This window comes from Thunnus albacares, chromosome 2 (genome assembly GCF_914725855.1).
Source record: "Thunnus albacares chromosome 2, fThuAlb1.1, whole genome shotgun sequence".
Classification (NCBI taxonomy): Eukaryota; Metazoa; Chordata; class Actinopteri; order Scombriformes; family Scombridae; genus Thunnus; species Thunnus albacares.
Genome location: NC_058107.1, coordinates 29143263 through 29431620, shown reverse-complemented (window position 1 = coordinate 29431620; position 288358 = coordinate 29143263). Strand labels below are relative to the sequence as shown.

At 38.9% G+C, this 288358-nt stretch overlaps 1 protein-coding gene and 1 long non-coding RNA gene across 2 annotated transcripts; one reads left to right on the top strand and one right to left on the bottom strand.

The window, feature by feature from the left end:
• The first annotated feature begins 8472 nt into the window (after positions 1-8472).
• On the top strand, positions 8473-13721 carry LOC122970994. Its single transcript, XR_006399378.1, has 2 exons — positions 8473-12931; positions 13060-13721. It is a non-coding gene; the product is annotated as an uncharacterized LOC122970994 (long non-coding RNA).
• Positions 13722-52883: 39162 nt separating this feature from the next.
• si:dkey-215k6.1 (transmembrane protein 132D) lies at positions 52884-240330 on the bottom strand (the record flags this gene model as incomplete). The annotated part of the gene is made up of 15 exons (XM_044329502.1): positions 52884-57568; positions 58377-58651; positions 58762-59061; positions 59203-59331; positions 61627-61755; positions 62573-62635; positions 65402-65479; positions 66300-66431; positions 66653-66716; positions 73305-73510; positions 105471-105614; positions 135904-136099; positions 194691-194831; positions 238553-239130; positions 239866-240330. Coding segments are annotated over 15 exons (3528 nt in total), but the record flags the coding sequence as incomplete, so codon positions are not given.
• Between the last annotated feature and the right edge of the window lie 48028 nt (positions 240331-288358).

Genomic DNA, 288358 nt, shown 5'->3' with positions numbered 1-288358 from the left:
GAGCATGTTTTCATACAAAATGTGTTGCAGATAATGACTCACCTGGCGGTCAGTGTTGAATTCAGATACGTCATATATGTCCATGCCCTGTCTAGACGGCCATTGTGAACGTCGCCCTCATACATTTTCCTGCATCTTTCAAATGACGCTCCATTCAGACTCTATCTTTTCATTATAAAAGGCTCACCTTGCGTGGTTTTCAGGTAGGTGTAAATAAACTTGTAGTTTGCTACTTTACAGGCAACAGACTGTGGCTAGGCAAGAACAATCCTTTTTTTCGATACCCTTCTTAGAAGAATATAAACATTTTTTTTTTTCAATAAAAGAAATGAATGTGTTTGACGTTGTCTTGACACAAAGCAGCTGTACAAGTTACTCTTTAGACTTTCAATCAGGAAATAGCTGAAAGAAAAGTAAACAAAACAAAGAATCTGACCAAGTTTCAATGCAATGTTTTTTTGTTTTGTATTTTGTTTCGTAGAAAGTGTTGATATTTAAAGAAAACGTATGCACTTTGGGAAATATGCTTATTTGCTTTTTTTCTGAGAGTTAAGTGAGAAGATTCCTGGACACCACTATTTGTTTACGGATTTAAAACATTGGAAATAATGTGTTAAAGGTGCAGTCTGTGATTCTGGAGAAAGATTGATATTTGAACTAAACACCCAAACACATACACACCTCCCTTCGTGCTCCTTCAGAAGCTCCACCCCCAAACTCTGAATGTGTGTTGCCAAGGCAACGACCAAAAGAGAAATACGACGGAATCCAGAGCTGTAGAGTCACTTCTGTTCCTCTCACATTTTATCACGAGCGAGAAAATTTTTTCGTCTCATTTCAGCACAACAGTCCATCCACACTCTCCTCCTCTCTGCGGCCTCCCCACTGCGTTCAGTGTCTCTGTACACAAAAGCAGCCGTCTGTCAGCTGCAGCTCCTGGGGAGCTGAGAGGACGGCGGCCAGACAAACTGCCTTCACCGGGCTGACAGCAGAAATTTACTGAACCAAAATACTTTGCATGTCAGCTCCATGGGAAGAAATCAACAGTGTTTGTATTTATTGATATAGTAATACAGTAAATAAGTTCAAAACACATATACAATGGAATATTTGTGTGATCTAAACAGCTGCCTTCTCAGATTACGCTTCACTAAACGCAACAGAAACAGACTCGGAGCCAAAAAAAAAGGCAGGGGGTCTCCGTGAGACTGTCTGGGATTCAGTGTGGATAGATACATTTAACATCCCTGTCCTGCGCACAAGCACAACAACCCCTGCTGCTGACTGGCCAGAGTAGTGTTTTGTGGCTCGCCCCGAGCTGCTGTGTTTACATGTCCATTTACAGAGCCTGTGTTGTGAATGAACGCCAGATTTTTTTTTCAGCACACACACAGAAGGAACAGCTAGTGGACCGTGAGGAGATATTTGCCGAATTTTAAAAAAAAGTGTATTGGATTAGAATCACTGACTCTACCTTTAATAAGTGAACTTTAGAGGTGCTGGCAAGCAGATTTGTTTGAACTGTTTCCCTTTTTCCAGTCTATATGTATAGCTAACAGTCACCTGACTTTCGCTTCATTTTTACAGATATAAAACAGATATAAAAATGGTATTGATCTTATCTAAGTCTTGGCAAGAAAGCAAAAAATCAAACTTTCTGAATGTCAAACAAGATCAAAAAGTATCATATTCCAAAACTCCTGCAGCCTAATCAACTAGAAGTTGATTAACAACGGTATGTTTGCTGAATAATGGCTTCCACTTCATTGCTCATGCTCAACCTGTTAACCTGTTATGCTCATGTTTGTTGGCACAAATTTAAGTGCCTGCTTCCTTCTCTTCTATTGTTCAGAAGCTCTTAGCTGAACTTATACAGCTGCTCTATTTGTACATTTATTATCAACATACTCACCAAATGAATGAATGAATAGATGTTTTTCTGCAGTGTTTAGCAATGAATACAACACGCAAAAATCTGTGAATTTTGTTCCCAATGTTCAAAGTAAAAAAAAAAAAAGTAAATTGCAAAAAATAAAAAAAACTGTTAACAGTCAGTTTATGTTTTCTGTTGTTTTTCTCCTGCCTCTTTCTGCACCTTCCCTCAGATTTATTTCCCTTTTGTCTCTTCTGCCCTCCCTAGTTGACTTTTCCTCTCCCTGTCTCTCCCTCTCTCAGTGCAGAACCAAGTTCACCAACTGCAACACTAGATGTAACCCACCCTAATATTTAATCCCTGAAAAGTTATATTGCGTTTTATATTCAAAACTCAACCTTGCCAACAAATTCCCAACACCTTAAATCAGTGGCATTATGAGGCAGGACCTGCTTGTAAATGCAGAAGTGAAACAAAAACTTGCTGTTATGTCAGAACTATTTTTAGAGCATTTTAGAAAGTAAATACATATAAAAACATATAATCTAAAAATTAAGATGTCCATTTAGTTTATGATGCAATTTCAGATGTAATGTTAATTCACTAGTCCTTTTTATCGTTATCTTTATAAATCTCAGTCTTACAAAGCAAAGCAAAAATGAAGAAACCTCGACGCTGATTATTTGTCTGTGTTTCACAAATTGCATGACAACATTAAGTCACGCTTTACAAAAGTTGCAGTCTTGCAAAAATAAATGTTAGAAATTCTCTGTGATGGATAACAACCAACAATATATTGTAATGGTAAACCTGATTATCACCATGTGCACTAATTAACGCAATGAAACACAATGTGAACCAACAGCCAAACAAGCGCAATATCTCCTGTAGTGTCAAACTGCCTTAACGTTTCTATTTGAACTTGATTTGATTTTGGAAACAGCATAAGAGGAAAAACACAGCTGTTATTTTGTCATTTTAGGAACTGTAATGCAACTTGTAAATTAGGCCACAGAAATCCCAATTGGTGCCAATCCTTTATACACGTTGATGTTTTGTGGTGGGTGAAAGAACAAACAACTTCCTCACATCTATTGGCTCATCAAGTATGTCTTCTCTCATAAGGGAGATCCAGCATTTTGGTGTGAAACCCCTCAAAATGTATGTCACACCATGGAGACACACTGACATTACTGATGACATTTTAAAATGCAAATCAGCAAATGACTGGAATCTCATTTCCTACAATGAAAGCCGGAGGTCAGAGGGAAAACATCATTTTGGATGTTGTGATCACGAAGAAGAGTAAGTTAATTATTTCCAAAAGATGAACATCATGAAGTTATTACTTTAAACAGCTTTTGCTTGCATTTGCTCCTCCTTTCACATGCTGTCATAGTCTTGCTTTATCACTTTTGTACAGTTATAATTCTGCAATCGAACCAGCTGCGTAGAGAGGTTACACATTGACTTCATACTGTATTGACTTTTTTGATACAAATGTACATTTACATTATACACTAAAAACCTGAAAATAAATGAGATTAGAAATAGCCTTTAAAGACGAAATAGAATTACCCCCTTGTACATTTAAGAGTGATCATTTTTGATGCTGTATATACATAAAAGTATTCAGTAAAAACAATAGAAAAACAATAAGCTGTAAAAAAAGAAATAGCAATGACATGAACACTCCTTTGTAATGAAATATCTGGCCTGCCATCTTCTTACACAAACATAATTTTGTACGGTGTGTCTGCATTAGAAACTCATCGCATATAGAGAAGCCATGCATACAGATTGGCAAATCAATAACTTCCTCTTGGGTTGCCATTTCAAAGGCCTGTTTGGAATCTAATTTAAATCGTGACTTATGTTCACATCAATACGCATGTATAATATACTCCAGCTTTATTCTCAAAAGGTGTGTGTCTAATTTAACATCCTGTGTGAGTGTGTACACACATACTATACATTCTTATACACTGTGTGTGTGTGTGTGTGTGTGTGTGTGTGTGTGTGCTATTAATGTGTGTGTCTATACGTGCATGACGACTTTAGTATATGAAATTGTGCAACTACATTTCTCAGTGCATGTTAGAGTGTGAGTGCTTTGCTTCATTATAATGATCTGAGGGTTCTCAAGTCTCAGAAGTGACGCTTTTCATTACACACGCTCATTCCAGGTGACACACACGCTCATTCCATGTGTGTGAGTGTGTGTGTGTGTGTGTGGAAAATGTTGCTGCTGTGATCGTACCACTTGGCGACAACTGTGTATGGATGGGGTTGGGTTCGTACGCTGGAGATGGAGAGGACAACCAGAAGACAGCAGAAGACAGCCAGGGGAGATGCAGCCATGGTTGTCACCACCGTCACGTACTGTATACATGTCCCACCCGCAATAGAGCTTGGACTGTTTAGCCATTAAAGATCTAACGATTAAAGGAGTGGACGTCATCATCGGATTTCAATGACTACCAGAAACAAAAAAAAGTGTGTGTGCCTCCAGCTGTCAGTTGCGATGACACCCTGTCACAGCCCACAATAATGGCCCACACTATTCAGTGGCACCTGCCAGTTGGAGAACACACCCATTGCAGTCTTTACCCTCATCCCAACAAAACATAACACCCCTTGACTTTTCAGACTAAGTTTAAGGGAGGGGAAATGTGGCAAACAAGGGACACTTGAGAGGCAGAGATAAATGATAATTACACACTGCCATCCAAATTACAAATTTAAAAAAAAATCTTTAAAAAAAAAAATCCATTTCCCAGTTGGTGGAAGATTTTTGCTCAAACAAGGTGGGAGCCGTTAACCCTTAGAGACCCACCATAGACCCATTCTTGTCTTTTTTATGGAGGGCGATAGAAGGCCAGGTCAACAGTATATGCCATATAGAAGTTGTATACATCATCTGAAAGCTGGGAACCTGAAGATTAATTTTCAGCTCAGCACTATGTGTCAAGTTTTCTAGTCATAAATCTGTAATAAATATTGTGTTGTGGTTAGGTGCCTATTCAAATTTTAGCGTATAAGGGCTTAGAACATGATGATGGAGGTATATGATGGCCAATACCATGCTCAATTATGTCTCATTGTTTGTTGCAGCAATTTTTGGGTTGATACCATTTGTTACACAGATTTGGTGCAAAATTTAACCATTTTTGATCACTTGGTAATTGGTAAAACTGGTCAAAAATCCCTCCAAAATACCACATTAAGACACCAATACCTTGAGCAACAGCACAGAAAAATCAATGCTGTGATTTGGTATCAAAAACATTTGACCTTTGGAGGTTTCTGTAAGAACTGCATTTTTCTGTGATTGGATGGCAAGCACCTCTGTTCTGGAAATTGATCAGAAACCACCTGATTGTTAATATACCTAGGAAAGCCATACATCCTCTGGATGCCCTAGGTCTTTAGTTTGTGGTTGTAAAGTTTCATGAGGCTGTGATTATCCTAGAGGTCACAATAGGTCATTTTATACAGTGAGGTCAAGTTTCAAAAAATGGTCTCACTACAATGAAATGGCTACTATGGGGACTAACATCATCACACATGAATACTCTCATGCTGCGCATTGAATCCACAAGAGTCTCAGTTTTCCAGTCATACCCAAATATGTTATTCCAAGAATGTTTAGGGACCCCAGTATGCAGAAATATTCAAAAACACCATTTTAATATAGGCAAAAATAATGCCCAAAATGCATGGGAATACCATAAAGTGAGCGTGTCTGTAAAGCGGAAGACTCGTGGAAGCCCACAGAACCCATTTTCATTCAGATATTTTGAGGTGAGAGGTCAAGAGACCCCTTTGAAAATGGCCATGCCAGTTTTTCCCTTGCCAAAACTTAGCCTAACTTTGAGGCATTATTCAGCCTCCCTCCCAACAAGCTAGCATGACACAGTACCAACAGATGCCTTAGGTTAAAACTGAGCCCCACTACAGCCTCTGAAAGACAGTAATGTCCATCGAGGGTGCAGATGCCCCACAAGTCTCTGAGGGTTGAAAGACTTTTGTGTATTACCTCTCATGAATATTTATACTTTATACCACTGATATATGTGTGTAATATTTTAACTAGCTGCAGGTATAGTTTTTCCAGATTTTACCAGCCAGTATTTTGGGCTTGGCACCAGCAGCCTTTGTCATGTCATCACATTAATATTAAACATGAACAGAAAAATAAAACTATTTCAATATGTTAAGTATATTTTCAGGTTATTTTCTTGCTCAATTTGGAACTATGTGATGCTGGCAGTTACTTCAGCTGGCTTGAAGTGTTCTTAGAGCCAGCATACTGCGTGACAGTTTTCTACCACTCCATTTTGCATTTTCAGTTGATTTCTTCCTCATCCACAACACACTGTAAGGAAATCCCTACCCCTAATGTGCCATGAATTCCTGCAGTAGTGGTCCACAGGAGGAAGTTATTGTATTCACATGATGTATTTATGTGTCTACACAACAGAAATGTCAATAGAGTGATGTGCGAGAGGATACTCCTAATTGTCAGCTACATTTTTCACCCTCTCACTTAATGGCACAGCCATGTTATGAATTTTCAGAGGCATTTTTGGCACAAGGCCTCATTATCTACTGACCCTGCAGTATGCCTGTGTGTGTGTTTGTGTGTGTGCATGCATGTCCAAGCTCTCGGGGGTAAATAAACCATTTACCATTGCTGTTCTAAGTAGAGGAAAATAATCTGCACTCTCATTAACCTCAATTTCCTCTGCCGAGATGGCTCTAGCCTGTCATTATTTAAATTTTAATTTTTTTCTTAAAGTATGCCATCTCTCCTCTTTTGATCAACAAATCAAAGATAAAAGGTTTATCCATTGCTGTGGCGATGAGGAGAATTGTTGCCATGGAGATGATGGCTGAGGTGAATGTTTGCTTTTGGAACAGGTACCGTGAAGAATTGCAGCCTTATGTTTCCTATAACCTTTGTTGTTGGAAATTTCAAAAACTGAAATACATCCCAGAATGTGTGAAAATGTGTTAACTGCCACTGCATTCAATTTTCTCATACAATGCACTAAAAGATTGTAATTTCTTTTTTCTTAACAGTTTCTCCTTGTAATGGGGGCAAAGTTTAGCAATAGTTCAGCAAGTAATGAAAACCAATAAAGTAAAACAAAAGCAATAAGCGGTGGAAATGGAAACAAGTAATGTTTAAAAGACCACAGTGAAGAAAAAAGAAAGCAGAAAAGTTAATTAGTCATAATAGCTCCTAGCTTAGGCCATGCTGATCAAATATGAATCAATAATCTGTCACTGCATTGCATATTTCTCGCCTCAGATGTTTTCAGAAACATAATGATGAGATGAGACTGTTTGTAATGCGGGCGCCATGTTGAAAACGGCAGAGCAAAAACCAAACATCGCCTTACTCGCAGTATGTCACTCACCACATCACCCACCATATCACCCACCAGCTGAAACGTTTAGTGGTCCAGTGCGTCCAGATCTGTTGTCACTGGAGTCTGTGTGTCTGCACCACGAGAGTGAACGCAACCCCGAAATTTACTGACTGAAGCGTCTCACACGTAGGCTCTGACACTTAAAGGAGCAGCAACCCGCAGATAAAAAGAAACGCAACAGATCCATCTTACCAGTATGCACGGCAGCTAGCAGCAAGTTAGCATGGCTGGCATTGTTAGCATAGCTGTACCGTGCTGTGTGTAAGCCCACCGACTTTATAAAAAGTGAAGTGTAGCCGCAGTGTTACCAGTTAAAGATGTATGTGATCTCTGAAAGATATCAACGCGTGGATATAAAGTCACACAGCGGATGGACTGTTAGCCTAGCATGCTAATCCTACATAAACTTATGGATATCCAAATGTTTACATGTGGTCTCTCCGTAATAACATAATCATATGGATGAGGCCATATGTTTACGTAAGGTCTCTCTGAAATAACAAAGTACGTATTACTTTACTACAGAAAGAGTAAAGCATCAATACTGAATTCCAGGTACTGGTACCAGTATCGGTTCAAATGTGAACAGTAGGGAAGGCCCGGGACGAAAGTGTAACTTTTTTCTTATTCCAATCTTTGCACAGAGAAGCATTTGTTTAGAGAAACCATACTTTTATCGTGAACATACACGTCCTCTAGGAGGAAACAGGCGCGGGACAAAAGTAACTGTTGGATAAATCGACCACAAAACAAATAAGTACTTAATATTTCTGGCATACAACGGTCTTTAATGCTTCATTTAGTCCTCCAAGCAAATGACCATATTATTCTCAAATCAATTTATTATGTTAAATGTCGCAGTTGTATGAAATTGGTCCAATGCGTCAAACTCACCTCAGTGCATAATCATTTTCTCTAACATTGGGTTGGAATTTAAGACAGTTAAACCATCACAAATCCTTACCCATCACATGCACTCTGTTTCCAAATCATGCATGTTCTTCTCTTCTTCATTAACAGCAAGGAAGCAAAGATAATCAATTAAATAAATGGACCAGTAAGGCTTCACTCAAAGCAAGTCATTCCAGAGAATTTTTTTTTTAAACTAATTTATTAATTGGTGTGAGTGTGAGTCTGAGTGTGTGTGTGTTCATTTGTTTGTTTTCAGGTCACATCTGGGCCTTGGACCCTGGGCATTTCCTGCAAACATAAAGAGCAAAGAAATACATCTTTAATAATAGAGGGGCAAAAGTAACACCATGTTGCTTTCGTCTCTCCTCTGTCTACGTCAACTTTATCCTGGCTAACACCAAAGATAGGCTTGCATGATAAATTCAACCTTTACTGATACTCGTACGGATACAGATTGGTCTAACATATGATATACATTGACAGTCTTCAATAAATAAACATAACCTTAAAAACAGAAAACACTTCCGTTTTGTATTTTTCATTTTTATAATTTTTCTACCATAACTCTGGCAAAACTGATCGGATTGTGCTGATTTTCCAATGTGGACTCATTGGTGATGTGTACCTCTTGGACTTCACGGCATGTCCCTGATTTAAGTGTTACAAGAGAGAAGGTCCGCGTTCAAACCGTCCCCCCGATACTTTCGTCCCTCCCTCTACCCAACCTTACTTTGAGGCTTGATGACTCAAAACTTTTAATGTGCTTTACTTTTACTGTGGCAGCAATTATGTCACAGTAGGTGATATTTTCTTTAAAAAGTGTAATGCAACTCTCCCTTTTGTAGAATTACAGGTGTACTGTAATTTGGTGTAATGGTGTGTGCCTGGATCTGGGAAATAGTGGGTGTGAAATTCTCCGTGATGCTTATATAACCTCTTGCAACAAACCTTTGGTTATATGTATTATAGAAACATAAAGTTGTTAAAAGTCATCATTCTTTGCTTCTGAATTGCATTTTGTGTCATTATTTTTTAACCATTGACTTAAATATTTGACTTAATTACAAGACACAGAAGTGATTTTTTTTTTTCATAATATTTCTGGCGCTATTGTGGCAACTTATCCAGGAAGAACACATTACCCTGTCAGTACATAGACTTTCATCCAGTCAGTTTACGCCACATTTTTTACTGCATTTCTTCCTTAACAAGTCAATTCATTTCCCTTTCTCGCTCCAAAACATTTCATCCAATCAGTGCATTTATTTGGTTTTATCCAAGCTGCTACACTGAGGATTGCTGCCAAAGTGTATTTTTCGTTGTGTATTAATACAATGACAATAAAGAATCTATCTATCTATCTATCTTTTTCAGTTGGTACTCTGTTGGTTAATCATTTGACCAATCAACAGGCTTCCTTCTTGTTCTAAATGTGCAGCACCAAATATTCAGCATTCAAGAATGCCTCTGCTTGTCTGGGGCTGATCTCCAGCCAGGTCTGACTGATGAGTTCAGCTTTGTTCAACTTTGACAGAAACAGTGATGTTGCATTTTGAAAATTATTCTAGCAGTTTGCCATGATCGATTTATTTCTGTATATTCTGGTATTAGATTACCAGACTGCAAAATGCAGTATCACTCTCATACAATGTACAGTTTGTGATTTCTCTGCTCAATATTTATTTCTTGCCCACAACAGAACTGTGATATCGCCTGACCTGAAGGCCACTCTTAAACAAGTTATCACCTCTTTATCAATAGACCATGTTGTCAGAAAGAGTAGCAGGAGATGGACCCAAATGGAGGACGCAGCAGCCAGAATGAACTGAAGAATGTCCCTTTATTTAGGCTCAAGTGCAGGCAGAGCAAAACTGAACTGAATAAACTGAATAAACTGAACTAACAATACAGAAAAAAGCAGAACAAACTGAACAAAGGATTCAACAACACTAAACTGAAAACCAGGGCTTAAATACAAACTGAACTAATGAGACAACAAGGAACAAGTGGCAAAGCACAAGGGCAGGCTGGGAGCTGACTGGCTAGGGAAGACACGGAGTAAGGCAGGGTTAACGAGACTGAATGCAGGGCAGGTGTGAGGGGAGAAGCAGGCTGAGGGGGAGTACATGAACATAGGAGGGAAACATAGCAAACAGAAACTAAAAAAAACAGAAAACACAATTAGCAGTCTCAACAAAGCTTAAAATGTCAACAGGCCAAATGCAATCACAAAAACAATCTGGTCACTAAAAAACATTCTCATTCTTAACCAGGTGAAGGCAAAAGTATTATGTTAGCTCTTCCAATGGAGCACATGTATATGAACTAGAGAGTTAAATGTCTGGACAAAGGTTCAGTACAATCAGCATCAGTGTCTCAAGTGGTCCTTTAATATTAACTGCTGTCTGTCTCCCACTCTTTCCAACAAACAGGGAAAAAGTCTGAGGGCATCTGGTGGACTTGTGGATAATGGCAACCATGGAACATAGAGCCAGACTGGGACAGAACCATGACACATATATTCATTCAGGACCACAAACTCAACATCAGGCCTACTATATGTACAAGTTCATCCCCTCACACCCACACAGTGCTTAATTATTTAACACAAAATGTTTGAGCGACTATTGGCATTTGCACCAAATTACTGCATATTATGGATCACTAAATAATCGAGCCATTCATTTCAATTTTTTATTTTTATTTTTGGTATCTACTGGTTGAATCTTTGCTAGGTCTTCTGTGTGTGTGTGTGTGTGTGTGTGTGTGATTTGACAGTTATTGGTAGGAAATATCAGTGGCAGACCCTTTGAAAAGGGCTTTACTGGTAAAATAGCCTTCAGATGGAGAGATGTCTGATAGACAGATAATCTGTCTGGAGAACTTCAGATAACTGGCTGTTACACTTGAAGAAATATTAAAAAACTTCTGTGTGTGTGTCAGATAAGAGGTTTTTTTTTTTGGCAGGAAGTAGATATCTGAGAAAAGAAAACGGTGAGAGAGAGAACACATGATATTCAATAACCAGATTAATAAAAGAACATGAATCATACATATCTGAATTATGGGTACAGGAACATAGGCATGAATGTTGCCTTTAAGAACAAAATATTAACAGCAAGCTATTAACAGCAATCTTACAGTATAATACAGATTTTTTTCTTTTTCAATTAAGTCAGACTTAAGCTTGATTCTGCCCATAACTCATCTGAGCAAAATCATGTCATTTAGCACAGAGTCAGCATAAGAAATTTAAAAAAAAATAGGCATAAAATATTAAAGATCAGTGATTTCATTAAAGATAGATGGAAGAATAATAAGAAGAGGAAGAATTGAAGAAGATGATTTTCACCTTGACTCTGACCCTGCCAACACCAAAGTAGACAGAGCAGATTACCGCCTGCTTTCCCCCTTGCCTAATGTTTGCAGTTAATGTTAGCTAGCACACTCCCCGTTAGCTGCTGAGTGGACAAAATTTTATATCTCTCTGTTGAACCACATTACCAGTAAAGTGTTGATTATTTGATTTTCATGGTCACAGGATTGAATTTCTAAGTGATCAAATCAACAAACTATGTTAGGTCAACGTTAGCTAGCTTGGTCATTCACATGTAACTCATATAAATTTGCAATCTAATCAGATGTCCAAGGTACGATGTGGTCCTCCATTGATTTGTTGTTAAATAGACGGAAGGGACTACACTCCACCATTTACCGTTTGTTGTGGAGCTATTTCATGTAAAAACTTTTGTAGGATGTGTCATGTTGCTTTTCTCCCCACCTAGGGAGGGGAAACTTAATTATTATTAACTATAATTGTTGTCTGCATCAGTTGCTGGTGACGAAGTCACAGTTGGACTTTGGATGATCAGCAGTGAAAGCTTCTAGAAGGCGTGGACCTTTTCAGTCATCTCTCTGTCAGCCCTAAATTTCTGCACTTATGTGAACTTTTTGTGAATAATACTGGACAATGATAACATATCACTGCGGGTCACTCATCAGGATAGGGAAATGGTCAACTCACCACTATGAAAACTCTCCTTCTGCCAACTCCGCTACTTGGCCGGACAAGGTTTTCAAATGTAAACATCGGAGTAAACAATGTAACTATCAAGGAAAATGTGGAGAGGATAAACACCTGCTACGATACTCACAGATCCGTAATCCTGATGCTGTGCTCACTGTAAAATGGACTGCACTTATATAGTACTTTTCTAGTCTTCCAACCACTCAAAGCCGTTTACACTGCATGCCAACATTCACCCATTCACACACACATTCATACACTAATGGCAGAGGCTACCATACAAGGTCAGCTTGCTCACCAGGAGGGTCTAATCATTCACACACACTCACACAGCCATCGGCAGCAATTTGGGGTTCAGTATCTTGCTCAAGGACACTTAGACATGCGGACTGGAGGAGCCGGGGAATCAAGCCACTGATCTTACGATTAGTGGACGACCTGTTCTACCTCCTGAGCCACAGCCGCCCCAGCAGCTGGAGACTTCAATCAGACTAACCTTAAGAAGGTTAATGACTGTCGTTACAACAGCCAGGAGGACTAACGAACCAAGTGGTATCAACGATCTTGATAACGACCCCACAGAGGTTAAAAACGTCTTCAAGTATCCACGTCAAAATCCAGTTGCCCTCAATTCAATCCTCCTTGGATTATCATGAGAAAACGTCTTAGAATTTTTGTTTGGTGAATACAATGGGGTTCGGTATTAAGTATAAATAATTTACTAATAATAAATAAATAATATTTTTTACTTACCACACCTATCTTATATGCTTTCTCTGTTATTATGCTTCACTGGTATCAACCCCGAGACGGGAACAAAGGCTAGCCAGGGGAAGTTGGTGTCCAGGAAGACGGGGAAGCTGGTCCAGAAAAAGGCAGCAACTGTGAATCCCCATATATAACCTCACTTTCACAAAGGAATAGCCCACACTGCCACCAGATGTTCATGTTGTCATTTTAAGGTAACAAGTCTCAGCATTGTGTTCTGTTCTGTTCAGTATAGTTTAGGCCAGTTGTCTCAAATGTGAAGTTCCAGGTTTGTTCTTTCACTTGCTTTCTATATACATGATCATAACTCATGAAAGATGGATACTGAAGGCAGGGTACATCAGGTATGGTATGCAAGTTGTATACAGATTGTTGAGAACTTGTTTGACATGATTAATTGTTTTTATGGATTGTAAATCAACAAGAATTTCATTATTTGAAATTAGTTAGTTACTGAATGTGTTTGATGCAGTGGCTTCAATAAATGTAATGTTATATCGCCATCTCATGTCATAGTTCAAGAAAAAGGTAGCAGAATTCAGGGTACATGGACTGAGACATGCAGATTGAGAACCTGTTCAGCATGAGGAACAATGTTTTTATGGATTGTATTTTACAAAAATTCAATTACTTTACATTTGTCAGTTACTGAATGTGTTTGTTACTGCATTGGCTTTAATAAATGCCTAATGTTGTAAGGTCACCTCTTGTCCGAGCCATTTCTATGTTAGCAATTTTCAGGGGTTTTCATTTTGAAATACATTTTTTTTAAATCATTAGCTTCTAGCAGTGTTATACTGTAAAGATCACATTCTACAGTACTTAAGTAATATATTTTACAGTAATAAACTGTTCATGGAAATTACAGTAGGAACACTAAAATAACAGTATAATGGCAACCAAACAGATGACAGTATTACACTGTGAAGTTTAAATGCTATACAGCACAGTACCGTAATATTTTTTACAGTAACAAACTGTTGTAGACTACAGTAGGTGCACTGTAGAATAAGTTTCATGCTGTCAACTGTAGTTGCCAGTAATTTACTGTAATTTAAAAGGAACATTTGTTAGAGTGTTCATTACAAAACCATCACTTCTGTTGTACTGTAGAATTTTTCTGCAAATGTAAAAAGTCACTTTGTAGAGACATAACCAAGCATCCATTTTTTTAACCCAAACATATCGTTCACATATATAAATCAGCAACTCTTTGCCCGGTTGTCATTTAGTAGTATTCCAGATAATAGTCAAATATATTTTTAGCAAGTTGAGAGTGTGCCTCAAAATGCATTTGATGCCCATTTCCTTCTTGAATTGTGAATAATCACTACTGTGTTTTATCAGTGACAGTGCCAGACATTTATTTCTGAGAAAATGTTGCAAATAATGACTTTCGGGTTACTCCTCTGTCATTTACAATTTGTTATAGATAATTCCATGATTATTTTCCTTTGGCTGTGTGTCAGTTTATTCACCCCCTTCATTTCCTGTTTCAATAAATTGCTGTTTTTCCATGAATTTTATCCTTCTCTCTCTTGCTTTCTCTCTCAGTCTTTCTGTCTCTCTTGGCAGAACAGTCCAATGTCTTTGTGGTTCATAATTACCCGCCATATGACACAATCCTTTGTTAATTTGAGATTGTGATAATTGTCGCTACATGTTGCTGTTGCGGGAAGTCTGGTACAATTGGCAGTCCTAAAGTCAATTCCTTTGACAGCCTCCATGAAATAACAACAGGCATCACGGATATGAAATCTGAGACCACCTGCCTCGTATAACAGCATTTGGAAAGTTGCACAGGGAGAGAGAGCTGGAGAAAATCCTCCAAAGCAAGAACATTTTTCTGGTCCATTCTTCCTCAAGGGAGCTGTTTTCTGGTTCAGGTAAGATCTATAGTAGGGGTTAGGTTAGGTGTAGTTGTATTGAAGTGGTGCAGAGTCAGATCAGTAAATTTCTGTCATGGTCTTAATCTTGTTGTGCTGCTCATTATTGTCACAAGCATGTGACTCCTTAGGTGGTGTTATATTGCAACTATATAAGCTTCAGAGGTATCCCGTTAATAAATGTACAAATGGGTGACAAATTAAAGGAAAAACTGGTACAGGTCTGAATGCTTGACCCCTACGGTGAGTGGACCTGGTGGCTCTGTTATGCTGTGGGGGACATTTTGCTGGTGTGGTTTGGATCCACTTGTCTCCTTAGAGGGGATCCTACCAGGGGGAGTCATTTTTACCCCCTGCTGCAACAGCGTCAGCCATCGTAAAAATGTCAGTTGTTCAATTTCATCTATTTTTTTTTTTAAATAATAAGTAAACTTTCAAAATAACTATTTAAAATTCAGTATGGGGTTTATTAATTTTACAATTGCTTTAGGCTATTTCATTACAGATCAAAAAGGTCAAATACATTTTAAATTCAACAATAAACTGTAGAATATAACAAACAAATAAAATAATTAACACATTTAAATAATTTATTATAGATTATATTTATTAAAGTATTAAGTAAAAGTAAAAAATTTTAGATAACGTGTTGTTTTAGTTGTGCTGCTGGGAATAAAAAACGGAGCTATTTACAATTGTTTTATTTCAAGATTGAAAAGTCCAAATACCTGTTAGCAAATCACAAAGTCATCAATAAACTGTAGGCTAAAACAAGCCAATAACAACAACAACAGCAAAATAATTAACATATTTAAATCGTCTAATTATTGCAGAAGAAGAAAACAAATTTTGAACGATTAATGTGTTGTTTACTGGGAATAAAGAAACGGAACTCTCTCTCTCTCTCTCTCTCTCTTTCTCTCTCTCTCTCTCTCACTCACACACACACACACATTTTAATATGCAGCTCATTTACATTACATGCAAATTCAACATTAATCCAAATGACAAAAACATATTTAGCAAAATACTATACCACACAAAAAATGTTCATGGTCATGGAAACTAGTTTGACTGAGGCCCCATCCGTGGTTCTGCTGTTTCACTACCACTTTCTGTATTCTTTGGGAGCTGGGGAAAAGCTGGTATGCTACTGATGTGCCGTTGTCTGATTGTAGTGCACACACACACGTATGCACATGCACACTACTCACAATCTGCATACACGCTGTAGACTCTCACAGTGCACTGTCCACACACTGCACGTAGGCACTTCATGCAAATTTTTGTTGTTTTGTTACTGTGCATTTGTATTTTACACTGCAATTCTTCCTCCTCTCCTCAGGAATGGTCAGCAAGGCCTTGGTATTTGTGTTGGCCTTGTGATGTGCTCAATATGTAACTGCTTGTAGAGCTCCAGGATGAAAACTCATGGGGTCATATTTGTATCCCTGCAGCTCTGGTATAGGACACAGACGGTCATTGCAGCCATGTCCAGCATGTTGTAGAATACCGCGACTGGCCATTTTCTGGTAGCAGCTCAGGCAGAGTATTGCATCAACATCTTGTCCAGCACATCAACATCCACCTAAGATAAGATAAGATAAGCCTTTATTTATCCTTGGAAGGAAATTCAGGTGTCATAGCAGCAACAGCAATGATAATGAAACACAGGGGAGATACAGGTAAGAGTCGAGAATCAAACAACGCTAATAAGAATAAAGAATAAAAATATATGTAAAAATAAATTTAAAATAAAATATATGCACTGGATCTCTGAATGAGGGAATATGTGTACAGTCTATCAATAATATAAATATACTCACACCTTCGTCCTGTTGTAATTGTGAACTGTCTCTGGCTTCTTTTGCGTCATCAAGTATCTCCACTGATTTGTGCATGGTGCTGAGGATGCAGACATTCTTCTTCCCTTTACCCTGATAGATAGTGAGTGTTACCCTGTCACTCTACATCACTTTTATTTCGTGTGGTCCAGCTTTCTGGTGTGCAGACGGAGGCAGTGACCTTTTATTTTTGTTGGTGGTGCCAACCAGGCTGGTGTTTTTGGCCAGGAGTTTGTGGGCAAGGGACAATGACATAAAAAAGTTGTCTGTCATTACATTTCTCCCCTTCCCCAAAAAAGCTCTGTCAGTGTCAGAACCACACTCTTCCCTAGGCTCTGCATTGCAGGGCAACTTGGATCCTTCCCAGATAGGGATATCCACTCGGCATGTATTTCATCTCCAAATCAGAGGCGAACCAGAACTTTATCCCGACTTTGTCCAGTTTATTGGGCATGTATTGGGTGAAGGGGCAGCATGACTTTGTGGGGAATAACTGTTCTGCCCCTGGTTTTTAGGAAGTGATGCTGTTTTCAGTTAGCCTACCCCACACGTCACTGACCAGGGCAAACTTGTCACTTGACAGTTGGATGCGTGGATCTTTTCGGTAGGTAGTGCATGATTTCCCTGTACTTGCTCCTTGACATGGTGGTGCTAAAGAAGGGAAGACCCTATTCTTTTGACCACAAGTCCACCCCATCTGTGTCCCTCCCATTATGCACTCCCCTGGCTAAGAGGAGTGCAATAAATGCCTCCAGCTCATTCAGGCTCAACTCCCAGCCTTCCGCTCCACACCTGTGCACCTCTGCCACTGTACAGTCACAGATGTGCTGCAGCATCACACGATCCATCAAGCATATGAACGCGCTCAGAGGGTCGTCAATGTTGCGCCATGCATGTGCAGTTGGGCCAGCCCCTTCTGTCAAGATGTTTTGTGACTGCGCTCTCCCAGTGCGTGGTCTCGGCTGTATAGGTGTCCAGACAATCCCGTCCTTGCCAATCTCATGCAGCATGCACGGATCCAATGACGATTGCACCGACACTAAAGAATATAAATATTTATAATTAGTTTTGCTAATGTAGGTAAACTAATTATAGGATAAAATAGGTCTGATTAGAAGAATACGTTTCACTAGACTGTAAGCTTACCTATCATATGCGCTCCCACAGCGTCGGAAGGCAGCTGCAATGATGATCATGACCTGGAGCATTTCCAGAACTTCATGGACAGTCGTCCTTCTTCTGTTCTGGTTCATGTTTCCAAATCCAAATAAATGGCCTAAATTAATCTTTGTATGTATGTATGTATGTCTCTATCTATCTATCTATATATATATATATATATATATATATATATATTTATCTGTCTATCAATCTATCAAATCTAGCTAGCTTTAGCTTGTGATATAGCAGCCTACTTGTCAAAAGACGTCTAAACAATGGGCGTTGCTGAGCAACCAGACAGTGGCGCAAATGTTGACCACTGTATTTACAGTGGTTGAAAGTAAGTATATTTACTCAAGTACTGTACTTAAGTATAATTTTGAGTTACTTTTCAAATGAAGATTTGACACAATGGATAATATAACAAGCTCTTAAAATACAACACATTGCTAAAGATGAAACCAGTGGTTTCAAACCTTTTTGGCTTGGGACGTCTTACATAAAGCAGTGTGTAGTCGGGGCCACATTTCAGATGTTTATGAGTTGTTAACAGCTCCACCAAATAGTGATTTTTCCCTTTAAACTTCTCACATGGTTTCATTTCAATTAATGTTCAAATGATCCAATATTTCACCAAAAATCAAAGATTAGAAAAAGAGTCCAAAAACTGAAAACAGATTTGTGTATCAGAACTTTGTTTTTTCTTCTTTCCTCTCCCACTAATCATCTCACTCAAATTTATCTGGTGACCCTTTGGAGGGGCCCAACCCCTAGGTTGTCAACCACTGGACTAAACTAGCTAACTAGTAGTTCAAACTAGCTTCAGCTTCAGCAGCTACAACAGTAACTTGCCACCTACACACTGATGCTTCAGTATTAATAATATAATGATGTCATAGACCACTACTTTTACTGCAGTACTTGAACTACATTTTGCTGCTAATACTTCTGTACTTTTACTTAAGTAGGATTTTCCATGCATGACTTTCACTTGTTATGGATTATTTTTACATTGCTGTATTGGTACTTTTATTTAAGTGAAGGATCTACTTCTCTTCACAACTGCATATTTACTGCAAATGCCTTTGCTGTCTCTAGTAAGCAATGAAAGCACACTTAACCACAGACACAATGCCCATGGTTTCAATAAAAGTATACTTCTATCACATTAGTAGTCTATTATCATTTTTTACTTTTTATCTTGTTTCTTCTAACAATCCAACTACATGCCTGTAGAGATCTACACCTTCTGTACATGTATACACTCATACAGTGTGTATATTTTCATTTAGGTCCGATTGAAGATCATACTACAGTGCTGTGGTGCTTTTCAAGCAACCCACCTATTTCAAGCATTCAGTGTTAATCAGTCATTCCAAAACTTTAGATCTGAAACTCACTAGAGCAGTGGTTCCCATCCTTTTTGGTTTGCAACCCCATAAAATATGACACTGTGTATTTACAACCTCCCACGGCAGGTTGTATATTACTATAAGTAGTGAGCAGTTCCACTAAAGAGTGTTTTTTTCATGGGCCTGAAATATAAAACTATTCACTATTTCACAGAAATAAATAAAATATTGGAGAAATTTAAATACAAAACTGATTTTGTGCACAGAAATATGTTTTTTCTCCTTTTCTTTCTGGGGTCCCAGGGGGTCCCAGGGTTCCCCCAGGCTGGGAAACACTGCACTGGGGGAAGGGTGAAATTCTCAGCAAACAATGAGGCAAAAATGTCAAAAAACTGACTTTGAGCACATTGTGTTCTGTGCTATGACCAAGCAAGAACTGTCATATAACAGATATATACCTAATCACATTTAGTATACCATAAATACACATCTATGTTTGGCCGCAGAGTTAAATTCCTTGGTCATGGGGTGTTTGTTTGTTACGTAAAACATAATTAAACACAACCACCAGGCTACCACTGTGTTACCTTGAAGATTAGTGGTGGAGAGAATGATAATTAACACAATTTTGTGAGATTTGGTTCAGTCGAATGCCATAAACTCTTCATTTTAGAGCTAGACCAATAAAGTTGCTGAGCCAATATATTGTCGGATATTATTATTTTATATTAACTAATATATGATATTATCTTATTGCAGATATAATGGCATCTGCATATATCTCGGCTGATAATTGCAACACAGAAATGCCAGAGATACTGTATGTTTGAGCTCATTTAGAAGCTGTGTCTCCATTACATAGTCCGTCCACCAGAGGAAAATCAGTACATATCACACATATCAAATAACCAAACTTACAGGGATCCTCAACAAGAATTTTTTTTTCAGTTATGTGTTTATGTTAAAAAAGAAAACTGAGCAATAGTTAATTACCAAATGTGACTGCCTATGCACACGAACTGAACCAAAGCATCAGTGCAAACTTCCTTGCTGAATACCTGGGGATTTGAATTTAATCTCAAATGATAGAAGAATATTTATGTTGAGGATGGAGGGCTTGAGGGACAAAATATCTCATCTCACATATCAAAGTTTCTTATCTGCCTCACAGCATTAAACTGTCTGCAAAACTTCACCTGAATTCAATCTTGTATTCTGGGAAAGCAGGAAAGCAGCCTGTATTTGTTCAAGCAGCAGTGCCAGTCTCCAAAACATCTGTACATCAATACCATTCATAAGTCCACTAAAATGTTGACTTGACTGACAGTAAAACCAGGAAGATAGGAAATATATATATATAAAAAAAATATCACCCAAACAGATGCAAAAGTAAAGGAAAGGGCTGGAAGGAAATTCTGAGGGGTAATTAGGTCACAACTTGTTTTTGTAATTGTTTTATACCACTGACTGACTATATATGTTCTGTGGCTCAAGGATGTTCATGAACTTAAACTTGTGGTTTTAATTAGCTTAGATTTGTTGTACTCTCATCTGTTTTGTTTTACTCCACATCTGTCAGTCAGACATCTGTCCCAAAATAAAGAAGAGAGAAGAGAAGAGAAACTGTGAAATGATCAATTGTCTACTTATCATTCTCTTAAGAGTTGTCATTCCCATCCTTAGATTTATGTCAAAATTAATGTAATCAACATGAACAATCTTTAAAATTTTTGTTTCTTTGCGTAGTTATATGCATATTTTTAAAACATGGGGAGAGCTAGGAAGTAAAAGTAACGGAGGGGTGCATTTGATTGTAATCAGGCCATCTCTTCTCTTTCTGAAGTTAGAAATCTTTGTTTATTTTTGGCTTATTGACTTCAGCTGCTTTCTGCAGATTGTAAACTACACTCCACTGTACAAATTAGGGCTGCAACTAACAATTATTTCAATTATCGATTAATCTGTCAAGTATTTTCTCCTCTTAAGAGGATGGTGAAAACTGTTGATTACTGTTTCCCAAAGCCCAAAGTGACGTCCTCAAATGTCTTCTTTTGTCCCATCCAACAGTCCACAGCCCATAGATCATCATATATGAGAAACTGGAATCAGAGAGCTTACATTTTTTCTTAATTTCTTCTTTAAAAAAAAACAACAAAGACTCAAAACAATACATTGATTATCAAAATAGTTGCCTATTCATTTTCTGTCGATCGACTAATTGGTTAATTGTTGCAGCTCTAGTACAAATAGCAGAAAACAATCCAATCATTTGCAGAGGTTAACAGATACTGTAATGCTCTGCTTCATTATTCTTCACACATTTATTATGCAAACTCTCAAATTTAACATGTGGAGCAAAATTATAACCAAAATACTAGCTAATTAGTGTCTACTATTAATTTGAGAATTAAGACAGTATGCAGTAAAATGACCATCTGGTGTAACAACCATTAGGGTTTAAACAGAATACAAATACAGTGAAATTCATAACCACTATTTTGTCATGTCACCTCCTTGTTTTTGAAGCAAATCTGCCCCACAGAGAAAAATGGATTTAGGGAACTCTGGTGTGAATATTACTCTCTGGGAGAATAAAACTGAACAGCCAACAGGTGTTGTTCAAATAAAAGAAGCATCGGGTCTGATCATGTGTTTCTGGCAGCAAGACAGATAAGCCCAAAAAGAGACAGTCTCTCACAGCAGGGCTTAGCCATGCATCTTTAGACACACACACACACACACACACACACACACACACACACACACACACACACACACAGTTACACACAGAGTAACACATTCACACACATTCACACAAACACACAAATCTTGAACACACACATACATACACATGAATATAAGCAGAAATTCTCCTATATTTTTCTTTCCCATCCGTAGCTTCTCTTACACACACACACACACACACACACACACACACACACACACACACACACACACACACAACTGTATTAAAATGATGTCCTGGCACAGTGCTCTCCTCTCCATCTTGGTGATGGTCTCATTTTTATCTCTGTTCTGGTGATTTATAGGGCCAACAGGCTGCTATTAGTTAGCTTAAAAAAAGTCTGTGCACTGAGAAATACCACCTTTGATTGGACCAGACATGTTCCTCCACCTTCTTACTTCCTGCAGCCTGCAACACCCAAAACACACAGCGCTTACAAACAGTATACACACACAGAGATATTCCTAACCCTTTCTTCCAGCCTCTTGCCATGTCTTCCCTCCAACCTCTACGGCAAGAATTTAAGTATTTAATTAGAAATCATGTTAATTGACAAACCTTTCACATCCTGTATATCACGATGGCCAGTAAACATTCAGATTTTAACATGTGTATTAGCCAGCGTGTCAGTTGTCATGCTACAGGTAGCAGAAAAGAGACGATTTCCGCACTCTATGTGTAACATGAATATTTAAATTGAGGGATTTTGATGGCCTGACAGATTATTCAACCTATCAGACCTGGCCTTCAGTAGTCTAAATCTCCGCCCAGAGGGGAGAAGCTCAAAGGATGAAAAAATGTAAAATGTAAAATGACTTGAGCCTTTGAAATTGCTCTTATGGAAAATGTGGGACAGATGAGGCAGTTTAACACCAATGATCTTAGTGGCCACTTTGCCTATATGTTGCAACCTGTTGAGAGATTACCAAGGAATGATATAGAAGGTGATGACTTACTCTACCATGGAGTTGTAGAAGAGCATCATTAATTTACTACACACCCCAAACTAAATAAGTTTTTGAGGAAATGCAGTTGTGTCTGAGCTTTTTAACAAATTGCCACTGTGTGGTCATTGTTATTGATAGCTTGTCCACTTTTTGGCTGCTCATTCAGTTGGTGAGAAATGAGAGAGAAGCTGCTTATCAGTTACAATGGGTAAAAAGGGCATGGATTTAGTGGCACAGTTTTGTTTTTTTTAACTTTTTTACTTTACTATTCAGAGATTTTGCAGGTATTTTATATACTAGGATAAGGATACTTCTACAATAAAAAGGTATGTACTCGATGCCATCCATAACAAGTACAAAACTGTAAATAACCAAAAGGAAAGAGTGAAATATATAGGTAATGAACAAAGAGATAGAGAGAGATGATTGAGTTGTAGAGAAGGAAAGACATTAAGCAGTGAAAAGGGAGAGTAAAACGAATACGAGAGAGGAGGAGGGGATAACAGAAGAAAAGGATGAGCTGTATAAAGGGATACTAAATGGGAGAGATGGAGCGAGAGTAAAAGGAAGACAAACTGAATAGAGGGGATAAAATAGCATGAGATGACACTGAAAGGAGATGCCAAAAGATTGAAAGAGGGCAAGAGGGAGGAAATGCCAGGTAACAAATAGATAGGGAAACGGAGAGAATGACTTAGAATGACAACAAAAAAATAGATTAAGGCAGACAAATACACAGACATACAGCAATATATAAGCTGTTAAGTCAAAACTGGCATATGGCAAGACATACATATAGGCTACAGATAGAGAGTCAGACATATTGACCTTAAACAGACAGAAACAAACATATAAAGACACAGACTTGGTGGTGTCCCAAGTGACAGCCAATTCATGCTTTCTTCATTCCATGTCTGTGGACATCTATGGTTTTGCACACGTGATTCCATTCATATTTTCAGTGGAAACAGGCGCGTTCGACAAATATGCACTAGTAAACAGGGTTGCAGTGTGATAACTTTCCACTTCATATTTTGAGTAAAGAACGACAGTGATGCGAAATCCAACTATTATCGTTTGTTTACGTAGACTCCGGAGCTCACCAATCAGATCTGAGTGGGCTCATTGGGAGGGAGGCCTTAAAAGGGAACATTTTATGCAGATTTCCGAGTCTACATTTTGAATCTGGGGCTCTACTGGAATATCTTTGCATGATTTACAGTTCAAAAAACTCCTTATTTAACTCACACTGGCCCTGTTACAAAGCCCCTCAGTTCAGCCTCTGTCTGAAACAGGCTGTTTTAGCTCCTGTCTCTTTAATTTGCCCCTCCTGATGAGCCCACTATGTTGAGCCCACTAGATTGGTCAGCTTTTGGAAGCTGCTCCTTGGGAAATTTCTGCCAGCTCCAGAGGCAAAATGTTAACCTCTCCAATACATACATACATGTTCAAGCCAGAATCCAATTCAAGATATGCAAACAACATATGGAAAAACCTTAGCAACAACCTTAGCAACCAAGGCTGTGAAACAGACAGCCGTTTATGGGCATACGCGATGAGCTGGTGTCAGCTTGTTGGCAAGGTAGAAGAAAATGTCACAAATGAAGCGTTAAGGACAGGTTGACACCTGGGCTTTTGACTTGCAGGGAGCATTTCTACATACATTAACCTCAAGTTTTGGAACTTTGACAATGTTTAGCATAGATATCTGACATCATAAGAGTATATAAATAACAGAAAACCACAAAAAAAACATAATATGTCTCCTTTAAAGACATAGAAGTTAAAACAGCGAGTTTAAGACTGAAATGAGGGACTGCATGAAGAGCTGGTGTAAGATTACTACAATTTTTGAATTGTAAATCACACAAAGATACATCAGTAGAGCCCAGAATATACGATAAATATAGACCTAAATGCACATGATACCTTATGTCCTCTTTAAAGCAGAGAGTGGTAGGACTGATCGGAGTGGTGGTTGTTTGGCAGCTGAACAACAGAATATACATTGAAAGGTTAGGTTGATGGTGAGGCACATCACTCAAGGCAAACTATTACCATCAGTAATGTTGGTGAGAACCAACTGAATGTTGGTGAGAACCCAGATCAGCTACAGAAACAGCACAAATGCTGCACAAATATTCATGTTTCATGTATTCACTTATACCAAGGATGCCAATAGTTATCAATTTAAATTAGTCAGTTCTTGTGTGTAGAGAAGAATTCCCGCCAGTAACCATTCTTTACACCGTAAACATATTTGACAATTTGTGTGAATCCTATAATGTGTCAGTGAAGGGAAATGAATGGCCTCTGTTGCAAATGCACACTGTGATCTAGGCTGAAAAGATAGCATATGTTAACATGAGAATCTTGCCTAGTGGTTAAAATACCATCTCTTCAACTAAGCAGTTTTTGTTGTTCAGCAGTCAAGAGATTTCCATTCATGATTTATTTCCTCTTGCTCGAAGACCTCTCAAATGCCCAAATCAAAACTCTCTCAAACGCTTTCTCACAAAGGGAATTCTACTGCTAAACCTTGCAGCATTAATAAAATCTCGCTCCCTTTAATCTACACAGACTTTCGAATGAGGTCTGTAGACTCTTAAATAGTTTGACCTTCTGTCAGCCAGTATGTCTAGCTGTCTCTGTGCCTGCTTGCCCACCTTATTACAGTATCTGTTTGTTCTTCCAGTCCATCTGTCTCTCTGTATCAGTGTTAGGCCTATAGGCTATAAAAGGTGCAGTCTACCCAATAAAAGAGATCTATTAAATATAGCCTCATAAAAGTAAAAATAAAAAGGCAAGACCCCAAATCTTCAAATGCTCTGTGTCACCGCCCACCAATGTCACTTGAGTATGTGCACAATCATGTGCATTCTTGTCTGTCACTTTTCTTCAAGGGCACATACTAGACCTTGATAAGGCAGATTGGAAGAAAGGAAATGACAGGGGACAGAAAAAGTAAAGGAGAAAACAGGAGAGTAATAAAGGTGAATTGAAAATAAAATAAAAGCTGTTGGCACAAAGAAACCTACCATCAACTTTTTAAAAATACTGAATGGCTTCCATTTCAAACAACACATCCATTTTGGAGAAAAACATCCCCTGAAAAATACCAGTCAGTATTTCAAAAACACAAACTCTGTTCTGTGTTTAAAAACAGTTATTTGCAGGAACCAGTGTGCATTTATGGCAACAAACATTTTCTCAACAAAGAGTCATTTGACACAGCAATTAAATGAGCATAACAATACCAGTTATACCATTTATAAATATCACACTAGTCACTAAGGAAACACTTAGACCTGTACTAATCAATAGTTTTATATTGACAAATAACGCTGTTTAATTATTTTTGTTGTTCTGTTCAATTATCACCCAACTGTGCAGTTCCCCTCGTCTCTCCGGAGCTTTTTAATGTCTTTCAGGTAATTATTTTAGTTTTACAGCCCCCAACTTTACTATTTTGGTTCACTCTCACTGCTGTCATCAGTATTGTTTCTAGTAGCAGCAGTTTTCAGTGAAAAGCTCTGTTAAACCCACCGTACAGACAAAGTTAGCAACTACCTGGTGAACATAGTAGAGCATTTGGCAGCTAAAGAGCCAGATCTTTACCTCAGGAGTTGGTGGAGACCAAAACAAAGCTAAAACGAGAGTTTTAGTGAACATTGGACTTACACTTGTCAGGTGGATGGAAACAAAACTTCAAATGAATGCCAATGTTGCTCTGTGTCTGCTGGATGTTAAAACAGGTTACGTTAGGTTTAGTAAGGACATGGTGACCAATTATCCAATCAATGCAGGTTTAAGCTACTAATCCTGCATCTTCATTGGTTCAGATATACTATAGGTACCACTTAAGACAAGATCATTCAGCAGTACCATGATCTTTTTATCAAACGGTTATTGTACTATTTTTTTGTTTGTTTTGTTTTGCTTTGGGTTTGTTTTTTTATTGGTTTGTACATGTGCAAATAGAGGAAAACCAAACAAATGTCCACTATCAAAATCCTCTCAGGACTGGGTTTGAAGTGCTGCAGTACAAAGTTTGGATTAGTATTGGAACAAGTCAAAGCTGTTTTCTTCAGATTGTTGTGTACAAATAAAATCTAATCAAATATGGTCTCATGTGTATGCTACTAACTGACTAAGCCACCAGAAAGGTAAAATTAGAGTTCTGCTTGAACGGACTCTGTCAAGTTTGATTGTATGTGTGTGTGTGTGTGTGTGTGTGTGTACGCGTGTGTGTGTGTGTGTGTTTGTAAGGTTAAGATGCAGGTTGCTTCACAAGCTGAGGTCTTCAAAGTTCATACACAATGTCAGCGCAAAGGATGCACGAGTGCTTCTGTGTGTGTGTGTGTGTATGTTTGTGTGTTTAGGGGGGAGAGGGGGTGTTTGTATGTGTGCTGCAATGTTAGCACGCCCTTGGTGCCCTCTCCCCAATCAATCTAAGCAGGAAGTGTTGGGTTAGCCCCGCCCCTCAGCTAGGGCAAAGCGAATTAATATTAATCAAGCATTGATTAGGGCCTTAACACTGACCAGCCATTATTCACAACAACATCCCTTCTTCTATTCATCTTTTTCTGTCTATTCCTCGATCATGTCCTCTTTCCATCCACCTTTTCACTTTCTCTCCTTCTCTTTTCTCTTTCCAGTTTTCCATCTAGCTTTCTTCTTCCGCTGTCTCCTTCATCCTCCTCCTGTCTTCCTCCCTTCTTTCTTTTTTTCCCTGCCTCACCATGTCTTGTGTTTTTATTTTCCATCTCCAGGTTTGGTTTCACTCTTTTTTCCCTACATTTCCTACCACTATCATTTCATTATTTCTTCTTTTAACCAATTCATCCATCTAACTCTCTACACTCACCGTTCTCATTCTTTTTCTACCTGCGCCCCTCCTCCCTCCTTTTTTCTCACTATTATTCTCCCCATTTATTTACTCCATTCATCCCACCATCCCTGCCTTCATCTATCCATCCTTCCTTACAATCCCTTGGAGATACCGAGCCAAAACCTTCAAGTGCGGGAGAAGATAAAAGGAAAATAGTGAGAAAAGGAGACGAAGGCATACTGAATGAGGGAGGGTGAAGAAAGAGATGGAGAGCAGGACGTGGGCAGCTCAATAAAACACAATAGGCCATTGTTCTGACATGACATTACTCACCTGGGCAGAGAATAGAGAGAAGAGGGAGTCTGGGGGTAAAAGAGAAAGAGAAGACAGAAGATGAGTCAGAAAGATGGAAAGAGAAGGCAAGGTAGTATAGAGGAGGAAGAAAGTACCTGAGAAACGTGTTGGGGGTGAAGGAGACACAACAATATGACAGCCAACTGACTTTTCTTTGTGTCAACTTTCTCTTGTGATTTGTATATCCTAAAATTAACCCTTACTTCTACATAATCTGTTTATACTACTAATTTGTTTTGCAGAATCACATTCTCAGGTATGAGGAAGTAGCCTTGGTGGATGCTTGGGCATACAAAGTGCAGGACTTTGACCCTGGATACCACAGTTCACCAAGTCAGCGTAGACTTTTTCAAGACCACTGTCTTGTCTACCCTATTGCCAGACAGGAGAGCCTATATTGAAAGATTCTGCCGAAACCCAGATTATGATTAATTATTACGATTAATTACAGTATGGGTGCAGTTAGGGAAAGAGTGTGGTTAGAGATAATAAAAAGCAAGCATTGATTGCAGGTCTGTGACGGAAACACAAACTTGGATGTAAATCTCTAAATCTCTCAATTGGTCAAAGGGATGATGATCTGATTTGATGTTAAAGGATAAATGTATAGAGGAAAGCCAATCATGCTTGTCAAAACTTTTCTGGGTCCTCATTTGTAGCAAGGAAGCAAATATCAAGACATTTACACTTTCTTTTCAATATGAATAGGAAGTTTATTATATTTTCATTTGTGTCAACAACAAACCCAATGCTCTCTCCTTTTTCTGTATTCCACATATATAATGTATATACACACATTCGCACAGGGACGTGGAGCCCCAAAATTTTAAATATTAAATAGATTAATGAATAATTATGAAATAAATAATCACATAAATAAGAAATAAAACAGCAATTTGTCTTTTTTTTTAGAATTTAAATATTAAGTAAGAATTTATTAAAACTCTTCCTCTAGCTAACAGGAGCTAACTGGTTAAATCTGGAGGCAGTTGTTGAGTTTGCTTGCTTAAGAGAGGCAGGAGGTGTTGACAACATCATTGTCATAAAAAAATGACATTGTGAAATAAAAACAGACTTTATATTTACACAGTCTAGACAATTTATCCATATGTACATTTATTTCATAATGTCTTTTTTATGTCTGTAATATTAAACTCAATAAAATAAAATAAGAAATCATTTTTATATTTGCACTTTTTTTTTATTGCAAATGCAACAATAAAAAATACTGTTCTTCTTTCAACAAACATATTTGCTTCACATAGTCACATAAATTCACTCAAGTAAACACAATGTGTACAGTTCAAACTCCTACCTCTTCAATAGCCTAAAGAACTGTATTGTTACAGTGCTGAACTTCTCTTATTTTGATCACATCAACTTTGTCCAACTATAATCAAATTATTTTGTATTCCTCAAGGGCATTTGTAATGGATAAGACATTTCCTTTTTTCCCCCCTCATACCTTTTTTCTGCCAGCAAAGTCTTGAAATGCTTCTCTAAACAAAGGTGTTTCTTGCTATTTATGCTGCTGTTGTTGGTGGTAGTTGTGTTTTTTTATTAGTTTGTAAATGAAAAATCTGTCCCGCAATCCTCTGAAGTCAAAGTCTGAAATTATTCCAAACAGAGGGAGGCAGGCAATCGAGTAGCTTTTCTCTGCAAAGAATGGCCCACCAAAAGGCGGATGTGGTTGATATATCACTGACAGATCATTCTTCTTTTGAAATTCAATGTCCAACCAGATTTGATTTGCTAGAAACAGGTGCAATTCAAGCAGTCATTCATCAACACAAACGACAAAGAAAAAGAATGGCAGTTTTGGAGCTTCTCGGTTTCAAAGTAGACCAACAGACTACACAAAATAAATCTCTCAACCCCACTGTCTCTTAATTGTCACTGTTGCCAAGTGAAGCAAGATCACAGTCTTTCCCTGACTTAAGCTATGCAGCTTTAGTTTTACTAACACTAATGTTCCCATGGAGAGATGCATTATCAAATGAAAATTTGAGATCAATGTTTTGTGGAATATGTAGCAAAGATCATAACCAGGCTACATAATTTTTTAATGTAAAAATTTGCAGATGTTTTTTTTTGCATTTTGCAGTGTGAACTTCCTCATCAACACAAATAACATATCTCGTTAATTATGTCCCCAGTTAATGTACATGTAATCAATTACTGACTCAAACACAGTTTCAAGATGTGTTTCAGACAGAAAGCTGAGCAAATTTTGTCCAGTGTCATTCACACAAATTTAACCACTGGACTATTTGTGCCTATTAATAGCCAGTAAACTGACTGTACATTAGCATTAAGCTAACTAGCAATGGATGTGCCAATGGAAAAAAAAACCTTGCGACAATAAAAGTATTGCCTTTCTCTGTGACATGTGGAGATGGAGTGCAGCTCTGGTCCTGGATGTTTTAGTGCCTCAGGGGAACTCTACCTTGTACTTTATTATAAACCTAAATGTTCTTTTGTTTGTTTTCAAAGCTCTAGTTAATGGACTGGATGTGCTATACTGGCTGCAACCGCCTCGGTTTGAAAGAAATTGTGCGGATGATATAGCAAATTAGGTCACCCAGGTTTAACAGACTGGTAAAACTCTGCTTTACCTATTCTATGCCGCAATACCTCTAAAATACCTCTAAAATTCTGTCTGAAAACACAGTAATGATGAACTAACTGATATTGTTTCAGTAGGTCAACTTTTCATGCACTCATTATGACATTTATTCACACAGCATCTCCCTTTTTATTACAATTATATTGTTGAACTTCTATTAAGTCAGCTATGTGCACTGTTGGTCTGTTATCATTAAGAATATATTGTCAAGGCTTGTCATCATCGTTTTTTTTTGTTTGACATACCAGACAAATGATATTCTTGCAATAGAAATAGTCTTACACCTGGACAGGTCAGGAGAGGTCAAGTAATTATTCCATAGACCTGAACAAATGTGGTACAGAATACACAATTATATAGAAACACAGCCCACCAGAATGACCATTCAGTATAACCCAGGTACCTAGTTAGGACAAGTTTGATGAACAACCAAGAGCTTTATCCAGGCAAATGACACTTGTCAACAGTCTCTCAGGCCCCATTTAGCTCTGGTATTAAAATTCAGTCTGCAAGTGGACACATGCACAGTAGCCTACACATTAAATGTGATTGGCTCTTAGCCAGAAGCACCAAGGTGTAAATATAAATCACACAGCATCCCGTTAAATATTATCTTCTCATGGGATGAAACCATCATTACTGCATGTAGACATGGCATCACTGTGGGTGCAAAGTATTAATGAACAAACTTGTCACTGCTAGCCTATATTGGTCGTTACTGGTTGTGGCTGGTTGAAGCCACAGTACCATGTGACTAAGATGCTGTAGCCCTTTCACTTGCATTTATTAACACTTCTTCTTGCCAGACGCCTGCGTAATGTATGCTTTCAATTTAGCACTGACAAATCTTGGATTAAGTCAACTATCCATTGCTTGTATTCAAAGGTTTCTAACCTTGGACTAAGTAGTCGCAACCCAGGTTAGCCAAACCTGTGTGTAAGAGAATAATAGAGGCGAAAAGTAAAATTATTGCCTGTTGTTAACATCCATCACATTATCCAAACAGACTTCCTGGCTAAACTTTGCCCTACCTTACTTACTGTAGTTGTTTTTTCTACTGCAATGACAGATTATTACCAACATTTTTGGGTTACTTCTGCTTTGATATACAAGTAAAATGGCTTAAACAGCCTTCATTAACGTTTGTTTGTTCACAGCCTGTCAGATCATCTGACATGATCATCCAATGTTTCTTGCTCATTTGGATGTCTCAGATTTTAGCAATTACTTTGGTGAATGTTATCATGGCTGACAGAAATAATGGTCAAAACCATGAAAATAAGATAAATAATAAAAAGTTGTAAGTAACTGTAGGTAGCTTTAGTCTGACTTAGCTTACTAATGGTAGACACTATGGCTAGCGCATGCTGCTAAAACCGTCTTACAGAGCAATGTGGCTACTAAAACTACTCAAAATTTAAATTCACAATTCAAATTGTGTTTAGATCAATAAAGCCTGTTTTGGGAGAAGTGTTGTAAGACTTTGTGTGGGATGTGACAAAAACAAACTTAGGATTGGCAACAACGAAGAGAAAACTTTATACTCTACTTCTGCTACTTCCACTGTACACAAAAAATACAACTAGCAGAATGCAGATGACAATATGTAAATACTAGTTCTACACTCAAGGGCAAGATTGAGTTGTTCTTTACTTGGCTACAGTGTGTGAATACATATATTTTGATAGCAGACAACCACAACTCAGCTACACAACAAAAAAGCAACACTTTTCCAGACACTAAAAACACCTGGACCTATGAAATACATAATGTCCCTGTACACGAATAAACTCTTGCAGTGCAAGCAAAGAATATGCTGAGGGAAGAGGGTACAGTGATTGTTTCCACCTTCAACCTATTTCGTAGTGTCAGTACTCTCAGCCTAATGTCAGTACTCTTAGCCTGTGAAACGAAATAATTTCCTCTCTTTGATAGGAAACCCAAAGCAGATACAAACTTTTCACTTGGTGGGGAAATTATTTGGTCCAGAAACCATTTCTTTGTTCACTCATCTGTGCCAAAAAAAAAAAAAAACTTTTAGTTGTCCCTGCTCATTTTGAGAGGGAAACCAACAAGGAAAAATAAAGTTGTGCTTCTCTGCACAATCGAAAAACACCAGCAAGCCACAATCACTCAGGTGGAGAAAGAGAGTGGGAGAGGGAGAGAAGGCAACAAAAGAGACACTCCTTTTTTTCAAATCAGCCCACTTTCACCTTTTGTCATTCGCTTTTTCTTCATTTTCAAATGCTTTTCATCTCTTGTGCATGTTTCCCTTCTGCTGCAGCAAAACAATATCAAGCGATTTATAAGCATGGCTGCTTCCTAAAATGGAACCTAACATCCCATCAGTCCCTCCAAAGGAGGAGCCTCAAACTTCTAACACAACCACACACACACACACACACACACACACACAGACCAACTGTTTCATATTAGACTCTGCACAAATCCACCATTTACCTTTTTTATCCAATGCACACACATATCCTAAGACAAATATCACACATGCACACCAACAGATATGTATATTATATTTTTCTCTATAAGACTCTACCTACCTGTTATTCTAAAATCCTTAATTCTTACTTTATTTTTCACAAACACCCATACATAACCTGGAGATTTCTTTTTAACCTCGACTTAAAGACAACCCTTTATGTCAACCTAGAATTTATGTGGTCCATCCACAACTTAATTGGTTTAAGTAAAGAGCAGATCAGTCTCTGCAGCTATAATAGAGAACACTAACTTTACCACTTATGCAATAGGAAAACTACAGTCTGAAAATCAGATAAAAAACAAGCACATGCAGAGAGAAGGAAGAGGAGGAGGAGGAGGAGGAGGAGAAACAGAAAAATACAGTAACACTAGCCCCAGATTGAGAGAGATGAAAACCCAGAAAATTGGTGATGAAATGTAAGAAAGCATGAGCGCAGAAAATGAAGAAGCAAGCAAAGAGTGGCCCCCCAAATACATTTGGAGGTAAAGCAGTTCCAGTGGTTGCTTCCTGAAAAGTAGTTTGGCTGCTTTGAGACGGATGGTATCCCAGGACCAAACATGGCACCACGGCAGTTACTGTGCCATAATTGTAAAGTCATTGGTGTTTCTGAGTCTTGCAGTTTTGGAAGAGGGGAGTGGGGGCAGATGGACAGACACAATAAAATGCAGACCAACAAACAAGTAGTGATAAAAACAGGGAACAGGTTGCAGGGCTTTTAAATACCTTTTAATTGTGCAAGTTGCAATTCTTAGTTCACTTGTATGTAGAATATTTGTAATTATTCTGATGGCATAAGTTTAGTCTTGTAGAGAAATGAAAGAATCTTGATGAAAATTAGTGCAGTCTCTGTATAATTAACATGTAGGCCTATAGGGGCAAGGTTTTACAGAAAGGTTGGAGCATTATGGTCGAGGGATGTGGTCCATCATTTGAACACACAGACACAGTAGACAATATGTTAAATAGCTCATTGTACTTGACTGGCTGGGTTTTTAAAAAGGATAATGTCAATTTTTCCACAATAGAAGACATTAAAACACCTTGAAAGCCCTCTCTGCACTGAAATTACACCAGCGCAACAGTAACATAGCATTTTTATTAGAGATACTTGTGTCTGATAACGTAGCTGTCATGCTCCCACACTCAGCAAAAGCCTGAGGCTGCACCCGCCTTGGACTGTACCCAGTGGAAATTTGATTGCAAAATGTTCAGAGGTGGTGTTGAACACAGTTTTTTAGATGACAGATGATTTGTGTTATTCAGTAACTTCACTCTTACAGAATGTTATGTCCCCCAAATCACTTCACATGTCAGTGGTCTCCTGTTTGTTATACCACAACACTTAGTTTGGAAAAAAGGGTTAGGGGTTATTGAATATTGTTAGAGGCATCTCTTTTCAGTGTTGCACTTTTTAGATGGTCCCTGTGCACTTGTCTCACAGCTGGTTGTACATGGAGAACAATGTTATTTGTCCAGCTCGGGGGACGGTTCGTTTGGGTGAAAATAAGGTTGTAGCTCATTGTCTACCTTACAACGGTAGGAAAGAGGTGTCATTTGTGTTTTAACAATGTTTCTCTTACGACATGTTCATCACTCTTAAATGTCCTCTGGAAACACTTCCATTGTCGTTTCTCTAATGTGTTGTGTTGCGATACTTGCAGCACGTTTTCTAAATGTTGCACCTATGTTGTCAAATTGATGAAGATGTTTTCTTAATTCGCTTGTTTTTTGTCTATTTGCATGTGTTTTCTTAAGTTTCAGCACGTTTGCCCTTGTGGGCCACCGTACAGGTCAGCAAAATAAGTAACTGAGACAAAAAAAAGATTTTTTTTTATTTTTTAAGGAAAAGACAGGGACATTAGACAGAATGATCCAAGGCTACCAGGGCTAAAACACACAATGATTGTGTTGATTGGCCAGTTGGACTGTCCATTTTTTGATTGGATCAATAATAATACATATAATGATAGGCTCACAAAGTTTGCTATGTTACAACAAGATGATGAGATAAAGAGTTTTTCCAGAGGTTATGTCTTCATGTGAATGGTGTTCCTCAGCCTTGGCATTGATTCTAAAAGTCTCTGGAACTCTTCTGAAGGAATGAACACAATTCTTCAAAAAGATATTCCCTGATTCGGTGTTTTGATAACATGTCAGTCCAAACTCTCCCATATGTGTTTAATTGGGTTGAGATCTGGTGACTGTGAAGGCCATAGCATATGATTCACATTGTTTTCATACTCATCAAACCATTCAGTGACCCCTCGTGTCCTATGAATTGGGGCATTGTCATCCTGGAAGAGACCACTCTCATCAGGATAGAAATCTTTTCATAGGATAAAGGTGATCACTCAGAGCAACTTTGTATTGATTTACAGTGACCCTTCCCTCTAAGGGGACAAGTGGACCCAAACATGCAGAAAAGCCCCCCCCCTCCAGCATAACAGAGCCACCAGATCCCCTCACTGTAGGGATCAAGCATTCAGGCCTGTACCAGTTTTTCCTTTAATTTGTCACCCGTCTGTATCTGCAGAGACCCAGCCCTCTGCCTGTAATTTATCGTTTTCTTATTATTTTTGCTGTGTTCAGGATGCTTCTGGGCTGGAACCTTTGGGCAGTGGGTGTGTAGCCCCCAGCCAATAACAACATACAGGGTGTGATGTCAAGACTCGTAGCGTAGCGACCAGGTTACATCGCTGTGTTTTTATTTGATTCAGTGTTTCCCCTGCTTCTCCGTCTGTGTGCTGCTCCTCTGCTGTGTCTGTTTGACCAACAAACACACATGCAGAGCAGAGAGTGGATGTGTTTATTTGTGCTTTAGAACATAACACTGTGAAACAATGAAAAATAACATATTAATACTCTAATTCACAGTTTCCTTCTTGCCAGCACCGCTCACTCTCTTCATTCACTCTCTAGCTTGCTCAACCACCTCTCTCTTTTTCTCTCTCTGTCTCTCTCTCCCTCTCTCTCACTAATTGGGCCGGGGAGGAGGGGCCAACATTGAACTCTGTGTGTTACAAACACCAACTGACAAATCCTGCATAGTACACCTTTAAAAATTCCCCTGAGATTCCCCCAAGAGACTAAAACCTATAATGAATTTATCCTATAAACAAGTATTGAACATGTTGCCAATATCAAAACATAACGTCATCATTCATCATGTGACATATTCTTTTATTGTGATGAACATGGCCGTGTAAGTTTAACCAGAAACAACTACACTCTGGCATTTTTCATCAGTGGAGAGTAGCTCCATCTCGGGCGGGTGGCACTGGGCATGTTTGAAGACTTGTGTTCAGTGTTTGCACTGCTTTACACTTGCTGTGTTCATAATGAAGGAATATGTCACCCAAATGTTTGTTTTTTCATGTGTTTTTGAAAGTTTTTGGAAGACAGTGGCATTTTCTGACACAGAGGTATAATCATATCAGCCTATTACTGCCCAGAAAATACTTATTTGAGGCCAAATTCATTGTAGGTGATAATATAAAGATTAAACAAAGGCAGAGTTAGAGAGAGATGTGCGGAGAGAGAAAGTCCAACCCAGAAAAGGAAGAAGACAAACTGAGCCAAAACTTGAGAGAGCCAGGATAGGCCCGCCGTACAAAGCATCGCTTGTCTCTGTCAAGGCAACACGCTGGACGACTGTGGGACTCCCGGGGGATTCAGCCTGGCTGTGAATGTAAATAAGGCTTACAGTATCGAGGCACAGAGGAAACCTGAAGGGAGGATGAGAGAAAAAAAGCAAGTGTAGAGAAATGTCAAGCGTAGCGAAGAAAAGTAATTTTCACCGCGAATGGTCATGTAGGGATGACTCACACACACACACACATACACATACACACAGAGATAGAGGGCTGATGCTGGGATGTAATTTGTATCAGCTATTTGTAGGACCACCAGAGATATACAGGTACAAACATGCATATACACAAACACACAAATGTACACACATGCACACACATATGCACCTGCAGCTTAAATCCACAAACATAAGCACCTGCAGCACACACACATTCAGTAAGATGCCGTTAACTCCCGTTGGGAAATTTGTATGCGCCAAAATTCATACTCACATAAATGCATCCACACAATGACACACAGGGAAATCAAACACACAGATTAGTGCTGACCGATAAGTCGTATTTTCATTGTCATCACGATATGAACATGCATGACAAACACATGACAAAAGACTGTCTGAGACATGATGAATAAGAAAAATCATTTTATTTAGCCTTTATGTGCCATGCATTCACACTCAGCATGCAAACATTTGACCTATTAGATGGCGCCCTGGATACATGGGCCATGCATTCACACCATTCAGCCAATCAGATAAAGCCCCAATTAGTTGTCAGTTACCCTCAGACTAATTGGTGTCAATTTGGTGGCGACTGCCAGGTTACCTAGCATGATGGCTGAGGAAGGAGAGAAGAGCAAGTAAAATGTGGATGATGACGACCTTATGCTGAAAACAGCACTTCTGCTATTTGGAATTATTTTGATTCAGGAGAGACGATGATGGCGTGGAACAATATACTTCATGTTCGTTTCACAAAGGTAATTATTTAGTCATTAAATAAAAAAAATGCTTGCAACCACTGCCTTTTTTTGAAGATGAACTGTAGCGTGTGCATGCTTTAGACTGTGCGGGTGCTTGCAAAAGCAAGGCCCTGACTTCAGAGAAGGAGAAAAACAAGACCACAGTAATGTGTGTGTGAAAGTAGCCATACATCAACAAGACTGGGTGGGAGGAGGGCAAGGAAGGAGTGTCAGAGGGAGAGGCAGGAGGTGGAAAGAGAAGTGGAGGGTGGAGAGGGGAAGGGAGAAGATGGATGGTGAGAAGAAAGAAGAGAAAAGGCAGGAGTGATGGATGACAAAGTGGCATGACAAGATTCTGTATAATAGTTACTTTGTCTTAGTATTAGTTCTTTTGCATTTAGCATATAGGGTACAAAGGCCTGTATGCTGGGTTTCATTTTTTCTTCCTCTGCAGAAATAGACACAGGGTGTAATTATACGTTACTTGAGACAAAGTGGCAATGAACAATATGATCAACAGAAAGATATGACAATGACTGCAATTATTCAGCTTAAAGAACATTTTCACACAAGGTTTGTAAACCATGGTCATACTTCCATAAACTTTTACTTTTTCTTTTTTTGTGTAGCCAATGTAACACGTCAAATTGTCCCATGTTCCTTCACTGGTATTATGTCTTTCTTGTAATGAAATCTTTATCTCACACACATTTACTGACCAAAGCATTTCACAGAGAGGCTCCGACACTGACAGGAGCACCAACTTGCAGATACAAAGAGATGCAACGGATCCATTTTACCAGCCTGCACAGCAGCTAGTGGCTAGTTAGCATGGCTAGCATCATTAGCACAGTCATTCAGTGCTGTGTGTAGCAAATAGACTGTATAAAAATAAGGTACTGTGCAGGGCAGATGACAGGTGTGTTTACTGTGTTTGTGTGCTCTGAAAGACATCAAGGCACGGATATAAAGTCCCACAGCTGACGGACTGTTAGCCTAGCATGCTAATCCTACGGTCTCTCTCTCTGTAATAACTAACTTTGTTATTACAGAGAGAATAAAGCACCAAAAAAAGGTACCGTAACGGTACCAAATTCCAGGTACCAGTTCAAATGTGAACGGCTCCCAACCCTAATGGATGCACTTTCTTTCTTTCACACACAGAAGGCCGGGTATTATATACACATCCCCTTACTCTCATCTTTCTCTCAATTTGCAAGCCTTTCTTCTGAGTCCAATGCATTCATTGTCCCAGCTGTACATATCAATGCTTGGGCTCATGGTGCACACAACAAATTTATTGTACCACATGGTCTCTGTGGTACATTTCCAAGACATTAGAAATAACTGGCATAGCCTCTTCCTCTCAGTGAAAAGCATCTGCCCATCATCTTTCCTCTACAACCTTGGATACATTTTCCATATTCTTTCATATGACCATGCTGGCAGGCATGCAAAGACCTGTGAAAACCTTCTCTTTATTTATCTACAGAGCATTTTGTAACATAATGAAGAAAGTCATGAGCACACCATACACAATCACTAGCATTCCAACAGCTGTATGTTTAGTTCCTACAAGTAATATTTCTGCCAAAAAAGAAAAGTTCATGTAAATTATTTGTTTACAAAAGTGTGGAATGTATTCCAAACACATGGCAACATGCTGCTGTTGTTTATTACATATGCCAACTGCATTTCTTTCTGGCCAACTCATTGCTGAGCCTGAGTCCTGAAAGTCCAGTTCTTCAGCAAACTAGCACTGTGGAGAGAATTGCCCAACTTTGATATTTTCCCTGGCACATGGTAAAGAACTCTTAGTTGTTTATTAGCTTAAATTTACAGAAGACACTCACACCACACTTTCAGATTTAAACTACTTGACTATGAACTTCCGTGCACTAAAATTTGTTCCCCTTGTTGGAACCATCTTACTACTAGTTGTATGACTAGTAGACATGAAAACAAATGACCATGAACAAGTTAATCTCTGCAAAAGAAGTATATTTCACAAAATGAACAAAATAATTGCCTTTTGAAAAATACTTGAAAATATATCATATTTCTACATGATGCAAGAATATCAGTTCATGAAGTTAATTAATACCTGTTTGCATTCTGCTTAATATGACCTCAGGTATGTTTCCAACAGAGAAGTGTCAGTATGAGATGGGATTGTGTGGGAGCACCATTGAGGCTTTTTAAGTTTATTTAAAGGTTTTGGGGACAGGGTCACAATATGTGCGGAACGATGATGAGAATTTAAATCTGCTACCAGCATCTGTCACTCTCACTTCTTCTTCCAAGCTGCTTCTAATTGCTCCTACCCCTTTTTTTTTTTAAATTTCCTTTCACTGTTTTTTGTCTCAGTTATGTGCCTCATTTGATGTCTCCATCGTTCTCTTTCTTCTCTTGTTGAATCTCTAGTTGTCATTAAATAGAGCGGAGTTGAATGGATGAGGAGCCATTTAGGGCTCTGAGTCTGACTGAACATGTCATACATCACACACCTACACACACACAGACAAACAAAGACATATCCATTTTCTAGCGCACACATGCACAGACACTGTACTCACATAGCTTATTAGTACGGGCTTAAGTGAACACACACACGGACACACAAATGCAGAGTCATAAATCAAGACAGACTTTGCAGGACTCTTAATAGGGGAGGTGGGACAGATGGTGTGGTGGGGTGGGCTGAACAGGCATGTACCTGCTGCTGAGGTGTGTGTGTGTGCGTGTGCGTGTGTGAGAGAGCGAGAGAGAGAGAGAGAGAGAGAGCATTAGTTTAATAGCTGCAGGACTGAGCTTGTGGCTCACTTCTGCCAGTTTGCTGGTTTGAAACAAGTCAATGATAAACAGTGAGAGACCTTGGTTGTATTGTATGTGTGTGTGTGTGTGTTTAGTTGTATAGAAATAATAAGGTTGTGCAGCTCATCTTGTGTCATGACACCTGTGTTGTTTGTTGTGTGCACATGTATTTGTGTATCCAGAAGGTGAGCCAGTGGATTTAATTGCACAGAAACGGTAACTAAACCGTGTGCATGCGTGTGTCTGTCTCACTGCGCGTACTTTTGTGTGTATAGCGTGTAGGCACATTTTATTTTGTATTTGCGAGCCTTGTATCACTCATTATGTGTGTGCATCTGTGTGTGTGTAAGCCACGAGTAATGAGGTCATTACTTACTACGCCATTGACACAGAATGCAATTTCAGTGTCTGAGTGTGATGTGTGCGTGTATCTCTATCTAATGCATGTATATCTGTGGGAAAATGTGTGTGTAAACAGTGACTAATGCCACCATCTATTAACACCATGATCTGTGAACAACCTAACAGGCTGTCATTCGTGTGTGTCTATGTGTGTGAGTAGTGGGATCTCTTAGCCTCCAAGCTCACTAAGGGCTGTGGATCACCAAACACCTCAGGAAGGTCACACAGCGATTAATGGGCCATGAATTACACCAGGTGTGGTGTTAGTGTGTCTGTGTGTGTCTGTGTGTGATTGAGTGTGCGCCATTTTGTACAAGTGACTGTCTTTCTCACACACAAACACATTTACAGTGTACTGCTGCAGATCTGTGTATGTAACTCTTACGAGCTAACTGAAATTTGAACATATGATCACAAAATTGTTTCTGTCACTTAGGAGAACAATACATTCACTTACTCCAGGGTTTCTGACAGCATATTGCAAGCCCAGCAGCCCACCGGGCATGTTGGATTTTTAATTTTTTCTAAACTAAAATGTGTTACAAAAGTAGCATAGCTCCTTTAAGGAATAGCTCAGTGCGTAGCGAGTGTGCGGTCTAGAGAGAGAGAGAGAGAGAGAGAGAGAGAGTGTGTGTAACAGTGAGAGTGCAACTACCGGAGCAACCCGCCTACCATCCGAGAGCAGGCTGAGCAGGCGGAGAGCGGGAGAGTTTCTGCCAAAAACAAGTACCGATACCCAGGGACACATGAGAGCAGCTGCTCGCTAACAGCTACGTGTGTTTACAGCAGAGAGCAGGAGGGAGGACAGAAGTCTCACTCCGCCACTCTGTGCTGTGACCCCACCCCCCGCCCCTGCCAGGTGTAACAACTTTTCTGGCAGAAACCCTGTACTCCTTATTGTGAAGATGTCGGTGAGACAATGTTCTTTTAGGGGTTAATTTAGAGTTAGAACTTGAATTAAATTTGTGTATCCCAGTTGGATTATAAGGGTGTATCCTGGTGGCCAAGGAGTCTAAGACACTTACTTTGTATTTACAGCGTGGTCCAGCCTGGGATTTTTGTCATCCCTCTTTTCTCTCCATTCCACATTTCCCATCACTTACATACTGCTGCTATCAAACAAAAAAATAATTTAAAAAAAAGCATAAGGAAGAGGTCAGCGAGGTAGGTATTAGGTTAAATTAAAAGTTAGTGATTAGAGCTAAGGTTATACTGAAGGAAATGTAAATGGACACTTAAAGTCCTCACAAGAGTAGTTACACAACTGTTTGTGTATGTGAGCTGTATGTGAGTTGTAAACAAAACTACTGCACTACAATAAACTCTCTGGACTGGTCATTCATCAATTTAAACAGGATAGATAGGCAGACCGGGATAAGTCAGTTTCCTAATGTACTTACAACTACCACACGGTGTCTTGTGTCATTTACAAAAGCAGAGCCTGCAAAGGGAAAGGTTCAGTTCAAATCCAGTAACAACTCTGAAACAAAACTGAGCAGAGAAAGAAGTATAAGTACAAGCAACGCTTTTCTGTGACACTACTTGCAGATTGGTTGTAACAGAGGACAATCACCACAAATTAGTAGGTTGAGAGAATTCTTTGATCTCTTATGGAAACATTTTAGAATTCAGAAAACTTTAAAAGGCTGTTTTAACATTGCCAAATTGCATATATAATTACATATTACATAGGAAGACAGAAAAAAACTACTGTTCCAACCACATTGTATATATCAACAGAGTATTGAAATTATTCTAATGATAATTGTGTCATAATTAGAATGCAAAACCTGCAAATGATTATCCATCTCCAGACACTCCAGTAACTGCAGAGCCATAACTTTTTTTTCCCCCAAAACCTTGGAAAGTACAGGTAGGATAATAATTGTCCGTGTCTGATCAACTGATCCTAATTTAAAAATTGGTTTCACTCTTGCCTGCTTCCATCCGCTGGAAGAACCCCCAGCGGTAATGCAAAGGTTAATGAGATGAATCAGAGGGTGCACCAAAATATTTCTGTTTAAAAAGGAGTAGAGATGAAAAAGCTTAGCTGGTGATAAAGTTACAATATCCATGTGCAGGGAAATGTGCTTGTGAAGTTCATTGTAATGTGGACAGAGAGGTGCTTTCATTTCCAAAACTATATTACTGTGAATTATTAGCAAATATTGAATTAACGAATTATTAGCAAAAGTTTCTGGGACTGATTAAGCTCTCTCTACCAAACCGAAGCCAACATTGTCTTTAGAGAGTGAATACCACATGGCTATGAGTGAAGTCTTCAAGCACACACACAGACAGACACAGATTTACACTAACTGAGCCAATACCAATTCTCTTGTTACTCTGTCTTAGCTTCAGTGGCCGGATTAGGTTAAGACATCCATTAGCCACCAGGTATTTAATCTCAAAGAGACTTGTAACAACTCGTGTTTGTTACGGTTGTTTGTGTGTTTATTTAGATCTCCATTAGCTGCTGTATTGTTAATATATCCATGTGTATAGTTGTGATGTAGAGAGAAAACTCTGACCTTCAACCTGAAAAATTTCCCAGAGCTTAAGGCATTTTCTTCAAACTTTAATCCATATCCCAAAAATATTCAATTTACTGTCATATATGACAAAGAAAAGCAGCATTTGAGAAGCTAGAACCAGTGAATGTTTGGCATCTCTGCTTGACAAACGACTGAAATGATAAATCATTCATCAAATTAGTTAATTTCTGTCAATTGACTAATTGACTGATAGCTTCAGTAGCTTCCACTAAAACCTGTTTTAAATAATTGATTTTGTTTAATATGCCAGTGAAAATATACACAAGGTGAGTGTGTGCGTCCGTATCAGTTAATAACAGGACTTTCTCAATTCATTTTCATTTTCTCTAAAGCACTGTTACCATTGGTGGGCACCCAGGACACCCTGATGGTAGAGCCAAGCATTCTGACCTCACTATCTGTTCACAAACGCATACGACATAGCTGCTGATCCTACATGCACTCGCAGCAATAAATGACACAACTTTAAAACACATCCAAATGTACGCACTCTCTCTTGCTCTCTCACCCACACAGATGGTAAAGCTTGAACTCAGACACACTTACTGTACAGTATTTCCTTCAGTGGCTTTTTTTTTTATTTTTCATCTTTCTGTCTCACTCTCTTTCTCTCTCTCACAAACACACACACATACACGCACACAGGCTCTTGGCATGCATAGCAGCAGTCATTTTTCTTGTTAATGTAGCATGTCGAATTTGCAGGGCGGCAGCGTGCAAATGAAAGGTTGCATGTCTCACTCGCTTGGCAATATGTATTTGATAAGAGCTGTAAATCAACTAGTGTAGCAGAGCAGAGCCTACAGGGACGGACAAAACACATGTTAATGGAAAGCAGCGCTAAATTGGAGTGGAATACTGTGTGCATGGGCGAGTGAGACGACGAGAGAGACTGAGTGAGAGAGCGAGACAGACGGTCAAAGACATTGAGGGACAGAGTGAGAGAAAGACCAGTGTGTGTGGACCAGTCAGAAGAAAAGTGTGTGTGCACTAAAGGGGTGAATGACCACAGTATATGAGAGGTTCAACTGCAAGAAAGTGACAGTGACAGACAGAGAGAATGAGAAAGATGAAGATACAGAAGGCTGGGCTACAGGAGGACAAAACTAAAAGCTAAGAAATAAAAGGAGTCACTTTACATCCCTGTTTAGGTAATTTAATGTGTCTCTTATCTTGATAAATCCAGATACAATCTAATATGCATTCATTACACTTAACCACATTTACGCATCTCCTTTAGCCAGATAAGAAATCTGATCGCATCCGTCTTGGTTTTTCAGCACTAGATACAAATCTGGGTATGTCCTGGCAAGTGCTAATATAATACATTCATATATAAAAGTTAAAATGAATGCTATTTATAAGAAATAAAACCAGAGAAATTGATAGAAGGTAGTTGAGCAAGCAGCTAATTTTCTCTTAATAGAAACAACATTCTGCTTTTAAATAATCTCAATGAAAAACCTCTCTAAGAGAATAAACACACATTCATACACGTGTTGCACACACACACTCTGAGATGAGCGTGCATGCATACACAACTATTATAACTATTATTTTTTTTACATTTGTAGTAGAAAGGAATAAATAATGAGGCATATGGTTGAAAGGGGGAACTGTGTATGTGTGATCATTTCATGGGGCTACTTGAGGCTGGATGATGTGCCGATGATGTGTGCTTTACCAGGGTAATAAAAGGTATGTATTATAGTCCAAGTGGTTTTAGTCCCAGTGTGTGTGTGTGTGTGTGTGTGTGTCCAGAAAGCATAAAAGAAATTGTAAAGGGTGTATTTACCTTAATGGACAAAAGCACTGTGGGTCTATTTTGACAAGGTGAAGGTAATACTGTCATTACTGCGCTCTCTCTAAAATAACTATATTATTATAACAACAGCCAATAGTCTCATCATAACATACACGCACGCTCACATGCGCTGAGACGGTACACAAATGTACATAAGACACACGTGTAAAAATGCTTAACAGTAACATACAAGTTCACGGTTGCTGACACACAATGTGTTACTGTATTTTCATACAGTTGAAGGCTTTCCATTGACCTGTAACCTATAATGTAATCCTAAAATAATCTTCAACCAACCCTGAACTAGCTGAACAACAACACGTCCTCACTTTTCCTCCAACTTTTTATAACAACGTGGTCCTCATAAGGATAGAAAAGCAAGTGGACATACAAATACACCCATAAACACATCACACACGCATTCTACAGTCAGCGGAGAGGTATATGATAGAAGAAAATGGGGTGATATTTGGAGAAATGGCCTGAGAGGGTCTATTGGACCCTTATTACTCATGAAGACTATAATTTGGACTACTGCTCTTGTTTTCCCTCATGAGTCTGGCTTCTCTCAATAGCTGCACTCTCACTGGCGCGTGAAATACATTTCAGTGCAGCATCCCCATGAATGGATCCATATGTTTAAGGGTCACATAAGATGACTCAAGTTGCCACTGCTGAGGCTCATGGGCAAAATTTTACCTTTGGTAAAAATGATGATACTAATAATAATATTTTCTTAACTTTACTATTTTTTTATTATTATGATAATAATTATAATTAGTATCAAAATTAGTGTCAAAAGTGAAAAGTATTTATCAATAATATGAAACAGAGAAAGAGAAACAAACGTGCACCAGCATAACACTGGTACTGACAATCAATTTTTACAGTGGTTAAGCAATGTCTTTTATGTTGATTAATTTATTTACTTGTTTAGGCACTCATTCAACCTTACAGATACTGTTACAACTAAGATAAATATATCTTTAATAAGTTTTAAATATGATAGAGGAAGCGCTGAAACAAAACAAATTGAATAATGTCAACAAATGAGGGAAATAGATAGGCTTCCCTTTCATGCTAAATAATTAAAAATCCTTTAATGCAATGAGATGAAGCCCATCTGTTACACAAATGCCGGTGAAAACAACTCTGTTTGCACAATGAAGACGTTGAAAATGTAAACTGAAGCAGAAAAATAGGATCACTTCTGAGAACTACTGCAATCCATTATAACATGTTTGTAATAAATTCTACCTTTATGTTTTGTCCACTATGGGCAAAAACCAAGTGGGAAAGCAATAAGAATAAGCCCAGAATGATCCTCTGTAGAGCTGCAATGATTAGTCGATTAATCGTCAACTATTTTGATAATTGTTCTTTGTCATTTTTTTAAGAAAACCCCCCCAAAAAACTCAAAATTGCTCCAGCCTCTCAAACAAAAATAATAAAATGAATATTTTCTTGTTTCTTCTTTGGATTGATGACTGTTGGATGCAACAAAACAAGAGATTCAAGGATTTCCTTAATCTTTGGGAAACAGTGATAATTTTTCATTTTTTCTGTAATTTTATAGACCAAAAACTAATTGATAAATCAAGGAAATAATTGACAGATTAATAGATAATGAAAACAATTGTTAGTTGCAGCCCAAATCTTCTGCAGGTGCGTGTACTGTAGGTATACAACCTGTATACACACACCTTAAATCAAAAGTGTTTTGGAGTTGACATGATAAGTGCCTTGACTATTATTTTTATACGATGGTGATGGTGTAGTCTCTGTTTTATTCATTCAAAGTTCAACTGAATAGTTCAGACTTATTTTGGTTACCGACACAGTGTATCATGTCTAAAATGTATTATACAATTTCTAATTTAATCTGAAAAAAATGTTATGCTTAGAAATATTGCTCACTGAGTTTTATTTTGATTCCTTACCTTGCAAAACAAAATTCAACCCTCAAGCAGCAAAGATTCTCCCACTTCTGAGTAGAAAAAAATGTCAAGAGCAGGAATGTACTCAAGTTGTGAAAAATCCTCTAAAAAATCAACTTCATGCCACCAGAAGCAGAGTTGATATGTGCCAAACACTTCGATAACAACTGGACCAATTGCAGTGATCCAGTTCATCCTAAGAAGCTGCAGGCACTATGGGAGATTTACACACACATATATAAACACACACTAACACACTGAGCATCACCTCAAGAACATATCACCTTAAAATAGGACTTGAATTAAATTTTAACTGGACCCCAATGCAATGATGCTGTCCTCTCTGTTAAGCTGAATGTAGACAGGCTAAAGAGAATTTGTGCTTTACTGCCTAATTTCACAGTCACAACAGGTTAAAACCACATGATGTCTCCAGTTCAGACAGCAATAAATGACTTTTTTATTTTTTTTACATAAATGGATAATGTATTTACAAAGACTGTATATTCAGGGGGCATCTATCTGCAAAGACGGCAAAACTGAACATTTATACATTTATATAGCCAGTAAAAATGTGTGTGTACGTGTACATAAAGATAGTGTGTGCGTTTCCCGAGATAAAGCGAGCAGGGGTATTAATGCTGCCTGTGTGGGAGTTGCTGTTATCGTCTGGAGTCACTTATTCCGGTCTAGCTGAGTCCTATTTGAAGCCATTTTCTGAAAATCGTTCTGTTTATTGTCTGCTCCCACAGAGCACTTGAGAAAAGGAAGGCTGTTGATTTTTATAAAGATAATGTATGGAAGTTCATTCATACATTTATTAAGTCAGTGACCCTTTTCTTGTTGTTTTTTTTTTAAATGCATATCCCACTTCCTATATGCACAGGTCAGATTACTAGTGATGGTTCTGGTCCATTTAAACCACAGGTGGCAGACTGGGACTGGGGATTCTTGTAGAGATGCAGTTAAATCTGTGACTCCAAACCTTTTTGGCTTGTGACTCAAAATCAGTCATTGTCTATTTGTGACCTCTCGTCACAAACTATGGTTTGGGCCTGAGACAGATTTTTCTTATCAGATTGTTTCATTTTAGGGATTTGTTGAGCCCTGAAAAGGTGAAAATGTCAAAAATGTCACAAGAAAAGAGCAGTGCAATAAGAAAATTCAGAAAAAAACAAAACAAAACTGAAATGGTTATTTTTCCTTTCTATCATCTTGTGACCCCACACATTTATCAAGGTTAGCTAAATTAAGTCGGAAACTAAGCACTTAGAATAGCAGTAGTGGGGTCAGAAGCTAAGTCAGACAGGTCATTGTTATAATAAGTTGTTGAAATAAGGTTAAAACGTAAGATAACGTCATTTTATCAAAACAGTTAACAAATTCAGTTTCAGTTTCTTAGTGGTGTGATACAACAAACCAAATTACATTCAATTAGAAAACTCTAGGCTGGCATTTAGACGGCATATTTATGTTCTCATCAATAGGAATGCACATATCATACTGTATACATGACTTACACATATTTCCTTTTTAAGAGTTTTTGCTCATGTCAGAAAGTATCCCTGCACGTATCAAGTACACAACGTACTCACTCTTGTTTTCTATATGCATGAATGAATTCTCACAAGCAACAAGCAGGCAGAGCCTCTACACAGGCTCATTCTCAAATCACACATAATCAACATGTGACTGAACCACTTATAAATGCAAAACTGGGGAAAATCCACCTTATTCAAAATCTCAGCGGGCTTGTCAGTTCCAGTACAAAATCCAATACATAATATAACTTCCATAACATCAGCCACACAGCAAGGAGATGAATAAACACTGACAGCCGAGGAGACTTAACCATCAGAAAAAACAGCGAGTAAAGACAGACAGACAGTATCAGACTCACGTTTTAATGTTGCTGGCCATTCTGTCATTTTCTCTGTAATGGAAATGAAATGGTCCATATCCATGCCATGTTATGTCCCAGTACAACTGTAACACTGGCAAACAGGTTAACCGTCAGTTATTTTCAGTTAAATTCTGTTGTAAACATTGTTTGTTGTTACCATAGACTGTAAAAAAAAAAAAAAAAAAATGGACGTAACCATTGTGAGGTTATCTACTGCTTTGTGGACAAAAGGGTGGAGGTTGTCACTGCAGGATCTGAGTCGACTGTCAATGTGAGTTGCGCGACTCACATCGATGGTCGACCCATATCGTGCAGTGACAGAGCTGACTCTATAACGCTAGCTGCTAGCTTGGTTAGCACAGTGCATTTACAGTCTATGGTTAACTCTGGTAATGCTAATGCTAATTTTTGCTAGCAAAAAACAAGCTTAAACCCATTAAAACAAAATGTACTTACAGGAAAAAACTGAACCTCCAACTTCTTGGAGGGTCTTTTAGTACAACCGATTGCTGAACAAGACTTTTTTTAGGTGACCAAAATGTTACAATTAACTTTCAGGAACTGAAACACACTGAAATAAAAACTGTTTTTTGTGGCTGTAATCATGTTTATTTCTGCTGTAAAGTTGGGCATTTTAGTATGAGGGGTCTATGCGTATTGATTTGCTTTTGGAGCCAGCCTCAAGTGGCCGTTTGAGGAACTGCAGTTTTTGGCACTTCCACATTAGCTTCATTTTTCAGCCCTGGATGTTGTTACTGAATTCTGAGTTGATTTCAGTCTCTTATCCAGGCAGAGACTTGACCATATTTCGCAGTGTTATGACAGTGACTGTATCTATATGTGTGAAAGCGCTACTTACTCATTTTTAATCAACTTCACCGTCACCTGTTTGTAATTCGACTTGACTATAAGGGTGCCATGTCCGCTTTGACCACACAGACTGACTAACATTTACCAGCTGTTACATCACAGAGGGGCGCTGTTTCACTCATTTGAGAAAACTCAGTGAAACAAACTAACTAGTATCTGTTATGTGTTGAAGAAAATGATTATATCTTTATTATTAAATCAAAATTATAGTGACAGCACTTTGGAAAGTGAGTTCTTGTTGGCTTCAGTTCCTGTGGGAAAAAAAACAACAAACCTCTACTCTACTTCTTATTTTATAGGAGGAACACAAGGATCCCCACCTCAGATGTTTCACAGCAGTTTACAGGCAGACTACCATGTTGCAATGTATGAATAAAACAATGCAAATGATTGATAAATTATCAGATTTATTTTTTTTCACTTATTCTGCATATATTGCATAAGCAGATTAAGGCTTAATTTAAAACATTTCAATAACTGGCATCTGTATATAATGTGAAAATATCTGTCTTGCTACTATATATAGGATCAATTGACCACATTGACACTGACAAAACAGCTTTCTATGGCCTGTCTGTGGAGTCATAGGACTACATGAGAGCGGCTGACAGATTCCACATGATCAAAATCTTCAGTTTATGCACATTTTCATGAATGTGTTCCCTTGTCGCAGTTCCCTGCCCACAAGACAAGCCCTGCATATGCCTCTATCAAATACAATCTGTGCTGTTTGCTCCTCTGACACCAACCTCCTGTCTCCACCATTCAGGACTAAGCACCATACCTGAGGTATGCCCCCTCTCTCCCCAAACACATTCCTGACTGCACCGATCTGTCCATGTTCAAAACATTAATCAAAACTCAACTTTTTAGGGTTACATTTAATGTGTCATGAATGTCATGTGTTACCTTGTGCGTTTAGTGTTTGTGTTTTTATAGTTCAGGATCCTTTTAACTTAAGAAAGACATAAAGCGTATTTGAGTATCTTGAAAGTGCTCCATAAATGAAATGTATTATTATTATTATGAATGCCAAGGTCAAGCTACATCTGACTGTATCATGTCTAAATATTAAGATGATACAGTCATGTGTCATGATTGTCTTATGTCTACGTAGACTGGCATCCTCATGTCAAAGTTCAGGAGTCTCAGATGTTTTGATAAAGGATATCAAGAATATTAGGGCAGCAGTCACAACCTGTTACATGTTTTTATAGAGCCAGGTACCAAGTTAATAGAATGTTTCAAAAGGGCATTGACGAACCACACCTACCAAAACCCAACAGCCGTGATGCATCTCTTTACATGAGACATGATCGGTGCCCATATGTGAGGAAACAACCCTATCTCCTATATATATATATATATATATATATATATATATATGGTCTAACGTAACTGTTTTCCCAGTTACAGTGTACTGACAAACCTAATCGCTACCTGGATTATGTTTACACATAACGTTTTTTTGAATGAATGACGCTGGGAAAAAACAACAACTAGGTACATTATCTCTTAACATTTCACTCATATGTTCAGTATTAACATTTTTGCAACTTGCAAAATCCACTAATTAACAACATTTTCCTATTATGTTGAGAGAAAATGTAATTGAGCCAGCATTACTTTACAGCAATGTGTATTTGCTGCTGCAATTTAATTGTTAGTGAATGTCATTTCTATGAGATGGGGTTGGAGGAAAACATATCCACATGCCAAAGGGTGATGAGAGGCACTTAAGATCAAATGTAAACTTTATCATGGATATCTAATTTCATACTTATTTGTGGAATCCCGTTGGGCTACAAAGTATTATCTTAATTAACTTTTGATTTAAATGCTTCATCATCATCATCACTCCCGCTGGGCCTTGAAGCGGCAGCAAAATTGGGAGAGGACCTCAAATAATCAGTGGCCCCCAGCAGTAATCTCTTAATTTGTCAAATGTGACCCTCCAACTCATGTCCGCTTTGTGAGCACAAACATCTTGAAATTACGTCATGTCTCCCATCATACATGTAGATGATGCAGGAGGAGAGTAACTGCATTGCCTGGCTCTAAAGACTACAGTTGCCTTCATCCACTGACATTATCATGGATTGTATGAGTATGAAGTCAGGGCAACTTAGACACAATTTCTAACCAGCGGGCATCGTTCTATGCCAAGCAGTCATCAGCTCTGATTGACTCTGCTCAGGCCTGGCTTGTGTCAAACAAGGCTAAAGACGCCACCGGGTGATTCCATTAGTTCCTCCCCTTTGATTGAAGGTGTGCTAATCAGTGAAATCAGCTGCTGTTTTCGTCTAGCTCTTCATGACACAGTTGCCTGTTCCAAAATAAAGGGTCTGTCATTCTCAGTCTGAATAGTTTTTTTCCAAAATACTGCTGGAAATCTTTCTCTAACCTTTTGTCTATTTGTACAAGTGTTTTACGGGGAAAACAACAACCAACCAACTACCAACCTTATCAGAAACACTGATTTAAAAACAAAGATATTTTTGATACTGACAGTTCCCCTACACAAACTTGCAGTGATGTTTAGATTGACATTTTGTATAAATTCCTATTAACTCAGCTATGCTGCACTTACAGTACCTTTCTGATTGTACTCTGTACAATGTCATCTCCACAAAAGGTTTGTCCACCAGAAATGTAATCAAAATAATTCAAAATACCAGATTATCGTGGCAGAAAGCAGAGGTTCTGTTATTGTGACTCATAAACATTAAAAGAGTATTATAAGACAAATGAGCAGGCTTATAGCTTTTGGTTATGGGTCTTTATTGGCCTCCATGAACCATGTTTAAACAATGACAATAGCAAACAGAAAAAAAACAGAAAAAGTCAAAAACCTTTAGGGCTCGTGCCCATTAGCACCTCTTCTACCTGTAGCACGTTCAACTGCTGCTTTTGTGTACCTCTCACTGTAACTACATAACGACTGACAACCATTTGAAGAATGTAACTCTTTTGATTACGAGAATTTTTATCTTTTAGTGATCTGACTTGTTTTTCAGCAGTCAGGTGTAGCCACTGTAAAAGTCCCTTTTTTATATACTGCTTGTTTGCTGAACTTCTGCTGTGCATCAGCTTCATTTGAAAGGAATTCTTTAGAAAAATGTGTTCTTTATGTCCACCATTAGAAGTTACACACATTAGTCTGATTACAAGTTGGTTGAAAGATACAGGTTTCATTATGCAGAACTAATGTGGTTCTAAGGTAGTATATTCACTTCACTGGAGTGTTTATTGCAAGACAGAGACTGAGGGGGTTGTGGGGCGACGTCTACAGTGGCTGATAATGTAAAAACACCCACTGAAAACAAGGACTCCTTGTTTTCTCTCAGAAAAATAAAGCAGCACCTGAAATACAGATCTTGTGTAGACACAAAGCCCAAAATAGGTGTATAACAAGGCTGACAACATAGAATATAGACGACTGAATCTTTAATCCTTACATTCACAGGCATCCAGATTCATCTAGGAACTTTTCTTCTCAGACTTATGTTCATATGCAACAAATTTGCATTAGTAAAATGGAGAAAATGCGAAGTCGCCCGTGTAGCATTATGTTGAATATTGGGAAATTTAATGCTAATTGTTAGTATGAACTTGTACACCCAACATCCTCCCCGACCTCCACACCCTCACTTTTCCTTGCGCTATTTGTATGAATATCAATCTTCTTCCCACATTGCGAAAATTGCTTCTGCATATTTGTTACATATGAACATAATCCTGTAGGAGACTGGATTGCCAGAAAATCATCAATTTCCCTGTAAACCATTTCTGCGAAAGAGCCTCTAAGAGGAATGTGGAAAAGAAAGAGTAGAATAAAAACCTACTGTGTTCTTATTTTGTGCCTTAAATTGCTCAATGAACCAAAGAGAATGAACCAAATTAGTAAGAACTAACACAAAACTCTAGTCTGTCTACTATTGTGACCATTTTGTGTAACTTCTGACAGCTGCAAAGATGCTAAAGAAGCTAAATGTTTTAAAACAATTCCTCTTGGGAATTGTGCCAATTAAAGTTCGGCAGTAGTTTAGTAAGCATGCAGTAAATTGTAGTGGTCCTTCCACAATGGCTGCATAGATTTGTCTTTCTCTGGTATCAAACAAAAGCTGAAATAACCCTAAAATAGTCTTTTAAAAATAGCCTTGTTTTTTTTCAGTACACATCCATACAGTTTTAAAATTATACAACAGGTAGAATGGGTGTCAGAGGCGTAAAGTATGATTAAACTCACAGTTTGAGCATGTTAAGAGTCAAAAGGTTTTTCATCTGAGACCATTGCTACACTTGTACCTTAAGAGACTATCAAACTTGGACCTGTTCAACTGATCCCTTCAATCACAGCAGTCCCGCAGCTACTTTAGAGTGGGCGAGATACAGTTATGTGTATGAGTCCAGAACATACAGTACAGTCGTCATCATCAGTCAGAATATCTATTGCTTTGGTGGAGGCTGTGCAGCTCATTTAGTTCCCCCATTTGGAGTCAGCTCAGGTCTATCCAAGCTCTCTATCCTTTCAATCCTCTATTCTTTCTGTTTTGCAATTTTTCGATTTCAATGTGCATTTTTATTGTGTGTCTTGTTTTACAAATGATTGAAAATAGTGATGCTTAGTATGTGTAGTAATCCCGATTCTGCCTTTGTTTTCAACAGGTAAACATCCTACCATTTGGTTTTCTTTCTGAAATGGATCTCTTGGACTGACCAGTGTGATGCACGATGGATTGCCTCCATTTTTATATCTCATTATGGAGGTAAACTGATTCCTACCCTGTACAAAGACAACTCATTCAATACTTTAAACAAAGACAGGAACATCTTTAGAAAAAGAACCATTGAGATCACTTTCACATTGTGGTGGTAGATAGTATTGTGTACCATATTTGCACTGTAAAATGTACAAAATATCACCATGTTGTTGGCTAGTGACCTGCAATCTTATTCACAAGCACTTTGAAGCATGTTTATTTATTTACAACATACAGTGTACTCTGAAACAGTAACACATTTATAAATAAATATTGCAATCTTAACAATCTTACAATTCTCCTTTTTTATTGTCGGTTTTTCATGACTCATCACCTGAGCTTAACGAAGGTGAGGCCACCTCTGCCTGTTCCGTCTTCTTTCTTTCAACTATTCTCGTATGTGCTATTGGTCACCAGCAGGTCTATTGTTTTCATCCTTTGCCCTTGACCTTTCTTTCCTTCCTCACCCTCTCAATTGTTAATTTAAATAAATAGATCTCTAGGAGAAAAAGAAAAAGAATCATATATCCTTAAAGTCTTAATAAATCTCTCCAAATAAAAAGCTACAACTAATATCTTCCCAAATTAGGCAAAAAAAGGAGGAAACATAATAAAAAACATTCTATTTATCAAAAAGGACAAACAAAAGGAAAAAAAAATATATAATTACGTTCAGCCGGAACAAACATGTTTCATGAACCCATATCTATTCGTTAGATATTCAACAGTGTCACTGCATTTTTCATTTGTTTTGTCATGTCATTCAGTATATCCTGTTAGCATCCGTGGTACTCTGGTCTGTCTTGTTGCCTACATGGTTTCTGTTTTAAATAATCCTCATTATTAAGTGTTCAGTCGGGCTTTGCAAAGCCCAAGCAGCCTCCTTTTTATGTGAGACACCTCAGTAAGTCCCCTTTAGTTTACAGACAGTATTACACAGTATTTCACTGTGTATTTCACAGTTCACAAAGTTTCTACTGCTGTCCAATCACAGACAAGGAGAGGGGCCAGGGGATGACAGGACTGGTTTTGAATACGGGGAGAAAGCCGTCATTTGGCTGGAAGGTTTCATCAAACAGGAAGTAAGCTCAAATATGGCTAATGTCCTTTCCTGTTTGTAGTTGTGCAAGTTTCAATGCCTCTGTCTTGGATCCAAGGGAGAAACAGTCTTTTGTGTGACATATTTTCCAACTCTCGACACATCTGTTGTTTGAGGAAAGAGCAAGATTGCCCACCGAAGTGCCTGATTTTATAGTCGAGTACTTGGAATATACATATATATTTTTATGTTATATTTTCTTATGCGCAATGCCAAAAGGAAACAGGTCACATAATAGAACAAAACCAGACTGTACCTTTAATGCGCATCTATTTCTCAGAAAAATCAGTAATTCATTATAGAACAATTCAGCAGACTTGGCAAGTAATGACATGGGGATGAGGTTTGTATATTAAAACTAGATCTATCAATAATCAATCAAAAGCCACTGCCAACGTTGGCAATATACCATATGAGTAGAAAAGACTGTAGAATGTCAGGTCATTCTTGCCATCCTCGTTTAAAATGTATAGTGGCATATTAATGTTTGTCCAATAACATACCCTGAATTTACTGTATAGTACAATGGTTTACTGGTATTCCGAAAATAAACACTCATAACCAATAGTGGAATTTATTATTGATTTTTACACAAATCTTTTCACAATAAATAATATTATTAATAATATTATATAATAATATTATTATTATATAAAACAAATGTTATTATTGTTTGCTACCATTGTTTTCAGTGTGAGCTAGTGATGACAATATGTTTTCCTTAGGCTAAGGGAAGCTAAATGTAAGCATCCCTTAATCTGTCTGTTCAGCAATCTTTTCAACACTTCTCGACGGTTTGTGTTCCCTTCACTGTTATCTCATACTTACTTTCATACTCAACCACTTAGACTTCATATTCCTCCCATTCTCCCTCCCTTCATCCATTGCAAAGGCATTACAGGTGAATTGTACTCATTGTCTATCCTCCCCCTCCTGCACTCATCCTCTGCCCCTCCATTTCTCAGTTTCTTCCCAAGTCACAGATTGTCTTGTAGCCTCTCCATGTAGGTTCTGATTTCAGACTGACCCAGGTCCATATCATGGCACACCCATTTGATGTCATCCTCGCTCCCATTGGTTACCAGGACTGAGGAGTTGGTGTATGGGCCACCAACACCCGAATTATCATTGGGCAGAACGGTGGCAAAAGACGTGAACTTGACGCGTTTGCGTTTGGCAGCTGCAACCGCAGCTGCGGCCGTGGCTCGCGGGGAATTATTCAAATGCTCTGCTTGACCAGAGGCATCTTTGCCACCAGTAGTAATTGCTGAAAGGCACTGATGCGGATCTGGGATGGACCTGGGCAAGGTTTGTCCATGGGTGATGCCTCGGTGTCCACCTGTGCCACCACTCCCACTAATAGTGCCCATGCTTGTGCCCACGCCCATCACCAAGGTGTTACCAGCCCCGTTCAGTAGGTACTTGTTCTCCTCATATCCTCCTTCATTCCGGTCAATGATGGTGGTGCACTCATCTGGCAGACCGCCCTGGCATTGGTCTGAGTGGTCAGCTAGAAGGTCGGCCTCGTTGCCAAGCCACACCCAGTCATGGGCATGGTTCATGTTGCCTCCTGCCTCCAGAACAGGGACCTGCTTGTGGCGGTATCTGCAGATGAAAGAAAGTAATTACTATGGAAGTACAATTACACACTGAGCTGCTTTTTTAAATATTGACAATGGGCATCCCTTCACATAGATAGCAGAAAGTATAAGATGATGGAAGATTTAGATCAAAGTGGCTCATATCCTCCCAGACTAGCAGTCTGGAAGGATATGATATGTCTAATGGGCGTCTACTCTCCCAAGTAAAAGTGTAAAATATATCTCATCAATGTAAGCATAAAAATAGGTATTTTAAGTTCTGCAAAATTGTCCTTTTTTTGTGATAGCTACATGCAACCAAAACTCTTGGACTTAAAGGACCAGTGTGTAGGATTTAGTGGCATCTAGAGATGAGGTTGCAGATTGCAGCCAACTGAAGACATCTCCCCTCACCCTGCCCTTATGTAGGAGAACCTATGGTGGCTGCAAAAAATGCGAAAGGCCCTCTCTAGAGCCAGTGTTTGGTTTGTCTGTTCTGGGCTACTGTAGAAATATGGCAGTGCAACATGGCGGACTCTGTGGAAGAAAACCTGCTCCCTATCTAGATATAAAGGGCTCATTCTAAGGTAACAAAAACATGATTCTTATTTTCATATGATTATACACTCATGGAGAACTAGGTTTAGCCAATTAAGACATTGTCAACACCAGGTGCTTGGTGTGTACGTTCACATGGTGGTCCACACAAAGATTTCTAAACTATGATGTAACTGGATGGAGACCTTACTGTTTAACATACCAACATGCTTTCATTGCTGAATTCCCTTCAAATGATACAAACAACAGAGTCCTCATTTCTCACAATGTTTTACCTGAAAGCAAAGCTGACGCAGTTGATGAGGAAAACCAGTATTGCCAGACAGAATACTCCCAGAAGAGCATACATCCCAATCTCAAGGTCCGACAGTCCTCTAGTGGTCTGGGTGAGCTCACCATCCCCAGTCCCAGGTACCTCCACTTGTGCTGGGTAGCTACTGTAGTCCCCTGCTTGGCTTGGACCACTGCCTCGACTGCTGCTGCTGCCTCCACTGGCAGCCTTACCACCTGAAGCACGATGGGTTACTGTGCTCTTGGTTGTTGAGCTAACCTGGTAAATGGGAATTAACACATAAACATGGTTCATTTTTATGAAAAAAGTGGGGGTTTTTATATTAATCTCTATTAATCTTTTCTCATCTATTCATTGTTCCTTTCCACCTTTCTCATGGCTCCTTCCTCTCGATCTGCTGCTGCGCTGTTCGACTTCCAATCTCCTCCCTCCTTCGTCCGTTGCTCATTGGTGCTGTTGTCCATCCCTCCGCTGTCCTCCTGACCACCTCTTTCTAACACGCCTCTTTCCTCACTCTTTGCGCCAAACTTCACTATCACATTGCCTACTCCAGATGCCAACACACTCTTCCTTTTGGACTTCTGGCAGGTCTCAGAGATGACCATTTCTACACGAACCAGTGCCCCCTGTCCGTCGCCCTCCGCCACTACAATTGGCCAGTGCTGTTCCTAATAGAAAATACAACATGAAGATAACTAAACACAGCAGGGAGGTTTCAGTCTGGTCTCACTTTGTCTGTCATATTCATCAGTAAGTTTTGTAACACTGGTCAGATTGGTCAGAAAAAGAAAGACGCGAATGGCTCGTACCTGATTGGTTATGGAGATAACACTCTCATCCAATGACACAGCTGAGAGAAGAAAATCCTTGGGATCATAGATATCAAGTGGTGTCACTGAACCATCACTGTACTGGATCCAGGCACTGATTGCTGCTTCCTGAATGAGAGTAAGAAACAGAGTATGATTACAATTCTAGTTCCCACATAATTCAATTAATTAAAAGTGTTAAAGTCATTTTGTAGTTTCTCAGTGTCCCTCTAAAAATTAGTTGAGCATATCAAGTTTACTTAGCCCTCAGTGACATTCTCTTTACATCTTCTACTGTTGACCACTGGACAATCCAATTGTTTCAATGAAAAATGATGAGAAAGCTATGATCAAAACGGTCAAAATGTGAAACTTTAAATGGTCATAACTTTGGCATGATATTTGCCCCTGTTTAGAGAGGTTATACATGATATTACTGAGTAGCTTATGATTGATGCCTGCAATGATGGAGACATGACATGTTTTTACCTGCACAGGGAAGACATTTTTCAATTTCCCATTCAGATCTGTTCAGGTGATCTGGTTTTTGAAGCTGCACTAACTGATACTTTTATATCAGTAATGGGTCAAATGATTGTGAGTAATGTGACTGCTCATAGTGACGATGATGAATTGTTGCCTGACTCCACAGTCCATAACAGCCCACAACTTTACTGTCTTGGTTCAGTCTCGCTGCTCTTATCAGCACTGTATCCTGATACACTTCGAAATCTGCTTTTCTGAGAGTATATGAGATAAAGCATCCAATGGTGTTGGCCTTGGTAGCTTGACAGTATGATATGTTTATAGAATGATTAAACTGTGTGCCTTTCCAACACAATGGAAATAAATAGCATGCGGTTACTTTCAGTACAATAAGTGTTGCTTTCCACACAATAAGAGACATCTGCACCTCCATCCATCCACCCACACATGCCCCCCCCCCCCACCCCCCCCCACACACACACACACAAACAGGTAAACATGAAAACAGCAGTAACTGAAATCTAACCACTTCACTTTGTGCACAGACACACTCTCTTCTCCTTACTTTCTTGTCTCTTTCTCCAGTCACCATCTCTTCCTTCACAATGAGCACAAGTACTTTCAGGAAGAATGATTTTGTCAACAAGCTTCTTCCAGCAGCAGCTTCTCCACAAATAAAAACAGTTCAACAGAGAATGTAGTTTTTTTTTTTTTCTGCTTGTCTTTATGTGATCTTGCCTCACTAATTTCCCTGGATAGAACCCTTTGCTTTCTTTAATCAGAACACAGAAAAGATTGTGTAGGTAAAACACAGCAAAAACCTCCCTTCAAAAGTAATTAAGCTCCAACATGAGGAACAACACTTTATCTCTTTCCCTCTATTTAGAGTATTTTCACATTAAATTGTCTTCTCTCCTTGCCTCATCCACTCCTTTCTTTTTTTCCCCTCTTTTCCTCCAGTCTTGTTTTTTTTCCTTTATGTTCCTCTTTCCCTCTCCATTGCCCCATCATCATTCCACAGGTAATGATAAATGATGTAAGTAAAGACTGATAGATTGAAAAAGGAAAAAGAAATGATCTATATTTTAATCATAATGAGCTGCTTCCCGACCAATTAGCCCTCGGATAGAAATTATAACTCGGTATTGTTCGATAAAATAAGAACGAAAGAGGGAAGGTGGGAGGAGGGAGGGTGTAAGGGATAATAGCTTGAGATGGTGTGATAAAATAACCCTTGGCAATGTGATTAGAGAGTCAAGAATAACTTGTAACATGGTAGTCTAGCAATACTGTATGCATGAGGGTGTAGGAGGAGTGTGTGTTCACTTCTTTAGGTGTGTTTGTGTGTTTCTTCTACATGTGTGGTTATGCACTTTATGACAAATGTAGCTTAAATTTAAATAATTAGTTAATTACCTAAGTGCATGTATTGTCAAAAAAAACAACCTACTCTTGATGTAGTTCTAATAGACAATATATAGAAATTTTTCAGTATTGTACTGTAGACCTTTAGGTAGTTGCAACTGTAGCTAAGTAGAGCTATAGCCTGGAAGTTACACACTCCTAATTAGAAACTGATTATGAGAAACAGATAGTAGCGATAAGACGTTCGCAGCACAGAATTACTGTTTAACTTCAATGATTACAACCTTGGGGGTTTTACTGAAGATATGCGAGCAGCTTAAGATGTAGTCCATCAGTGTGTTTGCCTGTGTGAGTCATACAAAAGCAATGAGGTGTCTCTATATGTTTATCATGTGTCTGTATGTGCAAGTTACATTTGGAAAATATGATAAAAACAACCCATGGAGAACATGATATCTTGCAGGGATAGAGATATTTTAATCTGTGCATGTGTGCACCAGTGCATGTGAGTGTGTCATTGCATGCTCCTGCTTTTTGCGTGTGTTTGTGTTATGTATACATAGTATCTCCTACCTGTTTGGGAGCGTGTAGCAGGTCGGTTGCTGTAGTCGTTAGCTGTATAGCCTGGTAATTTCCAGGACTCGCTGTCATACTGAGGGACAGAGATGCAACCAGCTGGACTCCAAGGTCTGTGATGGTGACCTAGATAGAAAAGAGATACTGTAGGTTCAAAATGTACCTGGAACATATGTCATCATATGCTGCTTAATGTTTCTAGCTTTATTGCTATTTCTTAAGACTGTCAGAGGAAACCATAGTTTTTTTTGTTTTTAAAGTTTTACTTTTTTGCTCTCCTTTTAGTGGCTCAAATGGACAAGAGGTCCAGGCAAGGTCCGCTTACTGGACGACTGAGAGATGAGGTATTTGGCTACAGTACACCAAAATGATTTTCTTATATACTTAAGAAAGAACTAATAGTAAATCAACTTCAACTTTGGAAGTAAATTGAAATGTTGATACTCTTTGGGGAAATTAGGCGGTCAACCTACCAAAAAGTATCATTAGTATTATAGAACAGTGGCAAAAAAGGACCTAGAAAGACATACAATATTCATAACTAACAATTTGAAGGCACAGAACTTGCTTAGTATTAAAGTAAATCTTCAATGAAACATGATGGGTGACGTTAAAGGCTCCCAAATTATATAATTATTTTCATATCTTGTATGATTTGGCATGTATTGCTCAGTATAGAATATATACGAATGATCTGGGCTTCAATTTCCTCAGACTAATCTGATAAACATGCTCATTTGCATTATGAGGCGATGTGGATGTTTTCTTTCATTTTTAGTCAATTAAGTTAAATACCCACACCTTGTATAATCAATGATATGCAAAGTGAGATTTAAAAACACACAATCACACAGTCATAGTACAACATATATTAGCCAACAAAAGGGACCTACATCCCACAAATACATTACATAAAGCAATTTGTTTTTTTTTTTTTTTTTACCTTGTCATCCAACACAGTCACAGTCTTCTCTGCTAGGATGGAGTCAGACAGAGGGGACAACACCTGCAGAAGATAATGCATAAATTGTTGTATATAATGACATGCAGAAAACTTAAAGGATTTATGTTTTCGCTACCTATAATCTGCATCATTACCATCATTACAATTGCAAAAGAGTCTATTCACATAAAAACAATTTCATACAATTGTGAGCTCATGAAAGCATTCATGGAGAAACTGCACTTCATGACAGCTTTTGCATTTGCCGCTTTAACACACAGCGTCTAGGAGGTCTTTTGAGGTAAAAATCCTAAACACACAGTAAAGTTCTGTGATTAGCAGCTGCAAAATCCAGGTAAAAAAGAGACATCACATTACTGGCAGACTGATTGATTGGCAAGTGATAGAATAAAAACGTGTGTCTCAAAATGTTAAAAAAAGACAATGTGAACAACAGAATCTTGTGAATCATGCTGCACAGAGTATAGAAAATTATGAAGCACAGGTAGGTTATAGTACAAACAACATGGGAGCTGGAGTGGGATGTATGAAAGCAGCTTTTGTTGTCGTCTCAGTGATAATTGCCTTAAGGTGACAGTGAAATGTTTAACATTGACAGAAGAGCAGTGAGAGCTGGTTAACACCACAGTGCTTTGGGCCACTAAACTGACAGTGTCTGCTGAAGTTAGAAAACTAACACGCACAGAAGACACACACACACACGCATGGGCTAATCAAGTGAGCTGACATTGAATTATGTCACACAAACACACACACTCACAAACACACACTCGTAAAGGTTCAAAATATGAGTATTGACTGTGTAAAGGCTATGCTGGTTAGGAAACATGGCTGCAGTCATTTCACATTATACAATGTAACCCACGGTAAGTAGCAGAGCACACAACAAACACACACATGCACACACACACACACACGCATGCACGTACACACACAGTGTTCCCGTCTGCCTCCCAGCTGCGCTTCAGTGTGTCAGCATTCAACTAAGACAACTCAGCATAAACAAAGCACAAGGCCAAAACTAAAGAGCTAAAAGCGAGTGAATGAAAAGAGTGTAAGTGAGAGACAGCCAGCGAGAGAGGAATAAATGGAGTAGGTGTCAGAGAGAGAGAGAAAGAGAGAATGACAAATAGAAAGTGAGAGGGGGCAGAGAGAGAGAGAACATGAAAGAGATTGAGGTACAGATGGAGGAAGGGAGGCAGCGGCAGACAGACAGACAGTGATAGAGATTAGGGAGCCCCGTGTTGTAGTGTACTACTCCGCCTGGCGACAGGAGGACAGGCAGATCTGATTGGCGCACAAAGAAAATCTCTCAGCGAACGTGTCGGCACGTCAAACTCAATCCCACCCTCAGCGAGGTAACAAAATGCAATGATTGACGGCTCTGGGATTGCTCTTCAACACGGACAGAGAATAAGAGGGCGGGAAAGAGAGACTTGGGGGGAAAGGAAGGAGAGGGAGAGGGGAAGGAGAGGAAGAGGCGAGACTCGGGGAGACGGAGCTGGGGGGTAAAATTGAAATGTCAAACTATCAAATGACGGCTGTCGACTCCGGCATCTCGATGGGAATGCTGGGTAAATTCTCTCTCCTGGCTACCAAACTGAGCACAGCTGCCTGTGTGTGTGCACGCGCGTGTGTGTGTGTGTGTGTGTGTGTGTGTGCGTGCATGCATCAGTCCCCAGTGGGACAGATGCAAACACACACTCAGCTGTTCCCCAAAATCCCCAAGATATCCCCCCACTGCTGCACTAAACTCAATGCCAGCCCAATTCTAACATACGCACAACATACTTTTGAAAGCAATCATCCAAATGTAAGTGCTGCGAACTAAATTATGTACCATATACTGCTACAGGAAAACAGGTTAAAACATAAAAGAGCAAAGCAAGACTTAGATGTAACCAACATATTGTCCTCCACTGTCACAGTCAGTCACAATGGCCCAGTTTATTGGAATTCAAGCAAGTGCTCAGTGCAAGTGTTCACCCTGTGCTAATGTGAGTGTGTGTGTGTCGGTGTGCAATTGCTGGACATCACACTGAGATGTCAGGGGCAAATCCGAAAGTTAATTGTGGCTAATTGTGTAACGAGCTAGCAGGAGAGGCTTATAGCTGCAAGAGAGGAAGACGAAAGGAAGAGGGAGAGAAGATAATGTTTACTTCGCTGGAGTGCTTATGGTTGCTCTGTGAGTTGCCAAATTACTCTGCGTTTCACATAATTGCACATTCTCAACCCTCCTTTTTTACACTAGTTATCCAACAAGTAATAGATACATTTAGAGATGTTGAGTGTGTTGTCTGAATTCTTAAAATTCAATTCAAGAACTGATCCCAGGATGCTACTAAATTTAGACTAATCTCCCAATTTATTAGCTTTACAATAAAGGTTGATTCGAAGTTGATTCAAACTTTGACACATGAGAATATTTATACTTTGGAATTTTATTTATTATATACTTTGGGGCAATTTTATTTTATTATATCGCTGAAAGATCACAATAGCTACATATGACAAGAAAAGGCATTTTTAAGTCAATCTGCAGCTCTAACAAATTAATCTTGTGATCCATAAAATGTCCCACTCCTCATTTATTTGGACTATGTTTTGTTTAATTTGCACTTCATTAATCCTCCTCTTAACTGTATGCAGAGAGGATTTTTGCCACCGATGGTACTTAAGGGGTCGACTACATGCTGCTTCAGCTAGGGAGAATGGGTTGCTTTGTGGTTTATATGATACTATCAGTTGAGGTAGTAAAAAAAACTGGATCAATTGTATAGTGATGGGTGTAGAACAGAGGGCACGTACTTGTATAGTGGTGATGCCCAGGTCCCGCCCTATCAAAATTCGTCCATCTATCAGTCTGGCAATGCGAGGATCTTCTACCTGTGGAGCACAAAGACAGCTGCCAGTTACTACTGCAAGTTTATTTATTGTGAACTAGTTTTTAGCCTTTTGTGCATTTATCCTGTTTAGCACTACTTTTAAGTGTTAATCAAGAGTCAAACACCACTCTTTACAGTAAAGGGTTAAAGAAATGGTTCAGCATTTTGGGAAATATGCTTTTTAGGTTTCTTTTAGGTACACCACTCTTATGTCTGCACATTATAAGTTTGGAGACAAAGGCAGGGGGTGATTAGCCTAGCTTAGCATACAGTCTGAAAGCAATGAGAAACAGCTTAGCTCTATCCAAAGATCAAAAATATGCCTACCAGTACTCTTAAAGCTTACTAATTAACATGTTATATCTCATTTGTTTAATATATACAAGTATTAATGTATAATGTAATGACAATTTATGGTTATTAAGGGTGTATAAAGGTGTTGTAATCATTTCTTGGTGAACATCAGCTGGGTGCAAAGAGTCTCTCATCATCCCATTGAGGTTGCCAGACAACCAGTGGAGACACTGTGGAAAGATAAACTGATGTTCGTCACTGTTTTTGCAGAGATTAAACAATATACAACATGCTATTTGGGAAGCGTGAGAGGTGCTAGTAAGTATATTTCTTTCTCAGCTGTTTCTCATTGCTTTGAGTCTTCTGTTAAGTTGAAGTTATAAATTAGCTTCATACTTAAGAATGTGATATCAATCTTTTCACCAAATGCAAAAGCAAATTGTTTTTTTTCCCCTCTGTTAAACTATTCCTTCAAGGAAGGGGTGGTATTAATGCATGAACAGAAGTGTGTGGTTTTGTATATCTACCTTTAGCTGGTCCAAGACCAAGTGAGTGATATCAGCTTGCCAGTCTGTACCCAGCATGTAGACCATCTCTCCTCCTGGGTCAGAAGGTTCTGCCACAAAATGGGTGAGAACCCGCACCAAGGCATACTGGTACTGAAGGGTCAAGAGAAAGGTTAAATTAGACTATAATACTTAACTACACTGGGAGCTCATATTTAGTTGTGTATTATTTGTGTTAACTAATAGAAAATAGTTCACAATAATACTGCACAGGATCTTAATACAGCTAAGGGTCCCTAAAGCAATGTTTTTTTGGAGAAAATGTTTCAAGAACACTCTTTAAAGGTGTGATATGAAAAGCAATAAAATAATACCTGTAGGGTACAGCCTTTGCCCTTCCTCTCATCATCCTCATCATCTTCACTGTCTCTGGTGGGTCTGCGAGGAGAAGAGGTAAATGAGACAGAGAGGGAAAAAGAGAGAAAATGAGAAGAGAGGGTGAGATTATCTGGTAATTAAACACCATTTTTGTACTCCACACTCAGCTCCAAGTAATCTACTGTTTAATCTCTGCTCCAGGTTACACTCACAGTCAAAGAAAAGACACTTTTTTTAATCCAGATGTGACACTTTTAAAACACTTAAATCGCACAGGCATTTCTTGGAATGCCTGGGTGAGCAAATCATTTCAAATGTAGCTGGCCTTGATAGACAAAACCCAACTGAATTTAATCTGTCCTTCATCGTTATGTAATATCACCTGTATTTTTTCTTAAAGAGTAGAGCTGAAGTATTATAACTTTTGTCAGCTAAAGTATTGAAAATGTTTCAAATCAATCTCCCTTGTAGATGGAGCCCCAGTGCATCTCAGGAAGTGGAAGATTCAGCATTGCACTCCTGTAACATTGTCGGACTCCCGCTTGAAAGTTAAACTCGATACTGCAGAACCAGATATATTGTCTTTTTTATTATGTACATTCCTCTTCATCGTCAAAACCTGGTGCCCACATTACCCACATTGAGGGTGAACCGCTGGTAATCTCAACTGTTGTCTTCAGTTTATCAGATTTCGCGCAGCTCATTCTGGAGCCATAAAAAGGCTTTATAGAACTTTCTTCACATCCGCAGAGGTGCTCCTCAAGACCTGTAAACAGACTTTGATGTGTAAAATCAATGGAGTTCCTCTATAAGTAGTGATCACAAAGTATCACCCGGGGCAAGAGTTACGCTATGTGCCATGTTTTCGTAAGTAAATGGCTGCATTTATATATCTATGCAAAGCACTTTACAATTTATCCATTCACACACACACACACACACGCATACCAATGGCAGTGAGCTACCATGCAAGGTGCTGCCCCGTCTGACCTGACTGGTCTATCCACCTCCTACACCACTGTTTATGTTTTTGTTTGTATAAAACAGTTTAAGGGTTGTATCGGAGGGCAGATCTCATAATTCCCATCAGTAATCCACACACAATAAACAGTGGCCTGCTTCATTTATGGCTGAATTTATGTTGTGTACCTGTATAAGTGTATAAGAAGTTACAAGCTCATATTTATTGGGATTTAGATGAGCCCTGTGTTTATATTGTTATTTACTTTATGAAGAGATATGTAAAAGATTTGATGCAATCTATAAAAGGGAGAACTTGAGCTTTCATTAGGGGGATAAACATTTTTGTTGGAGAGATTTGGCCCACAGGCCACTGTTTGCCTTCCACTGTCCTACACCATAGTCAGTGAGTAAAGGAGAGACAGCAGCTTTCCTTCTGTCTCTGGTGTTGAAATTGGAAATTCTGATGACTTCTTTGAATAAAAGTTGTAACTTGTACTTGAAAATAGTCTTGGTTCAAAACACACATCTTCACTGCAGTAGTAACAAAATGGTTTCTGATCACAACACAGCATTAAAACTGGCTTAGGTTATTAATAAGCTTTATTAATAACCTAATGAGTACTACTGACTGATTTGTTTTATATGTGGATTGTTGAAAAGCAAGAGTTGAGTTGAGTTGAGTTGGTTTCTATATTCTCTAGTAATTCAAATCCTATCTGCAAAACTGGAAGTTTTTCTTTCAGTGTTTCTAGCTGTAATAAAGTTGATATGCCATATGGAGTTCCACAAAGATTAATTTGTAGACCTATTCTGTTCAATCCTTATATTCTTCCCCTTGGCCTTGGTAATTATTGCTATGCAGATGACACTCCAATTAACATTTCTTAGTGTCCTGATGATGCAGGCACTGTACACTCCCTGTTACACTGAATGCTGTCAATCTCTAAATGTCATAAAACCTTCCCTCAGTTGAACAGGAAAATTTAAACATTTAAATTAATTTAAACTTTTAATTGTTTTAAGTGCGAAGGCTCAGAAGTAGTGAGTATGTGAATATTGTAGTCCTGATCTTTTAGAACCACTGACCAAGTAAAAGCTATGTGCCTTTGATGCTGTACTCAATTTTGATTCACACATTAGAACCAGCACCCATGTGGTCACCCATCAGCAAAAATCATCATATAAGCATCACATATAAGCACATAATCAGCTTCTAAAACACAGAACATGTTTTTTTTTCCATAGACAGCTGCCTTTTTGAAATTCCCAGAGCTCAGTGTGTACTACAAACACCAGAACTGTTTTGTGTATTTCAAAAGACACCAAGTATTTCTCAATGAGCTGAAAATCAGACTTCTTTAACACCTTTATTCCCCCTCCATGTTTTTCTTATTGTTCCTTCAGTTAAATATTTGAGCTTCACTCTGCATAATGATGTAAGTGCAGAGTTTGACATTAGAAGTCTGTTCACATCCATCCATCGAAAGTGGACAGTTTCTATCTGCACACCTTAAATCTGAGTTTAAGGGAGAAGGGTTGGATGAAGTGATATATAATGTTTTACTGTAGTTGACAATAACTATGCTCATTACTGTAAGTACAACAAAACCTGTACGAGTAAAAAGCCAAATAGTACTTTATCAAACCACCTGTTCAACAAGCATAAACATGTAGAGAAGCCATATTTTCAACTGCTTTGCCTGAAGTGTCCCATCCACCACCGGTATCTTTTACTGGCATGCTAGTTCAGCTGTCTCTACGAAGGCTAACTGTTTATCTGAGTGTTCCACATATCTTAAAATTATGCAAATTCTTATTGTAAAATTCTTGTAAAGCTTGTCTTGTAAAGACAAACTAGCCAATCCTCTCTACCCGCAGTACCTGCAGGCAGTGAATCATATCAGTAGCAGAGGGATGAGGACAGAGGACAGGAGGAAAGACTGCCTTTACAGAAAGCAGCTGTGGACACCCCTCTTGAATCGAGTTGTGCTGACAGGTCGGTTGAAATTGTATGTCTGGTGTGGATTGTGTGTGTAGATTGTGTTTCATAGACAACCCGGCAACTTGGGTAACGTCAGACAAACATACAAAACTTATGGTATGACGATTATTCATAATGAAGATTGAGGGCCATGCAAATTACAGGAGTTTCTTGGGAGAAACAACAAAACGGGAGCACAGTGGTAGAGGGGGTGAAAATACAGGAAAAACACAAGAAAAACGGGAATGGAGCCAACAGTGGTCCAATATACAACTTCACTGCACATACACTGAGAGTGGACTTTACAGTGAAGAAGGAGACATATTATTTCCAGCAGTTTTGCAAACTTTGAAATCAAAAATATTTGCATATTCATAAGTTCTGGATTTATCAATGAGGGAGAAGGAGTAGATGTCATTTTAAGGAAGGCAATTACACTTTTTTTTGTGGAAAATCCATACTAGACACAAATTATTATTTCAAGCAGTGTTTTTTTATACCTTAAAACCTGTATGGGGGGATCTTTAATCTTGATAAAGTAGCAAAAACACAGCAGTTTTTATTAGTACTTTTAAGTGAAAACAAAAAAAAACTGCACTAAATTCATCTGTGCTTCATATCTGTGGTGTTGTTTTGTTATCTTTGCTATTTGTCGCCACTGTGCACCTCCTAATAAAGCCCAATTTGTGTTTAAAACAAAAAAATATACAGTACAAGTCAAAAGTTTGGACACACTTTCTCATTCAAGTGAATGGGAAAGTGTGTCCAAATTTTTGGTACTGTATATTTTTAAAATTTGAAAATATATAAAACACAATATAAAAAGTATTGTAATTTCACACCTGAGGAGGCTAAATAATCACCCACAAATAGAGGAATAAAATGAATCTCTGAATGCCTCAAATGCTCTATTAGTGTTGAAACAGTAAACCTCTTTCCCTCGATGGCTAGTGAAGGATCTCTTTCTGTCTCTTACACACACACACACACACACACACACACGCATGCTTGCATGAATACACGCATACACACACAAAGAAACACAAGGTCTTTCTTCCTCTCCACTCCTGTGTAATATCTACACAACACCACATGCAGGCAGGCCCACACAGGATCATACATATACACAGACACACACACACACACGCACAGGACTACCTCTGTGTACTGTAACTGTCCTAGAGTGTGAGACCCAGGTAATATTACAGGAATTCTCTTTCCATTTCCCAGTGTCCCAGTGCCATGTGTCTGTGTGAGAGTGAGTGCCTAATAGTTCTTGTGTTTCACTCTGTGAGATAGTGGTTAGGGGAGATAGAGGTGTGTGTGCGTGTCTGTTTGTGTCTGTGTGAGCACACGGCTTGGTGGCTATCTGAGCAGAAATTGGTGAAATTGAAAAATAGGCCCAGCAGAACCGAATGGAATGGTGGGCAAAAGATGGGGAATTGGAGCAACACACAGATGCACACATGCTCATGCATGTACTCACACACGCACACGCACACAGATACACAAACATAGAAGCATAGAAGCATGCAGGCATACAATCACAGAGAAACTATACACAGACTGGAATGATGACTTGTTAACCAAAGTACATGAATATTTAGGTTGATTTTCAGTGTGTACAACTGTGTCTACCTGTGTGTTAGAAGTTGTATGCTATTATTAAAATCTCAAAAAGCCTCAAAAATGAAGTTTGTATATATATATATACACACACACACACATATATATATATATATATATATATATACACACATATATATCGAGGATAAAGTTTCCTAGATTCCAAAAACATCTTCATTTCGGTATATATGCACAGCTGAAAATAGATGTAGCTACTGTAGAACTTAAAGTTTTACTATAGACTCAATGAATTTGAGTCTATAATTAAGGAGATTTCTTTCATAAAGTAATTGAATATAGAAATGAAAAGAAAATATAAGAGCCAAATAGAAATGGATAGAAACAAGAGAATATGACTGTGCCAAGGCTCCATAATCCTCAGAGTTTCTTATTTTATTAATAGAACATTTTTTTTATCTAGATTCTCATCATGCAGACAATTACATGATACATGTGACACATTTTTTTCTAAATGAAAATAAGGGCAGCAGCTCATGAGAAAATGATCTCATCTCATAACATTAAGAAATGCTCTGAAAAAATTCCAGGATATGCAACTGGATCCAGAACCACCATAGTCTGCACCAAATTAAATTTAGAATTTCTAAATGACAAATAAACAGATGCAGAAACAAACCAGACTGGAAAAAAACAACCTAATAAAATAAACAGATGAATAATTTCAGAGAATTGTGAGGAAGACACTGTAAAACGAGGAGTTGCTGTAGAAAATAATTTGTTTCTTCTGTATAATATTCATCAAACATTTTTCATTATTACTCATGATAGAGGTTTATATTCTGTTCTATAATCCTTCTTTTTCCTTGTATCTTTATGCCTTTTCTTCTTTTTTCACTTCACACACACACACACACACACACACAAAGCTGCACAAAATAGTAGACAAGCATGAGCATACACACACACAGTATGGACAATAAATAAAGTATAAAAGTATGAACACACACACACACACGCACCAACATGTACCAGATCCACCCAGTTGCATTGTTTCCCTTTTGAGAGAGTGTGTGCGTGTGCACATGTGTGTGTGTTTAAATGACTGAATGCTTCATTCAATGGCAATGATGCTAAAGCCATAATAGTTGTCATCAGTATAGCCTGGCAGGCCTTGACCTCATGGGAAGTTATAGACTGGCTGGAACGATATGTGCTTTCAACTGCTTCATGCAATAAGCACTATATCACACTTGCAGACACACACACACACACACACAAAGACAGACACACAAAAGCTGACAGAAACACACACATTCATAGATTGTACTGGTTCCTTCTCTTGTCTCTCTCCGTTGCAAAGTGACACACATAAAACTTAAGATCTTGGCTTCCTCTTTTCAAATTCTCTTATCAAAAAAAAATAAAAATATAATAGAGAAATACTTGTAAATAATTTATATTTTGCTGTCTTTAATTTGCTAAGGATGAGCAGCTGTATAGTTTCCTTTCAGTGTGCTTGATTGGGACCAATAATGACAGCAGTCAGCTCTGTGATTGGTTAAAATGTTTAAAAAGCTGCCTGTGCTTGTTAGTTAATTAAGTTGAAGCCTGTGAGCGAGCCTGGAGAGCACCTGTCTTACCGTGTGAGATGTGCTTTTTGTAGTATGTTTTATGTTTTCGCCATGTTTCATTTTTGTATTTGAAGTATAAAGTCTTCAGTAAATGGTTGAAACAAAGAACATAGACGATGGCATTTAATTGAAGCACACATCAACTATATGCTATATGCTCTGTAGTTTAAGTGGGCATTTTCAAGAAATGGACGGAGCCACATTTACAATGATAGTAACTCATTCGGTCTCTTTCTTTTCTCTTTGACCAACATGCTGAAAACACAGTTCTTTTTGTTGAAAAAAACTGTTTGCATTGACTTCCCTTTCAAGCAGAACAAGTACACAGACAAAGGCAAGAACTGTGGATCAAGTTCAGAGTATATCTGCCTTTTTTTCTGCAGTAAGATTAATGTGAAATACTCTGCATCTGCATTTTGGCCGACAAACAGATACAATCTTTACATCCTCTATGTTTCCCTTCCTTGTTCCCTAATTGTAAATCACCTCTTGTTAGTGATGATTGGCACCCTCCAGCCTTTGACCTGGCTCAGCTCGGTATCTGACACATCTATCTGCAGAGGGAGCTTGGGCACCCACACGGTGAGCTGGAGCTGAGCAGACAGATGCAGGTAGGTGAAGTTCACTGCCAAAGACTGCCGGCCGCGCATCTCTTTGCCGTTCACCAAAACCTGGTCGCAGTTTGGGGAAACCTAAGCAGAGAAAAAGAGCAGAAGAGGAGAAAATGAGCGGTGTCGAGTTCGGGACAACATGCATGCAGAGTTTGACATTTCCTACTGACCTCAAACAGACCTCAAACTCAGTGATTTCCACAAAAACAGATGCAACCTCAGCTGCACAATCCATAGACACAGTCTGGACCGAGTTTTCATCAGAACATCCGTGCTCTTGCAGCAAATAAGATATTTTGTCACTGATTGCTTAGATTTTTATTCATCTTGTAGAGCACTTTTGAACACTGTTGTGAAAAGTGCCCTATCAAAAAAGGTTAATAATATGCTTCTGCACCTTCTTACTGACACATCGGTGGCATTTTGGGTTTGTGATTACCCAGGGAGTTCTTGTCACCTCCACCAATCCGAAGCGATGTATTAAATATGCCTCCTGTGACATTCTCGAAACAGAAAATCACATTAATTTTCAGACATTACTATAATTAATTCGAACCCACTAGAACATATGCAGACACATTACATCTGTTTGAGAATAGCCATCTTTCTGTCTTTCTTTCCCAACAAATCTGAACAAGAATTTTTTTAGAGAAGCGGAAGTTGCATAATGTCTTAAATAAAACACCGTGTTTTCTGAGTCCATAATTATGGAAATATGGATATCTAGTTTAAGAACGAAATTATTCAAATGAAATTGGTGCTGAAGTGTAAAAAATGTCTGTAGACACTGGATTAATATGGTTGTATTTCAGGAAGTGGACAGCACCCTTACAAACAATCTGACAGGCAGAACAATGAAAAAGCCAGGATTTAGTCAGTTTCATTTTCACCCTTCTCGCGTGTCTGATTGTGTGACTGATTGAGTTGACGTTTTTTGAACAAATCGTCCCACATGTTTTGTTGTTTTTTTCATACCAACAAAGCATTCATGAAAGAAGAAAATGATATAACCCAATGTGGGCATAATGTGATGGTTTGCCAAGCTGTTGTGGTAGCTTTACTGTACATATACAATATACTGTAGTATATACGGTATTGTATTATCTTTAGTCAGGGTTTATATATTATTCTGTACCTGTCCAGCACCTGTCAGTACCACAGATAATTACACTGGACAGTGGAACCGAATGGTACTTAATAGTAAGAAAATGCTACCAAAAACTAGTTGTCTCAGCAAACAAGTTGTTTTTTTTTCAAAATAAAATTAAAGTTCAGCAAGTTTTGATTAATATTTTGTCAATAAAAATGTAGTTCCCTGCATCAAGAACAAAAAACTACAATTTTTCAATCAATATACAGAATAGAGACTAAAACATATAGAAACAAATAAACATGAAATCATATCAGTTGCTGCAAAACTGTGTTAAATATATTTACTGTCATTTGTTTTTTTCTGTTTCTCACTGTATTTATTTCCCTCTCTCTCATTATTTCTGTTCTTTTTTTTTTTACTTCCACAGTCATTCACCTATCTGTGGCATGTATATAACCTCTCCTCCCCCTCTTTCTTTACCCTACACTTATCCTCCTTCTCCCCCCCTCTGAGTTTTATACGCGTTTTATCTCTCACACCCTCTTTCATCTCTCCACGCTACACTTATCCCGTGCACCTCATTCTTTCTCCCCACCCCTTCTTATTTCACTCTCAGCTTTACATTTATCAAGTACTCGTTTTGTCTGGCTTTCGGGTCTCATGCAGTCTGTTGAACTCTCTTATTGTCTTATTGCCTGTCTTACTTTTTAATGCTCTTCCACCTCCTGCTGCTTTCTTTTGCAAAACTGCCAATCTTTAGTCCTTCCTTCCCCTCAGCCCCACCTCACTTTCATTCCCTCACTTCATGTTTAGATGTGTATATGTATTTTTAACATTAATCTACCTCTATGCTCTTTTGCAGCAACACCCTGTTTGATATTTATCCATTCATACACACTCAGTCTCACTAGTCTTAAATTTTGTGGAGAAGCATCAATTTGGGAATTTGTTGTTACCTTCCCACTGCCTTCATTTTCCCAGGAGCGACTTGAACCAGAAATCTTTTACTCTCAACCTCACTTACCGACAATTATTGACAATGTTTTGCCATTTTGTATTTTTTGGCACCTAAAACTGAGGTCTTGTTCTCTGTATTTTTCTCTGAGAATTTGGTTTCACACTACAACTACAACTTAGAAATTGTGAATAAATTGATTCCAGTATTTTAAGACTCGTATATTTAAATTTGACTCCTTAAAGTCCCAAAAATAAGCAGTATTTCCACACAAAAATATTATTCCTGGTGTGTTTGACTTTCATGTTTATGTCAGTCCTATCGACTAAATAAATAAGTGATTAAAATAATTATATAATAATTCTAATAAGTTGGTTTGGGTCTGTGGACTCAAGAGAAATAACATCCAACCCTGCAGTCTACTGCATATGTACGTAGGCAAATGTTTGCTAAAATGTTATATAACTCAATAGGTCAGGCCTGTGTTAGTTCAATTTGGAGACTTATATAAAATGACACTTTTGACATTTAAATGACACAAATGTTAAAGGTTACTTCTATCTTGTTAAACATTAATAAATTTGAATGTCAGCATTAAAGTTACTAATATACTTTTACTGAAAATGCAAACTCATGCAAACAAATTTTATTTTGTGCTGTTCCATCAGCAACGCTTTCTCTTAAAATTAATATTGCACACATTTGAAAAAACATATATCTTTTGAAAGAAACAGTTTTTTTTTATATAAACATAGTGTGGACCCATTTTTTAACGAATGCATCCGAAAAAGAGTGATACTCGTTTGCATTCGTTAAAGCATTCGAGGCTTAGAGAGAGATTGTGGTCTTGGTTAAATATTGAAACAGTTAATGCAGACTTAAAGTACAACACAAGACTTGTTTCCTCTTTTCAATGTCTATCCCAGAATTCTGCCCTTCAGTGTCAAAGTCCTGTGCTTTGAATGCCCATCATCCGTCCTGACTTTTGTGCAGTACTTGAAGGTAACACTTCCTTGACGGGAAAGAAAAAAAAAAAAGTTTCTCATGAAAATATTCCAGGCAGCAATTATGGTTCCCCCAAAATATATTTGGCAAAAAAACGTGGTAGTATATCAAGATAATCTTGAGATCGGTTTGCAAACACACACTAATGCCAAGCGGTCGCAACTTGTCAGATTGCATTAGTTAACATTTTTGGCTTCACGTTAAATGGTTGTTCATTGAGAAAGTAAAGAGTATGTGGAGTGAGGGTTCAACACTTGCCACTTTGTCTTATTCTAGAGATTCTGTTGTTTTAACCATTTAACAAAAAAATTAGAGAACATTCATGAGCTTTGACATTAAAATACAGACTCTGGTTTCATGTCAGTTCCTGGCTGATTGTTGTGCGGTTCAGGCCGGATCAGGCTCTGGATAGAATTTCCTATTTCTCAGATAAACACAAACAAGCACACACAGGACTTAAACTTTGTGTGGTATTGCATTTTTTCTTCCTTCCTCATGAAACTCTTTGATCTCAAAAGAGGTTAACATTTTGTACATCAGAGCTAAAGCGTTTCCTCTCTATCTCCTCTCACCTTTTAATTTCTTTCAATTTTACTTTCTTCTCTCTGCTTCTGCTCCCCTGACATAAAAGGAAAGGTGCCCAACCCCTCTCCTCTCTCTGCTTCCTCTTTTCAATTTCCCTTTTTCTTCTGTCCCTTTAACTTTCATTAAATCTCCCCCAACATCCACTATTTCCCTCTCTTGACCCCCTCTTTTTCTTTTGTCTCTACCTCGCCTGCCCTCCCCCATTGCACAGTCTCCCTCTTCATCTTCCTCTCTCTCTGAAACCTGATTTACCGCTTGTTAACATCAAAGGGATGTTAGACTGTTGGTGCCTCAAACTATTTCTCCAAATCATTTTTATATTCCAGGTGTAAATCAGTGTGAAAACTGCACTTGGTTACTGTGGCAGGGTTCAGTTTCCAATGAAGGTATAAGACAGCAGAAGTCAGGGAGAATGCACAATGGTTCTGCTTGAACTACTGCTGTAGCCATTGTCTAGGTCTGTAATTTCTACCAGGTTTACTGAATTAATTCTGATCTGCCTCAGGGGAACGTTTTAGAAAAATTAAATTTAAGTTCTTTTTTTATCAGCAATTGGAAAATGTGAGGAAATAACCTTGTAACTTTTTAGTTTTGAGTTTACAAAATACTGTTTTCACCTTAGTGCACAGAAGGATGGACTCTGAATTACTAATGAAGAACGGATGCATAACAGCGCGTAGGTGCTCTATTTGTGATTTTTAATTGCATACTATAAAATAAGATGACTTAAAGAGGTCATATCATGCACATTTTGAAGTTTATATTTTTATTCTGGGGCTTTACTGGGAAATCTTTGCATGATTTACACTTCCAAAAGCTCCTTATACTGGACCTTTATGCAGCCCCTCAGTTCAGCCTCTGTCTGAAACAGGCCGTTTTAGCTCCTGTGTCTTTAAGGCCCCCCCCCTCCCTTACCCACTCAGTTTTGATTGGCCAGCAGCTCAGGAGGCTGTGTAAACAAACAGTAGTTGTAGGATTTCACTTCTTTTTCTTGTTCTTTACTTGAAATAGAAACTTCTCAGATACATCCGTACACGGTCGAGCCAAAATCGGACCCAAAATAAGCGAGTGGACGACGCAAACAACGCATGGAACGACCTTAGCAATAGAGTGAATATGCCACAGAGAGGTAGTGACAGGCACAGAATCCTTCTTCAGAGAGAGGCGTATTTCAATGCCGTCCTCATCTTTAACTCTCATTTTCTCTCTCCCTCCCCTTTTATGTTCCAATTAAATTCTCCTTTAACTTTTCATAGCTTCTCTTAAATGTATTCTTTCTGTGTGTCCACATGGCACAGGGGGGCTTTGGAGCAAAGAGCCAAATAGACTTGAGAAGAGCTGCCAGAGACATGATGTAAAAATGGAGGCACACACTTAGAAAGTAATGCATGACTAGTTACAGACACACAAACACACACAGCTGGGGACATGGCAGCTTAAGTGCCAGTGAAGAGCTTGTTGAATGATGCTGTCCGTACTTTTTATATAAACAAATTGTTTTCCTGACTTCATTTTTTCCTATATATGAATGTGTCATCTGTTTTATTTATGAATCTGTCCATATTTAAAGTAATCCAAAATATATCAGATAAACAATATCTGTCATTACTCTGTTTCCAATACACTAAAAAAGGGATTCTTTATAGCAAAGTTATTAAACCCTTACATTTGCTGTTGTTAATGTCTTTCCCTGGAAAAATCCTCTGGTATGCAGGAAGTAATGCATGTCTTTTTTGCTCTACAGTGACAACAGTTTGTTGTTAGTTTAGCTACAGAGCAGAAGAACTGCTGATCAGACATAGAGAAGAGCAGTAAGCATCACTTGACGGACTGCTCTCTAGTAAATACATAAAGTGCAAAATGCTGCAGAAGTGAGTGTTGACCTCCAAAGTAGTTGTGAAAATACCCATCTATCAGCACAGCCCATTGAATTATATTTGAAGACTCTCATCTCAGATAAATACTTCCTGTTCCTTTCTCCACCCTCAATTACTCATCCAACTTACTAACTCCTCGGGAAAAAGTCTTTTCTACTTTTCCTCTTCAGTTCTTATTTCTTGTACTGATACTACAGGACACAATGTAATCAAACTTTTATACATTGTTGAGCATGAAAGACAAGTGCTGTACATGTATGTACATGGCAATGATTACTGTTATTAGCTTAGATCAATAATTTGTTTAAACTACTTCGATAAAAGTTTTTTGTGAACCAAGATACAGGAAACATCCATGGTTTATAACATTCCCAAATTAATAGTCCTGATCCATGAAGCCTTGTTTATGATCACAATTAAATTATTTTATTATGAATGAAAAAAAAAAAATTGAGAATATGTGAGTTACTGATTTTGGCGGTGATTCTTTCCTGCGTCATGCTGTGTGCCTGATTAAATTAATTATTGCACATGATTAAAGTAAACGCATTCATCAGCGGTGATCGCTCCTCTTCTGATACAAATATGAAAAAGAAACCATCAACATTTTGATTCTAGTGGAATAACAATCCTGAATAGTTGGCCTCAACTGTGTGCTATGTTCCTGTCACAGATTAAATTTTAATTGTTCCCAAAGAAAAAAAAAAAAAAAATAGAAGAATAGAATAGAAACTTTAACATAAGACATTATGTTGTCCCCGTGGAGTATGAAACATCTACTAAATATGAAAGACCAGTCACATTCAGTTTGGAGAGAGCAGGGCATTCAAACATCGCATGGAGGTTTTAACTTCAAAAAGCTTTATATAAGTTTTGTTAAAACAAGCCTCTTGAATCTCATAAAATAATAAACATGATTTTACCCTTAAAAATTCAAAGTCATCGAGTTATAAAGTCCCATGCTTTGCAACAAACAAAACATAAGAGGCTGTGTCATTTCAATTGAAGGATTCAGGTAGACAAGTTGGCTATAGTGTTTTAAATTAAAAAGGCTGACTATATTTTTAATCATCTGAAAAGGTTGCTATGCACACGCAGAGACATAAAGTTAGAGATACACACACAAAGATGCAAAACCCGACACAGACAAATGCACACACAGACTTAGAACAAGTGTATTGGTGTTTTTGCAAGTAAACAGCTGAGTTGGAGGTTTGAGGACACTGAAGAATGGATTTAATCTTTCTTTTTCAGAGAAAGACAGAGAGAGAGAGAGAGAGAGAGAGAGCAGACAAACTGGGGCGAGAACGGGAGGTAAAGCAAAGCAGGAAAAAAAATTGAAGATACAGAGAGAGAGAGAGAATGAGAAAGAGAGCAGAAGAACGGCAGTAAGGGGAAGTAAAAGTGTAGATCTCAGCAGTTAGGACTTGTTGAAAACACAGAGGCCAGAAAAACTGTCTTCACCTTCATCAAATACCAGAAACAACACCACAACAAGCTCGCAAACCTCCTGAAAGACTGAAAACTTTTCCGAACCACTCAGCTGCAATTCAAGCAAAAACAGACAGAGAGAGCCTGACTGTTTGAAATATATTTAGGAAGAGAGTTGTGGCTGAATTCTTTACATATTTTTAGAACTTTAAAAGCAAAGATGGACGGACAGTCACACAGATGCCATGCAAGAAAAAAATAAAACTTTATTATTCTGTTTTTGTTTTTTTTTATGCAAATCTTGCACTGCTTGTGAATATTTCAGATGAAATATGAGGTGGTAAGAGTTTCATAACAGCTTTTTGTGCGACAACCTATAGCCTTTAAAAATCATTGTATACAAACACTATAAGTTACTAAAATGGCTATATCGCAACATATTGCAATATTTCCACTAGCGATATGTTATCGATACTCTGGTGCCAAGTATCGGAACATTTTTCGTTTTTAACATAGGATCACATAGGATTCAGCTACTTTGGCTCACCACTATCAGAGCGCCACTACCGTCAGATGGACGACAATCGTAGGTGACAACAAAGAAGAAATACAAGCAAAACAACCAGCTATGAGCAGCTGATGTCAGATTCTCGCGCTGGAAACACAGATAGTTCGCAGGAGCTTTGACAGTATCTAGAAGCACTAGAGGCTCTCTGGTGTGTCTGTGGCGGAGTGTCGGTACGTACCTGTAACTCTGCTGTTTATCATGTTATTGTTTAGCCTACCATCTCAATACCTTGTTAAGCTCTGAATATGGCACTTTTGGTTAATGGTGGGTCATGTGTTATGTTTACTGCCACAGAAAAGGAATACATTTTTGGGTTATTGGCACAACGTCGCATCTACATTGTCTCTTATCAGACTTGCTAACTCTACTGGCAACTCTGTGTGAGAGTATTGTGATATTTATACTTGGCGGCATTTCTTTTCTGTGAAACTAATGTACTGTTAATAAAGATTGTACATTATTTGACTATTTCCTGTTCTTTGAAGTATTTTTTCTTTCTTCTTCAGTTACAGATATTGTGATATATCGTAAATTATTTATTTGTGATATATCGTGTATTGCAGATATCGCCTTTTTTGTGATATATCGTTATCGTGGGAAGACCTACAGACCTCAGGCTTGCTTCAGAGAAAAAGGTATGTTTCATTATTGGCTTTTGTGTAGAGATTAATGTCTCGGTACGATGTATATGAACGTGCAGCCCTGGTAATAATTCCACTTCTTGCTGTGTGCTTGCCAAACCACCTGCTGCTACTTTGGCGCCATTCCCCAAAGGAAGGTTTACTTGTTCTTTGAATGTCAGACTTTAAATGGAATGGCCTTGTTAGTGGAGAGCTACCTGAGGCTTATGTTACATTATACTAATTTGTTTCTATCACTGCTGCCATGAGGCTTTTGTCATTACTTTAAAAGATATTTCAGACCACCCTGGTAAATGTTTTTTTCCCCAAAATAATGGTGTATAAAATCTAGCTGCACTTTTAGACTGTGAGGAATGGTATGTTGACTCCCAAAGCATGAAATGACAGAGCGGCACTACCCGTGTTTGCACACTTGAGCTACACAGCAGATGCTTGTCTTACCCAAAGAGGTCTGATGATAGCAGTACTTTCCTCTCTTCTATTAAGAGTGGGCAAGAGTGGGCAATTTAGTTTATCAGACATTAATTAAGGCTACACAAGGACCTGATGTGCTCCATCTTTTGATTTTCAAGGGGCATTTTTGCATAATGTTACAATAATAATGTTGGTTGTTAATATTACATGTTTGAAGAGGATATATCATGCTTTTCGTGGTTTTCTGTTATCTATATACTGTTATGATGTTGGATGTCTATGTTAAACATGGTCAAAGGTTGAAAAGTTGCTCCCTGCAAGTTAAAAGCCAGGGCTTCAACCTTCTCTGAACGTTTTTTTTTTTTTTGCAATGTTACATTTACTTCCTCCTTGTGATGATGTCAGATTGTTCATGCATGCCCACAAATTGTCATCCGTTCTGTATGTTGTTGCCAAGGTTGTTCGCATTGTCCGTTTGCATATTACAGATCAGATTTGGGTTCCAACATGTACCGATGTATTTGAGAAGTTTCTATTTCGACTGAAGAACAAGAAAAAGAAATGAAATCTGACTTCTACTGTTTGTTTACGTCGCCTCCAGAGCCAGTGGAAGCGTGCCGAGGAGCAGCCTCCTGGAGCTGACCGATCACAACAGAGTTGGCTCATCGGGATGGGGGCCTAAAATTACCTGTTTCAGACAGAAGTTGATCTGCGAGGCTGAATAACGGGCCAGTATAAGATAAATAACTGAGTTTTTTCAATTGTAAATCATGAGAAGATATACAGACCTGGGAACATGCATGATATATCCACTTTAAGCAATGTACACTGATTATTAACACCTGAAATTTAGATATAAATAGACATATAGAAAATCAACTGACAGACGTTGGTTATATTCAGCAAAGACATTATTTTTAATTCTGTGATGTCTGATATATTTGAACAATAAATACTAACCACCTCACATTCACCGACTTTCATTCATCTCACACACATTGCTGCGAGTGCTTCAGCTAGCTGACAGCACAGTACAGCTTAAGAGACTTGAGGCACCAGTAATAGGAAAAAAATGGCTCAGACCCCAGAGGGTTAAGGGTTGCCAGACAGGTATCCCGATCATCGCTTTGTCACTCTGCATTAAAATAGCTCACTTTTTTACAGGACAACACACAAACCTGGTAACTCTGCATATTTCTTACCAGTTAACCCTTTACAGAGAATCAGAAGATTGTTAAATTTATCAGTAGGTATAATTCACTAGTGCCTTGTTATTGAATAGAGAGGGATATACCCTATCGTCCGTAGGCAAGCAGGGATTGTAAGATGGGTTTCCATTTTTAGAACTTTTTGTAAGTCTTGTTCAGTTTTAAGTACGGAGCAATCACTGGACGTCTGCCAACTCAGAGCTAATAACTGTGCTTCAGGAAAATGAGATGGGAACTATGGGATGAGGTCTGGAGCACATCTTTATATAGTCACTGTATTTAATAACTTGCAGCATTTGGTGCACCTTTGCTGTACCCTCTTAAAAGCCTCCACTATAACAGTGTGCACCAGACCTCATCCCTCCAGACTGTGCTCAGCTTTCTCATGAAGTAAAACCTACCAGAGAATGAAAAACAAACCAGCTAAGAAAAAAAAACAAAACAGCAACTATCTTAGCTTTTTCCTGGTTTGTGGTGCTGCATAAATTAATACCCAGACTACGGAATGAGCTTTTAGCTTATTACACCCCCCCTTCTACTCAACTCCCTTTCTCACCCTCAAAACCTGCTCAGGAGTCCCAAAACTCAACCACCCACTCACCCCCTTTTACCGGCAATCTCCCCAGGCAGAGTCATTTATTTAAATCCATATTCATCTCCCTTCAAGCTAAGTCATCTGTCTGAATTTACAGATACCTTTCTCTCTGTCTTTGGCCTATCTCTTACTGTCTCGAATTTTCTCTATTAGTCTCTCTCAGATGTATATTTTCTGCCTGCAACGCTGTTCATCCATCTCTCTCACTCTCAGATTTCATCTCGCAATCTTTTTCTCTGTGTGTTTCACACTCTCCCTCCTTCCCCCTCTGCCCATTTCACTTGTTCCCTGCCTCGGGCAATCCAATCCATCTGACTTTAAGAATCATATCATCCAATCAGGGCCCACTCAGTAGACAGGGGCGGGCCCCGAGGGACAGACTAACCAACTCTCTGATGGGATTAGACCTCCCACCTGTCCATCATTTAAGAAAACCCACACCAAGCCAATCGCCTCTGCACATAGTTTCATATGGCTGTCATTTAGGGGTTTTGTTTTCTGTGCACATGCACACAAACACAAGTGTGCCCATTAGCAGCCTGTAGCCCCATATATTATTCTGATTTGGCTGGGATAATAGACAGCTGATGGGGAGTGCGGTTGGAAGGGGCACACACACACAAACACACACAAGTTAGTAGCATATCACTGGGCCTGTCATTCTAGATTTAGAAAAGGGGGAGTAAAATGTTCTCTAATGGCCATTTGCACTCTGCTTTTCTCCGCCATAAAACTGTCTAATCAAAAGAGAGAGAGAGAGAGGGAGAGAGACAGAGAGAAAGCATGAGACAGAGAGAGGAATGAACATAGAGCTACAGGAAAACAATGATGGAATGAAAAGAATAAGGAAGAGTTATAAGTAGTTGAAGACAGAAAACAGCCTGAGGGTGACACGGCAATGCTTGAAAGATAAAGAAAGAGAGAGAAAGATAAAGGGACATCCAAAAACTAAAGAAAAATAAAAAAAAAAAAGATGGAGAGAACAAAAAGAGATATGAGCTGATGTAAGATAAATGCTGGCTTTGCATTTTCATTGGATGGTATATCCTGTATATTTATAAGTTTGAATGATTGTAGTCAGAAGGAATTGGCAAAATTTGGCGAAGGTTTTCTAAATATTGCATAAAAGTTGTGTGCTTTTGAATGATTGTTACATAAATTCTGTAAAAAAATATAGCAATGCAAAAACATTTGTTGAATACATAATGTGTGTACTGGCATCGGCATGGTGGTGGTGGTGGGTTCAATTCTTGCTCAAGACTTAAACGTTTCCTCTTCCCACTCTCTTTCTTTCTATCCTCTCTACCTAGAAGACAATAAAAAAAGTAGTTTATAAAATCTCTTTACTTCAAAGACTTTCTCTCTTTGACTTCCCTGTCTTTGTCAGGGAGGTCTACTGGGCTTTAGGAGAAGGCAGAAGGGTTTTCTCGGTGTGGGTTTGTATTTGTGTGTATGTGTGTGTGTGTGTGTGTTGGGGGTGATTTTCTTTTTAGAAAGTTCCCGGGCCCTACGTGAATTAGTAGGCTTATTAGCATAGGGATATAAGTCAACACTGGCCCCAATATGTCTGTTTATATGGCCCTATTATGGCCTAGGTGTGTGTGTGTGTGTGTGTGTGTGTGTGTGTGTGTGTGTGTGTGTGTGTGTGTGTGTGTGTGTGTGTATGTGTGTGTGTGAAATGATGCTCTCTTGTGTTCATATATGCTTTTACAGTTGAGTTGGTCTCTTTGCTTATTTCTGACACACTATTAAAATCATATTTAAATGAAAGACACAGCAGTCACCACTGTAAGATTCACACTTGTATTCTTTATTCTTCAAGTCTGCATTTGCTAACAAGTTTGTATTTCTTTAAAGTTATGTAGTAGAAGTGAATTAGGTAAGTTAATATGCTGCAAATTCCTTGTTTAAAAAAGTCTGATAAAGGGCTGGGCCTGACTTCCATTAGTGATAAAAATATGGAAATGTCTGGAGAAGGTAATTACAATATTTTGGATTTGTAAACCCTTACATTGCCTAGTTCCTTGTTATTTTTCTCACAGAACAAGTAACCAGACTGTTCCTTTGTTCTCTGTACAGTTTGATAGCCAAAAATATAACACTGGAAGGGAGTCAAAGTACAGCACTTGTTCAGTTAGCATCCATCTGCCTCAAGTTATGCCTGCAATACAAAAAGTTTTCTGAAAATGTGGTATGGAAACTGAAACTGTATTTGCTCCTTAATATGACAGGCCTGATACAGACTAGTACACAGTTTGGCTTTTCTGGGCAGAAAGCATGCAGCAACATACAAATGAAAAATGAATGAAACAGCAGCTTTTATTGTTTGTGTGCTGATGAAATGTTGAGATTGCAAAGCCGTTGCTGCAGACAGGAATCCAAAGATATACAGAGAACACAGATTGGGTCAATTCACGTGTTAATAGCAGTCAGCCAAAGAATTCAATTTCAAAAATTTGGTCATCAAGTGTTTTACATTTTAACAACTTTACTCATCTTTTGAGAGAAACCTGCAAACCTGCATTTTCTCTAAAAAAAACTAAAATGTAATAATGGACAGTTGCTTGAAATGTAACCTTGTTATATGAAACACAAATGTCCAAAATTGTGCACTTTTGGAGCCCCGTAGAGTCTTAGTGGGCTGAGTCTGTTCAGCTTATTTGTTCAGCACTGAGCTAACCACCTGCTTTTACTGTGCCTGGTTTTGCCCTATCAGTTTTACACTACATGGTTTCATAACATTTAGTGAGTAAGGCTTAAGTGGATGTAAACATCAGCGGTGTAATGCTGGATAGGCTAGACAGCCGACCTCTCTGAGAGCGGTTCAACAGCTTGGCCTTTCTAATGTTAATAGCCCTGCAGTGGAAGCTGACCGCTGGCTGTTAACAAGAGAACAGTGCAGTGGGAAATGCAGCAAATACCGCAGCTGATTTAGACAATCTCTCTCTCTCTCTATCTCTCTTTCCCTGTTACTTTCCTCCTCTGTGTTTTCACATTGCAACTTTTAAATAGGCTGAGTGCAAAAGGAGATGTAGTAAACATAGGTGTAGATTTGGGTATGGATGGTAGAGACATGTCCCTACCAATATCAGGGTGTTGCTGGATTGTCCCTACCGATATTTTTACCAATCTCAAACAATCTAGCCACTTCAACTCCATGTAATGTTAACATTAAGGTCTCTGCAGAGTTGCCAGGGTTGGGTGTTTTCTGCAAAAAAAGTGTGTTATTATGATAAAGAGTGAAATAGCATTATATAGGGGATACTTAACCTGATGATCTGGCAACCCTCAACTTCAAGTTGTACACACTGTTGACTAGCAGCAGCCTGGCAGAGTCGGAGAGGTGGAGAATCTGTAGCGGTTCGTATTTATAGTTTAAACATTTCAAACTTCATAGAATTAAAAAACCACTTTACTGAACAAAACTAAGATCATTTGATATTATATTTAATTTCAGGCATTAGGTGTTAGCTAATTTGTGATTGTTCCTCAGACTTGCTGTTTAATTAAGCAACTTTATTAATGTCGGTGAAAATTCCTCCCAAAAGCAAATTAAGATATCTGGTCTTGTTTTAAAGAACCATGTTCTGTAATCAATCCAAACATGAATCTGTGAAATTAGTGGGAGAAATATTTACTATTTAATGCCATCTGTGCCTTTTTCCATAAGAGAATCAAGAGCAGAGTTATTATTGCATATGTGTCATTAAGACATGAACATTATTTATAAGCTAAATTAGCCACAGCTCGTCCAGCTGATCTGTTTGTGACTATCAGGCATCATTTCATTACAAAAATCCTGTCAGCAGCAGCCTGAGCAGCACAGAGACACGCAGACAGGTGAGCTGCAGCCTCTCAGGTGAGCTCTGATGCCATAGTGAAAGATCTCGCCATGAGTTCAGGAATTTTAAATGAAAAATAATAGAAGTTTCTGAGATGATTTAAAGAGAGAGAGGTTTGAGCATCGCCGTGGCTCTGAAACTCTTGAGTTGTGTCACTGAAATCCACAAACTGAAAGAATCTCAGGTGAGGTTTGAAAACCTTACAGAGCAGCACATTACCTACAGGTTTCTACACATTTATTTTTGGTCTCAGATTTATAATTAAATAGTCTATCATTAAAATAAAAAAAAAAATCATGATACAAGTCCGGTTTCAGGCAAGTCAGCAAATGCATATTCATTAAAGTAAACGTTTTGCAGAGTCAGGCTCTTTATGTGTGAATGTGTGTACGCACATGTGCCTAAGACAGAGAAAAGACTGATAGAGAGCAAGTACACGTACACAATTATTTTGGCTGTCCAACAAAAAAATGGCCCTACCAAAGTTCAAACCAAACCTACACCCTTGGTGGTAAACATGACGAAGGAAGGGCAGAGAGAGAAATGGCTGGAGAGCGAGACAATCTAGGAACAGCATCACACTGTTCAGGCATCTGATCAGGATGCCTCCCTGTGGAGCTATTCTGGGCATGTCTGACTGGGAGCAGACCCCGGGGCAGACCCAGAACACACTGGAGAGATTATATATCCTAACAAGCTTGAGAAGGCTTCAGGATCCCCCAGGAGGAGCTGGAGGACATGGCGGGGGAAAAGAACATCTGGGCTGCTCTGCTTTTCCTGTAACCTCAAACTGAATTGGATAGGTGGCTACCAATATATCAATGGACTGAGGTTTTACTGCACAAAAAGGAGCAAGGGGGACAATCCAACAAATTTCCTGCAGTCTAATTTAATATGTTGATGTTTTATTAATAAAGAACCATAAACGTAGCAGCAGATTTGTGCTTCATTTTCCTTAAAGACGTGCTGCACATTTAAACATGTTTTTTGAGCTGTTAACTAAAGGAAATGACTGTACTGTGATGAAACACATCAATACTGGTGTTAATATTGACATTGACACCAAATTTATAAAAATTGGCATTTCATAGGTTTTAAATCAGCTCTCAACCATGCAAGGCCAATGCTGACATACAATCAACCTGTTGGGACTTATAGACATCATGAAATACCTCCTGTGTCAGTCCCCTGCAGTCCTCTGCTGCATTTTTTAAAATATGCTGGGGGAGAGGAAGCTAGCAGAATTTGGGTGTGTAGCTACTCTTTACGCACATAAACAACCTCTCTTATTGCTCCCCCTTTTTTAGTTCTGTGTCTGTTTCACAAAGCCACATTATTATTTGCTCTTTCAGTGTTTTTCATCATCTCAGCCCATATTTCTCTCACTCTCACCTGTCAGATTTACTTACACTTTGTGCATCTCCTTTGTCAGTTCATGTGTGTGTGTGTGTGCACGTGTGAGCACACATAAACGTAATGACATTTGCGCCAGTGGGAAACGACTGCAGGCGTATCACTTAGTTGGTGGGACAGACAATTCTAAACGGCACAAACATCCATTATAATACTGTTTATTTAGAATATTGGATATGGGTGAATCTGTAAAACTTACCATTTAAACTGGAGGTAATTAGATCACAGTTTCTACAAATAGACACCAGATAATAAAATGGATTCCATTCAATTTCGGGTTGTTTTTTTTTTTCCTTTCAGTATTTATTCAGTTGAAAAAAAAAAGTCTTTTCCAGGAAATGTAAAGTGTCACTAGTGCTTCTCATAGACGTTCATGACAGCACAGCTCTAAAAGCAGCTAAACCCTGGGGCTTTCCCCCCAGTTTTAAAAGCTGAATTAGCCAACACAGTTTTAACACTGCATACATGTGGAAATACATACATCTAACAGTTCTTTCAAAAAACGTAGCTTTGAAAACAGAATCCTGTTTGAGAGCCTCTGAACTGCGAAGCCACAGACTTGCTGTTTGAATCAGTCATTAATTAATAATATGATTAATTGTGATGGTTGTATTTAAAGTCAGTGTCAAGAAGAGTAAAGAAGATGTTTTTTTCTTTTTCAAAACACATGTATTACATCCATTTACAGTACAGGTCTGCAACCAGATCCATGTGTGAGTGGACATGACAGGCTTGATCAATCCTGGCTGGGTTTAGCCATGTTTTCAGGTACATACTGCAGGTTTAAATCAGGTTTGGGCAGAAAAACTTTGAACAGTAGATTTCTTCTGCTCTGGAGTGTTTTTTTTTTTAAATTAAACCATTTACTGAAAATTTTGGGAACTTGTTTTTCGTTGTGTTCTTTTCACATCAAGGCAAAGGGTGAGTCAGTTTTGATTTATTAAGCTATTGCTCCCTGGTTTATTGTTCTGTTTTGAGGTGTGCTTTGTCAGTGGGGAGAGTTACATTTAGGCTATTGAGTGTGTGTATGTGAATGTCAATGACAGCAAGCTACCATGCAAGGTTCAAGCCTGTCCATTGGGAGCAATTTGGGGTTCAGTATCTGACTCAAGGACACTTTGATATGAGAAGGAGCAGGGGATCGACCTGCCAACCCTATGATTTGTGGACAACCCACTCTACTTCCTGCGCCAACTAATATTTGATGAGAGCTACATTACCACAATTTATATTTGAACATTTACAGTAAGTACACTAGTTACAACATGATGACTCAACTGAAAAGTGCACCAGCGTCTCTGTGGCAGTATTGTGTGGCTATGGGCTATTTCATTAGCCGTTGGGAACAGGCTGCGCTTGTGCTGAACTCAGGCTGGAATAAAATGAGTCAGGTTAAGTAAATCCAAACTTTTAGACTTTTGTAGAAGTCTAATTTATAGATCTTTTCTTTGTTCAATCTAGCTGTAAAAGCCCTTGAAGGTGAGAGAAGGGTAATGTAAAAATTCATGAAATGATTTGTTTTATTTAACCACTATAACTACCAAATACGTTGATAAAAAACAAAATAAGCTTAAAGAAATCAATAGTATTACATGATCTTATTACATAGAAAATGGTGCGTTTTGAAATGTGCATTCAATAAGGTGTTGTGTATTTTGAAGGTACTGCTTTCAACTCTAACTTTGAGTGAGGAGATATTATGTACAAGCTAACCTACAACAACATGGGCGATACATTCACTCATACATCATTCATACATGTGTCATCCATACATACAAACACCCACAGTTGCTACTCATCTTTCAGAGAGACAACACTCAGCTAACTTCTTCCAGACCATATCTTACACCTGGCACAAAGCGGCGCCAAGCGCGACGCAAGTGTCTTTGTTATTTTAAGACCGACGATTTTAAGGAAACCAAAGCTGTAATTAAAAAATAAACCTTTTCAAAAATCAAACGGAAATACATTCGCAACAAATTAATGAACAGGATCTTAAACTGGTGGTCTGGGACTGGACACGGGAGGGTCCAGGAGCAGTGCTTGTTATGGATCGTGCGCTTTCACTTTGTGCACAAGCAGATCCATCTCCTCTGCAGAGAAGCACTCCTTCTTACTATTTGGCAAATGCGCCAACATAATAGCAATCCGCCAAAGTGCAAGCACACCTGGCTCTTAAAGGGAATGGGAGCTGACACTCTGATTGGTTTATTGCATGTTACGCCAAAAACACACCCATGATTAATTAGGAGACTAAGGACAACCCCTTTGAACCATGCGCCTGGCGCATCGACCATTTTTCCGCCGTTAAAATAGCAAAAGTGGATTTGGACACACCCTAAATGCACTTGCGCCATGCGCTTCAGACCGTATGCTTTAGATCGTTAAAATAAGGCCCTCCATCTTTACAAAGGCAGGTCAAGTACAGGACAGAGCAGGCACACTCCAAGACACATCTGAAGGGCAGATAGCAGCAGTTCTGTCTGTCCATGTGTGCCAGTGATGGGGCGCTAATGCACCGCCAGGAAACAACATGACTCCCTGTGGGAATGCAAAATGGAGGCATGGCAACAGCTGCCAAAATGTCAGGGTGAGAGAGAGAAAGAGAGACTGGTGGAGGCCTCGGGGTGAGGGAGGGACGACTGAGAGGTTGAGACAAAGCAGAAAAGAGGAAAATGAGTGGGATATAAAATTGGCAGCCCGGTATCGCACCAAAGCGTGTGATACACCTGCCGATCCACTAGAGGATACCGTGTCAGTGTGATGTTTTGCCCACCTTGGCGTGAAAAGTACACATGTGTATACTAAATGACAACAACTCCATCTAGCCGCTGTAGTAATTATGACCCGCAGAAATTATGCTGTTCAGATGACGTCTATATAAGGTGACAAATTTCCATGTTAGCAGGAGGCGGGTTGGGTGTACGGCTAGATAGATAGATGGCAAAAAATGGACTGTTTGCTTCCTGCTTCTAACTGCGAGTGTCACATTTCCAACTGCGAGTTGGGACAATCTTTTAAAAAATTGTGTTTACTGTTGCCATGACGATGACGGTTGCCTAACTTTAAGGATGTAACTATAACCCACATTATGTTTCAACTGATCATTTTAACCCAAACCTTGATCTTTTCCTAACCCTAGCCAAGTGATTTTTGCGTCTAAACCTAACCAGACATTAACTACAATGTTGTCACACCATAAAACATAATTACTTTTTAACAGTGATTTGTAACAGTTTTGGAAAGTACAGACAAATTATGTTGTCCTGCCGATTACTGCTGACAGAGGCACCATATTACAAAACGCTCCTAATGTACACACGTGTACCTATCATGCCTAGGCAAAATGTGACACTGACATGGTGGACTGAAAATTGGCAAGATCCATTGAGGTTTTAAGTTAAGAGAGACAAAGACCTCCTCACCTTCATCAAGAGATTGCACTGAATTATTACCAGTGTATGTGCATGTGTTGAGAAAGCGAGCTTGGAGGTGTAACACATGGCGCCACCCTACTTAAGTTATCAATACTTGGATGTTTGTGTGTTTATGCGATTGCTGGCATGTATTTTAGCATAGTAATTAGCAGCTAATTAGTTATTGATTGAGGCCGGTATATTTTATGGAGGTGAGAGGACGATGTGTGACACGGGGCACACCATAACAGCTCAGCCATAATTCACCCTCTGCTGCACACACACACACACACACACACATACAGTATATACACACCCTCCTCTTCTCTCCCCTTCTCCTTTAATAACTCACTCTCTTTCTCACCTTTCCTCCCTCACGTTCTCTCTCTCTCTTTCGCTCATGTCTCAGCCTCATTTAACTTATGTCTAAACATGTTAGCAAACATGAAATTATCTCTTTAACTCTATTCACTTTAGAATTACTTGTTACAGTGGTGAAAATTTATATTCTTTTTTGAATGTTATTTTGAAAATGATCCTCTTGTAAATCATTAGTTAATAGTCAAACAAATCTCTCATCCTGTTTGTTAGTAGCCCATTTCACCAAATATCAGACAGGTGCAAAGACTGGAATACTTGATTTCTTTCCAGCGCTTTCTTTTAAGCTTTGAATCGTGTTGGAGTGCTCAGCAAGCATTGCAGATCTCTTCAACATTAGCATTACAGAGCAGACAAAGGACAAAGAATATTATGATGCTCTTGATAAAAACACAAGGACCTGAGTCAAATACCAGATCGCTTAGAAAGTACATAACTTTCTAACTTTTTTATTGATAAAATCTGTGTGTTGAGCCCACTCCAGTTTTGTAAATGTACACTAGACCTTATATAGATATTTATATTCCTTGAATACCCCAAATGAGTGAATGAATTGAATCATTGAATTGAACGAATTTATGACTGTATTTTGCACGAATGCATTTTTCTTTACCCCACTGGAGACTACTACAGCACAGAACCATGTTCTGCTTCTGCATTTTTTTAAAGACTAAATAACTGTGTCATCAGCAAACTTGATCAAATATCTGGTTGAGTGCTGACTGATGTGGTTTTTGATTCCTGTGTGGATATGTTTTCCACTCCATGGAGTGTTACATCCTTGTGCTGCAAGTAAAAAGCACAAGACTTTGACAACAAAGACCAGGGTTCATGTCCTGCATGTGATTAGGTTTAGGCACTTTGGTTCAAATGATGGAATGAGCTAAACATCAAAAGAGTAAACATGTCCCATCTTGTGTTACTGTTCCTCTATTCCTGTATTTTAGTAGTGTATTCTTCATATTCTATGTTGTTTTTTTATGTGAAGCACATTGATTCACAAAAAGCACAACAAAACAAACAAAGGAAAATTTGGGATTTTTTTCTATATGAATACATTTGGATTGATTGATTTTTCTTACTGATCGCCCATTAACTTTTTTGATAAAATAAAAGTAATGAGGCAGTGTTGTGTTTCCAAGTGACAAACCAGATTCCTCCCTGTGTAATTTTGGAATGCAACTGACTTACAGTAATAAATAATACCACAGTTGGGGGGGAAGAACTGCTTTTATGACAACCACTTTTTTGTGTTTAACGTTTTTTGTTTCTCTAATATCTAATTGCACAAAAATCACACTGCTAATTGGGAGATACCCTTTGGCCCGAGGATATATAGCACTTTATCATACTGAGAATGCATAACCACTAGAATGGGAAAAAAATACAATGACACTGTTACAGATAGACTATAGGAGGGTAAAACAGCTCACAGCACAGTTAATGAAGGAAAATGTGTGCTTTACATTCATCTAAAAGTGGACCGGCACATGGGTGTAGAATCCCTCTTGGTGCAAGTAGCAATATGCAGACAAAATGTAAAGTATCTCATTTAATAACATCTGTATATACCACTAAGTTTAAATAAGTTAATTAGGTAGAACTGTAATATAAAAATAGTTCTGATGCAAGATAGATGCAAGAAAAATGTATGAAGGCAGATTTTTGCACTTCTTACTGTATACTGTAGTGACCCTGAAGCATTTCACTTATTATAAAGCCTCAAGTGAAGCAATTTTTCACTGCCTGGTAGTTTTTGTCACTAAGCAATCTGTTGAGCATTTTATGGTTAGGCACTGGGGAGCATTCAGGGCTTTGCTGATTTCACAACAAAATCTCTTTCTGCGCTGTAAGAACTGAATCACTGGAGGTCTAAAAAATAGTTTTAGGCCCCCTCAAGGTCGCAGCTCCCACAGATATATGTCTTTGGGTGTTGCTAATGGTCTGGTCTGATGTTGTGCACTTCAAATTGCAAGCTATTTCCTAAGCCTGTTACTGCTAAATGGAAAATGTGTGTGTTTAGTTGTGCGTGTGTGTAAGTTTGCGTGTGTGTGTGTGTGCGACCTCTGCCTTTAATCCACTTTACCTTTCATTTCCTTTCTAGGCTCTCAAATGACCCAAGGCACCTGGATAGAATCCTCTCCCAATTTCTCTCCTGCTCAACCCCGGTGCTCTTTTTGTCACTTCCTCTTAATCACACAATCTTCATTTTCCCTTCATCAATCCAATCATTAACGTCAACCTAATACCATCATTATAACTTTATTTATGGTTTACATTATGTTACTTTAACCCTAAACTTTTTTAAATGATGGCACGCTGAAATCCTTCATGTATGTTCTTCTGACATCAGTGTGAAAATGTATTCAAGCCTGTCAGGTAATTTTCTTTTTATGTTCTTCATCCAGAGTGAGGTCAGAGGTCAAATTCAGATGATTAGCGGCACCCAAAGAGCTGTCATTGATTCTGTGCCTCACTACAGGACACTTAAGCGGCAGAAACACTGGACATAATGTAGAGCTTCGATCAATAAAGCCCCCTTTTTAAGATGTTTTATTATTATAATTAAAACTAGAATATGTAAATCCACAACTGGGCTTTAACTGTGTCTTGCACTAATCAGTTGTTTGGTTGCTACATGCTGCTGGGAAAGGGTTAATAAAGGCCAATTTGATTGACGTGAGCAACACAGGCGGCAGGAATGCTGAGTCCCAGAAATTATATTTTATATTTAAAACAGGAGAGTGAAGTTATTTAAGCAAATGAACAACTGTTTTTTGGGGTTTTTTGTGCGTTTCCAAGTGTCCACGGTATAAACTGGATAACACTCACCTGTCAGTGATGACGCAAAATGATGATTTATATGAGGGCAAAATCTCACTCACTACTCACTTTACCGCTCACTATAACTTATTACTGAGTGTCAACAAAGAGATGATTTCAGTCACACCAATGTCAGTTGGACTGCAGCTGCTATAGAAATGTGCCAGTAGGGGTTGCAACTAGCAATAGAACAGCCGACTGAAACCGACTGCTGGTGGCAGAAAGACGCCATCTGGACACAAAAAACTAGTCACCACAGATATTTAAGGGTTTTGGTTAAAGGGTAACTACACATTACACACTTTTAAAACCTGTACACATAATGACATAGGTTTATGTTGGCATAAGTTGTTAATACAGGTGATTTTTCCAACAATACACATATTGTGTGTAAAAACTGCTTTTTTCTACTCAAAATTAGCTAATTTCTGTCTGCTTGGATTTGGAGATTCAGTTTAGCTGTTTTTCTCTACACCTCCCTAATTGTGACGCAATAGGCAAGACATGAGATACATGAACATGGTACATGAACAAGAAAGTTATTCCTTCTCTGTGTCAGTAAACCTGACACATGTGCCAGCAGGTAACTGTGCTAGATTCAGAGCTTAACAAGATATTCAGGGCTGACGATGGTAACGTTAACGAAGATAAACAGCAAGGCTACGGCTATGTACTGACGCTCCCCACAGACACACACAGACCAGAGAGCTTCTTGTAGTAGAGCCGCTAGCTCAGCTACGACACAGGTAGGCTACTACAGAAACTCAAGGGCAATGAATGTGCTTCTAATTCCTGTCAAAGCTCTAACAGACTCTCTGTATTTCAAACATGGACACAGAGAACGTGACAGCAGCTCCTCATGGCAGGTTAGCTCTGACTACCAGCTTGACATCACTATTCCTGCCACACTGTGGTCAGTGGTGGTCAGTCTTAATACACTCTAGCCAGTGTCCCCTTACCTTACGCATCACACCCTACGTAGCCATGAGACTACGGCCCCCTGCATTCGCTGTCCTATGCAGTCCTATCAGGTTGTCATCAGTGCTGATAAGGCTTATTTTCTTCCCTTTTTCTAGCCTTTTTGAATCATATGCATTTAGTAGTAATCATTAATGTCTCAGTCAGCACAGCTGTAGTATCAAATTTTGTTAGAGTATACAAAAGACATTTTGAAAAGGAGTTTTTTTGTGACACCAAATCTCTCTTCTCCCTTTGGCTTTAACAATGCCATTATAACGGTCATTCCTTTTAGTTCATTTCCTGTTGCTATCACTATGACACACTATTCACAACATCTACATGAGTCTTTAAGCCACTTTAGCCTCATTTACCCCTATTCAGGGCAATTATATCACTACATGTTGTTCCAGTACAGTGCTAGTGTCTTTCTATCCCTTTCTGTAGCTGCAGATAACAGTATGTGGTGACAGAGTATAAAATGTACACATGACAGAATAAAAAAAGAATATATGTTAAGTGTTGTGTTGAGTGATGTTGCACTGAGTGTGAAGTCTGTCTATTATGTATCCTGTTGTGTAATTACTGTAAGTCACTATGAGAGTTGTCGCTGTGTTCATGCATCAAAGTCATGAGGACAATTTGTGTGCACTTATTGCTCTTGGCAAATAAATCGATTCTTAGAGCTTTGCCATAGAGTTAGAGGAGCCTAACTGCTGATTAAAACAGATAAAATACATTTTAAAAATCAATCATATCTTGAACGTTTAAAGTCCTTGTTTGGTGTATAGTCACGGTCACAGGTTGCCATTTGTGCTTTGAGTGGAGGTAACCGTCAAGCAGGCGAGTGTTACTTAGCTTGTCAGGGGGCCGACACCAGAAAGCAGAGGAAGAGGAGAGGAGAGTGGCAGGCTACGGATAGCATATTGCAGCTCTTGCTGTTGTGATAACCATCATCCCTCAAGTATTTTGGTTTAATTTCTGCCTGTGTCTATTTGTTAAACTAAATGAACTGAAACCAACGCTAAGCTCACTGCATGGTTGATGACACGAGAAGAGAACGGGAGCGGGTTGGCCACCAGCCACACTACCTGTGCTGTGACAGGATGGTATAATTCATTTTTACAATAACTTTGGTCTAATTTTTTCCATTTTTTCCTGATCTATAAATGTGTTTTATCCAATACTGATTTAACAATTGCTTCCAGTAAAAACTGCAAAGACCAACTCCTGTCTGGGCTTATTGGAAGTGTGTTTAGCCCACTGCATAGCTGTGAACCAACACACATACTGTAGAAGGGAGATGTTCACACAATGCGATTGTGTGAACAGATGCATTTCCCCATTATATTATATGAAACATTACACACATATGCACACAGATTCCCAAAAAAAGTAACTCACTGATTGATTATTGATTGATTGATTCAGCCTATTTGCTTCCTGGTGGCCATCAGGATTCTGGCTTCTTTGTCTCACAGGTCTCCCTCCCTCACCCTTCTCCACCCCTCATGTCCTCACCCTCATTTATATTCAAATGCAGTAAGAGCATGTATGCTTACTTCCTTTTAAAAAATGTCCTTACTCTGTGTTTAAAATGTGATGTGCTCTACCAGCTCCATCGACAAGAATAGCTGTATGACCTTCCAAAACCAGCTACCAATTGATTGATGTCTGCTTACTTCAAACTATGATGAAGCACTTCCTCTACCCACCGACACACAAAAATCATAACACTTCATTCATTCCCAAACTTTACACCAACTGAGGCCACAAAATAACAATCTCTAAGCCACAGCAGAAGAAAGTTGACGGTAACTGGTTATATGTTTGAGAACTGCTGCTGTGTATGTGATCAATTTCACATCAAAGCACTGCGGCGTCCCTGAGCCTCTAGCACTGAGGCCAACTTCCTCTTTCCACTCTCATTTAAGCTAAATTGGAGTGTTAACTAAACACAAATAAGGTCAATGTGACTGTGAAGTGTCCATCACTTTTCTTTCAAACGTGAAGGATACATTTTTAAATTCTTCATCAAATATCACTTAATGTCCTGACAAAGATATATGTATATGTATGTAAGCATGCACACACACACACACGCACACACACACACTGTCTTTCCAAGGGCAATGAGTGTGTGCGTGCATGTGTGTATGCATGTGGGATCACGTAGAGGCGTGTCAAACTGCGCGACTGGTTCATTAAATGGCACACAGATCAATTCTTAATCTGCTTTGTATCTGTCCACACATACACCCAAAATCTCCCCTCAAACATGCATGCACCTACACACACACACACACACACACACACACAACCTCCTCCATCACTTCCGAGCCTTTTCGTCTTCCTCTTTGTCAAATTCAATTACTGACGACATCACTAAAGGAATCTCCACACGAAGCAATTACCGTTCAAACCCCCTGGGTGTGTCTGTGAGATGATCTCTGTGTGTGTCTGTGTGTGTCTGTGTGTGTGTGTGTGTGTGTGTGGGGGGTGTGTTTGTGTGAGCAATGATGTGAACGGCAACGACAGTGTGTATGTCAAGTATAGGAGGAACAGGACAACAGCATGTATTAGTTTTTAGTTTACGTGCATTTAGTGACCTTTCACTAAGCCCCTCCTCCCCCTTAGTTACTGTTACTATGCCAGTCAAACTTTCCTCTCTTTCATGGGACAATTGCAATTAATGGGGGAAGATTTACCATTGATATTTTTTAGAATTTTTCGAGACAACGGGTAATTTCAGACAGGGACAAAGACAAAAGCATCCTTCTCTCTAGCTGGGAAACATCAATTTTGCCGAGGGAAAAAACAACCAACAAAAAAAAAAAAAAACCTGTCCCTGTCAGATTTTATCAGCAGTAGGTAGCCTGCTAATTATATTAACATTAGTTCCATGAGTTGTTTGAAAATGCTGTCTCCAGCTGACTTTTTAGTGTTTCAAGCTGACTCGTATTAAAACAAGAATGCTGTAAAAGGGGTTTTAAATATGCTGGCTACATGAATGATATTGTGCTAGAAAAACTGTTAAAAAAAAACTACATGTTATAAGCAGGAAGTCAAATATTTATCAATGTCAAAAACATGGCACTAAAGAAACAGTGTTGCTCTTGAGTTTCAGAGTATAGCTAGTTAGTGCAGGTATCATACATTATAAGTACTGTATGATAAGGTCAAAAGTAAGATCAGACTGTTATTTCATAACCCTGTGTAGCTGCTTAACTAACATACTTGTCTCATACTAATGTCACATGAGAAAAGACTTTTTGCATGAGGAATAGCCAATGTGTTAAGCAAATGTATCACTATCTTGTGTAACCCTAACCTGAGGTTGCTGAAGTGTACACATCCCAAAATCCTATAAAGAGCGTGTCACTACTCATTGAGAGCTGCTAACGTTACCCTAAACTTTGACTGCATCCTGCATTCCAAACACTGGCAAAATACTGTAGATGTGCTTGTCATGAACAGGCTTTGTTTTTTTCACGTAGCCTGTAACCCCACACAATAATGTAGTTTGTTCTTTGGACTTTGAAGTAAAGCTGGACCATCTCTTATTCCAACTTCCTGTTACTCCCATTCCCTCCTCTCTTGTCCTCTAAATTCTTGTGCCAGTTTTCTTTTTAGCCGCCCTTCTTCCGGTTCTCTCATTTCATCTTCTCCCCTTGTTTCTCCTCTCCTCATCGATCCATGCATCATCTTCTTGCCACTCCTCATCCCATCTTTCCTCCTCTCACCTCCTTGCTTTGCCAGAGAGATAGAGAGAGAGAGGCTTGCGTGAGGTCAGGATAACGGTACTAATTTGTGTGTATGTGTGTGCTTGTCCCCTATATGTCCCCTACTAGCTTTGCCACCACTGACCTACACATACTGCTGTGTCAACAATAGCAGCACATACACATACAGGCATCACAAATGACAGCATCTCAGGGGACCTTAACAAGATAGTTTACCCTGACAGAGAATGAGAGGAGAGGGAGGGAGGGCTGAAGAAGAAGAGGAGGAGGAGGAAAGTTATTATCTATGTAGTACATCGCTGCTGCCTATGTTGTTGTCAAGGATAAATTAGCTAAACAGAACAACAAGAGCTGCACCAGTAATATCTACAGCAGTACATTGTAGCACTGACAGGTTTCGCCAGTTATTTCATCTTGCGTTCTGTTCTGCCATTTGTTCATTAGAAGGGCAGGGAAAGCCGCTGCGCAATTCCCCCCTGCAAACATTTATCCAGCATGAGTAATTAAACTAAAGGTTGGTTAATGGAATGCCATGTGAAACCAAATCAGAACTCTTATCTTCTGCACACTATTCCTACAAACCCTCTTTAGACTGTTTCTTCTAACTTCTAACAGCTAAAACAGAGAGACATTTTTTTCTTTAAGAAGTTCATTCGTCATTCTTATGACTTCCTCTTAACAGTGAAGCCAGCAGTTGCTCAAAAGGCTTCCAGTAAAAAAAAAAAAAAAGAACGTGAAAAACAACTGCGAAAGAAATTGCAGTCATTTCTTGATTCATTCATTAATTTTCTCTCTAAACTCAAAACTTTTTATCACTGCGGGTGACTGGAACCTTTAAAAGCATTTTAAAAACTCCAACAGATGTGAATATCTTGTGATCTTGGTGTGGTCGCTCCTGTTACATTATATTGCTCTGTTGAGGCTTGAATTCAAAGACATAAATGCACTGATTCAGGGGCTGCTGTGGTCATTGTCTGTATTAAGAGATTGGATGCAGATACAGACTTTGTTTTTACCAATTTCTTCCATCTTCACTTGCTAAAATTTAGTGATCCAGAGTCACTGCATCTCTAAATTGCAAAAAAAAGAAGCAAGTGATCAAATTACCAAGTTGTATTTACCACAAGCTGGATCAACAAGAAAGCAACCACATTACATAAATAATGGTGATCAGGCATAAACTGCACCTTTTCTTCTTAATGTGTTGTTAAACTTCGTTTCAGGTTGTACTGTAAATTAGAGACTTGTAGTACTCTGTCATTGTATTTAGGCATTGTCTTCACAAAGGAATGTCTAAAGTCATGTAATGAGTTTGTTTAATCATCACCTGTTTTGGTCCTCTTGTTTTATAATCTTTAAGAACACTAATCGTTTTGTATGGCTGTCAGTATAATTCAGTCTAAAACGACACTGAAAATGGGTATTACAGGGAAATATTTGCATATTTTGGTAGTGTGATATTATTATAAAACAACACTCAGCACATAATGAGATAACCCGTGTTATTTAAATAACCAAAGCAGTCTAAATCCCCCAAATGGACAATAATGAGCCATAATAATAACAATAAACAGCCACCGCACTTATGGGTGATTTAACATCACAACAAAATCGACATCACAAAGTCAAGTGCACAATTTCACCTAATCAATTATTAATTTAGGCATTTTAACAATGTGTGAATAAGAAAACATCACCAATAAACTTGAGGTAACCATTGAAGTGTAAGGGACGTGTAAGAGTAAGGCGATGGGCAAATTAGGCTCAATAGCCTAAAAACAATAAATGGTCACATGGCAAAATAAAAATGAATGACTAATCAATTAACTAAAAATATGTTTTGCATACAACAAACATTTGTGAGTAGGTTAAATCATCTTCATTTGAACACCTGTGATTATATGTGTCCCTCAAACACACTTTGAGCACCTTGACTGTACATTTTCCCCAGACAGCTTTCCTGCACTTCAGGCACTTGGTGAAGGTTTTTTTGCAGGACATTCTCTGCTCTTTTTATAATTTTATTATGACCTGACATAGTTTCCAGATCACACACTACAATGAATGCTGTTGCCTAGCAAGAAAACAGGATTATTTAAACATGAACCACGGAAATAAATGTATTTCATATACGGGTAAATTTTCCCCAGTGGCGGTTACAGGTATTAATACCTTTGGATTTATTTTCATTATTTTTAACAATAGGGAGTGCTACTCAACATTATTTTAGGAAAAGTCAAAGACTGGGTGACTTGAATATTTTATTAAAACACAGTAATGTACAACTGAAAAACTGCCACAGTTCTAGTGTTAAAGAAACAGGAGCTAAAACGGCCTGTTTCAGACAGAGGCTGAACTAAGGGGCGATACAGAGTTGAGTATGAGGAGTTTTTTTTAAACTGTAAATCATGCAAAGATATTCCAGTAGAGAACCACATTTAAAACATAGACCTGGAAATGTGCATAATATGTCAATTTTAAAGTACTGTAAGAATGACAGTAGACAGTAAAATTGCCTAAGTCTGTCTCTGTTATTGCCGATGAGTGGTTACCCAAAATTTAGTGATAGTAAATTTAGTAATTCAGGGAAATATTTCATTAACCAGAAACCCTGGGTTCAAGCTTTTTTAATGAGAAGTGTCCACATTGCTGGAGTGTCAGCAAGAGGAAATCTTAATTCATTTTTATTGTAATTTGCTACCCCTGCACCTGAGTTCCCTAGTTTGGGGTGAAACAAATTTCAGACACTGGTTACCGCAGTTAAATTAGGGTGTTCTTTAAGGTGCATTCAGACTGAATGGGAAGTAGATTTTTTGTCCTGACGATGGTTGGAAAGAGGTTGAACATGCTTCAACTTATGAATGAACAACAACAATAGTGTCTTTCTCTCTCTCACACACACACACACACATAGTCAAACATCTGTACTGTACGCACATTGGGCACTTGTAACAAATAAAGACTGCAAAATGACTCAATGATCAAGTTCAGGTGAACAAAACAAGGCAAGAATTTACTTCATGTTCTCTCTGAATGCAGCTTTAGGCTGTGGACTGTCTCGGCACTGAGCTTAGGTTTTAGTCTGGTTTGACATAAATTATCTATCGATGTTTATCGCTGTCTCTGTGATGGTCAAGTGTGTGTGTATTTATGTGTTTGTCTATGAAAATCTGGATGCAAACTTTCCTCACTGTGCTTAAACACATTGCTTACCTTGTGTCCTTGTTTCACTCACATGTATGCTCACAAGGACATACAAACATTCACTCACCCACCCACACACACACACAAATAAATATACAAAGACATACATACTGATAAATATCCAGTACTCACAAATACACAGACACAAGCAAGCCTTTCCCACACCCTTTATACACTTTCCTTTCTTCTCCCTCCCATACACACAGACACACAGACACGGACACACACACAGACACACACACACACACACGCACACACACAGTGCTAACATTACATCTATCTGAATAAATTCTTTCCATTTTCACTGTGTTGTTATTGATCGTACTTAAACAGCACCACTCCTGTCGGCTTGTACCAGGAAATTGGCTTCATATTGAAACTGTCACAGCAAGGGTGCGTTTCATTTTAGACCCTGAGGGTGCAGGGAACGTAGCACAAGAGGAATCAATCTTCAGTTACTGGCATCTGGGTGCTACTGTAAAGGTAGTTTTTGAAAGTATTTCTGCTTTATTAATTAGTACAGTAGTTCTGTTGGTTAGTTTGTGCAACAGAGCGGTTTAGCACTTGAGACTGTCTTTCCACCATGTTCAAACCCAAGCGTCACCAAACACCCACCCTGCTTAAGAAATTGTGATGATTTTTACTGCATAAACTGAACAAACTTATAACCTAAGACTATTTGACATGCATAAGTGTGCAAATGCTGACAACAGTCTGTGCTGTTTTGCTTTGATTAAAAGTAACTATCTATGTCACTGAAAGTAGGGATGGAACACATACCTGCCGCTACAGGAAGCTGTATAGGGAGTTAAAGGTACCCTGTGGAGTTTAATTAACACAAGTAGAGCAATGCTTTTATGAGTGGGTGCTCACATGTATGCACACAATCACGCAGGGGACACTATACGTATTGCTGTCAATGGTTTCACATTGTTCTACTGATCTACAGGTGGCGGTAGCATGCCAATAAACAAACAAATTCATAGAAGAAGACTGCTAGCGAGTAATAACGACCTAAACAATGCGTTCAACATATTTGTTAGGCCTCAAGAAAGCACCTCTACTCTGCTGAACGTGAAAGCCTTCATACATACAAGGATGTATGTAACTTGATTCCAGGACTTTATCAAACCTTTGTGTTTCTCGGGGACGGGGCTTACTAGCTGTAATTCACCACCCACACAGTATAACATCTGTATAACTGTTAAGCCAGCATCCTTTCCAGGTAATTCATGGCCTCACATTCCTATCCAATTCCATATGACATTCAGTAAGACAGAAATTGAGATTCAAAAAAGCTAGCACACTGTGATAAGTGTCTCACTATGCTCCATTACACAAAGTGAATTAGAGAACAACACAAATCCTCCAAGATTCAAGATTATGCAGATGATTCAAGATGGATTTCTTGCTGTGTAAATACCCCCAGTTTACCACCTCACATTATTGTGATTTCCGCTCTGTTCTTTAAATGTTGTACATTGTCTCTATTTCTCAAGCTGTTGAGGAAGGATTTCTTAATTCATATTTCATGTACCTGGCAGACCATGACTTAAAACATTTTGTGAGTTGCCTGAGCACATTTTTCACTTTGGCACATGTTCAATCACTAAGCAAAATATAAATTACTTTCCCAATTATGACATTTTCTTCCCCCCCAAAGTGCATCCCATTGAAAATCATTTTTTGTTGAAAGTGTAAAAATTGGTGTCATGTCTAACATAAAAAATACACATGAACAGTAATTTCATAAAATGTGCCCACAGATCTATATATATATGTATACAGTTATGTTATGTGATCATTTGCAGTGTGTGTGTGTGTGTGTGTGTAGATTTATAATTCTACGGTATGTATGTACCGTATCTCTCTGCATGCACTGTTCACACCCACCTTGACCACGTCCACGTCTGTCGAGCTGCAGGTGACCCAGTCGTCCACCTCCCTCACCTGCCCGTCAGTTTCCACGGTAACCAGTTTGATGGGCACTGCCACGCGACGACCTGTAAGAATGGCTGTGTTCACCACCTCTGTGTCCTACAGAGATAAAGATAGACAGAAAAAAAAGTTTCTTTTAAAAAAAAAGGACATTCTTGAACCCTGTTCAAGGCTGAATGGAAGTGGGAAATAACAGTTTTTTAGGCCTCAAACTGCTGTTGGTGTCTCAGCTTTTTGCATCATAAAAGATGCAAAATGTATTTAGATATAATATTTTCAATAAGAGATGGTAATATGACAATGTATTACTATTTTAATTTCAATTTTAAAATACTTTAATGTTTGTTAAATTATTTTGTTGACTTTTTTTTTTTAGCATTGCTTTCTCTATTTACACTTTTTGGTACTTTTTTGTTGACTGTTTTTATTCAACATGCACTTAAAGGACCACAAACATGAAATTTAGCCCTCATGTGCTGCTATATTAGCTTTAGCATGTCTCCCCCCAAAGTGTATGAGAGGGAAGACTGATGATAGAGAAAGATGCAGAGGGAGAGACAGGAATAAACAAGTAAGAGAGACCAGGGGAGAGTTTTAAAAAAGAGAGAGAGAGAGAAAAAAAAAGGAGGTGATTATAAACCTCAAGATTATTGTAATCAGCATGATTACATTTGATTAGATCCTTCCGACAAAAATAGCACAAACAAACCAGCACACACACACCTCAGAGCGCTGTGTGCCAGCGTCAATCTTGATTATTTGGCATTGAGTGTCCACGGGGGCATTTATCACCGCCAACACACACAGGCCTGATTACATGGTATTTTGATGGGCCCACTGTTCTTGGATGGGAAGTTTGTGTGCGTGTCTCTGCTATTTGACTCTACAGTGGATTTCGACTGAGCATACAGGATGTCAACAGAGAAGATGAAGAAGAAATAAAGAATAAGTGTACTGTACTGTTCAAACCTCACCATGTTTCCAGATGCTGTTTATATTGAAATGTTTTCATTTCAAAACATTGCACAACTCAATTGAAAATTGAGCACATGGCTGGCTGGTCCTCACTTCTTTAATCCTCTTCTGTTTAAAATAGTATTTATGTGTAACATTAAATATATTAGACTAAATAAGAAACAATCAAAGTAAAAAAAAAAAAATCTTTGGGTATCAGTTTAACACTCTAAACTCAGCTAACCTGCATCGTCTCGACAGTGTGGGTGTTGTTTGATTAGATTTGATTGACATTGACAGTGACAAGCACCCTCATAACTGTCAACAGATAGGATTTTTCCATTGGCACTTGTGGCCGCGCCAGGTCAAATCACGCAGAGCTGATTTACGTTTCCATTACCAGTTTCACCGTGACGAGAATGTGCCGAGTCGCACCCAAGATGGACCATCTCCGGAGTCAGGCCAAAGTGCGCCTGACCCGCCTCCAAGCGGGTTGCCGTGAAGTCTCACTGACCACGGTCAGCCTGTGACAACACCCCTTCTCCCGATTCTCACCCTCAAACAAGCTGTGTTGCAAGACTCAACTCATGTCTGTGCTGGAGACCAGAGAGAAAGACATTTTTTACAAGTCTCTGTGTGTTCCGCTCCCAGTACTTTCGTAGCTTATAACAGAACCTTTGTGGTTTGAAGTTTAGTTTTTCGCCTGCATCCCGGTTTGTACTTTCAGATATCTGCTTTATTTTACCATTTTCTGATTGCTTTTAGATATTGGAGCTATTTTAAGTTACTGCAGATGAAAACATCTCCTGCTGCTGCTTCATGTTAAAGGCTTTTCAATAACAAAATAACAGGGAACTTTTATTGTGAAGAATTTATAGGAAATTAAATGTGTTTATCCCATGGATGTATAAACAGAACACAGCGTCGGAGGCGGAGCCCCATTTATTCCTATGAAAGTTGCTCAGTGGCGCATGAAGCCGAAAAAGTCCCTTCGTGCTGTAAAGAAATTACCCAGATGAAAACATATTGCACACACTCTATGGGCCCCATGTGCCCACATACATCTAGTCTTAAATACCACATAACTGCACTTGAACCTGTATGATGACCAAAGACCGAAACTAATTTTCCACTGTTTCCTGCTCACTTTATTTATTGTTTCTTTTATTTTGTATTATCCTGTTTTTATCTCATAAGCACAAGGAGATGTCTCTGTGAGCTTTTATTTTTCCCATGTGAGGCTGGCCACAATCACATTGAGTGATTTTGAAGTGAGGGATCCGGGGAGTGACCTTTAATCAGTACTGAAGTAATGGAAAATTTAGCTGGCCAATGTGCCCATCTGTTGCCTGTTGAGCTTGAGTTTGCCATAAATTATGATTTGAGCATATTTTTAAAAAGGCTAAATGATGTACATGTGAGGGTTTCTGAAAATCTTTGTCATTGTTTTGTGTTGTTAATTGATTTCCGACAATAAATGGATACATTTGCATAAAGCAAGCATATTTTGTCTACTCCCATATTGAGTAAGAGTATTAATACTTTAAAAAATGTGTCAATTGTGTTTATATAGCTCAAAATCACAAAATTTCCTCAAAGGATTTTACATTGTGTACAGAATACGACTCCTACGTCTATTCTTAGATCTAGATAGCACTTTTATAGCCATTTTTTTTAATAGGAGAACAAAACAAAGCGCTATACAATGCCTCACATTCAGTGACACACATACACACTCATTCAAACACCTGTAGCTGAAGCTGCTATGCAAGACACCGAGGGTTGATGATCTTGCTCAAGGACACTTTGACATGTACATAAAAACATATATATGCAGAAGCTGTGGGAAGATTAAGAACAAACACACAAGAACACAAACAGGAAAATACAAATTAAATAAATAGCAAGTCTAAATGGCACATCAAGCCACAGATACACACTTGCAGATACGTACACACTCACAAATAACACAAACACATGCAACAAGATAGGGCCTCTGATGCACACACACGACTTTAAGTGCATGTGGCCAGTGAGAAGTTGCTTAATGCCCTATCCTTCTCTGCAGCACACTGCTATGACCTTTACTTAATGAGATCCCCCTCTTTTTCTCTCTCTTGCTCTCTCTCTCTCTCTCTTTCACACACACACACAAACACACTCTTTCTTTATCTAAGTCTTCATTTTCCTCTCTCCCTCTTACTCTCTGCTCAGTCTTGCCTGAAATCGGAAATACCGCACATATATAACACGACAGAAGACAGTTACGCAGGTTGAAAGTGAAGAAACAGGTGAGGAGGAGGGGAAGTTGGGACAAACAGGATTAAAAGCATGGAAAAGATGAAAGAGGGAGAGCAGGAGAGGAAGATGAAGGGCGCAAAGACAGTAGACGTGCAGAGAAAAACCCCCCACAAATTATCAAAAAGATTCTTCTTCCACCTTGAGGGGAGGAGAGCAGATGGAGGGATAAAAATGAAAGAGGAAGAAGAGAGAGAGAGAGGACAAGAGATAAAGTGTGTCTATTTGTCTATGCGTTCGTGTTTGCATGTAGCCTATAAAGTATGTGTATGTTTAAATGTATGTGTGTGTGTGTGTGTATCCCAGGGCGGTAGTCTCTTGGAAGCCATAGTAGCACCGCAGATAACATCATGTTTACATCTCCGCTACCTGCAGGCCAAAAGAAATGACAACGACAATGGGGGAAACACTTTTCTTTTTTAAAAATAAAACATTATAGCATGTCGGGCAATTTATGGTGACTTCTTATTGTTATTGTTCTGTCCCAGTCTGGCTCTATGTCCCTCCACCAGTTCACCAGATGTCCTCAGGCTTTTCTGCCAGTTTAAGACTGAACTCAGTAGGAAGGAGGACAGATAAGAGAAGTTGCAGAATATATTTAAGAACCACTTGAAATACTGCTTCTTGCTACATTGACTCTCATAGGAACTGAGTGCTGAAGTGAACTGAAACACTAGTTATGTTATTCAGAGCTGCAGTTGTCTTTTAGTTTTTATGTTCTTACATTCAGCCTTATTATGCAAGCCACTCTGCTTGATAGACTGATTTATTCATGTTTTTGTCAACATCGATATATGCTAACGTTTATTTTGCTACGTGTGCTCGTTGTGACTTGTGCACTTATTTAAGTTGTGTTCATGTTGAGTTCTGGGACGGTTTTGTGCATGGTTATATTGTGTTTTCTGGGTTTTTTTGGGGTTTTCTGTTTGCTCTGTGTTCCTGTGCTCCACATCTGCCCTGCATCAGTCCCATTAGCTCCACCTGCTCCCTGCGTCTTCCCCTGCCAATCAGCTCCCAGCCTGCCCATGTGTCTTGCCACCTGTTCCTTGTTGTTTCATTTGTTCAGTTTGTATTTAATTCCTGGTTTTCATCTCAGTTTTGTTGCATCCTTTGTTCTTTACTCTGTTTTGCACTGGTCTGCCGGCTTTGTTCTGCCTGCATAAGCCTGAAATAATCTAAAGCTTACCGGAAATTATTCTTCAGCCTTGCTCTGAATGCAGTCTCCTGCATTTGGGTCCATCTGCTCCGCTCCACGTAACGCCTATCCCTATATTTTAATGGCGTCATCTGAAAAACCCTTACAACTGAGGAATCGGCAGAACTCAAAAACAGCTGAAAGAGAGTAAATAATGGACTTACATTCTTTAGGTGGACAGAAATATGACTCCAAATAAATGACAAATCAACCAACACTTCCATGGGCAGTTCAAAATCAGTTTGTGGCAATTGTAAAGCGCCACTACGGACAAAGCACAAATCTTTGGAGCAAACATACTCACTCAAATCTGAACTGAAGGCACAGAAAATAAGAACGCTCTAAGAGCCCAATATCAACCAATCAATCTGATCAATCTACTGTATTTTAGGATGAATATTATTTATTTGTAAATTAAGCCCTTATTTTAGACTACTTAATATGAGAAAAGAACATGTATTTACTATTAGAGTACTTATTATTTATATCATCTGTGTATAATAGAATGTATAAACTCTTTCACACCTCACATCGACTGTATTCATTTTTCTATGTGCTGAAGCAGTGGTCGGAGGCCAAGCAATCGGCCCATTCTAAACAGGCACGTTTTGAACAGACGCTGCACTAGTTCAATAAAATCAGGTGATACCCAGCTGATAGGAAGAAGAAAGTGGGTTAACCAATACCCCCCTCAGGGCAGAACAGTGACACAGGATAAAAGGCATTTGTAGTCGATCTGAACGGGCCAGTGTTAGTGCCAGGAAGTTTGAGTGATATGTTTTCGATTATTAGGTGTACATCTTTTAGGCCACAAGAGAGCAGGGCAAGCTAACAGGATGTGATGGTACTGAATGGAAATAAAACAATTTAAGCTTCCAAAATATTGAGTTGAAGGTTAAATTTGTATTGTACATGTAAAAAGTAATCATGGACAGTTTTGCTTTAATTATTGTAATAACTGTGTAGAATTAAAAGCATTGAAAGTATTTAAAGGAATATCCAAAAAATAAAGTTGTAATGATTCCATTTCAATAGCAATTAGTTTGTAACACAGAGAAGCTGAGTAGGTGGGAGAAGGTGAGGGCTTTTGTCAATGTTGGACGTGAGGCTGTGGCCATTTCCCGGAAGCAGTATGTAACAGCATAGGCCCTCAATAAACTCAAAAGTCTCAATAGAAAAAAATGTGTTTGGTCATATTTTTTGCCTGCACAAGTTAATGTGCATCAGTTGATCTGGTTTGCTGACCCTCCTTCAGTTTGAATGCAGGTCAGACACTAACTGGCTAACGATCTCTAATAGAGATGTAAAACTGAATTGAAGTACACTGATGTTTAATCATAACCGACTCTTCAAAGACAGAGAGAGACAGAGCAAGAGAGAAGGTAGGTGAGGTAGAGGGTGTCAGAGTTTCAGAGCGAGAATATGGATAAGAGAGAACTAAAACTAAACCATAACTTCATTTGGTAATTAGAGAATATAAGTAGCAGTGTATGTAACTACTGTAGTTCCTGTGAAAGGCGACAACAGTCTAATATGAATGGGCCCAATGCAGGTTGAGTGTGAGTTCAGAAAAAACCTGTGTTTTTAGCTTGTACTTTACTCAACAAGCAAGCTATCATTCCAAGTGGCTTATTAACCTTCGTGTTAATAACAATGTGAGTTTAATAGCAAATACAAATATGAATTGCAGGGAGCAGAAAAAAAAACAATGAAACTGAAAAGAGACACAGAGACAAAGTAGAGGGAATAGATTTTTTTTTTTTAAAAAAAAAAGAGACAAAGCAGAACAAAATTAGAAAAATAGAGAAAGTGAAAAAAACAGATAAAAACACAGCAGGAAGAGGAATATTAGAGCAAGAGCAACGGAGACAGAAAGAGAGACAGAGAGAGAAAAGGAAAGAATTTCATGCCTGTCCAAGGGAATTATTAAGTAGCTCGTCAACAACTGGCTCCCTACTGCCTTCAAAAGCTGCTCCATACTGCACAGAGATAAGCACAGAGGAGGTGTGTGTGTGTGTGTGTGTGTGTGGTGAGGTCTTGTGTGTCAAGTGTTTGTATGTATGAATGAATGTGTTGCAGGCTCCTGCATATACCTGTGCATGTGTGTGTGTGTGTGTGTGTGTGTGTGTGTGTGTGCATGAAAGAGTCAGAGATGTTGGAAGAAAGAAGGAGAAATAGAGAGGATGAATGTACATATATGTGTGTGTATGTGTGTGTGTGTGTGAGCACCATATCAGCCATGCACTGACGAATGCCTTTGTGTGTGCATGTTGCAGAGTGAAATGAAGTCTTTCTCTTAAATGAACCTTATCCATGCATGTATGTGTGTGTATGTGTCCCCTGTGAGATGTGTGCAAGTTTAAGAGAAGCAACTAGAGCGAGACCACCCATCACAGGACCCCTTCCCCCACCACATACACACACACACAGTGTCACGCACACATGCACACTCACACACAGTGTTGTAAAAGAGTTGACACAGTGAAAAAACTGGCGCTTTTTGCTCTTCTGTACAAATTCAATTCCAACTGTGACTTACAATAAGAGTATGTAAGCAGTTCTCTTTATGTCTCTCCCTCCTTCTCTGTCAGTCTATCACTCTTTTCTCTCTCTCTCTCTGTCTCTCTGTCTGTCTCTCACTTTCTTTCTTCTACACACACACACACACACACAGAAACACAGAAATCTCATCCAGTTAAGATGAGAGTTCTGCCATCTAATCTATGACTTTATTTCCCGTAAACGCACAAAGACATTAACACACACATCTTGTTTGGGGGAAATTGCTTGGAACATATACAACTCCGAGAACAAAGGGAGGCTCTTTTTTTTTGACCTTTTCACCAAAGTTTGATAATGCAAACACTGTGGCCTTGGGCGCAGCAATCGACTGCTCATTCTGCTATTCTATGTAATGAATTGAAATATCTAAATGGTGTGATTGGAGAGGAATTGAAAAGTAAAATGTTTTCATGCTCTATAGTTCTCTATACAGGGAGGTATAGGGATTTATTTTATTTCGAAGGTCATTTAAGAGCTGGAATGAGTCTAAGGGCACTGGAAACATTTGGTCTGTTGAGTTAGTAGACTAAATTTCACATTGTTTAGACACACACTTGTTAACACACATTTTACATAATGTATGTGTGGGTATCTTGTCCACAAATAGAGGACGCTCTGTAATCAATTAATCAATCTCCCTCACACACACAAACACACCCACACAAACACAGTCATACATACACACACTGTTGAAACCATGCTACCAAATTACCTAAAGAATGCATTAAAACCACCTCATGTATCGACAAACTAACCAATTATCTAATTGGGTAAATGGTTAATGGAGTAAATGGCTTTTTTTAATCAGGAAGCTAACAAATACCTTCCGGTAACAGACTGGTGATTTGATCTAGGCCCTGCCCTTGTGTGACATTGTGTAATCAGCGTTCACTGCATTTCTCTGTGTAAACCATAGACTGTATATAAAGATGAACGTGGCAAAGTGTGACATCACCCATTGGTTTGCATTGGAGCTGGTTTGACGCCCAGAGTTGCTGCTTATGGTTGGCGCCATCTCTTCTGTTTGGAGCCAGGACCTTCCCAATAAAGAGTGTGGGGTTGTTGCCTTTCACACTCTGGAAACACGCTCCGCTACCTTGGACCCAAGAAAACGCTAGCTTACTAGGAGCACCGAGCAGTGCATGCTTGGCCTAACGTTGGCTACTTTAGCTAAATTCCGCTAACCCTGTTGAATTTGCCAAAATATTGCGACAATAGTCCAACTCCCAAAATGACCACCAGCACACTATTTAGCGATTGAGGCCATACTGAAAAAAAATGATTGACTTATTTCTAGACAGAAGTTGATGCTTTTTTGAATGGGAGTCAGTTGGAGCCAGTATCTAGCGGCTGTTGGTGGCATGTATATGCTTTCAGGAGAGGAAGCATTGCATTAGTTCATTCAAAGCACTGAAGGCACACTTGCATCAACGTTGCTGTTCACTGAGAAGAGAAAAGGGATAATAAAAGAGTTGGGAAGTGGGGAAGTGATAAGTAAAAGAGAGGATGGCAGATTTATTATTAATTAGAAACTTCCCTTGATGCAAGCAGAGCCATACAAAGGGACTACAAGAAACAGTTTGAGGGAGAACAGTCTAATGAGATGGTTTATTGAGTGTTTGACCAAGGGTGAAGCAGTGAAATACTAAATAGTGTTGAGTGTATGTACAGTACATTAGTCAGAGATGATAAAGAGAGCTGTAAGAGCTGTTCTCTGCGTGTGAAACACAAAGAAAGAGACTGCGAGTAGAATTTAAAGATAAGTGGCTACAATACTGTGTGTGATTCCTCCTACTTTTTAAAAAAAAATCTTTATCTTCCTCTACTGCTTCAGTCGATTTTATCTTGTCCTGTGCTTTTTGTTCTGCCCCTCCTGACCCGATTCTTACCTTTGACCTGAAAATGTTGTCTTGTACTTGTCTCACATTTCAGGCAAGAGTGAGAAGATTGTAAAAGAACAGAAACAAGAAAGAAAGAGCTTGGTGAATGTGAGAGAGAGAGACAGAGAGGTACTGTAACATGCATTTGTACATGTACTTAGAGGCCACAGCAGAAGCTCTGAGAGGAAATTACAAGTCATGCATGCATGTATGTTGTTTATTGCATTATATATGGCATTAATTAAGCAATAACGTCAGCGAAGGTGTGCATGTGTGCAAATCTGATGTTCAGCATATTAACGCTCCAATTCCGTTTTTACGGCCGGGCTAACACGTTAATTGAAGATGTTTCAAGTCGGGTCTTGGTGCATTGACATAAACTTGGTTTATGTACTTTATAAATATGTTATTCGAATCTAGCAACATACGCAGATTGTATGTATATGCAGATTTATGCACATGGTAAATGGTGTAGATAATAGAATAAAATCAGAACATATGAATACATATGTATGAATAAGACCAGTAAAAATGTGATTCTACACTTAGAATACACTTAGCCTGATATGACTCTTATACTAAAAGCACACATGAAAGCACAGAAGAAGCCCCAGACTATGATATATTTCTAGACATATTTCTGCCTTGTACAGATAAGTCTCTGGTCCTTGACTTTATCTAAAAAAATCTCCCTATCCATCCATTTTCCATTGCTTATCCAGGACTGGGTTGTGGTGGCATCAGACACCCTGGCAACACCCGCCATCTCCTCCTGAGGTTATCCCAAGTTGTTCCCAGGCCAGAAGAGATATGTAGTCCCTCCAGCGAGTTCTGGGTCTGCCCCGCGGTCTCCTACCAGTTGGACATGTGTGGAACAGCTCCAGAAAGAGGCATCCAGGAGGCATCCTAACCAGGTGCCCAAACCACATCAGCCGGTTCCTTTCGATGCGTAGGAGTAGCAGCTCTACTCCGAGCTGCCCCCCAGATGTCCGAGCTCCTCATCCTATCTCTAAGACTGAGTCCAGACACTGTCCGGAGGAAACTCATTTCAGCCGCTTGTATCCACAATCTCATTCTTTCAGTCTCAGTCTCACCCAAAGCTTGTGATCATAGGTGAGGATTGGGACATAGACCGACTGGTAAATTGAGAGCTTTGCCTTCTGGCTCAGCTCTTTCTTCACCATAACAGTCCAGTACAATGCCTGCATTGCTGCGGATGCTGCTCTGATCCACCTGTCAACCTCATGCTCCATCTTACCCTCACTCGTGAACAAGAGCCCAGGATACTTGAACTCTTCTACTTGGGGCAGCAACTCACTCCCACTATCTAAAAAATGTGATCTTTTATTTACTATTTAAAGCAATATAGTCCGTTCTGTTGTCACATCTGTCCAACCTATACATGTACAAATTGTTTTCTCTGTGTGTGCACGCTTGCATGTGTGTGCGTGTGTGTGCGTGTGTGTGTGTGTGTGTAATAGGCCTCAGCTGTGAAAGGAAAATTGGTTGAAGGCAGTTAGCTGCAATTTATACAGACCCATTAAATATATCAAGTGTAGCACTTGCTGTGTGTGTGTGTGTGTGTGTGCATTGCATGTGCCTTAATGTGTTGCTCTGGACAGTATTTTAGATTTAAATGCCTTATTGCAGATATTGTATTCACACACACACACACACACACATATAGCAAGTACACTTAGAGAGTGATGGTCCCTATGCAACTGAGCAGTTGAAACAAATGTAATGCCGAAATAAAATGTAACAACGTGCAGTGAAGTGTAACAATGTGCAGTGACCAGTCACCAGCTATAGGTTAAAGTCAGTTAATAAACCCTCCGAAAAGATGCCCACAAAAATGGAAAATACTTTTAAAATATATTAATATATATTATTTTTGTTTGTTTTGAATAATTTAATTTGAATTTAATTTGAATTGTTATTATTATGGCCAGTCTCCACATGAAATACAAGAATGGAAATAAAATTATTGCAGAAATGAAATTAGCACAGACTCTTGCTTCTTTCTCTTTTTCATGATTCCTTATCTGCCACTAAAATTACCTGGTTACGGTTCAGGAAAGATTTCCTTTGTGGTTAAAAAAACAGTATCGACTGCAGGCAGAAGATACAAACTTCTGTCTCCGGTGTCTAAATGACACTCGTTGATCAATACCACAGTTTATATGGAGAGGACAGTAATTATTTACACAACTGGAAGAAGTTGCTTGTCAGAAAAATATAAACATGGATAATGATTTTTAAAACATTTTTAAACAAATGACCAGTGCATTCCTGATGTGATGTGGACCTCCAGAATTGTTGTATGCCATGTAAAGAATTTTGGATGTTCCTGCATAAATTCAATTGTGGTAAGCAAGACGGACGTCACTATTTACTGTACACCCCTGCTCCAGATCAGTTAAACTGAGAAAACATTATTTCGTTACCTTCATCTTCATGATCATTTCTCCTAACTCAAATATTCTTGGTGCCACTTGCTGGAGGTGAGTGACTTAGAGAACGGGGAGAGTCCAGAAGAGTTAAGAGTTCAGAACAGAGAAGTAGCTGAATTTAAAATGTATTTTTCATCCATTAACCTTTAGCCAAAGCATCATTAAACTGGATTTTGCCACTGGTCTGCATCTGTAAGCTCTATTATAATATATACATTTCTTGGCCTGAAATATTGTGCTTTGTCTTTAGGTTGTTATGGTAAACTGAAAGAAAAAAACCCTTAAGGTGTTACTTTAAGTCTTTGACTGTCTTCTGCCTTCTATGAAAGCTTTTTTACTTTACACATGTTGGTTCTCTTTCTTTCTTAATCTGCTTTTCTGCTCTTCTCGGAGAAAGTCTTAGAAATAACTTGTTTTTAGTCTTGTTGAAGCAAATGAACGTTGACTTCGGCTTATATTGTGATTCAGCGGAGCGGCTGCCTGTTGCCACAGTAGTCAATAGTGTTTACTAAAATAATTAGAGACTTGCTCTCTAATGTGCAAACTGTTGTATCATCAATATCACATCAATTCCTTAAGTCTACAAACACAGACAGAGTATGCATATATGTGTCTACCAGTATGTGGTTGGAGATGAATGTCTAAAGGAAGAAAAAGCACAGTGTGCACGTTGAGGCATGTGAAAGTGTGTTGTGTGTCTGATGCTGCACATTTTATACACCGCTCTCAACACAAATTGTCGCCACGGTAACTGTGATAACCAAGAGATTAGTTGCTTTTATATGCAACCAACATTTAAAGAGCCATGTAGGATGTATCGTTTCATTTGAAAATGTGTTGTTTTGCATAAATTATTTAAAAAAGTATTGCCAGGGTAACTGGATAGTTAGCCAGGCTAGGCAGGGATTTGAAATAACTTAGCTAAGGTTAAATTAAACATGTGGCATTTTCTTTTTACTCCTAGACTAGAAAACTGGACACTGAAAGTCTGAGCATTCTTGCTCATTTACTGCTTTATCATCACTGGAAGACAAAACTAGAGGATTTTTGAACATTTGGTTTGTCTTTAGTCGTGCCGTCTCCTGCATTGTCTCTCTCCTCCGTCTCCAACCTTAATCACACAATACAGCACCGATTCTACCAGTGTTAGTGTTTAACATCATTCTCTATTGTCTGTGAAGATTCTCAGTCATCCAGGTCATGGTATATCCGGAGGGGCTGAGTCAAGGGCAACAACACTTAGATTCTTTAAGACATTTCCCCTCTCATCCAAAAGGCTTTTCTTTGGACGGGTGTGGATCATTCTCTATTACAGATAGCAAAAAAAAATGAGTTGCTGCTGACTGCATGCTATCAAAGCATGAATAAAGTATTATAAAAAAAGAAAGGAACAATGTCAGACAGAAACAGACAAAGACAGAGTGAGGAAAAGGCTGAAGAAAGAAGAGGAATGTGGTTTGAATTTTGAAAAGGAAATTACAGAAATGGGGAGAAAGGAAGAAGAGTGAAAAGAGAGAGAGAAGAAAACTACAAATATTGGGGGGGATAGGGGGTTAAGAACTGAGAAAAAGGGAAATGTGAAAACAGGAAAAGAAAGATCATGAGGTCTAAATACTGAGGAGGAGGAGGAGGAGGAGGAGGGGGAGAAAAAGGAGGAGAGGTGGGAGGGAGAGAGACAAATGAGGGAGGTGACAGCTGGGCGAGCTGCCTAGACAAGATAGAGGTTTTGGACCGTGTGTGTGTGTGTGTCTGTGTATATGTGTGTGTGTGATATGTCAGGGATAAATGGCTATTATCACTATGACAATGTTAATTACAGCCAGACTATTAGGCTTGAGGAGTGCCGGCTCATTTATTTGGCTGCAACACAGTTATGTGTGGGTGTGTGCATACTCGAGTGTGTGCCTATAGGCCTCTTTTTTTACGTTTTTATTCTTGTGTGTAAGTGGCTATTTGTGTGTGTGTGTGTGTTTGTGTATGTGTGTGTGATAGCATCAAATCTATTTGTTAGACAGAGTAATTACTTCAGGCTTTGGCCAAACACTGAAATGTTTCTTATGATCTATAAGACTTCAGACTAATCATTACTAACTGAGCGTGAGCCAAATTTCCACTCTTTCACTTGGAGTTATTTTAAGGCTTTTATAATACATGCTTTCTCCCCGTGGGATCATAAGATTATTAGTGCAATTGCGTGAATGTTTTTTTTTCCCCTCACATTTAAGGAAAATAACTAATTAGGCTTGTGTGCTTTCATCACATGTTCACCCCTACAGAGCTGCTCAGTACACGATATATATATAAAGGCTAATTAATAGGGTATATGTATGGGATATATATGCAATGAAAAAAAATTAAAAAAAAATATTTTAAGCTTGTAAGAGAACGTTCAGAAGTAATTTACAGTTTCCGTTTGTGAATCACCTTTCGGAAGGGTGAATAAATTAGAATAATGTATCTTATCTCTTGAACATGCACACAAACAGATATGAACTGCAGATGTGTAAAAAAAAAAAAAGATTTGCTCTTGTAGAAAAATATTGTGAGAAAGTGAGAGAGATTCCTGTCATAGCTTTATGCCAGATTGTCCTCCCAGTCGTGCCCATAAGTTGTTACCATGGATACAGCTGTGATTTAAGTATTATTTTGTAGAGATTTGTGTGAAAACTCAAAGCTTTGTACTTTCTGCATGGAACTATTGATAATGAAAAGAATAAGAAATAGACACCCTTAGATCAACAAGGGAATGTGGAAAATACTCTGGTTCATGAAAGGCAGCAACATTGAAAACAGTGACAAAAGGGAAATCATTTATTTTCACTATAATTCTATCTATAAGTAACACAATGACAGAATGTATGATTATTTCAGTCATGGGTTTCATACACTTTCTGTAATGAAATATCTAAAAGCAAATATCTTATCAGATGGGGGAACATGGGACAAAATCTTATCAAACAGGGGTCTGATTTGTGTTACTTTAGGGGTCTTTCATGTGAAAAGGTTTGAGAGTCATTGCTCTGATCTGTGAGATGTGTTGTCACATTGCAAATATCAAATCTACAGCTTATTTATTCTCATATTATTATCAGTGTTGTCAGTGTAAATACATATTACATTCTCAGACTTCATGGCGACTGCCAACACTTATAAACTTTTCTTGATACGTCATTGTGGGTTTAACACCCACCCCATTTATCAGGCATAAATGCATGAACGAGGCACAGTATAATAATGTGTAGGAGCACTGGACTGATGAGAGCTGAGAGCAGGCATGGATGAGAGGGCGTTTTTGAAGGTACTGTTGATCCTTGTGTGACTAATTCAACCACACACTGTGTGATGAAACATGTCCAATTGTTAACTTCAAGGCAATAAACACCCAGCTTGTGGGTGGACAACAGTGTGAGACTACGATTGTATCAGGTATGTGAATGTGTGAATGTGTGTAGCTGTGTGAACATGAGGAAGGATGTTGCTCAGAAAGAACATTTATAGCCAGGCAGCCTTCTAAATACACTGTGGATGATGGTTACAACCATACTGCCAAAACAAACATGGCCATCTCTGTGCCTGTGAATGTCAGACTGTTAATATATACCAATGCCAATCAAGTCAAAAGAAATACATCAAATTTTGTTAGTCATCAAGATAATGCTCATTCATAGTGAGTTACTGTGCCAAAAACATGACATTATCATAATTAAACATGCCGTTATTGATTTTTTTGGCCACTTGGGGGCAGTGTAACATGCTATAAACACAAAACTGACATATTATCACCTTATAAGATTGTGAACATTTCAGCAAACAGTTGTCTGTTTGCACATTGAACAAATACAGAGTTGTCTCTGTTGGATACAAGTCATTTGGAGTTTATGTCCACCTGATGAATATAATACAATGTTCACTCTCTTTCAAGCTTTATGTTAGTCTCTACAATTTCCTGAAGGAAATATCAGGCTCTTATGCTGTTAAATGCTACACTGTGTTGACTAGGTAGTTGCTAACTTTGTCTACCTGCTATTTGGTTGCCTGCCGCAGAAGTATACACTAAAGAGAGCGGTGAGAGTGAACCAAAATAGTAAAAAAAAAGTAGCAGGCTGGAAAAAAACCAAACAGTGAACTGAAAGACACTGCAGCGCTCTGTAGAGCCGAGGGGAACTGCAGATTCACTGATCCCAAAGTCATTTGATTATGGTATAAAAAAATACCATATAATATAAAAAATATAACTTCCTGATAACTAACATCACAAACAAACAAGTAGTGATGAATGCGCAGATCAGAGCTAGAGCCTGTTTGCAAATATATCAACATATTAAATAGTCTCTAACTTTTGTTTAATAGAATTTGTTTTTTTCTTCCTCTTTTCTCATTTTTTGTGTTCATATTTCTGTTTTTTTCTCACTGTTATTAAGAAACAGTATTGATGTTTTTAAAAAAATATCACTTTGTCTTTTTGCCATACCACCTTTCTTCAGTTTTCATTGCCTCTTGCTCTGCTCTGCCCCGCTCTAGAGAGTCAAGGTTATCCTAAACCTTGTCACCTCTGCGGCCAATGTCAATCTATTCCTCGTTGTCTCACCTGCCTGTCTGTCACACCACTAATTGCAGCCGTTAACGAGATGCTAATGAGCCTAAAGGGGTACCTGGGAGTCAATCACCCTGTTGCTGGGGCAATTTGCACACGCTTAACCTACTTCCTTCCTGTCCCACTGCCAGTATGGAAATCAAAGGTTGAAAATATGGACAAACACTTCGCTCACATGCACATGCAAAAAAATGACTGCATACACAAACACACCTATATGCACACAAGCGCTAATGGGGCCAAAAGGATAAGTCTTCTTGGGGACAACGTTTAGATTTGCCAGTGGTAATTATGCACACCACTAATTAGAGCAGGTAATTATCCAGAGAGACTGGTGTGTTTTAAGCATTTCCTGAAACACCACTTATCAGGGAAAAGATTGGTGGAATAAGTGTTAATGAATGCCTACACTGTGTACATACTGTATGTATTTGAATGTGTAGTTGTTGAAAGTGTCTTTTTGAGTTGCTGACTTTAAATGACAACGTCATTACATCATGTGGCACTTAACAATAACTTCAGATGCTTGATTGTGTTGTCGAAAAAACAAAGAAAATGATTTAACTATTACCTTGTCAAGATAATTGCATTTAACCTTTAATATTTAATTAAACCTCATTCCTAATTAAACACAAATTTATGACAATTTCTGATAGTTAAAAACAAAGTTTCACATAGAAGTTATAATGAGATAATAAGTGTAACTTTTTAACAAGATAATTCAGTTGAGTTTAAAGCTCTATCTCACAAATGTCACATAACTCGCTAATTTAACTTGCTTGAATTTATGTGTCTCTACGCGCTAATAAAACTATTTTAAATATGAAGAAAAAACAGAACTAAAATTTTAATCATCTTAATGGGAAGAACTGATCACATCATAATTAGAATTTGATCAGTATTCCTGAAAGCATTGCTGCTTACTGGTGTTATGTGAATGCCGTTGCATAAAATTAATTAAACAGTATTGTCTTATATTGTTTTCTTTTATTAAGGCTGTTGGCATTCATTACTTGGCTGCTTAGGTTTTTCGTGATCTAAAAAAAATGAAATGTAGCACCAAGGGCGGGTCGAAATGGATAAGAACATAAGCTAAATGTCTCAAAATGTAAATGTAAAAAGCAGCTGACATTTTGCTTTCCTCCTCACACATTAATGAAACACACAAATACGGAGAAGAGAGAGATGGAAGGGAAGGGGCAGATAGACGCAAATGGATGGATGGAGTCAGGGAGGGAAGGGGAGGGCGACAGTGGGGACGGGAAGAAAGAGAAATTAAATGGAAGGAGGGGACAGTTAAAAGAGAGAGTCATTTTGAGAAGTCAAATTGAGAGTGGGAGAGACGGAGAGATAGAACAGGAGGGGGGGGGGATGAAGACATTTGGTAGATATGAGACCTAACAACCCAGTCAACCACAGACACACACAGACACACAGACACACACACACACCACTCTTGCGAAGATCCCAGGGAGAATTGTACTTTCAATTTCCAGACCCCTAATTGCATTAGAACTGCCCTGCTCTCTCGTCTCCTCTCTTCAACGCCTCCTCTGTCTCTCTTTCCCTATGTCTCTCAGTCTTTTCTCTCTTCCTCTGTGCTAGCCAGGACTTCCAAGGGACTATTACATGGTGCTCTGCACCTCCACCGGGCCCTCCTCTTTTCTTTCCATCCTCCTCTCTCTCTCTAGCACTCTCACTCTCTCTCCCCTCTGCTCCCACTTCTACCATTTTAGCTCGTCTAATTTCCTCCCTCTCGTGCTTCCTCTTTCTTTGCTCTCTCTTTATTTCTTCATCCCTCTTTCTCTTTGTCTCCTCTTTTTACTTCTATCAATTAGTCAAACCCCTCCCTCCTTTCTCTGTCTATTCTCTTTCCTGCCTACATCTATCAATTTAACCTCTCCCCCTTTTCCCCCCTCACTTCCTACCCTCTTTTTTCCCCACCCCCCTCATCATGTCTATTTTGAACTAGTCAAATTTTTCTCTCTTCTCATTCTGTCTCTATGTCACCTCATCACTCTGTCTGTTTCTCGCCCACCTCTGTCGCTTGTACTTAGCTAACTAGGCTAATTTCATGATAGAATGACATCTGCTTCCTATCTCACCATCTGAATGTTCCTTTTAATTTTTCTCCCTCTCCATTTTCCTGTTTCGTTTTTGTCTTTTGATTATTTCACCATCTCAAATTATGTATTTGTTGTTGTCCCACAAGACTGTACAGGATTTTACATTTTTTTGAGGGTTGCATTTGAGCTAAATATTAGAAGGTTTAAAAGGGTTTTCTGTTTTAACCCTAGGCTAACCCCTGGTTGGAAGACTCTCACTCCCCTTTAGATTGCTGCTGATGTGCACTTGAGCACAGCACTCTATCCCCAAAATGCTCCAGTACAGCTGCTTTAGTGGCCCATGAGGACATTGTGGTTGGATTAAGCAGCTCCCAGGTGGGATTAAATGTAACTGAGCATGAAGGAGGCTGTTCTCAGTTTCTGATTTGGTTCATGAAAAGACAAAAGTCAAATCAATCAAATTTAAGTAAAATTTGTCCCAGTTTATCTCTCCTCACTCTTCAGAAATCTCTCTAGCACAGGACTGGTTACTCTTATTCATGTCACAGGCCTCCACAATTTCAGTGGGCTTTATATATACATTTTTATTTCAACCATAAACTAAAGTAGGTTTTTAGTTTTTATTTTAGTCAACTGTAGTCTCTGGTTTGGATAAAAACACGGCCCATGATCCCTCATCGACGCTGTATTTGGTAAGATTAAATTCTTAAAGGTATACTATGCAGGATTTGCTGGTTGCTGTTTTCGAAATGCACCATTCAAAGTTGGCCCCTCCTCCCCGGCTCAATGACACCAGAGCACGAGAGAGAGAGAGAGAGAGAGCAGCGGTGGTTGAGAGAGCTAGAGAGTGAATGAAGAGAGGGAGCGGCGTTAGTGAGAACAAAGCAGTGAATCAAAAATAATAAAACATTATTTTCTGATTGTGTCATGGCGGTTACATTCTGAAGCACAAATAAACACGCCTGCACCTCCACACAACCCTGCAGGAAGAAGCTGCATTAGTGGATTTTGTGTAAATGCAGAGCTTCATCCTGTCTGCTGCACACCCACTGCCCAAAGGCTGACAACCAGAAATGTTTTTTTTGTAAAATCCTGCATAGTATGACTTCAAGAGTGAAAAGAAAATACAATAGTACATTCTCCACTAGGTAGTGCTTATAACTGATATACTTCAAGAGAGAATAAGAGTATTTGTTTTGGTGGGTGACCCTGTGGAGCCCCCTGAACGGCCCCCTGAGGGCACAAGGATGTTATTTGGATCGAAATATAATTTCGGTGTTCTTAACCACATGATATAGAAAGGAGATATTGAAGTGTTTATCATCTAAAGTGAGAATCAGCAAGTGCAAACAACTGTTTATAAAACGCAATGTGTCACTCCGACTGTTTATTTTCTTTCTATCTCACCCTGGTAACACTGAAATTTCCCCCTCATGTTACTTTCAAGAGTTTGATCACTTGACTTGGAAAATAAGTAACAGAATCGCATTGAAAATATGCCAGCTGTTTTGACACAAACATTCATCATAAGAGAGAAAAAACCACAGTTATAGTCATAGACATTATTGGACAGTGTTTTTTGTCAACATCAGACATTCTTTGAGAAGCTAAAAATTTAGGCTTCAAAGCAGTTTGTGCTGGACTGGTTATAAAGTAATGGAGTTTTTGGAGTTTTTTTGCAATATACAATAAGTGACAGGGGTTTGCTTGAAGCAGACTAGAATTTGCATTATATCAGGCAAATGTCTTGTGCAACTTAAAAATCTAAAGAGGACCTTCTCAATATACATCGCCCAGGGCAAATGTGCCTTTATCTTGCTTGTTTCATTGACTTTGCATGCATCTATGGAGCCACTGGAGCTAAAAAAAAAAAAAGAGTTGTGCCCTCCTGTAGCCTTATAGCATGTGCCATTTCCTAACTTACTTTCAAATTTATTCTTCTAACTTTAAACATCTCCCTCTCTCCCACACTCTCTCCCCCTCTCTCTTCCTCCCATTCTTGTTGACTGATTGGAGTGAGCCAGAGCCGCTTGGTATGGAAATGAACCTGCAGTCCAGGACACACAAGTTCTCAGTGACCCAAATACTTACACTCACACATGCACGCACACATACAGTAGAATATGTCATATGTGTTGATTAATTGGCTGGTTGAAGGCGGGTAACAAGCAAATACTGTAACTGAAAAGAGGTATAGTGGTGGGGGGGGGGAGCATGGGTGAAAAAAACAAGTATCGAGACGTGTTTCTGCAAACTGGAGAGACATACAGTAGTGAGTAAAATAGCAGACTTGGAGGTTAATTGCCAGGATAACACGGTTAAATTAGTTGAATTACCTGACAAAAGAGACCTCAAATGTCAAAGAATCTTCACACGCAAGCAAAAGAAAAAGAGTTCACAGTGAATATTTCCTCAGTGTCCATCCTTGGAAATTACTAAAGCAGTCTATTATGATGTGATGTGATCATGGCTTTGTTTCAAACTAACTAGAGGCAGTGAGTATTTGTCAAAGGGGCAGGACCATCTTCCTCTCATCACCTTAAATCGGATTTGCTGATTTTATGAGTTATTAGAGAAAATCATCAAGTTTGTTTTTCTTTTAAAGAAAAAATCTTTGCACTTATGCTGAGCAGTATGTGAGTTAAAAACAAACACAGAGTACCTGGGGAGTGTGTGTGATGGATTTCACAGAGACTTGCTTATAGCGTCAATGTAAATTAGCAAGCTCAGGTATTTAGACCACTGCAGAGAGACAGAGAGAGAGAGAGAGAGACAGAGAGAGAGAGAGAGAGAGAATAGGTGAATTGAGAAAACAATAGATCGAGACATAAAGATTAAAAAAAAAAACTGATAGGGGTAGAAAGGGAGGAAAGGCTGTTTTTATTAAACACCCAGACTGTGAAAATGGCAAATCTATAATTGAGTTTGAAAACTGTGTGTGTGTGTGTCTGCTTTCATCAACAGATTATTGACTATTCTGTTTCCTTTTCCTGCTTACTGACTTCCTCTTACAGAGAACCAATCAGAGTGGGCAAATTAAGGACCCACTTAGCATAACTGCCCTGCTAAGAGGTCTGCACACAAACACCCACACACACACACACACACACACACACACACACTCACACACACACACTCACACACACACCGCGCATTGAGAAGTGAAACTCACAGGCATCTTCCAGCAACAAAGATAAACACGTGTTCCAATTAAGAATTAATTACATAGCAAAGCCTCTGAGAGAAGTGAAACTCTTTGGAGAAGTAAAGAGAGAGAGGATGAGGAGGAAGACGGGAGAGACAGAGAGAGAGAGGTGAAAGAGAAAGGGGGAAGGGAAGAGAGGAGGAAGAGAGGAAAGAGAGGGATAAAGAGGATAAAGAGAAGGAGCAGAATTAACAGAAAGTGGAGGTAGAAAGAAGAGAGAGCTAGACGAGAGGTTGAGGACAAAGGGAGAAGAGGGAGCGATAAAAAGAGGAAGATGAGGAGGAGAAAAAGAATACGAATAGTAATTCTCTAAGACAGGTATGATTTATATAAAAAAGGAGAGGTGGAAATGGATCACGGGTATCACACAGAATCAGACATGACAAAAAATCTCATCTCGTCTTTTTTTCATTCTTCTCTGTCATTTAAAACTAAAATTGTACTTATTAGCATGATACTTAAGCAGAAACAATGCTGCCGCTGTTGTACAACATACATTTTAATTTTATGTATCCCAGCCATGATGATTTTATAGAGAAGAGATCTCTTAGTCTCTCTCAGTCTCTTTCTCCCTCACTCTGAGAGGATGTGAACCTGCCTCATTCCAGGCAGAGGTGTGTAATTGCGCTTGTAGAGAACATAAAACAACATTATCACTGATCCATTTTATCAGCCCCACTGTAACAGGCCCATTTCTGACCTGCCTTTTTATTCAGCTTTCCCTCGGCTAACATGTGAGTTGTTTTGTCCCTCCTTTGTCACATTTGTCCAATTATCTCAGTTATTTTCTGTCATGTTTTCTCATTTGTCATATCACAGAAATGGGCCACCTGTAAACCAGTTTAAGTCAGATAATTGGTAATGAAACCAAATGCAAGAAAATGAAAAAGAACCACTTTTACATCAACATGAACATAAGACTGTGTCCCATTAGGAATATGATGCTATAACTTACCATCACTGTGATGCGTTCTATGACGCTGTCCATGGTGCTGAAACTTGAGCTGGTTCAAGCATGTGGTGCTCATTGTTGTTCTTTGCTGCGTGCTTTTGCCTCATGAAAGAAGGCAGCATGGGCTTTTTGACAGTGAACAAAAAGCCCATAGCAACCACTATGCCCTCTATGTAGTATACTGCTCATACTCTTTCATTCTATTCAAATCAGCTTCGCCATTTGCTCAGTCATACAACTAGCATTTAGAAAAGAATCTATTTCATCTGTACATGCTTCTTTTACTGTGCTTTTACCACCACCACCACTACTAAATAATAATAATAATAATAATAATAATAATAATAATAATAATAATAATAATAATAATAATAATAATAATAATAATAACAACAACAACATTATTATTCACTGACCAGATCTCAAGACTGGCAAACTCCTGATACCCCAGTGGATAAAATACTGAACTTAAAAATTGAACGTCATTCCATTGGGTGATTTTAAAGATCTTCTCAAGATATGTTTTAAGACGTATATAAAATACTCTACTTTGAATAATAATTTGTGTCTGATACGGTTTTTCCACAAAAAAAGTTTAATAATCTTGTTATAATCCTTAAAATTACATGTACTCCTTCTCCCCCATTAAAAATTCCAGGATCCATGAATATGCAAACATTTTTCATTTCAAAAGTTGCTGGAAAAAAAGAGGTGCACTGGAGACTTCAAGTTTCCATATTACACTTGTGTAAGTTGTACACTGGCCCATGATTGGCTCCAAATGAGTTGTGATGCTCTTAGATACAAGCCTTAAACTCTGATTTTTGGTGAGCACAGAGAAACTTTCCCCTTACATCAGATGAATGTGAAAACAGCCTTCCGGTTTCAAACTTGGCACATACATCATTCTGCACAGCGAAACTCAAACATCCAACTAATGCAACAATAAGCAAAACACATTTTTGAGTGGAGGGGGTCTTTAAACTTTAAACACTGGACCTACTGTATATTTCAAGATGTCTGGCACTGCTTTTGATGCTGTTTGTATATTTGGGTGACTGACTACAGCACCAGTCAAAGGTTTGGACACACTTTTGACTGGTACTGTGTGTATATACTCTCAACACTTAAAGGATTCTTATTCTTCTTACAGTTTTTTTCATGTAGTTTTTTTGTTTGGCTTTGACACGCTTTACAAAAGTTGTAAAAAAAATATTAGTGAAAAACTGAAATTAGCCCACATTAAGTTCTCTTTTAAAAAGATGATGATGATGATGATGATGGACTTGTTTAGCAGGAATTATAATGCCTGCAGATACCCACAATTCAAAATAAAGATCACTGACTAAATATAACTAATGTAGCTGAAGGTGGTGGTTATTATATCTCATCAAGTGACATGCTGACATAACCCATGGCTCTTTCAGATAGACTGTGTGATATCCGGAGCCAATGGGAATATAATCTGAAATTAGAATTTACAGACTGTCCAGTAGGGATATATTCAGGGAGGGATGAAACAAATGCAGCATTTAAAACAGAATGTTCACTGCTGTTCATTGTGCGAGGAAAATGGTTGTGGATGCATGACCTACATCCTTCCTCAAAAATGTTTAGAGACAAATGTTAGCATCTGGGTTAAATAAAAGGAAAGTTTCTCACTGAGCTACCAGTTTGAAAAGCAGCAACACTCTCAATTCTGTTCAATGACTAGCTGTCGCTATAGGTTGCCATTCAAAAGATCCACTTTTCAGAGTGGGGAATCAAACATTTCTACTACTCTGACCAGTTTTCACTTCTCCTGTCCCACCCTACTCTTCTCCTTAGGCAATGAATTCTCCCGACTGTGCCTTCATTCAGCAAAGACTGTGTGAAATTAGCTGAAGTTGACACTGAACTTTTGTATTTATTTTGGTGGTTGAGGGTGTCATAGGTTACAAAGCTAATATTGGTCTGTCATTTTCTTAATTCATTTTAGTTTGACTATTTGCAGTAGTCAAGTACCAAATGGAAACATGATTAAAAGAGGTATCATTTTATGGACTTATGCTAGCAGCTTAATCATATTATTGCCCTCAAATGAGTGTTAGCAAAGACAGTGCCCATTAAAACATACAGCACACCTCAAATGAATAGTTTTTGTTCTCATTTTCCCCTCTCTCATTTCTATGTCTCTCCCTGTCTCTGTTTCTATCACTCGCTGGATTTCTTTTTGTCTCACTCTTCATCTATAGGTCTCCCCCCTTCTCTCCACCCCTCTCCTCCCCTCACCTCACTAAAAGATGAAACCAATTTTTCAGCCCCCGCAGGAGACAAATCACTCCTAATAATCCCTCGTTTCCTGAAGAGGGCCTCTTTCTTTCCCGCTCAGCAAGGAGACCAGAACCTTAATGGATATGCGGAATTAGGAGGAAAATGTCAGAGCACTCAGTAATGACAGGGGGTGTTCTAGTTTTCATTGTTGCCTCGTAAAGAGAGAACTCATTGCACTACCATATTTCTACTGTTGGTAAGCTGACTTTTGATTTGGGAGATGGTAGATGATGGGCGAGGTGGAGTTGAATCACCCAAACAGATCAGACAGAAAAATAATGTTTTCTCTGAGTGCTCCTGTTGCAATTATGTGTGAAGCTTAGTTTTTAGGCTGTTTAAATATGTAACAGCGGTAGATCACACATTTTATAATATGCTTGTACTTGTGATAATGTGGTTTTCTTCCCGTGCTCAGATGCTGAACTGGTTAGGAAGAAGGATGTAAGACTTTGCAGAAGACATTACACCCAGCTTTCTTTGAAGTTTCTAGCTGATAATTTCATTTTTTCCCCTTCCTTCCTTCTTCCAAAGACCCTGTAAAGTTGAAGCTTTCATCTTGGTGACCTATCACAGACATCCCTCTCAATGATAGACACCTTAAACAACCAACCAACAATCAAAACCTGGTCAGCAGTTCTTGTAAACAAATCAGGAGGCCGAAATTGCTTGTAATAGCAGCCATTTGGATGCTTTTACCCAAAGGAGAAAGGCAGAAAAAAGACAGAGGGAGAGAAAGTGAAACTGGGTTGGTAAGTGTGTATATATACACATAATACATGTAGTTGTCTGTGTGTGTGCATAAGCTTTAGGAGTAGCAGAACACATGTAGTCAGACTATAGATTTGCACGATTTTTTCTGCACTTCCAGATAACTGTGTGGAGAGATACTTTGAATAATTACTAATTTTCTTGTGGCGATAATATCTAATGAATAAGATAAAACAACTGTCTTAGAAATTACATTTATATACTACTGATTTGTAACAGCAAATACATTTAAAGAGAAATATATTCTGCCAAGATTGGGTTCTATACATCAGCACAATAGAATTTTCTTAATAAAATGTTCAGTGATAATATATCTAATTTATTTTCCCACTATCCACTTGTGGCACTAAAGCATGGTTGCCATTTATGTTGTGTTTAGGTAACTCAAAGCAGTTAGCCAGTTTGGGAAACACTCACAGTCACTGATAATACATTTTGTTTAGATCTGATTGCCATGCAAAGCCCATACTAACACTGGACAATTAACATATTTGGGGAAGAACATGTAATTAAAATCCACAAACACAAATAATCAAATTGATGTAAATAGGTTGAGTGATGGGTGATTATGGGGGTTAAATCTGTTCTGGCGGCTCATGGTGGACTGCCACCTTACTAAGCCACTTCATGTTGTTTTTCCTTTAAATTTAAGACTTATCTGTATCCCAATAAAAGGATAAAAACTCTTTTTAGAAGGAATGTTTTACACAATGGGAGTTTTCAACCAAAGAATGTGGTGAAAAAAATGTTGCAACAGTTTTTAAAAAAATAATTTCCCATAAATGTTTCTTTTTGCTTCATTGTTTGCCATGCCAAATCCTGTGGCAAGCAGGGAACTATAAGCAATCTTCCTTATTTTCTCCTGTGTTTAATTCTCATGTATGAACAGTTATTTGTAGAAAACTTCACACAACACACATGGATTGGAAATGGCAAAATAATTGAAGGCTACTTCAAGGCTGCTATTTGTCAGGTTACTGTTCACAATCACAGTAAAGCCTACCTCCTCAGGTATTGTTAATGTAATCATTTATGATGTAAATAATCTTTAATTTGACACATCAAACGTGCAAGGGTTACATGTGAATTAGTGAGATTAGTTTTGACAGCCTTCCTGCTGTAATCTCACTGAAAGATACCTTAAACCTTCTACTAATATCCACGAGCACCGAATTTTACTGAAAAATATATTTAAACCCTTCCGTCTCTAAGAATATTAGAAATGAGATGTAGCATCGCTCATCTCTCAGCTCCATTCACACTAGCCCCCCTTAAAAAAGATAGCAAACCCCAACAGCAGTGCTATTTGAAAGCTACTGAAATGATGGTTTCAAGCTTGCTTTTTCTGGCGTGTGGAAGAGACAGGGGTTGCAGAAGCCCTGAACAAAATTGGGTTTTCTCACCAGGGCTTTGCTGTTGGAAGGAGGGCTATCAGGCCAGATTAGCTCTACCTCAGTGGTAATGGAACTGGGAGCATTTTGAAAAGCATCCTCATACTCACTTTTTAGCCAGAGGTTCTTGGTTGCTTTAGCCAGAGCAATAATGTCTGTTTTGATCTGTGAATGTAGGAAGTAATGGTTGGATTTGATCTAATTAGAAAAGTTACAGATTTAAGCAAACATTTCTGTATGTAAGCATTGGTTAAAAAATATATAAAAAGTAAGCATTACTTCAAAGTATAATTATAAAAAGATTTCCTCCATTATGAAGGGATAAAATTTATTCATAAATTTAAAACAAATTTTGTATTGTAATTTGTATTGCACTGAACACAAAAGATTTAAACCCTCCAGTCTACAGTCACCAGAATACTGTAGGATAAGGTATTTCTCAATCTCTGCACTTTCATTTACCAACTGATGGTCTTCAACTTTTTCAATAAAGTTACCTTTGAATATTTTTTTTCTTTTAATATAGATACAATTAAAACTGCAATTGTGGAAGGTATTTGCAAGCTAGCAAAAGAGGCAAGGAACAAGCACCTTTCACAGAGCAGGGCACAAAGTGTTTCACAAGAGTATAATTGTTTAAAATAAGACCATAAAAACAGTGCAATATAAGATACAATAAAAGAAACAAACAATAAAACATGAGCAACAACATAACTTAAAAACACACAAGATACAAACACTAGGCACTATGAGGCGAGACAAAGGCTATTTTGAATAAATTAGTCTTCAGCTGTTTCTTTAAATGTGTCAGAGATCACAGATTGTATGTCTATTGGAAGAGCGTAACCAACTGGTGATATAAGGATGGAGCAGGTCAGAGATGTATACGGGTGCCTGACCATGTAGGGCTCAATATGTGAAAACAAGCACCATAAAATGAATCCTAAACTTGATGGGAAGCCAATGTAAAGATGAAAAGATAGGTGTGATGTGAGTTGTCCTGCTGGACCTGGCCAACAGCCTTGCAGCAGTTTTTTGGACCATTTGTAGATGGTCCGGGGATGATAAGGCAGGTGAAAAGGGAACTGCAGTAGTCCAGCTGAGATGATATAAAAGCATGAATAATCATCTCTAACATCTTAGATGAAATAAACATGAACCAGTTAGCGATTTGATATGTTGATCAAAGTGCATAGCCTAATCAAATATAACACAGAGGTTTCTAAGGTTAGACTGTACAGCTAAAGAAAGGGACCCAATGTCTTCAACGTAAAAGTGATAAGAGATACCTTTAAATTTGCGAATAATATGACTTAAGGGAAGTATATACAGAGCAAATAGTATAGGACCCAAGACAGAACCCTGGAGTACACCACAGGAAAGAGAAACAGTTTCAGACATGTAGGCACCCACTGCCTAAGCCTTTCAATCAGGATGCTGTGATCTACAGTATCAAAAGCTGCACTAAGATCTAGCAGCACCAAAACAGAACATTGCCCCACATCATTAAGTCATTGGAGACTATGAGAAGAGCTGTTTCAGTGGAATGCTTCTGATGGAAAGCAAATTGGAAGTTATCTAAAATGTTTGCTGTCTTGACAGAAGACAGCAGTGAACTGAAGAAGAAGACAAAAAATGCAGAAACACAGTAGAGAGAAGACAGAAGGACAATGAAAGAAGACAGAAAAAGAGATGTAAGATAATAAAAAGCATTAAAAAATATAAATATAAATAAATACAAATAAGAAAGAAAAAAAGGTGACATCATGTAAAAGCAAGTAAAATCTTAAATCAATTCTAAATTGAACGGGGAGTCAATGCAGAGAAGCCAGGATTGGGGTGATGTGATGTCGTTCAAACCAGTAAGAAGCTGAGCTGCTGCATTCTGAACTAGTTGGAGGTGAGAGAGTGACTTTTGATTTATGCCAGAAAAGAGGGAGTTACATTAGTCAAGTTTAGACAAAATAAGTGTGTGAATGACTTTTTCCAGGTGTGAGAGCATTGATTTAATTCTTCTCAAAGTTGTCAGGGCTGAAACTACTGTACAGAACTAGGTCAAGGGGGTCAGGGAGTGGCCCTTAGAATATATGGGTTCTTGTATTGCCTGAGCGAGGTTAAAAGATTCCAAAGTATCCATAAAATCGGTGACAAAAGTCTGAGAAGGGCGGCAGTCATGTATGTTAAAGTCACCTAAAATAAGAATTTCTTTAATACAAAATAGGATAATAACTCAGCGAACTCTTGGATAAAAACATTGTTTGACTTGGATGGTCTGTAGATTATTGAAATTATTACTGAATCTTTAAAATTTACCAAAATGTTCAAATGATTTAAAACTACCATGTAAAATGGGAGTGCATTTAAAATTTTTTCTTTAAATAACAGCAACTCTCCTTCCCCTGCCTGACAACCGGGTTAGATGGAGGTGTATAATATCAGGAGGTGCTTCAAAAAGGGGACGACAGTCTCCCTGAGATAACCATGACTCTGTTATCATAAAAAAGTCTAAACAGTCACATTTCATTACTTTCAGGCTATCACTTTGTAGACCAGCCAGAGAGCTGTGCGACATCATGGTTAAAATGAATGGACATGTGTCTGTTGAGTAACACGGGAGAGCGATAAAAGTTTAAAACAACTGGATACAATCTATAAAAACAACAGCTAAAACGAGTGTGGTGCTGCTGACAGGACACACCCCGCCCCTGCTCACTTACCCAGCCAGAGCAGCTAGCACCCAGTGCTACACAGCCAGCTGGGGCGAGACAATGGTTAAATTACCTCACACAGCTGGCGCCCAGTTTTCTTTTAGCACACCTAAATTACTACAGTTAATTACAGTTAAGCTACGTTGTAAAGAGAGGCAGCCAGAAAGTAGCAACCGATTAGCCAGGCAGTGGACAAGACACGAGGAGCCCTCAAACTGCACACGCACCGCAAACAGCTGTGTTTGCGACTTCCGAATTCCAGCAACAGCAATGTGTGACCCCAGTATACCAGCAGATGCTAGCTACAGTATCAACCTCTCTGACGATGTGCATTACTGAGCTGTTATTGGTAACGTGATAACATTACATTATCTGCTTCCATTTGCCACATATGCAAATAATTACTGCATTTCAGTTTTTATTGCATATTGATGCATATGCATAATGTGAGTCAGTGCTTTTTAATGATATTCGGAGGTCTAGACTGAAATATTGAGTAGCACTGCTGTGGGAACAATGAAAGTTTGGGGTTTATATGGAAAGCAGATTTTTAACACCTAAAGAGGCAAATGTGTTTGAGTCTCACCAGGAATGACACTTGCTAGTATGACACATGCATAGGGGAAACATTGTGTGTGCAGGTAGGTTGTGCGTGTGGATTTGAGTGGATTGTAAATGTGCGTGCATTTGCATACACATCTAGGGTCTCTGAATGTGAATGTGCATATGCGTTGTAAGTGCATTGGTCGTGTCTCCATATTTGTGAGGCAGCTTGTCATTTTGAAACCTGTGAGGGTGAAACCTGCTGTGTGTGTGTGTGTGTGTGTGACCAGGAGGCTTGTAGCAACAGGAGGGGGTAAACAAGTTGACCTTTACAGCTTTGATCACCCTGGAGGAAGGGGATGGGCTGGGTGTGTTGGCTAGAGGGTTGGAGGAGGGAAATTGAGGGAGAAAATGGAGTCTATCTGAGCATAAAGATGTGTTTTGCTGGGTATGTCAATATGCATGAGATATCTGTATCTGTGCTCATCTATCAAGTCATTCCTTACCTCAGCCAGCGGTACGATGCCCTGTATATCGGCGTTGCTGATGTAGAGGTGTGAGACTTTCTCTGTTTGCCTAGAAGTCGTCTGCATGCCAGCTGGGTACTCAACGTTCCAGTGCAGAGTCTGGGTTGGAACCAGGTTGATCACGTTATCGACCTCAAAGTCCAACTGCATCACCTCGTATGATGGATTATCCAATCTAGAGAGACAAAGACAGGTAGGGCAAAGTCAGGTTTTGAACTGAAACAATGGTGATTTTCGATATGGTAATTGTCATGTAAAAATGTCCATTATGCAACTTTTTATAGGCACTTAATATAATAAAGTGACCCTATTATTTACACCTACTTAATGAAATCTGACATATTTTCTTCCACAGTTTCATATGTTTTTTTTGTTGTTTTTTTCTGTCTGTTTTTTGTCCATATAATCATCTTCTGACACAAAGGAAGTGATGTTTAATAGATACAATTTTTTGTTTGGAATTAAATAAGCTTTAATGCGTATGAGCGGTAATAGCCACCATGGCCGATCAGACGACATTAAAATGGCTCCTAGACAACTTCACCTGAAGTCTGAAAGAGACAGACCACATTTTAAGGCATGACAAATAATGCAAAAGAAGTGGCAACAGCCATGATGACCCAGAATACACTTCAAGGTTTCACTTGGGTCAACACAAATTTCATGTCCACTTAGACATGATAGAACAATGCTCTGTCACTGATAATGGTAGATTACCTTTAATACCAGAGAGAGACAGTCGATTGTAAGATAAGAGATGTCTTTTTTTAAAGCAGTGTGAGTCCAGGGAATGTGAGTAACCAGTGTAACAGTAAAATTCTCTCTGCATATAAATTTAGTAAATGAGCATGACACATTGGCGAAGGAAGGTGATAGGTGAAAGGTGAGAGAAATAAAAGGTTGTCACCATTTCAGCAGGGTGGCATGTGCCTTGTAACTGCTTTCCAAACTTTCTTAAAACAAGTGCCTTTGTGCCCTTGAGCCAGTCATAATCTAGCTGAAAGGATCTGTAGTTTATATCTATATTGACAGCGATGATAATAATGATGAGGATGATTCTGAGGATCCTGGAGATGGAAGTGATAATAATAAGTGCCCCTGCCTTGAGGACTGCTAAGTATGTGCAATCACACTATCCATGCGTGCATAGTGTGTGTGTGTGTGTGTATGTGTGTGTTTGTGTTTGTGTAAGTGGGCGTGGGAGAGAAACAGTCAAATCATCCAATCCAAAAATAATGACACGTTTTACAGCTTAATGAATGGAAGCTATAGTGCTTTATGCCTGCTCCACAAAGCCCGGGCAAATCTCTCTCTCTCTCTCATGTCTCTTTCTCTGTGTTGGTGTGTGTGTGTGTATAAATATTGTTATTTTTACTATGCTGACTTTGACTATTTGACTTTGACACAGACCAGTTGCATTGCTAACACCGGCTAAAGCTGTACTTTATTTTTGTTATCAGATGCGCTACATTATTATGAAGCACCCTGACTTGTTAAGGTGAACTTTTTTAAATCACTTAAAAGTAACACAAAATTCATAAAGCAAATTTAGTAACTGTTACAGGATTTTTGAAAAGCACACCTTACTAGTGTCAGTAGTAGCTATAGTTTTTATAATGTAAAACGGTACACTTGGAATTGCTTGGACTGGAGACATCTGGATACCCACTCGTGTCAGTTATTCCAAGAGACACCATCTTTTTTAAAGGGGACAAATTGTGCTTTTTGTGATTTTCTGTTATTTCAAAACTTGAAATGAACATATGTAAAATGTTTTCTATAAGACAAAAGCCCGGGTATCTGCCTGCCCTGAATGCTTAGTTTGTAATGTTATTTTTTGTTTGTTGTTACGAAATGGACGGCCATTTATGGACATCCACAATGAGATGACGTCAGCTCGCCGCGGATGTCCATAAACGGCCGTCTATTCCGTAAAATCTTTGTTGCTTAGGTTGTTAGCGGTGCCCACTCTTATTCCGGATCTGATTAAGGCTGGAGCATGTACGGATGTAATTTGAGAAGTTGCCATTTTGAGTAAAGAACAAGAAAAATAATTGAAATCCCACAACTACAGCTTGTTTACGTAGCCTTCGGAAGCTAAAACAGCCTGTTTCAGACAGAGGCTGAACTGAAGGGTTGCATAAAGGACCAATATAAGATAAATAAGGAGCAAAACAAGCAAAGATATTCCACTAGAGCCCCAAAATAAAAACATAGATCTGGAAATGTTTATTAATGTTTAATATTGTCTGTCCCCTTTAAATAACCATACAACTCGGTGTCATTAAAAAGTTCAGATAACCACTGTTAGATTCAATCCTTTATTCCTACATAGTAAACTACTACAACTTAACAAGAAATCTTTTCTTCAGTTATTCCTCTTTATTCAAATTCCATTTCCTATGTACAAAATGTGCCTGTCATTTTGACAGCTTGGATTCCAGCTGCACATCATGCCCTCACAACTTTATAGACTGTCATTACCTGCTTTGCCTCTCTGCCTGTCAGACATCCCGATACTATCTGCTGCTAGTGTGAATCACATCCTGTGGTATCATTTATCCCTACAGGAATTCTTTGCATCCCCTCCTTCTAGACCAACTATGTTATAATTAGGGTTGGTGTGTGCGTGTGTGTGGTCCGATTCAGAATGAATGAGTGAGTAAAAGTCCACAAAAAAAAAAAAAAAATGTCCACACAGTGCAATAAAATGCTGTGCTTGTGCTGGTTTAAGCTGTTGGAGCCAGAGCAAAAGGAACACAGCAGATCTTAAATAAAAACACTATCTGAAATGTGACAGTACATTTTCCGAGGTGAAGATAGCAGTGAAATATACCTACAGTACAAACAAAAGGTCTCTCAGGTGGGTTTTTCTAAATACAACTTTCTAAACCACAGTTGACTCTTTTATGGTGTCAAGAAAGGTGCACCAAAAATAATTTAGATGTGGTTTAGCAACTTCAAAATCTCTTGGACTGTAAGTCTGCATTTTTTTTTCTCTCTGTCACTGACACTCTCTCTCAACCCTACACACACACACACACACACACACACACACACGTCCAGCGGCTAGTGAAACATGAATTAGAAAGAAAGAAGGTAAGCAGCTGTAAATTGATTTTCACGTTTCATAGCTCTGTCTTACACACACACATACACACACACACACCTAGATATAGGGGGTTAAAGATCATGACAGAGCCAATTGCTGAGGGTATGTGATACCTGGTGTGTCTGTGTGTGTGTGTCTAGGGAGATGGGGTGAGCGATGTGTTACACAGATAGATTAAGGAGAGAAAACTGATGGATGTCAGCTCCCCTTGACCTCTTCCAGATCCCTCCATCATGCTTGCTTTTCTTTCTGTCTGCATCTGTCTGCCTGTCTTGTCCTCTTAGAAATCCTCCCCAGATTCTGTACTCCCTGCAAATGTCTAATTTAGTTTCTGATCACAAATGTATAATTTTTGATACGGTTCTACAGTCAGTGTTGACTTCTCAGAAACAAATCATACAGTCTTGCATCTTTAACGAGCATTCTGCAGCTAGGTTTTCAGCTCTCTTCTCTGATATGTCCATTCCTAAATTTTCCGGTATTAATGACTCCATTAACTGGTTTAATGATTCGTACTCCTTAGCTGTTGATACCGTTGCTCCAAATAAGATCAGACTAGCCCCAAATCCGTCCCCTTGGATAGAAGATTCCATTCGACACCAGAAGAGATTATAAAAAGGCTGAGCGTAAATGGAAAAAAAAAAAATCAAACCTCCATGTTCACTACCTTCACATGAAGGAGCTATTAATCACGCTCAATCAACTCGTCAAGGATGCAAGAGCGGCATATTTCTTTGGCCTAATTAATAATAACAAGCATAACCCTTGGTTTTTGTTTGATACTATTAACCAACTTCTGAATCCTGCTCATTCTGGATTTCCTGCCATCTCTGATGACTGTGATACATTTCTAAATATCTTTGTTGACAAGACCAATGGTCTCATATCAAATTCAACCTTGGAGTTTATCACTCTGTTTGAGTTACCTGCCCTGTTCTGCTGTCTGAGTTCAACCCTATTTCCATGCAAGATCTCTTTGATATAGTTTCTCATATCCGTCCATCGTCCTACCCTGCTGATATATCCATCCAGATTTCTTAAAGCGGTCCTACCAGTCATGGCCCTCTGCCTTCTCTCTATTGTCAATCAATGTCTCTCCTCTGGCTGCATACGTGACTATTTCAAGACAGCCAGTGTCTTACCTCTCCTCTAAAAAACATCTCTAGATACCACTGATTTAGATTTCCAAACTTCCCTTCATTTCAAAAATTCTTGAAAAAGTTGTTGCTCACCAGCTTCTCCAACGGGTTCAGGAACACTGTCTTTGATAAATTTCAATCTGGCTTCTGCTGAAAACACTGAAACAGCACAACTAATGACATACTTATGCGTGCAGATAAAGGTGAATATACCATTTTGGTTTTACTTAACTTATCTTCTATCATTTTAATTGATAGACTACAGAAATAGGTTGGTATCTCTGATACTGCACTCAAATGGTTTTCTTCATACTTGTCTGACAGACATTTCAATGTTCACATTAACAGTTAGGTGTCTTCCTCTGCTCCTCTCTTATATGGGGTTCCACAAGGGTCGATCCTTGGATCTTTTTTCTTTATATGCTTCCTCTGGGCCATCCACTTAACTCCTCTAGTGGGGTCTCCTACCATTGCCATGACATGCAGCTTTACTTCTCGGTTCACAATGTTCGCAGAAAATACAGGCATTACTAACTGGAGCATAATGTGTGGCATGAGCCAGGCTGAGAGACAGAGGGAGAGCGTGAGCAATTTCTTAATTGAAAATAAGCATTCCAACCTCAACCCAAGCCTGAATTTTTAAACAAAATAGCTTGAACCTGACCCAAGCCTGACTACTTCAACAAAGGTTCAGGATTTGGGTAGTAGGACTCTACAGCAGTATTCTGTGGTTGGTAAGCTCAGTGAGCAAAAGTCATAAGTCTGGGGATTCTTTATGATACGTTGACGTCATATGGAATGGATGGTAGAGATGGGAAAGATACTCATGTTTAGGATTTGCAAACGTTCATGTCATCAGCCAATTTGAAACGGTTGTATGATTGCAGAGTTAAAAATACTGTGTACTGACAATATAACACTATATCCATTAAATTTGGGTTTAATGTCATTGAAAGAAGGACTTTGGCTGACATGAGATATTCATGCTTCCCAGACGTAACGACTTGGATGTTGACACTAATATGAAATGAACACAACATAAGTTGATGGTTTATATAAGCTGTATTTCTACAACAAGCATTACTCTTTTTCTTTGTCAGTCCGACCATCCCCCTCACCTGACCTGTCACGTCCAAGTGCTCAACAAAAATTAAGAAAAAAAAGCAAATCCTCTCCTAAATTGACTGTAAAACTTTATCATTTATTTGTCTCTTTGTTTTTACACCCCTTTTTTTGGAAGATGGTTGACTTTGTGCTCATTCTTTTTCTGAAACACTCACTTAGTGATATGTATTAACAGCTGGGGGCTGCCCTGTGCAATGATATACCTTGTAATATAAACTGCGGGATAAATGCCTTGCTGACAGACACACCAACGAGTTGAATCTATGTGATGCTACAAAGTAGCAAAAAGAAATTTAAGTAATATTCTTTTTCATCTGAATCAATGAGATCTTTTTTTTGGTGTGGTCCACCATGCCCCGAGTATGTATGCTTTTGTTTGTATCCATCGATAAGACTTTGTTGCTTATCCTCAGAGGACGAAGCAGTTGCCCAATTTCATATTTTCCAGGGAGAAACCTAAAATACAGCAGAGGTTTAGACACATACACGCAAAGACACAATGCCCTGTCACTTTCGCTCTCTGTTCCTGTCTCTCTCACACTCACAGACTCATGCACATATGCAATGCAATGCACAAGCAACGCACTCCTCTCTCTCTTTCTCTCTCTCTCCCTTTCTCTCTCTCTCTCTCTCACACACACACACATAAAAAAACCATCCAGAAAATGTTGAGTGTGTTTGGGTGCAGTGTAATCGCTGGAGCTGAAAAAGCAATGTGTCTGCAGTGACAGGTTCATTCAGGTGTTAGCTCCGTCCCAACCACAAGGCTCCAAAACAATATTACACTGTCCTCTAGTGCATACGTGTACACGCACTCACATGCGCGCACGCACACACACACACACAAACACACACACATACACCATAACATTGTTCTCCAACACTCAAAACCAACAAAACTGCTGTAGAAATTCACACTCTCTCACCATCTCTGAGTGCATTTTCCTTCAGGCAATACTGACCTTCAGCTGTTATCCCTGTTACTGACACAGTGATGCAGGTTTACAGCGTCGGTCTGAGTGGGTCAGCATGTGTCATCTGACCTGGCTTCACGACCCAGCAATAAGCATTTCTATTATCGGTAAGAATTTAATTCAATGTTATGATTTTTTAATGACATTTAGGTAGTCAACTAACTACCCAACTAATCTAGAAAAGGAATTTGAGAAGGGGACATTAGAGAAGGGAGGATGAGAGAGAAATAGAAAAAATGAACTGAAACTGAACCAATTGTATGCAATTTAATGTTGTGTAATCCAGAGGTTTAGCAAATGGTATGTACAGAACTACAGATGTAGACTTGAGTGTCTGAGAACAGTGAAACCTTGAACAACAGCAGACACAGCATACATGTGTTAAGGCTGGACACGAGTCTCTGTGGGTTTACGCACAGAAGGGTTCAAAAAGGAAAAAAGGCATTAAACACAGGTATAAAAGAAGCGGACGCATTAACTCTCTCTGAATGACACAGAGATGTATGTTCCAACCTTAAAGCATTTCATATGTACAGTAGGTGTTCTGGTATGTCAGTCTGGTTTTGCGCTTTGCACTACCTATCCATCATGTCTACACACTATATCTGTCTTTTTACCAAGCTACCTTACCTATCTAACCATCTATGGTTGATGGAAATGCTCATTGGATTGTTCTTTGATTTCAAACTGGAAAAATATGTCAGTGGAGGGAATCTTGCAGCTGCTTTGGAAGAACAGAGTTTCACAAAATCAGTTTAGGATTTAATTTTATACCATGAGGTTTCAGAGTAAACTAATTTAATCAATTACTTCATGATTTTATATTTGTGATACTTAGTTTTAAAAATGCCAATCCAGTATCTGATTAGGTGTCATCAATTCTCAAGTGAATGTGAATCAAAGACCAAATATTTCTCTCTTGAGAGTCATTATGCCTGATGTTGTGCCTGAATTCAAGACAACAATACTATCACAATCATACACATTAAAGATCATAACCTAGTTGGCTGGCAATCTATACACTGGGGATGTGCAGAGGGCCCAGTGTTTGTAGTTTTTGTTTTTATTACGCTTTAGCTTTAACTTTAGAAAATTAAAATTTTACAATAAGTGTTCATGAAGTGTTCCCTTGGGAGCACTTTGCGTGTGTTTGTATCTCAGCTTTATCTCTGAGAAACACCCCCAACTCCAGGAGGAGCAGGTGGATTTGACTCCCCTCGTTTAGTCTTGCTGACAGATGTAACAGCGGAGCACAGGAGAGGGACTGAAATAGCAATTTAACTGACCTGTGTGCTGGTATTTGAGATGTTTTTGGGGTTTTTTCTTCCCGAAAAAAAAAAAGCAAATGTATGAAACAAATCGCTTGCATCTTTAATTTGGGGGATGTATATAGAAAGGGATCCTGGGTATGTTTGGAAAATGCTACCTGAGCTAAAAGTACACAAGGCAGAATGAAGGAAAGTGGTTGAACCATAAAACACAAATTACAGCTATCCATTACACAATAACTCCGAAGTTGTGGACTTTTTTTCCTGACTCACCTGTGTTGCTAGATAATTGATATAGATAACTTTATACACAATGAGACAGACAGATAGAGAGACACATCTTTTTGATATTGAATGTTTCTCTGCCTATGGGAGGCTGACCTAGCTTAATTTATAAGCCCAGATAAAAAGATACACTTCAGGCAGCAGCGAGTGTCTTGTGAGACGTGCTTGCTGGACTCACTTCTTACACTCATGTGTAACTGGTTTGGCCCTTCTGGAGTCTCTGAGCTGATTAGCAGAGATGATTAACTCTCTTTTTTTCTGTTTATCTATTTAGCCATCAATTAAACAATTTAGTTTCCAGGCTGGGTCAACTGAGATAAAATCGTGTTTGCAGCCTCACTGAACCTGTTCTTTGCTCATTCTTAGTCACCTTTCTTTTTTTCTGTCTCTACATCTGTGTGTCTGTCAATCCATTTATCCATCAATTTCTCTGGATTTTTAGCCACACTGAAGGTCGGTCAGTCCAACACTTTAGTCTAGGCTGAAATAGCTCAATAACTATTAAATACATTGTTATTAAACTTTGTACAGACATTCATGATCGCCACAGGATAAATTTTAATGACTTTGGTGATTTCCTCACTTTTCATCTAGCATCATCAGCAGGTCAAAAATTCTCTTTTATCCAGTGAAATATCTCGACATTTTCTGGATGGATTGGCACAAAATTTTCCATGGACATCCATGGTTCCTAGACGACATATCGAAATGACTAGTGATCCCCTGACTTTCCTCTTTTTTCTCTCTAGCACCACCATGAGGTTCATATTTATGGATGAAATGTCTCGAGAACTATGACATTTGATACTGACATTCATGTCTCCCTCAGTATGAATTGTAATAATATTCCCTAAATGTTCATCCAGGTCCATCATCAGGTCAACATTTGTCCAATATGTTGGTTTATGACTAATGCAAGATAAATAACATTAACATCATCCTCAGTTGAACTTTGTGTTTAGTGATATTAAGCAAATGTTAGCATGCTAACATGCTCTGTGTTTCCAGTAAGCTAGCATTCGCTTTGGCCTGAGGTAGTGGGGTGCATTTCAAGACTCACCCCAAACGGATGGCGCTGACCATAAGCTGAAACTCTGGGCTTCAAACTCCCAATGCAAACCATTGGGTGATGTCACACCTGGCTACGTCCATCTTTATATACAGTCTATGCTGTATATGCTATGTTGTGTCATGTTGAACTACATACACATAGTGACAAAGTTTTATACAAACTCTGAAACTAAACTCTAAAAACTCTGGACAAAAAGCCAATGCATTTCCATCACTGTAGGGTACTGGAGAAATACAATTTACTGAGCTTTGACAGTTATAGATTATTCTCAAATTTGTGCCCAGTTTATAAAATTTTAAATGGTTTGGCCCCTCCTCCACTATGTGACTTTCAGTACACTCGCTCAGTAAGTTCTCCTCCAGAATATCCTCTATACAAGATTGTACTATACCATGTCGTCGCACTGCATTTGGGCAGTCAGCTTTCTCTGCAAAAGCCACAACTTAGTGGAATACCCTACCTGATGATATGAAGAACTGTAGTTCTATCAATACATTCAAGGCCAAATTAAAACATCAACTAAAGATGAACCAGCTGTGTAACCACTGAGTCTAGTTTACATTATTAATTTTTAATTGACATTGTGGGTGTATGTGATGTGCTGTTGTGTGTAGATTTGTATTTTGTATGGTGTGTTCTGTGTGTTTTTTTTGTTTGTTTGTTTTGGGTTTTTTTTTTTTTGCTTTGTACTGTTTGTTGTTGTGCTATTGTATGTTTTGATTGTGGGGGACTACGGATGCAAATTAGCTTCAAGCTAACTCTGGTGCAGTTCATCTTTAATGTTTAAAACTGCACACTGTCCCGATCAATAAATCAAATCAATCAAAAAAAATAAAAATAAAACAAACAACGTAAAAAAAAAAACATTGGGTGATGTCACACCCGGCTACGTCCATCTTTATATACAGTCTATGCTGTATATGCTAATGTTGTGTCATGTTGAACTATATACACATAGTGACAAAGGCACTTACTCAGAGACAAGAAAAAACTGAAAAGACAAATAAATGAATGCACAAATATATCCACATATAAAGAGAAGCTTATAAAATGAGTGTGTGTGTGTGTGTGTGTGTGTGTGTGTGTGTGTGAGCCCTTGAGCTGCCCCCTGGGTCAATGTGCAGAGTCTCCTTTCCTTTCTGACCATGTAACAAATGGCTGACACACACACACACACACACACACACACACACACACACACACACTTAGACACCTCCAGTGGCCTTGCCGTAGAGGACCCGTCCATCTCTCTGTCACAGCTGTAATAAGAGACACACATAGTATTTGAATGTTTCCCTGCACACACACACACACACACACACACACACACATACACATCATTGCTTGAATGATGAAGTCAAGTAGAGAACATATAGAGGCCTTGGTTCTCCCCACAACTCTCCAATGCCACCCACAACAGAGACAAAGCCTGGTCCAAGGCTAGATCCAGTCGCACCCCTCAGGACGGGTTAACCTTTAGGCAACAAAGAAACATCTGCACCAGCATGATTAGGAAGGCTAAATCAAATTATTATCAGTCAGCTCTCTCTGCCTGAGAGTCACATCATGGTCACATCTCCATCCACAAATCAAACAAGTATCTGGTCATATTTCCAATAGATCATACATTGTCAAATTTTTTAATCACCATTTCCTCTCCTCTGGTCTTTTATTTAATGTGTCTGCAGATTCAACTGTAGACAATTACCATATCTGTCCAGCACAGGGAGTCCCCAATGCCCCATCTTCTTCTGACTGCAATTTTATTTTTAGTTTGATAAGCAGTGCATATGTTTACGAAGCTCTGCTTAGATTAAAAGCATGCAAAAATACTGGTGCAGATAATCTTGATTTATATCTTCAGCTAAATTCCCCCATAATCTGTCCATATTTAGCATATATTTTTAACAGGCATGTTTACAGCTTTGTGGAAAAGCACCTTAATAGCGCTCTTACACAAAAGTGGTGATGTCTCCGATCTAAACAACTACTGTCCAATATCTAAACTTCCTTTTTTAGCAAAGATCCTAGAATCATTGGTCAATTTAGAGCTACACGCCTTTATTGATTCACTAAACTTACGACAGCCACAACAGTCTGGTTTTCTCCCAGGTCACCGCACAATAACAGCTGCAGTTTCAGTCATTGATAACATTACCTCCTCCCTGGATAAAAAAACAATTTTGTGCTGCTCTTTTCATTGACCTCTCAAAGTCATTTGATACCGTTGATCATAAAATCCTACAGTACACTATAAGCTACACTCTGTAAGTCTAGATGAAGCCATGTTTAATTGGTTCCAGTCTTACCTTACAGAGAGAACTCGGACTGTTGTTGCTGATGGAACTCAGTCAAGTCATCTTACCATCAGAAATGGGTTGCCACAGGGGTCTATCCTTGGTCCATTGCGGTTTATATTATAAATAACATTTTTCTTAAAATAATAAATGACATAATTCTTCCTAATCAATATTTCAATGTCCGCTTTTTTGCAGATGATACAATTTAATATGCCTCAGCCTTTGATGCTTATTATAACTCCTTAATCACAGACTGATTTCAAATGCAGAAAAGACCAAGTACATGGTATTCTCCACCTTCACCAGTGACTCTCACTATCCTGCCATTAAAACTTTAAATGGCACCCATATTACTCTTGCTGAGTCATACAAATACTTAGGAATTTGGCTTGACAGCAGACTTTCATTCGAGATTCATATTCAACACTTGACTAAAAAATTAAAAATCCAACTAAGATTCTTGTAAAGAATCAAAGGATCTGTCTTCTTCCATCTGTAAAACTATTGTGCAGTCAACCTTCATGTCTGTCCTTGACTATGGAGATATTCTGTATTGTCATGCAACCATATCAACACTTCAGCAAACCTGTACTATAGCATAGTGCATTACGCTTTATCACAAGTGATACTCATCATTATTCTTTGTATCACAAGGTTGAGTGGACTCTAGAGTCAAGAAGAAATAGCCATCTCATGTTATTCATCTATAAAGCTCTACTGTTGAAGTTCCAAACTACTTCACATCTCTTCTCTCATTTAAATCTAGTAACTACAGTATGTGATCCAGTAATAACTTTAAATTAGATATCCCTCAGGTACACACTAATGTTGACAGAACTGGTTTCAGGTATTATGCACCTTTAAAATGAAATGAACTGCACACTGCCCTCAAACTTGAGTCTTACATTCCTCTTGGAGATTGTAAACCTTTATTATCTGATATTTTTTATGATTCTAGTAACTGTTTTTTTTTTATTAATTCCTCGTTTATCGTGCCGTTGTGTTGTTTCTGTTTGCTGATTGTGTTCTTGTCTTATGAATGTTTCTTGTTCTCAACTCTCTCTTGGAAAAGAGATCTTAATCTCAATGAGACTGCCTGATTAAATAAAGATTTTTAAAAAAGTCTCAGTTAACCAGGCTTCTTGCCGAATCCAATATATGCCACATACACACACATAGACACACCAGATTAATACCAGAGCATTTGATCTGAAACTGAAACTGATTAGATTTACTTTCTCGAGAGATATTTAGCTCATGAGTTCCCTTTGAAATTTGACTTTAAGTGTTGCAATATTCATCAGTGAGTTTAAATTAAGTTTGAAATAAATACGAGCATGGTGGTTGATTATGATATTTATTGAGAATTCCATTTTCCCCTCAAAACCTCAATTGTTTTCAGAGGAATTAAGCTCCCTGTGGCTCCTCTGTAATTCGAACCCTGTTGCTGACCCCTCGCTGTTTTGTCCTACTGAGGAGAAGCAGGAGGTAGCCAAAGGAAAATCTCTTTCCTTTAAGTCACCCTCAAAGTTGCAAAAAACACACATACGATCTATAAGCACGCACACACACACACGCGGGCACGCTAACACACACACATGCACACAAACACACACATACACACACACACACACACTCACTCACGCCGTGTACAAGTGCAGGGAGGACAGGTTGTCTTATCAAAGTGTACTGTAGGAAAGTGGTGGTCTCGGGGGAAATTCAAAGGACAATAGAGAACAAACACACACACACACACGCACACACCCACCAGCAGACATGCACCGCTGGCAAGAAGAGACATCCCCTGGGAGAATACAAGGCAGGAAAGAAAGGATGGAAAGGGAGGAGGACAAGGAAAAAGGAGAAGGGACAATTTTTCTCTTTTTGCTCAGAGGAAGTTGTCACTTACAGCATTTCCCCTCAGCACCTGCACAGCCAGTGGCTGACAGCAGGTGTGAGTGTGTGTGTGTGTTACACAGAGAGAGACACAGGGGGTTTTAAAGAGAAAGATCTGATAGAGACAACGATAATAGATGAATGGATAGATATGAAGATAGATTAAACAAGAGAAAAAAAAAGCACCATAGAGTAAAACGCAATATGGAAGGTAAGTGATAAAGAGAAACAAAGAGAGCACCACATGGAAACAAAAACACACACACACTCTCTCTCTTTCACACACACACACACACACACACACGCACACAAAGCTGTCAGAGATGTGTTAGCTACAACAGGGAGACAGAGAAAGACAGAAGTAAAGGCAAGACGACGCCAGGCGGAACCACAGACCGACAACACACTGTCACAGCCATCACCCACCTTCACCTTCACTCCGTGTGTGTAGGTGTGTGTGTGTGTGTGTGTGTGTGTGAGCGCGTGTGTGACAGCTGGACGCAGAGATGCAACACACCGTCGCAGACAACCCCTGTCAGTTTGGTTTAAGACAACCCCCAAACCACATGCATGCGCGTGTGTGTATGTGTGTGGAAAGGCGCATATCGTTCTGGGCATTTTTGTGCATATCAGCTTGTGTGTGTGTGTATTTCACCCCAATGTGGCAGTCCATCAGCCGTTCACACTTAATTTCAACACCTCAATGCGCACACATGCACCCATCCATCCTTTCAACACACACACACACCCGCTGAGTCTTTTTAACCTGGTTTAGCCTCCACTGACCGGCTGTCAGATCTGGGTTGCCATCGGTTACCAAACCCTATAATGTCAAGGGAAATGGAAAAATAGATGATAGAGAGAGCGAGCAAGAGGAAAATCACTTGCTATTTTAAACTATCTTGTAGGACAAGCCATCAGAGTTAACCACATCATAAGAGAGTTAAGTACTAAATACTAAAAGACTTATCTTGTTGATGCAGCTTAGAAAAGAGAGGAATGTGGTGCAGGTTGACATTTACTGTAGGTTCACAACTGAAGATCAGGTCAGCTTTGTGTTATTAATGCCAGGGCTCCTCAGCTAATGTAGTCTACTGGGATAATTTTTCCCATTGTGTGTGATGGAAGCAACAAAACGTTAATGCAAAAATACCATTCCTTTAATTGAGTTTCTGAAAAATGGATGGAGCAATATGATTGACTTGTATCACATAAAGTGTACAGCAACACGATAACAACTGTTGTTAATATAAAAAATATGAATAAAATCCCAGTCCAACAGGCCACATTGAAAGGCTACAAAATAAACTACTGTGGTGTTTCTTTTGCTTCTGTTGTTACCTGTCTTCAGCACACACACACACGCACACGCAACTAAGCATTCCCAATCTATGAAAATGTATTACATGTCACATATAGATACAAACTACCTACATGTACATTCAAACCCGCTGATATTTCAATTTCAGCTGTGTCTCCCACTGAGCACGCAAATCTAAAAATAAATATAAGAAATTGTGAAATGCTTTGTGTTAACAAGCTTTGAGATAACAGACGAATACATGCATATCACAGCTCACACACTTACACAAACAATCCAGTTCTCTCTTAGACACAGAAACACTGAGACAAATAATGAGGCAAATACTAACAATATGACAACGCGAAGATTGTTAAAACATGCATAAACAGAGACCAAATTAGTTGGAGCTACGATTTACAGGTTTACACATATATGGACACACAAACACACACAGGCTTGGTGCAACAAAACAACTGAGAAAATTAAATTTTATCCAATTTTATAAAGAATATGGCAAGGTGTTGTTCCAAAGACCCCTTTAGCTATACTGGCAATGTTTGAGGCTAATTGACAACATAACACAAATGACATGAATGTAAATGACTTAACAAACTATTTTCATGACAGAAAATCTAAATTTTAATTTTCCTTTTTACACGTCATTGTTAACACTGACTGTTAAGCACATAGAAGACGATGGAGTGAATCTATCTGTGTGTGTGTGTAAGAGGGAGGGTGTGTGTGTGTCCGAGCTGTCAAGAATACAGTCAGGTTGTCACTGAGAGGACAGAAGGGACTCTGGGGGAATGAGCTTGCAGAAACGAAGTAGACACGCACAGACTCTCTCTCTCTCACACACACACACACACACACACACTTCAACCACCATACATATTGTGCACACAAGCATGCAAAAACACACGGATTGCTTCATGTCGAGCTCTAGTTTGAAGTGTGTTTTGACATAATAAACACATTTGCATACACGGCACTCCTCCGCTATTCATTAAAATGTGTGCATGTGACACACCGGCGCACGCTATCAAGGTGAGAGTTAAGTGGATGTAAGAGAACAGATCAATAGTACTGAGCAGCTAAAGGCAAACACACTGACACTGGCACAGTGGTCTTGTTTGTTAAAACCTCTGTCTGTCTTCCCTGTGTGTGAACCTCTGGGCTTCGGAGGTGAAAAGTAGCAAAATACATTTATTCAACTACTGTTCTGAAATACAGTTCTGTTTCAGTTTGTGCAACTTAAAGGGGACGTTGCGTTGGACACCATTTCCAGATCTATATTTCTGTTGGAATATTTTTGCACAATTTGCAGTTCCCTCAGTTTAGCCTCTGTCTGAAACAGGCCATTTTAGCTCCTGTCTCTTTAAGCCTCCCCCCCTCACAATGAGCCCACCCTTTTTTGATTGGTCAGTCTTCTGGAAGCTGCTCCTCAGAAGACTACCACCAGCTCCAGAAGCTACGTATACAAACAATAGCAGTTGGATTTCACGTCGTTTTCCACTTCGTTACTCAAAAGATAAACTTCTCAAATGCATCCGTACATGATCGAGCCTGAATCTGATCTTAAATATGTGATTGGGCGATGCGAACAACCCATGAATGACCTTAGCAACAACCTTAGCAACAAAGGCTACAGAATGGACGGCCGTTTGTGGGCGTGTGTGAACGATCAGACTTTGATGGGGAAGTAGACATAATTTTGCAAACTGAATGTTTTGTTGTGCTTTTTTTTTTTTTTTACATATATTCACCTCATGTTTTGGAAGTGACTATGTTTAACATTACTATGGCATATTTAATTTGAATTTGAATAATTTGAATCCATTACATTTGTACTTTTTTTTATTATTTTTTACTACTTAAGTTAGATTTATGTCATGGCTGCAGGTATTATTTTACATATGTAAGAGCTCATCATATGTTTATCCACAATATTGCTATACATTTAACTACCCAACAGTTGTTACAAAAGTGTTTATAAAGCATTGGACCACAGACCATTCTGCTCATACTTTTATTAAAATACATTTTTAGAATGCAGGCCTCTACTTGTAATAGGCTTTTTTTACTATATACTTTCTTGTTTCTGCATTGCCCTGTGTATGAACCTCTTTTACTCTCTAATTTCGTCACTTTTCTTTGTGTGTGAGAGAGAGAAAGGGTGAGACTTTTATTGTGTCTCCCCCTCTGTATTGTGTAATATGTATTCCTGTCATTGTATCTGTGTTTATGTATGCATGGCTCTGTATTTATCTGTTTTTTTACCCCCTGTCTTGTTCCTATTCCTTTCCCTTTTTTCGCTCTTCCTCTAACTCTGTCTTTCTCTCTCTCTCTCAGCATCTCTTGTTTTTGGGTGATGTACTCTCTGCATGCGCACAATATCCCTCTCTTGCTCTGTCCCCCACCTCACACACACACATGGAAACAGCTATGGTGGTGTGGTAAGTAATGGGCTATTCCCTGGCATAGCAGTTGTTGGATTGCACATAGGCCCTTCATCGACATGCACAGACCCCCTATCGAGCACCTATAAACACACACACACACACACACACACACACACACACACACAGACCTACACCATCTCTTATTCTTGTTTGCTCTTTCTTGTTCATACCTACCCCCTGCCTCGAAAACCAAATAGTCTCCTCTCTCTCTGTCTACCATACGCAGACAGACACACACATATGCTGCACACACACAGCCTCCTTTTATCGTTCACCCTTTTTTTAATAACTACCCACACACTCTCTCTCTCTCTCCTTCCTGTTTCAACAACTGTGACGCACACACTCTCTCTCTCTATCACGTACACACACAAGAGGACAAACACAGACCCCCCACCCAGATATACACCGATATGCAACATGCAAATGCTTTTAAGAGACGCTCTGCGAAGGGACAGGGAGTGTGCATCTGCACCTGTGTGTGCATATGTGTGCATATTTAAAGGATTTCCCAAGCGTCATGTTCTGTCTTTTTCAGTTTTTCAGAGCACTTTCATGGATTTAATGCTTTGTTTCTGGGGGACACACAGCTGATATAGTTATGGAAGATGGGAGAAGGTAACATTTCGCCAAGCCTGACGAGCTTCAAGATGTTGACGTCATTTATTTGTAGCTACTTGCATCTTGATCTTGAACGTGGCTCACTGAAAAGAGTGAGATCCAAGGTTTCAGATCCAAGGCCAATGTAAAAAATACATAAATAAAAGAGGAAAGAAACATGTCAACAAAAATTCACAATACATTTCATTTCCCCTTACCACCACTCAACAACAACAACAAAAAAAAAAAACATCTAACATGATCAAACATGTCATGATTCATCACTCCAAGGGTTTTGCCCATACTGTATGCTTGGTTTATGTATGACCTTCACTATGAAATTTGGTCTGTCTGTCACAGACACGATGCTAAAATGTAAAATGTAAATATTTTAATGAAGTGGGTTTACAGTTAACTATTGCAGTCATATCAGTTGATGACAGAGAGCATTTATATGAAAATTATGTGAGTAATTAAATTGCTAGGGATGCAATAGATTGTAAAGCCACATTTTTGCTGGTCTTTAGTTATAGTTTATGTACCTTTTTAATTAATGAATAAAACTTATAATCAGCTAGGCTAAAAAAAAAAAAAACACACAAAAACTGGTTGGGTGCAGAGCTGTTGAATAGTTTACAATTTGTAACCCTACTTTGCTCTTTGTCTCACTTTAAAATTTCAAACACATGAAAGTCTCTGACAGAAAAAAACAAAAAAAAAACAAAAGAGAATTGGCTAGTCTGGGAGACTGAAGTAGGAGAAGAGTGGGGAATGAAAGAGATAGCGGGAGACAAATGAGAAGACGATAAAACAGAGAGGAAGTGAGATACAGAAATACAAGACAGAAAGAAACAAACGAGACAGAGACAGAGTATGAGAGACATATGAGCGGACGAAAGAAAGAGATTTTACATCCCAGCAAGGTTCTAGGCATTAGCCTCCGTTCGGACTGCCCTGGTTTGTCTAATTGCTGCACAATAACAAGATATGAATCATCATCTTGATGAGATACAGATGCCATTAACAAGTCAATTCCTGCCGTTCATTTCCACATATCTCTAAAGATCTTATTAAGTCTGACACATCTCCTCCCACACAGTTACCTCAAATAACCCCCTTTCCTAAAAGCATGCGACCTGACGCTCAGACGCTGATAAAATGACAAACTGCCAAATAGTATCTTTAAAAAGATGTTCATATGTCAGAAAAAAGTGGCTGTCATTTCACAACAAAGACTTACCTCATGGAGAGCTGGGAGCCACTGGTACTAATGTTTTAAGACACAGGTGAGTTATAGGTCGGGTTTATTTGCACATTCAAATGCAAGGACTAAAAGGTAAAGGGAAGTGTCGCACACCTTCAGCAGAAGAAACAAACATTGTGAAGAGAAATGGAGATGTGATAGAGAACAAAACATCAGAGCTGGACCATAAAACCATTTTGCTTTTTTTGTCCATGTGCCAACAACGTACTACGACTTAGCTTTCTACTGATAATACCCTTTTTTCTTTTCCAGCAGATAATTCCAGCACTCTTCCGTCATTACATGTAATCATCAACCTACCATGTGAGAGCTAGGCCTGATATAGTGTAGACTTTTAAAAGTGAAATAGGCTGGAAAGCTTCTTGGTTTTTGTTATTAAACATATTAGGGTTGGATTCTTACCGGACAAAGAAGAAAATAGCTCCAAGTCACTCACCCAAAATAGGTAAAAATTAGTTCAGACAAAATACATTTTGGAGCCAAGATGGATTTTTTTGTTGTTGTCATGATTACAAGACAAAACAGAAATGTTTGTTTGGGTGATAGTGTTTTTCATCCTCTGAGAGTAAATACAAGGCTGCCTAAAAAAAAAAAAAAAAAAAAAAAAAAAAAGAAACCTTAGCAGACAGAAATCACCTGGCTGTGCACCATGTCTGCTCTGATTTACACTTTATTGGTTCCTATTGCGCCTAAATCCCCCTTTGCCAATCTGACACACACACATAGACAGACACGGTAGCAAAGTATTGATCTGTGGGGCCTATGAGAGAAATCTGGTGCAAAAGCAGAATGACAGCAACCAACGGCAACACCACAAACACACACATCCAGTCATGCATGCATTTTAAAATCAAAAAAACGCGCACAAGTGCAGTCACATGTGTAACATTTGACACCATCACCCCAACTTGATAACCTTTCTCGCTCTTTCTCTCGATCTCTCTCACACACAGACAGACACACACTCTAACCTTTCCTGAGTATCTGTAATCAGATATTGATTTAATACAGCACTAGGTATCACATCCATCTCTGCTTTTCTCCATCTTCTCTGAGATTTTGGTGCTTTTATGATATTTGTCTGGGGAGGCGAAGACACAGCTTTTGAGATATGGGCTAGTTGGCCCTGCTGGGTCAAAAATGAAATTTCTTTCTTTAATTTATTTGAGCAATGGCCATTTCTCTTTGGGAAAAAAAAAATTGCTTGGCTATTTGTAGCAAAGTGAGCAAGGATTCAGACCATTGCACCACCAGGGTATTATCATGGTATTTCTGTTTGAGTGTACTATGTGTTGATTTGCTTTTCATTTTCCCCCCATTGGGTGAGGTCAGAGGTCATGCTTTGATGAAAAACCATGGATTGCATATTTTTATGATGTGTGTTTGTTGGGAGAATCGTGAAATAAAAATACAACAATTACTATCATTACAGTAACATTTAATTACTGTCTGTTAAAGCCAAATCTGTTACTGGGGGATTCCTGCTAGCTCAGTTGACAAAGTTGCACACCATGTACCTGCTACTTACTGTGGAAACAAAATGAAAATGTGGGCATTTTAGCACAGTGGTGTGTTTTACAAAAAGCTATAATCCACTTCATACTGTGATTTACAATGAGGTAGAAGAGCCAAAAGGGTTTTAAGTAATCTGTGTCTTGTGGCTTTTTGCTTGAATAGGACTCACCTCCCGCAGTGAACATTAACCGTGGCATATGCAAAATAGCCTGTATAAAGTCTGTTTTTTTTTAATTTTGTTTGTAATGGTAGTAAATGAAACATGAGCATGACTATAAACTTCCCTCCAGTAGCCTTCCCACTGTTTAATGACCAGTTATGTTTACTTATTATATTCCTTGCATTCTGGAAAAGAAATTCACACCAATCTGTGTGTAGGAATAAAGAATCTAATTTATTTTATCTTTAGGGGGGAGATGTAAAGAGATCAATTAATCTTGCTGAATTTCAGTGTTGAAAAAAGTAAAGAAAAAAACAAACAAACAAACAAGAAAGGCAGAGAGGAGAGGAAGAATGGAAGAACACTTGATTCAGCCAACGCAACAAACATAATAATCAAGATGAAATACAAAAGACAGAAAGAATTAAAGCTGCAAGCAGCGTTGGACGGGCCTTCGCGCCCTTGCGCACATCGGGCCGCGGCGCAGTCAGCTAAGCTTCTGGGAACCAAGAAAACGTTTGGAGATGATCAGTGTGAGAGTATTTTGACACACAATGCTAACCAGTGTCTCTCTGTGAGCCCACCCCTCTGTTCACAGACAATTATATATATGAGGGATATTTCTTACAAGTGTGGTGTGCTTTTATTTTGAAAGTTTGATTGACATGTGTACTGTCAGGTGTGTAGAGACAATAAGTAACTGCAGCTGGACACAGAAAAATACTCATATATTTGAATGGAGGGTGTGAGCGAACCCACACCTTTTTGAACATTTACTGCTTCCACATAATTTTAGATACAAACTTCATTTGAACTTTAAATGAGCCACGAGACTTTGACCTACAAATCTTGAATTTACATGTGTTTTCTATCTTTTATTGTTTTTGAGATATTAGAGTGTGAGTTTTAAAGTCTTTTCTTGCTCCTCCTGTGATTTTATAATGAGTGTGTATTGCGGAATGTTTCACAGCACTGAGGGAGTGACATCACCAGGAGCAGTTGGAGAGGAGGATATTAGAGAACGCTTCTTGTGAAATATCCTCATAAATCCCATGACTTTGGCCAAATCCTACATAAAAATCACATTTTTTTGTAGAAATTTTCGTCGCGAATCCATTGATACAGGTTTGAAAGTGGTCGGACTTATAGTTTAGACGCCAGATGCCCCAGTTTGGCACAAAGTCCATGCCCAGAGATTGCCTCCCCATTGGTTTACATTGTAAGGTGTAATGTCGCACTCCAACTTTCAGGGCTTACTAAATCTAAACCGTTCGAGTTATTACAAAGTTTTTAATAACTTTTGCTCAACACAGTGTGATAAGTCATGTATTCAAGTTTGAAGCCGATACCATTAACGCCCTCGGAGGAGATAGCGTTTGTTCGGGGGCCAAAATTGGGGCAAAGTCTTATTTTGAAAAGCTGATTGCAGACTTCCTGTTGGATTTAGGTCAGGGGTGTCAGCGTATGATTTGTAGGTCTTGATGAGACGAATAATTGAGTTTTGGTTTGATCTCTCTACGACATTCCTACGGGCCGTGGCTGCCATTTTAGATACATAGGTGGCGCTAGAGAGCACATTTTGGCACTTCGGGGGTTAATTTTTACATTTTATCAAATTTTTCACCAGACCTGATGTGCGTGCCAAATTTGGTGAGTTTTTGAGCATGTTTAGGGGGTCAAATTAAGGATTGAAGTGGCGTATTAATAAAGAATTAAAGCTGCAAGCAGCGTTGAACGGGCCTTCGCGCCCTTGCGCACAGCGGGCCGCGGCGCAGTCAGCTAAGCTTCTGGGAACCAAGAAAACGTTTGGAGATGATCAGTGTGAGAGTCTTTTGACACACAATACTAACCAGTGTCTCTCTGTGAGCCCACCCCTCTGTTCACAGACAATTATATATATGAGGGATATTTCTTACAAGTGTGGTGTGCTTTTATTTTGAAAGTTTGATTGACATGTGTACTGTCAGGTGTGTAGAGACAATAAGTAACTGCAGCTGGACACACAAATACTACAAATATACTCATATATTTGAATGGAGAGTGTGAGCGAACCCACACCTTTTTGAACATTTACTGCTTCCACATAGTTTTAGATACAAACTTCATTTGAACTTTAAATGAGTCACGAGACTTTGACCTACAAATCTTGAATTTACATGTGTTTTCTATCTTTTATTGTTTTTGAGATATTAGAGTGTGAGTTTTAAAGTCTTTTCTTGCTCCTCCTGTGATTTTATAATGAGTGTGTATTGCGGAATGTTTCACAGCACTGAGGGAGTGACATCACCAGGAGCAGTTGGAGAGGAGGATATTAGAGAACGCTTCTCGTGAAATATCCTCATAAATCCCATAACTTTGGCCAAATCCTACATAAAAATCACATTTTTTTGTAGGAATTTTCGTCGCGAATCCATTGATACAGGTTTGAAAGTGGTCGGACTTATAGTTTAGACGCCAGATGCCCCAGTTTGGCACAAAGTCCATGCCCAGAGATTGCCTCCCCATTGGTTTACATTGTAAGGTGTAATGTCGCACTCCAACTTTCAGGGCTTACTAAATCTAAACCGTTCGAGTTATTACAAAGTTTTTAATAACTTTTGCTCAACACAGTGTGATAAGTCATGTATTCAAGTTTGAAGCCGATACCATTAACGCCCTCGGAGGAGATAGCGTTTGTTCGGGGGCCAAAATTGGGGCAAAGTCTTATTTTGAAAAGCTGATTGCAGACTTCCTGTTGGATTTAGGTCAGGGGTGTCAGCGTATGATTTGTAGGTCTTGATGAGACGAATAATTGAGTTTTGGTTCGATCTCTCTACGACATTCCTACGGGCCGTGGCGGCCGTTTTAGATACATAGGTGGCGCTAGAGAGCACATTTTGGCACTTCGGGGGTTAATTTTTACATTTTATCAAATTTTTCACCAGACCTGATGTGCGTGCCAAATTTGGTGAGTTTTTGAACATGTTTAGGGGGTCAAATTAAGGATTGAAGTGGCGTATTAATAAAGAATAATAAAGAAACAAACGCACGAAAAACAATAGGGTCTTCGCCCTTTGGGCTCAGGCCCTAATTAAAGCTGCAAGCAGCGTTGGACGGGCCTTCGCGCCCTTGCGCACATCGGGCCGCGGCGCAGTCAGCTAAGCTTCTGGGAACCAAGAAAACGTTTGGAGATGATCAGTGTGAGAGTATTTTGACACACAATGCTAACCAGTGTCTCTCTGTGAGCCCACCCCTCTGTTCACAGACAATTATATATATGAGGGATATTTCTTACAAGTGTGGTGTGCTTTTATTTTGAAAGTTTGATTGACATGTGTACTGTCAGGTGTGTAGAGACAATAAGTAACTGCAGCTGGACACAGAAAAATACTCATATATTTGAATGGAGGGTGTGAGCGAACCCACACCTTTTTGAACATTTACTGCTTCCACATAATTTTAGATACAAACTTCATTTGAACTTTATATGAGCCACGAGACTTTGACCTACAAATCTTGAATTTACATGTGTTTTCTATCTTTTATTGTTTTTGAGATATTAGAGTGTGAGTTTTAAAGTCTTTTCTTCCTCCTCCTGTGATTTTATAATGAGTGTGTATTGCGGAATGTTTCAGAGCACTGAGGGAGTGACATCACCAGGAGCAGTTGGAGAGGAGGATATTAGAGAACGCTTCTTGTGAAATATCCTCATAAATCCCATGACTTTGGCCAAATCCTACATAAAAATATCATTTTTTTGTAGGAATTTTCGTCGCGAATCCATTGATACAGGTTTGAAAGTGGTCGGACTTATAGTTTAGACGCCAGATGCCCCAGTTTGGCACAAAGTCCATGCCCAGAGATTGCCTCCCCATTGGTTTACATTGTAAGGTGTAATGTCGCACTCCAACTTTCAGGGCTTACTAAATCTAAACCGTTCGAGTTATTACAAAGTTTTTAATAACTTTTGCTCAACACAGTGTGATAAGTCATGTATTCAAGTTTGAAGCCGATACCATTAACGCCCTCGGAGGAGATAGCGTTTGTTCGGGGGCCAAAATTGGGGCAAAGTCTTATTTTGAAAAGCTGATTGCAGACTTCCTGTTGGATTTAGGTCAGGGGTGTCAGCGTATGATTTGTAGGTCTTGATGAGACGAATAATTGAGTTTTGGTTTGATCTCTCTATGACATTCCTACGGGCCGTGGCGGCCATTTTAGATACATAGGTGGCGCTCTCGAGCACATTTTGGCACTTCGGGGGTTAATTTTTACATTTTATCAAATTTTTCACCAGACCTGATGTGCGTGCCAAATTTGGTGAGTTTTTGAGCATGTTTAGGGGGTCAAATTAAGGATTGAAGTGGCGTATTAATAAAGAATAATAAAGAAACAAACGCACGAAAAACAATAGGGTCTTCGCCCTTTGGGCTCAGGCCCTAATAATAAAGAAACAAACGCACGAAAAACAATAGGGTCTTCGCCCTTTGGGCTCAGGCCCTAATAAAGGGAAACAAAATAATACAAAAGCAAAACAGAAAGAAAGCAATATTTTTAGCATTGCTGTGATTACCAAATAGACACAGGCGGTGGGGAATTTGGGGAAATGAAAAGAGTTATAGAGACTCTTGATGTTCTTTAATGAAATATATCACAACGAAACAGGAGTAAGTAGTTACACAAGGATGTGTTGTGCTTGTTGTGGCGCATTGCCGCACTGTGTCTGTATAATATCACAGAACCTCACTGGCTTCTATATGCTCCAACATGCTGAGTAGCGGAGATATCCAGGTACACAGAAGAGACAAGGGCAGACGGAGAGAGAAAAAGAGAAAAACAAGAGAGAGATGAAGGTTAAAAGACACAGGAAGTGACGACAAAAAGTGAGCGGCGTAGACAAAATTGGAGATTAAAACAGAACTGTGAATTGAGGTTCAGAACACTGAAAGGGAGCTGCAATAATATTTGTGGATTTGTGGACAATAATAAAATCCAGAATACTCAGAAAAATAACTACAAACATTAAGATATTAAGTTTTAAACACTAAGTCCGTAGAAACTATCCCAACTTAAATGTGACAGTTCAATTCTCAGCTATAAAAATCTTGTCTGATAACACGTCTATTTTTCCTGTTTTATCTTTTCATTTGTCATTATACATCACACATTATTTTTGTGAAACAACACCAAATTCTTGGTGAAGACCTTTTCCCTCATCCGGTCTTACTTCTGCTAGGTTTCTGATGTCGGTTAATGAAACACCTCGCTGGAGAGCAGAGGAAAGGTTGACCTAAAAGCCTCCTAATAAAACCTTTAACACTGACAAAACACATGTGCACATAGAGGAAGACACACCAACTACACACACATTTACTGTTCAACCTCAAAATAATAAAAAAAAGTAGGAGAAAGGTGGAGAAATATAAATTATTCTCCAAACTTTCATCAAAATGGAATAAAAAAAAATGAATCTTTCGATCACACAGCCCACATTAGACATCAGACTTCTCATCCTCAATCTCCCACAGTTTCTTCTCTGTATGTATCTATAATAAAAAGTTGATCCTAGTTATGGACGTTGCGAATATGAGGGTATAAAATCCCACATGCACTCTTACAAATACACAAACGCACTGCAACTCTTCTCTGAAATTGTGCTTGTCTCAAAGGAAATGATATGGAAGAAAAATGCTGTACGTATGCATATCATGTTGTCTTTCTAATACTTGTTTGGTGTGGAAAGTGTGTGTGTATCATTGGGGGAAGTCCTTCGTGTTTTCATTGCTTGAATTGTTTCTTATTTTTGTCACACTGGTGTGGAAAATGCCGGTGAACTCATTTTCATTGTTTTTATCATAAGTTTTTTTTTTACTGTTTTGGCTCTAGAATGGAAAATATCTCAATATCTGGTTTTATGTGATGGATTTTTGCATGCAACCACACACACACATACACACACTGACAGAGACTGGAAAAGAGAAAAAAGAGAAAGAATGAATTATTAATCATGCCGTCTAATTATGGTGTGTGGCCCTGAGAGGGAGATGATCCTGGGGAAATCACATCTAACAGTCATTTATCACAACAAATAGAGTGAAAAACACTGGTTAGAGGAGAAGGGAGAGGAGAGGAGACTAGAGAGAAGAAGAGAGGGCAAGAGAGGAGTGGAGATAAAAGGCCTACCCTCTTCTATCAGACTCTGCTATTAAAATATGCTAAGGATATGCAAGGATAGGGAGTAGGGAGGAGAGTCTAAAGTAGCAAATTAAGAGATGCTCAAGGGAAACTAGGGCCCCATAAGAGCTCCTAAATGCCCCCTGAAACTGGGTTTACAGGGCAACACACGGTATCTCAAAAAAACAAGGATTCAATATGAAAAAAACAGTTTCTTGTGGAATTTTTGTATCAACTTACTGTAGTAACATGGTTCTTTATTTTTTTGTGTGTTTTATTAAAATGTTTCTTTTTCCTTCTACATCATTTGATTATTAAAACTTCACAGAAGGTCACGGTTTTGTGTCATGTTGAGGTTTTTTCTGTTCCTCTGATATACACGTTTGTGATTTTGATAATCTTTCAACAACACAAAAAGGATGAGATGAAACTTTATTAGTCTGACTCACTGGATGTAGACTGTGGGTATACATAAGCCTGCCATCAGCCAACTCTTTCAGTCTCCTCCCCTTCTGTTACCTGCATGTTACCTTTTTCAAAATCCCTGTCGCTATGGGAAACAACAACAACAACCTCCAAGCTAGCAGAGAGATTTGGACGAAGATTTGGATCATGCAATAAGGCGGGCTTGCTTGGTTCTTTTGGTGAATGATTAAGATATACAAAGAATATATTTATAAAATTTACTGTCAAGGAATGTCCTTGTATGTTTGCCTACTGGTTATGGAAAACGTTTCATAATCCAAGCATGGCCTATCGTCTGCAGTAAGCTATCAAGGGTAAATACAGAGACATGGCAGGAAAATGCCATAGTTTTGGTTCTGTGCCCTTGGTCGCAATAATAAAGGACCAGGTGAAAGCTTTGCAGTTAAGGGGTGTAACTGCACCAATGATGAAGTTATTTTTGTCTTTTTTATCAGCAAAAGTTGTATCAATGGACTGTAAAAAAAATATGGACATAGTCACGGTGACATCATCGATTGGTTTGTGGACTGCAGTTTAGAAGCCTCGATTTCACCATCACCATCTTGGATTTGGCCGTCGCCATGTTTGATTTTTGGAGAAGGAAGTGACCATATTTGGACGAGAAGGTGGAGCTGACAATAGCGCTAGCTGCTAACTTGGTTAGCACGGTGCATTTACAATCTATGGTTGACAGTGATAATGCTAATGCTAATGCTGATTTCACTAGCGAAACACAGGCCTAAAACCATTCAAACAAAATGTACTGTAGGGTCTTTTTTAGGCAACCAAAATGTTACAGTTAACTTTCATGAACTGAAAACCATTGACTGTGAAATAGCAGCAGCTATGCCTACACTCTGTGAAAGACATGCAGCAGCACAATTAACAGGGTTACAGACATAAAAAACATATAACAATTGACAACGAAAATAAAGAATAAATTACAGAATCATAAAATATTAAAAATATTCATCAGTATTTGTTGCAAGTCATCGACATCAGGGATCAAACAGGGGCAATATAAATCAGTCAAAACATCTACAGCCAGATGCCTCCAAGTCATTTAGAGTTATTTTAAATGCATCTAGTGAGACCAGCTCCCAAAGATTCAGCTAGATTTGTAACTGATTCCGAGCAGAGGGAGCAGCATACTTAAACACCCCTTTTCCCAGTTCAGTACAGGCTTTAGGGACCGATAGGAATACGTCCTAGGAGTGAAGACAATAACTTCCCATACTTTTCTGAAGGATGTAGATCTGTAGGTAAGATGGAAGCAGACCAAGAATGCTCTTATAAATAAGAATATGCCAACGGTTAAGCGTACACGTGGACAAGGCAGACTATCTAACCCAAGCATACAAAGAGCAATGGTGAGAAAGGGCTTTAACATCTGTAATAAACCTCAGTGCTTCATGAAAGACAGCATCCAGCATGTGTAGGTATTGCAAAGATGTATGCATGTATGTAACATCTTAATAGTCCAGCACAGACATAAAAGTGGCAGCAACAAGTCTCCTTTTGGCCTCGCAGGAAAAGCAAGGCTTATTTCTAAAATAAAAACCTAATTTCAATTTCAGTTTTTTCACCTATTGCTGAATGTGAGGCTTAAAAGAGAGAGAATCATCTATTACAATTCCTAGATATTTGTATTCAGGTACAGACTCAATCTCAGAGCCCTGAAAAGCGGTGACAGTGGTGATAGGTGGAAGGTTCAGTGGCTTAGATTTTGCATTTGAAAACATCATTTTGTTGAGTTTTGTTTTGTCAGCATTTAAAATAAGTTTTAAATCACACAAGATATGTTGTACAGTATTAAAAGCAAGTTGTAGCTGACAAAGAGCCTGGTATGGTGTAGATGCAGAGCAGTATACCACAGTATCATCAGCATAAAAGTGAAAATTTGCATAGGAAACACATTGATTGTGATCATTGATATATATAATGAATAGGAGTGGTCCCAGGCCTGATCCCTGGGGCACACCCTTGGATACACTAAAGGAGCTAGAAGTGATACTTTTGCCTGCACGCACTGAGATCTGCCTGATAGTTAATTTTCAAACCAACAGTTACATTCATAAGTATTTGCTTCAATATTGCATGAACATAAACATTACAATAAATGAATAATATGCTTTAGCTCTACAAAACTTTACACTTTCACCTGTTTGAAACGGTTAGCTAAAATAGTAAAATTTAGACAAATATAGCAACTTAAAACTGAAGACTAGGGTTACAAAATTTGTGTAAAGCCAAATGTTTATTATTTACACCTGAGCTTTTTTTTTCACTATAACATGTCAAATTCATGAAAAAGCCCCAGGAAACATCAACATCGTTAAAGATTCACATTCTACTGTAATTTCTCTATAGTCATATTCACCTCAAAATAGTCCCTTTTAACTGCTTTTATATTTTATATATATATATATATATATATATATATATATATATATATAGTGGGAGGAACTTCGAGGAAAAGATTTGAGAGAAACCAATGAGTTAAGTATTGTTATATACTGATAATACTCTCCCATATGGAGATTCCTCACAGAGGCCTTTGAAATGATATTTTCCAGCTAACAAAATCGGATGCCCCTCCGTCCAGTGAACTGCCACTTTTGGGATCTGGTGTTGCGTATATTTAGCCACCAATAATATACACAGGGGCATCTGAGCAGGGCCATGACGTGCTGGGCTGGGCTGGGCTAAGCTGGGAGAGTGACTGAATCAGGCCAGGTATCAAATCCAGCCTGTCAGCCATGCAGACCACAGGCCCACTCAGGCCTTAAAAAAAAAAAAAAAAAAAAAACCCCACCAACTCCCAAAAGGCCGAGGTCTTTGCCTCTCTGCTTTCTCTCCCTGACAGCTTAGAGGGAGGTGGGGTGATGGTGTGTGTGTGCACGTGTGTCGGAGAGGAAGGATTCAGGGAGAAAGAAGGAAAAGGAGAGTGATGGAGTGAGAGAAAGTTGAATAGGATTTGGGAGAGCAGCAGGATCCAGGGAGATAGATGGATAAAAAAAAGAGAAAATGAAAGAGTGCTATTGTTCCTCCATCTTCCATCAAGGTCACTGATATATGGATGTGCAGGTGTGGGTTTATACTGTACATGCATACATGTGTGTGCATGTTTCTGTTCATGGGCCTATTTCTGTGTGTGTGTGTTTGAGACCATAAAAGGAGTTTTGGAGGCCACATGCCAAGTTTCCACCATGCCTGAAGCCCCCTATGTCAGATGGTAAGTGGTCTGGTCGCAGTGTGAAACAAGCCCACAGGTTCAATTCCCCTACTCAAACCAGTGACCCTGTCAATCAAGTGATCAGGGTCAGATAGAAAAAGAGCATGGGGAGGAGGAGAAGAAAAGTGGGAAAAAGAAAGGAGTAAAAAAGGGGGAAGAGGCTGAGGTTGAAGGGGGGATTCTTTTGTAAATGCACAAAGGAGTTCAAGAGAAATGTGGTGATGTAAAAGCTCTGAATGCCCCACCGCTTCTGCATGGTTGGGTGTATGTGTGTGTGTTTGCATTATTGCACCTCTAATGGCAGCTCCTGCAAACGTCGTTTGTCCTGTATAGGGCAGAGTTCAGCTTTCTGAAAGGTCTCTGTACACACACACACACACTCACAGATACAAAGGCACACACACTCCCATGCAGTGTTCTTGAAGTCAATTGGCAAGTAAATGCTAGGACACTTTGTGTGTTTGTTGACACCTATGGCATTAGAACACTTACTGTCGATTAGAGCGGTGGGCAGACAGGTCACTTTATAGAGGAGACAGTGAGAGACAGAGAGAGAGGACAGAGTGACAGATAGGAGGTTGGATGAGATATCTCGTAGAAGAAGAATAAGTCCCACATATAACGGACAGAAAAAACAACAACTGTGAATGCCAGAACTTCTTAATGCTTCCAGACACAATGGCACAAATGATATTTAAATGCAAACAGCCAGATCATCTTCTTCCACTGTATATTCCACAACTCATACACATTTGTGAGTTTCACATATTCGTCCACCAGCCTTCAGATACCATTGCTATAAGGTCTGCCACAAGGGAAGCACAGCTCTCACCTTGTTCCTGCAGGGCCCTGACTTGCTCATTTAGATATGCAGTTTGGACGGTCTTAAAACAGTGAAAACCACTTTCAGAATGATCATAATTATCTTCAACTTATTATTGTCCTAAAGAAAACATAGTTTGCAGGCAGGCATTACAGTAAATACACAAGTGAAAATGAGCAGCATCAATCTGTAGTCAAAGACAAATTTACAGTCCAAGACACTCCAACCAGCAACCTGACAGTAAACCCTGTTTTCCAAAGCACTTGTCATGTGTACACAGATGTGAAAATAGGCAGTCCTGCTTCTATCACTGTGTTCTGTGCTGGAGCCAATAAACTCTGTGTTGGCAGTGTGTGATGAGAGACAGCATGCTTTCAGAAAAAAGACGAGAGAAGACATCATCCAAAATTAACCTACTAATTAATTGCACTACTGTGACGTCCTTCCTACTGGAATTAAACTCAAGAGGCAAATAGCTGACAAGGGAAGATCATCAGCCGATCTGGCATTCTTGGGCCCTCCAGATGATAAAACACGGCTTATGAGCATACCCACTCTCTCTTCCTTCAGCTCCTATCCACACTACATCCTCCTCTTTTCATTTTGAACTATTTTAAATATAGTAAATTATGTTTACAATATATCTCTTGCATAGACTATCACATTATGAAATGTTCCGAGCCTGTTTATGACACTAATTGTACATGTAATCTGTAGATTGACCTTGACACTCATCCTCCTCTCAGTACTACTAGGATGCCCTTACACAAAGTACTTAAAATTTTTTTTTTTCCTCATATTTGCTCTTGCATTGTTTTCTTGTACATGTGAATAATTTTGGAATATTGTCATTGCTAACTGTTTGGCCCATTTTTAGATTGCCTGTAGTGCTTTCTTCCACCTGAATGACTAAATACGTAGGCCACATAGTGTCATATGTGATTTTGGAAAAATGTCAGCTTTTTATGATGCCCATGTCTATAACGCATTATAAACATACTTCTAATGCATTATGAACTACTTATAGCACTAGATAATTAAAGTTATAAGCAATCTTATATAAGTAAGCATAAGTAATATTCATAATGCAATATTGTAAGAAACATTCATAATACTTCATAACAGTAATCATAACACAGCATTTTATAATGACTTATTAGGTCAAGTATCATAATACTTCATAATTACTGGTCACTTGCTGACATTTTTTGCAAGATCATAGTGTAGTATTATAATTATCATAGTTGTAATACATTATAATCATTTTATAATGCATTATAATCACTTATCACTTACCAAGTTTTTCTTTTTTTTTTTTTTAAAGTGTCACCTCTATTGATCAAATGTTTACATAAAAATAAGATATACAACTACAGGTAAAGTAGAAACTGTTTCAGGTATTATCTGTAATTTGAGTCAATTAGTGTTTAGAGTGAGTTTTTTGTGGAAACATTACATTAGTGAAATGTAAATGTCCTTTATTCAGTTGTGTCACCAGTATTTAGTTTATTGTCTGTTATGACCTGTTACAGGTAAAATAGAAATTGTTACAATTATTATTTATAATTTGAATCGGTTTGAGTTGAGTTTTTTGGCAAAATGTTTAATTAGCAAAATGTAAGTATCCATCATTTAATTGTTCATCATCAAAAAGTTGTGTCAAATTGGAGTACTCAATTTCTGTGAGGACTTGTTAAACAAATAAATTAATTTTACAATGTTTTGTGTGTTGTTCTTGCATAAATTTAATATTTTTTTCACTTTACTTAAAGCAAACAGTGACCACTTATAGTGACTAATAACCAGCTTGTAATGCATAATAACAGTGATTATAATGTATTATACAATGATTATAATGTATTACAACCATGAGAATTGTAATACACTATGATATTTGCAAAAAAGTCAGTGAGTGACCAGCAATTATGAAGTATTATGATACTTGACATAATAAGTCATTGTAAAATGCTGTGTTGTGATTATTGTTATAAATCATTATGAATATTTATGAGTGCTTATAACTATAATTATACAGTGCCATAAGCAGTGCATTATAATGCATTATAAGTATGTTTACAATGCATTATAAACTTGGGCATCATAGAAAGTGTTACCAAACATTCCAACATCCCAAAAGGGGCCCTATTGTATACAAAATTATTTTCTTTCTTTGTTTTTGTATTGAAGGAGCCCATTGACCATAATTTATATGCACCTTGGGAAGGGTTGCTGGTGTCCTATGATTGGCAGGATTTTCCTGGGTAAAAACAAATAGCTTTTATATGGATGGTGCTGTATGTTTGTATGAATTTTACCACCTTTGATAAAAGATCAAAATGTGTTATTAAAGTAAGTTCAAGTGATGGACAGTGTGACAGATTTATTGGTTTTCTTTTCAAGTTAGCAGTTTTTACTCCTACTTACCTGTCACTAAGACCTTATGGTGTGCAGGACTTTTTTTTTTTAATTTTTAATTTCAAATGTTTGAGTCTGACCGAATGTATACAGAAATTAACCCCCAGTATTATCTATCTGCATGAAGATCTACATCCAGGGCAACTTGCTGGCTAACTACACTAAATGCCAGTTCATCTTCACACAGGTTTTTTTCCCCATGTGTGAGCTTGTGGGGTCGCTGTTGATTTAACGTTATCATTGAATTCCAAGCCCAAACTGCCTTAAGCCTCAATTCCCAACAGTTGTTGACTAGTTGTACAAGCAGCTCACATGAGTGAATCCATCTAAGTGTGTAAATATTATGCAGGGTGTTGCTCAAAAGAGCATGTGTGCTCAGCCAAGTTTCCCTGGATAATGTTTAAAGGTTAAAGTCAGGCCAGTAGATGCATACAGATGAACATTATCAGTCAGACGTCCCAAAATATTATATTCAGACTGCCACGGACTTGAGCCATAAATATTCTTGGATTTTTCTATTCATTGAGTTTCTCTAAAAGTCTAAAAGTGGGACCCCTAACTCACCCTGACCCCCTGTGTGTAAAACCTTACATTTACATGTGTTGAACAAAGATTTTAAAACAGGCTTTTAATAACCGCAAGTGACACCCAATAGGATGTTTCGACTACAAGACATGAATTTAAACCTAAGTAGAACAGACCATATAAGGGTAGTGTAATATTCCCAGGTCATGTCTGTCAAAGGGGTATTAAAGATAGAGAAAGGAAGCGGGAGAAAGTAGCTTGATATGAGGAATAAATGAGAAGGTGAGAAAAGATGAAGGAAGGAGGAGGCTGGAAAGAAAATAGGAGAGAGGGAGACAGTGATTGAATGTTGTTATTGTGGCTGCAGAGGAAGAGAGGGAAAGCAGCGAGGCGTTTCCTTATCAAAGTGGGGAAAGTGTGTGTGTGTGTGTGTGTGTGTGCGTGTGAGAGAGAGAGGGTGGAGAGAAGAAAAGGAGAAAGAGGGGTAGACTCCAATCTTTTTCAGAAGTATACAATCTTATTGATCCGAACTGTCTGAAATTGTAAAACACTGTGTGCATTGTATATATCTGTGCAGGTCTGAATATGCGCATGAGCATGGAGGCTAAAAGGTGGAAAAATGCTCAGTGACGATACATTTCTTTGTTTTCTCAATGCTTGATGCACTTTTTGATTTTGTCATAGTGGTCTGATTCTATAGATTACACTGTTCTCCCCTTGTATTTCACTTCCTTCCATAAATAAAATAACCATATGACTGTCTTTGTAATCCCTCACCAACATTTTATACAAATTAGTATATTTCTTCAAAGAGTCACTTTTTAAAGATTTCCTTTTTAAATGCAATATAGCAATTGCCATCTGTGTTTCTTGTTATCATTGGGTTTTGAAGGAGGACCAACTGAGCAGCACACATGTGTCTACACATCACAGTGTTTCAAATTTCTAGAGACATTGCTGCAGTTTTGGAACTGTGAGCTTCTACATTATGGTATTCACCTACAGCAGCACCTTCAGAGAGAGAAATAACTAATCACAGCCATACGAGAGGAAGACAGAAAATGAAAAGTCAAGGTGCAATGGAAAAAGAGGCATGAAGGAAAAGGGAAAATGAATGGCCTATCTCCATAAAAGTAGCTGTGCTTCTCAAGGTGGGAGCCAAGCAGCTAAAAGTCAACAGCCGGAGAATGGATAGGACTGATTGAATTTATAGGAGCTGCTTCCTCAGATCAATGCCACACACACACACACACACACACACACACACACACACACACACACACAGACTGAGAGAAAGTGCATGTTGGAAGCAGATTTGTCCATCAATACCTCACTTCCTCCTGACTTCTGAAGAATAAGTAGGAGTGAAAAGCAGCAGCACCGTCTTTTCTTTTAAAACTTTGTCCAGAGAGTGTTGTCTGAGAATGCATCTTTTTTTTAATCATTCACAACAACTTTCATATGCATACTTACTTACATAAATGGTGAGCTACCCGGTACAACCAACGACTGGGAAAGCTATAAGGGTGCCTTCCTCCATGACAAATATTTAATTACTTGTCCTGAATGTCTCACTTGGTCTAGAAGTGAAATCGCTGGCGCAAATCTTGAGGAACTCTCCCTATTGTACAGAGTCAGAGCCACAAAGAAGGCCCAGTCAGTCCTGGCTGACTGTAGTCACCCCCTGTTCAGTGAGTACAAGTTGCTTCCATCTGGTTGCAGATATATTCTGCCCAGATGCAGGACCGATAGACTTAAAAACTCATTTGTCCCTGCTACCACTGGCTTTTTGAACAGTATTATGTAATTCTGTGTCTTTTTTGTGTAATTTGTTTGAGTGTAGGTTGGTGTGTGTTGTTGATTGTATTTATCTACTGCTAGCTGTGAAACAAATTGCCCCTTGGGGATAATAAAGATTACCTTGACCTTGACCTAGAATTGGAACTTGCAACCTTGAAGTCACATGTACACTGTGCAGAATGATGTATGTGCAGAGTTTGACACTGGAATGCTGTTTTCACATTCATCTGCTGAAGGGATGGGCCTATGAGCATGATTTGTGACATCATAACTAGTTTGGAGCCAGTCGTGGTCCAGTATACAATTTCTAAAAGTGTGATATAGAGCCTGCAGTGCACATATACGTTGATGGACTTATCAGTGAAGTTTTGAAGATTTTTAACAAGGTAATAGAACCTTTTTATGGAAAAACCATGTCGGACATAATTTATTACTCCGCAGAGTAACTGGAGTTGATCTTTAAAAAGGAAAATCTGAAGGTAAAGAGGAAGTCAAAATGGTTTTGAATATGTGGCTTATTTCCTTATCTTAGATTATTTAATTTAAAATAATCTGTTAGTATCCTTTAGGATGCAATGAAGGCCTAAGGGTCAAATGATTTCTTACAGATCAAATGATCAGTTCAGACAATGAACTCCGTAGAGATTCCACATGGAGCTTTTTTGGGTTTCCCCATAGTCACAGTCTGAAAAACCCAGTACATTTCCCCCTTTCAACCCTTTTATTCTTAGAGTGTGTAGAGTGGCATTTTAACTGACTTGCCAGTATGAAGCTCAGGGTCCGGAAAAGCATTATTCGTTTGGAAAAAAATCAAGAAACAAATGTGACACACACACATGCACACACACACACACACACACACACTTCTGCTGAGCCTAAGTGGTGAGTCCAGCGCTATTAGTTACTGATGAAAAATGAGGGCAGGCAGGAAGACAGCGAGAGAGAAGAGAGAGTGAGTAGAGCGGAGTGCGGGGGCAGCAGGAGGGAGCGGGAAGAAGAGAAAATTAGGCGAAGGAACAGAGAGCTCTTTGCAAATCTGTATGTGTGTAAAGAGGGGAAGAGAGAAAGATGAGAGCGACAAGAGGAGATGGTGAGGGAGAGAAACAGGGACTCGGTTGTAGTGAGAGAGAGAGAGAGAAAGAGAGAGAGAGAGAGAGAGAGAGGCAGAGGAAATAAAAGGTTGAGAGAGAGAGGAGCCAGACAAAGGGTGAGAGATACAGAATGTGAACAAGACAGAGAGAGAAAGATCACAGAGGAGAAAAATAGACACGGACAAGAATTGGATTGGGTGTCATACACATTTCTGTTGTAACTTGTAGCATGAACACCTACGATACACAATCTGTTTATATGTGTGTACCTTCCTCATCTTTTTTAGTCTTGTATATATCTTTCTCGGTCTGTATGTGTCTAATATAGCCCGTTTCCACCACACAAACCTTTCCAGGAACCTTTTTAAAAATCTCAGACACCCTATAAAGTCCCTTGGGTTAGGATTCTCCGATGCATTGCCGATTGGGTCACTACACTGGCCTTTTCCACAGTGTTTTAAAGTCGGCATTTTTAAACAACAGCAAACACTGTGACTATTTCAAATCATTTTTTTCTAAGTTCAAGTTAGGCAATTTCACAATTTGTGTGCTGCCGACAAAGTTCAGGCACTTTGAAGGGTTTTTTTCCCAGAGAAAGACATCCCGGAGGTAATTTGAGATGGCGATGTGAAGTACTGTTCGAGTACGTCAGAGGACTCTTTTATGAACCATAAAAATACACTGTAATTCCAAACAGTGCTGAGAGAATTTTTTTAAAAATACTCAAGCAAGATAACAGAGGAAAAATAAAGACCACCTGCACAGTTTGTTTGTCTGGACATGTTTCTGAAAAACAGTGAGACAATAACAAAAGGTTTGACTTCTCCCTCATTTGGAGCCATAGAACATTTTCTCTGTATTTTTCTCTTCATCTGCACAACAAAACACAGCAAACACCAATAACCTTTTGGATCCTTGGGACATAAAATATATGTAAAAACTGGTTTTATCAGTCGCTCACTAATCAATCTGCTCATTAAAAAAAAACAGGTTAATATTTGGTAAAAATATGCAAAAAACAAAAACAATGAGCTTTACCTGCCCCATCTTAGTGTGTGTGTGTGTGTGTGATTGTGAATGCTTATGCACACATTTACCCAACATATGTCTACGTGGGTACTTGTGCATTAAGAGACGTAAAGAGGTGAGAGACAGAAAAGAGAGAGGGAAGTTAAAATAAAGCACTGGTGTGTGTGACAGAAAAAAGAAGGAGAATTAATCTCCCATGAACTTATAAGTACAGGTTTCAAAGGTTGTGTGTGTGTGCGTGTGTGTGTGTGCGTGTATGTGTGTGTGACGGAGAAAATGTAGGAGGATAAATCTTCCATGAAACTTTAAATCAAAGTACAAAGGTGGAACAAGTGCGTGCTTGAGCATAAGCCTGACTGCGTGTGTCTGTGTGTCATCTACAACTACATGTTTTCCTCCCGACACACAAACACACACACACACACACACACATTGTGTGCACAGTAAAAACAGCAAAGAGAGAGAGAGAGTGACTGTCTGTATGTATGAGACTAATCCGGGGCATGTGCCTTGCTCGAGGGCATAGCAACCCGACACATCGGCATGACGGATTGAAAGTATCAACCTAAATCCCCTTTTCATCACGAAGGCCTTAAACTGTGTCAGCATTAAAAGAGCGGTGACACCATTGTTTATTTCTTTCTTCACTCTCTCATCTTGTAGAAGATTTTTTTTCCTTCTTAAAAAGCTCCAAGAAGACAAAACTTTATCAGCGTTACTTACAAAAGACATAGAACATTTTAAAACAAGCTATAGCAAATGAACAGATTAGAATCTAAGCACACTGATTAGGAAAAGAATAAACTGAAAACTTAATTGTTAAAAAAATACGACTCTATAGTGTATGTGCTTGTGTGTGGGCATACGATATGAATATTTGTATTTAGCAATGTATAGAGTCACATTGCTGTTGTAATTAGTCCAATAGGTAGACGACCCCTCCTTTTTTCAGACAATCCCCCCCCTCCCCTAAGGTCATATTATAATTGAAACCCTGTTGTACTTTCTCTTATTTCCTTTCTGACCTGCCAGCATCCTCCACCTCCCTGCCCTGCTCCCACTAAAAGCACATTATCAGCCACTTACCACTATTTAGCATAGCATCGATTGACAATGAGCTTACATAAAATGTCGCCAAACGCCCTGGTCGATACCCTTTTTGTTAGTTTCCATGCTAATGTCCCTGACCATTTGTTGGGACATGCTAATGTGCTAATCAGAGCGGAAGCAATGTTTAGCCTTAGGGGGTTATGTTTTGGCTCCATTCTGGCTCGCTGCCTACTAGCTGTGGTCATACATTTTCACATAACACACAAACACACACACACACGTAAGTCATCTGAGGGGACGTTACATTGACTTACAAAGACCCTGGAGGGTTAACTTAATCTTACTCGAAATTCAAAATGTTTTCCAAGAAATTAAACTTGGTGACAAAGGCAGTCAGGCATGCAGTGACAGCAGGTGCACACCGCACATGGCAGGACTCCTGCCTTCAGGTGGGATCATGTTTATCATATTTACAAGAGTCTATTTGATTGATCCACTGCTTTGCTGCTCACGACTTTGTAAGTATACATCTGAAAGCTCTGAGTTCAGGGGTTGCTCTGATTTTAAAATGTTGGAGCCCATGGAAGTTTCTTTTTGTTAGAGTATACAAGAAGTTGCTTGTTGTATACTCTTTTTGTGTTCTTATCATGTCAATGAAATGCAGAGAACACAAATTCAAACCTGAGCCAAACTACATGTTCTCATGACTGAAACCACTTGAACACTAAGCATTTCAGGTCTCAACTTCCCCTGTTGAAAATTTAAAAAGCGCTCTTTAGAGGCAGCATAAGGCAGAATTAAGCATGTAAAATATTGTGGTTTGCAGCAGTTACAGCTATAGTGTGAGCTAAATCAATGGTAATTTTAGTGGTAGAAGAAGGGTAGAGAGACGAACAGTAGCATACATTTCTGTGTATTATCTGAACCGTGTCACCTTCTAGCTTCTCTTTGGTGCTGAGGGTTTCTCTCTGCTCATGAGGCATGATCCTGCATGCATGTGAGGACACATTGTGATGTCTGCCTACACATCTGTTTAGTCTATATGCGCATGCACATACAGTGTGTCCTGGTATCCGACTGCATGTGAGTACAAGTGTACATATGTGTTATATTCACGTGTGTTATGAGACAGAAGAAGTTAAGCGTAAAGATGGCTCGGGGTTAATTTTGACTGACCTTTCTGTTAGGATAGTGCATCTGACTGGCTTTACAGATATATGCACATATGTACATTAACATGCAGGCAAAGCTAATATAAGTCTTGATTGAAATGAAGGAAGAAAATACATGTACAAACACACATGAAGGCCTATAGAAATCAGAAATCAAAACTTACAAGCGTATATAACCAAATGTTTGGGAGACATTTTTGTTTAAACATATTTTTTGAGATTATACTGTTAAACATGCAAGAAAGAATTGTTAGAATAGACTTGTGATTAAAACTGGAGAGATTGTGCAGTTTTTGCAATGCTTCTATAGTAAACTTATCATTTGGTTGATAAATCAAGTTGATTAAAATGTGTTGTTTAAATTTTCAAGGTTATTCATCAAGATATAAAATTAAGGCTGCACTGATCGCACATTAGGTGCTAGTAATATGTGTTTGGGCAGTAATTATTACAAACTATTGCGGTCTCTGTGAATAAAAGTTTAAACATTCCAAGGACAGCAACTTGATTTCTTCATTGAGATTAATTCTGCCGACATGTGTTTAAGAACCGTTTCCTTCCTCAAGGCAACAAATCCACCAGTAATATCTCGCTTGCAATATTTTGTGGAGGTTTCATGCGGGGTTTCCTTCTTATTCCTGAGATAGCACATCCACTTTGCCTTGAATGACACGTTTAAAATTTCAAGCCACGCCTTACAGTCCTCGGTGTGGTACCCAGAAAGATGTGAGATTAAACTCAGTTCTGTAAGTAGTCGTTGCTGATCAATATCAGAGACACTTATCACTAACACTGGCACACAAGAGATTGACAGATGATTACGTAGTTGCTTAGCAACAGCACTACACCCCTCACTGTCAAAGCTGCCATCAGTGTAATTGGGATCAGAGCTTCATGTTGGCGAAAGCCTTGTGGCGTGGCTCACTTTTTAGGAATTCACTTTGAGTTTTGTTTATATTGGACTTTTGGGAGGTTATTTATTTTGCGAGAGCCACCAACTGAAGGTCATAGTTCATACACCTTTTTGTTTGCCACTACATCACTGAAACTACTGCAAGGCTGTTGAGACCATTTTCCTTAAGTAAAAACTTGCTGCAGTCGCTTGATAAAAAAAAAAAAAAAAAAAAATGCACCTTTGTTTCTTCTGATTTTAATGCAGCGCAGCGCTTCTTTCTCACCCCTTGTCTCTGGCAGTTTCTCATTGAATCTGACACTGAACACAACCTATAAAACCCTTGCCTCAGCAATGTCTGTTAGAGAAGAAGGTAGGCACAGAGAGAGGAAAGAAGAGAATGGTGAGGGAGAAGTGAAAAGAATAGATTGTGAAAAAAAAAAGCAGACAGATGGCAAAATAGAGAGAAAGAAAAAGAGGAAAGAGAAATGCTTGTTAGCACCTCACTGGCCCAAATAAATATAAGATGACACACCTGACTGATAATTAGTCTCAAGAGCATTAGAGCTTGTGTGTGTAAGACAGACAGAGTGTGTGGAGGCATGTGTAAATGTGGGTCTGTTTATGGGTTATGGTAAAAACCTAACTTTAACTGTGTGTGTGTGTGTGTGTTCATGTGGGAGTGTGTTTGTGTGTAATGGAAAGGAGGGCAGAGGCCTTTGCATGTGTCCAAGCTAATGGGTATCCTGGCACACATAATCAGAACCGTTAATCTGAGAGAGAGGAGAGACAGATAGACTGAGAAAGATGTTTCCACCGATGCTAAAATGAGGAAGCGAGAAAGAGGTTGAAAAGTCAATAGTGGTAGAAAGGGAGGGTGTGAAAGGGTGAAATGGGACAGAGCTGTCATTGTATTTAATAGGTGACCTATTTCATCTGTTATTTGTTGGTTTTTCCTTTTGCAATCAGCATTTCTTTACTCTATTTTGTGCCAAAAAAGCACATTTTGGATTTAATTACATAGAACAAGGAGAAAAGAGATTGAAAAAGAAAAGGAAGCAAGAAAAAGGGAGAGGAAGATGAAGAGACAGAGCAATGGAAATGGGTTTTGCTATCTTTAGTCATTGGTCGGGTTTAAGTCAAATCCTAAAACGGAATATACAATCTGATCATTCTAATATGATCATCAATCTAATCTTCTGATTATCTAATCTGACAATTCTCTTAAATCTTACATTTTGTTCCAGTTCAAACCAATATTTGAGAACATATATATGCATGTAAAACAGACATATCCATTTGTGCTCACACCAATACACTAGTGTAATGCACACACCTTTCCTCTCACTTTCTCAGCTTCAGGGTTACTATACATTATTGTCCTTACATGCTATTTATGGATTCTGTCGTTTGTCCATTCTCTGTGTTTAGTTTGATGATATGTCTTTTTATTTCCTCTAGGGGTGAGAGATTCTTGCAGTGCCATATGGTGGTTTTGGTGCCTCACCTGCTCATATTGCACATTCCCTTTTTCCAGTTTGTTTCCATTTATTGATTCAATTAATTAAACCATAAAACATATCATAAAACACAATCTCTAAGCAAAACAAGTCAAGACAGACCCAGAGGCTGCTGTTAGACTTGTATCCTAAAGTTTGAAGACAAGACAGTTTACTACTACTGCCACATGGTTGGAGACAACCCTGTCTCCTAGAAATTATGTTTATGTACTACTAAATTGCAACAGCAAATAGTTTTCGAAGGAAATGTCATGCTGCCCAAATTATGTTGTCTGTTAATATAATGAGGAAAAGTTGTTAAGCAAGTTGCAAAAATGTTAATATTAAACATATGAATAGATATTCAGTGGCAACATATGTCATTTGTTTTCTGACAAAATATCCAATCTGATAGTACAATATCAGCATGTGACTAAAGCATTATTAAATGTTTTTATTATGCTCAGACACCTGCAGCACTCAGTTAGGTTAGGGAAAAATAATGGTCTTGGTTTAATAAAGAAAAAAAATCAACTTTTTATCAATTGCTATTATAATGGCACATTTGCCAAGTAGAAAGAACCAGAGCTTCTCTGCAGAGGAAACAGATCTGCTCCTGCACTTAGTGAAAGCACACAAGTCATTAAAAGCACACTGGACCCTCCCATGGCGAGCCCAAGACCACCAGTTTAAGATCCTGTTGATTAATTTGTTGCAAATTTATTTTTGTTTGTTTTTTGAAAAGGTTTATTTTTTTAATTACAGCTTTGGTTTCTTTAAAATTGTTTTCTTTAGTAAAGGAGTAACAGGTCAATTCAGCAGGGTTTTAATTGATGAAAGTATGGAGACCTCATCACTGTACTCTCAAAAATGTTAAAGAATATTTGTTAAATATTGTTCAAAAATTAAATCATTAATTTTAATCATGTAAAAAAATGATCAGTATACACAGTTGTCAGGACTTGATCAGCTCTCCAAGGTGTTGATCCTGCTGGTGGCAGCAGCTAGAAGCTGTCCAGAGTTCTTTGCTTCTTTAGTTTAATCATTGTTTTCACCTCATTTATTTTGCCATCTGTTCCTCATGTCCTCATGTATTGATGCAGCGGGAAAGTCGATGACAGACACCCTCAACCTGATGGGTCTGTTTAAATATATACGTGTATTGCCACAATTTGGTCAAATAATTAGACAATTTCGTCCGTCATTACTGTGATTAGCCTATGTAGGCGCATATTACTATCTTGATAATGCGCCCTTAAAATAATAGTGATATACTGCACGATTGACTTCAGATCAGGTTTTTGCTGGTCAATCGCGCAATCGCTTTCTGCTGCCTCAAGATAGCAATGCTCCAACAATGTGCCTGACCACACCTCATTTTAAAACCAACACGCCCATGGGCGCTCAACATGGGTGCAAGTACATTTGCTATTTAAACAATGTGGGTGCTGGACAGGAAAATTAGTCGGTCTTAAACTAGCAAAGACACTGGCTTTGCGCTGGGTGCAAGATGCTGGGTAGCTAACACTAGCAAGCAGCAGTCTGTGGATATCAGGCTGATGTCTTGTACAGAAACACAAATAACAGCAGATCATTTAGTGAGTGGACCATTAAGAGTTAAACTGACACATTTTCTAGTGGATCATTTGGTTTCTGCTTATATTCCCACCATATCAAATCATAATTTTAGCCTGCACGACATGACCTCACGACCTCATCCACATCTATCCATTACATATGCTGATTACCTTGGTATTAATTAGCTCCGCAAGGGTAAAAATGTTTATTCTGTCATAAAAAAGAGTCACTGGAAGAACCTCTAATAAATCAGCTATGCCCCAGAAGGCTAAGCTTCATAATGGCGTCTCTTTAGGAGCCCGATCTGTTGTTGTAAAGTTACTGGCAATATGTGGCATTATTTAGCTGGAATGAGCTGAAAATAGATATTAAGACATGCTGATAAACAAACACAAACACACTAATCAAGCAGCTTTTTCACAAAATAAAAACTTTGTGTCAGGCGTACAGCCTTTATGATTGATTGTAAACAATAGCTTTAGCCGTGGCAATCTTTCTCTTTGTGTTTGTATGTGTGTGTGTGTGTGTGAGTGAGAGAGAGAGAGAGAAAGAGAGAGAGAGAGAAAGAGAGAGAGAGAGAGAGTGTGTGTGTGTGTATGTGTGTAAGGCAAGGTAATTAGGTAATCAACAGCTGTGCCAGACAGACAGGAAGCAGCTTGTTAAGAAACTGAAATGGAGATGGAAATAGATAATGAGAGAAACGGAGAGGTGGAACATATAAACAGAAAGAAATAAAAAAAAAAAAGATTGAAACAAAGGAACAGCGCAAAGGAGGATATAGAAATAGCGAGAGGGAAAGACTGAGATGGTGCAACGATAAGGGGGGTAAATAAGAAAGAAAGGGGGAGATGAGGAAGCATCAGATGTGAGGACAGGTGCTGTTGTCAGCTATGAAACACATGTAAACCTTTTATTGACTGGAGGAACCAATTACTGACAGCTAGAAGGGAAGGAAGTGTTTCACTGTCACACCAGGAGGCACAAACAAACCAAGGTGGGGAGGCATTATTGTTTTTTTTTCATTGTCAAACACCTGATGTTTCCTTCTGTGGGCAGGATGATGGGCAAACTTGTGTGTGGATTAAAACAGGACAACAGGGGACTGGAGGTTATGGCTGCAGGCCTCAGGGCAGAAAGGTCACCAGTCTGAATGCTAAAAGGTTATAGATAAAATCTTGGAAGGGGGACGTGCAGGAGAAATAAGCTTTATCTGAGTAAGAGGAAACAAAATGTTTGTATAACACAACTATAGTGCAACATAACCAGAGATATCTCACTAATATACACAAATCACAATACAATACAAATCACTCAGAAACGCTTGAAATGTGTATATGTATGTACATATAGTCTTAGGATTAAAGCAATATCACCTTTCCCTTGATGACAATGTCCTTGTGTATGTTAGACTGAAGAGGAATCAGTGAGGAACTTTTCCTTAGTATTTAAAAACACAGTGACTATAAACCCTTCGCATTCACATTGCACATACCTAATGAAACATAAATGACACACAGCTTTTGTTTCATACATCATACTCACAGTTAATTTAATGTTTCTGACAGTTTTAGTGTATTTGGAGCTTGCACAGTTAACTTTTATACACTCAAAACTTTAGTTTGTCTTACTATTTCTTTGAGATTTCAGTACTAAGGGTGTCTCCTCTGGTTGCCACTGCTGGAGGGAAAACTTATCAGGCCTGAGCAAATGATGCACCCTTCTAAAGCAGAACTGTTGAATACAGGAAAGTGGCCACTCAGACAGTACCAAGCCCGCCACATCTTTGTTATTTCTAGTTTAGAGATTTTGAGATTATTTCTTTAAAATACCTTTTATACTTTTGATTTGGTTGATGTTTAAACTTCTCCTGTGTTGTTGTATATGTAGTTTAGTTAGTTTTTGTCTTTAAGTTACCTCTTATGTGCTCAGAATCGCCTGATCAGCCATTAAAAGTTCCCTAGTATTCAATTTTCCATGTCAGTTTAGTCTCTTCAGTTCTATTCAATTTATATTCAGTTCTGTTTAGGAATTCATCAAAGCAAACTTTCCAATTGTGCCCTTAATCTTGCATCCTTTACCAATCACTTTGAACATGCATGTGATTGGTAAGTACTAATGGTTTCAGTACAACCGCTTGGTTCCAAAATATAAGCTGGAAATGCGCTGCAGGCATCATTATGTGAAAATGTATAAAAAGGTAGAGTTGGTTGAAAACAATTCGCTGGTGACAGGTTTATCTTATGTATATAAATAAACTACAGAAATATGTTCTCTTTAGTCATGTTTGTGTCTGAGGGTAATTGATTTTACACAGATTTGAATAAAAACAGAAAAAAAAACTGCATAGACTGGTTTTCAAAGTGGCATGTTTTGCAGAAAGTAAAATTACTTTTCAGCCATGCTGTGTCTAATAGGCTGCACAACCACTGCACCTTCCAGCAGGAGGGAACATAGAAGAGGAGAGGGGTACAATATTTAATTTCAGCTTTTTGAATTCATTGACAAGCTCTTGCTTCAGCTGGAGCATGTCCCTGCTGGTCTCATCTATACAGCTACTGAACAGTATTATGGTCGGGCTGAAAGATTTTGAAAAAAATAATTGTGATTATTTTGACAGATATTGCAATTGTGATATGACTTACAATATTAGAGGGAAAGATCATTTTTACATAATTACTCTCATTTTCATTGATTTACATATTAAAATAGTTATGGTGTGATGTTTACAGGGATTTGTATCACACAAAGATGTTTAGAATATGATGTGTCTCTGCAGCACGAGAATATCTAATTAAAAATGGTATATTGACACACATTTCGCCTTTAACAAATATTGCGCCTCTTGCAATTTGAAAATTGCAGTAGGCAATTTCGATAAAATTTAAATCGATTATTCAGCCCTATATTATAGGACATGGAAATAGTACTTATTTAAATACCACAACGATATGACAAGTGACATGAGCGCTGGATGTATGAGTGCTTGCTTGCTTTAGTAGAGTTTTTAATTCGTTTAATATTAATGCTGCATTAGTTTCACCTATGATGCCTGTATTTACTGAAATCAGAACTTAGGTAAAAATTAACTTTGTCAAATGTAACTGCCCAGCAGTACACACTGCATGGTAGCCATTACTTTATTACATATTGGTCACCATGCTGGAAGTAACAAAGAAAAGGTGCAAATGGCAGGGAAAAAATAAAGTGGCACACAGGAAGTGATGTTTCTTTTTTGCAGTAGCAACAGAAGTTTGTTTGAAATAACTAAAAGAGGAACTGGGTCATTAGCGCCTTGGATGAACAAGTGTGCCACCAGAAACATGTAATTTTTATCAACAGAAAACCCCGGGGGACATGATGCCACAATGCTGGTGATGACATTTGATTGGCAAGTCTCCTAAATACAATGATTTTAAGATGAAGCAGATCCTCTCTCATTTCTGCTCCCTCCACAGCTCTCCGAGGAATAAACCTTCAAGCAAACCACAATGCATCAACTCTTAACCTTTGTCATTCCCTCCCTGTGTCTCCTTTCCTCTCCCCATCAATCCCTCACTGTTGGCTGGATGTTAAGACGACAAGTGTTTACAGGAGCCTCAAAGCAAAGAACATTGCCTCATCTCCCAACTCCCTTATCTCCTCCAATTCCCCTCTGTCTTCCTCATCCTTCCATCACTGTCTAAGCATGGAAAGACAACCAGGCAAAGCATATAGCCGCTCATCTCCTTTCTCTCTACCTTTACTCCCTCTGGCACCATTCTCCCCACTTGGTTACTAAAAATACAAGCATTCAACAGAGCCATGAAAGAAGAGGACATCAAATCGGTTTCCTCACATTCGGTTTCTCCTTCCCACTGTCCTCCTCCTCCTCATCTTCCTCTCCAAGCTGGCCGCTAAAGTGAAAAACATTTAGTCAAAGCAGAGATGCTGATCTCCTTCTACAGCTCCTCTGCTCCTCTCTCAGCATGGTTTCACAATGTTGTGGTATAAACAATATGTCACAGACCTCCTCCTAGCCTCTGTTTTCTGCACATCCTTCCACCTTTTTGTATTCTCCCCTATGCGCTGTCTTCATTTACTCAAATTTAAATTATAAAAAGGTTATGTGTCAAAAAGACGGATGGTCACTGCGATCTCCACCGTCCTGTATTGTTTTTCTTCCGCTGAGATTATCATTGTTTCATTCCTTGTAAAACTTTGTTAAACTGTATTACTTTGACACTCACTACCTCAGCAAAATGAACGTCAATTTTTAAGTCATAAGACGTTTCACAGAATGGTTTCATAGCTGGTTGCAATGGTATAATATAATATATAATGGTGATAATTGGGCAAATTCGGAGAATGATCGTGATCATGGTTAAAGGAAACTAAGTTGACTGTTGATAGGAAAGTTGATAGTTTTGTTGACCCATCGCTCTTGCCAGACCTCCTCTCATATGCAGACTTTGATTCTCTATAACAATGTCACATATTTCCTCCTTTGCTCCCGACAGACAAGAGTCTGTTTTCCCCAAGTTGCTCATTCAAAACACCATTCAGCAGTCCCTCAAAAGCCAAGAATGCGGTACTACTTCCAAAATTTTCTCCCATTCTTTCTCCGCTCCACTTTTCCCTCCCTGCCTGTTAAAAACACAATCATCCATCCATCCTCAAAGTAAAGCAACTTTTTTTTTTTTAATCTCTTTTTCCTTTTCTTTTTCCTTTCAGCACATCCTTTTAGCTTCCTCCTGGGAGACGGAGGCCCTGTGTTCCCTCGGTTTTTGTGTCGTTTGCTCGCTCGTGCATGTTAGAGAGCTCTCAAGTCAAGGACACAAGCTCGGTTTTTGATTTAATACGATGAAAAGAATTAATTAAACAGCAGCGTTGGGACCCTGGGCTTCCCGTCACCTAAAGAGGGGAGGGAAGGCGAAAGCATGAGAGGACACTGATAGAATGGAGCTGACTGGAAAAGGGAGGGAAAGAAAAGGACAAGAGGAGTACAGGGTTGAGTGAGAGCGAAAGCAGGACAAGTTGTTTGGTGTGTAAGGGAGGACATGTGGGACACAGGGAGGGGAAGCAATGGGAATAAGAGAGCAAACAGTGACAAAAAAAAGAATAGCAAAAAGGGACTGGGATATCTCCAGCGTTTGACACCTCTTCGCCGACACACAAACACATACACACACACTCGCTGGCGCATGGGACAGGGAGTTAGTGTTAGCATCGGCACCACCGCTCACTCTATGACACTGTACATCTCTAAGGAGAGGGACTCGAACACGCAGGGTCCACGTAGGTCGCCTTAATTAGCCACACATCCCGCTACGCAAGCTCCCGGGGGGGTTTAACAGGGGCATGGAGGGTGAGGAGACGATGGATGGGGGAGATAGGAGGGGAGGGAGGGAGGAGCGGGGTGGGAGTGAGTGAGGAATGGGTATTAGAGCAAGGGGAATAAGCCAATGGGATTGGAAGGTTATTTAAAGCATGGCCTACAAAACATTCAGAAAAGTAGTGTGTGTGTGTGTGTGTTTGCATAGATGTTTGTGTGTTTATAATGTGACCAACGTCATGCATGTGTATTTACTTAACAGCCTGTACGAACCCTGTGATCCCATGCCACATACTCAATATATTTAGTATGTGTGAACCCGATGCATGCATGCATGTACGGCTGCATGCATTCACGCTTGCATACGTGTATGCATATGAATCTGGCCCGGTGTGTGTGAGTGTGCTCAGGTGGCCAGGGTCATTTCAGTGAGTGACAGAATGATGCTAGGCAAGGCTGTACACATAAACCCCATCCATATCTGTGAGGCCTAATTAGCCATCCTAGGTCATTGCTCAGGGCTATGATAGTGTGGTGGGGCACAGGAGCACTCACCAAACCACACGTAATGAACACAAATGCTACCTTTATCCCATTGAATCCTGCTTTATCCCATCTGTCTTGATGTCCTTTTTCCTGTAATTGACAGCCAGCGCTTTGCTCCGCTTATATAAAATGTCTCATAAGCCGGAGAATCACAGGAGTATCCTTTGTCGCTTTATGCTTCTTGAATTGAAGGTGCAAGTCTAAGAAATATAGTAAATAGAGTTTTGGGGGGACTGTCACAAGGGTCAACTTACGTAATTGGATGATGGTATGAACTCCAGAGGAGGTAAATTATGGTGCAGTACGGAGACAAGCTGATGGATCCCGGCTGAAGTTACAGGGATTTGAATCAAATTTATTCTGGTGAACCCTGCTCCCATAAGTCTTCCCTTGCAGGATGACAGGTTTATTTTAAGGTTTATTCACTTACAGGTAGCTGGTTTGCCTGAGTAGTGTCAGTAAAAGCAAAGCTGGCGCTAAGTTATATTTTTCCACTGTGGTTTTGATTTACGAAAAAACTAACCGGAGGTGTGATCGCAGCCTCGGTGGCCAACACTAAACTGCAGTACTGAGCAACTATGAGGGATGAATGTGTTTAATTGTGTAAGGATGAAGTTAAATGTTCACTTCTCTGCTTTTTCTGATGCTCTACTTATTCTTTTCTTCACAATAACCCCATCCTCACTTTTTGTCCATATCTTTCTTTTTCACCTTTCCTTCCTTTTTCCTTTCTTTTCATCACCCTCCCTCTTCCTCTCCATTCTCTTACATGCCACACCCTCCCTCTATCCTCCTTCGTTCACCTCTCCTGTCAAAGCCCCGTTGATGTTTATCAGCTTTAAAACCTGGACATCTTTACAGCTCTCACCCACAGACGTAGATCCATCTACAAAAAAAAAAAAAAGGCCACACTGGAGAGAATGAAATATTTGTTTGGGACTAAACTATTCTTCAGGGTCAAAATGTGAGGGGACAAAAAACACAAAGATTGTTCGTCATAGTCGACCATTTGCATGCCAAACATGTTTGAGTGGAATTGAAATAGAAAATAATACAGAATAGTCAATCTGCAAGCAATCTAGATGGAGAATGAGGAAAAATGGAAAGTAGAGTAAAAATAGAAATAGAGGAAGGAGAGAACCATCAGTGACGTTTAAACACACTATAAAGCCACCAAAACACGCACTGTTTGAGTATATGTGTATGCACCTGTGGGGACAATTTCTCCCTCAATTCTGTGTTGGGCAATCAAGAAAAAAGACAAGAGGGAGGAGAGAAAGGCAGGAAAGAGTGATAAACACAGACTATTACCACTGCAGTGGTCATTTCCTCTGCTCCTCTGTTAAAGGAACCCCACAGACTCTGTGTGAGTGTGTGTGTTTATGTGTGGATTCTAGCACTATTATGTTTTTGATTTTCTTTATATTTTATTCTTAGGGACAAATCTATACTCAGAGGTTGAGATGTTGAAATACAGTCCATAAAACCCCATCTGTAATATACGGGAAGTTGAGTGTTTGGAGAAGAGAGCGGAGAGAGAAGGAGATGGCGAAACATTTGGCAATTTTATGGTATTGCTGTTAAAATTGCGCTGCATGCTGAGGATGATACAAACCAAAACCGTTTCTCTGCTTAAATATGTTTAAAGCTAAGGTATCAGGAACATTGAGCTTGAAGATGAGGTGAGTTTGAGTTGACATTCAGTTTAAAAGGTAAAGAATTGTTCTGAATCCAAATCACTGAACTACAATTTGACTGAACAATCAACTAAACTCAAGTCCAGTGATTTGTATTCAATGTTCTCCAGACATGAAATGGCAAGTGGTTCAGGGAAAGGTAAGACAATATTTGTACAATATGCAGTCCATGTTCAACCACGTGTGTGTGTGTGTGTCTATATAAGTGTGTGTGTGTGCGTGCTTTGGTTATGCGGTATCAGGGTGTGTTCCTTTAGGATAAACTGGGGCAAGTGCTTTGCCATAATCAGAGTGATGGGGCAGAGGGACAAGTGTCTAACAGAAGAACACAAATACATATCTCTCTCTCTCTCTCTCTCTCTCTCACACACACACACACACACACATCACAATGAATAAAAATGGAATATGTGTGTAACTACAGTATCTGAGGGGAATTCTCCACTTTTCTCTCTCGAGGGACAAACACTAACAGCTACACTGTCGTGCTTCTTTCCCTCTTATTTTTCTGGCTTTGTTTTACCATCTCCTCTCACTCACTTTCACTCTGCCTTTCTCTACCTTTTCCTCTCTCTCTCTCTCTCTCTCTCTCTCTCATGTTGGCAGACATCCCTCTCTCTCTCTCTGTCCTTCCTCCCCCTTGCTGTGTTTTTAATCCCCATGTGTGCCAAGAGAGACTGCAGACATCTTGGCCCCATGTCTATGCTGTGTTTGTGTGTGTGTGTGTGTCCCACAGTTGACTGCCAGCACTAATACAAAAGCTCTCTGTTGAGTTAGTTTGTCTTTACAAACAACTAAAACCATACAACACTTAACCCTCTGCCCTGCATCGTGTCGATTTAAACCAGTTGAAACATAAAAAACTAAAACCTCGTACCTGTCACAAAGGTGGGTGAGTGGAGCAGGTGGACCCGAATGCAGAGACGGCAGGAAGGCAAGACCCGATGAAGAAATATTAAATGAAAATGCAAAAGTCGCAGGAACATACCAGAAACGCAGGAGACACAGACACAGGAACACTAACCAGGAATATGGAATAAACGTAGAACAAAAGCAGTACAAAAGCAGACGACTCCACCAAGACCGAACTAAAAACTGGACTATGAATACACAGGGTGTGATTGCAAACTAGACACAGGTGAGGGAAACGAGACACAGGTGAAACACGAGCTAATAAAAAACAGGAAGTGAAGGTGAACCAGACACAAAGAGAAAATATTTCAAAATAAAACAGGAACTAAAGTAAACAGAAAACAGGTGACACAACACACGGGCAGACTGGGAGCAGATAAACTGGGGAAGACACTAGGAGCAGGGCTGGGCTAACCAGGGTGATGCAAGACAGGTGAGAGGAGGTTCACATAAACACAGGAGGAACACACAAAGGAATCAGAGGAAAAAACAAAACCAGGCAACATAAATGCAACACTAAAAACTCAAGAGAACAAAATACACAAAGAGTCCAAAAACCACAGAAAAAGTCCTGGTAGGACATAACAGTACCTGTGTGTGTGTGTGTCTGTGTGGAGCTGGATTTATGATGAAGGGTACAAGCTCCCAGAATTTTGCAGGTTACCTTAACGTGCAGAGGATTGACTCAAGATGATATGAAGTTGATGTGAGTGCGTGTACCTCATTTGTGCAAATAAAAACTGTATAACATTAGATTGCATGAACATGTGCATGTGTTCATTTCAATCAATATAAAGATGAGATAGAAAAACACCAGTACCACCCTCCACACATCCAAACACACACTAACACACATGTTGCTGTGGTACAGCATGCATCGTTGCATGCCTTAACACATAGGTAAGCTGGCGCACAACATCAGTTATTCATTAACCCGCATCATACATTTCATAAATGTTATATAAACTTGTCATACGTTATTCAAACACAAACAGTGATGTGTGTGTGTTCATGTGTGTGAGGGTTCCTATGTGTATACAAATGTGCATGTGGTTTTTGTGTGTGCATTTGCATGTGTGTGTGTGTGGAAAGCTACATTAAATAGTTCATGATGTGAGCACTACTTGACTGTCAAAACAGTATCATAAATAAACACTGGGAACTCTGGGAATGTGCTTACATGGTTTGTTTGGATTTAATGTTTGCATCATGTACATAAACAATGGTATTTTTTTTGATGACCTTAATTACATTGTGTTTGTGACACATAAACCACATTGATCAGTCAAGTACTGACCGGTGAGTTTGTCAAAAACATTTAGGCAAAGTTAAATTAGCACCCAGTGTACTTAAAAAATGATTAAAACAGTGACGCACGATTAAACTAGTTTGTTAAAGCGGCCGATGTGAAGCTGTTAGTTTCGTTCTCTTGCAAGAGTCTAAAAATTATTTGGTCTTTGATGTACAATGATTTGTTTTTGCAGGACCAATATTGATATATAAGTCTGTTAATACAGTATTCAATAACTACTGCTATATATTTAAAGACAGGTTTCATCTGTCACTCTCACTGTGACAACAAGAGAAAATTCATCGAATGACTTGCGTTTGGAAGATGAAAACGCTCTATTAGGATGTGGTGTTCACTATTCAGCTATTCAAATACAATTATCTCTTTAAAATGCTACAGTTTCACTGCTTTCTTACATAACTGCTGCTATGATTTTGTTCCATTCACAAGAGAAAGTGTAGAAAAAAGAACTTTAACAATTAACAATTTCTTTTAATGTTACAAGTTGCACAGAGAAGTCTGGCAGTCTCTTGCTAATGTTCTTTCTTAACACTAATTGATTCAGTCCTACAGTACATACAGTGAAATATATTTGAAGATGGCTCATCCACTGCAGGAAAATGTGTCACACTGTAAAATCATTAAACTGAACACACATGCACACACACACTCACACTCACATACACACAAGCAGATAAATAGCATGTCCTTGTATGGAGTGTGGGCAGTGCATTACCCCAGTTCTTGTATTGAACGAGGCCCATTAACGGTGTTAATCTATGGATCCAATCATGATCATGAAATAGAGCACTGCTTTCTGGCAGAACCAGCCACACTCAAACAATAACCCATTTTCCTCATATAACCCTACAAACAAAACTAAGGTCATCTTGAGCCTGTTCCACTTCTTGTTAGGTAATTTATTTAGCATGCAAAGTAATGAAAAAAAGATCATAACCAGAGTGGGAAGAAAAGAAAAACAGGCTGTAAAAATGACTAACAATATACTGAAAAGTCAACAAGGTCAAGCCTAAAAGCAACGCAACGCACTGTATACATGTAAAATGACAAACATAATCTACAAAAAAAAAATTGCTAGACAAAGCTTTAAAAACACGTAGCAGGATTACGCAGTGTAATAAAACACAATATTAAAATGATATTAAAATAAGAAGAAGAGGGGCAGATAAATGAATAATAACTTGAAATGATAATCAAAATGAATTCCAACAAAAGATGAATCTTGCTCGAGGGTGCCTCAATGGCTGTTTCTGAGGGCGAGGAGACACACACATGCACATCCAAACATCTCATTATGTTTTCTTTTTCAGAGTGGTCATACACTGCAGCAGAAGGGCAGGGAGGCAGAACTAAGCAGAGTGTTAATAACAAAGTATGATGGTGCAGCGTAATATCAATATAGCGTAACGGCTATATGATATCAGCATGTTCAAATAGTGAGAAATACAGAAATGATGAATAATTACTGCATAATCAAAACCAATAAAGAAACAAATGCTGTGAGAGAGCTTTGATTCAAACTAATGTGCAAATAGGGTGCTTTAATGAAAAAAAAAAAAATTAAGGTCTCCCAGGACATGTGATGGTTGAACAGTAATTACAGTCATTGTGATCAACAATTGGTTCCATTTTTGGTTTTAGATAACTGTCAACCTACATACATATATGCAAAAACACTGTACATGTAAAACAGTGAGCATACACCCACCTCATACACACAGAAAATAACACACGCACGACTACACACCTCCACACACAGCAAAGCCTATGCTGATTCTAATTACTGCATCCACTTACCATGCATCCCCTATTATGCGCATCATGTCAGATCGTATTATATCACAGAATTACAATAGGTGCAGGAATCAATTCACAAGATTAATTGTCAGAGGTAGTAATCATTCCCGCCCTCTCATTCATAAAACGCACACTCACTGTTTCATGTCTCAACCAGTAATATCTCATTAGAGATTAATACAGATCAGCTCTTTTAATTAGCCATCCTGCCCACACAATCGCTGATAAAAGCCTGTGATCTTGTCTGTTGTATGCTAGCAACAGACTGGATATATGTGTGTGTGTGTGTGTGTGTGTGTGTGTGTATGTGTGTGTATGCCTGTAGTAAAAAAAAAAAAAAAATGTCAGCTTCACTCCCACCTCCAGTCTTCAGTGCTTTGAATCATTAGGGTGGTAACATTGCAGTACTGCATTGAATCAGCCCTGCTTCACCAGTGTGTGTTTGTGTGTGTGTGTGTTCTGCCCATGTTTGTACAAGCCTGTGCATTTATGTATGCGTGCGCATCGATACACGTGTATATATTTGTGCTTGCCGCATCATAATCTGAGCTTTGAGGCACCTCTTTGTTTACAGTATCACTTTGAAGACGGGCAGAAGTGTGTATGTGTGTAAGTAGATGTGAATGAGTGTGTGGTTGAATCCGTGCTTTTCTGTGTATGTCTTTGTGGGACAGCCATATCATAATCTGGTTTCTAAAGCATCACTTTTCTGTGTTTACCCTGACGTCACTTTGATGAGTTTCTCCTTCAGGGCAAGGAAAAAAAAAACAAAAAAAACCCCAACTCTACCACATGTGGCTATGTGCCAAACCTCAGGGAAATAAGCAGCCGTTTAGAATCACCACTATCTCAACACCTCAAACAGCACCATCCTGATGGATGACAAAGGGCCAGGGAAAATCACTTCTTTGCCTTGAGGCCACAATGGCTGGCACATCCCAAAATTCATCAAGTGCTTTCAGTATTCCACAAGCCATTCTTAAGTGTAAAACAAGACTATGAATGCATTCTAGAAAAATATCTAGAAAATATACTAAACATTATTACTAATTAGCTTTTGTTTCTGTTTCAAATTATCCACCAGTAATATATGACTCACTTCGATTCCCCTTAAAAAACAGTGATAGATTCTGTGTCATGCACCAGGTTCAAAATTTTAAAAGCATCTGATGAAAACTTTTTAGTGTCTTATGCTCTTAATTTAAAAGCTTCAAGCTGTAGTGTCTCTGGTTTTATTTCCTTCTGTGCCATATTTGGATTATCCGATGCTGCTGATGCTGTCCATCAGTCAAGGCTAGACATGGCTAACGGGTAGCTAAGTGGTGCTAATTGAGCCGGGGTTCAGCAATAATAGTTTCATGCGATGGGAAGTCATTCATCAGCAGTGCTCTCAACCAACAGAAAAAAAAAGACAAGACAGAGAAAAGGAGAAATGGAGTGACAGTGAGGGGGGAAGTCAGACAGAAGTGGTGAAGAAGGAGAGGGAAAAGAGCTAACCAAAGGCAAAAAAAGAGAGTGTTTACTGGTCAGATAGCCTTCTATTCAGCCATGGATAACATTTCCAGATGACTTTGTCTGACTCGCATGCATGCTACTGTAGATCATGCAGTCAGTCGTTTCACTGTGAGCAGTGTGTACAGTATGAGTTTGTGTGTTGTCTAACAGCATTTGAATCATCACATAAACAAATGTGCACAAACCAATCGGCAACTACCGAGGCTTGAGGCTGAAGCCGATGTGGAAGTACCTTAAAGTGTAATTCTACTGACAGCTGCTAGCTGCTGGCCCCAGTTGACTCCCATTCAAAAAGTGTCAACCTCTCTAGAAATACTAAGTCAATCTCTTCTTTCAACCAGTCATTATGGTCTCAATTGCTAAATTCTGGCCCTCTTAGTCTGCCAGTGGTGATTTTTTTAAATTATTGCTATAATAATAAGATGTGAAAACTTATAGTAAGCTCTAATAGTATGTGAGTCAAACTATTTTAATTATCTGTTACTCATGCATTGTAAAGTTATGTACCATCACCTCTTTGATTCATTTAACCCTAACCCTACTCCTAACCTTAACCCTGACCCTACACAATTCACCTCAGTCTGTTTACTATCTTTAAGTAACACATTTTTATCACCACCTTGGGTTGGTTTTTTTTTATCTCACCCAAGCAGATTTCATGAAATCTGTCTCTGTTATTATTTTATTTTATTTTATCAGAGCTGTGCAACAACAAATTCACTCTAACCACACACTGGAGTCAAGAATACCTGTCACGTTTGCACCAAAATCTAAAGCAGGGTATGTTTACTCTATTGTCAGCCGCTTTTACCCTGCTGAACACAAGCAGAACACACACACACACACACAAACATAACCAAACATACAAGGACAGAGCAATTACCAGGTTAATGGCAAATTTAGCATCACACATGGGTCAGTACTTTTTACAACTGCTTGTCAGACTATTGTGTGTGTGTTTGTGTACATGACAAAATGAAAGCTTGTAACCCTTCAACCTTGGTCTATTAATCTGACACTCCTTCATATGTACACAAGCATACACACACAAAAAACATATGAGGTTATCAGTTAGAGGCTGGAGTTCGAAGGTTAAATAAACAGCCAATCAGTCGATAGACAGCAATTTCTCTTTCTGGATCCAAATATAGCTCAAAGCTTGCATTAAATGAAAACCAGAATCTAGCTACAGTACAAGAGTCATCCAAGCTTACTCCTTATAAACTCATATCCCATCCGTTGATAATACACACACAACAGTAGAAACTGTCACTGTGAAAACAATTAAAATCTCTTATTACCAAATGTAGGGCGTTATCAGTTGTTATGGCCTTGAAGCACAATCATCAAAGACCTTTTGAGATATTTTACGCGCCCACAAATACTCCTCACAAAAAAGAATAAGCTAACCAGCCGCTGGAGGACAGAGGAAGCTGTCGGAGAAAAAAAGGAGAAGATATGTATGATTCAGTCCTACCTCTCCGCTGTGGAGGAGGCCTTTCTCTGGCACATCACCGCCAACGAACTGCTTCCCGGTGTCATTTCCTGTTTGATCTCCCACGCAACCAGGTTGCTGGGTTTCACAGCCAGGAAGTTGATGCCTGACTGGAACCACACCCTGCAGAGAGTGATGAAGAGACAGAAAACAAGAGGGAGAAAAGAGTGGGAGTGGGTGGCAGAAGAAAAAAAAAAAGAAAAGAAAGTGAGGTTAATCTAAAGTTCACACAGGCACATCATAAACAGAAGAGGGAAGAAAGCTGAGTCGTCACAGTGACAGTCAGGGGGAATTTGCTTAAAATTGAATTTGCTTCGCTTGGAATTTCCCTGCCCTGATTTTCTCGCTGATTTTCTTTAATCCTTGATATGTGCCATTCTCTCTTCGTATAAAACGTCTCTTCAAATTTAGTCGCCCAGCATGGTGCCGCCTCCCACGGTATGTTTTGGTGGGGGAAGACAAAGTAGTGACAGGAGAAGCTCTTATGAAAGTTATCATTTTTTACCAGAATAAGTGCCACTCGGAGGATGAATCAGGTGTATGCTGAGTTGAAGATTATATCTCATACACTCAATGTTATTTTGCTGATAAGAAAGACAACACTTAACAGACTATTGGCGGGTTGTGGTTAAAGGTGTTGTGTTTATTAATGTGCACTCCTTCCTCTTCTTATCACCCCCTTCACCACTCCTGACTCTTCTTCAAATATTTATTCTTCAAACCTTCTTCCCATCACTTTCAGCATTCCTCATCCTTCCCCTTCTCTCTTCAGTGAGAATCCCATCTATCATTGCCTTCCCTCGTCCTTATCTTCTTACTTCTGTCTTTAAATTCCAGTTCTTTCTCCCATGTTTTTCCCTACTACTTTTTCCATTCAGCTTTTCCTTTAATCTCTATAATTCCCTCATCCATCTTTGTTCCAATATCCTCCTTGAGTTTCTCTCAGTTACTCCTTTCCATTCTGGTTTTCTTCTTACCTGCATACTCCCTGTTTCCCTTCCCATTTTCCCTATCCTTCCCCTCCAGATGTCCTCCTTATTTCCATTCCTCCTTCCCAGTCATTCCCTTGTTGCTCTCCCTCCTTTATTTTCCTTCACCAGGTCTCCTCTTTCATCTATCAGTCTGTCCTCTTCTTTTCCACACCTCCTCCAAATGTTTTTCCTCTGCCTTTCATCTGCCCCACTGCGATTCCCTTTCCTTTCCTACCTTACTCTCTTCCTTCCCTATATACCTTTGCTTTATCCCTCCCTCTGCCCCTCCTCCATCCTTCACTCTCAAGGCATCCTCTGGTTAATCTCTTTATTTTCTTTCTCTCCCACTCCCTCTTTCCCTCTCTTTCTCTAATCCGTCCCGGTGTGTTTTGTTCTATTTATCACCTTGACGAGACCCTCCCTCAGTTTATTAACACACTTTATTAGCACGCAAACGCATACCCGAAAGCTTGTTTACTGCTTTTCTTATTAACACACATACAATGGTCTCTGGCAAACAGTAAATGCCAACACAAACATACTCTCCAATAAACTTTCTCTTCTAAACAGAAGGGGGGAAAAAACTGCCAATCCTCTTTGTCTCCTTTCTCATTATTACTTTCTTGTGTTTGTCTCGCTTCATGTGTTGCCAAAAACTGCCTGCAAATATGTCACGCCTGTCCCTTGCCATGCTCTCTGTACATATGTTTGTGTGCATGTACTGTATATATATCCGCACCTGGGTATGTACATGTGCTGTATAATAATCTCAATAAGATGCTTTTTGGTGTTTCTGCGCAAGGGAACAACCCCCATGTGAAAACTTGAAAACCTACTTTTTTTTTTTTTTTTTTTTTTTAAATTCATAAATTCTGAATTATTTTTCTTGTTTTTTTCATTAAAATAGGAAAATATGTTTACTGGCTGACCTCTGTTGTGTGTTATTGTGCGAGTGTGTAAAACAAAAGGGGAAAAAAAGAAAAGTAAAGTTGCAAAAAAAAGTTTTACAAGTAAGGTAGAGTATGTATTGTTTTTGTGTATATGTGTGTGTGTGTGTGTGTGTGTGTGTGTGTGTGTGTGTGTGTTTCTGTGCACTATCACAGCATAAAATAGCAGGCGGTCCCCTAAAATCTCCTCTTTTATAATTCAACAGCTGAATGTTACATAAAGTCAAAAAACTCTCTATTATTGTTCTGCTCCCTCTGTCTCTTTTTCTCCATCTCTCTCTTTTTCATTTCCTCATTTGAATCACTTGGTTTTATGATAAATAGCAAGGCCCCACTACTTTGTGTTTTAATTTACAATTAATCTAATCTGATTTTATTCAGGAATTTGTTGATCATTTATTATGCCTCACTTTGACAGAGTCTTGATTTTAGGTGATTTTAACGTACATGTATGCTGCCCTGCTGGTTCCTCTTTTACTATGGATTTCATAGAAATTGTGCATTCTTTTAATCTTGCTCAGTCGATTGAGGGTCCCACTCACTTAAAGGGACACACCCTGGACAATGTTCTCTCCTCTGATTTTATTTTTGATAGTGTTGATCTCTGTGAGGCTAGCTTATGTGTGTCTGACCACAAAGCTATTATTTTTTAAGTCCCTCTTTCCACCTCCTGTCCCCAGGGTGGCTACTTAGGTTTCCTCTCGTGTCCTCAATACAAACTCTGCTGACAGATTTCATAAGGCCCTGCATCTACACATAGCAATAACCAAAAAAAAGTCAAATCTGTCAAAAGAAGAATTACTAAAAACAACTTCAATAATACATGTAAAAGCTGTACTTGACTCTATAGCACCTGTAAAAATCCAGAAAGTCAAATCAACTCTCAGCGTGCCTCGGCTAAATAACAATACCAGAGAAATAAAGAGAAAATGCAGACAAGCCAAATGGAAATGGAAAAAGGACACCCTGGTGGTGTCATATCAAATTATGAAAGACCTAATGTCTTTCTATTAAACATCAGTAAAAGAAGCCTATTTCTCCAACATCATTACAACAAACCGTCACAACCCCAAATTTTCTTTCAAAACCATCAAATCTGTAATTAATCCTCCTAGCCAACAAACTGAAGCCACTCCCATGATCCGTGAGCATTTTTTTTATCCCTCTTCCCAAACAAAATAAGTGTCTCCACACTGCACCCCCTCTGCCTTACTCAGTGAGTTTGAGGCCCTTTCATTGTACGCTTTAAAGGACATTATGGCCAAATTAAAGCCTTCATTGAGTACTTCAGCTCTTATGCCTGCCAGATTTCTCAAAGGAGTTTTTAACAGTGTTGGTCCCACAAATGCTCTCTGTCCACTGACTGTGTTCCCTCCTTAAGCACGCAGTAGTGCACCCACTGCTCATGAAACCCAACCTTGACCCTACAGATTTTAGATAATGTAGGTCCATTTCTAAATGACAATTTTTATCAAAAGCTTTAGAGAGGTTTGTCGACACAGAGTTGATTTTTTTTTTAATGAATAATTATGATATTTTTGACAAATTCCAATTCAGGTTGCTATGCACGTCATAGCACTGAGACTGCTCTCATCAAAGTGACAAACGACCTTTTACTTACAGATGATGCTGGTGATTGTTCAATTTTCATTCTTGAGCTTTGCATTTGACACTGTGGATCTGTCTATCTTATTGGATCATCTTGAAAAGTGGGTTGGCATCAGGTACACTGCTCTAGACTGGTTTAAATCCTACTTATCAAACAGAACTTTCTCAGTAGTCATGGGAAATGCCTCCTATCCTGTGGCCCCTCTGACCTGTGGTGTTCCCCAAGGCTCCGTCCTTGGCTCCTTGTTGTTCTGTATATATATATATATGCTGCCACTAGGACATATCATACATAAACACAAAATCCAGTACCATTGTTATGCAGAAGACACAAATGTATGTCCCATTAAAAAACACTGAAGGAGGCGATTTTCATCATCTCCAGCTAAATGAAAACAAATCAGAAATAATTCTCTTCGGTCCCTCACAGTCGATGCTTATTTTACAGAAACATCTTGGATCATTGTCTACAAATATTCTGCAGCCAGAAACCTGGGTGTTATATTTGACAGTGACCTTTCATCTGAAAAACAAATTACAAATGTTGTTCAATTATGTTTTTATCAACTAAGGAGCATCTCAAAAATCAGGTCTTTTCTCTGTCGGCCTGATCTTGAGAAGGTCATCCATTCTTTTATTTCATCTCGGTTAGATTACTGTAATTCATTGTATTCAGGGTTGAGCCAAAAAATGATCTCACGCCTTCAGCTGGTACAAAACACAGCTGCACAGCTTTTAACAAATACTAGAAGACAAGATCACATCAGCCCTGTTTTAGCCTCTCTTCACTGGTCACCAGTAAGTTTCAGAATTGATTTTAAGATTTTACTGATCACATTTAAAGCACTTCATGATTGAACCCCACGGCTACAGTGCTGAATTGCTGCTCTTCTATAAGCCAGAACACAGTCTCAGATCCTCAGGTAGGGCTCTGCTGGCTGTTCCTAAGTCCCATTCAAGACTAAAGGTGATCGGGCTTTGCAGTCAGGGCCCCTCAGCTCTGGAACAGGATCAGCGACATCTTTTAAATCACTTCTCAAAATTTTTTTTTTTTTTTTTTTTAAAAGCCTTTTATTAATTCTAGCATTTCCAACATGTCTTACCTGTTTTATTGTTACTGTTGCTTTCTTTTTTATATTCATTGTTGGGGATTTTATTCCATTTTATTTTTGAATTATTTTAGCTGCCTGATTTTACTTGCCTGAAATGTTTTAATCCTGGCTCAACCACATGAAGCACTTTGTGACTTTGTTTTGTAAAGTGCCATATAAATAAAATGTATTATATTATTATTTCTGCCTCTCCTATCTCCCTAACCCCGCCCCCCTTCTCTCTCTCCCTCTCTCTCCTCCATTCACTCTCTGTCCTCCTCCTCAACCAACCCCGAATTTAAGATAATCCACTTCAAAGGAAATTTACTGCACCCAAACACTGGCAACAAAAGTATGTAAAGCAAAGCAATGAGTTATGAGAGAGAGAAAAATAAATGGGGATATAGTAATAGAAATGACAGACTGACAAGAATGGAGTATGAGGGGACAGAAATGTTTGCCTGTACACCGGCTGATAAGAATTAACCCCAGAGATTTTTAAATGACAAGGTCATGACAATGACAAATCATAAATAAAACATGCTGACACAAATGAATAAATAAATGAATAAATAAATAAATAAATATGTCCAGCACTCATACAGCAAAAAACCCTCATGTGCACAAACCTAATTCTTGCGATTGTAATGTCAAAAAAGTACATTTATTTGCAATTTTCTAAAAAAAACTATTACATAAACAGCAAAAAATATTCCTACAATACAACCAAACCAGAGACAAAACCAAAGCCATTACCATTTGAGAAAATAGAGACCTGTAACTGAACATTTTGGGACTGACTGCCAATGATTGGACGGCACATCTTATTTAAAGAGTAACAAACAAAATTGGCAACAATTATCAATTTCAAAACAGGCAGAAAATACCTATTTTCAGTGCAATAGTAGGGTATTCAAATCATTCATACCATTTAGGGAAAGTAGAAATCAGGGTGGAAGAGACAATAACATTGTGTTGTGTCCTCAGTAGAGAAGTAACATCATTGTTCATCAGTATGCTGTTGTTCAGTGCAGAGGTGCCCATTCATACATTTATGGGGCATGTGCCCCCTCAAATATTTGAGATTGGAAGGCTTTAGAGATTGTTAAATTCTATTATCAAAATTAAATAAAAAAAAAAAATTAAATAGGTCTAAAAAATATCTTCTGTTCCACAAAAGAGATGTATTACCAAGATGAAAGACTTAGTTTAAACAATCTTAGATCCTTGTAAGTTCATCACAATGTACTGCCAAGTGTAAAGAACCCCGTGTGTACTCTTGATTCGATCAAAAGGAAAAGAAGTGACTCTTTAACAGAATTGGGCTTTAAACCACAAGTTAGTCTTTTTGTGGTTGTCAGTTTACCTTTGAAATTCAGAAATGATGTTTGTGAGAAAAGGTTGATCGACTTTGCTTGCCTGGTCTGGAATGGATGCGTACACATGGCCACGCAGACACAGTCATATATGTAACGAAACACAGCGACACTGTTGTCCCATGGTGCATCTGTCGGGACTTTAGTGTATGTATGTGTGTGTGTGTGTCTGTCTGTCAACAAGCAGGATGATGGACAAGGCTGCATCCCTAAGCTGCTTCTGTCAGATCCATGTACAGCAACAGAGCCTGACAACTGTCTGTGTGTCTTTCTTTCTATGTCTGTCTGTTTTTTTTAGGTAATGCAGGACGACAAGCAAAACTTCTCCCTGTACTCTCATTCACTCCTTGCATCTTTGCCTCATTCCCCTCTTTCTGTATTTATCAACCTTTTTTTTTTTTTTTTATGTCAGTAATGCTGCTCTGTGAAAAACTGTGCGAATGATCCGTAACACGTTCTGTCTGATAAACTTTCAACAGATCATATCAGTTGTTGCCTTCTCTGTCTCATTTTATCTAGTGATATGGATAAGGTATGTTGAAAGAGGACATATCATGCACATTTCTAGGTCCATATTTATATTCTGAGGCTCTACCAATATATCTTTGCATGATTTACAGTTGAAAAAAACTCCTATTTATGCTTTACTGGCCCTTTATGCTGTTCCTCGGTTCAGCCAGGTTTTAGCTCTGTTCTGATTGGCCAGCTTCTGGAGGCTTCTGCCATAAACACACAGTATTAGTAGGATTCTCAAACACATCAGTACACGTTCAAGTCCAAACCCGTAATATGTGAGTGGACAGCGTGAACAACCCATAAAACTAAGCCCTGGCTTTTGACTTGCAGGGAAAATGTACATTCACCTCGGGTTTTGAAACTTTGACCATGTTTGACATAATCATCTGACATCATAACAGTACAGCATAACAGAAAATCACAAAAAAAAAAACATGGTATGTCCCCTTTAAGTGCCTTCAGTATGATGCTGCCAGAGCAAAAACAGGTATTTTAATGTCATGAACTTAGAACTGTATTTACACTGAAACCATTAATTGAGGATTTTTCCTCACTTGTTCCCTAGGTGACACTCATACATTACACACTTTCACAGTTACACTCTGCTCCTGTTGGTCATTGACCACAGAGCAATTCAATTGATTTTCTTTTCCTTTTTTTCTGGAGCATCGCCTTGTTTATGGGTGCTTCAACATTAGTTTTCCAATTGGAAAAAAAGAGTAAGTGGAGGATAGCGAGCAAGAGGGCATTATGCCAAAAAGGTACATTGTGAATAAAATGCCCCCTCTTTTAAATCACAATGGTAGGTTTAAAATGAAAAATGTGTTTCTGTCATTGTGATGATGTCTGTTTTTTTCTTTTTTTGGAGTCCCGACAATCTTTTCAGTCAGACTGTAGCTCTGTTGCATTTTGGCTCTTTCTCCGAGACACATTTTTAAAATTCTGTTGTTGCTCCATATTAAGCTACTGGATGTTTACGGTAAGAGGCATAATGTAAATATGCCAGAAAATATCAATTGGTGGAATAGGTGTCATGGCATGGTTTCATTTGCCTTAAAATGACTCATTTGTTTTTCATAACATCAAAGGCTTCCCATATCTGTACAAAGAAATTTAAGTAGTAATAGTTATGTTGTCTGCGGCAGAAAGTTGAATGAAGAAGAGGAAAGAGAGGAATGTTAATGAAGTGATGCATATTTATAGTTTAGTCTTTCCATACAAAAGTGACCCGGGACAGCAAGCAATATGTGCAAGGGCAGGATAACAGTATGTTCTGCTCGCAAGGATAATCACTTAAGTTCATTTAAATTCTCTTTACACCTAACCCTATCCTTTAAATACTCTTTCCACAGCTTCACCTGTTTTAAAACCTTCGATCCTCCAAAAGAAACAAGGAAAACCCTGTCGCAATTTATTGTAGTTGATTGAACACCTGTCAAGAGATGATGTGTAAAATTGTATCTGCTCTTGGCATATATACACACACACCACACCTAATCATGATCGCCAATACACACACACACACACACACTATCTCTGTCTTACACAGAAGCACAATCAGCACTAACACAAGGTCACAATGACTCAGTGGTTGTGTGTGTGTGTGTGTGTGTGTGTGTGTGTGTGTGTGTGAGAGTAAATCACTGCAGTGTGATATCTCTGGACACTGGGTTTCCTTGAAGAGCATCAGATGATAGAAGGACAGATTTACACTCAGCAGATAGAGAGAACGAGAGACGAGGACACAGAAGCGCTACTGATGCATCCATCCGTTCAATCAGCGCCGACTTTGAACTCAAACATCACCGTCTTCAGAACCTGCTGACCTTTCGGCAGCACAGCTCCTAAGGTGCTGAGAGGACAACAGCTTGACAAACCCTTTTAACCTGGATGACTAATATCAGAAACTCAATGGATAAAAAAGCTCAGAAAGCTCATTGTGAAACTAGGGGCCTTGATAGGTCACTGTAATTACATATCATATCATATGTTCACAACATGTAGAAAGTGGAACCTTTGTGCGATCTGAATGGTTACTTCACCATACACACACAGCCAACATTGAACAAACTGCTTTTTTTTTCTTTTGAGAGGAAAATCTACTTTCTCCATCCATTAAACAACTTTCCTCCCAAGAAAAACAACACTAAAGTAGTTGTTAATGTCAGTCGCCCGTTACATTTGAGTGACAGATGCCATCTTGCGGCTGTGGCAAGTGTGACTTAGAGCAGCGGCGCAGCTGAGATGACCTTTATTCAGGACTGTGCAAAAGTTTTAGGTACTTAAAATAAGGTGAGGATGCTTTCAAAAATAATGCCATGAATATGCTTTAATTATCAATTAACCTCATACAAAGTTCAGTAAACAGAAGAAACCTAAATGAAATCAACATTTAGTGTGACCATGCTTTGCCACCAGTTCTCCTCAGTACACTTGCACACGGTTTTTCAAGGTACTTTGAAGGTAGGTTGTTCCAGACATCTTGGATTTAGGCTGTCTCAGTTGCTTCTGTCTCTTCATTTAATGCCAGACTGACTTGATGATGTCGGGATCATCTGCTGCACGACTCCTTCTTGTCACTTAAGATAGTTCTTTGTGACTCGAGCTGTATTTTTGGGGGTCATTGCCATGTTGCAGAATAAATTTGGGACCGATCCCTGATGTTATTGCTTTATTGATAAGAATCTAAACATCTAAAGTGCCTAAAAGTTTTGCACAGTAATATTAATGTCAACAATTTTCCTCATTTGGAGGAGGTGGGGCGGATGGAGGCTATAACCCAACAGCAGACTTTGCCACAGGAGGCTGCTATTTGTTTCCTGCCTCCAGTCGTGAGTCAGAGCTTTAACTGAACTACGATCATCCCCTCACCTTAACCCCGTGGTTATTATTGTAGCCATGGCAATAAATGTTACCTAACTTTAAGGAAGAAGTAACTTTAACCCATACCCCATGTTTGTCTAACCTTAACAAAGTGATCATTTTCCTAAATCTAACTGAGTTATTTTTGTGCCAAAACCTAACAGGGCCTTAACCGAAGCATTGTCATATCATCAAACAGAATTATTTTTTAACAGGGATTTGTAACAGTTTTGGGAAGCACAGACAAATGATGTTGTCCTTCTGATTACTGTCGAAAGAGGTGCTAGATTAGAAAAAAAGCACTTTTCAAGTTGCAAAGAATGGTTTGGAAACTAGTCAGTGGCTCCACAGTGGCTTCCATGGTATTTCAGGTTCTTACATGCTTCATTATTACTGTGAAAGTCAATGTCACCTCAGCAAATGCCTGGGGTGTAGTAAATTTATAGACTCCAAGGAACCTCCCATCATACCATAAGCCCTTATTGTTGAGAAAGGTATGTGTGTTAAGAGCCTGTGGGCTTTAAAATGCTAGAAACTGACAGATCTCTTCAACATGAATGCAACTCAAAGAGCTTGGTACGTCTACCAAGGCTGTGATTTGGATGTGTTATTCCAACAAGCATCACGCTAGTTAACATTGTTTTAGAATAGAAAAGCAGATCTTAAGCCCTCAAGGTTTATGTGCTTGTCTTGTATGCATTAGTTTTTCACTTTGCCAGTTTTTCACGAATGATTCTGCAGATGATTAGAGGTAATATCTACCAGTGATAATATTGCAACCATTTTGTGCTGTAATCTGTTAATGTAGAGGTACAAAGGATGCTGGTACTGTACAAAGAATACTGGTAGTACAGATAGTAACTTGTTTTGGTATTAGATCAACAGTGATAAGGCAACCTAAATCTATTTGGTGGATATTGTTGTCATTGTATCACTACAAGTATTCCTCCAAGTTAATTCCAAATTTCCTATAAACCTCAAAGAGGATGTTGTTATGTCTCACCCCCCACTTCCTTGTTGTCAGTCTAGGTGTTTGTCTTCGCCTTTGTTTTCATTTTCACTTCACTTTTCACCTGTTTCACCATCTGGTGTTTAAGGAAACTGCCACTCTTGCAAGTCCTCTCAGCGGGCCTCAACTCAGGAACTAAATCCGGAACAACAGGTTTATGTAGCACATTGTTTGCCTTTTCAGCACATTAATTCTGAAGTCTACCAATGTCTCACAAGGAATTTGGTAACGATTGATTTGCAGTATGTTAAAATACTACATGAATCTCAAGTAAACATTTCTATTTCTAAAGTCTATTTCTAAACCAAATTCACAAACATCCTCTTCAGTTATTCTGAGGTATTCAGGCTTTAAGTGCTCAGTGTCTTGGCGTTGTTGGTTTTTCAAGCTCCCTCCCGTTAATTGAATTCTTCACCATCTTGGAGGATTTCTTTGTGATGTTTTTTTAATCTCACCTCTTTCCAGCTGCTAGCTTAAAAAATACAAAATACAGACCTTAGGTATGAATGTCAATGCACTCAAAAGTATACACCTGAAACTATAGTTCCTCTAGTTTTCACAAAATATTTGTTTGATCTTGTATTTTCTATCACTGTTATTCACTATACACTGTTTGCGGGGATCCATAGCTATGTGCTATGTACTTCTTTCCTTTGGCTGCCTTTGATGTACAAGGAATTTTAGCTTATTCTACAGCAGTCGTCGCCATGCCAGTCTGGATGAAAGCATCGGCTAAATGTCTAAAATGTAAATGTAACCCAAAAGGCATTCTTCTCAAAACAAAAGAGCAGACCCACAGCCATATGCTATGTGTCAGAAAACATTGCTGCATGTACAGCAGCAGATGTGTTTCAGAGACAAAAGTAAAACAAGACATATTGTTTGTCTGAAGTTGTTGTTGGAACAGATGTTTTGGTTAGGGAAAGACATGTTGGAAGGATAGCGTGAGAGTTGTTAACTTAATATGTTTATCCTGCATCTGAATTGAACCAATATATAATTCTAAAGTGTAAGCAAAGCAGTACAGGGCCAAATTCCCACAGTATAGTATATACAATATGTTTAAAATCTGTTGCCTCTCAACTAATTAGTTACCTCTGTGTCTCGTACCTTCTGATGACTGATCAGACAGCAAACCTTTCTAGATTCATTATGTTGAGGTAGAAGCCAAACCACAGCAGTAGTCCTCTAGTATGTGAATATACATTATGTGTATTTGGATGATTATAAAATCCTGTTTTTCAAAAAAGACGAGGAACCATGAATATTATGTCTCATGGAAAATAGTACTCATGATTTTGAAAAAGTTTGCCAAGATTGTCTATAGTTTAAATCACTACCCTCATTGATAATTCATGACTTAAAGAAAAAGCACTGGCAACTGTAAGTATAATGGTAGCAAGTCTTTGGGATCGCAGACAGATGTTCAACAAAATTCAACACACCACCTGCATACTCCTCAACACATCCTGGAGAAACTGCCGTCATTGGACATGAGTGGCATTTAAATGAGTCAACTGTCAAATCCTTAAAATCTTGTTTTCTGCCGCTCTTGCTTTTTTGAAAGGTAGAGGCAAAAACAATCTGTTGTTGTGACCGTGTAGATCACTGAGAAGCTGCTAGGTTACTTTTTTTGCAAGTGACAAGCTGTCAAATTTGAAAAGTTGAAAAAAAGCCATTTTTTTGTTAGAAGTTACAAGCTCTTAACAAGTTGGAAAGTTGCTGCTATGACAAAAAGTTCACCTGTGATCGTGTATCATTCTTGGCTAGTCAGATTACTGTTACAAGGATGTGAATTTATGTCATTTATTCTCACTTTACACAGTTCTAAAAGGCTGGTTAAAGTATTTTTAATATAAAATTCACAAAATAATTAAACGATATATAAAGTTGTATAAAGAAAGTTTAGACATATAAGATTTTTTTTGAGGAAAAGAGTGAATTAATATTTTTATGATAACACATTCTTTTTGATAATATATTCTTTTCATTGCTTGCCTTGCTTTCCGGGTCATATTTTATCCACATTTTTGTATCTACATCACTTTATTTTTACTTTAATTTTAAATCACTTGCAAAGATGGGGATTTAGAAGCCATAGTTTCCCACTTCACTAAAAAACTTTTTTTTATAGCCATGAGATGGACAGATTCGAAGGCAAGGGTTTTAAAATTTATAAATGAACAGGTGTGATTGTTTCTTTAACATATAGTATGACAGATGGGTTGGAGCAAGTTTCAAAGTTTAGAACAAACAGTTCTTAGATATTTCAAAGGAGGATTTAAAAGAGCCCCGCAATGTTGGAGGTCAAAGGTCAAACGTGTTTTTCTGTGAGAACATCTGTTTTATCACGCCACACAGAATCATCCTCTCCCTCTTTCATTTTGAATATGTCTCCTTCTATCACTCTTCCCTTTTGAAGGTCTTTCATGAACTTCTTCGTACACACGGTGTCTCTTCCTCTCATCCTTGTCTTTCATTTTTTGCCCTTCAGACCCATTTCATACAACTTTTTTTTTTTATCTCTACCTTCTTTAAAGCTGTCTTTCATTCTCATCTTTCTTTATTCATGTACATGTTCTCTGTCACATCCGTTCCCTCTTTCATTCTCTCCTCCCTCATGCTGTCTTTGCATGTTTTTCAGTTTCCCTTTTTTAATCTCCAGTCTATCTCTCCCTAAGTGATGTAGTTGTATTTGCAGGTAATAATATAAAAATAAATACATACTTTTCAATGTTGCTCAAAAATAGGGTAGATGGAAATAAGTAATCAGTGCCTTTAAACAAACAATTGTTTTCAGCAGTAATTGCAATTACCTGCTGACTGCCGAAAACAATTGAGTTCATCTTGATACAAACATTATATCACAACATAACAAAAATAGACAAACTTAACATTTTCTCTGCTAGAGCTCTGACCATACTGACCAATATTTTTCAGTCTGTTTCCCTCGTCTCTGAGGAAGCACAAATAATACTTTTGGAGATTTTATTTTCAGTTGGCATTTTTCATTTGGTTCAGCACACACACAACAAAATGTCCACACACACACACATACACACACACTACACCACTGCTGTCTCTTATGCAGTCACTCTCCACAGACACACTCACTCTCCCTCTGAGCAGCTGGCTCCCCCAGTTACATAAGTTTTACTGCAAAATGACTATTGTGTAATAATGATGAAAGCTGCTGGAAAACAGGGATGTGTGTGAGTGTCTGCTTGTGTTTGTGTGTGTGTGTTCGATTCAGCGTACAGTACATGAAGTAAACTTACACTATATGCCTCTTTGCTCAATGTATGAGTGCTTATATATGCCTGTGTGCGCATATGTCGGCCTCTGCTTGTGTGTTAACTATGCATGAGTGGGGAAAACGCCATCAGTTGCCTTCTGCTCCAGACCTGGTCTTTGTTTTTTTTACGCTGCTGCTCAGAACAGGCTTCAGTACCACCAGCCCTGCAGGGATAGCCGTTATAGAAGCCCCTCCTCGTGCATCCATCCTACATCTGTCCTGCATGGTGCTAAAGACGATCTTAGATGAACATTATCTGCAGGAGTTTGACCTGGAGGATTGTCAGTAAAAATGATGCAACGATCATTTGGACAGCTGCTGAGACTTCAGACTTTCTGAGATTAATTTCCTGACTGACACTTTATGTAGTCTGTTGTTGAATACCAATGACTGTTGGAAATCCACCAGCCCCAAAACTATCTAAATCCAGTATCTATGAAGAAAGAAAACATCAAACATTAATTTAGTAAACATAAAGCTTTAGAAAGGGTTAAGACTGTATGCACCATGTGAGCTGCATGTCACAGGATGCAGAATAGTGAAAGAGAGTGTGTGTGTGATGCAAGTACAGTAACTCCAGACATTTGTGTTAAGGCAGCTGCCAAGTATAGCTGTAGAGCAGTAAGCTAACCAATGACCATGCCTACTGTGGTAACTAAATTACAAATACTTAATAATTAGTGTTTGATATGCGTTTTCCACAACAAAAATTCAATTAGCAAGTTAAAATCTTTAAAGGCGCACATACTGGTTGTCCTTAATTGTAAAATTGTTAATAAATAAATAAATAAAAGTTCATTTCAGAGTTTAACTGCTGGACACAAGCTGTCTCCTACTTCACTGAAAAGTCAATTCTCAGTGTAGGTTTCAAGTTTAGTTGTGTAAGTTGCATGATTGGCTCTAAACTAGTTGTGATGTCACAAATCATGCTCACCTTACACACCTTGAAGTCAGATTTAAGATGAGCACACAGAAACTTTCTTCTTTCAGCGGATGGATGAATGAAAACAGACTTTCCCTGCACAGTGAAACTCAAACATCAGTGATGTAACAATAAGCAAAGCACATTTTTGAGTGGAGGGGGTCTTTCAATGCAAAATCAAATATATTGAAGGTTATAAAAGAGTAATTGTGAATGGAGTATGAATGAATAAGTTTAAAACCATGCTGATTAACTTAATGATTAGATATGGCCTGGATACGCTGCCATGAAAATGGAAAATCACCAGAAGCCAATTAACAAATTATTGACATAAAGCTGTGAATAAGTTGTGTAAGTACAGGTTTTTGAATGTCATAAATGATTGCACTTGATGTACCTTTATAAAAGTCTGAGTCATCATGTTTTGTGAGTCCTACATTTGTGCTGCAGGTATAGTAATTCTCAGCTGGCACACAAAGCGTATTGCAACAACCAAAAGTGTTACCCTCACATTCTTTGTAACTCCCAACATGTGAAAACTGAATTTTTGTTTTCCGGCTTTCCTCGTCGGTGGATGAAACTAAAGTGCAGAAGCAGTTCAGCACGCATGCAGCTAAGCGTGGGACTTTTACAACTGCTACCTCTGTACACATTTTTTAAGCAGGACACCGATAATGTAATCTGCACAGCTTGATGTTTGGATACTGGAATCCTTTCAAATAAAAACCCTCACACATGGAATCAAACCGCCCACTCTACTTCCCACCGCACATGGGATTAGAACGACATATTTCTCAGTAAACAAAGACACAGACAATGGTGGTGGGTTGTTGGCTGCTGAAGTAGCTTCGAGCTAGTCCTCTGGGCTGAAGTCCCAGATCAGCAGTGTAACAACCAGCTACTCTATCGCAGAACATTTTCAGCAGGTAGAGACTGGAATGCTAAAAGAAGACTTTCACCATCATATCTGATCAGGATGAGGGGGAATTCCTTGCACATGAAACTAAATGACTACATAATTAATGTTTAATTTTTTATCCAGTATTATACAGGTCAGTTTGGATTCTTGTTTTGTAAAAAAAGAAAGTCAGCTACTGCTAAGGGTGGAACAGATACTTTTGTTTCTATTTATAGTTAATCTTGCACTTTCTTGACTTAAAGTAACAAAGTTAGCTGGAAACACCTTACAGTAATCATGCAAATCTATGGTAATTTTATTCATTTTGATAGAAATAAAGACTAAATGGCTGCATTTATGTAACACTTTTTATCCAAAGCACTTTACAATGTGCCTCTCATTCACCCATTCACACACACACACACACTCCAATAGCAGCGAGCTACCATGAGAGCTGCTGGCCTGACAACTGGAAGCAATTTGGAGCTCAGTGTCTTGCCCAAGGACACTTCAAATTGTGGATAGTATGAGACTTCCTCTATCTCCTGAGATTTGGTAAAAAAAAACATATTCAATAACACCCCATTGCCATTGTTATTGTTATATACCACACAAACTCTTTTATTGATCAAAAAACAAAGTTTTTTATAAGTTTGGTAGTTTCATCTTTCATACAAAACAGCAGCAGATTAAATTTATTTTGGTAACCATGAATCTGAAATTAAGAAATTCAAAAAAATAATAATGGTTATCACAAAATGTTACCAGATATGTTATTATTCTTATTATTATTCTAAATTTTCCTTTCTAAGTGTGATTTCTGGACACATGCAATCTATCACTGAAACCTAGAACAAGCGGTTTACTAGTATCAAAAGAAACTTTAGGGAGTGATGGAAGTTGATAATGCACAAGAGACTGATTTTTGTGGAAACAGTGATAACACTAGGGAGAATATTAAGACAATATAGGCCACATGCAGCTGAGAACTGCTTACTCAACAGAGCAATAAAGCTCTGTGCACCTAATTTAGATGAAAAGAGAGATAAAAGAAAAAATTAAGAGTCCAAGTCTTCGGCTTCTCATTTATTATGAGTGGAAGGGTTCCAAAAGTACTTCATCCCTTCTAAGTGAGGGACTGGCGATGAGAGGCTAATCATCATGGGAAAGTCGGTGTGTGTGTGTGTGTGTGAGAGAGAGAGAGAGAGAGGGAGATAGTGTTTGATTGTTATTTAGCAACTAAGGCAATCCCATTGGGGTTTATATCTCCATATCACACTCACACACATCTGGTCTGACTGGCTGGACTACTGTACACACATGCATTCGCTAGACTACACACACGCCGTCCAGCAAGAAAAACACAGGTTTCAGCAGGCTCGAACAATAGTAACCAAGGTATCAGTTGGCAGGAAGAAAGAACAAATAAACATGTCAACAAAATCAGCAAACAACAGGTTAGATCAAAAAATACAGCTGGGAGCAGAGACTCAATGATAAGAGGGCAGCCAGTGGAGTCTGAGGTGTGTTTCTGGGAGTGAATGGAACAACAATGCATGTCATATCAGTTTGTGGTCCAGAGAGAAGTGTGCTGTCAGGCAGACAGTTCACACACTCAGACACCCACTCATAAACACACTTAGATCAACCTTAACAGGTGAAGTGCATGTAGGAGCTTAGGGTATGTGTGAAATTGTATTGGTCTGTGTGTGTGTGTGAGAGAGAGAGAGAGAGAGAGAGCTACCAAGACATACTGACATCTTCACACACATACACACACACACACACACAGACTACATTGAGTCTGGTTAGGGAACATAATTTCAGAAAACCTAGAAACTGAGACTGACAAGAAGGACAGATACACACTACAGACACTGTGCTAAACATATATTGTACTGTACTGTATGTGCACCAAATATATATATGAAAGCCAGTAAAGGAGACATTTGGCTTTACCATCACTACTCCAAGTTGGCCAGTGCATTATGCACCCGCCTAGAATTTGCCGTCTGGTCCATGATAGGGCCCCTACAGATCTGTGCTTATCTGAATGGATATATCCAGCTGGCAGCTGGAGGCAGCAATTCTGAGTGGCTGCTACTGTATTTTGAGATTAGTTAGTTGATTTCTAACAATTAAGATAATCAACTAACAGAGACATAAAAGTTAGGCAGTTGCAAGCAGGAGACTGTTCTGAAACCTCCTATTGCTGCTATATTTAAGGGACCTCCAACATCCAATTTGTTGGTGAGTAACAGCAAGTTGTGTGTTTGGTGGACAGGTAGTAAGTGACATGTTGTGAAAAGGAGTGTTTTGGGGGCATTTTGTATTTCATGCATGTTAGCTGAATCTCAAAAGACACTCCATGATCCTTGCTCCACAATGACTGAGTAATTACTCTGAAAAATAATGGTTTTGCCCATTTCAGCTATTATCATCATTATTTAATTGAAGTATTGTATTTATTTAACGGGACCATGTACAGTATGAAACATAAATGTTGACATTTGATGTACTGCACCAGATTTAGCTTCAAGCTAATTTTCATCTGCAGTCCCTTACAATTAAAACATATAACAGCACAATAACAAATGGTACAAAGCAAAATACACACAGAACACATTAAACAAAATACAAAAGTTTTAAGCCACATGTTCACCAATCAGAGTATATATGTCAGGTAATGGCAGGGGCGATCTCACAAGTTAAAAGGGCTCATCAAAATTCCAGCTTGTGCCCGAGCAGATTGCAAGTGAGTGAAACTATTTCAGTCCAATCCGAGATCGATAATTGGAAGCTTTAGTAATTTGTACCCTCACAAAGACCGGTGAGCAAAGAAAACGTGAGAGGAGACTGGATGTGTAGAGTTCAGTATGTTAATGTAGGTAGCGCTAAAAGGTTAAAACAGTCACCTGCTGAGGGAAAGATGCATCTCCTTGGGGTGCCATTACTGTCATCACAATTAAAACCTCAGCAGAGGTGCACTTTAAAAAGCTTCAAATCCTCTTCTTTCTCCTGTGCCTCCATAACACTTGTAAGACGCAGAATCACGCTTATGCACATCCACACACACACATACACACACACACACACACACACAATGCTGCCCGGCATGTGGCAGTGATTGTGCTACTCATAATTGTTTCTTTCATATTACTTACTATTTGTGCATGCATGTGTGTGTCTGAGTGTAATTCATTCATTTAAAAAAAACAAAACAAAAACAAAGACGTAAAGCAAGGGAGGCTGGGAGATGAACGGCGTGAATCGTGAGGTAAAGATTGAGAAAGATCAACACGAGGAATTACAATGAGATGCAAAACAACATAGCCAAATGAGGGATGAAAACAAAGAGCAAAAAGACATTCAAGTAACTATGAGTGTAAATGATGATTGTAGGTCTTTTCGGAGGATTCAAAAAGAGCGTTTTGAAGATTTTAATAATACATTTGTTCTGAGAGTTTGAATTATATCAACCCTGCGGCTAGAAACATCCACTGTAACCTTTAAACTCTTTGTAAGCTCGTCTTACCATTAATACATAAATATTGTGTGAATTCCGAAACAGTTCTGTAATTTGTTAGCATGAACAGATGGTATGCTCTCAGGTCTCAGAGGGGTCTCAGTTATTTGTCTCGTCTTGATGATTTCTTTTTTTTCTTAAAGATCCCCTCCAGACATGTTTTAAGATGTATATCAAGACAGAGATAAACTTTGACTAATAATTTGTGTCTGGTATGGTTTTTCCACAGAAAAAAGTTAAATTGACATCTCCTCCTTCTCCCTCATTAAAAATTCCAGAATCTGTAAATATGTAAATATAAAAGTTTAACTGCTGGATACAAGATGTCTCCTACTTCACTGTAAAGTCCATTCTCATTGTATGTGCACTGGAGGCTTCAAGTTTCCACATCACACTTGTGTGAGTTGAATATCGGACCAGGGTTGACTCAAACTATTCATGATGTCACAAATCATGCTCATAGGCCCGTCCCCTGAAATTGGATTTTCAATGAGCACAGAGAAACTTTCCAACTTCAGCAGATGAATGTGACAACAGCCTCAGTGTCAAACTCTGTACATACATCATTCTGCACAGTGAAGCTCAAACATCCAATTGTAGGAACAAGAAGCAAAACACATTTTTGAGTGGAAGAGGACTTTAACACCTCTTTCTAACATACAGCGAGCGAACTCCAGAGGATGGAGTGCGAAAAATTAACACCCAGAGTCACATCGGATTCTGCTACGAAACTTTTGGTATTAAAAAGTGGATTTATCTTCTCTCTTGCTCTCTTTTTGTTCATGTTGACTGCTGACTGGGAGGGAAATAGAAATGTGAAGGACGTCAGTCAATTTGACCAATGAAAATAGGGTTAGGTGCGCAAAACTTTGCTAAAATAGAGCCAGGATGAGCTGTTTTTCAAACGAACCACATGTCGTTCAGCCTGTTCGCTGATACATGCAGCAGGTTAAGACATCTTCATTGGGAAACACTGAAACAATCTGATATTTGCTCACTTGCTCGTTCGCATCGCGTCCAGTTAGGAATCGGTGTAAGAAGACAAGTAAACAGGAATTTTTTGAAGGCAATTTGGCATGACTGACAGGTGTCTCAATCTATCAATGTTGTGTTCACACCATTATTGATGACAACAGCTGAGGGGGGTGCGTGACTCCGGCGTTAGCTCTAGAGAAGCAAAGTGAAGATACATTTTTAATCCCAAAAGTTTAAAAAAAATAAACTCCTCCTGCCGGTAAACGGCTCCAGATTAGAGAAGAATCCAGTGTGACCGGTGTGGTGATCCGGGGTGTGTTTATTCCTCCAGAATTCAGCAGCAGCACCAACGTGCTCCCCGGCTCTCTCCTCTAGAGCTGGCTGGCTCTCAACGGCTGTCTGTCGGCAAGCCCCGCCTCAATCTACCGGTCCAGCCCTCAGATATGCACGAATTTCTTCCCCAAGTTGAATAACTTACGTAAATAACGCGAATAACGTTCACATTGCATAATTCATGTCATTTGCTTTGCCTGGTGCATTGGAGACATGGACACACAAATTATATCATGCAGTGACAAAGTTATTTACAGTATATGAACACAGGCAGCGGAGAAAGATGTCAAGATTCAGAGAAAGTAGACAAGGTACCACATTAAGCGGGGTAAAGTGCTGTATGACAAAAAAGAAAGATACTGTAGGGAAGGGAGGACAGAGGAAGACAGGGAGAGGACAGCGAGAGGAGGAGTGACAGTGAGATGAATTAAGAGGGAAAAGGAAATGACAGGACAGCCACAGTGACCTTTAAGAGCTGAAGAGAAATGGATAAACAAATACAGTTCATGCAGTGTCTGAGAGTGTATTCTACTGCTTGAGTTTCACGTCATGCGTGTGTGTGTCTCTGCCTCTGTGTGTTTGACAGACATCTCTGTCCCGTCCTGTCTGTCTCCGGTCCAGGTGCTGCGGTGTGATAACAGCTCCGCCCCCCTCCTCTCTTCTCTCCTGGCCTGACTAAGTCTACTAATTCAACGCGCCACCAACAGAAAGCTTATTTCCGCTTCAAGAGTCAGCTCTTTGGAACTCATTCAACAAAAAACATTCAGTGTGGACTTTTGGGAGCTCATTCAATGGGCTCTCTGAATTTATTCGCCACGGCTGACTCATCTACACTGCAATACTGAGTTAACATCAAAATGACAAATAGAGGTAGTGGAAGCCTAATTGTGAGAGAACCGAGCTGCTGGCCGGAGGGTCGCATGCTCCTCATGGCTACTGAGCAGCAAAATCTGGGCAGAGGAAAGTGAGTGAAACTAAGTGAAACAAGTCTCCTGCCTTCTTTTACGGTCACTCTGATGCTGAGGCACCAGGTCTGCCAGCTGTGAAGCAGTAGAGGACTAATGTTGTACTGAGCAGCTCCCAGGTGAGAACGTTTGGAAGTAAATATGTGTGAAAAAGAACTGCTGCTTAAGTATGTGCTCAGCAGTTTTTTTTTTTTTTTGAGTGAGTAAAATTGAAGAAACATGTATTTGAGGCAAAGAAACACTGTCAGTTTTGATCTTGGGTCTAAATATGGCAAGAGCAACACAGTTTTAGACCAAGGCCACATCACATACTATAAATAAAACACTGTCCCCGTTGCCAGATATAACTGTGTTGTGTTTAGGTGCATGCTTGTGTGTGTGTGTGTGTGTCCTTGTGTATCCTTGTCAGTTCAAGTTGGAATTTTGAATTTTCAGAGTGAGGATGTTTAAAGGGACAGTCTTTCCTAATGATGAGACTTAAGTTTATCATTAAGATAAAGCTCAATTCAGTCATCAGTTTTGCCTCATCCGTTGTGCTCTTATGTTCCCAATCGATGCCAAATAGGTTAAAAATCAGCTAATACTAGTTTCTGTTGGTGCAGTGTGAACAAGAAACTATAAAACTCAGGTTTCTGTGATTTCCTGACCAGCACTTTTAACCAATAGTTGACATTGATTCTTTTGAATAAACAGAGCTTGATACTTACTCGATAAACCCTCCTCTTTATGAGTACGACTTTTATTTTGAAAAATTACCTTAGAAAACAATTAATGCAAAACTTGAAAATGAAAAATAATGAGCCACAATTATGAACTGGGTTAACTATTTGGGTTAAGACAAGGAATTGGGGATGATAATAGAATTAAGTTAAGCTTCGGCCTGTTGTACTGATGGTTAAAGTGAGCATTTAGGAAATAAATGTGGTTAGTTTAAATCTCTAGAAACATATAAACAAATCACTTCAAATAAAGCCACTGCTGCACCCTTTAAAAGTCACAAAAGAGCCCTAACTGATTGTCCACAAACTGCATGTCAAACTGCCACACCCTATCTTCCTAGCTTCAGTCAGTGGTCTTCAATCAGCAGCGCAAACTCACTAACTCTCTCTCCAACCCCCCTTCCTTTTGCCATGATGAATAGAGCCCAGTCTTATCCTCCTCTTCTCCTGTCTTTCACCTCCACTGCCCCCTGTCAACAGCAGAGATTTCTGGTGAGGAGAGGAGGAGAAAGAAGAAATGAATAAATGTAGGGTTTTTTTGTTTTTTTCGCCCAAGTAGGTCAGAACTCACGGTCATTTATGGAGCAGCACGCTTGGGACTGGTACTACCTTGTTTTTCTCAGATTTAGAGAATGTTTAGCCATTTTTCTGTTGTTTAGGTGTTTTACTGCGCCTCTCCAAAAATAACCTGGAAATGCTAGAGTTTTGATGGTATAGTGTAGACAAAATCTCATTCTCACTAACTTAACTTGTGAGGTTTGTAGGGGTCACTACTGATCCACGTTTTACGCATGTTTTTTTAAAAATAAATAGTTATCTTGCATATTTTGATACTGACCATATGTGAGAAAGTGCATGTTATACCTCATTAGAAAGTTTAGATGTTTGAATGATCTGAAATTTCGATGCCTATTCGCAGCATAAAAAGTTAGAAACTTCTGCTATTTTTCATCACCAGAGCTATAATAGGCCCTTCGTGGGTTAAAAGACATCTACAGACAAATATGGGCTCATTTGTGGCACAAAAGTTCTAAATCTCATTCTCATTTCAGCTCAAAGTAGTCATTTGAGCACATACACACTTAACATTTCCCTTGTGCATTCCTATTTCTTTCTGTCATCCTGTTCCTCAACACTTCTCTCCTTTACCCAATCTCTAGACTGTCCTGTCTCAACTTTGTACGTATCGTTCCCATCGACAACACCTACTCTTTCCTCTCATCCACCTCATAGTTCCTTCCCACATGTTTCTATCAAACTCCCTCTCTTCTTACTTCCTCCGTAGCACCAAACTCCATCTCTTTCTCTCTCCCTTTAGACTATGTGACTGAAGCTCTTATGTAACTGCGCACCGAACTCTATAAGTGTCTTCCCACTCTTATCCCTTCCCATGCCTTCTATGTCTCGTGGCTGTCTGATTATTGGTATGTGGATGTCTACCAAAATGTCCGCCTGTATCTCTAACTGCATGTCTTACTGGTTGAATGAATAGTTTGTTAGATAACTGTCTGGATGAGTGGAGAGATGGATGGGTAGATTGTTTGTGTGGATGACAGGATGGCTGACAAACTGACAGGTTGGCTAGGAAGCTGATGACTGGATAGCTGTCTGTCTGGCTCACTGCATGTGTGTATCTGCAGGATAGCTGACTAGACACACATGAACATATGTGTGTTTGTGTGTACCCTCTTTTATCTGCTGCTTTTTCATCCATCCTTATGCTGGTACCTGCATCTCCTTTACTCATCTCCTGTATGAGTAGAGGAGGAGAGAAGAGGTGTCTGGGTGATTTGGCATGTTCAGAATGTGTGCGTGCATGCGTACAGTATGCATACAGTGTGTTATTTTTGTTGTTGTTGTTGTTGTTATTTTCTCCTCTACTAGCCTCTCCATTGGAGCCCATCAGATATTTCGGTGACAAGGCTCTTCTCATCCCACCCATTACTGATCATACGATGACAGCTTCTGAGAACAAACACACACACACACACACACACACACACACACACACAGCAGGTGATGGTGTCGTACCCCGTTGTTTAATTCTTAAAACACCACTAGGATCCTGGCAGCTTAAGCCTCATCTATCTCTTAACACTGACATCGCATGTAAAAGAGAGTGTGCGGTTGTGTGCAAAAGGGAGTTTGTGTGTACGTGTGTTTGCTGTCAATCACACATCAGTCACACATATGCAGCGCTGACAGGCGTCCTGGAAGTCAGTCCTGTTTACGCACAAAAACAACCCTGAATGTTGCTTTAATTTGAATGTGAGTACAAAGGGGCAACTTGTAGAAGTCAAACATTTTATGTTGATAATGTCTCTATCTTGTATTAACATACAGTAGCAGGCAATTACAGAATAACACATGTGTATGTCTTTTTGTATTATAACTTCACCATGCATTTCTTTACAGCCAGTCACAATCAGAAAGATTGTTATCCTGCTATCATTTGGAAATCCTAATTTTAGAAAATAGATCTAAACCTGTAAATCTGTAAAATAGCTTAATTTATATATGGTTTTGGTATAAACCAATCATTGTGGATATTGAATAATAAAGGTTAGTTAAAGCCCTGTAGAATTTGTATCTATTTTTAACATCAATTCTGTTATTTTGTCAGATCTGATCTTTTTGTGTTGATGATTCACACTCATGTTTGTAGGTGACATGTATACAGCTCCGGTGTGAATACTTTTGAGGTCCTAAACTTCCACACATGCACAGGCTCGAATAGAAGCTTCTCCATAAATGTCCAACAAATTTGAAACTTCCTCGTCTCTCAATCGAACCCCGTTGCTGCTGCTGCTGCTCTCCTCCATATTCATTCTTACTGGGTTGTGATGACCGTCGTGGCAGGCCGTGTTGGGCTAACACTCCCCCATCCTTCCCCGGCTCCGTGAGGGTTTTTACAGAACTTTTGTCTCGCCTCACCTCCTAGACATCTAGAAGTGTGTGGAGGCATCCTAGCAGCAGCCATTTTAAGACATAAGGGGCTGCACAGGGGCTTCTTTCCCCCTTCAACGTAGCCCATGCTGCCCAACTGCCATCACAGAGCTGAGCCAGTGCATGAACGCTACGTTCGGTGTGATGCTGTCAGAAAACACACCTCACCCAATGTAGCGGCTCTGAATAATACGCCTGTCCCCCGTTGTTATGGCTGCCATTACCGTTTTGCTTTGGAACAACGCGCACAACGCATTTCTTTGGTGAAGAGGGATGCAGCAGAATTAATTATCTCTCCATCAGAGAGAAATACACTTGATGCCTGCTTAACACAGAGTGAGGGGAGTACATGTGTCGTGTTCTTCTTCATCGATCTCCATGAGAGACGAGGAGGACTGAACACAATGACACAAATATTGCAAAGTACTTCCTTCCTACTTACACAGAGGATGTCAGTTGAGTAGGCGGTCCCTCAATGTGTCCCAGGACACATTCACGTACACACTGCTAAAAGAAAGTGGCCATATGCGGCCCAGACCACCCTCAAATGTGGTCTGAGCGATCAGATCTCAATACGTCCTCAATGCATTTGGGTGCATTCACAACTGTACTTAGAGCTGTCCACTTGTGATCAGATCACCCAAGATACATTTTAATGCCAGGTGTGAACAGAGCCTCTGTTGCTCTCTCTCTTCTCAACTGGAAGAGTCCTGTTCATTCCTCCCTCCCTCTTACTCTCCATCCCTCCCAAAAGCCACCTCTATGCTGGAGGACTTATTATGCAGACCAACTCTCCCTCTGTCTCTCTTATCACTCTCCACTGGAGTACTCATTACTGTCTATCTGTCCCTCACTCTGTTTTTCTCACTCTCCGTTTCGTTATATCTTAATCTCTGTCTAATAACACAGACACATGCACACATACACCCACGCCACACACACAGTCGTACACTGCACAGTAACTCTTCTTTTTCCAACAAGAAAAAGAAGAGTTTACTAGACATTGATTTTGGCAACAGGATACTGCATGTACTGAGCACCAGTTGACTTGTATGTTGTGTGACTATTTATACTATAGATGTTGATGTGACGTTGCCCTCTGTGTGTATGCATGTGGCAATGAGGGAAAACTCATTATATCCAGCTGTTTAACATTTGATATAAACTCCTCAGTTCAATTGATTTGCTGACTGAAGATCCTGGGGTAGGGGTGCTACTGATGATGTCACAACCAGGTGCTGAGGGCAACAGCAGACATCTTCTGCACAGGGATTTTCAGAAGTAGACATCTGCTCATGACAAGAAAGCTTTGTCAACCATCCTCAGCAAGGCAAGTGATCCTGCTGCAATTGACTGTCCTCTGGGAAGACCAGATAGAGGAGGCCTCTGAGAGGAGAATCAAAGAAGAGAATCAAACATGTAGACCTGGTGGGCAAGCCAAGGATGATCAGTGAAATGTGTGCCCATCATAGTTGGCTGTCACTTGGTCTACACAGAAAGAAAGCCAATAGGAACATCACTGAACCCACCGAAAAGGATGCCTGTGAATCAATAGGGGCAAACCCTGTGGACCACACATTAATGAACCTCGGCAGGATCGCCTGGGTGAGGGTGTCTGATGTTGAAGAAATCCTACACACCCAATGAACCCAGGTTACATCACTGATGATGTGTCTGAGTTAATCTCAAGATGTTTGTAAGAACAAACTAGGAAAAGAAGTAGTATGATTTCCTGACTAATTTCATTCTAATTATGAAAACAGATTACATTCCATATTCCACATTGATCCAAAAAGTAATGTTTGCACAAAACTCTTCGTGTCCTCTTTAACTGCTTAAATCCTCTTCTCCCACGACATTTTCTTCCCTTTGAAATCAAATGCAAGTCTATAATTATTTCTGCTCTCCCCTCAGCTCCTGCTTGCCTTCCCTTTCTCTTCTACATGCTGATTTCACAGACAGTACTTCAGCACTTTGTTTGGTGTGTTCTCTTTGACCTAAAGCAATTAACACACATTATATCTGGCCCATACTTCATGCTGGTACAGATCAAGCATAGTGACTTTGTATCAGCCAAGCAGCAAATTCACTGGCCTCAAGCAGACTTTTTACTACCTACTGTTTTGCTTCCTCATTTGGAAATTCTGTGGCTTCCTGTGATATTATTTTCTCTGAAATGTGCATGAGTGAAAGCTAGACCCAATATGTACTTTTGTTTATCATACTACACAATATAGTGGTACCTTCTGTCAAAGAGCTTCCTAATGTGTTTATGATGCATGCATCCTGTATTACTGTAAACTGCATAAAGTTGCAAGCCCATTAACACTCTATGTACAGGTTGACATCACTTTTTTACCTGATACAATCTAATTTAACACCACTATGAGACAAAAAAAATCTACAATGAAGGGGGAGATATGTAAAGAAGAAGAAGAAAACTGAGAGGAATAAGTGAAGTTATATGTCAAATAGTAAAGGCATTTGAGGTTTGAAAGCCACAATGGTCCATAGTTGTGTGGGTGGAGGTGTTCAGTTGCAGCAAGAAATTTCCTTACATATATACTGTATGTAGTATATCATTTGGGTGAACCAACCCTTTAAATGACTTGAATAAAGCTTTTCAGAAATGGTGTTCCTGTACATACTGTAGGTAATACACAGTAGAATGAAACACAATGATACAACTGCACAGCATATTACTTGCAAAATAATTCAGAAAATAAATCATGTTTCAGAATAGTCATGCTTTTCCAGTCTGAAAATCAGTAACTAAAGGCGTTTTTAAAACTCCAGTTCATTTGCTCTGGTCTGAATCAGTGGTTGAGCTGGTAAACTTCCCAGCAAACACTGGTTGGATAGTGGCATTATGTCCCTGGCTAAAAGTGGTTCCGGACAGATGGCAAGAACACCAACATGCACGTAAAACGCAAATCATGAACAGGAAGGACTTCTAGCTGATGGCCAGGTAACATCCCAGATGTTGGTACAATTTTCATTTTTGAACTATTTTTGAACCATTATGGGACGTCTTGATGAGACGTTCAGACAACGGTCATTCAACAGCCCAGTGTTTGCTGGGGTCCCTTTTCCACTTGGTTTGGTTTCTTTTTACACAAACACACACACAGTCACACACAAAAATTCAAGCAAGCCAAAACGCATCACTAAAAGCCACATGAGAATGTTCACTAAGCTCATTGGTTAGTTGTGACTGGGGCGAGAGCAAGAATGTAAACACAGGAAGAGGGTCCTGGCAAAGGTCCTCTGGCCAAATGCAGTGTATTTGCCCTGGTCCAGGTCGCGTATGTGTAGTAGTTGGCTCGGATCAAGGTCGGTTCACATTCCCACTGCGAATGATTGTTTGGTTTGGGACAGAAACCACTCCCTCAAAGGGTCTTGGTACGGTTGTTTTGGTCTGCACCCGAGTACAATTGACTGTTGAGAATTGAGTGTTCAGATCTGCCCAAAGGAATCACACCAAGGGGGAAAATGAACTAGACTTAGATTCAGCTGGACCACACAAGGCTGCCCAGCAAGTTTGTACAATGTACAAATGGGCATTCAGACCAAAAAGAGCATTGCCTTTAAAAATGCAAGGGGCTGTGTTGGTGAGAGCATGTTGCTTCAGGTACCAGTGAGACAATGAGAAACTCTTTTAGAGCAACACATTCACAAGTCTGATCAGATACCAGAATACTGCACAAAGGTTTTCAATATCATATTTTACAGCTCTGAAAAGTCATCACGTCTGCTATTATTGTATCTTTTGTTGCGATGATTGCAAGGTAAACAGTAGAAATATGGCATTTATGTTAGTAAACTAGTAATCTGCAAGGAATCTGAGCTGGCATTGATAGATCAACTCAGCGACTTGCCGAATGATGTTGCGTTGTTTTTTTTTGGTTTGTTTTTTTCCAACCACCCTGCATCGACAGATTGATCCTATTCAAATGAATGAGGGAGCTGCATTTATTTTTCCCTACACAGAGCTGTTGCCTTTCTGAACGTGAACTTGGAAAGAAGCATTTCAATCATAAAAACCCATTTAAAGTGAAACCCTCAAAGCCAACCTCATGGGCCAGTAAGGACAAGGTGTCTCTATACAGTGACAAGTGTAGGTACAATGTACAAGATTTCTATGTGTGTGTGTATGTGTGTGTGTGTGTATGTAAGGTATCTTTCTGGATCATGTTCCATGGGCAGATAAAGATGAGTCCTTCCACGAGGATGTTTGGCAACTAATCACAAGATGACTACTTTAATTAATTAGCACACTGTACAGCACACATAATAAATACTGATTATGTGAAATGGAGGGGGGCAAGAGTGAGAGAGTGAGAGATGATAGAAAGAGAGAATTATGAGATATGAGGGGGAAATAGAGATAATAAAACAAAGGGAAAATGAAAGACCAACAGTCAGTAACAGATGGAGCAGAGACAGAGAAAGGACATGAATACTGCTTTCACTTCCTAACTCCCCCCCCTCTTTTCCTCTCTTACCTTTTCTCTCTTTCTGTGAGGGATTCAGACAAAAAGCTTTGCAGGCCCAGGAGTTATGCGTGTCTTCATGTTTATGTACAGCATTTACACACGCTGCTGTCTGTATATTCTTTTGTTTGTGCATGTACTGTATATAGACATGGATGTGTGCCATTTGAATGTGCTTTACTCAGTGTGTGTGTGGCTTTCGCTATAGGGGTTTGAATATAAAACAGAATTGAGACTACCTTCAGAGGCAAAGAACAAGAAGGGGATCAAACCACATACCACATGCTACTTTAAAAGACACAGTATGTGTGAGAGAAAGAGTGTGTGTATGTTTGAATGTGTGTAAGCTGTAATATTTTTTTTTGTTAAATCCTGCTAAGATTAGAATGGAGTGGGGTTTACAGCGGAGAAGAAAGGATGGTAGAAAATAGACCTGAGACTAGAGGCATCGGTGGTGTCTTTGTTTTCTCAGCAAGCTGCTCAACCAACAAAGGTGTTTAACATCTAGTTATAGTGTTAACTCTGAGTCCAACTCATGGCTCGAACAGGTAGAAAAGGCAGATTCCAGTCTCATGTATTCATCCTACATCGGGAGACATAGGAACTATAGAACAAGAAGGTAAAGATTGATAGGGAAAGATGAAAAGAAAGAGGGTGGGAGGATTGACGGAAAAAACATCAAAGACAAGCAGGCAAGGAGAAGTGGGGATTTTGCTATGAATAATAGCCCATTCATCAGTGCTAATTTGCTAGGCTAATGTTCTCACTGAGCTTAATGGGGACATTAGCCAGGCAAATTAGCACTGATAAACGAGCAAACACGAAGCGCAGTGGTCAATCATGGAGCCAGCCATGTATTCATACCATACCCCAGCAATAGGAAGCATCTGTTCTGAATAAGATTTTAGTTCAATTTCAATAGCTTTCTGCCCCTCGTGGCCAAACTGTCTCAAAATAAATATGGTAATAATAAATAGTTACAAACATAATCAGACATTAAGATAATCACTATTAAATACACTAAAAGAAAGCTGTAAAATGAAGTAGATTGGTGAAGTGAAAAGGATTTGCAACTAATTAATATGATAGTGTTATGAGTGTACAATAGTGAAAACACAAGCCAATAGAAAGGCGTCATATTCCTCAGAACATGTGTAGGATCTTTAATAGGACAAGCTGTGCTGGAAACTGCAGCTAGGTATCCAATAAGACAGTCTGCTGGTGTTTCCCTGACTGAAGCATCAACAACCACTTACACACTCTGATATCTAAAAGTACTTCAGGGGTTCTTCAATTCCTTCATTAATAAGTAATTTAATCATTAAAGTTTTACGCTTTAGTTGATGCTCTTATCTAGAGTGACTTGAGAATGAGCACAACAGTAGAGTAAGCTTAAATTTCCAAGATCACAACATTACAAGCAACAAGTAGATCACAACTTTAGGTCAACGGTGCCCTGTGACAGAACATCCTTGTGACCTTAAAATGTTTATGTAGCACAGAGAAGTGTGAAGAAAAGAAAAAGAGCATAAAAAAAGTATAACACAAGACGAGATGAGAAAAAGAAATTGTCCAATGAGATCTGCTGTTGTGAAACCTCAGTGGGATCCTTGAAAAATTGTTTTAAAGGTCCACCAAACTGTATCTAATCTATGGGAACGTAACGTGTCTGGAATGGAGAATAGCAGCCTCATTGTCAGGTAGTCGTCTACGGAGCTCAGATCCAAACTCATGGTTTGATAGGAAACCTTGTGCACAGATTAGCTGAGCTTTAAGTACTCATCCATCTTTTTGTTTCATAGGTCTGTGTGCCTGATATTGTGGCTTCCTCTTTGGAGGGACTTTTAAGGAACTTACATAAAAAGGAACACTGAATTGTGTTGGACCTGCAGTCTCTGCAAGAAAACACAACCTTTTACTGTCATGGTAGGTGAGCAATCATGTGTGTTAAAAAAAAAAAAATTCTGCTCAGTTTTGATGGTGTTCACTGGCTCGGTGGGTAAATGCGACAGCCGTTCAATAGCTGAATTGCGACTGCAAAGGGAGAGGGAGACAGTCACACATGATCAGACAACAATAGGGTTATTCTGTGAGGAGAAAACAGTCAAAACTTCTTTTTTTTTTATTCTCCAAGTATATATTTTGGAGTTCTAACAAACAAGCCTTTAAAGATAGAACATTTAACATAAATTGCATATGAATGTTGACAGGGTTGGAGCCACTGTAGCGTAGGCTCCTGGCCTCTCTGGTTTTAAAGATATAAAAAAGGAACTCATTTAAAAGTGAACAGTGTAATGAATAATATTAGTAATAATAATTACTCCTCCGCCCAGAATAAGAGAAGATCACAACTTCAGTATGTAAAAGGCTTAATCACTTCCTTAAAATATCTTCAGGAAAAATGTGTGTGTGCACATACCTGCATCCTAAACATATGCTGCCAGTTTATATGCACATGTGCCTACATGTGTCAGCAGGTTATAATGTATAAGACTGAAGGACATACAAAAAAAAATGTAATCACAGTCACAGTATGTCCTATTTTGTTGTCTAATGGATGAGTCACCATCAAACACACAAACACACATGCACACACATACACACACACATACACACACACACCGCAGCATCGTTTTTAGCCTGTGGGCTGTTGTGTGGTGCTCCCTGCAGTGCACAGTGAATAGGAAGATGAGATGTACTAAAAGAGGAAATGATATTGTGAATTGCAAGTTTGGATAAACTAAAGCAGAAATCACATCACTGTAAGGAAACTGAACAGAAAGAAAATACGTACAGTGTGTCGAGCAGATAAACAAGCTACTTAAGCTACTTATAGCAGGAAGTCTCTAAAGAATGGTATCATTCGGCAACAATGAGGGGCCTTGTAGATGAGATTCAGCCTAAAGGATTCGACTTTGTGATCAAAGTGGAGGCAGACAGTCAGACGTTAAAGGTAGAGAGGGGAAATGAGAAAGAAGAGAGCCTAAGTCATGGATGGATTACCACATGGGCCTACCAGGCACAGATGCATGTAAATAGTCAGGGTACTAAAGCCTATTAAGCCTTGTTAATATTCTTTTAAGCATAATGAAGGAATTTAACATCTTTTCTTTAATACAATATAACCTGTAGCACTAGTTTCCTTATATTTTTTGTATGGTGGCCTATTGGTATAATATCTGTGGAGAGGAGTGTCAGTATGCATTTGTTGTGGCAGGAAGCTTTGCAAAGAATGTAGACAGCCTCTATTCCTCTACAGCATGAACAAATCATTGAAGTTCAGTTTCAGTTAAACCCAGCTAAATTTAGTTGAAAAGTATGTCAAGTTTTTTCGGATTTTCTAGGTTACATAACCATGTTTTTGTTTTTCAACAGCATTTAAATGACAGTATTTTAATGGGAAGTCGCTCCTAGCTACACGTTGGAATATAAGGATTGACACAACAGTTGTACAGAATGTACCGAACTTAGATGTCTAAAAAAACAAAAATTTCAACCAAATTTATTACACATCTAGCCATCTTGACCTGCAAATCACAACTTCAGTGCTATACCAGGCTTTCTAATAATAGTTTTTTTTTCCTACAAGGAGGAACTAAAGAGGAGATTGTGAGATATAGAAAATTTTAAAACTGAGGTGAATTTCTTTCTTATTTAAAATTTGAACTAGACATTATACATCCCTTCTGTATTACTCCAAAACTGATATGACAACCAGGACTCTCTAACTGCATTTACCCTCCAAATATCTTGCATAAACTTCAATAATTATTTTCAACAAAATGAATGTATTGTAAGGGGGAAAAAAAACTATAACAGCTACACACCACACAATGTCTTGTAACAAAAAAAAATCTTCTTTTGGAGACAGTGCCAAAGTGCAGCTGCAGTTCAGCCAGCACGCAGTAGAAATTGGGACTTCTACAATAGGAACATCTGTAGCTTATTTCAAGTGGGTCCCAGAATAATAAAACAGACAATATGTTTTCATGAGCTTGGGTCCCAGGCCAAGAAAATAAAAATGTTATTCGAGTCCCAGAATGGAAAGCTGCGGGAGGGGATTTCTCTCTGTTAGTAAAAATATCAACTGTTTTCCCCCCAGCTTGTTAAAATGAAAACAAACTTATCCCCAAACTCCTTTTTATAACTCCTGGGGTAACTTAGAGGTAAATGCTTAAACACGCAGAAAAACACACACATACACCACGCGGTTTTAAACGAGCGACTCCCAGCAACTGGTGCATTCCCAGCGCAGAAGAATGGAGGAGCAGGATATAGAGGAGCCCCGTTTCTAAATGGGGCTCCTCTCTGTACTGCAACAAGGAGTGGCATGAACAATAAACACAGCACAATAACCGGCCATGCATTTGCATATCAAGCATTCCCAAACTAAAGCTGGCAGACCCAGACTCAAAGAGCAATAGAGGCGCACAAAGGAAAGAAGAAAAGAGACGGGAGTCGAAAAACAGAGAGAGACGGGAAAATTTGTGTGAAGAGACAGTTAACAAACATGTGTGCACGTACACAGCTGTGCACGTGCAAAGGGGATCAGTGTCATATCCATAACCGAGTTCAAAAAGAAAAAAAAATGTTTCAAATTCAGTTCAAACACACACTCGTACTCAGAGACATATTAATTATAACTTCAGCGATAGTGTCAATCATTTTGCAAGTGACGCTGCCAAAATACGCACTAGCCTCCTTCTTCTCTCTGACTTTGTTCCTCTCACTCTTTCCTCATTTTCTTCTCCTCTCCCATGGCTATTTTCCTCGCCCTCACACACACACACGCGGAGCCCCAAAAACACACGAACAGAGCTGCTATCCCGAGGTTGATGGCTGTCACCTTTGTGTACTCAGCCTCTTTCAGGAGCCAGCAATGCAAATAACACCTTCATGAATATTCATGGCCGATTTGAGATGGAAAGAGAGAGAGCGAGAGAAAAACAGGAGAGGGAGAAGGAAGAAAGGGAGGTGGTGACAGGGAAATTGAAGAGTAAGGAGGAGGGGAAGTAAAGGTAGAAGGCTCTAGACAGAATGATAGCGCAGGCAGGATTAAGAGAATAAACAGACGGAGTGAGTGTGTGGGTTAAAGAGAGAAAGACAGCAGGTGTTTATGTGTGTGTGTGTGTGTGTGTGTTTGGTCATAGAGCGTTAGCCAGTTTACCATATTTTGCTAGTGATTGACAGTCTGGCTTTGTTAACCTCTCAAGGTAATACCACAGTGTGAAAAAGTGATAATACCGGTACGAGTTTACAACGTGAGGAGGTAGATGTGTCACATTTTATACGACAGTAATAATGAAGGTCCTTGAAATTCACATAGTTGGGAGCTCCTCTCCTTTAATTAAAGTTATGCTTGATTCAAGTATTTTAGAAACAATTTTACAATACGTGTCTTATCTAAAATGTATTATTAATAAATTCAGTCATTTTCTTTTCTTGTAACCAAGTCACTTTTACCACGTCCACACTAAGCCAGTTAAATCTGAACCACTGTGCCACTGACTGTAGTGTCAACTCCGACTTTCCAGACTCAGCAGGAATTATACAGACTGGCTTTTTGGCATAAGGTATTAGGCCATTGAATGTTGAAGTGAAGCAATTTCACATGTCCACTGCATAATGTGTGCGTCAGCTAATATCGGAGATGTAATACTCGCAGACTAATGGGTCTATAATTTTACATGCTTGTCAAACATGAATGATTGCTTTAATATGTACATGCATGTCTAAGGTACCCCCTCTCATGTATAAAAAATTCCATTTTCTAATAACAATTTTTCCCCCGTACTCAGGATCATCGATATGTGTGTCTCTGTGAGACTACATCTGTTTGTGTGTGTGTGTGTGTGTGCAACTTTCACTCCAGGTACTTATGCGTGTGTGTGTGTGTGTGTGTTACAATAATCCCTCATATCATTTCCATCAATTAAAGCGTGAGCATGAGATTTTTTATAGTGAAAGTGATGACCTCTTCAACCCTCAGTTTTTTAATCAACCCCTGCACTTTCACTTCAGTGACTACAGACAGTGTTGTAAATTTGCCTGTAGAGAACTGCCATCAGTCTTTATTTAATATAAGAATGGAGGATTTCACTAGATTTGCACTAGAACACAGTAAAAAGTCACCAAAAACTTGAAGGCGTGAATGAAAACAAATCTGACATTTCTCACTGTGCAGGTAGGAAGTCTTGCCACTTTACAGGGCAGGAAGTCAGGTTAATTTATAAAGCCCAATATCAGATGCGGTGTCTCACTGAGGTTTACAGGCCCACCACTTCTATAAACTGCTCATCTCCATAGAGCCACTTATTGAAAATGAACACGTGGCTTGACCCTGCAGAGTCTTTTCACTGTTCTTCATTAACTTTTCTTTTGGAAAGTATAAATGACAACTTCTATATTAACAGTTGACCAAAGGCTCTGAATGATCTGCTCATCTTACCTTGGTCCAGTCATGACTATGGACCCACAGTGGCTGTGCTTCACCTGCACTGGTGCCTTGTCAGGCAGTAGCGGCCACAAGAGTATCTCAACTGTTGAGACCTCATAAGTGCCAGCCACAAATATATAACTATATATTGTAGCCATCTCTCACACAACTCAAAGAAAATATCTTGTCAAAATTCAACTCTCTTCAACAGTCACTCATGAACTTTTGACCGGTAGCGTACAATCAGCTTGTGTGCTGAGAACATCTGTGAGTGGTTTTATAGAAATCTGGCATTGTGTTGGTTTTGTTGGTCCAGCAAACTAAAATAGTGAGCTGAAGTTGCTGAAAGCTGCATAAATAGAGTTGATTCTCCGTGAGATTAGCAGTACCGCAGCCATCTCCCTGAGTCGTTTGCTTCAAAGCTAATATAGTACATTAAATAATATAAATGATTTAATACAGCCTTTAGGTTTACAAGGACAGTCTGAGCAGCAGGGATATGAGGATGATCAGTTTGAATTAAGCAAGTTTGTCTCCCAAGTTACCTAATTACCTAAGTTACCATTTATGATTTATAGTTTTTTAAATTTTTATTTTTAATATAGTATATGTTGCTCACTCTTACTGTTTACTGATGTTTAACTTTATGACTTATTCCCATTCAATCCTTCAGTGCTTTTGAAGGATCCTCAATAATTATATAAATAATACTGTTTATTTAAATAATACATTGCAAAACCAGTGATTACAAAGTGCTTTAAAACATAAAAAAATAATAAAAATGACATACATTGCTTTTTTTAAAAAATGTCTTATTAGTCATTCATGCACACATAATAACAAAAGGTAATTGCATCACATGCACTTGACAAGAAATATGTCCAAGTAATCATGGAGAGTTATCATGACAGCTCCTCATTTTCTTTATTTAATGAATACAACAACTGTTTCCTTACTTAACTATGGATGAATTTCAAAGCAACATGTAAGGAGTAATTTTATAAGAATGGAGCTGCAGGAGCACACTGAGCTAGAGAGACATATATACGCGAGCATGAGTACACGCTGTGTTGAGTTCAATTTAATGGCTAGGGTGATTATTTAGAGTGCTCCTTCTGAGGAAGCAGAGACTGGAATAGAGAACGGACAAAGAAAAGAGACCCTTGATCCAAGGGATGTGAAAGATTTTCTTTAAAGAATATGATAAATAGAAGAAGAAAGTCCCAGTGAGAAAGAAAGACAATGACATGGAGAGATACTGCACAGAAAAAAGACAAAAGCAGGAAGACACTCACTTGAATACAGACAAACAATAAATGGATTATAGTTATTTTTTTACAAAAAAGGGCGTTTAGTTCACTTATCCATTAAGTGATGAGAACACCGGCAACAATCAGCGATGTTTCCCAAGGTTGTTTCTCTGGCACTTCATGTAAATACAGACGGTAGCAGCCTAGCACAGGATTTACATTTTAGTAATAATATATAGGTAGTGGATGCTGTGTAAAGTCACAAGACTTGTTCAGTTCTGTAATTTATAACTTTATTAACTCAGTATTTTATGTGGCCAGGTTTGTATTTGTCGTACAGTGCAGTAAATCTTAGATTAGGGGCAAATGTAGATAGAATTAAAGATCCTATTTCTTGTCATTTTGACTGTTTCTTGTCATTTTGACTGTCTCATATCCAAAAACATCAGATTTAGCCAAGTGTAAGCTTTTTAAAAGTCTAATGTTGTATGACTCAACAAATGTGTATACTGAGTGTCACATGGAACATTCTTTTTGGAGTTTTTTCACGTTTCACACTGACCAATTGGATGATCTCCCAAAACCTTAACGTACTCCTGAAAAAATGAGCTTTATGACAATCAGTCAACTTACATACAAAACCACATTAGTCACACATACAACTAAAAGCTCATTGAAGATTTAAAAAATAATACATTTCAACAAAACTGACACACTTTTCATTTTCAGATGGATGAAGCAAATGACAAAAAGTAGCTAAAACCAGAGAACAAAAACACCTCACTTAACACTATTATGAATGGAATACTTTCCAATATTTTGGTAGTGTGTGGGGTTTTTTTTTAATACCCGGGAAGCCATTTATTGGCTTCATCTCAGCTAAAAGAAATACACCTAATTCTCATTGTATCTTTTGTGCCTTTTCAAGATGGCATAATATGCATTTGTTAGTCAGAAGGTTTCACCAAATATAAGAGCAGCGGAGAAATAAGGACACATAGACACAAACACACATACATAACAGACTGAAGAGAGAATCGCACTGTCAGACAACATAGTATGTCCATACTATGTTTCAACGTAAAATGTGTATACACTTCCATAGAGCACACTGTACAATTTCTGTACTTTCACATACAAATATTTAGGCACACTCTCACACAAACACGATATACATGAAACACAGGCGTAGAAACACAAGTATGCAAGCGCACAATTACACCGACAATCATATGCCTTAAAAGTGTTTACCCAAGCCCACACATACACTCACACACAAACACACTCGCACAAAAACAATTGATTCTGTTTTCCTGCTGGTGTTAGGGCATATGAGGTGAAATCGATGACAGAGCTTTGTGGAATAAAGGCATCCTGGGCATGCTGCGCGTGTGTGTGTGTGCAAGACACAGAGGGCAAAGTGTGTGTGTGTGTGTGTGTGCAGTGTAACCACCAGAGAGGACTAGCTGGTCCTTAGAAGTACATCTCCCCTCTGATCCTAGGAAAAATCCACTAATCCCTACGCACACACACAGACACACACACAAACACACACAGACATACTGTAGGCAAACACAGAGAAAGAACGAATTGGACGATGAATACAGGTTAAATACAAATTCATATACCAAAAGCAAATATCAGTCACATATGGAACAGATGTGATTGAGAGAAAATAGAGGAAAAACGAAAGAGAATATGAGCGGAGAAGATTTTGTTTGCCTTCGAACGATTACTGTCTCAATCTGCCTGTGTCTATCTACAGTATATCTCACATGCGCACACACACACACACACACATATAGCATTTATCCCCTCATCAGTCATCATCTCGCTAATTAACTAACCAAACAACGATAGCACACAGTTCAAGACGACAGCTTTTTAATGAGGGAGATACTAATCACTTTGACCCCCTGTGTGTCAACATTCCCAGTGCTGAAAAATGCTGAAATGCTCAACTAAACACAGATTCAAGGGATCAAACTTCTGTGGCAAGGGCTTGCACAGATTTAAACGCTGTATTTTTTTAAAGATTTTTTTGCGTTGGCATTTTGCCTTTGCTTGGGGGTTGGTGTGTGTTTGTGTGTGTGTGTGTGTGTTTGGGGGTGTTTGGGGGGAGGGGGGGGACATTGGATGTTGCAGTCATATAGTATGCTCCTTGCAGTTATATGGTATATATAAACTATAACTACAAACATTGTATTAACATTTTGGCTGAATGTAAGTTACAAGCAATGGTGTGCAATTAGTGAGCTGAGAGACACTAATTCATTTGTGTCTTCTGTTTTACATTCAAGGAGGGGACTGCCATGAAAAGGGAAAATCCACATTAAACTACTAGGGTAAATGCTTCTTGTAAATTTGTTTTTTTGTTGTTTTTTTTTTACGATGTACAAGGGACTGTACCTGTATCGTCCAAGTTGAACCAGCTAATGTGATTAGGCAACATGAAGCAGCTTCTTCATTGTGATAAGTGATGCCCAAGTCTGGTGTGGTTCTGGAGATTTAGCGGACAGTGCCAGTATTCAGCACCATTGTTGAGAGCAGCAGCACATGCAGAAACAAGGGTGACAAAACATGCATTTTGTTGCACTGTCTGACGCCGCTCTGTTGTCCTTCCTACAAAATTTCCATCACCATTGTCTCTATTTCCTTTATAATTACGTTGACAAGTATGTCGTTTTGAGAGAACACTGTGTAAAACGTGTCCTGCCATGCTGTTTCCTTTGTCACTGTGCTATTGTTTTTTACATCTACATCACTTCAAAAAAGCGATTTTTTTGGTAAACATTTGGTTGTGGTTTGTTCTTCTCCGGCACACACAGAGTCATGTCTTCTTCATTTATGGAGGAATGTGAATAAGTATGAGATGAACTGTGTGGTATAGCAACAGCCACTTTGCCTGAACAGACAGAAGAAGAAGTAGAAAACGTGAAAGGAAAACATTACACTGGAGAAACTATTCGACTGTGTCTATAGGAAACTCGTTGTAAAAACGCCACAGCAAGACTCTTTCTTTATTTGATTTTTGTTCCCATAATCTCCTTCTTCTTCTGTCCTTCTGTCCATGATCCAGAAATCAGTTAAGATCTGTCATGTTTAAGGATATTCCAATCAGTAAAATGCATATCAGAGGAGAAGTAAAGAGCCTGCAGCGGGAGGTGTGTCCTATATGTCTTTTCATGGAAAACTTGACATAATAATATACAGTACCAGTCAAAAGTTCAGACAGTCTGATTCAAGTGAATGGGAAGGTGTGTCCAAGGTGTGACTGGTACTATACATTGCATGCGGTATACTGGAATACATGCAAAGAACATCTGCACAGAAAATCTATGTCATGTCTGTAGCTACATGATGTAACTGTAAAAAGATGATTTACCAAGCTTTTTTACTCTTAATTAACCAAAAGGTTTCTCCTTTTCATGTCCTCCTCTTTTCCTTTCAAAGTGTGTTGTGTAGGAGGGTCCATTTAAGTTTGGCCCGTTATCTTAGGGACTCTTTGACTGTTTATTAATATCTGTGCTTGAGTACCTGTGTCAAAAACCAATTATATACTCATCTAGCACATGTCTCACATGTCTGTTGTGCTCTTTCAGCCATACACATGGTTAATTGTCTATCAGTATCATTTTCGTTCAGTCACAGTCTATGACACAGTAGAGCTGTAATAGGTTTAGGAGCAGCAGACTGATCAGTTTCTGTGCTTCAGGCAGTCAAAGAAACATTTTAGTTCTGAGAGTCCCATACAGTATAACACTACACTTGAAAAATCTGCTGATGATTGGATTAAATCGTTTTATAGCTAATTCCGCACAGGAATATATTTTATAATTCCATAATGGTTGGGTTGATCTCATCTTTTCACATCTTATATTTTAGGTCTTCTGCCATGGAAGGAAATTAATAGGAGAGAAGGTGATAACAGAGACATACAGTATTCAATTCAAAAGTATATTAAGTTTTACAGCACCAGTCAAAGGTTTGGACACACTTTCTCATTCAAGGGAATGGGAGGCTGTGTCCAAATTGGGCAAATGAGGTTGGAGGTTAACAGAGATATATCTGGGACAACTGTGCTGGGCTTTGTATTATAAATGTGCCTGGAACAATGAAATGTTGAAAAGATGATAATCAAAGTAGGAGCTGTGACTCAAATGTAAAATGTAACAGAATTGGAAGAAGACTTGGCAATGTGAATTAATCAATGCCGGATGTCACAGCCATCCACGACCACAGTTTCAGCTAGTTTGTCTGCAGACTAGTAGTCTCATCACAAAGTGAGAGTCATGTACGGTTATGTGAGACTACAAGCTCAGTGACAGGTGATACAGCAAGGATGCCCAATCTAATTTGGCAAATGCATGTTGCCTTGAGTCCCCAATCCTTGCATCTCTCCCTTTTGGAAGAGCTGTGGAGCAAGAAAGAGATGCAAGCAGAGGGATATTTCCCCCTTCCCCTCTGCCTACTGTTATCCATCTCTTTATGGCCTCTCTCTTTCTCCTCTTTCTTTTTTTTTTCCACCATCCCTCCTCTCTCTTTGTGACTCTCGCCCATCCTCTCACCGTGTCCCTCCATCTCCTCAGCAGTTTATCATAATCACATCACCTCAGTGTGATGGAGCACACTTAAGGCTTATTATATGTAACACACACACAAACATGCGCACATTCACACACACGGGAATGAGATCCACTTAAGCCTTATTACATGTCTGACTGTGCTTCTAACATGGGAGATTATCCATGGGACTGTATGCTAGGGCAGAGGGCAAGAGCTGCTGGTAGGACAGACACACACACACACACACACGCACATGCACACACACACACACACACACACACACACACACAGGTGGACACAGTGAACAATACTGAGAATAAATGACAGAATAGAATAGAGTAGGAGCTGCTGCAATATTAAAAAATAAGCCAAGGGAAGAAAGTGAAAGAGGATATGATGCCATAGAAAAGGAAAAGGTGTTTTATTTCCTCCACTATCTTTCTGTAACAGTACCACACACAGACACATACATGTATGCGCAGAGACACACAAACACACACACCCACAGTGGGGGTATTGTACAACAAAGACAGAGACAAAGTGTCTGTAGGGGGAACCAAAGAGGCCACCTCATCACTCCTGTGTGTGTGTCTTTGTGTGTCTCTGCTTAATACACACCCATGTAAGAGACAGCAAAAGAGTGTGTACAGGGTCTGTGTGTCTGCATGTACTGTGAAGAAGTGTGTGTACATGGCAGAGAGAAATAATGTGAGCAGGATGTCGGTGGGGTATTTATTTCCCTCTGTGTGACCATGTGTGTGTGTGTGTGTGTGTGTTTCTCATCAGGTAGCGGGACCAGGTGCAGTGCAGTCTAGCCACTTCCTCTTTTCCTTCAGTGTCCTTAGATGACCTCAGGAATAATAGTCCATAAAACAATACACAACTGCGGTTCTGTTGATAATATTTCTTTTTCATTGTCTTTTAACAAATAAATAAGAACTGTTTTAAAAAATTGGTCAAAGTATTCTGTTAAAAAGACATTATCAGATCAATCAAATGTTAAACAAGATGAATCAGACAAATACACGTGTTTAATCTTGTAGTGTTAATTTCTGAGGACATGCACAAACAACGCTCCCAAGGAATGCAGGACACGCAAAGTAGCCATGATGAGCATGCAAACGCATTGTTAATAGTACATTTATCAGTGGTTTTATTTGGTATCATGCGCTTTGATGGAACAGAAAAATCATTTAATTTAACATTATGTGCAAATTATCTGAAAAAAATATTCAAGCCTGATGTGAAAAGGCCTTTACGCAATCTAACTATGGTGTTGAGAGAAGTCTGTTGACATGTGCCAATTATGGTGTTCAGTGCATTTTAGATTTTCTTGGAGTTAATGTGTGACTGAAATACTGAACAATGTAAGCAAAGTTGCCCAGTATTGGACTCTAACATGTCCTTGATAGTTCTCACCTCACAGGAGTACATTGTTATGGTAATGCTATATCCAGGCACAGTGTTGTGTGCTGGGATGTTCTTTGGATAGAATGATAAATTTGCACATCTGTCATTTGTCAGCCTGAAATCCCTAAAGTCAGTGAAATGATGAGGCAGAGATGGGATGCAGATATGCATGCTTAGTCTAGATCAGGGGTTGTAAACCTATTTTCAGCCAGCGAACCAAAAAGAAATTTGTTTCCTGAGATAGAAACTCGAGAAAAACATATTGCCGCTTATGTGGGAAACCATATATGTGACCTCTTAAAGCACACCTGAGAGCCATTTTGGGTACCACCCTTCAATTTGAGAAACCGGGATCTAGTCTAGTTTTATGCTTTTTCTTTCATTTCCTTCCTCAACCTTCTGTCCCTACTCAGTCACCGTTTCATTCTCTCACTTCTCATTTTCTATGTTTTCTTCTCTCCTTGGATCAGTCATGAATATTCATGAGGTTGTTATTTGCATTGCTGGCTCCTGAAAGAGACTGAGTACACAAAGGTGACAGCCATCAACCTCAGGAGGCGGCGGCGTTGAGAGATGAGAGAGCGCGGATGAGGAGGAAAGAAATAAGCAGAGATGATAGAAAAAAGAATCAGAGGGAAATCGAAGAAAAAGTGAAACGAGACAAACAAATGACAGAATACCAAATAAAACCAAAGCCCAACAAGTCCTATTAAAGTATTTGCATTCTAACCTCAATGTGAACTGCTCCGTGTTTGAATCTGTCTTCATGTAGATGCCAAACGCCACCGTCTTGCCGAGCCGAACCGGGCTGGGTGGCACCAGAACCTCCACATTTTCATCCAGTCTTAATCTCTCACCTTTGGCTGAAACCGGGCCCATGGTCATTAACACAGAACCAGCTTTTTGCATGTCCTGAAGACCCCCATCTACAAGGGGGCTCCACTGCCCTCCGAGGCCCATGCCCAGGCCTCCAAGAGGCCCGATGTTTGCACTCTGGCTTCTCCATGGCTCGTTAACAATGGAGGGACACTCTTGACCAGCACCTTCCACTGGTATAATTGAGTAGTACACAACCACTGATGGCAAAGTCACGTCAGGAGGTCTCTTTCTCACTTGCAGAGGTGTAAACCAAGCTGGGGGAATCTCCAAACGGACAACACAGATGCCAGATGGTCCCACAAGTCGGCAGCCAGCCGAGGGTGCTGCTTCATTGGTGTCACGGATGGCTACAGCTCTGACACATGGGAGGAGGGCTGAAGGAGGTGGGTCTGGCTCATCCCAGCGTCTCCCTACCAGATAAAACAGTACCTGGAGACAAAAAAGAAATGCATATAATGTAATAATAGGTACATCTATGATACATATGATGCATCTTTTTTTAAACAGTGAAAGACAGCTATACTCATTCATATAAACACCCTGCAAAATGTCAAAATGTTAATGTAAAACATGTTTATAGTGATAGGTTTCTGCATTTACACTCGTGAATACTGCTGCACTAATCAACATTTTAAATAAACAATGGATCAAATTACTATGTGTAATGTGAAAGGTGTCGCTTGTAGTGATGAACCCAGTTATCACCCAGCTCTGCCATTCCTGTCAGCTCTACAAAGCATTTTATATTCTTTCAGCTCATTGTTTTGGTTTTCCAGCCTGCAACATTACTGTTTTGGTTAACTCATGACTCACTGCTCTCATCAACCCTGTTTTAGCAGAAGCAGGCAGCTGTTTTTAGTGAAAAAGTTCTGATATGCCACCTGTTTGACACCAAACCACTGACAAAGGAAGCAGCTAGCTGCACAGTGGAGCATGAGGCTACTAAAGAGTCAGATGTATCTCTCGGGAGTTGGAGGAGACCAAAACAGAGATGAAAAGATAGGCAACAGTTTGCTAACATGTTCACCAAATCTACTTTATAAGGTGATAACAAGTCAGTGTGTGTGTGTGTGTGTGTGTGTGTGTGTGTGTGTGCGTTTATAACTTGTTAATATTAACATAATGTCAATAAAGATCCAAAGTAAAACATAAAACTGCCAGTACCTGTATCCAAGGGCGTGCTGACCCCACTTTGGGCACCACCACTTGACCTTTGACCTTCCAGTTCAGAGTCACCTGGTTGGCTGTCAGCAGCACATGCGGTGGCGGGCCCTGAAGCAGCTCCACTGGGATGGGCTGCTCAGCGCTCAGGTTTCCGTAGCTGCAATTGACGCTCGGCAGGGATTGTGGGGCGGCAACCCCCCGTTCCAGCTGGTGGAGAAAGAAGGGCTCAGTACGAGATGATAGGCTGCCGTTTCGCATAACCTCCTGATTGGCTTCTCGCAGGAAGAAGGCGGAGTCAGCACCACTTAGCTGGCATTGGACGGGGAGGTAGGTGGGGAGGGACGCAGAGAAACGAGCCTGGGAGGAGTCTGGTCCTCCTCCTGGTCCACCTCCTGCCGCTCCTGCTCGGCTGTCGGATACTGTGACGAAGAGGAGGTAGGTGAAGAGAGGAAAGAGGAAAAAAAATAACAGAAAGATTAAAAAAAAAAAAAGCAGAAGGGAAAATAAGAAAGAAGATAGGGGAGAGAAAAAAACAGGAGAAGAAGATGAACTGCATTATAATTATAGAAATCACAGTCAAAACTTGTTATGCTTACAGAGTCATTTACAACTGAAATTCAAAACAGCTATCCATCTATTAAAGTCAACAAATAAGAAACTCATTGACTTGTGAAATGCATTTTTATTATATACACACACTGATGTAAATGCATACACGCGTGTCAGCTTTCACATAAATTCACACATATATTACATCCTGGAGAAGAAATGAGCATAAACACATTAGCTCTAAGTCATGTAAAAAAGAGTGATAGACTCAGCATCACACATGGCTCTACATTAATGTATCACTGTTTTTTTATCCCCATTTGAAAGGCATTACACCAGCATATATCAAAAATGACTTATTGCTCTTCGGCACTGTATTTCCATATATTTCCATTCAGTTTGTATTCATTTCCTGGTGTATTTACAAGACATTGCAGAAAGATTGGGAGTTTGGAGCCCGGGATTATCTGGGTTTTTGGTGCTGTGTTTCTTTTCAAAAGAGGACAAGGGGTTACAGTGAGCGTGCTGGGATGGGAAGGATTTTTGATCCCCACCCCTCTTCCTCCATCAGTCAGTGTTTGTTATTCGTCTGCTGTTTGCCTTGTCAGCATTATATTGAACAAGGCACTAAACCAGCTCACTTATTGTAAACTATTTGAATATGTGTGTTAGCTAAATGCTAACATGCACCACAATGAATTATATATCTGTCAGAATAGATCAGGAGAAGCTTGGTTCTTTTATGGCTAAGGTTTAGGGTTCGGTTACCAAATGTATGTGCTTATTGTCCTTTAAAGGCACTCAGAACTTATTTTCTCAGTCAGTTAATTACTCTGAGTAACGGGATCCTACATGTACATGAACACACAATTTTATGCCAAAGTTGTTTTACTTTCACATTTTTTATTTTTGTATTTTTTTCTCAGTGCTCTTGTCACTGGTTTGAAGTGGGTGGGACTTTGAAAAAGTACCTCTGTGCACCAATCAGAATTCAGCAACATTTGAGTCAGAATTCACAGTTGGTGGTTTGTTTTGCTACTGTCAATCATTTTGAGCTTTAAAGTTTTAAATATCTTAAGAGGTTTTTTTTTCTTTAAAAAAAAACTTTTACTGTTGCTTATTCAGTCTTGAATATTTACTGTTATAGACAAATACTTAAGATTTGAAGACAAGTTTTCAGGGGTGGGTTTATCCCAAAAAGAAAAGGTCTGTTTCAGTCAAACTGCTGTGAAGTTAAGTTATGGTTTGTTAGCTGTGTGGTCTGTGATTCACAAGTAACAGTTACTACCCACCAAATGTTTCCGCATCGCACATTCTGTAGAAAATAATTTACAAAAGATTATACGGCTTCTGCTATAAAAAAATATCCAATGAGCAAAAGTATAAAATTGTGCATTTTTCTGTACAAAAATAAATGGAAAGATTTCCATTTTTACACACCAAGACACCCATGCTGGCACAAACAAAACAGACACATACAGCAGTTTGTGTGTAAATGTGTGTGTACGTGTGTGTGTGTGTGTGTGTGTGTGACTGTGTATCCTTGTGTGCTAGGGTAGCGGAGTGTGAAAATATAATGAGGGTGGGACAGCGTAGCGCTGTCTGGGGCAAGTCATACCGAGGCGACTTCACAAAAAAAATAATAGCAGAGAAATAAAGTGATACCTCAGTGCAACATGAATAAGCAAGCTGGTTTGGTTATGGTGCGTGGGCACGTAGGGATACATTTGGAGTGAGAGAGACAGGCAGAGGAAAAGGGAAAGAAAGAAAGAGAGAAAGAGAGAGAGAGAGAGGGAAGACGATGTGGAAACAGAATAAGAGAGAAGCAACAGAATAAAGGAGAGCGAGGCAGAGGAGAATGAGAAACAAAAAAGAGTGAGACAGAGAGAGAAAAATAAGGAGAGAAGTGGGGGAAAATTGTGCACACACAGAACAGTGTGACAGACTGGAGATACTGGCATTTTTATGATATGCAGGATGACTGCATACACTTCTTTTCCCTTAAGAAGCAAACTTTTTGAGGAGATAGATATGACCGCCTGCGCCAACAATAAAAACCACTGTCAATAAAGCATCACAATGAAATGTTGAAGTGCCTGCTGATATGGGAACTGTAAAAACTGAGACGAAGAAGAGGAAAAGAAATTTTAAAATTAAATTTAATTAAAAAGAGATGATTTCTTAAAATTCATTTGATGTGAAAGATTTTTCTTTCGTATATATATATTAGCCTATTTGCTTGATCTCTCTTTAATGACATAAAACAGCCTCTAAAGGTGATGTAAAAATCATTAGTGCCAACTTCATGTATCATTAGAGGTCAACATTATGCACATTCATGCCTGCAGTATCAGTGTCAAAGGAGGTTAGGACTAGCTCGGAGCCTGTCATCCAGAGAGGTTGAGTCACATGCAAAAGAGGCTGGTTGAAATGTAGCCAGAGCGACTTTCCAAATGCAATTTATAATCATCCATCAGTGACTGACACATAGGTCATGTGGTCAAAACACATCAGCACATTAGCTACAGTAAGCTTCAGGGTTTGTTTGGTTGTTTTTTTTTTACCCATTTTTCCCTCATCATTATGGGTGTCCTTGAGGTGCAAAGGCCTGCATGTGTGTCTGTGTGTGAGTGTGTGTCCACAGGAGTCTTGTGAAGCATATGTCCCAATCCCGGACAGGGACCTCAAACAGCTGACGCACATACACACACACACACGCACAGAGCTTTCTCATGCAGGCAAAGGTTGACCCTTGGAAGGAATCAGTAACATTGTATGAAATATCAGAAAGAACTAAACAGATCAGAATATTTTGTTTAATCTCTCAGTCTTGGTCTCTTCTAATGTTAGTAATCTGAAAATTCAAGGTTCTATTTTTGTCAATTTTCTGGACAGCATCATCCTTAATTTAAATATAAAGAAAATGCAACTGTTAGCACCCTTTATCTTTTGTGATTACACATTATTAGCTGTAAATATCATTTTGAGATCACTCCCAGCTCAATGGGTGGCGCTATACTACCAGTCCAAGATAGGCCTCCTAACACTGGTATGTCATTGGCTAACATTAAACCTGGCATGGTCCAGATTCCCTGGCATCATTACCTTGGCAACCACCAACCACAACAGGAGTCCATACCCGCTGTGTCCTGCTGCACAGTGCGTCTGTGTATGTGTCTACAGTATGTGCAAGTGTTTTTAAGTGTCTGTGTGCATGTGGATATGTGAGTGCTCGAGTGGGTCATTTATGCACATGCATGGTTGTGTGTGAGTGTGTGTGTTTTTGTGTGACGTGTAAAAGTTTATATATGCGTACTTGTGTATATGTGATCATGATTGAGACAAAGTATATAAATATACTGTAAATGTATGTGTCTTCATGTGTGTGTGTGTTTGTTTGTGTGGAAAAATTGGACAGGAATAAAGCCAGATGTACAGAGATTTGACAAGGCCCATCTGTGATCCTTTTCCCCCTCCCAAAAAGATGCCCATCCTGCTCAATTTCCAAGTACACACACACACACACACACACACACACACACACAGCCAATAATCAAAACACAGTGAAGCGTGTAGGACAGGAAGAAAGAGAAAAGAAAAACGACAACGAGAAGCAAAGCCAGATGGGTACAAGTGAGAAGGAGAGATACTGAGACATGATAATGGTATCAGTGCTGCTTGACATTGTGTTGGTTAAATATTGACTCTGATTTTTACATTTCATTAGAGATAGGAACACACACACACACACACACAGGATTAGGGCTTTCTCAGCCTGGGTATCTGTCTGTGTGTGTGTGTTTAGACAAACTCAGTGAAAGACACAAATAGGCTCACACACACATAGTGTAGCAACTCCATAGCAACTTTTCAGTATACTTTCAGTTTAATTTTCAGCAGGTGCTGTATTGGCATGGTTTAGCGTTGACATGTTTTGCCCAACCAGAAGGTGTCAAAATGCTCCAGAATGTTATTCATAATTTACTGTTACTCCCAATTTCCCTTAATGTATGACAACCATCAACAGACTACTTCTCCCTCCACCCCCTCCATCTGTTTGGTCCTCAATGTCAGTCCTCCTATTTCTCTTGCTTACGTGTTTTTATTCTTTAAGCTTTAAGGTCGAAGTATGCATCTATGCTGCATTAGCACCTGAGGTGAGTTTTAGTTATGTTTTACCATACAAGCAACACAAAATGAATGCTTACCTTTCAATTTATACAAACAACAATTTCTAAAAATTTGTGTGAGCTGAGAAAAACTATTCCAAGCATGCAGTTAGAAGGCATACTGGGTGCAGAAAAAAAGTGGTTTCAGTGGAACTTAGAATTTAGAAATTAATCACTTATTCCGTATGATATAAAATACTTGGTTGCTGCTGTTGTTTATCATTCTAAAATTTGAGGTCAGTGGCATGATACAATAGTTTTAAAAGGGTGTTTTTTTTTTTTTAGCTGCATTGATTCCAGAAGCTGCTATGTGGGCATAGCCTCTCACAACATCAAATGCTTTGAGTATGGGAAAACAACAATATGCATGCTGAAAGCCTTTGGCAATAAAAGCAGGTGGTATAAACTTGATGCCAAGTGGGGCTGATTGCCTGTTGCCCCATTGCTATTTGATTGGCTATTTTTGCTGAGTAACTTGTTGTGATTCGCTTGTAATTAGTGGATAGCAGAAGTTGCATTTCTCTTGGGAAAGTCTTTTTTTGATGTAAGGCACTTGGTGCATGTAATTTCCTTTGTTGTAAAGCACTATGAGCTGCATTTTTTTTGTATGGAAGGTGCTATACAAATAAAGTTAATATATTATTAAAATATTATTACGTCAGGAGGGATATGAAGCGAGAGAGAGAGAGAGAGAGAGAGAGAGAGAGAGAGAGAGAGAGAGAGTGAGAGAGAGAGGGAGGTAAAGACAGACGGAAAGTTTTATGGACAGAGTTGGTGTGTGATGTGGACTGGTGGAAGGACTGGTTGAGGAGAAGATATAACGGTGAAAGAGGATGAAGAGGATGAGAGAGGGATGGAGTTTCTATTTCTGAGCAGAGCATTCATCACAAGCATAGAGTTTATTTTTGTGGTCTTTCTATCTCTCGTTTTCCCCACCCCTCACTCCTCTCTGTCGCTCTCTCTCTACCTCCTATCATGGGTCTTGTCTATATGGTAACCCTAGATTTGCGAAACTCTTGCATATGCACACTTGATTCAGTCACAGTAGCTAGATCTACCGGCAGCTGCTTCAAATGATTCTTGTCTCGCCAAGTTTGAAGTGCATCTGCATTCATACGAAGATAATCATGTGACACTGCTGTCGTTAAGGTCTGGTTAGGTTTTGGCACAAAAACCACTTGGTTAGGGTTAGGAAAAGATCGTGGTTTGTGTTAAAATGATCACTTGAAACATGGTGTGGGTTAAAGTTACTACTTCCTTAAAGTTGGGCAACCTTCGTCATCATGGCAACAGTAAACGCTACAACAATCATAGTGACACTCAATCGAGGTTGGAAGTGGGAAGCAAACAGTGGTCTCCTGTTGTCCACTAAATCCACTTTTTGCAAGTTACTTATAAATCTTGCAAGAGTTGCGCAAATCTAGGGTTACCATCTAGACAGGAGCCCTATCTTGCAGTATCCCTCCTTACTTCCTGCTGGTGTTAATGTTACAAACTGTTTAAATGTTAAAGGAGAACTTCTGTTATCTTATTATTCATGTGCATTATTATCAGCCTGTGAAAACAGTTGTATACTGTCAAGTCCTGGAAAATAATCCCTGATAATGTCATAGTGATGTCATCAGACATTATCAGGGGTTGAGTTTGAGCTTGAAGACTACAAAAAGCCTGGGGGCTTTCTTGGATAAATATGGAGTTTGGAAGACATGGTCATTCTGCAGGCATGAAAGCTCTAGCAAAGACATGCTCTTGGTTGCATTATGGGAAATGCAGTACACCGTGTTTTGTTTTTTTGGAGTTTGACCGATACCAGACTATCTATAGTTTGAACTCATGATTCTGTTATAGAGGCCCCAAATCCCCAAATTTCTATACTTTTTACCTTTTCAGCCAGTCTTCTAAAATGTGCTGTATTCCTGGTATGATACACAACAATTCATATACAGTATATAAATATAGATGGATGCCAATTAGTTGTACAGGGGCTACAGAGAATAAGCAGAACAATTTTATGAAATCCAGTGCAATAGTACTGCAAGAAACAAGCTACAAGCAAACTTATAATGCAGGGATATTCAATTAAAATTCAAAGAGGTCCAGTTAGAGAAAATTTCCTTAAGTAAAGGTCCAGAACATCATAATGTCTAACTTGCGCTATGATTCAGTGCCAGTGTGTTATATACATTTCATATCTTAACAGTCTCAACCAATTGTATAATAAATAATCTCAACACATTTTAACAATTGAACAGCTTTAACACCTCCTTTTCTTTTTCTTTCCTCTTACATCCCACTCCCTCACTTTCTCTTGTTCAGTGAGAGAAGTGAACTTTAGCTTGTCCTGTCAGGACTTTAAATCTGAAACGTGTTAGGATTCTGGTGGATCGATCATATTGGGCACTTAGAATGTTTATTCTCTGTGCCCTCAGTTCAGATTTGAGTGGGTACGTTTGCTCAAAAGATTTGTGCTTTCTCTCGTAGTGGCGCTTCACAATCGCCACAGTCTCGGAACATATGAGACATACTGGTTATGAACTGCCTGTGGGAAGAATGAGCATGTAAGAGTCTGTCTGTCCTGTCCTACTCTTTGTGAAAAGTGAAATTACTTTTCTCTGACTTGCTTTTTTCTCTGACTGTTGTCTCTCGTCTCGTCTCTTCCCTGTGTGTGCGTCACTCACTCATTGACTCCAGTCACAATACTTATTGGTCATGCCATTGGTCTGTGAGTTTCCTAGGAAGGTAAACCAGTGCCGTAAAGGCTAGAAAAGCTGTGCTGGTTAAAATAGAAACACTCTGTCAAAATTGAATAATTCTTTTACTTAATTTATCAGTAATCTGGGTCCGGATAGGATGGCATCTGGGTCCGGACCCAGACCGTGATCCGACTATTAGTGACCTTGGTTATGATGGATACATATGTTAATTGAAGCTGTTATTTTGTCCACCTGAAACTTTGTGTTTCAGTCTCGTGACCTCAGTGTTTTGTTTTTGTTGAAAGTGTATTACATGTTATCAAAGAATATAACTGCTGACATGTTTCAAAAAATGAGTTCTGTTTTGGACCATTTCCCCCACCATTTGGGAAGAGATTTGTCCTCTTTGAAGTTCTTTTCGTCATTTCATGTTGCTTCAAAAACTCATATATCAAAGTACTGACTGCCAGACCTCTTTAATCGCTGACTAATGCTGCTAATTGGAATTCATCCTAACCTGACAAACCTTTGTAGGACTTTTTGTAATTGTGAATAAGTTGCCTCCGAATTCGTCCTTGTGCATAAGGTGTTTACAGAATTTTGTCTACCCCTTGTAGAATAATTCCCAAAACCCTCCGACACACACATGCACACACCACTTGTTGATCGATGTCCCTGTCATTGGGTCAGTGGAGTCACATTTCCCCAGATATGGTCCGACTACCATCTCTCCCCTCTGCCACTAACCCCCCCCGCCCAACTTGCTTCGAGCCAATATCCCTCTTTCTCTATTTATCTGTCTGCCACTTTTTCTCCATTTTCTTCTTCTATACCTCCTTATATTAGCTTTCTTCTTCTCTGTTTGTCTGTACCCTCTCTGTTCCTTCTGTTCTGTTACCCTCCGTCTTTGTCATTGCACCTTTCCGTAGGTGTAATTCAATGGGAAGACATGTCGCCACTCATAAATTCATATAAATCATCTGCCTCATCAGTTGACCGTGTCACATGTCTGTCACAAGTTTTAAACAGAATTTCCAGAAAATTGACAAAAGAATATTTGAATTAATGTGCATGTCCATCCACAGCTGTTATGCAAATATTTGGGGTTTGGTCATTGAGATAAACAGCTGGTGGTGCAAATTTTCCAGTCGGGAGCCATTGAAGTATCGCAGAAGAAGAGGGCACAACAAGATGATGTCATCAAAAGAGCGCCAGTCAAACCTCAGATGGTGAAAAACTATGTATAAAAAACATGATGGAAATATGCCATTTATGCTTGTTTCATGCATTAATTTGAGGTGTTACAGTGTCAACATTGCTCTTGATGTTTTTGTCTTCTGCTTTTCAGGGGAGTGGAAGCTTCACTGGACAGTCAGATGCTTCATGTATGTCATTATTTATTCGCTTAGTCTGCTTCCATTGCACTCTGTCCTATTTTCCTTTTATTAATACACCAAATTTTCACTGCAGCCAACCATTAAAACTGTTTTTGAATTTCCTCTCAGATTTTTTATGCGCAAATTGAAAATGTGAATTTAAAAAAGTGGATAGAAATGCACCTCATGAGAGAAAGAAAGACTCCGGTGTCTCTGGTGGAAACGTCACATTTGTTCCCACTTTTAACACTTTTCCCACAAGCAGACCAATAAATTATTCAGGGAGAACATTTCACAGGTTCAGTCATTAGAGCTTACATATTTAATTTGTCTAATATCTTCAACATAAAAATGGGATCTGAATGAAATTTAAGATTCTGCGGAATTGTTCTTGCACACCTCTTAAATCAGTTCTTAAGCAAAAAAAAAAAAAAGAAGCCTTTTATCTTTTATTTTTGCTTTGTATTTTGAGAGTTTGTAGACAAAACTCAGAATCTTCATTGTTTACATGTTTTCAAATTCATCCAGTGTTTATTTTGGTGTAATTTTTTTAAGTAGTTGATTTTTCATGTATTTCAAGAGTATTTCTTTTATTTTTTTTAAAAATCAATTTATTATTTATATATATTTTTGCATTACACACAAACCATGAGACAAGAAACAAGGTTATCATTTATTCCAGATGAATTACAAATTTTTAGTAATTCATATATTTAATCACTTAAATCAACCATCAATCATCAAAATGGCTTTTTTAAAGGTTTCTTTTCTTCCAACAGATGAACACATCTACTGTGAGACAGACGTACAGCTGACAGGACCCTTTCTCAATACACTGTTCAAGTCAGCGTGTCATCTTGAATGTCAAAGGATTACTTATAGTACACACAGTGTATTTGGCACATGAATAGTAACCCATAAGAACACACTGTTCCCTTTGGTAAAGACTACAATAATAGTTGCCTCTCTCAGTAGATGTCTCCTCCAAAGGGTGAAATTAAATAGACTGTATGCCTTTCCACCTTTCTCTCTTTTGACATTATGATTTGTCTCTCCCTTTCTCCATCCTTTTCTCTTGTCTATCATCCAACCTCAACCTTTCCCCAATATCCTCTTTGTTGCATTTCCTTTCCTTTCACCTTGAGAAGTAGGGGATAGAAGATGGCGAGATGGATTGACTGAAATATCCAATGACGTAATGGTGGGAGGAGGACTTTGGGAAATGTGGAGGTGAATTTTGTGACTGTGATTCATGCCAGTGTGCAAGTGTGAAGGTGTGTGGGGGGGAGGGGAGGGGGGTCATTGCACTCTGTCTCTCTGAGTGTGTGTGAGTATGTTGGTGGCAGCAGATGCAGGGAAGTGTGAAGAGCAATTTCAAATGGTCACCATACCACTGAGAGACAGAGACGGAGAGAAGGAAAGGAAAGACTCTCAGGAAGGAAGTCAAGCTGCACAGACGGAAATGGAGAGGCAGCATGCAGGAAATGCTAAACTCATACTGGCACACACATACATACATCCTAATGCACAAACCCAACTGCCTCAAACCATGGGTGTATTAAGAAAAATTGGATACTGTGTTCATCAGGAGGGATTTGGCTATGCAAGACTTGGACTAAATTGTGATAACATAAAGAGTAATTTTGGAATGTGTGCCATGCTCAACAAATTGTCTTCATTATGTATTTTGTTCAGTTTTGTTCAGCAAAAAAAATGATAACAGTGAGGAAAAATAGAGAGCATAGTGTTCTTTCCTTCAGTGAGTTATTATTTTTTCTTGCACATTTGCCCTGTGTATAGTTGATGCAGCTGATACAGAAGCTGATAAATTGACTATTCATTTTGATTGTTATTTTGAGCACTTAGTGAAAGAAGTTATCAAAGCATAATATGCAAATATTGAGTCAGCATTTGCTCCTGCAGTGCTTCAAACCAAACCAAGTAGAGGAATTGTTCAAGTCAAACAGAGTTGTGAAGAAAAGCTTCTATGTGTGTCTGGCCAGGATCTCCTGGCTATGAATATGAGGAAGGGATAAATCCATTGGGCCTTGGTTCCTTTCAATTCTATCCTTCAGTGGTCCACAACCAGACAGCCAACTTGTAAAAGCTGCTTATAAAGAGGCTAAAGGACCCGCCGCCTCAACTGACTTAATGGACCAATAGGAACTAAGTAGCTAGGGAGAGGAGAGGAGTAGTTTACGGACACAAGAAGAGGGAAGCAAGAAGAGTAGAGATGGGGAAGGAAGGAAACATAAAGAGGAGAGAGAGGAAACCATAAGCCATAAGTGCTTTTTTATATATTTCAAGTTAGTGAAAATGAGCATGTCTGTCTATCTATATGTGTGTGTAAGTGTGTGTGTGCATCCATGATCATTAACTAGCATCATACTTGGCCCTGACAAAGAGAGAGAAGAAGAAACAGAGATATGGAGTAGAGGCGAAATGACTCAAACGCGGAAAGTGAAAGGAACGGAAAAACAGAGTCAGTTAGCTAGTTAGCAGAATTCAATTCAGACAACTCGAAAGCACGAACTGACAGATTGCAGAGGAGAAAAAGCAGAGAAGAAAGGAAGTCTCAGCAAGGTTTGAGGGACAAGTACTTCAGGTTTGTATTTGGGGGTCATGGTTAGAAGTATCTGTAAGTCCTCGGTGAAAAATATCCAAGGACTTCAACTCTTTAAAACACTGCAATGAATATTCATTATGGGATGTTGCCATCAAGCTGACAGCATTAATTCCGTAAGGATAGTAATGATTAGAAAAGACACTTAACAGGACATCAAGGCACACTAGACAGAAAATGCCCACACACATAAAAATGCACAGACACACACAAACACACTTGTATTTTTCTCTGTGTGTAAGACATATAGAAAAGTGACCATATGCAGTTCTGGTGGATTTATATATATCTACAGCCAACTTTTAAGTTGGTCTGTGGAGGTCTGACCACTAGTGATGCTGTAGAGCAACATTTTGATGAGCATCTTGCTAACTGCAGAGAGTATGGTTATCCTTATCCATGGTTGGAGGAGGTAAAAAAGTAGCGTGTGTCAACGAAAGAGAAGATGACAGCGAGCTGATGTAAGCAAAGTTGGTTTCAAACCTGACTTTGAGGATACACAGGATGCAATTTGTTACAACAAAACAAAGAAACAAAGAAAAAGAAAAAAACATTGTTTACAACGAAAGCTACACAGGTTACCTTTAAAGTAAATACATCAATAATGTTGCATCCTGCTACAGTGCAGACTGTCTAATTGCAGTCCATTGATTTCCACTCAGACAAAATGCCACCACTCCTTAAGGCTGTTATTATAAAGCTTTTTTTAAAGGTTGAGGAACACTTAACTATTGTCTTAACATGGCTGAAGCGACTTTATCATGATAAAAGTACATCATTTCTTCCTCTGAATGTGCCTGCAACAATCTGCAGTTCCTTTGTTCCAGACATTCTGTAAGAATCATGGGCTTTATTCAAGTGAGGATTGCGAATCTGAATACGATATTTGTACAAATAGTGGGGTTTTACAAATATTTAGTTCACACAAATATTAAGAAAAACATTTGTTCTCAGGAAGAAAAAGAACCAAACGTCAAATAACACCACACAAGTTGGGACTCGTAGCATAGCAAGGTTATATTGCTGTCTCTGTCTCTGCTCCGCTGTCTGTCTCTGTGTCATAGATGTATAAATAGCTGCAGGTCTGTGTGTCTGGTAGAACTGGACTTTGGCTGAGTGGTCAGCAGACTTGTCCATGATCAGGGTTTGAGACCCAGTGTAGGAACCCTACTTTTTATTTATTTTAACACTTTAATATCCTAAAATTAGAAGTGTAACAAAAACAAAAACAGGATTGTTATGCCTATTTCCACTTTTATTCAAATACAAATACAAATACAAATAATTTTGCTGCCTCAACAAATAAAGATACAAATACAAATACAGGGTTTTCTGCACATCCCTAGTGAGGATGGGCCCTGACAATGAATAAGAACTATCTCTATTCATTATATACATACATATATAGCCATCTTACCATTTGCTATTTCAAATAATCAAATGTAGACTCAGAAAATTGCATGATGACTCAAAGCAAAGTGATAACAGCTAAAATAACTTAGCAAGTATTCCCATTCCTCTAGTTTTCTATCTCATCTCTTTGATTATGGTCACAAATTTTGACAAAGGTTGAAACATTCAAAATAACAGTGTTTTTTGTTTGCTCAAAGTCTATCTACCAGACAGTGTGGGATGGTTCTTTGCCTTGGCCATTGTTTGGTCATCACAATTAAGAATTCCTGTTGCTTGCATTGCTAGGTAACATCTAGCCTAGCTTACAGCTGATAGCAAGAAAGAGTCAGTAAGTTAGTGCATTCATTCAGAGCAGCAAACAAATATGAATGACAGAAGTGTTAAAATGTCTGTTACATAAGGGATAATACCCAAAAAAGTTGTACGTTCCAAGATTGTAACGGATGATGCCAAATGTACAACTTGGCCACTTGCAATCAAATCAAAAACATCAGTAGTTAATTGACTTGTATTATTACTTTTTGTGTTGCTTTTCTGTTTTAAATATCATGACAGAAATGTCATGAAATGAATGCATGTAACAAGGCTCTAAATTTTTACCATCTGGGCAAATTTTTAAATTGAGGTGCGTCACAGACACAAAGAGACATTTCACTGATTGCCCTCAAATCCTCCACTTGATCTATAAAAACAGGAAATCGTTCTGCATTTTGCTATACGATATATAGCACTCTCTCTAACATACAGGCTGCCTCTCTCTCTGCCCCCAACCTCTTTCACACACACAGACTCTCTATTGCTATTTTTCTTTCCCTCTCACACTCTTACCTGTGACTATGTTCTGTGTGTTTTTGGCCTCTGTCTTTTCATTTGCAGTTTTCCCCTCAGACCCGCAGGCTAACATATTTGACAAAGTTAATGTTATTTCTACTGTGAGTTGATTTGGTCATCCAGATTCATGCAAATATCAAAATTATATTTGCATGGTTCTCACTCAGCAGCTATTTAAAATTTATGGATTTTAGTGGTTACACAAATAACCCAAGCTCTTTGGTCATGTCTCACTGTAGCTGCCATTATTTTGAGTTAATTCTGCCACCAGAGTTTAATACTGGTTGCAGTCATTTAGAACTGCAAACACTGCAACACCTTAGGGCTGTCAAAAAATGACATTCAATTATTCCTTCTAAAAAAACACATAGGCTCAACCCATTCAAATGTCTATTTTTGCGCATCATGTCCATAAGAGGGCAAACCATTACAACAAGCGACATAACTACTCGTATAGGTTTATTTATTTCAACATAAACATCTTTTAAAAGATCTACGTACCTACACATCATAAAATAAACAAATAAAATAATGTCCTATATCATGAATTTAAAGACCGTACACCTCTCTCTCTCTGCAATGGTGTTCACACCGAAGGCAAAGCAAATTTTTGCACGATGAGATTGCATACAAATTCATTGCAAAGACGCGAATAGACGCAAATTCGCGTCATTTACGTCACCCGGCGCGGATAGATGCGAATCACGTAAATTATGCAAATATGCAAAATTTGCGCTGTGAAGCTTCACTGCGCTGGCTCCAATTGTCTGGGTGAGAACTAGTCAGTGCCTGCTGTTGCTCGCCGGCTGTTTGGGGCGAATAAACACAAATGATCCTGCGGCCAAACTCATAGGCGTGATGTGAAAAAGACAAATGTTCCCACATACAAACTCAAAAATTCACTTCACGTTTGATGTGAACACAACATTAGAGTGAGAACTAATAACACAATGTCCATCGGAGCGAGATGAAATGAATGATTCGTAATTGATATGTTATTCGATAGCCTGTTTTTTATATAGGTTAGGCAAAAATTAATACTAGTTACCAAAATATAAGTATCCAAACAGGGCTTTTTCGATTGCTCAGAGTGCAAATCACTCTCTCTGCAGCCGAGTTGGGTTGTGATCTCTCTACCGTCATTACCACGCAGTTGTTGTTGAATTATTCGCTGGTTTCAGCTTGACCTACATTTCATTTTCTATCAGTGAAAATGATGTTGTGTGACTCTTGTCTATCATGCGGTGCATTCAGTGCAGCGGCCCAGGCCCACGCAAGAACTCACGAGACAGACAGCCGCTGTTGTGCTGCTTTTTTTTTCACGATCAAATATTAATTTTCACAATAGAATGTTTTTTACAATGCGATTATATAATCGAATATTTGTTGACAGCCCTAAAAGACTTGTGTCATAAGTGTCTGGTTAAACTGTCCTGTTGCTATAGAAATTCATCCACACCTACGAGCCAATGAGAACTGCTAAACTTGAAGTGGCCATGGTATAAACATTTGTATATGTTCAGACCCTGAGGGGGGTCCTTCAAGAATCCCCATATTTTTAGAGTGAGAGATTAGATTAGTTTATTGACAAGACCAGATACTATAGCTCAATAGAATACAGCAACATTCACATCTTCTTTCTAACCATTGTACAGCATGCCCTGGTAATCCCTCTCTAATCTGTTTACAACTCTAATCTGGTTAGGCCAATCTGATTAATGTTCAACGGTTAATTTCTGGAATCCAGCGCGAGTAATCTGATTGATGCACTAATGAGAGCAGGATTATCACACAGTTGACAAGCACCTCTCTCTCTCTCTCTGTCTCACTCTCTGTGCTATTTTGTCTGTAAATTCGTCACTTTTTATTTCATTTTTTTTTTTGGCAGCTTTGTCGGTATCTCTCTGCTCTGTTTATCTGAGACTCTTTATCTGTCTTCCACTCTCTGTCTGCATTCGTCCCTCTCTGTGTCACTTCCCTCTGTTGTCATCCGTCTCTCACTCCCTGTTTATCAGTCATTCTCCGTCTTATTGCCGTAGATCGCTACAGAGGCCACATGAGGACAAACTTAATTAAGTCTGACAAGTGCAGGTATTTTTAATCGCTGCATCCAAAACACTACTAGTCACGCAAATGCAAACACACCAAAACTAAACCAGTAGAGGACATGCACCCACTCAAGCTTTTTAAACGTCCGTTTGTTTTTTATTGGTAGATTCTTGACTTTTGAGTGAAAATCATTAGTGCTAATTGTGCTCTTGTTCAACTTTGACATTTTGTAAGCGTGTGTGCAACGGGAGGGTGTCAGTTAATGTCAGGTCTTATCAAGCCCACATGGCACACATGTCACACACCCACACACACACACACACACTCTCCATTAACTACAATGCTTGTCCTCTAACAGCATTACACCGAACCTTTAACCAGCATTAACCTTAGCCTGAAAATAAACCTTTACAAACGAGTTAACCGATAAACATCCTCACTGTTTAACACTTCTTTTCACCTTTATGTCCTTGTGACATCATGCACATCTCACGTATGCACACTTCAGTCTTCATCATCACCATCCCTAAGGTCATCTTTCAGAAACACAGCTGTGTCAATGTGCGAGTTCTTTACGCAGAGGTGTGAACTAACATTTCACATTAGCCTGCCTCCTGTTGATCATTTGTCTCCTTCTGTTCTGTATTACAGTCTATCACATCATCAAGTCAAGCTCTGTCTTTTTGTTTAAATGTTTCTCACTTAGTCAGTTTATTTCTTCATATTCTCTCTCTCTTGAAATGTTTGTCTTTGTCTCTCACAATAGAAGTCTGTCCTCAGGACATTTTTTTTTTTTTGACAGCTGTGTTTGTCACTGTGTGTGTGAGCGTGTGCTTGCAGACATATGTGCATGTGTAAATGAGTGAGTAAAAATGGCAGGTTACATTTATAATTAGTTGAGTGATTGGCAGTGTAAATGGGTGTTTAAGTGCATGTGTGAAAGTAACAAGTTGTTGTGTCAGCTTTGAAAGGTTCATATTTGTATTAATGAAGTCAACCGACCTAAAGTCACTTATATAATCAAAGGTCAAAGAAATAGTTATTTTTTATAAAGGAACCATGAAAAAGTTAAATTATAGCACCTACTTTAAGAAGGGAAGACAGACTTTTTGGAGATACATGTTCGGTGTAATATTTGATCTTTGTTGAGCTAGTTCTTCTCTTTCTCAATCATAGTTTTACATATTTCATTGACTAAACAGTTTATAGTTTAGGTGTAAAATCTTGAAACTGACAATAGCATGATCAAAAACATTTCATGTATTCAATACTGGAGATGCAATGAAGTAAGAAGTTGGGATAACTGTCCTTTTTGTCTCCGTTTTTATCTCTGTTTCTTGCCACCAGTCACTCTTTAGTGTCTAATATCAATATTGAATGAAAAGAGAAATAAAACCATTAAGAAGGATGAGGTAAGGTCAGCCATTTGAGAATTACAGACAAATTATATTTTATGAGTACAGTCAAATTGAGGCACACTCCATTCGACTTTCAATTAATCTCTCAACTCTCTCTCTCATCACCCATCCTCTCTCTCTCACCATGCCTATCCTCCCCTGTCTCATGTCTTCCTCGCCTCTCTCTCTCCATCCCTCTCATCTCAGTTTTTTCCCATTAAAGTAAAACGCCATAAAATGAACATTAGATTTAAATTCTAAGGTCAAACATTTGAATATGAGAAAACATTTGTAGCGACAGGAGAGGTATCAGAGAGGGGCAGTGACTTTAAACTAAGGTCAGAAGTTATCAAAGAGTCTGCTATAAAAGGCAGATCAAGAGATGTAAAGGACCATACCTGTGTTTTGCAAATTTAACCCATTTGCTGTACTAAAAAGCCTGTATACTTCACGCTACCGCCAATCATTTTCCATTTTCTTTGTGTTTTTCCAACTTTCAAGTCTGAAATGTGATAGTTTTTCTGCATACACAAGCTTGAAGATAAACAATAAGCAGATATGAATGTCATAATAATGTGGATCAAATGAAGGATCCAATGTGGACAAAGAAGGTTGTTGCTCAGGAGCAGACTCCCACGTGAAGACCTTTCAGCAGTACTAGCGTCCAACTCAGTTGTATTTTTATGTTTACAATGTGACAGATTCTCAAAAAAGTTGATTTCCATATCATGCCAATATGAACTAAAACCAGCAGCAGTTTGGGGCACAGGATGTACCTATCAGTCTAAAATATCTCCAGTATGCTTTTAAAAAATCAGCAGCAATGTAAATTACACATAACCTACATGCAAAACAATATCGTCCTTTAAATGCGGATAAAGTTTTGAGGTTTAAACTGATGTAATGCATCACTTAAGAACAACAAAAATCGAGGCAAAAAAATTCCTCATTTGTACCTAAAATAATGTAGTATTGTATGCCGCTATGACGACTGTGAAGTTTCACTAATGAGCAACCACTTGTGTTCACATGGTGCTGTGCGGAGTTAAATGATTATAATGTAGTTTTTGTATTTTGTTGTATGGTGTGTTCCTATTAAACTCAGTCTGAAAAACTAATTTCTCTCACAGCATGGTTGAGTGAGTTCAGGTGGGGGATTCATTTAAAGGCACTCTATGAAGAATTTGTCAGTAGCTGTTTGTAAACACATTTAAAGTTGGCCCCTCCTCCCCGACTCAACGTCTCCCTCCTCTGCTCTCTGTCCGTGCCTGTATGCACAAGGGTGAAGCTGAGCTACACAAACACGCACGCACACACGTCATTTTCATAGCTTCCTCTTGGATGGTTGCTTACGATCTGGCACCTGGTCACTACGTTTTTATACAGTCCAACACTCACACCTTGCGTGTTGTTATTGGCTGGGGGCTACACACCCACTGCGCAAAGGTTGATGCCCAGAAACATCCTGAACACAGGAAAGTAATAAGAAAATACAGGCTGAGGGCAAAGTCTCTGTAGATAGATACGGGTCATTCCGTGTCAAATCAGATGAGGTTGTTGCAGCACCATCTCAGAATTTGATCAAACCTTGTCTACATCATGAATGGGTCCCAAAACCAAGGCCTGTAAAATATTTCTGTTCAAATCCCATGTTTTCATATTTTTTCAGCCCTTGATATTATTTCATTTTTACAGCCTTTTTATTTAGTTTTATAGCCTCAAAAATGCCTCATCTGGGAAGCCATGTTCGGGCATTAATATCTTTACAAGTATCGTTCCTAGACTCACCAAACTTTGTAGGATGGAAGACATGTTCGTTGGAATAGAAGGCATTTGAGATGGGAATTGTGTCTCCCGTAAGTTCCTGGATATTGAAAATAAGTGAAATATTTTGATAAAACCTCTGGTATAAGGAGGAATAAGTGGTATCCTTAATGGCCCTTTCAAGCTACAATGGGAATATCTAAATGTGTTTCCACATAAAAGGTTGGATGTGTTTATTAATTATTTATTAATGACCTATAGTAAAATGAGCCTACAAAAAATATATGTCTTTACTCCAATCAATGTTTCAGAGATGGGAACGCACATAAGTACAGATAATAAGGGAAGACCTTGCTTCTTCATTATGGACGTTTTTTTCCTAGAGTTAAAACAATGCTTTCAACTATGTGTATTTATCTATGAAGGGAACATGGAAGGACACTTTGTACACTAAATGACCATACATTTAGCTATTTCCACATACGTTTTCATGTTCCCACTAGCTACCCCACATACCATTTTGGTCCTATGAAAATGACCGAAAAATGCCACCACCCCTTGTTTTATTCATTATATCTTCATGTCAATCAGTGGTAGAGACCTCAAATATTGGCACAAAATTAATAAAAGATTGTATTTGAGGAAAAAAAAAAAGATTGATACCATACAGGTTCAAACAAATGAGTTTATAATACCCTCAATATCACTCTTTTTTAGGATTTTTTTCTAAATCTAAGGCCTTATAGAAAATCAATACGCATGCAGTACAAACTTTTAATAGTTCAGTCATACTAGGAACATGTTTGTCTTCCATCCCATGAGATGTCATGAGGCTAGGAATAATACTTTTCAAGATATTAATGCCCAAACATGGCTTCCCAGATAAGGAGTTTTTGAGAGTATATAAATTAAAAAATATTAAGGGCCAAAAAAACAAAAAACTTTGGAAATGAACAAAGATATTTTACAGGCCTTAGTTTTGGGACCCAAACATTATATAGACAAACTTTGGACAAAATCTGATACAGTGCTGCAACCACTTTCTTAGATTCTGTCTGATTTGACATATAATGACACTACCACACACTTCTAGTGAGTCATAAGTGATGATTGAGAGGAATTATTTTTGTATGAGTCTAAATTGTTTTTTTAGGAAAATCCTACATAGTATGCCTTTAATGAATATAAAGAAAAAAGCTTGGGAGCGTGTAATTGGATAAAACGTTAGGTGTGATTTCAGAAAAACAAATATGACACACTTTTACTTATTATACAAGTTTTAGAGGCAATTCCAGCATCTTTGTGATGTTAATCAGACATCCGGGTTGGGAGCTAACACCCACCAGATGCTGGTGAGATGTAGCTGTAAATAAGTCTGCCTACTCTTCTAGCCAATTTGAAAGGCTGCCAAACATAATTTGAAGGTAGAGTGTTTGTGTGTGTGTGTGTGTGTGTGTGTGTGTGTGTGTGTGTGTTCGTGGAGATGAAACAGTAAAAGTGGCTAGTTAAAGACTGGGCTTGGATAGCCAGTGTTGCTTGCAGGCAAAGATGTGAGTTCCCTGTTGGAGAAGTGACAGATGTAAAATGGAGACATATACACGAAAGAAGAAGGAGATAAAGGAAAAACAAAAGGTCTGGTAAAAACTGATGAGAGGAGCTGACTGCATGAATAATAGACTGCTTTTAGCAGTACACCCACACTGCTTCCAGTGGGACTCACTGTTTACCCTGGCCTCTTTGTAAAGGTTAAACACAAGCAGCCTCCAACCAAGGACAGCTGAAAGGAGGGGCAAAAAGCAGATTCCTTTTATCCTTTTCTTTTGACCTTTTTTCTTAAGTTTTTATCTAACTCTGTCTGTCTTGCCTTTGCATGGCATTGTCTCTCTATATCTCTTTTTTCACTTACTGAAGTCACTGAAAAATAAATTGTATGTCGAGTTGTGTATCCATCTCTGTAAATCTTATGTCTACAGCAGTTTACATGGACAATGACTGCATGTGGCAAACAATTGGTTAATTAATTATCATATCATTAATGATTAAAACAACATCATTTTATACCAACTCAGGAAACTCGGTCATTGTCCCTGTCCCCGAGGCTGGACGCTGACACATACTGATCAAATCAGTAGACAGAGCCAACCTTTGAAAGCCTGATTTTTTTTTCCTCTCTATCTGCCTTCAACAAATGTCTTCTGCCAAAATATATTTTGCATATATCATAATAAATTTAAGAGAAATATACCCTTTCTCTTATCTTTTTTTGGGGGTCATCCAGTCTGACAGAAATTAGTTAATAGTCTCTCACTCGACTAATTCATCCATCAACATCGCTGATACCTGTCATCGTGCCTCAATCATTTTGAGGGATTCACTTATTCATACACACACACACACACACACACACACACACAGAGACACACATTCATAAAGAAGTCATACCTATGCATAAATTCAGAACATCATGGTCTGGAATACAAATCATGACCTCTGTTGCCTGTCACCAGCTGATACCTATGAAATAGATGCAGCCTTTGCTGTCTTTTCCTAAAGCAGAGCCTGGAGCCAATTTCACGTCTTCCCTTTTTTTTTTTTTTTTTTTTTTTTTTTTTTTTTAGCCACTCAACTTAAGCTTGTTGCTGCCACACTGCTGGCATTTTGGACTCAGCTCTACTCATCGAAAGTCGTGTATTAAGACATGTCGTGTGAGGTCTGTGTTCTGGCTTGTTTTAATCAAAGCATGTATTTGTCATTTGCAGTTTTTTTTTTTTTTTTCCTTTTTATTTATTTTCAAGATTTTTTCTCTCACCTATATTTTCATTTTGCAAAGCAGACTGCAGTATAATCCAGATTAGTTTCATAAAATAAAGGCTTTTATTCTTACTAAAACAACTGAACATCAACCTCCAAGTACATTCAAACCTACAGTATATCTTACACTCAGTTGTCTTGAATAACAACTCAGGTGATTAACCTGCTAATTGATGCTCATTTAATCGGCATCAGTGTGAGTTGTGGCTGAATGCTACTTGCAAGGGAGTCTTTATCCTCTTCCTCCTCCTTCTCTGCAGATAAAAAACAAAGAGCAGGCTCCCCATTGTGTAGCTCACCTTTCAGTAATTTAGCTTACTAACACATTGTTGTTGGTGCACTTTGCTTTCTGAACTGCTGATTATGCACTGTCAAGCCGAGGAGGACTCTTTAGACCACTGTGGAGATTGATGAACCTGTTGTAAATTATCGGTCGAGAGGCTGTAAAGTGATTGTAAAGCTACCTGTCAGTGAGGTTACAGGGTAACTGAGGTGCACATAAGTTAAAGGAAATTTAATTTTAATTGTGGTAAATGTTTGATGAAGAGCTGCGTAACTTTTTTTGGGGTATACATAGCTGTTCCTTCAGCTATCTCATCTACTTCGACTTAAATTTGTGACTTCCTTATGCTGACGTCCACTAGACTGTAAATTTGGGTGGAGAGAGAGATAGTTACATCAGATGCTGTAGTTTGTAAACCTTATTATTTCCTGTGTATGCAATAACTCCTCAGGCAGGTAATATTGTTGTACCTTTTTTTTCCCCAAACATCCTCCCTCTCTGAGTTGGCCCAGCATTACAGTCATTAAACTTCATTATAGGGACAGTTGGTGCTTACACAGAGGTGTGTGTGTGAATGTGTGTGTGCTGGGGGGGGTGGTGGATGGGGGCTCAGTGTGAAGGATGGGGTGCCAAATGTACTTTACTGTAGTCAGCACACACACACACACACACACATTCACATTAACGCACATACAGTCCTGTAAACTAACAGAACGACAGAACAAGCTCACGGACACACTGCATCGTTGCAACAAAGTGTGTGTTTACTGAGCGGCATCTGCTGCGCGTCTTTTGACCTCAACATGGTTCAAATCAGTTTCATCCACACAACATGATTAATGAGAGACATGTTCTGATAAGGTGCAATTCCACTTTATGTGTGATCCGTTTTGTGTTCTCCTGTTACATCTTTTTTAAAGCTTTGAAGATTGTATGTGTATTATAACCATTATGAAAATGAAAGTACCAAAAAATATTGTTTAGTATGATTGTGGCTACTGGATGTCAATACGAGCACAATAACTATGCCAGAAAGTATCATTTTATAGGTAAAATGCATTTGTATTATCGAATTATCCTTGAGCCTTTATGATAAATGCAGAAAATTGAAACAGTTTATGTTGGGTGTATAAACATAATGGCCAAAATATGTGGTTGAATCTATCCTTTAAAACCCATTTTCACATTAAAATAACGGGCTTGGTGTCTACAGGCATTTCATTTATGAAAATGTGGGATTATAAACTATAAACTTTGTGTACTTGTTGTGTATCTGTTCAGGTACCTTTTATAAATAATGATTTGAAAAAAAGATTAACTGGAGATTCAGTGCTTTAAGGCAGGAGGACAGTGAGGATGTGCTTAAATGCCAAATATGTTCAATCCTGATGGTTCTCGCTGTGGTAACTGTGTGTTTTATTTGGATACAATCGCACACTGGCACATGTAGACACACACACACACACACACACATGGAAAACTCCTGCTTTATCTATTCAAAATGTTCAACTTTATCACTCAAACAAAGACAGAGAAATGTTCAAATGTGCAAGCAGACGCACAGACACCCTCCCAGCCACATGTGGACACATTTCAGTCACACGTTGCTCTCGCTAAGATCTCACCTTTTTCCGGTGTGCAAGACAGAGATCACTCTCACTTGTCACTTCTTTGTCTCACCTGCAGGTGTGATGATGTCACACATAAGTAACAGCTGTTTGGATATTAAGTGCGCCTCTGTGCATGTTTGTGTGTGTGTGTGTGTGTGTGTGTGTGACATGGCTTCTCTGAATGTGACTGCCAGATGTCTCTCTGTTGTGATGTCTGAAAACAAGGATTTGCAAATGTGACATATGTAACCGTATGTGTTAAGGTTTTTTTGTTTGTTTTTTTCACCCCAATGCTAATGCTACACTAGAGATACAGCTCCCATGTAAAAGCATCAGAAAAAAAGTTCAAATGATTAATATTCATAAAATTAACATAAGGGACTTGAGGACAACAGAAGAAACATATTGTAGAGTGAGAGACTGGCGTACAGTAGAGATAGTGTGCTTGTTTTGCTTCTGCTTGTATGTCTGTTTGTGTGTTTGGTGGCAGCGGTGGTGGTGGTGGTGGTGGTGGTGGTGGTGGTGGGGGAAAAGGGTGCAGACTCTGAGCAGACAGTGACACTGAGATGAAAGTATAAGTGATGGCTGATTAGCATAAAGCTCAGGAAACCAGCCGTCTCCACCTTTATTGCTTCACTCTGCATTTGCTGCGACAGATGCCAGTTCGCAGACAAATATAAACGAACATTAATAACCCAAAGGCTTTTTTCCCCACATTATTTTAATAACGCTGTACTGTCTTATTCTTTCCAATAATATTTATATGTAAGTAAAGTGAGTCTGGAGGCTGACTGCAAACTTCTAAACTTCTAAACTTCATGAGTGGGGAGTTGCGGTGGGGGAAGGGCGACGTGTAGCTGCAAAATCGTAGGTTTCATTCTAATGTTCTGATAGACAGCGATCAGTATGGCGCCATTGAGCAAGGCAAGTTAACCTCAATTGCCGCAACAAATTAAAGGCAGAACTCATCCGAGACAACTCTGTCTAATCGATTGTTAATGCGTCAAGGTTTGGTGCTTACACTTGTTCTTTTGGTTTCTCCCACTTTACTTTCTGCCAGCACATCAGGTCCAATCAGGCAATTACTGTAATCCATTCATTATATAGCACTCATATATTGCTTTACGTTTCCCTATCCACTTGTTCATGTAAATTTCACAATGGGTTGTGCATCTCATTATGGATAAGCTTTTATAGCTGCTTCACAGTACTGCACACCATTGCAGACCTGACATTACAGTATGTGGGCAGCAAAGGAGAGGAGAGGAGAAAGACAGGAGAAGAGAAGAGAAGAAAAGAGAAGAGAAGAGAAGAGAAGAGAAGAGAAGAGAAGAGAAGAAAAGAGAAGAGAAGAGAAATCCACAGTCACACACATCTCAAAGAAAAGAGACGAGCACAGTGATCGATATGTCATATGTAATTCTATTATCTATATATCTCTTTAGAGCAGAGCTTCTATCCATTCAATATATATACAACAAGATTAACCTTTTGCAGCACCCAGACAGACAACTGTCAACACGCTGGCATTAGAGCTCTCCTTACTGTCTCTTCCTTTACTATAAGAAATATTTCTGTGCTAGAAAATCTGATATTCAAAGGAGATGGATTTCAATATGGCCATTGTTCTGAACCAAAGTCAGTTTGTTTATGACTTAATATTTTTTAAAAAATTTTGGCTATGAAATTACTCAGGTGCAGCAGTTTAGAAATAAACACTTTGTGTACAGATGTTTATGTTGACTGCTCAGACATCTGGGAAGGAATTCAAGTTACAAGTTGATGGATTATACTTTAAATTCATTTAGTTTTCCTGGCATGACATATAGTTTAGTTTATGTGGCGTTGTTTAGATTACATTATTTATAAAAGTGTAAATTTGTACCTTACAAATGGTCTTTGTTCAGACCTTCAGCAAACTGTGCTCTGTGCTACAGTTCACCTGGAAGAACACCGAGTTTTTTTGAGCTTGGTTCGCTTGCTTGATGTGCACCTACTGTTCTGTGGGCGCCCAAGGTTGGTGTACAAGCACCCGGAGCATGTGGAGAGGAACTGTACCTCCCCTCCTCTTCCTCTGTTTACCAAGACAAAGTGGCAGCAATGTTACACGCTCCCATTTCTTTGTCACTCTTCCAAATTAAAGTGGACCAAAATGTGACTTTGAAAGTGCAACGCACACCTTTTGTAATCAATGATAATCTAATCCAAAGCCACATCTCTGTCTTTGTTACATGGGGTTCATTAAATAAGAGCTAAGCTAGAAACTATACACTACCTCCAGATCATATCAGCCTAAGGAAACAAGAGGAGCACTTCCTTTATCTAACTTTGGTGTTTTTCTCTAAAGTGGTCATCAATGCAGGTGTCCCTTTTCATGTTCTCATACTGAATCTGTCCTGCAAAAGCATCATCTGAGGGTAACACCTGCAATAGCCACATATCTGTCCCTTTTTTGACCTCTGTCTCTTCATCCCCTTTCCTCACTCTCTCTTCTCCTCTTTCTAATTTCAAACCGCCTCCCCACCTCTCTTTTTAAATTTTACATCCTCCTACTCACTGTCACACCGTCTATCTCTTTGTTTCTCTATCTCAGCTCTTGTCACATCTCCTGCCTTCACTCGCCTCCTTCCCCTGCCTCTTTCTCCTGGTAATCCTACCCTATCTCGCAACAACAAACCGGTAATCCTACCTTTCCTTTCACGCACGCTCATGCACAAAAGGGCACATGCACATGCACATGCACAGAAACACACTGTTGCACACAGGTGCAAACAAAGGCAAGTGCACAGTCAGATACTGTCACAACAACACACACACATACACACACACAAAGTCACACATACAGTACAGGTAAATACACAGTATACATAAACTAACAGAAAGATAAGAGTATACAAATATATTCACACACACACAGACAGCACATACATTTATTGTGTGTTTGTGTTGTCAAGCAATAAGATATTACTAGGAGGAAACACGATTTCTGATTGGCTAAGAGCCCTGTGGAGTCAGATACAGGAAACAAGCTACCATTAATTAAGGTAATCTGAGATTGCCAACAGCAAATAAAAGCCTCTGTGGGGGTGTGGGGGTGTGTGTGACATGATAGAGCTCTGGCTGAACACAGGTCGGATGTATTTCTCCTCTCCACTTGGACATTACTGAATTATTTTTCACCAACTTTAAAAGGCAAAGCAAATTTTGGGCTTAAATGTTTTATACATCATATTAGAGTTAGGGTTAGGGACTGCATATTAGATATATATTTTACAATTTCATATTACTAAATATTAAAATGTGATATATTTGCTGATTGGCGTCAGCTGTTCAATATGCTTCACAATCGTCACGTCTTATTCACGGCTGTGTGGCTAGTAAGGTCTGAGACGTGTGTACGGTGCAACTAAAGCACTTTGATTAGTGAAAGATTGTGATTTCCATAAAATGTTAATAAACATATTGTGCTTCAGGTCACTGCAGATTTCTTCTGTATTTAATCGAGACTACGACATTTCCCCAACTTTAACTAAGTGCTGCCAGTAACTAAACATAAACATGAAAAAGTTTAATATTACTATCATGACTATGAGTGGATATTGTACTGCAACAGATATTTTGGCGGAGAACAAATGAAATACATTTTCAGTGAACAGGGACGTGCAGAGGATGCAAATAATTAAATAAATATATGCCTTGAATGACTTCTTTTGCAACACTGTTAAAAGGGATATTAAATGGATGTATTTAAAACAAACAAATGATGAGGTTGGTTCAAACACTGCTATGTGACGATTAGTAATATATGCAAAGAAATGAAGTTTATTTCAGTAAATTCTCCTCACAGTTAACCAGCCCAGCTCTTAACCACTGTAGCCCTCTGACTGACATCCTCACTTGCAGAAGCTCAGTTTAATACCACTGACAAAGACACACTTCCTCTGGCTGCATGGCTGCCTCTCTCGCCTCCATATTCGTCTTTTACCACCTCTCCACAGAAGGCATAATTGCATCAGTAATAACGGACAATAAGAAGATGCTGATATTGTATGGCTAAGATACTATTACTATGTGCCAACAAATTAATTTAATATAATTCACATATAATATCATAATACTGAGGCTTGGAAGACATTATGCATGTAAGCCACAATTCTAAAAATGAACACTTACTGTACATAAAACCATACATTAGGTGTTACTTTAATGTGTGACATTAATAACACAAATACAATGACAACATCACTGCTGACTACACTTAATGCAGATCAATTTGACACTAGAAACTCATATTAACTTAGCTAACACTGAACACACCTCACTGGCTGCTCACAGAAGGAAGGAAAACATCATTAATATAGTTGTATTTGTTAAGTGTATCATATTGTTATCTTGTAAACTGTGGGTGATAAAGATGCAAACCTTTTTAACAACTTTGTAACTAACTTAAACAACTTGGAGAAATGTGTTATGTAACAATATCCATACCCATTAATAGTTAACCTTGTTGTAAACTATTTACACTAACATATTGCATTTGACATTTTATGAAGTACACTTATTAACTTTCTTGCTGTGAGTTAGATAACGGAGCTGATAACGCAGAATAAAGTTGGATCCAGGAGGTGATTAGCTTAGTTTAGCATAAAAACTGGAAGCACGGGGAAACAGATAGCTAAAAAATAAACCTTGCAACAGCACTAGGGCTAAAAAAAAATGTATATATATATTTAAGTATTTGTTTAATTTGTACATAAACGTAAAAATTATAATTTGTGGTTTTACAGGGAGTTACAAACTGTCAAAAAACAGCACAAGACCAATAATTGACTTTGTTACATTGTGTACAGATTAAGCAAACAACAAAGTGTCAGTTAGTAAGCTTTAAAGGTGTTGGTAGGTTGATTTTTTTTTTAAACTTTGGACCAAGCCAGGCTACTTTCTTTCCCCTGCCTCCAGCCTTTATGCTAAGCTATGCTAACCGCTTCCTGACTCCAGCTCCATAATCACAGCTTATATAGGAAGGTTGTAATTCTTGATTTATCTTAACAAATCTTCTCAGTGTTACTGTAAGTTATCAAAGAATATTGAAAATCAGCCATTTTACTTCCACTGAGTTTATACAAAATAGACACTGCACAAACAGAACCTTTTGATCAACTTAAAATCTGCTTTACAAGCAGATCGGTAGCAGTGAGAGAGCTCTTCACAAGACAGATGCCTACACAGAGATGTAGATATACTCTACCCTACACACACATCGTGTTAAATTATTAACAGTGAGGATCTGAGAGAGGAGAGGGACAAAAGGAAGGTTAGCCATGTTTCTGCTAAATGATTCAAAAGCAATTTATTTCTCTTTTGCAGAGAAAGGGAAACAGAGACAGGGACAGTTGTCTCTTTCCTTTTTTCTGAAGACTAACTGATTTAAGATCTAAAGAGGGACTGTGCTTAAGTGTGTGTGCGAGTGACTGGTGTTGAACTTGTGTTCCTATTAAAGTAGAGCTTATGCTAATGAAAAAATGTCAACAGTAGCAGTTGAATAAGGAAGGCCCCTTCAGTGGACATAGCTGTGCAGCTAAATGTCTGGTTAGATATTAAAACGGGTTTGTTTTATTATCGTTTCATCTTGGTCTTAGAAGCCCCATGAAAGCTTTAAAATGTGCTCTGTAATCACACAACAAAGGTTTGTAAAATTTCTAAACTCCCTTTCTCTCCATCTCTGGATCAGTGGTCATTCTGGCCTCCTGGAGTGTTGATATTGGCTGTCCTCTAACTTCTAACCTTGACACACCATACACACACACATGCATACACACACACACACACTGACAAAAAGAAAAAGCCATACATTCTGAAATGAACCATGCCTCTCTCTCTCCATCTGTGTTTGTGTGTGTTATGTGTGTGTGACAGACCTCAGCTACACTCTTTGCCTTGCCATTGACCGGCTAGCAGGACACACACACACACACATACACACACACATACACACTTCCAAGATCTATGAACCGTCAGCAATAAAGGACACAGGCATTTAACTATTAGGTATTTGCCAATATTTTGGGACAAATGACATATACCACATACCACACTTTCTCTGCTGTATGACTTTTTTGGGGGGGGGGGATTCTTAAAATTTCCGTTTTATTTATATACTCGCCTGTCTTTCAGTGACAATATGGTGAGAGAGAGTTTAGATGTAGAGCAGCTGGAAGGTCACTGACAATCAGAAAATAGTTTCTTTCCACACCTCAGACAAAAAGGTCAATGGAAGAGCTGCACTTTAATCATCAAAGGACAGGATAGGAAAGGACACTTTTGTTGCCTAAACTCTCTCTATGATTGAATATCTGGACTTTTATCTTAGTCTGCTTATTAGCCGCAGAAATAAAATGTCATATGTTCTGTATTTACTAAGGCCAGTGAGTTCTTTGTGTCAGGAAACTATTTTTTTCAGCCCGTCCTCAAAAGAAAAATGACCATAAGTGTCGAAAATCCAGCCGTAAAAAACAACCTATAGCTACGTTTGAGTGACATAAGCCATCTAGCAGCCGTAGTAATTATGACCTGGAAAAGTGACGCAGTTCAGATGACGTCAAGATAAGGTGACAAATTTCAAAAATCGGAGGTGGCAGTTTGGGTGGATGGCTAGATAGATATATGTGGACTTAGCTGCAGAAGACTACTGTTTGCTTCCCATTTCTAAATGCAACAGTCATGTTTCCAACCTTGAGTTGGGACAGTTTTTTAAAAACCGTAACTACGATTGCTATGGTGATCATTTTAACCCAAACCATGATCTTTCCCTAATCCTAACCAGGTGTTTTTTGTGCCGAAACCTAACCAGACCTTAACCACAGCATTGTCACACCATAAAACAGAATTATTTTTTAACAGTGATTTGTAACAGTTTTGGAAAGCACCAATAGAGGTGGCATATTAGAAAACACTCCCATGGGTCGCTGTGGAGTGCATGGTACAATTGACCTATGTGGTCGTTTAATTATGAGGATATGTTGGGGGTTTTTTTCACATTTTGAAGAGACACAGGGAAACAGTTTGACAAGTTTGTAGTCCAAATGTTGGCCAACAAATGCCTATCTACCATCCCCCGGGATTTGCAGTAACTACTGTGGCTCTGTGATCATGGACCTGGTGGTATATATGTGTTACTCTGATGGCAGTGGGGAGGTGACAGCGATGTACATGAAAAAATGGATAGTTGCTATAGCAATAGACCAATATAACTGTCATCGTTTCAGTTGCTGTTTCTTACTAGTGACTCATAGAGGCTAGTCTTTACTTCTTTACTGTAAGCAGTAAAGAAGGAAAAGAAAGCAGAGGCTCTACCATAGTATCACCTGGTCTGCCACACTAAATCATCCTGGGTATAGTCACAATTATGTATAAATGCATAAAACAAAACTGATCACAGTATTGATAAAATACAGAAAACAATGCATGTGACATTGAGGTGTAAATATAAAGAATTGACAGGATTGTTCTGAATGGATGAATTGATTGATGGGAGGTAAGTTTATAGAGATATTTCAGATATTGTATTTCTTATATTAGCCGTCACAGTAGAATTGACAAGATGCCACATTTATCAATTTGTCACTAGAAATAAGGGAGACACTCAGATACGTCCAATAAAAGACCACTTATTAACGTGCTGTGGCACAGTAATGTGCAGGCTTACTGTAAATAACTAATGTAACATTCGGCTTAGCGCAGTGTATTGCGCTATAAGCAGCTTTCAGTCAGTCAGTACACAACAAACATGAAGCTTAGTCCCATGGCTTACAACTAGGCAGAAATCCCATTATCATCCATCTATCCATATCCATCTCTCTCTCTTTCTCTCTCTCTGCCTCCCTCTGTCAATGCCATGGCTTTGAACTAGGCAAAAACCCCATTATCATCTATCTATCCATGTCTCTTTCTATTTCCATGTCTGTCTCATTCCATCTTTTGTCTCTCCTTCCCTCATATTCCCGTGGCTTGGAACGAGACTGAAATCCCATTTATTCAACCATCTATCTCTTTTTTTTTTTTTCCCTACTAGATCACTCTCGTTCTTGGACCCCCCCTTCTCTCCCCACCCCTTTCTGTCTCCCTTACCCGATGGCTGAAAGCCAAGTTATCTATTTATCTTCACATCCATCTGTCTTTCTATCCATCTCTTACTCCTCTCTTATAATCTGTGTCCATCCCACTGTCATCAATTCTTTCCACAGGGTCAGGAGCGAAGCAGCAGCGGATTGAGATTCCTCAACATACAGTACATTTAAATTACCTATTCCTCATAAGCTGAAAACAAATCTTCTTTGGTGTGCTGCACATGTTTGTAATAATATAGATATGATTTTTATTAAGATCAGTCATCCAGGTAATAGGATATCTAGAAATCAAACACAACAGGATTTCACTGTTCTATTAGATCCAGTCGCCTTTGATTTGATTAGACTTTGATTTTGCTGTTTTGCTGATTTTTGACTTGAATGCTTTTGTTCTCACAAAAAGAACAGCATAATCCAGTTGTATCTGATGTTGAATATTCAGATATAGTTTTATTCTTACAGACATACAGATATTACAGATACATGAGAGATATTACAGATACAACTCTACTTTACTACTGTACATTGCTGTTTTTCTGAAATCCTGTTTGGCTAAAGGTCAGAAATAGGGTAATTGTGTTCAAATCAGTTAAAAAAGGTAGAAGGTAGAAGCAAATGACTTATACTTGCTGATTTACCACTTCTAGTCCTGGTTTTATATGGGTGATGTGGTTCATGAGTGCTTGTGGAATTACAGCATCTTTGGCTGCCATATTACCTGCTGGCTACCTTCTACCTGAAGGTTTGCTTTACTAGAGTGTAAAGTCAACGATGAACACCCAATACTATTTCAATATGTGTGTGTGTGTGTGTATGTGTGTGTGTGCGTGGGTGTGTTTGTGTTTGTGTGGAAGGCTGTGACTTGTTTTAGGGCGTCATCTCAATAATTCACAAGCTTCTCTTGCCCAGAGGCAGCATGCGTTACATCCGTTCACTCTATTTAACAAGTGCATGTGTGTTTCTACATGCACATCCATTTGTGTGTGTGTGTGTATGTGTGTGTGTGTGTGTGTGTATGTGTGTGTGTGAGTGTCAAGATGCATGCTTATGTGCATGCATGTGTAAAAGTGTGTACCTATATATGCATGTGTCTGTGAGTGTGTGAACCGAGCAGTGCATCTAGCAGCATTGTATTACATAACCCTTAATTATAACTGGGGAGGAAATGTGACAGCTTGTGACCTAATCCTTAATATAAGCATTACATTTTCACTATTCAAAAGAACGTGCATGTGAGTGTGTGTTTGTGTGTGTGTGTGTGTGTGTGTGTGTGTGTGTGTGTGTGTGTGTGTGTGTGTGTGTGTGTAATTTGACTATGCCAACTAAAGGAAATGTGACAGTGCTGCAAACACACTTCTCAATTTGGAAATGTGATGACTTGATAATAGCACATTGATGTGGCTTGCCACGATGTGTGTGTGTGTCATGGCGAGAGACAGACAGAGAAGGTTCTTGAAATTGTATAGTGTGTGGGTGTGTGTGTGTGTGTGTGTGTGTGTGCTCCTTTAATTGTACTGAATGACAGATCTATTACTGTGGAAGAGTACGTTATTATCAACATTAAGCGGCCTTGCAGAAGCGCGCACACACTATCACGCTGTGTGATTAAAGCTGACTAACATGCTTAATGTGTAAGAGTGTAACTGGTGTGTGTGCGTGCGTGTGTGTGTGTGTGTGTCTGTGTGCTTATGAAGGAGTATAAAAGCTGCCACTAGGCTTTCAAGGCACTCACTAATATGGCTTTTAAAAGCTTCTCATCTCTACACGCCGGCACCCTTAACACATCCACACTCACACGCACGCACACACTCACATGCACACTTGCAAAAAAAAAATAATCTCACTGACTCACATGCATACTGTCACCCGACATCTTCACACTCACACACACACTTCCGCTCTACTCGGTCTTGTAGCTACGTTAACTTCATCACATTGCTCAGCTGGATCTATTTATAGCCATCTATACACACACACACACAGACTGGAGGCTGACCTCTCTTAACTCTTCCATCCCGCTTTTTGTTTTTTTACCACTTGGTCTCTTTCACTTGCAACTCTATCTCTTTATTTTCCTCTTTTCCAGTCTATTATCCTCCTTTCCTTTATAATCCATCTACTCTATTTCTCCAGCCCTTTTTTTTTATCTACTTTAACTCTCTTTAACCTCCTGCTCTGTGTGCGCTTGTATCCTCCCTCTCTCTCCTTTCCCATCGCTGCTTTTCATCTGTCCGCTCTGTTCATCTTTTCAGCTGCAGCCACGTCTCCCCTTGTCCAAAAGTGGAACGTGTGAAGTGACGAGAGGAAAAAGATGGAAAAGCAAAGTATGGCAACAGAGCAAGAGAGAAAGAGAGAGCTTGAACTTGAGAGAGGGGGATGGAGAGGAAGAGAGTGTGTGAGAGAGAGAGAGAGATGTGGTGTGTGTTTTGTGTTCCTGGACAAAAGGCTTGCTGTCTCCCCCTTGGATAGCAGCAAATAAGCTGATTAACGTACAGCAACCAGGGACATAATGGACACTGGCCCATATACTGTAATAACAACAACCATCACACTGTAAGGAAAAGGGAAAGGAAAAGGGAAGGGAAGGGAAGGAAAGGAGAGAAGAGGTTTCAGATATATGCAGATGTGCTTGATCTCTTTAACCAGACTTAATCCAAAGGCAAATCATCTCTGACATATTTGGTTAAATCACACAAATGCTGTGTCAAAGAAACCTGGCTTAACTGAAGTACATGCAGCCTGTTGTTTGCTCCTGAAGCATAGCCCAAAGACATTTTTTTTTTATCACTGCTTTCACTGTGCTGCCATTCTACTGTATCTTGCTCCAGCTGCATCATCTTGGGTGCGATAAATGGGAGGGAGGAGAATCAAGAGCCTGTAGTCGTCTGCACCGATTACATGTAAAACACGCCTCCAGCTTATAGCCAGTCCTGCCAATCACAAGTAATGCAGCATCAGCCTGTAGTCGGTAAGTAATGTACACCAAAGTCAATACCACCTCAGCTGGTTTGGTCAAGGATAAGACTGAATTATACAATATACTGCAGCCAAAAAATGCTGCTGTGGTGAATGCTCTCTTGTGAGTTAAAACACTGAAAAATTTCCTACTTCGAAGTTGAGAATGCCACAACACTGAGTCATCGTACAGTTAGAACAAGGTAAACATGGCCCACTTTAAAGGCATTAAAAGCAAATGTTGTTACCAAGAGTACATTAAACAAAATGTAGAAATATAGCAAACTTGATAATTCTGCTGTTAGATTTAACTTTAACTCCCCTCATTCTCTATTCTTCTGCTTCTTTTTCAAAAGCAACAAATGAACAATCATTCATTTGACTTGTTGCTAATTTAGTAGTTAGCATAGTTCTTCTCAAAAACATTGTAGACCCCATGCTCCACTGACTATGCAGTATCCAAAGCAGATACATTCATGTGTCAATCAGTATAAGGCATAAGCTGACAAGAAGTTCTTCTCGGAGAGACAGCAACACTCAATGTGACACTGCAAGCTTCAATTCACCTCACGACAGCTTTATGGGAAAAGGAAAAAAGAGAAATGCAAATGGTTTAATGTGTGAACTTTGCAGTTTTACCAACATTATACTTGATATGGTGTTGTGTCTGCCCACTGCAGTAGAGTTTCCTATTCACTGAGACTTAAAAGAAAATACTCCCTACCCTGCCTGCATCATTCTACATGGACCTTTTTAATGGCCAGCCTGAAGCCAAGCGGGAAAATCTCTTTGTTGGCTTCCCTGCTCCATTTCTCTCTAGGTTCACTTGCCTTATTACTTGTTAAGAAATCCAGTTATCCAATAATGTCTAGGGCAATGCTTGAATGATCACCTTGTCTATACCTTCCACACATTACATGTTTTTTTTTTTTCAGACTTGTCTGTCTCCTTCTCCCCTTTCTTTGCTTCACATATCAATGTAAGCGGTCTCTGGCTCTCTCACACCATGTTCTTGTGTCAGGTTCATGTTTCTTTTCTCAGACAAGACTCTGTGTCACGCTGTCTTTCTCTTTCTTTCAGATGGGTTTAATCATTTTCTCTATTCCCTCTTTTTTTCTTGATGGAACTCTCTACTCTGCAAGAGTAGATTTAGACAGAATTACCTCCCACATGGCCTCTATCTCTGTCTCTCAGCTCTCTGCTGGGTTTTGCCTTGTTTCCATCCTAATGTTGTGTAAAAAGTTTAGCAAATTTTCAGAGCAGGTGGTAAAACAATGTGACAATAAGTACGTTTCCATGAACTACTTTTATGCAAATGTTCTACTGAGTGTGTAACAACATAATATAATCAAATCACACCACTAACTCATCCGGAATCTTGGTAAATCGTGGAATTTCACTGCCTCTTCCCGTCTGCCTTTATGCTAGTTTCATGAATTAATACAACAACTTTATTTCCTCCTCTGTCTACACATATTATTAACAAGTTTGCCACTCTTAAATGCAATATTTTATTTTCTAAAAATTGCATATTGATTTCTAGTACAAACTAGGGCCCGAACGATACTGGATTTTTGTGACCAATGCCGATATTAGGGAGTAAAAAAATTCCGATATCCGATAATCTTATATATACTGAATATATACATAAGCGCACGTTTTTTGCAATAATTCTTCAAATGTGGATATCAAACACTTGTGACAAAGATATGTAATGGAGGCGTGATATTTTACAGTTTAACAATAAACTTTTTTTGTATAAAATAACATCAGTGCACTGAAACAGTAAACTTCACTGTGAATTTAACAATTATAAATTACTATGAATAAAAAACAACAAAAAAACATATGTATGTATGTCTATATTAAACTTGAATTAAGAAAAAAGATCAAATATACATAAAATGCTGCCTATATAACTTTTTAAAAAATTGGTACATATCAGACAACATATACACCAATACCAATATATGTGTGATCGGCAAATATCGGCTGACCAATATATTGGACGAGCTCTAGTACAAACCATCTTTAAAGGTAGCTGCTCTGTCAGTTTTTTGAGTCAGTTTTCTTCAACTTGATTTGAAAGAGTATGTTTTCACCATTAGAAGAAGTAGCCTCATCATTTATATCTGTCTTATTTCAGAATTACTTTCTTCTAAACTCTTTTTCCAACTTCCTCCCCAAATCTTTCCTCTACTCTCTCTTTCTTTCCACTTTTGTTTTAGGATTGTGGGTTTCGGGAAGTTACAAAAATTGTCAGAAGACAGTGCAAAGGTGTGATGGAAAGGGGTTTCTTGTTCTGTCACTTTCTCCCAACCTTTCTCCCTACTTATTCCTCTTTTCTCGTTTGCCCCTCTCAGCATCCCATCCATCTCGCCAAGCTCTGTTTTCACCCCCTCCTCTCTTTAACTTTCTCTCCGTATCCACTCTCCCACTCTCAATTTCACCATTTCCAGTGACTGGCTCTCATTCTTCGTCTTTCTTCCCTTTTCATTGTCTCTCTTTGAACCCACCCTCCCCCATCTTTCTCTGAGTGAAAACCGTCAGCTCAGCGTTTCTTGGTCTGTCTGAATCGGGCCTTTGATTTGACAAACCCACACTCATTCTTAATTGGATCCAAACGTCAAACACAACACAAATATTCACTTCATACGAAACAAGCAAATGAAATCTCCTCATTCATCCCATTAGAACTGAGACGACCAAGGAAGTGTATCCAATACGCCTCCCTTTTGGAGAAGGATTCTGTCTCTGTTACCACCTCTCTGTTGCATCTTAACTGTTTCAATGCCCATGTAATGTAGTTCACTCAAGCTGTGAAGCTGTTATGACGATTAAAGTGCCTAACCACCAATGATTTATCATCATGATAATTAATAAAGCACCTATGTTCACAGATCCTGATTTTTAACTCTCGTTTTGTTTCCCCAACATAATACACATACCATCAGCATTTTAACAGGTAAACCACATATTTAGTGTTACAGGTGATTTTGTCACTGACCTTGATGTCAACACCAGACTTCAGATGGGTGAATTGATTAACCTTAATCATATAATAACAGTGTGTACCATTATGACAAGGACATTTCCCACTAGGGATCTGAGACAGAGAGTGAGTGAGTCTCTTAGGCAAATCTGACTTTGGTAATCGTGTTAGTTGGAAGACCTCTTATAAAAATATCTAGGTGGAGTTTGAAATGAACTTGCAATTTGAGGGTCACTTTCCAATATGTGCCACTGTCTACTCACCACTTGTCATATAGTGATATAGGACTATAGGTGGACACAAGTGCAAGACTGAGAAGAGGTGTCTCTAGAACTAGGTTTGAGTGAGTCAGACCACTTGAACTTGGCGTACCTTATTACTTTAAGGTGCTTGTCCAATTATGCATCCCTTCACTTTAAAACTATCACAAAGATCTTCAGCTTGTGACTCAAAAGATTAATCATAATTACAAATGCATCCAATCCTCAGTAGTTGACTATATGGTAGACTTGGTGAACAATAATTGCTGAATTGTAGAAAAGTATTTCTATCAGTTTCCCTTTTATACACTTCAGTATGTAAAGAGGTTCCCTCTTTTTTCACCAAAACATCCAAAAAAGAAATGCATTCCTGATCATAACACAATGTGAATTTGATGGATTCCTTTCTTGAATTCATGAAAGCATAAAAATCTTTTAAATCTTTGGCATTACCACTCCAAATAATAAAAAAAAAATCATCATATACTTCCACTAGCTTTTAATGAACTTAGAATAGGGATTGTGATTGTAAATAAAATCTAATTCATCCCATAAATAAATTAGCAAAATTCAGAGCCACCAGCGAGCCCATAACTAAGCTCCAATGTTGAAGATAGTATTGACCTTGAAACCTAAAATAATTCTTTGTCAGTAGTTCATTGGTTAAAGACAACAAAAACTCAGTAGAGGGATGTGACTCAATTCTTTGACTTGTAAAATAGTTCATAGCTTCTAGACCATCTCTGTGAGGTATAGTGGAGTACAAGCTAGAGACATCCATAGTATATAAAAGGTCATTACAGTCCACAAGACAGTCTTTCAACTTATTCAAAAAGTCTGTAGTGCCTTTGAGAAACGAGGGCAATGCCAAGTCTTTGATATGAGAGTCAACATACTGAGAGAGTGGCTCTGTGAGAGATTCTTTTCCAGACACAATAGGTCGGCCTGGAGGATGTAACAAGTCCTTATGGATTGTAGGAAGAGTGTATACAACCGGTTGTATTGGACAATGTATTTATATTCATCCAAACTGATTTGTTCCTCACATAAAGCCCATTTTAAGACGGTGAATTCATCTCCAAACTTTAAAGTAGAGTCTGAGCGTAGAGGAATATACACATCTCTGTCACTTAATTGTTTTTCAGTTTATTTTATGTATGAGATTTTATCCTGGACCATGATGGCCCCACCTTTATCTGCATGGTGTATGACAATGTCCTCATTATTCACCAACTCTGCGAGAGCTTTTCTCTCTGACTCTAAGAGATTAAAGAGATACGAGACTCTAACTGATAACAGATGTATAAAGAGATAACAGACTGTCTGGGTTGTGTAAATATGATTTCTGGGTATTGTAAGTTCTCAAAAGTCTCTCAAAGAAATGGTGTGCTCTCAATGGCCTCAGCTTCAAGTCATTAAATTATGAAAAATCCACAAAATCTCTTCTTAATCCAGCTTTTTGAGAACAAAAGTTCATCCAATAACTGTACAGACAGATAGACGGATGGATAGAGAAACAGATAGATAGATAGATAGATAGATAGATAGATAGATAGATAGATAGATAGATAGATAGATAGATAGATAGATGAGTGACAAATGAGAGTTGAGTGAAATAGAAATGTCACCTTCAGACAAGGACAGAGAGGACGAGAGGTTAAATGACATTATCCGAGAAGAGAAAAAGAGGAAGAAAGAGAGACGGATAGATAGAGGGTATGAGTGGCAGATGAGTGCGAGAGAGGAAAAAGAGGGATGAGAGCTTGAATGGTAGAGACTGACAGAGTAAGGCACTGTGATGGGTGGAGAGAAGGTCACGAGGTTTGTTGTTTGCAAAATGCATCCTCTCACTGCCTGCTTTGATGTGAGAGCGCAGCCACTTGTTAAGCCAGGAGAGGAGAGGAGGAGAGCTAAGTAATTATAATTGCAGGACATACCGTATGTATTGTTCAGCTAACTGCACAGCGCTAACCTTTGTAGGAGTAATGCTAATGCATCTATCCAGCACAATTTGGGCTTTAAAGCAAAAAAAAAAGTGTTCTTCGCTTCTTATCAAATGACTTTTTGTAGCTGCTGAAAACAGAGCACAACTTTAGTTTCCCCAAACAAGTTCTCCTCAGGATATGGCCAACAAGGTGTAGCAGCTGTTCAACCAGCACACTGTTGAAAATGAGACTTATGTGTCTAAAGATAGTAGCTAAAGTCCCATGTGTCAGTATCCCACTGGATTAGAATCACATCCAACCAGAGCTTCTCTCCTGTGTCAGTCTGTGCTCTGTCTTCAACTTTTCTTTCCAACTGTATAAAGCTGCAGCATTGTGCAAGATAGAAACCAATGTGGTTTGATGCAATACAATAACTCTGCAGTAAATACTACAAAATTTAATATAGCTACTTTTTGTTGAGACTGCTTTAGTTGTTTTTGTGTCGGCTCTATTTTATGGTACATATTAAGGCTGTAAAGTTAATGGTGGTGTTGTATTGGGCTGCATTTTATGCCCAGGTGTTTCTAATATTCTATTCACTCCCTTTATATATACAATAAATGGAGATGCCTCAAAATGACCATACTGACTCAGCACCTCACTGCCAGTGTCAATGACAAGAAAAACCTACACATTTCACAAAGTAATTTATTATGGGGCTGCTAATATGTTTTCTTTTTTCGTGTTCACTCTGTATATGTCTTAATTAACGGAATATAGTTTTCATCTTTGCTTATATGTTGCTTCATTCAGTGTTGCCCGTCAATTACATCAGTTGCCGCTAACTTTATGTGTAGGATAGACAGGGGAGAAATAAAACTAAATGCATGTATCATCTTGATTTTCCTCAAAGACTGCTGCCCACAGTGAAACATCAGTCTTACTCCAAACCACTGGGAAGTAAGCAAGGTAACATAGAATCAAGAAAAATGCTGGACTTTCACTTTTACTCAGCTCATAATGAATATAGATTAGAGAAATGCAAAGTTTAGAAATACAAAAGCAATATTTTTAGGTATTTGGTTGTATACTAATTGCCCAGTTTGGAAATGCAGCATGAGGTGATGTTCTGCCCAGTGTATAAAAAGAAAGAGAGACTGTATTTAGTACTCATATAACCCTGGCATATGTCAAATTTTCCATCAATTACAGTTGGAATACAAACTGTGAGTGTTTCTCAGGAGAGCAGCTACTGTATTACAGGCTTTCTTGTATGTTCCAGCAGCTTTTTAAAAAAAAAAAAGAGCAAAATCCAATTCCTCCTGGTGCTCTTTGTGGTGAGGGCAAAGTGCAGCTGTAGTTCAGCAAGCACGCACAAAAAATAAATAAAAGGACTCTTGCAACAGCTGAATCTTCACCTGTAACATCGTTCAGTGTACTGAGACATGCACAAGTCTTATCCCGCTTAGAGATTATACCATGATCTGCATGACCTCAGTTGCCATGGTAATATTCACAAAGTACTGTTCATTTATGTTGACCAGGGACCAGGGCAGAGACATCTTTTCTTTAAGCAGTTAGCTGTTGAATGAGAAAAGCACCAACCAAGAGTACTACTGACAGGCAGATAGTGTATGAACGACTATAGCCCTTATTAAAGATGGCAGCTGGGAACAGGACATGGTTGTCATAGATTTTTAGAGAGTGGACAGAGACAAATGCGCGGGTAAAGTTGGAATAGACTTGCTGAGGGATGTCTGGGTCAGGTGTGTAGGCTCTGTTCTGTCTATTCATTACACCAAGAATCAGGGCTTATAAACAGAGGACTAATGTAGAGGACACACACACACACACACATACACACAAATCTAGCAGGATGGAAAACACCTCTGACCCAATATTCAATATGCAAAAACACACCCACACACAATTTCTTGAGAATTTTCATGAGGGTGGATGCCAGCCTTGTCAATTCAATAATAAGGAAAGGGCAAACGAATCGAACATGAATATATATAAGCTTGATACAAGCACGCGTGTGCATTTTCTTGTATAATAATTTCTCTCTTGTGTCGTGTGGGTAGATTTTTCTAATGACATCTCTAGAGTTAGGCATTGTAGACATAAACCATTACTTTTTTGCAGTGCTGTACCTTGGAGCAATTATTTATTGAGTTAAAAAAAGAACAAGCTGGTGAAATGAAAAAGCTAACACATAAACTGTGTGATGTAGAAGTGCCGTGTCTATTCTGCACATTAACCAAAGCAACGAGGCAGCTTAACTAATCATCCGTGCATTTTTTAGGGACCGTAAAGGTTGAGAGGGCAAGATTTCAAACACAAGAGACACCCTGCTGAAAAATCATACATAAATATAAATAATAAAATAACTTCTTACAAAATACTTCACAAGGGCAAAACACTCTTATACCAAGTAAAAAGTGCTTCTTAAAAAGTTTTCCACAGCGGAGAGGAGGAGGAAACAGTAGGGAGCAGGGTGAAAGGCACTTGACGCCACATTCATCTCTGTTTGAAAAGCTGAACCTGCAGCTAAGAAAATCTCAAAGCTGTTTTCTTTGTGTATGTGTGTGTGTGTGTGTGTGTGTGTGCAAGTGTGCATGCGTGTGTAAGGATGCATTGATTAGGTGTGGTAAAATCAAAGCTGAGCTTTGGGATAGGAATCGATCAAACAAGCCGACTTTTTTCTCCTCCTTTTTTTCTCTCTCTCATCCAAAGGAAAGAGAAAGCTGTTTATTTTAGAAAAATGAAGAGGATTTTTTTTTTTTTTTCAGGCCTGACAGACCGGAGAAACTGAAAAGGGAATAAGTATACACACGCACAGTGCAAAAACACACAGACACACATGCAAACAAATACACACAGAAAAAAATGCACAAACAGAAGGATAGAGCGCACACTCACATACTGTAGTACAAACACACGGTGAAATGAGAGCTCACACACACACACACACACACACACACAACCTGAGAACAAATGCGTGCTGACATACTTACAGAGAACAAACACAAAGATCACCAACACCAACTGCACACACACACACACACATATACACACACACACAGATCACCATACCTAAGACACACACAACCAACCATCACACAGACGCACAAGTAAAGCAAACACACACTGACACATTTGTTGACGCACACACGCACACACACACACACACACACACACACACACACACACACACACACACATACACACACACACAGCAGGTTTTGACAGGATCGCGCCCACACAGCAAAAACACAGACATGCAGATAGGCAAGCTGCAAACAGAGAGACGGAGGTGGGGGAATGAAGGAGAGGAAAGAAGGAGAGAAAGAGAAGGAGGAAAGAGAGAGACAGAGAGAGAGAGAGAGAGAGGAACCTGATGGGGGAGATTGAAGGGGCGACAGTGGGGGGTGGGGGGGGAAGAAACAAAGTGAAAGAAAACAAAAGAATGACAGAGAAAATAAAAGAGATGTGCTAGATGAGTGATGAAAAGATGAAAGGGACTTCCTCTGAAACATTCAGCCACCATGAATCAAACACTCCATCCAATTATAGCGCATCTCCAACTCTGCAAACACACACACACACACACACAAACTCACACACAAACACACCGCCTCAATCCAGTTTATTAATAAAAAAAAACATACACATATCTATTGTCGGTGTTTCCTACACATTATTTCAACTTACATCAACTCCCTGCCGAATAAACAGTAACTATAAAAAGATTTCTTTAAAAGGAATAACCCCCACTTTTTTGAGTCTTTACCATGTGTGGTTAACTACACATGAATTTTACAGCAGCGCGTGCCTTTATTTAACATTTAGAGGATGTAAAATTCAAACAAGTCACAACTCGATCATGACTGAAGCTTACATTTTCGGCAGACATTTAGTAAACCTCAGCCATATCCTACCTTTGTTGTTTCACTCAAAAAAAAGTTTCCAATTTGTACTATTGCCACATTGGGGTCTGTATTTTAAAAAGGGCTACACAATTCAATTTATGATGGATGAATTTAACAGTTGTCAACACCATCTTCAGTGCAGTAGTGGTGCCATGCATGTGGGTGGTGCTCTTTTCACAAAATTTTGAAAGTTGTTGATATTTTATTGTTCCACTGGTTTAAAGTGACCAAACAAATTCCTGAAGTTCGGTTTTGTTTCTAGTTCACAACCTCTAGCCTAATTCTTCTACTCTATTTATTACAGCCAAGTGTAACGTAGACTAAACCGCCAACTTCTGACAAAACTACACTTTGCATAACCTAGTTTATTTGTTTTTTTGCGACATTTCAAAAGTTTGCTTAAAATTCACTTGACATTAGATGGAAACACGGCAATTGTGACATCACCTGTCGACTTTAATATTATCTCGTCTAATATCTCAGTGACTGCCACATCCATTGACCGCCTCTCATCACGGACCACTTTGCTTTAGAAAGATGTTTTTTAGCATCTAACTTCATGTCAAAGCATTCTCTCTTTATTTCTATCACAGCGTAGAGCTGCTCTGATGACACCTTGTTGGCAGCTGGATTCATATTTTCTAATCGTTTCAGGTCTCCTACTACTGACGTGCATTTGTTTGTCTGCTGATTGCTCAAAGCAGGACTTGAAGCTGCATTGTGTTTTCACTCTTTGGGAACTTTTTTTGCGAATGAAACTCGCCCACAAACACAGCAGAACATGGAGCCTTATATGACCATTTTAAGGGTGTGGATTATGCTAATGATCACATCTCACAAACACGTACCTACTCATGAACAGGTAACATTCATCAGGCTGAAACGAGGGATTTACGACAAGTTCAGGCAGTTGAATCTGACTTAGAACACTCATACTAGCAAACCTCACAGAAAACAGTAAAAGAGTTTTAGGATAAAAATATAAAAATGTTGTCATATGAGGCCCATTGTCTTCACTATAACTATTACAAACAAAGCACCCTTTGGCACATGCATCGTACATCTGTTTCTGTGTTAGTCCGCAGTCCCCATTCATGCATTTATCCTGTCCATTAGTATGGCACACACATAATTGTATCCAACATTAGGGGATTTCTCTCTGAAACTCTTGGGCATGTAGCCCAAGTGCTGCAGTCTTTAAACCATGCACTTTTACATTTGAATGTGTATGTGGGTTAGAGTAGGCTGTATGGTATGAGATGGAAGTGTTAGAATGCCCTTAAAGTATAATAACAATAGTGTGTGTGTGTGTGTGTGTGTGTGTGTGTGTGCAGTATGTATGGGTTCCCCAGTGAGCTCAGTGAACAGGACAAAGCTTTTTTGCCTTTCACTCTCAAGCATTTTCCATTTAAGTGCTTTTTTTGTTACATTTTGTTTTGTCATTTTTGGATGCATAATAATCAGCACTTACATGGAGAGCTGCTAAATATAGAACTGAGGGAAAGCAAACCTTTTTTTTTTTTTTTACATATTCTGTCACTGTTTGCACAAAGGTCACCAGAATGTAGATTTAAATAAGTCCTTGACTTTGCTAGAACTGCAAACTGCAAAGGTCCCCCGTGTTTATACTGTGTCTTTCTTCCATTAGTGTAGCAGACAAGAATGATTTTAAACATTATGCAGAAAAAGCAGGTTCGGATATTTTAAAAAGAAATTCTTGTATCTTTCAGCGAACTAGTTCCATTAAGATTTTTTATAACTTCTGACAAATGACAACTGAAATAGCAAAATTATTTTTCTGAGCATTTTCTCTGAGGGAAGTGCAACAGGAGTTTAGTAAGCAGGCAGCAAAAAATTGGATTTCTACAGTAGCTGCTAGACATATGCGTGTAATTAAACGACTGAATACAGATTTACAGTGAATAGTACATCTTTGGTATTATTCAGAAATATATTTTCTTTGTTAATATAACACATAGGAGCTCATTATTACCTTAAAAATAAAGCACAAAAAAAATAGAAAAATCACTGATGATTGCCTTTTTGGGGCAACATTCTGTTCAGCAATTTCTCTCCCTCTCCAGCCTCAACCCTCTCTGCTGTGTCAAAATGAGCTCAGCCTTGTCTGACTCATCTGTGATGTTGCTCTGCCATGCCAGCTGAGACATCCATCCAAACGGACAAACTGACAAACATGAACACACAGGCACTCACAGACAGGGAGCAATACAGTTACTGGCAGAGAAAAACTGGAAGCAAATGTTCGGATAAACACATACACACACATACACACACACACACACACACACACAGGTGAGTGCACATAAATGTATACAGGATGAAGTCATGTAATTATCTCATACATTGAGGGCATTTGCATGATTTAGCTTACATTTGCATGATACACACACACAGAAAACACACACACAACAATTAACTTACTAACGCTATGTATAAACATGCCAACTAAATACATATTGCATCGCAGGTTGGATGTCACTGAGATCATTTACACTTTCATTTACATTTACTGAACAGTATATACTGTAGAATGAGAGAAAAGAGGGGGTCGGAGCGTGAGTTTGACACAACATGGCTTTCTTTTTTTTTTTTTATCATATCTTCCAGTTGCGTTTTCATTATCTTAATCCAAAGCTGCTCTATTAATACCCATACAGGATTTCTGCCAAGGCACAATGATAATTAAGAATTGGTTAAACAAATGTAGTAGCACGTTTTCAGTGCTTAGTATGAGGTGTGAAAATGGTAGGGTGAAGTTCTGCAGGGATTAAACTATATGTTTACTTTAGAAATTGGTTTATGTGAAGAACTCATGCCTGTGTAACTTCCAGTGTACACTACATTTTCTTTATGCAAACACTTTGCCTCTTACCGAGCACCAACTGAAAGAGTGCATACTGTAATTCCCCCCAAAACCCCTGTGCATTGCAAAACCATTACACACGGGTGAACAAATGTTGGTATAAACACACAACCGCACTCTTATATAAAAGCCCACATGCATCTATAAAAGGTAAGAAATACAATAAATTGAAAACAGACATTTATGAACGGATAGAAGAAAGATTATATGAACGAAGGAAGAACGGAATACAAATATGATGGATGTAGATGAAGAGAAATGTGGACGGAGAACAACAGCGGATGGATAAATGAATGTTTTTCAACCGTTCTGTGTTGGTTGTATGACGCAGATCCGTCAGTCCCGGGGAGTCAATTTTGTGCCACGAAACTGAGAGAGTTTAATGAGCTAGTGTTGCCAAAACCACAGTCTGTAGGTGGTTTGTTGGCTGAGCAACAAATTGTACTTCAGTGAAAATCAAAGTGGATCAGTGAAGCCCCATACACCACTGTTTTGAATGACACCTGCTTGTGTGTTTAATAAGCCAACACGGCAAGTCGGGTGGGTGGATGGATGGATGTGAAATGGTAAGGTTACAGATCAGCTGTGTTGTGTGTTTGCTCACTGTTTCACAGTATGTATTGTATTCAAATATTTAAAAGGTTTCAAATGATTAATTATCTGTAAACTGCTCACATCACCGGATAGCGCTCAGACCTCTGAGTGTTCTGATTGAGGGAGGTAAATCGACCTGCACTACCTGTAGTGTGAGCCCATTCTCACATAACATGAGGTATTTACAATAGATTTCACATTTGTTCTTTTAGGGCTGCAATTGGTCATACCTCCCAGTCACAGACATAAATATTTACTGCATCTGGCATCTTTCTCAAAAACAGACAAAGGTTAACATACTTTACTCAGGAAGAAACTGACTCTTTATTTTGGGTTCCTTGCAAAAAGTTCACCACCTTGCAGTGCCATTGTAACTTTTAGATAGAGAGGTGTGGTGTGAAGGTCACAACAGTCCTCCATTCAAACACCAAGTGACCCCACAGCACAATGGGAAAAGAGTGCAATCAGCAAATGTGTGTGTGTGTGTGTGTTTGTGTGTGCGTGTGTGGACCACTCAGGGACTCTTTGCTTTTTACACTAACACCCCCGCCGCCACCACCTCTTTCCATCTCTCTCTCAGTGCCCCCTTTGGGATGACGCTAACAGCCAGAGCTGAGAGAAGCTGAGGCAAAGGAGGGACAAGGGACAGAAGGGTAAAGGAAGAGAAGGAGACATTCAAACTGAGAGATGGTGTACAGTATTTCTTATCAACTTGTAATTTATTATTATACAGTTCCTGCACAGTATGATGTAACGATTAGCTATTGCAGATAGCTCATCTTTTCTTTCCTACGGTATAAAAATACTGTACATGATTGCATTGTAAGAATGATGGATTTATGTTGTGTTATGTATCTTGTTTTGGCAGCATATTGTAAAAGTTAAATTAATACAGATTCTTTATATGAAGGAGAAAAGAAACACAAAGACAAAGAAAGAAAGCCTCTCTTTGAAATAAGTGCTTGTGTGAGTCTTTCTGCTTGACAGAGTGCATTTGAAAATAAATACGCCGAGGTATTTGGAGATTTTGACCAAATTTGTATATGAAGGTAGACACCAAATACATCCATGTTAATTCTGCATAAACTATATTGAGAGATATAAAATGACGGGGGTTATCTAAGCTGCAGTCACCCTGCTGAACGCTGAAGCCAGTGTGGGAGTGCTTTACGATGCCATTCCTCTAATGGTTACTTGATGTTATCTACAAGGAGGTTCCATTTGCACTGACATGTGAAAATCATCAACTTCTAATGT